Source organism: Ambystoma mexicanum, chromosome 2q (assembly GCF_040938575.1).
Source record: "Ambystoma mexicanum isolate Mex_15411 chromosome 2q, UKY_AmexF1_1, whole genome shotgun sequence".
Taxonomy (NCBI): domain Eukaryota; kingdom Metazoa; phylum Chordata; class Amphibia; order Caudata; family Ambystomatidae; genus Ambystoma; species Ambystoma mexicanum.
In genome coordinates, this window is record NC_090924.1 from 1,385,823,164 (window position 1) to 1,386,111,521 (window position 288,358).

Sequence of the window (288,358 nt, forward strand, 5' to 3'; positions counted from 1 at the left end):
TGGCTTGTCCTCTCTGCCTGGAAATGTTTTATGGCAATGCTCCGTAAACGTATTTTAATTTACGTGGGAAGGACGGGTGCTCTGACACAGTGTGCTGCTCCACGATGCTGCACCGGAGCCATGATAGGAAGTGGATGGAAAGCCGGTTCTCAGGTACTCGGAAGTAACTCTTTGCTAATGCCATGGGATGGATACACAGGTTCGTATTAAGAGTATTGGAAGTGGCTAGGTTAAATTTGGTGTCCTGATATGGATTCCTGATTTGTCTGAACAGGGCATGAATGCATAAGGTTTGTTGAAAAATGAATGCAGGAAGGTATAAAGAAAAAATACAAGGTATGGCATGAAATACTAGGAATAACATAACTATCTATTAATTTTGAAGGAATAAACATATGAATGAAACAATCATTGCCAATATGATATTTTGTACAGATCTAATACACAGCAACAGCATAGAAATGGTGCAATGATGTTGTGAATAAAAATAAAAGAGTTCAGTTTTTTATTAGATACAAAATGGGGGAGACAGATAAGTGACACATATAAAAAAAATTAAGTGGGTCACTTCCCTTTATATTTGTGTACAGAGAGGAGTAGGTTTTGACACACCAGATGGTTGGATAGAGGGTGAATGTACAGAGACTGTGACTTCTTTGTCCTCAGGAAGGCTGTGTGGAAGTTAAAGGGACTTAACTGCTGCATCGCACGTAAAGCCTGAAACACAGTGTGTCAACATTCTTTTGTTTATAATGTGTGTTGGATGTCTGATAGATGTCAAGAAGGGCTATACCCCCAGATTACAGACTTTGAGAGTCATTTTTAAGCATTGTGGGCTTAGAGACACAAGTCACACTGGTCACATTCCTATATAGCAGTGGTGGTATTTAGCAGAGCACGCTTTCATCCTGCGTACTATTTGTGCAGTTGTAAGCAACACTGTATGTTTGGTAATGTGTGTTTCACATTTATGTACACTGAACCCCTTGGTGTGCTGTAGATTTTTACATCAATACACCCTGGTGTGAAGAATACAAATATATATTTTTCTGATGAATTTTAGATGTTTGCATATAGAGGAAATAAAATATGATATATGTTTTTGTACAAAGCAGTGTAAAGTCTGTGTCACACACTTCTTTCCTCATGTACATTTATGTTCTTGCTGACCCCCCTTTTATAAAACGTCATGCTCAGTTATTTTACTCAATCAAGTATTGTCGTGTATCACACTGGAACAATGTACAGAAAGCTAAAGAAAACCGGCACCAGTTGCCAACCAGGAAAATATTAATGCTGAAGATAGCACTGCCTATTTATACATGTGCCATTTTATAAACTCAAATGTTGGTATGTGTTCAAAGTGTATATCATCACAGTATACCATCTTTCAATTGTATTTGTAGTGTTTAAATTGCAAAAAGATTCTTATTTGGAACATGTTGAACACAAAAGGATCACGTCATTAAAATGTTATTTAATAAGAATGGCTTATACGTTCTCATTATAATAGAAGTCAATACTCCCCTTCTGCGTACAAAACCATATGATATTTTGAGTTGGCTTAGGAAATGCTTGTTAGGTCGCTGGTGAAATCTCTGACAAACTCCTTAATTCACCTCTGTCCTGTACAGACGGTCAAATGTGGGGGATAGGGCTTACAGGAGAGTACTTGCTGGGCCACCTCGATAGGAAATATGTATTGTCTGTTACCTTGAACCACCATTAGGCCAACATAAGAACAAAATACCCTGTGTAACAGACCCTCTGAGTTTATGAGTACCCCCCCACCTTTGGGAAAAAATCTCAGTATAATATATTCTAATAAATGCAGCTTAAAATCCTGCAAGGCAAAATCTACAGAATGGTGGCTGATGCAAATCTGGCCTGTTCTTCAAAGGCTGGCCTTTGAAGAAATTTTACTGCATTTAAAGTGTCACCTTTGGACCTCATAAAACAAAAAACAGATGGTCAGCCTAGTGGAAACTGAAACAATGGAGGCCCGGGTCAGCAGGTTAATTATTTTCTGAACTGCCTGCTAGCATCATGGCTTCACAATCCCAAGAAATAAAACTCAAAGCTAAAATGTCAAGATGTCCACAAATATAATGGGCTAAGTGAATTAAAACTATTCATGCATTTAAAAATGAATATTGCTTATAACTACACAACCACATCTCTCAAAAACAAACAGAAACATCTGTTATGATCATGACACATTCATCTATCATACAAAACTGAATATGAATTGCCTATATGTTCTTATAGTTCTTAACATTATTAATGTTAATCATTTTATGAAACATTATGCCACGTATTCATGCCCCATATCCAGATGATGATCTTGGCTGGGACATCCCATAAATCTCAATGTAATCAAATCTGCATTGAAAAGTGTGAGAGCAAATAGCCCTCATATTATATTTATTTCACATGTTTAGCAGATTTGAGTAATTTATACGGACTGGAAGGGTGCATTAGGTGGGAGTGTCTGTCTATGAAGCAATCCAGTGGAAAGATTTCATCAATCGAAAAGTGTGACATAACAAGAGAATATGACCCATGATAAAAGCAAAAACTTACAGGGAATAGGGATCTGATCTAACTTTAGAAACAAAAGCTGAACAAAATGGATATCACCTGTTCCAAATGGATGAGTGCTGAGCCTGGGAGATGAGACTTTTTTTTCCAACATAGAAGAATGGCTGACAGGTAGTTCTTTGAAAGGTAATGAGGGCCCATTGTGACTCTGGGCTTTAAAGAGTATTTCAAAGTAAGTAGAACGATTACCCAATGCAATTAGAAAACTCCCTTAGAATCATTGCCCTGCTAAATCCCTGGAGTGTGAGGGATTGGGGAGAACATTTACGCCTGGGGGTGATAATTCCAAATCAAAGGTGTTGATATTTTTGTATTAAATGTACAATACCTTCTCGGTATAATTAAAGCCAAGTGAGATTTGAGTCCTTGTAGAAAACATAGCATTCTTCTGCGCACAAGAGTGAAGGGACTGATAAATTATTAAAAGTATAAGAATAGTGTATTGAAGTTTGTTAGTGTGAGTTACATTCTATTTTCATTGTATTACCGCTGAGGGCGATTATATTAAATAATCATAAAACCATTTTCCTATATTGAATGGGTGAACCAATATCGTGGGCAATCTAAATTGCTATCATTGCGTCTCCAACCCAAATCATCATAATTAGAAAACAACTCAGTATAATGTGCATTCAAATTCAAAGGTGGGCAGACTGATGTTAATATGTGTACCTAAATGTAAGTTTCCATGCAACATTTCTCTGGTACCAATACTTGTTTTTGAAACTGGGGAAAATAAAATAATGTAAACTTCCTGATAGATCAGGTGATATATAAGAATTTCAATGCACTGGTTAATAAGCAGAAATGTCTTAATAGAATTGAAAACACTGCTTAGAAGTGGCTTTATATTATTAGGATTATACATGATAGAAATATATATATTTGATATTTGGTGAATTGAGGTGTGTATTAAATTTAGTGAGGCTGTCACAGTCAGGTAAACCCTAATTGTGCATAAACGCATATAGTTAGCTCACCATCTTATTTTTCTATTTTTTCTTGTAACTACATTTGAGTTTGAATGATACTCACAGCTTCTCTTTTGTCCCAGGATTTTTAGGTGTGAATATACACGAGGGAATATCAGATTAGTAGTTGTCACTTAGTGAAAAGTGTGCCAAATCAACAAATATGTTATTTGAGCTGATGCTTCAATTATTTTAAGTGGGCTGTTTGGTTTAACATTAGGGCCAATCAGTTGCCGCTAGCCACTGTAACTAAACATGGAATATGCAACTGTAGACCTATAATGCCCTCAACTTATATATGTGAATGTATTTCTGCTATAACTTGACATTTATTTATTTTGTTACTCTTACTTACATTTCAAAGGAAAAGAAACTATAATTACGATTTTGAGGGGTGGTCAGTTTAGACAGCTTAATGATGCAAAACTATGTGCCTGATTTATGGAAGTGTTTTTATAATGGTGCAATCCCATAGGAAAACATTCCATGAATCAGGCCCTATGTTTATTATCATGTTGCTTCTGCATTGTATTCCTTAATTGAAAGAGCGTATTGCTTAGGGATCACTATATTGTTAAACACTCCTTTTCATGTTGGTTTTATCTATTTTAAATAGTTATGTTATGATGGTTTGTAACTATCAAAGTAAAGATTAATACAGACTGACACTGAAAACATTATTTTCCATGATATATTTTGAAACTATAACAGCCTGAGGGTTTTGATAAAAAGTATTTAGGAAATGTCAAGGAAGATGCAAACATGCATAGTTGGGTGACTTGTCCCTACTGGTGAAGCCAGATACATGACTCATACAAAGAAGGAGCTGACATATCAGAATTGATTGAGATAATGGGAAACACGTCCAGTATTTAGCAGACATGAATAATGATGTCTTGAGAAGATCAGCATGAAATAGCAATACTGAAATCATAGCAAAAAGGCAGTTTTGGCTAAAAAAAATGGAAGATGGAACCATCAAGGAAGGTGTGAAGACTAAAAGGCCCTTTTTTGTTTTGGGTTCCTTGGTTAGATAGATTTCTGTAGAAGTAGTTCACAGATTGGAAATACGCTATTTCCTCTTGATGGAGTGTAAAAACCCATCAAAACTATCCTCATGTAGTATTTCTGTCCCAGTCTCTAACTATGTACCTCCCTATTTCAAGTTAAAGGAATAGGCTTTCTGGCCATGGGCAAACCTGCAATCCAGAACTAATCAGCCCACCACCCCCTTAAAAATCATATCAAAGGGCAGAGCAGGACACAGCTGTGCTCGTTATGCATATCCACTTCACGTAGGAAAGGGGTGATATAGAACAAATATGCAGCACATCCTCTAAAGAGGCTATTAAATAGTGTTCTACAGAACATCTCCGGAAAATTCACAGATCATACTACAGCCTCACGGTCACTTACAAACCAACAATATCTTCTGGCAGGCACACAAAAATTACTTGCAAAAAATGTGATATGCACAGTCCTTCTGGAAGGCCTGGGCTAGTTCAGAACAGAACAACTCTCTCATACAACCAATTGTCTAACTTTGATAGATTTGGAAGACATGGAGCTGCATGTCGCACTTCCTCAGGAGTGAAGAACGGACCTCTCCTTTCAGGTTTTTTCAATACTTGCTTGTCTCCTTTGGCAGTCCAGTTAAAGGGAAGAAGCCACCTACAACTACTTTAAGGCATTGGTATGAATCCACTATGGTAGATTACTACACATGGGCATACAATATCCTGCATGGAATGGTCAAAGGAAGATCTATAAGGACACAGCCCAAGTTGGACATGGGTTATGCGCAACAACATATTTAATGCCTCAACATGGCCTACATCTACAGTACCAATTTCGAGACGCACTACAAACCAAGTGCTGGGCAGTTCCCTCCTAACTGCTTTTTGCATCACAAGTCCTGAACTCTTCATATTAAGCATGTTACGTTGTATCTAATCATGTGGATGACTCTCCTTGTGATAAGCCCTGAGTATTTACTCGGGTTTATCTTCTAGATGTAATTAATGATCATGGAGAGAAGGGAGGGAGTGAGGTCTTTTTGTATGTATAGTAACCTACATTTGTTCTTAATCCTCACAACTCACCAGGGTCTTTACACTTTATTTCTGGCAATGGAAGACTTGATGCAAGATGAAATATTACAGGAGAAGCCGGGGTGGCGATGGACCAGCTAGATAGGGCAATGCTAATGTTAAAAAAGATAAGGTTCTGCACCAAAAGGCCTGACAAGACGTTCTCCGAGAAGTGAGTGGTGTCGACACCATAGGTAACAAAACAAGAAAAGATGTGGGTGCCGTGTCTTTAAATAAAATCACAACAGGCAATACAGTAACAGAAATCCCAGCACCCACCCCTAGGGGGAATGGGGAGGAAGTGCAGAGTAATGCCCGGGGCTAGGGGTGGACTCAAGGCCATTAACTATTCTGTTTTCTGCTTTTTTGTAATGTCTTTGTCCCACTAGGCAGTTGTGCCCGACCCTATTCATGTCATCCATTACTTCCTGACCACCTACTCCTTGCAAGTGGTTAGCAGGGGTCCCAGAGAGACATAGTTGATCCTGGGAGAGAGTCATATCCGTGGAGAGACACCTGTCACTCACAGTGTTTCCAGCGTGCGACTCTGGCTCCCTCAGAGATCTGCAAGAGATCAGCGAAGCAGGAAGCCTATCACATGGAGGTCCAAGGCAGGCACACAAGTGGGCGCACCATGCGCACGTTTATTTATATATTTATTTATTGTGCATTTGTAAGGCACTAATACATCAAGAACATTGTGATAAGGAGTTAAGGGGCAGTATATAATATACTCAAACGTATGTATGATACAATGAAGCATTTATATGTACATCTTGTAGTAAATTGCAGATATCATAGGATGACATGTGTGCAACAAATGTGGAGACTATGGTGACACGATAGAGTTAAATCTCCTACACGTTGTGCAGTTCTAAGAAATATACTGGTGAGAACATGAGTTCATATTTGGAGATGTTTATGCTTATTTTTAAAAATAATATTGAAATACATATATGTACCTTTTCCAGATGCATATGTATAACAATAATACTTCTGTATTGATTACATTCTATATAGTATGGAATAGAATGGAAACATGCACATTCTGATTGCCGGAACCAAATACCAATTATTGACTGAACAGTATAGGATGAATTGCTGTTCAGTGAAAAATGTGTTTTGCTGCAGTGAGAGTAATCCTCCAAATAACCAGGTCCTCTTTGGGACTGGCACCTTCGCTCTGCTTCCTGCAGTTCACTTTGCAACTTGGGAGCCTGGGACTCGAGGGGTGGCCCCTTCAGAGTAGCAGAACTCAGTAGTATTTTACTCTGCCTGTCAAGCAGGCCACATTAATCACTGCCATGCTCATCAAAACTGAATGTGTTGGACTGGCTGAATGTGTTGGACTGGCTGGACTGGCCTGCACCAGTATCCTTTGTGGCGGAAATAGTGGGGGGGGGCTGTCCAGAAGTCCCATTCCTCCAATGCTCTCGGCTTGCCAGTGAAAGAGTTCTTCCTCATGCAGCACCCTCCACGTCTCGTGATCAGCGTGTGGCAAGACTGATTCTGCCGTGCAGTGATAACTTGCGCTCTCAGGAGTGACTCACATTGCCATGACATTTACCTTGTGAGCCATTAAGTCAGGTATTCTATGAAAATAAAGCTGAATAATCTGTCTGCTCGTGGATAACTATTATCCCACAACAGTGATTATAAATCTCAATATGGCCTCGCTATAAGTACATTTAAATCAGTGTGGGCGAGGGGGAGCGACTATCCTATGCACATTATGGGCCCGATTCATAGACGTCTTTGCACGGCCAACACAAAGCATGATACATGGAACTGTGCAAAGTATATATTTGCAGTGCAAAGTCAGTACAAAGTCATGTTTGCAATACAAACTGACCTTGCACTGACTTTTCACTGCAAAAATACACTTTGCAAAGTTCCATGAAAGAGCTTGTGTCGGCAGTGCAAAGCCACGTTCAGCAGTGCAAAGTCACTTTGAACCGTGCAACAAATTCCATGAATCGTGCCCTATGTTTGCAGCCCAAGAAACCATAACTTGGCTAGCACCATGCATTGATTGTGCCATCTCTCCGTACTATAATTCCTATAAGAAATTTGGTCTACTATTACAATTTTACAATTGTTAGATTGTTCATTTTTTGTGTTGCCACACACAGGAAATCTAAACAAGCCGCACAATATTTGTTTATCCTTTTTTTAATTGATATTTTTTGTTGCGGAAGTCCGGTTCAAAGTTGGGGTTACATATGTGTAATTTCTGTTGGCATATGTGGCATCACAAGAACTGGATCCCGTTGGGTGAGATATAGTTATTTTAACGTGGCCGTGGGACTGTTATGGTTGAAGGTAGAACACTGGCAGTTCTACAATGTGTTAACATACATTTCACCGTCGAAAAAAGGAGCTAACATTACACCATGACATCATCAGATTATCCACCAGAAATGACTGCCACAATTGTTCCAGAGGAAATGGGATCACACACAATGGGCCTCATCACGACCCTGGCGGTAAGTGAAAAACAATGGCGGTAAATGATTACCGCCATCGTTTTCCGTCAGGTCCGATCCTGACCCGTGACCGTTAACTACGATGCCATTAGCGGCATCGTAGTTAACGCTGCAGCTAACTGCTCCAAGGACGCGCGCACGCGACCTCCCACACCGTAATTACCGGCATGGCGGAAAGGCACGCGAATGCTGACCCAAGCGGACATGCACCTAACGCCATCACCCAGCCCGTTAAGTTCCTTACCGCCATGGCGCTAATTACGCCATCGTGAACCAACCGTAAATGGCCATGTAAAGTGAATCCAGCTGCCACAGGTGCACAGGAACAGCACAGGCGGAGGCAATACAGACTCAGGAAGTACAAAAAGAGTACACCCCACCCCTTCCCACACCCAGTCACACTCCACAATGATACCAATAGGACTAGCAATGTTGGGGCTGGAGGACCTGATAGCAATGCAAGTGCTACTACAACAACAACAACAACAACAACAACAACAGGCAGCAAAGAGGAGACGCAGGAGGAGAAGGAGGGCAAGGCAGGGCCAGCAAGCCCCACCAGCACAGCCAGTGCCACCACGCAAGCAGCCCCCAATCCCACGCATCAGAGCCAGTCCATTCAACCTCACTGCTGAGCAGATCCACACCCTGTACCGTTTGGACCGGGACACCATCACCACCATAGTAGACATGACACACAACGACATCGTCAGCATGATAGAAACACCAACCGCCATCCCACCCCTACTGAAGGTAGTGTCTGTACTCCACTTCCTGGCCACACACATCTACCAGCACACAGTGGGGCACTTGCATGGCATTTCACAACCATTATTCTCACGTACGCTTATCCAAGTGCTCGATGCCCTCCTCAAGCACACAGACGACCACATCTCAATACCACGGACTGCCCAGGAGATTGCAAACACCAAAGTGGGTTTCCATGCACTAGCCGGCATACCCGGTTGCATCGGTGCCATCGACTGCACCCATGTTGAATTGGTGGTTCCACGTGCCATGGAGGTACCGTACCGCAACCGGAAACAATTCCACTCAATCAACGTGCAAATGGTCTGTGACTCCAACAAGATCATCACACATTGTTGTGCCCGATTCCCCGGAGCAACCCATGATTCAATGGTCCTGAGGAACTCCACAATACCACGCTACATGGAGCAACATGCAGGCCCACGATCCTGGCTACTCAGTGAGTCTAATGTCATGACCAGGGGAATGTGAAGTGGGTAGGTGAATGATGCATACTCCACCTGGCTGAAAGGGGTGGGGGGGGGCGCATACTCCACCTGGCTGAAAGGGGGGGGAATGATGCATACTCCACCTGGCTGAAAAGGGAGGGGGGAATGATGCATACTCCACCTGGCTGAAAGGGGGGGGGGGTGACGCATACTCCACCTGGCTGAAAGGGGGGGGAATGATGCATACTCCACCTGGCTGAAAGGGGGGGGAATGATGCATACTCCACCTGGCTGAAAGGGGGGAGGGATGATGCATACTCCACCTGGCTGAAAGGGGGGGGGGAATGATGCATACTCCACCTGGCTGAAAGGGGGGGGAATGATGCATACTCCACCTGGCTGAAAGGGGGGGAATGATGCATACTCCGCCTGGCTGAAAGGGGGGGCATGATGCATACTCCACCTGGCTGAAAGGGGGGGGATGATGCATACTCCACCTGGCTGAAAGGGGGGAAATGACGCATACTCCACCTGGCTGAAAGGGGGGGGAATGATGCATACTCCACCTGGCTGAAAGGGGGGGTGATGCATACTCCACCTGGCTGAAAGGGGGGGGAATGATGCATACTCCACCTGGCTGAAAGGGGGGGGAATGATGCATACTCCACCTGGCTGAAAGGGGGGGGTATGATGCATACTCCACCTGCCTGTGAGTAGCAGAGACAACAGAGCCAGATCATACCCTAAAGCAACCCAAACTACACCCAACACCAGTAAACCCAATACCTGATGTATGCAGCCCTTCCATGTGAATGAGGTTGTGTCCCAACCATGACACAACCATCTGCAAGTGCATTGTACCAATTCAGACCACATTGACTTCTACGAAATGCACCTACGTGCACATCAACAAACACCATCAACCGAAAGGCCTGTCCCCCATAACTGCGCACGAAGGAGGCACATGACAGACAGAAACATCAACACACCATTACACAGACAGCAGGCCGCCCAAAATGTCCCTATCAACATCAGTATTGCTCACTGGGGTCATGATGAGGCTGACAGCAATGTTGCAATGATGTGAGCATTGACATCACAGGACACGTGCCAGGCCCCCAAAACAAACGGCATGAACGAGCACAGTGGATGGGCACTCACAAGGCACTCGAGCCCTCTGCATACATTGGTTGATGGCATGCAAAACAGGCCATGAGAGCCATGAGCATATATGGGTTGCATAGTGTGAATCAATTAGTGCATTTAGAAGTGGTTCAAAGTAACATTTGGATGCAAGCCATGGTGGCACATCATGTTCTGAATTAGACGTCATGACTGACACATGCATTCTCGCCCACATACAGGTGATGCAGGCTATTCCCTGAAGAGCTGGCTCCTTACACCAGTCCGGAACCCACAGAACCAGCACGAGGAGGACTTCAACCGTGCACATACACGTACCCGTGTGGTCATTGAGCAGGCATTCGGCCTATTGAAGGCACGGTTTCGCTGCCTCAGCAGGTCTGGTGGTGCACTCCTGTACCGCCATGAGAAGGTGGCAAAGATGGTCATGGCATGGGTCATGCTACACAATATGTGCGTCAGACGAAATGTGCCCCTGCCCCCTGACGCAGAAATGCAACCACCTGACGATGAGGATGAGGAGGGTGCAGATGGGGCCGCACCTCATGGAGGAGGCGATGCACAGGAGGGGTGTGAAATGCATCAAGACATCATCAACCAATGCTTCTAGCACACATGGCTGGTGTGTATCACATGGAGACGGCACTTGGGGTACTGTGTGTCTCTGAGACATGCACACTGTGGACTGTACACCAATAAAGCACACATATGCAATGAAAATGTCCACACATGTGATTTGGGCCAAAGGAAAATGTGTATTTCAATTGTAAATTGTCGTGCAACACCCCCTCCCCCCTGAACACCCCAACACACCCCCTCCCGCCTGAACACCCCAACACACCCCCTCCCCCCTCCCCCTTCCCCCCTGAACACCCCAACACACACCCTGTGAGTGGCTAAAGATGCCTGTGACAGTGGGCACACGCTATTACATGCCCCGTCTCCCGGCCCCCGGGGCACCCCTGCCTGTGGAGCGCACGTTCCGTCCTGATCGTTGGACAGGGCTGCTCTGGGCAGAAATTGCAGTGGAGGATGTCCCTGGCTGCTCACGGGCACACATGTCCTGAAGGGTGTGGGACAGCTCTGTGAGCACACGGCGCATGGCGGAAAGTTCCCCGCAAATGTCCCTTGAGGTGGACTGCAGCCCTCAGGGTCTCCGTACTGCGCTCTATTTCGGCCCTTAGGGTCTCCGTAGATTGTTCTATGGCTGCCCTAACCCCCCACATTCCGCAGCATGCTCATTGAGGAGCGTGGACAGTTGTTGCTGACGTAAAACAATCTCCTCAAGGGAAAGTTCACTCTGCTGGGACATGCCCATTCCAGATGGTGTGGCAAAGGGGCTGCTCACCTCCTGCAGACGTTCTGCACGGCATGGGGTGGGAGGCCAGTCCCCTTCTCCTGGATGCTCCTGTGTGGCCTCCTCCTGGGGGCTGCCCCGGTACAGACAGGGGGAATGAAGCTGCTCAGTGGGGCGTCCTACATCGGGCTCATCGGTGTCAGTGTCTGAGCATGCTGCTATGGCAGCAGTTTCCCCTATGCTGCTGCTCCCTGCAGAAACGGTGCCTTCAGTGTCCAAGATTGTGGGGACGTGTGGTGCTGCAGGTGCTGGCATGCTGCCTGCTGGGGTGCCTGTTGGGGGGCCGTCCTGTGTGCTGGCAGAAGATTCTGCCTGCTGCGATGTCTTCCTCACTGCAGCTGAGGTGGAGGGTCTATGCATGGTGGTCCTCGCCCTCTTGGCTGCTTTTGAGGCAGGGGTGTCCTCATCCTCGTGGTTGGATTCGGAGCCTGTGGTGTGGCAAAGGGGGGATTGCGTTATTGATGGGTCTGCAGACATTGGAATGGCAATGATTCACCAGATTTTGGTTACTAGATGAAGCACATTTGAGGCAGGGGCATGCAGGTTGTCTCCTTTCTGTGTGGATGATGGATGGAGGTATGTGGGTGTCTGCAGTTAGGGTGTGCATGCTACATGTGTACAGAGTGGAGGTCGCATGTGGCTGTGGGCAGTGTCCAGCTGATGTGTTGCATTTACACTCTAGGGCAACATTGTGCTACACATTAATGGACGTCAGTGACTATAGCATGTCTTGATTTGGGGCACCTACCTTCATCGCCTGATGTCGGCGCTCCTCTTTCCATTCCTCCTACACATTCGATGCTTTCCATGCCTATTGTGCTGGCAAATATTTCCTCCCACGGTTGGAGTTTTATTGGGGAGTCAGCTCCTCCCCCGGTAGCCTGGGCCAGGTTGCGATTGGCAGAGATGATGCTTCGGACGCGGAGCCTCAAGTCATCCCACCGCTTCCTGCACTGCTGTGGGTTGCGGGGTACGGTCCCCACTGCGCTGACGCGCTGTGCCACCATGGCCCATATGGCTTTTCTTTTTGCAATCGCCGCCCTGGTCATTTCGGTGGAGAACACCACCGCCGCATTGTCCTGGAGTGTCTCCGCCAGCAAGCTTAGTTCCTCACGGGAGAAGCGTTCCTGGCGCTGCCGATCGCATGCCTTCTTAACGACTTTGGGCATTTTTAGCTAGGTATTTGGGTGTGTGATGGGTTTGGATGGGTCTCAGGGTAAGATGTGGTATGGTTGGGGAGGATGGCAATGGATTGTGTTTTTAAAGATGGCCGCCATGCTCTTTCCCGTTCCGCCGCGATGACGCTACTTCCGCTTCCGCTTATTTCCGGTGACCACTAAGATGGGTGGCGGTAGTGCACCTTGCGCAGCGTACGATGCCGATAGGTGCCGTTTTGGGGTCTTTTACGCCATTGCGTTCTTGACATTACCGCCATGGCGTAATGCTCGTGCGCGATGGGTCGGAATGAGCCGCATTTTACGGCATCCGGCCATGGTGTAAACGTTAATTACGCCATGGCGGTAATGTTTGGTACTTACCGCCAGGGTCGTAATGAGGCCTAATGGCTACTATGCTGCCCAGGCACCAGAGCAAGATGGCGATTGCAGGGACACACCTAGCCTTAGTGGCCACACACCTGCACTCATGAAGACGACAGCGAGCGAGGAATCCAGTGGGACTGGTAGCACTGGATGGAGCAGGGCCTTTCAAAGCAAAACATAAATAGAGGACCCTTTAGTGCCAGATGTGTGCCGAATACGGCAGAGGACGATGGATGCAAAAAACCTATGCAAAAAAGGATTTCCAACTTGCTTTACATAGATACATTTACATAAACAGGTTAGTCCGACGGGGAAAAATGGCTAAAAGTTCACACATGAGTTAATAGTACTAATGCTAACAAAGCACTTTTGACCTATAAAAAGACTTTTTTGAGTCAAAACGGATTTTCCTCCATAAAGAAACTAGCACAGCAGTTAACCATGCAAGAGACATCTTGTTGATTATTTCTAAATGTAATCATTCCACTAGTAATATTTTGTCTATTATGTCTTCACTGGCACAGGCTAATGAATGTAACCAATTCTTAGTAGATAAAATTGCTACAATTACGAATAATAATGCAGCCACAAATCCAGCTCCCTTTACTGCTGAGCAATTAGATGCAGGTCCAGCTACTAGAGATCAGGATCAAGCTACACACCCCTTAAAAGAATTTGATTTTCACCATGTGTCGGTGGACACTATATGTACATTGATGAAGAACTTGAACCCCACCAATGGCTGTCTGTTTCCATTACCGTCAGTTGCAGCTAAGCGTATGGCAGAGGAAATTGATCCTTTTGTTACTGTCTTTGTCAATATATCGTTAGACCAAAGAGTAGTACCTCAGTTGCTTAAATATACTACACTTACCCCCTTGCTAAAGAAAACAAATCTGGACCCTTTAGTTCTCCAGAACTACCGTCCTATTGCGGGAATTCCATGGCCAGGGAAGATATAGGAAAAAGTGGTGACCCAACAACTACAGGCATTTGTTGAAGAAGAGTTACTTCTAGATCCCCTACAGTCTGGGTTTACTCCAAAGTTTGGTACGGAGACGGCTTTGTCGGCAGTCTACAATGAATTATTGCTGGTGGTGGATCAGGGCAAGTTTTCAATTTTTGTGTTGCTTGACCTATCAGCCGCCTTCGATACAGTCAATCATACCATTCTTCTGGACAGATTAAGGATAGTTGGGAAAGTTTCCAAGCACGCTATCCAGTGGTTTACATCTTTTCTGGAGAAACGTCAACAATGTGTCAGACTGGGAGCCTTCATATCCCTTCCTAATACGGTTGATTGTGGAGTGCCCCAGGGGTTGTCACTGTCTCCTCTTCGTTTCAATTTGTTACTCTGATTGTTTATGGAGATTCTGAGACGTCCCGGAATAAGCTTTCAATCGTATGCTGACGATACTCAGATTTGCATTACAATTGACAAAGTCAAAGATACCTTTGCAAAGATCAGTAAATGCCTTCACAAATTAGTGATTGGATGGCCTCTAATCAACTTCAACTGAATGTATCCAAGGCAGGGTTTCTTTTGTTTGGCCCAGAACATCCGACAGCCAACATAAAAAAGATGTCACTTCCAAAGCTATTGGGAGTGTACCTTAAGTTTTCTAGTCAAAATCCTTGGCTGCATCTGGCAGGACAACTTGGGAAGTGAAAGCCAGGTTGGGGCCAAGGTGAAGGGTATTTTCTACTCCTTAAGACTTCTCTGGCAAACTCTCCCCTATATTCCTGAAGAGGATAATGCCTTGGTAGTGGGAGCACTCACAAATGCCCACTTAGAAAATTGTAATAGTTAATTGATGGGCATTCCAAAAACACAACTCTGCAGACTACAAAGAGTGCAGAATGCAGCAGTTAGGCTGATCTATGGACTAAATAAAACTGCTCATGTGTCCCCCTCTCGTCGTTTACTTCACTGGTTATCGGTTGAGGATTGCATTAAATTCAAGGTAGCATGTCTGGTGTTTAAATGCTTGAATAATCTTGCCCCAGACTACTTGAAAGATATGCTTAAACATTATCAACCGTTCTGATATCTACGTTCAAGGGATCATGCCTTGCTAGCTATCCCCCCGTCTTCATTTGTATCGAGAGGGGATAGGGGATAGGGGATAGGTTTGCCGTAGATTGGTAGATTGGTCCCATACTCTGGAACAGTCTACCTAGGGAAATTAGGACCTTGGACAGAAAAGGATGCTTCCGGAAGGAATATACGTATTATTGTATTTCTGCGAAATCTTGCCGCATAAAGTCATCAGCGCCATTATACGGTTTGGTCCATTTCGAGCGTGGTATATATTTTTCAAATCAAATCAAATCATGAGTGGGGCCCGATGTGCCCATAGAGAAGACTAGGGGGACAGGAAAACAGGTATGTGCATGCAGTACAGCAGGTTAGCCACTACAAATCACACACATTTCACCCATTCCTGCACTGTGCTGCATAGCCAAGATGTGTGTACTCGGGTAACATCTGCCAATGGGCTGTTCAATAGGAGTACCAAAAGTACACACATGAGCACACATAACACTGGATGTTGACATGCATTGCCACCCACCTCACGTGATGAGCCAAAGAGAGGGGTGACAATCCCATGCCTATGGCATGTTCAGCTGAGCACACACAGCCCATCTACAGATTCAACAGAAGGACCCTAATGGACCTTTCAGATGCCATAGTCGCAAACCTAGAGCTGCAGATCGTCATAGTAACTACCATTCTACCAAAACTGAAGGTGATGGCCGTCTTGCATTTTTGTGGCAGTGGGTGTTTCCAGACCTATGTGGGGGTATTGTTGGCATCTCCCAACTTGCATTCAAAATTGCTCTCACCCAGGCGGTGGATCATCTCACCTGACGGCGAGCACATCAAATCCCCAACGCATGACACCACCATCAACAATATCACATCTGAGTTCCACAGTGTGGCCGGTCTCCCCAACGTTTAAGTAGTGATTAATGGGACACGTGACCTTTACACCCCTCAAAGCATGTTAACACATGTTTCAGAATAGACATGATTTTACAACATCAACTTGCAAGCCGTGTGTGATATAAACACGGTCTGCCCACATATATGTGCCAAGTTCAGAGTAATTACACATGACAACATGGCAGTGCAGAACAGCAGTGTGCCGCACTTGTGAATTATTAGCAACAGGAGAACAGGCTGATTATTAGCTGGCTGAATACGTGAAGCAAACCACGACTGTCTTGGCAATGAGCATGTGATCACTCAGTCATGACCAATCAAATCGGTGTCCATCAATTCCCTCAGGTGATGCTGTCTTTCAATGGCTTTTGACTGCTGTGCACACTCCTCAAACAGCAGCCGAGCTCCGCTGCAACCAAGCCTACATGAGGATATGGAATGTGATAGGTCAAACCTTTGGAATACTGAAGAACCAATGTCACGGTTTGCACTGTGCAGGAGGCACACTCTTGTATTGTACTAAAGTATACACTTGTCAAGGTGTACATCATCAGTTTGCTGGGCTGCCTCTTACACAACATTGCCATGCATAAGGGTATGCCATTTCCACAGGATGTAGACAGAGTCAGCAATAAAGTAGAACACAACAAAGAATGCACAGCAGAGGAGGAATTGGCCACACACTCAGGAAACTACACAGCCATGAGACATGCATAGATCCAGGACTACTTATATAGGCGAGTACAGTGGCACACAGTGGAGCTGGCTCCCAGTGATTTGACCATCAATCACTGGTTGACATTTCTTCATGTGCTTCAATGTGTACACAGTCATCATATGCAACCAGAATCACACATCTGCAATTGTGTGTTGATAGTCTCCACATAGAACAATTTCTTCAACGATCAATGGGCTTCATTAAGAGTTTGCTGGTAATTCTGCATTACCACCACTTGGTCATATGGCATTTCCACAGGATTACAAGTGGTTGTAATTCACCGTTTTAGAGTCCTAAGGACTCCATGGGGATTTCTGGTGGAATTACCATGCTGTAAATCCACCAATTTCTGGAGGTAAAGTGGAGGATTTTCCTCCAGCTTATCGTTATAGGTGAATCCACCACTTGTCCTTAAAACACTGGCAGATTTACCACATGGTAATTACCCTTGCTGTAAATCTACAAAAAAATATAATTTGGCGGTGTGGGAACAACAGTGGTAATTTTTTCATGCACCACCAAACTTGTATTGAGGCCCACTTAGCGTCTCCTGCCTGCTTCCCTGTCTACTATGTAGACAAGTGTGCAACACATCATATCATGTAATGTAATGTAATGTTAGTTGTCTTGGATCGCTCCCTTCTGACACTATTGGTGGTCTCACTGTGCTTGGCTCTGTAAGAAAAAGGAGAGTTCATTGGTGGGACATCGGGAGAGACAGATGCAAAACCTGTGTCATTGATGGGTCAAGGTCAGAAGTACCCGGTTCCTGTGTGCCAAATATTGTTTCAATGGCTTTGGTGGATAAACACACAAGATCTGATAGAATACAGCTTGTTGGGCCTGGTTACCTGGTGATGTGGGAGTTTGTGATAGAGGCAAAGTGGAAAGCTTAGTCATGGTTCAATTAGCGTTAATGTGCTAATGGCTAGAGCTGTGGCGTCCATCTGTGAGCGGGGGTATGTGTATCTAACATAAGTTGGTAGGAGATCTTAGATGGGAGTTGGTTAGCCAGGGGAATGGGATAGTAGGCCTTACAAGGCAAAACAACCTGCATCCATGCACTCCAAGCACTGGCCTCTTCCAGACAGATCCCATTTCACTAGCTCACATTGCCACTATCAATCCCTCTCTCTCTTCCTCGCACCCTCTCCGAAACATTGTATCCGCTGTAAAACAAACCAAACATCTGCGAGTTGGCAGATGAGGTGGATGGTGCATTTACCAGAAGATACAGGTAAGGGTTATGGGAGACAATAACATTTGGTTCAAAGAAAGGGCTAATTGAAATGCGGTGCCCCACTGACCCCTTTTGCCTTGCTTAGTATTCTAGTTGGTAGGTTGAGAAATGCCTCAAAGCTCAGTATAGAAATATCAGTTGATATGCTCAATGGCCTATTGGAAATTATGCTGCTCAATGGCAAAGCCTGTCCTGAAGGGGACAAAATGTGATTTGTCAATTGTTCATCAAGCGATTTGGCACACTTGATGCAACATGTATGATACCAGGTTTCTGAGCCCCTGCTGGGCACTGTGAAGGCAGCCAAGGATGCTCCACATGACACAACATGTATGCTACCAGGATTGTGAGGCCCTTTTGGGCAACTGTGAATCCAAACATGAATTTTGCAAGTAACGCAATCTGTATAAGGACTTGCTAACCTGACAATATGGAATGTGAACAGAGATCATCACTGGATGATCCCATGCCCTTTTAAAAAGTAATGCTTTCTTTCATTGGAAAAGTGTTCTCTATCTTATTGAAATCCACATATGACTACCAATGGGCACATTCTTTAGTCTAAATGGTTGCAATAACAGTTCTTTCCGCATTCATGGCATTATTCTTTAAATGAACCAAAGGTTCAAGATATGTATTTATACCATCATGATGTTCTTCAGTAATTCTGTTAAATCGAAATATCCATCTAGCTATATTATATAACACACTAACCATACATATTGTGGGGACAATAACAAGTAGTTCATGAATACACATCATAAAAGTGACATTAATACCTTCCATGTTAGTGGCATTTTTGCAACACGTCGCAATGCAATAATTATAAGGAAAAGAAAACAAATCATAATACCAGCTAATATTGTCATCAATATCACATGAAACCTGTTATGGTGTAGCTTTTATGAGACATACATATATATGTCAATTAAGATGTAGGATGAAGATATAGAAATATAAGCAAGTTAAATGTTGAGTTCAATAACAATGGAAAGCAAGTATTGCCATGGAAAGAATACAGCCCTGTCTATTCAATGCAGCCTGGAATGGAGGTATGTCATACTGTAAGAGAGCATTCCATTTTACTATGATGCTGCTGTTTACTTTTGTTGGCATTCCAAGTGAATCTGCTGCTGCTTTCTTATGTGCCTGGTTGTAGTGTTATGCAGCTGGAGGTCCTTTCATTATAAATATAACTTAAAATAAACCGTTCCTTTAACTTGCGGTTGTCCGGATGTTCATACTTAACATTGGCGACAAGGATTTTCAAGAACCTGATGCAGAAGCAGAGTAAAGCTGTGGTGGGGGAGCAGCAAAAGAAGAGAGACCACTGCCCCCAGCCAACCTAACGCAAGTCAGGACCTCCTCTGCACACTGGTGAGCAGCCGCTCTGTTCTTTGAACGTTTGTAGCGGCCTGGTAAGTGGTACCTTAGCACAATAAGCGAAGCAAAGGAAAGCAATAGACTGATTTGGAATGAGGAGTGTGGAGGGGTGAACATTGAGAACACATGTGATGACATGTAAGAAAAAGGGGGGAACCAGCCACAAGAGAAAGAGAAAGAGACATTAAATAGACATATGTTCCATGTGGAGCGTGAGACATTGAAGAGACATATATTTTGAGTTACAAATAGGAGCGGGAAGATATTTCTAAGCAATAAGGAAGTGCATAGAAAAGGTTTTGGAAGCAGGCACGGTGCAGACACAGCCAACGGTGTGCAAGCAAGTACAGTTAAGAAGATGTATTGTTACATAGAGAAATTTTGAGAAGCAGGCACATTGCTGACACAGGGGTTTGAGCTGGAGGCTGCATCTTCAGAAACTCATCAGAAGGCAGCACCCGCAATATTGCCTTCATTGTGCTCAATTGAAACCTGAATTGACCTTGGACCTAAGACCTGAAGCAGAACATTGCCCTATGTGTTTGCTCAGGGAGAGGTGTTCTCAGTGATCACAGGCATCAATCTATAGTGGAATAAATAGCTGTAACAAGAGAAACTTAAGTTGAGAAGTGGGCGAAGTTTTACCTGCACCATAACAAGTGTTAATTCACAAATAGCACCATGGCTATGTCAAATTTTAGTGGCCCACCCATGTTTATGGCCACTCCAGGACCAATAAAAATCAAATGGGCACAGTGGAAGAAGGGTTTCATCCACTATTTGAAAGCAGATGGCGGTAATTTGTTTTCCAATGACAGAAAACTTGCTCTTTTAATGCACCACTTAGGTTATGAAGGACAGAGAATTTTTGAGACTTTGCCACAGGTTGCAAAGTGATTGTGAGGGAGACAACATCTCTGATCTGGAAAGTGCATTCACGAAGTTGGATTTGCATTTTAACCCAAGGACAAGCACTGTACTGGAAAGGTATAACTTTCGCATGAGAGTACAGTGTTATGTCTTACCCATCCTGATTCATTAGCTGTTCATAAGTATGTGTGAGCTTGTGTATGGAATGCTTGTATTAAAGTGTTCTATCTAGAATGATTTGTTTTGAGTGCCAAGGTTCCCTCTGTGTCAGTTGGAAAATGAACTAGGCAGAGGGGGACCGGTGGATGCTTCTATCCTATGAACTTATCCTGTATTATACCTAATGTACTTACTTACTTGTGTTCCTATGAACTTACTAAATATACCTAAACCTAACAAGGCTCCTTAGTGGTAATTTATAACCCCAAACCCACAATCTAACACTGGCGACGAGGATGGGATCGAAACTGAAGGGAGCAGGAACAGAAAAGGAACAAGGAACCAAGCAGTACAGACAAGGACCGTTACCAGGACACAAAGGTGGCAAGCAGGTTGCCCACCAGTAAGAAGCAGGAACCACAGAGGCATCCACCGCCCCCCCCCGGCCCCTAAGGTAAGCGCGTCCAGTTGCCTGCTTTAATATAGGCAGGCCCATCCGTGCTGTCAGGGGCTGCCCTGCGCGGCTGTCAAAGGGTTGGTAAATACTGTGGGACTGTAACTGAATCACCATTAACAGCGCGCAAGGGGCTGGGCAAATAGAAGAGGAAAGTATATGCACCTCGTATTTGCAGCTTGTTTAGCACTCCGGAAGACGTTAAAGATATAACCTGTGTCCCAAAATGATTACCGTCTTGAAAGTTAGTCGAGGTGCAGCTGCGCTTGCATATTGCTGCAGTTATCTTTCAAGTGGGGCATCTGTGCTGTGTATGACGGTTGGCCTGGAGAGCTCTGTTCGTGGCCCTGCACATTCTTGTTGTGGTGACGTCACTGTGTGGCTGAAGGTATTGGTGACAATTGCGGGTGCAGAATGTTGATTTCAACGTTCCGAGTCTCTGCAAGTTAGAGCAGTTCATCATAAGAAACTGATGGCAGTTTCGAAAAGTGCACCTTCCAACGTGCCCACAACGTGCTGTACTTCCGGGTCTGCGGCATCTGTTCATCTGCCTAGCATGAAGGATCCATCAAGGAAATGGACTGCAACAAATGCAAAATGTTTTATGGCGTGTATCACATTTCTATGGAATGTAAATAACATTTGGATCAAAGTGCTCGTTTCGTGGCATCCGAAAAAACGTAAATTGTGCAAGTTTACAAGTGGATCAACTGTGTCAGCTGCCAAAAGGGACGAGTATGTTTTTAGCACTTATTACATATTAAGCCATCGGAGAGATGGGGTACTTTACTAACATTTCTTTTGCAGGATTGCAAGGCTATTTATACAGCAGGAAAGTTATAACATCATTTCAAATTATATGACCTAATGTGAGTTGTGTTTATGTTTTGCACTGTATTAACCAATTATTCTTCCACAGGAAAATAACCATGAAGGACTTTGTGAGCTTTATTATTGGACTCAAGTGTGGTGCTTAACCCTTGTTTATCATATTTAAATGCTCAATTTTCCTGACTGGTGTGTTTGGGGGAAATGTGTGTGGAGGTGCAAGTGAGTGGAGAGCATGTGGTTGCTCAGGTCAGGTACCAAAATGTGGAGCATATGGTTGCTTTTAGTAGCTCAGGCATGGTGCCTGGAGTGGTGGAGTGGAGGTTACTAGTGCGAGTTTTGATTGCTCTATGGTGAGCATGGAATGCTCAAATGGTGAGCATTTAGTAGCTCAGGCATGGTGCCTGGAGTGGTGGAGTGGACGTTATTAGATGCTCTATGGTCAGCATGGGATGCTCCATTGTGAGCATTTAGTAGCTCAGGCATGGTGCCTGGAGTGGTGGAGTGGAGGTTATTAGTTGCTCTATGGTGAGAATGGGGTGCTCAATGGTGAGTATTTATTAGCTCAGGCATGGTGCCTGGAGTGGTGGAGTAAGATGAGTTTTGGTTGCTCTATGGTGAGCATGGGATGCTCAATTGTGAGCATTTATTAGCTCAGGCATGGTGCCTGGAGTGGTGGAGTGGTGGAAATAGTAGTGTGTGTTTTGGTTGCTCTATGGTGAGCATGGATGCTTAATGGTGAGCATTCAGTAGCTCATGCATGGTGCCTGGAGTGGTGGAGTGGAGGAAATGGTATTGTGCTCAGTTGTGTGCATTTGGTTTCTTTAGAGGGTGTTTTGAGGACGCCCACAGTGGAGTGGAGATGAGTACGCTTTAGGCAGATAGTGGGGTTTAACCCTGTAGATTGTGTCAGCACAATTTGTTGTTGGTGAATGATGATGCAGGGTTATTGTTGTGATGTTAATGAAAATGGTTGTGCATGAGATTGTGGGGCTGGTTCCCTTGTAGCGAGTTCCATAAAAGGCCTGTTATGGTTCTGGTGATTGTTTTGGAACTGGGTTAGCTATTTTTAGCTACTCTAAAGACTTGGTAGGGGATAGTGTTATGCTAGGAGCAGTTTGCTGGATGGGTATCTAGAAGGAAAGTTTTATTTGATTTATATATGTTAGTAATGACTGTTCCTTCTGTTTTCTTCCTTTGACTACATGGTTATGTAAGGAGGATATGTGTTATGTCTTACCCATCCTGATTCATTAGCTGTTCATAAGTATGTGTGAGCTTGTGTATGGAATGCTTGTATTAAAGTGTTCTATCTAGAATGTTTTGGTGTGAGTGCCAAGGTTCCCTCTGTGTCAGTTGGAAAATGAACTAGGCACAGAAGGACCGGTGGATGCTTCTATCCTATGAACATATCCTATATTATACCTAATGTACTTACCTGTGTTCCTATGAATTTACTAAATATACCTAAACCTAACAAGGCTCCTTAGTGGTTATTTATAACCCCAAACCCACAATCTAACATACAGGAGTCTGGTGAATCAGTTGAAGAATACATAACTGCACTCCGACAGTTAGCATCCTCATGCAAGTTTCTTGGAGCATATGATGAGCATCTGCGTGACCAATTCATGACTCACTGCAACTCTGATTGCATACGTGAGGAGTTATGGCTCAATGATGAGCCCACGTTGGATGAAGTAATAACCATTGCTAAAAGAGTTGTACATTCTTTGGCATGCATTGCTAAGCTGGGAAAGAGAGATACAAAAGAGGTGAAGCAAGAGACATTGAATGTGAATGAACACAAGAATAAAAAGAAATTCAAAGATAAGGAAAAGCAGTCTTATCAAGGAGGAACAGAGTCGTAGAACTACAGTCATAAGGGAGAGAAAGGAGAAAAAGATGAACGCTTGTGTTATCGCTCTGCCAGTAGTTCACACTTCGCTGCCTCAGTAGTTTGTCCTGGTAGAAGAGCAACCTGTTCGAAATGCAAGAGGAAGGGACATTTTGCAAATTGTTGCAAAAACTATCAACACACTCAAATGAAAGCCCTATATGTTACTGAGGATGAGGGACAGAAGTCTTCTGATGATGAGAATGAAATGTCAGTGAATAATGTTATTGTTAATACCATCACTGATATCATTAATGCTGTTGATGATGTGGATAATGAAGATGATGAATGTGAGCGTTCTTATGCGAGTGTTAAAGTGGATGGTAAAGAAGTATGGATGATGGCAGATTCAGGATCAAAAATAACACTCATGTCCAAGGAAGTGTTTGAAAGAGTAGTGAAAGGGGACTTTTTAAACCTGATATTAGGCCTGGTGGCTACAATCAGGACCCAATTGATCTCTTAGGGTATAGTAAGAATCGCTTTCAATTTAAAGTCAGGGAATGTGAAGGGAAAATGTATATAACCAAAAGAGGTCTTACTCTACTGGGGTGGAGAGAACAAAAGAAATTGAAGATCAAGTTAGATCCCAATAGTCCTGAACAAGTGTTGCAAGTGAATGAAGCAATCATTAGTAAACACCCCAAAGTATTTAGAGAGGGCATTGGAAAGATTAGAGTTATACAGCATAAAATCTTGTTAAGAAAAGGGAGTATCCCTGTGGTTGCAAAATTGAGGCCAGTACCTTTGGCAATTAGAGAAGGAGTTAAAGAGGAGCTGGCAAATTGTTGAAACTCAGAATTTTTTTTCCTTTCTCTTTCTCTGTGCTTTTCACGGTCCTTGCTAAAGAAACAAAACTCGAATAAGCAGGAAATTAGTGGAGACAGTTGCTTACTGAAAAGTGAGCTATTGTTTGAAGAAGGAGGGTATGACATGATAGATTTTTATTGGATGCACGTCACATGAAGGGCTGTAACAGAGGTCTCTTGGTACATCTCGGGGAGGAAGAAAGGCAGAGGACATTTTGCACAGCTCCGGTGAAGACTTGGCTGGAGTTTCTATGGGGTTTCCTGATTGAGAGGTGTCGTCCCAGTCCATTGCTGACTTTCCCAGGCTGGAGATTCCAGTCAATAAGCACCGGCTTGAGAGACTGCAGATCAGAACTGCATGTCCTTGCTGGGGTGCTTTGAAGGAAAGCCTTGAGCCATTTGAAGAAAGCGACCAGTCCGGGGAGTTCGCGTGCTGAACAGCTACGATTTGCTGGTAATTATCTTCTATAAAAGTGAGGGTGCGGTATGTGCATGAGACCTATTTTAGACAGACAGCGTAGCAATAGCTTTTCACTGTGTTTAAATGACACATTTTAATGTTGCCAGCTGAAGGCAAAACAAACAATGTAATTTTTCTCTCTCTTGTGCGAATATGAAATGAAATTCGTAGTGTTCTTGCATTTTGTCTTTCTCACGTTTTTATTTCAGAGAGGATTGCTACAAAACCATTATATTAAAAAAAGACAGTCACAAGGGGGGACGGATGGTAATGTAACATTTTAAAATGAAATTGTGATAACACACAGTCTGCCTAAGTGTATTCTTGTTTCTGTTTCATTTGGTGTCTAAAAAAAAATATTATTGCCTTAGAGGGAATGATGCTTAAAGCGCCAAGTTTCTATGCAGATAAAGTAATGTTATGAGCAATTATAAATAGCTGTGTGCGTGGTTCCACTCAGTGTATATTTGTGTGTGTGATTTCTGAGTGGAATATAATGAAATAGTTTGCTGGACGTATATGAGTCAGCAGAAAGTGAGGCCTCTGGAAATACGTTCACTGATGTAAATAAATTAGTGATAATACCACAGGGGTTGTGAATACTGTATGTGAAAATTGTGGTATCCATAAGATGTAGGCCTGAGGTCTCTCTATTGATCACACAAACTGACTAAGTAAGGAGAAAGGGGGTTCTGGATATTGGGGCCACAAATAAAACAAAGGAATTATGCTCACCAAAAATACCACTAACAAAATGTATACCAACTTAATATGTCTGTGTACTGAAATAATGCATATCCACTATATTACCATAATACCAAACCCAACCTGAATGCAAGGAGTGATTATTGCTGAATTACTTTATTTTTGGCGGTAAGAAAATACCGCTATGCCCCAAATCTACACAAAATACCCTACATATAGCCTGCATTGCAGGCCTGGAAAGTGATCATAGAGCACCTACTTGGCGTGGCAAGTGTGTCTCACACCGCCATCTGTACATTAAAGGGAACCCATTTCATAATAGCAGTGTGTCACTAAAACGAATTTCAGAATGTCTGAAAGGGAAACCACATTCTCAGACCTAGTGCAATATTTAGAGGCAAAGTTATTCGCACATGGGACGTGGTCATCAAACAGTACCTCAGAATGGCATGACCGCATTCAGGGTGAGGTGCTGAAAGAAAAACTAGACAATATTTTTGCAGAAGGCAGCATAATTCAGGTCTGCCTTCTAAGGTTATTAAATGCAGCCGATAAAAATGCAGAGAAAGACTGTTTGATACGACTATGTGCCAAAATCTGGTTTATTTTGAATAGGTCCCTGCAAATGCAAAAAAATTACACCCAGCTAATTAACAGGTTAAAGACTGACTTAGATGGGGCAAGTAAAAATCAGGAAATGTTAAGAGCAGAATTGGATGTATGCCAAAAAGACATGCAGTTAAAATGCAGAGATTTTGATGTTCAATTGTCCAAAAGCAAGAAACAATTTGAGGACAGTGAACAAGAATTGGTACACTTAAAAACAAGATAAAGATGAGGTGCAGATTTTACAAAAAGAACATTATGAGAAAGAAAGTGACCTCCAAAATGCGGAACAAGAAATGGTTAAAATGCTCCAAGAAAGAGACAAGAGGAATAAAGAATTTAATGAGTGCCAAATGCAAATGTGCGACATGCAGGAGGTAATTAATAAAATGAGTGATGAAAACAACTATTTGCAAAACGAAGCAAACAGGCTCCTTAAAAAGTGTAAGGATTTAGAACAGCAAATGTGCATTCCCATGTCCCAGGAGAGGCGGCAGGGTACCACATTCAATGGAGTTGAGGTGAATTCTATTTCTACCCAAAGGGCTAGCGCCCCAGTGACTGGGCTGGTGACTGAACTTGGTTGCAGCACCCTTGGGGGATCTGATACTCCTATTGGGGGCCGCCACCAATCCCATACACCTGGAACCAGGGTTGAGTCACCAAGTAGTGCAATTCCAAGCATTGCAACAAGCAGCCCCATAAAGATAATGAAATCCATTAAAGCCCTGATCAAACCATTTGAAAAAAGGAGGGGAGTGCTGCATAGAGGACCACTTAGAAGCGGTTCATGACATTTTTAAACCACTCCAGATACCTAAGGAACAGTAAAGGCAATATTTTCATTTAACTTTAGATGCCCCAACGGCCAGTATTATAAGAGGATTGAATGAACAGCAGAATATGACATGGGCGGAGTTCGAAAAAGAGATTAGGTGTCACTTTTCTCCTTTCCAATGATTGCAGGAGGCAAATAAATTTGCTTGCACAATCACTGATGGGCCTAATACATCCCCTCCCCAGTTTTTACAAGATTTAAAAAGAGAATTTTCTCACTTTGATGTATCTTTTGACCCCAATTCCAATTAGTTTAAAACTGCCTACTTCTATGGGCTGCAGAAAGACATCATATCCCAATTGGTCCGTGAATTTGACCGTGACAAGTCCCTGGAATGGATTGTACACCAAAGCACAAAACTATATGAGGTACTCTATTGTCAGGGTAGAGAAAGTGATAAAATGAGAGATACTAGACCTAAATCTAAAGAACCCTCAGCAACAGTGATGGAAATCAGGTCAGCCAAAATGTCCCTTGAGTCTGCTCAAAGTCCAAGTAAAAATAATTTGGCACCTGAACAGAGGGGTAATCAACAAAGGTCATCACACACTGTACCAATGTTCCAATCACATGATCCTAGTAATAGGGAGAGTTACATCAGCCCCGGGTACTTAGGAGATAGGCCCGGGCAGGCTATCGACCTGATATGTCAGGTATGAACAATAACCAGAGACAAAATCAGGATCAAAGAAATGATGGTCCTTATGAGACATCGGGGACACAAAGCAGATTTGATCCCAATACCCTGATATATGGTAATCAGGATAGACCCCGATATGTGGATCGATTTGTTGATAATGGGAATCAACATAGGGGCCTGTACCCACAACCTGAGAGACAAGACATGAGACAGAACATGAACTACACTTCACGTCAGTACAATGATTCCCCACCAGGGGACTACAACCAAAGGAAGGGTGCACCCCGCTCCCCTCCGCAAATGAATCAAGAGTTCAGGAACCATCCCAATAGAAATCATTCTCCTGAGAGGTATCAGAATAGATCCAATCAGGGAGAAAACAACCAATATCGATCTAGGCCACAAAGAGAGGATTCTAGAGAGATGGAAAGATTCCAGTGCCTCGAGGGCCAAGTGAAAATGTTGGCTGAGCAAATAGGAAAGCTCTGCAAAACACAAAAACAGTCATCAAAGGAGGGGGCAGATGGCCATAGCAATGATCGGGGGGCTTCTGAAAAGTGACTAATTACTTATGATACCTGCAGCGCCGAAAAGACAGTTTGCTCTGATGTAATTTTGCATAATGACTCTGAGATGCCTAATGATTTAAAAGTGAAAATACCTGTACATGAGCATGTAACAGAAAATGCAAATACTTCTAAAAGAGAAGTACGGTTTAACCTAGAACTAAATCAAACATTGGCGATATGTACAAATGAAATAGGAAAACCTGAAAATCCAAAAGAACAAAGAGACAGGTTTAAGAAAAATGACTCATGCATGGGGAATACCAGTGAACCAGGAGTAAGTGGCGATGCTATAGCTCCTTCCCTGGGCAATCCAAACAATGACCAAACACAGGCAGGAAAAAGAAATGCTCAAAATGAGGGTACAGGTCAATCACCCGAAGAATTCTTTGAACCACATATTTTTGAAGAGATTAAAAGGGCTGGGATCATACTGAATAATCACAAATGCACAGAATTAGACAATGACAAATTGCCAAGTGATGTTGTTACACATGTTCAGTTGGAGGGTTGTAGTGTGACCTCTGATGATACCTGGATGGATGGGCGAACGGTGGCCACACTCCAAGAAACCTCTGAACATGGGGAAATGAATAAAGTCTCTCACACAGGAATGAGCAAAAAGGAGGGAAAAATGTCTTTCCATTTACCGATGTGCTTAGCCAAAAGTGAAAAAGGCCTGAGAAAGGTGAGCCCTGAAATCAGTAAGAATTTGCATTTCTTATGTGTGTTAGAGGAAGTTGAAGACAGGTATTATGCTCCCATCATTGTGGAAGAAAAATGCCATACATTTGCAATGATTGACACTGGTGCACAGGCCACAATTATGTGTAAAGAATTAGTAAAGAGTATCAATGAAGGGAGATCCCCGCAGAATCAGATCACAGTAAAGAAGAATCAAGGTCCAGTGCATAATTTTAACAGGGAGGAGGTGCCTATTATAGGCGCCATCGAGGTTGACATAAAGATAGGTAAACACAGAATGAAACAGGAGGTATTGGTCACATCCATTTGTGATATTCCATTTCTGATGGGAACAGATTGCTTGAAAAGGTTATCTCCGCTCATAGATGGGGTGAATGGAGTACTGTGGTCCTTAACCAAAAAACCATTGAGATCTAAGAAACTAAAATCACAAAACAGCAATATAAATGAATGTCACACCGTTGCAAAAACAAATGATGTAGTGGAGGTGTATCTCCAGAATAGTTGCATACCTAGCGTTGCTGTTATATTAATGTGTCAAGACAAGATGCAGAGTGAAAAAAAAAAAAAATTACCTGTACAAATATACTTAGACCCAAGGAAAGAATGGCAAACTGCCATAGATGAGCACACCTTACATTTTTATTTAAAAGAGAAGACATGCAAACAGAATACTGCTCCTAGAGCAGGTTCAGAAAAACACATTACCATTCTTGCTGAAATACACATGGAAGATGAACAACCATAGGTTCATGTTGGGATAAATGACTATTCTAAAACAATAAAAGCCACTTTAGCGCTTGAACAGGAAAGGAGCTTCATTAATGAGAAATTGTTGCAAAAAATAATGGAAAGGGAGGAGATCCCGAAATTTAGGATTAAAAACCAGTATGTCTTTGGTTTGAACGGTCCAGACTTTGAAAACCGAATTGCAGGTAGATGCATGCTGAAAATTAGCATTGGACAAAAAATAATTTACCATAATGTTTGGATAGTGTGTGGAACGCAAAATGACTTTTACATGGGCAATGACATCATGCACAGAATGTGTATGGTGCTAGATTTCCTTAATCAAAAGATATGGTCATGCATAGGTGGGCCGGCACCTGAATTTGAAGACAAAAGAAGGGCTTATCATTGTGCACAGCTGGTCCCTTATGCAATTGAATTACAAATGAGGAAATATACTGTTATCCCTGCATTCACAAAGCAGTTTGCAATAACACTGAAATGCAAAAATGGACAGCAGATGAAAGATTCTAATGCATTTGGTTGTCTGAATGAATCCATAAAACAACAAGGCCTGGATTATGAATACATTCCATTGGTAGATGTGGGTGAAGGGTCTGTAAAAATTATGGTGAATAATAAAGGTAATCAGAATATTAATTTAGAGGAAAACTCCCCAGTAGGAATGGCCATACAAAAATCACATTACACAGCTGATCTAAATAACATGGTGATTGGAAATATCCCTGAAAAGTATGTAGATGCTAAGGGTGAATTGCCAGAATACCTGGACTCTCAGCCCAAAGGGATATTTAGAATTAATTCTGTGTACCCTTATGATTCAAGCAAGACAGTGTGCTGTCATCAAGAGGATTGCATAACATTTAACTTAAATGAAAATGAAATAGAAAATCAGCCCATTGAAGTGGAAGCTGATATGCCAAAACAATTAAATGTGGCAGCTTTACAAAGAGACACAGCCACACAATTAGAGGAAAACGCCGAGATTCCCATGCCAGAACATTTTCCAGAATTTTCCAAAATGGTAGAGGAGCAGATTTTGTTAGCAGACACATGTGACAACGAGGAGGATAGAAATGAAATGAGGAAGATATTTATGGAGTTTAAAGATGTAGTTGCAAAAGATGCTTATGATTGCGGGCTGGGCTAACTAATTTACATGTGGCAACACTTCCGGAAGGGTGTAGCAGAAGCCCAGTATTTGTACGCCAGTGTAGACTACCGCTGGCATGTTTAGAATCATTGGCAGAGATTATTAAAAATGTGGAGTCGAGGGGAATCATGAGGCCCATTCATAGCACATCCAATACACCTATTTTAGGTGTGGTAAAACCAAACGGTCAATGGCGACTGTGTGCAGATTTGAGAGAGTTAAATAAAAGAGTGCCAGTATCCAGATGGCCACTGCCATTCATTGATCAGGGATTAGCTCAGGTACATGGTTCAAAAGTGTTCACCACATTAGATCTCACCTCTGGGTATTGGTGTGTGCCATTGGCAGAGGAGATACAGAATGTATTTTCCTTTTCATTTGATAAGACTCAATACGCATGGGTTAGAACTCCATTCGGGTACGTCAATAGTGGGAGTGAATTTGGCATATTTTTGAGGAAGGCTATGGCTGATGCAGCAGAAAGAGGAACCATAATTTATGTGGATGATGTTCTGATAAAAAATGAAAGTTTGAAAAGCCATTTTGATGAAATAAGACATGTTCTTGGCCAATTGCAGAAAGCAGGCGCCAAAGTATCTTTACCAAAAGCACAATGGTGCAAGAAAAAGGTGCATTTCCTAGGCCATGAAGTGACTGAACATGGACTAAATCCACAAAAGAAGAAAATAGAGGCCATACAGAAACGAAAAGATCCTAAAAATGTGAAAGGGGTAAAAAGTTATTTGGGAATGACAGGTTATAACAGAAAGTTCATTGAAAATTATGCTGAAATCACTCAACCATTGACTAAACTGCTTAAACTGAATACACCCTGGAAATGGGAAAAAGAGCAGTCTGAGGCAGTGGCTAAATTAAAGGAATGTCTTGTAAAGGCACCATGTTTAGCATATCCCATAAAGGACAGGGATTTCTTTATAGAAATAGGTTTCTCTGAACATTGTATGTCAGCAGTGATTTGAATCACAAAACCATTGCATATGCAAGTAAGGCATTTTCCCAAGTTGAAATTAAATTCAATTAATGTGAAAAGGCCCTATTAACCACTGTGTGGGCGCTACAACATTTCCGCCCCATTGTTCAGGAAGAAAAGGTGATTATTGAGACAAATCATCAACCTTTGCAGTTTTTAGAGAGTACAAGAATTAGGTCAGGTAATCTAGCGCAGTCCAGAATCACTTCATGGACGCTAGCATTACAGGGTTTTCCTGTAGAAGTGAGATATGGCCGAAATAAAAAAAGCCCAATTGCTCAAGGTTTAGCAGATTTACATGACTGTGCAGCTGAACCAGTATCAAATTAAATAGAAGTGGAACCTAATTGGCAGGAATTTGAACAATCACCACACAAAGCTTTTGATGAAAAAACATGCAAAGACTTGCCAACTGTATATGTTGATGGTTGTGCCTTTCACATTGAAAATGACAGTGATAAACAATTAGTGTCAGGAGTAGGAAATGTCTGGTTGAAGTGTGAAGGTATCCCGAGTATAGGGATGAGAATTGGACTAGGAGCAGTCAGGTAGCGGAATTGGCAGCCATTTATAAAGCAATTGCTACTGCAGTTGATAATAAATTCAGTGAAATTGTCCTGGTGACTGATTCTGATCACACACGGAATAGCTTTGTGGAATATTTACCTGGCTGGAAAGCGAGAGGCATGATTACATACAACAAAAAGCCACTTAAGCATGGAAAAATGATACAAGCCATAGACAAATTGGTGTCAGAAAATGATTTAACAGTATACTGGAGGAACATTTGTGGGCATTTAAAAACTCCAGGAGAGGATAAGGAGGGAAATGATAAGGCAGATCACTTTAAATTGGGTCAGTGATGGGAGAATTGCTACCTATTGAACATTTACTGGGTGAAATACAAATTGATGCAGTAACACGTTCTAAAGCACCAAAGGAGACAGATCAACCAGTGGTACAGTGGAGTTATGATACACCAGACCAAGATCTGACTGAGGCACAAAAGAATGATCACATTTTGGGAATCTATTGTAATCATTTGATAGATCCTAAACAAAACCCTTTAACAGAAAATGATTGTATGGGAAAAGAAGATTTGAGGATGCTATTAAATAATAAAAAACGAATTAGACTACAGGATGGACTCATGATTAGAGAGTCCATAACAGGACAGATACAATGGGTGGTACCCCTTTCATTCAGAGGGCTAATGCGACACCATGCACATTATGCAATAACTGCAGGCCACAGAGGTTCACAAAAAACATTGGAAATACTAAAAGATTATGCTTATTGGCCACATATGTCCCAAGATGTGGAATTATATACTAGAGGATGTCTAGTATGTGCCCAATTTAAACCTGCTTCACCAATGCATAGAGCTCCATTAATGAAAAGAGGCCTAACTCTTCCATGGTCAGATTTGCAAATAGACTATGTAAGGCCTGTAAGGAGATCGAGCAGGGGGAACCGGTATATTTTAAGTGTGGTATGATCGATGTCGAAGTGGATTGAGTGTATTCCTGCACCAGATTGTAGTGCGCAAACAGCAGCCACATTGCTGGTGAACCATGCGTTTTCAAGGTTTGGGTTGCTACAAAGAATAGAATCAGACAGAGGAAGTCATTTAACAAGTGCTCTAATGAGTAGGGTATGGCAAATACTGGGTGTGAAGAGAAAGCTACATATCGCATATCGGGCGGCGTCTTCAGGTGGGATTGAACGCAGCAATAGGTCTGTTGTGGACATTTTAAAGCAATTTGTGGCAGAAGCAGGTTCCAGCTTTGATTTACGCTTACCTTTGGTTCTGATAGCAATCAGATCAACTCCTGCCAAAGCAACAGGTATTAGCCCTCATGAAGTTTTAACAGGTAGGAAAATGGTGTTACCACAACACCTGCTATACAGGACACATGAGCAAACACTTGTGAGCGCATCCACAGTTCATGAATACATTGATGAACTGAGGAAGCGTTTACAACATGCATTTGCTTTTGTACAGAAAAATTTAGAAAGAGCTGCTGACAGTGCAAAGTCATATTATCATAAAAAGACGTCAGTAAAGGAATATTGTGTGGGCGATTAGGTGTATAAATTTCATTTTGGAAAAGGTAAACAGAAAAATTCCAAATTTCTAGCAGCCTGGAAGGGGCCATATCGAATTATAGATAAGGTCTCTCCTGTGGTCTATAAAATTTTGAAGACTGAAGGTGAAACAGCAACAGAACAGTTTGTTCACGTGAATCAAATTAAACAATGTCACCCCAAACATGCGATTAAATAACTTGAACGTGTAGAAACAGATAAACAGGGTAATTCATAGAATTTTGCACAAAAGTGGCGCACGCGGCTGGCGCACAGTGTGCGCGTGCGAATGTCTGCGCCAGCCGCGTGCGCTGAAATCGATATCCGCGCACAGTGTATTCATGGATTTTAGCCTCCAAAACCAGCCGTGGCGCAGAGTGGCGCAGCGACCCGGCAGCAGTGCCAATTACGCCCCCAAGAACGCCCTCGCGCAAGGAAAAGCCATCAAAATTCACAATTCAGCGCAAAGGGCTGCGCTAACCCTGGACCAGTATACAGGGCTGCCAAACAGCAAACGCAGAGCGGAGAACGTGTATTACTGGGGAGCGCGGGAAGTTCCACATGCGATTTCAGCAGGGTACGTGTATTTCTGGGGTGCGGGGAAGTTTAACACGCAATTTCAGCAGGGTACATGTATTAAAGGGGTGCGAGGGAAGTTCCACACGCGATTTCAGCAGGGTATGTGTATTTCTGGGGTGCAGGGAAGTTTAACACGCGATTTCAGCAGGGTACATGTATTACTGGGGTGCGCGGGAAGTTCCACACGCGATTTCAGCAGGGTACGTGTATTTCTGGGGTGCGGGGAAGTTTAACATGTGATTTCAGTAGGGTACGTGTATTACAGGGGTGCGCGGGAAGTTCCACACGCGATTTCAGCAGGGTACGTGTATTTCTGGGATGCGGGTAAGTTTAACACGCAATTTCAGCAGGGTACGTGTATTACTGGGGTGCGCGGGAAGTTCCACACGTGATTTCAGCAGGGTATGTGTATTTCTGGGGTGCGGGCAAGTTTAACACGCAATTTCAGCAGGGTACGTGTATTACTGGGGTGCGCGGGAAGTTCCACACGTGATTTCAGCAGGGTACATGTATTTCTGGGGTGCGGGCAAGTTTAACACGCAATTTCAGCAGGGTACGTGTATTACTGGGGTGCGCGGGAAGTTCCACATGCGATTTCAGCTGGAGGCGTGTATTTCTGGGGTGCGGGGAAGTTTAACACGCAATTTCAGCAGGGTACGTGTATTACCAGGGTGCGCGGGAAGTTCCACACGCGATTTCAGCAGGGTATGTGTATTTCTGGGGTGCGAGCAAGTTTAACACGCGATTTCAGCAGGGTACGTGTATTACTGAGGTGCGGGCAAGTTTAACACGCAATTTCAGCAGGGTACGTGTATTACAGGGGTGCGCGGGAAGGGAAGTTCCACACACAATTTCAGTAGGGTATGTGTATTTCTGGGTTGCGGGGAAGTTTAACATGCAATTTCAGCAGGGTATGTGTATAACTAGGGAGCGCGGGAAGTTCCACACGCGATTTCAGCAGGGTACGTGTATTTCTGGGATGCGGGGAAGTTTAACACGCAATTTCAGCAGGGTACGTGTATTTCTGGGGTGCGGGCAAGTTTAACACGCAATTTCAGCAGGGTACGTGTATTACAGGGGTGCGCGGGAAGTTCCACACACAATTTCAGTAGGGTATGTGTATTTCTGGGTTGCGGGGAAGTTTAACATGCAATTTCAGCAGGGTATGTGTATTACTAGGGAGCGCGGGAAGTTCCACACGCGATTTCAGCAGGGTACATGTATTTCTGGGATGCGGGGAAGTTTAACACGTGATTTCAGCAGGGTACGTGTATTACTGGGGTGCGCGGGAAGTTCCGCACGCAATTTCAGCAGGGTACGTGTATTTCTGGGGTGCAGGCAAGTTTAAAACGCAATTTCAGCAGGGTAGGTGTATTACTGGGGTGCGCGGGAAGTTCCACACGCGATTTCAGCAGGGTATGTGTATTTCTGGGGTGCGGGGAAGTTTAACACGCGATTTCAGCAGGGTACGTGTATTTCTGGGGTGTGGGCAAGTTTAACACGCGATTTCAGCAGGGTACGTGTATTACTGGGGTGCACGGGAAGTTCCACATGTGATTTCAGCAGGGTATGTGTATTTCTGGGGTGCGGGAAAGTTTAACACGCAATTTCAGCAGGATACGTGTATTACTGGGGTGCGCAGGAAGTTCCACACACGATTTCAGTAGGGTACGTGTATTTCTCGGGTGCGCGGGAAGTTCCACACGCGATTCCAGCAGGGTACGTGTATTTCTGGGGTGCGGGCAAGTTTAACACGCGATTTAAGCAGGGTACGTGTATTACTGGGGTGCGCGGGATGTTCCACATGCGATTTCAGCAGGGTACGTGTATTTCTGGTGTGCGGGGAAGTTTAACACGTGATTTCAGCAGGGTACGTGTATTACTGGGGTGCGGGCAAGTTTCACACGCGATAGGCCCTGTGCGAGTGGGGTACATGTATTTCGGGGGTGCAGGGAAGTCCTACACGTGAATTGGGAGTGTGGGTCCTCCCAGGTGTTCCCTCTACACCCTCGCCGGCCCCTGCAGGCAGACCACACCACAGGGGACAACCCTGCACCCCTGGTCATGTCCAGCAGGCAGCCCATCCACAATGGGCATGCCCCCCCAGCCAAGCCACATGTCACCTTGCACTAGTGATCACCAACACATTACCCCCTTGGACCCCCACCCCCCAGCAGTGCAGGGCACCTGCCAGCAGGCCCCCACTCATGTCCCCAGCACCACCACCCCCAAACAGTGCAGGGCACCTGCCAGCAGGCCCCCACTCATATCCCACTCATGTCCCCTTGCACACCCACCACTCAGCAGTGCGGGGCACCTGCCAGCAGGCCGCCACTCATGTCCCCCAGCACCCCCACCCCCCAGCAGTGCAGGGCACCTGCCAGCAGGCCGCCACTCATGTCCCACTCATGTCCCCTTGCACCCCCACCCCCCAGCATTGCAGGGCACCTGCCAGCAGGCCCCCATTCATGTCCCCTTACACATCCACCCCCCAAGTAGTGCAGGGCACCTGCCAGCAGGCCCCACTCATGTCCCCTTGCACCCCCATCCCCCAGCACTGAGGGGCATCTGCCAGCAGGCCCCCACTCATGTCCCCTTGCACCCCCACCCCCCAGCAGTCAGGGGCACCTGCCAGCAGTCCACCACTCATGTCCCACTCATGTCCCCTTGCACCCCCACACCCCAGCACTGAGGGGCACCTGCCAACAGGCCCCCACACATGTCCCCTGCACCCACACCCCCCACCAGTACGGGGCACCTGCCAGCAGGCCCCCGACACATGTCCCCCCAGCCAACACGTCTAGATCCCTGGCCCTTATGGCCAGCCTCCACATGCCAAAGACCCACCCAAGTATTGCATCCACCCACATAGAAATGCCAATTACATGATACAACCCCAATGGCAAGTATGTAAATGAACACATGTCCGTCACACACACACAATGGGTGCAAGTGAATGTCAAAACCCATATCATGACATGCATGAAACCAATGAGATGATACCACAAATGGAAGTATAAAAAAATATATATTAAAGATAACATGAACGTAAATCAAATTAAACACAACAATGGGAACAACAAACGTAATGGTCCATGTCCGATAAATTATGAAAATCAAGAAAACATAAGCAAAAGAAATCCAAAAAACCATTGCTCCATGGTGAGCACAAAAAAATATTAAAAAAGATGAATCCAATGTAAAACTATGTACAATTGAAGAATCCAGGGTCCATGAGCCCAATTTAAGAAATGAAACCTACCAAAAACTACTACCTAATAAAAAAACTATATACAAACATGTGGTCCATTGTCCAAGCGGTCCAAAATAAAGAAAAAAACCAAAGGAAACCTAATACTAACTAACTATTTACAAGGGCAGCGGGCAAGTCCAACAGCTCACATGTTGATGTCCCGGGCCAGGGCATCATCGAACTCCTGCTCGGTGTCCCGAGGCGGTCCTCTTCCATGACCCCGATGGTTCGCAGGGACGATGACATATGGAACTCCAGGTCCCTGCGAATGGCCTCGAGGCACTCGGCCCGCCTCAGGGCCCTACGCATGGAGTTCTCCGCCCTGACCATCGTGAGCCATGCCTCTTCCGCCCGCTGCTGTTCCGCATCTATCTCATGTCCCAACCGCTGCCACACGTAAGACACTTCCCATCCAGGGTCCTCGTGCCCTCCGGCCGATGCCTGCCCCTCCGATGTTGATGGCCCCGAGCCATCATTGCTCCCACCTACAGCCTGCTTCTGCTGCTGCTGCTACTGTCCATGTGCCATGTCCAATGGTGCCGGCACATCCTCCATCTGCTGGTCTACAGTTGTGGTGTCCACCCCTGCTGGACCGGCAACTCCCGACAGTGGCAGGGATGGGATCTCCACAAAGCTGGCTGTGTTGGTCAGGCCAGGTCCACAGGGGGCCCTGGTGGAATCTGGGCCGGAAGATGATGTGGAGAACGACTGGCGCATAGCCTCCACAGAGGAGGAGAGGTCCGCCAGAGTGAGCGTCACGTGTAGGAACCCACCGACCAGGGCCCCTCCCAGCAGTGCCACGTCACGACGCTGCTCTTCGTGATGGCATGCGTTCTCGGCCCAGGAAGAACGCACGTCATCACGAATGACACGCGTGCGCAATGCGACACCCACCAGGACGGATCCCATTCGGTCGCGGGACCCTACGCCCACAGGTAGTGGAGAGGCAGGTGATATGGCACTCTCCCCTACCTGCAGACGGACCTGGGATGGGGCCTCCCTGGTGGTGCATGATGGTGCAGTCACATGGTCAAGGACAGCGACATGCACAGGTCCCTCTGCGGTGACCTGTGCTGCCTCCTGACCCTGGCCCTGGACTGCACCACTTGCACCAGTGGTACTACCCCCACCAGGCCCCATGTGCGGCTCAGTAGTGGGCTCCTCCTCCTCTGTGGAGACCACCAACCTGGATGTCTCCACACCGTCTTCCGCCATTGGAAGCCCCTGTGGGGGCTCACCCGGCCCTTCCGCCACAGCCGTTGTGGCAGACGCAGCACCAGCCCCCTTGCTCCCGGATGATGGTAATTCCTGGGAGGGTGGCTGGGCCTTGTGTCGCCGCCCAGTGGAGGCATCCCCGCCGCTTGGCTCCACAGCGCCGTCTCCACCCTCTTCTTCACTTGATGCTGCGTAGAGGGAGACATAGAACACAAGCATCAGGGCACAGTACAAAATACCCTAGACAGGAAGCAATAACACATGAGTGGCACTGTCAAATGTCACTTCCATCCTGTCATTCCAAAACACATGGGTGAATGCACACAACACACATGCAGAAACAGTCCTGGCGCCTGCAATCAACATCAACATCCATGTAGAAGGGCCCCTGTAAACCAAGATGTTGCCTTCAAAGTCACATGCATCCATGGTGTTTCAAAGTCACACACACACTTCTCAGGCACACACACACACATGTGCACCATACATGTACATGACATCAGCACCCAATCCTCACCCCCCCCTCCATGTCCAGGAACAGAGACAGCCATGCTTTCATGTGTGCATTCCACATAGAGCTCTCCATGTTGCATTAAAACACATGCACCAACCATGTGGTTCACACATAACTGGTCTCAAATGCATGACCATGATGTCCCTGCACACACACATCCATACATGGCCGATGTCACACATACAGGCAAGCATCAGACTACCAGCACACTGCAACATGCCCTGTCTCACACAGCAATGCTTGGCCACTTACCGCTCAACTCCAGATGGGTCTGCCTATGAAGGATCTGGGCGTGGAGTGCTGGGCCTACGCATTCCAGGACCCTCATCTGGATGTTACTCATGCGTGCCCGACCCCCCTCCGCGAGGCGCCGGGCCTTGTGGAGGGTCCTGGACCTGTAGTCCTCCCAGCGCTTCTTGACGTGCTTGATGTCGCGGGTTGCCACCCCCTCCGCGTTGATGGCAACCACTATGTCGTCCCAGATCCTCTCCCGTCCTTCCTTGTTGGCGCGTGATGTTCCGAAGAGGGCATCATAATGCCCCAGGACATGCTCCACCAGGACACCAACTTCGGTGGCAGTGAAGCTGGTGGCCCTCTGCCTCTCTGGATGGGGGTTGCCAGTGGTGCCAGATGGAGATGTGCCCGACATGGCAACCCCAGAGGCAGGAGTGGGTGGGCAACTGGGTCCTGGGGCTGGGCTGTGGAGCGATGGAATCCCAGTCGGGAGTCTTCTGTTCCAGCAGGGGTGGACAAAGCAACTGGACCCCTGCAGATGGCTGACGTGCAAGCACCAAATAGCAGGGCACGTGGGCAGCAGGCAGACAGGCAGCAGCAGATGGCTGGTGGGAGCGTGCTCAGGGCTCTGGGGGGCAGGAAAATGGCCTTCTGGGCAGGAGCGTGGTCTTCCATTTGTGTACGCGTGGCCAGCTTGATACGGAATGATTTGGCACGTGAAAATCTTGCATGTCAGCGTGTAATTCGAGGAAAGGCCCTTAGCGTGTAAGCGCGTCAGCACACGTACGCAATATCATTGGACCAAAGGCCCTTAGCGCGTACGGGCGTCTGTGACGTATTGTGCACAGGCGTTGCCCTTTCGCGTGTAAAACTTGCCGCGCACCCCTGAAATTCACATACTCCCTCCACCAGGGCCTTTTCGCTTGTGAAACTTCACGCCAACCCCGTAATACACGTACCCTGCTGAAATCGCGGGTGAAACTTCATGTGAACCCCAGGAATACATGTACCCTGCTGAAATCGCGGGTGAAACTGCATGCGAACCCCAGGAATACACGTACCATGCTGAAATCGCGGGTGAAACTGCACGCGAACCCCAGGAATACACGTACCCTGCTGCAAATCACGAGTGAAACTGCACACGAACCCCAGGAATACACGTACTCCGCTCAACAGGGCCCTTTCGTGTGTAAAACTTCACACTGTCCCCCAGAACTACATGTACCCAGCTCGCTCGCACAGGGCCAATATTTCTGGGGTTCGCGTGAAGTTTCACACGCGATGGGCCATGTGCGAGTGGGGTACGTGTATTACTGGGGTTCGCAGGAAGTGTCACCCACGATAGGCCCTGTGCGAGTGGGGTACGTGTATTTCAGGGGTTCACGGGAAGTTCCACATGTGATTTAGCTGTCAGAGCGGGGTATGTGAATATCGGGGGTGCGCGGTGAGTCCTACACGTGAATTGGCAGTGTGGGTCCTCCCAGGTGTTCCCTCTACACCCTCCACGGCCCCTGCAGGCAGACCACACCACAGGGGACTACCCCGCACCCCTGGTCATGTCCCGCAGGCAGCCCATACACCATGGCCATGCACCCCAGCCAAGCCACCTCTCCTCTTGCACCACTGATCACCAACTCATGTCCCCCTCCACCCCCACCCACCAAGCAGTGCAGGGCACCTGCCAGCAGACCCCCACTCATGTCCCATTCATGTCCCCTTTCACCCCCACCCCCCAGCACTGCGGGGTACCTTCCAGCAGGCCCCCACACATGTCCCCTTGCACACCCACCCCCCAGCAGTGCAGGGCACCTGCCAGCAGGCCCCCACTCATGTCCCACTCATGTCCCCGTGCACCCCCAACCCCCAGCACTGAGGGGCACCTGCCAACAGGCCCCCACACATGTCCCACTCATGTCCCCTTGCACCCCCACCGTCCAGCAGTGCAGGGCACCTGCCAGCAGCCCCCCACTCATGTCCCCTTGCACCCCCACCCCCCAGCAGTCAGGGGCCCCTTCCAGCAGGCCCCCACTCATGTCCCCTTGCACCCCCACCCCCCAGCAGTGCAGGGCACCTGCCAGCAGGCCCCCACTCATGTCCCCCTGCACCCAGGTCATGACGATCCTCAATCATAGCCCTTATGGCCAGCCTCCCCAGCCCAAAGACCCAACCAAGTATTGCATCCACCCACATAGAAAAGGCAATTACATGATACAACCCCAATGGCAAGTATGTAAATGAACACATGTCCGTCAAACACACACAATGGTTGCAAGTGAATGTGAAAACCCATATCATGACATGCATGAAACCAATGAGATAATACCACACATCGAAGTATGAAGAAAAAAATGTATTAAAAGCAACATGAATAGAATTAAAATCAAACAAACAACAATGGGAATAAAAAAAGAAAAGCTGCATGTCCGTAAAATAATGAAAAACAAGAAATCATAATCCAAAGGAAAGGTGTCCAAAGTCACACTCCAACAAAGCAAATCCAAGGGAAAAACAAAAGTCAAAACCATTGCTCCATGGGGAAATCCAAAATAAAAAGATGAATCCAATAGTGAACTATATACAGATGAACAATCCAGGGTCCATGATCCCAACTGAAGAAATGAAACCTATCAAAAATACTACCTAATGAAAAACTATATACAGAAACGTGGTGCATTGTCCAAGCGCAACCAAAATAAAGAAAAAACCAAAGGAAACCTAACACTATCTAACTATTTACAAGGGCAGCGGGCAAGTCCAACGGCTCACATGTTGATGTCCCGGGCCAGGGCATCATCGAACTCCTGCTCGATGTCCTGGAGGCGGTCCTCTTCCATGGCCCCGAGGGTTCGCAGGGACGATGACATCTGGAACTCCAGGTCCCTGCGAATGGCCTCGAGGCACTCAGCCCGCCTCAGGGCCCTACGCATGGAGTGCGCCGCCCTGACCATCGTGAGCCGTGCCTCTTCTGCCCGCTGCCACTCCGCATCTATCGCATGGCCCAACCGCTGCCACACGGATGACACTTCCCGTCCAGGGTCCTCCTGTCCTCCGGCCGATGCCTGCCCCTCCGATGATGAAGGCCTCGAGCCATCATGGCTCCCCCTTGTTGCTGCTGCTGCTGCTGTGCCGCTGCCTGTGCCCTGGCTCCTGCTGCCTTCACATCCTCCTCCAGCTGGGGTGCAGTTGTTGAGGTGGCCACCCCTGCTGGACGTCCGACTCCCGACTGTGGCAGGGATGTGTCCTCCACCAGCCTGGCCGCATGGTCAGAGGCAGCTCCACAGGGCACCCAGGTGACACATGGGTGGGAAGATGGCACGGAGGACGACTGGCGCATAGGGGGTTCAGTTGAGGAGGGGTTTGGAACAAGGTCCAGAAAACGGAGGAATCCGGCCCTGGTGAGCTGTCCCAGTGGGTCAACGTTGTCAACGAGCCATGCGAGAAGACATGCAGTCTCCTCATGAAAACACTGCAGGTCAGCTCACATGGCACGTTGACGCAACGCCATCCCACCCAGGACAGGCTCAACCCGGTGCCGGATAGCCACATCCGCAGGGAGAGAAAGGCCAGTTGGTGTAAGCCAATCCCCTCCCTGAGAACGGGTCTGGACGTAGGTATCCCTGCTGGTGCAAGATGATGGAGTCACAGGATCGGGAACAGGATTACACACAGGCACCTCCGCGGCGGCCTCTGCTGCCTCCTGTCCCTGCCCCTGCACTGCACCACTAGCACCAGTGGAATCCCCACCTCCAGACCCCGTCTCTGTCCCTTGCACGGACTCCTCCTCCACCAAACCCCCCACCAACCTGGATGACTCCATGCCATCTTCCTCCATCGGGCCCTGTGGGGTCTCAGCTGCCCCTTCGGCTGCCGAGGAGTCCAACTCCAACCTCTGCCTCTTGGGCCTCCCCTCGGCAGCTGCAACCTGGGACGCGGCACCGGACTCCTCACTCCCCGACGAGATGACAACCTGGGAGGGGAGCCGGGCCTTGCGTCTCCGGCTGGCGGTGCGATCCCTGCCGCTGTGCTCCACAGCACCTTCTCCGCCCTCTTCATCTGTTGACGCTGCAGACAGGGAGAGATAGGAGACAGGCATCAGGGCACTGTGCAATGGACTCATACACACATGACAGTTGTACATGAGTGGCATTGTCAAACTTCAGACATGGCATCACAATCCCCAACACAAATGTCATTGCAACTCACACACATGAGCTATTCCACAGCCATATTGCAACAGCCAGCACCATCCATACACATACAACAGCATGAGCTGCCAAAGGTGAACCAGAAATCACATGAAACACAGGGAGTGCACTAGACATGCACACACGCCACCACAATTACATGCATGGGTACACCTCCGCCAACTGTCGCAGTGATGAGATTGGCATCCATGTCACATCTGGCAATCAGTCTTCTACATATCAGTCTCACATGCATCCATGTTGCATCGCTGTTGCACCCATGTCAAATACACACACATGCACATGTACACGGTGCAGATACATGCAGCTGGAACCAACATCCATGTGTGACACCACAACCATGCCAACTTACATACACAGTAATCCAAACATGTGTGCTCACACATCTGCATTTGGCCTGCATGCTTACCCACACATACACCATCCATGTGTCTCACACATGAAAGGACTTGCATGTGTCAGCCTCACAGCCCTGTACATACACATCCATACATGGCCCTACAAAACCACATGTACAACCTGCACAATACTGGCACACCAACACACGCACAGCTTCTAATCAGTATGCATGTACACTTACTGCTCGACTCCAGACGGGTCTGCCTCTCAAGGACCTGGACGTGGAGCGCTGGGCGTATGCGTTCCAGGACCCTCATCTGATGTACCGAAAGGTGGCCCCGGAGCCCCACAGCATCCGCAGCCTTCAAGTGTCGCCGGGCCTTGTTGAGGGTCCTGGACCTGAAGTCCTCCCAGCGCTTCTTGACATGTTGGAAGTCGCGGACTGCCACCCCCTCCGGGTTGATGTCAGTCGCGATGTCCGTCCAGATCCGAGTCCGTCCTTCCTTGTCGGCGGCCAAACTTCCGAAGAGGGCATCATACTGCCCCAGGACTTGCTCCACCAGGACACCAATTCGGTGGCAGTGAAGCTGGTGGCCCTCTGCCTCTCTGGCTGGGGGTTGCCAGTGGTGCCAGATGGTGTAGTGCCCGACATGGCAACCCCAGAGGCAGCTGTGGGTGGGCAACTGGGTCCTGGGGCTGGGCTGTGGAGCAATGGAATAGCAGTCGGGAGTCTTCGGTTCCAGCAGGGGTGGTCACAGCAACAGCACCCAGGCTGACGTGCAGGCAGCAAATGGCAGGGCACGTGGGCAGCAGGCAATCAGGCAACAGCAGATGGCAGGTGGGAGCATGCTCGGGGCTCTGGGGGGCAGTAATTCGGCCTTCTGGACAGGAGCGTGGTCTTCCGTGTGTGAACGCGTGGCCAGCTTGATACGGAATGATTTGGCACGTGAAAATCTTGCACATCAGCGTGTAATTTTAGGAAAGGCCCTTAGCGCGTAAGCGCGTCAGCGCACGTACGCGATTTCATTGGACAAAAGGCCCTTAGCGCGTAAGCGTGTCTGTGACGTGACACACGTGGGTGTTTCCCTCATAGCACGTGATGACAGAGCACACGTGGAAAAGCTGCACGTCCGAGTGTCAGCGTGTGTAATTGGAGGAAAGGACGCGTACACGCGTAAGTGACGTGTACGTATGGGCTGGTTTAAAAGGTACGTGTAGAGCGCCATTTTCTTGTACGTGCTTTTCATGGAGAGCGAGTAGATGAATTCTGTACTTCTTGTCGGTTCACACGCGATTACTTCAAAGCGTTTCAAGTTCGTGCTCCCTGTTACCTCTGACAGCTTTAATTTTTCTACTTTTTTTGGGCCTGTTTCCTCAAACAGTGTTCACTTCACCTTTTGTCCTGTCTCCTCAGACAGCGTACAATTCTTCTTTTGGCGGGGGTGCTGCCAGCGCGCACACGCGTGTATTTTTCACGTTCTTATTCCAGGCAGACGGTGAGTTCCGCACGTACTTAGCAACTGTGCTTGCCCCGTGTGTCACACTCCCCTTCAGAGGTCATTGTAGGCTGCGTGTATTACGCGTACGCCTATTTTTGTGTTTCTGGGTGCAACAGCGTAGTGCGGGTTCATTTTTCCATGCACGTGGTCTATGAGGGGTTGCGTGCACATTTATTTTTTGTTTTTGGGCTGCATGTGCGTTAGTGACCCGTCATCTTCCCCCAGGGGTCACACACAGCCTTGTTAGAGCTCTAGGGTACGAATTCCATCTAGTACCCTACCCCTTTGACCCCCAATTGCCCAGGACAATAGTTTACTGCTCCTCCCATATGCACAACAACATCAGTGCCATGGTTGGGAGGCGCCCAAGCAGTAAGGGAGGCAAAGGTGGCCGACCTTCAAAAGGTGGATGTGGTGGGCGCGGTAGGGGACGTGGCCAGGATTTGCAGGGTGGCCCTAGACCCCCATGTGTGGAGGACCGATCAGGGACACCCATGCTCCCCCCCCATGGTTGAGGGAAACGCAGCTGAGACCATCCCAGGTCAGCCCCTGTTGGACCAGCCCATTGTGGCACCTGACCTGGCACAGGATGACTCACTGGCTGACTTCCAGGTCAGCAAGTCTAGGCCACGTGTGGCGGTGCAAGTTGTCACCAAGGCATGTGGATCTGGGGCAGCTATGTCATCTGCTGCCCCAAGTATGCAGGGTGGTGAGGCTGCAGGGGCTCTGACCCTCCCAGCTCTGACTCTCCCAGCCAGGACAGTGTCGGTCCTGGTCCATCATACTGATGTTCCCCCTGCCAACATCACACTTCAGACAATGCCTGCACGAAGTCCTATGGTCAATGTGCATTCGCACACTCCAACAACCGAGTCCACCGGTGATTCTGCCCCTACTGACCGGAGCAGTGTTAGCCAGTCTCGCTCCGCTCCACCTTTTAAAAAGAGGAAGAAGGGTGCTCTGGCATGACAGGCTGAGACCCCAGGCACGGCTACACACTCTGGCACATCAAGGAAGCCTTGCTTTAATGATGCAGAGCTTAATGCACTTGTGAGCTATGTGTCGCAACAGTGCCACGAAATGGTGGTGACTGCAGGGTCCAAGACCACACCTGGTCAACGTAAGGCACACTGGCAGACCATCGCCAACCACAAAAGTGCCCTTGGATTTGTGAGGCGCTCAGCTGATGATTGCTACAAGCGGTGGAACGACCTGAAACGCAGAGCAAAGGACAAGCTGGCCTCAAATCATGCCGCTACTCTGGTGACTGGCGGTGGGTCTCCACAAGAGGACAACAAACTCACTGAACATGAATCTGTTGCTGGGACCTTCGTCACAGAGGAACAGATCCGAGGTGTGTGAGAACTCCCTGATTACGAAGCATTGTGCTGTGAGTGCCCATGCGTGTGTGTGTAGTGCATGTGTATGTATTTTGGGTCACGGGTTCTGATTGAGTGCCAGGTGAGGGTGTGTACTCCAGAGTGTTATGGGTCACCCATTTCCTCCCTCACATGGGATCACGTGCCTTGTATTTGGCTATGACTGCATCCCTTCTGCCCACAGTATCCTATTAGGTCCACAATTGTGCAGTTGACCTTGTACTGCCATCTTGCAACTACATTGGTCAGAATTTGTAAGTGTGCCTTCAGGATAATATTTTCCACTCTCCCCTTTTTTGCTAGACATTTATCAACCATATTGTGACATATGTGATATGCTTCAGTCATTGTTTACTGGCCACACTGGGGCAATGCTTTACCTGGTTATGTACACAATGAGACCATTCAGGCTGGTGGAGTATTGGCCAGCACAAATGTTTAGATGAGTGCCTGTTTGCATGTGGAAAATGACAGATGTTTCCTGCAATGTCAATGTGAGGAAAAATAGATCAGCCAACTGTTACTGTATTCTTGTACCTTGCATGTGTTGCAGTGAGTGGCACATGTGTACTTAGTCACCAGTATGCAGCATTTTTCATGTCATCATGTCCATCTCACATGGATGGGTGACAGTACTCAATCACTGACATATGGCTGTACTTGTAAAATGTACCATGGCTATGCTAAATGCCATCTGTGTGCTGCCATGTGTCATGTGTGTGTATTGGACATGCCTCTCAAAGGCCAATGTGTGATGGCAGTGCTACCCAGCATGCAGCAAATGTGTTGCTCTCCCATATTGGTGTCATCAGTGTCTGCTTTTTTGCCTCCCCTTACTACTCATTGACAGTTCAGGCATGGGAGGGTTATAGTCATGTGGGACATGTGTGAATCATGTACTGGTTCTGTAGCTTGACAGGCCTATTTGTGTGCTATGGTGCTAATGCCTGTTTCCATTTTTTCTCTTTCATGTTTTTGCAGGGGATGACGCACTTGATGCTGTTGAGGTTCAGGAGATGGTGCAGACCAAGGAGGAATCCCAGGCACGACCGGGCACCAGCGGGGGATGTGGTGTGGTGGTGGGTGAGAACCCAATCCTCCTGCAGGCCATACTTTCAAGGGGTGTCTCTGGGTGCACCTCCCCAGCCCTCTATTCAGGTGCTGATTCGGTTGATGAGACCTATGTGCTGTCACAGGTAAGTGTTTCTGGCAGGGATTCTGTTCTGGCCAACCAACCTGCACCAGTGGTAGATCCGTCTATGGGGATGTCAGTGTTGGTAGAGGCGCCTTTGGCGGTTACGGATGCAGGGTCACACTCCACAGCATCTGATCCTGTTCCTGGGCCAGCGGATCAGAGGGGGAATGCAGTCCTGCAGCCTCAGGCAGTGCCAGCACAGCAAGGTGCACATCAGCTTGCCCCAAACAGGTGTGGTGCCTGTCGATGCGGTGGCAGTATGCCACCAGGCAATAGCGTATGGGAGAACTCCATGTACGCTATGGTAACCCAACAGTCAGCATCAGTTGAAATGATGGCTCAGGCAATGGAGAGGGTAGCCACTTCCATTATCCCCCCTGAAAGGCAGATGGAGCAACTACAGCAGGCAACAGACTCCATTTGCCAATCACACAGGGAAGACATGTTGGCATCCAACAGGGACCGACGGGCGGCACTGGAGACTCTGCGCCAATCCATCTCAATAGAGTCCCAGGCCCACAGGGAAGCCCTGAGTGAAGAACTCCATAACCTCAGGCAGACTCTTCTTGAGCTTGAGACTTCCGCTAATTTTAGGGCAGAACAGCGGCTGGAGTACGTCACAAGTACGCTCTCAGCTGAGATGCGGGCAACTCGGGAGGAGATCCGGGCATCACGTCAGGTTTTTCATGGGGATCTCCGCACTATAATCCTCCAGAACGAGACCTTCCACACCCGCATGCTTGCTGCCATGGAGGACCATACCAGGGCTTTGCATGGGCTGCCTCCCATAGCACCACCACATCCTGATGCAGCAGCAGAGGGTCATGAGAGCGACGGCAGCAGTTCTCCCACATTGGCATAGCTGTGCAGGCCATGAGCCCATGGAGGTTTTATTTTTTCCCAACATTCACACAGGTGGCTGTTGGTGTGCACCCTGTCCTCGGACCTCCTGGATGGCCTCCTCCCTCCCATCCCCTGGCCCCCACATGGCCATTTTTGATTTTTGATTTTTGATTTTTGATTTTTGAATTTTGATTTTTGAATTTTGATTTTTTTTAAAAATAATTTGACAGTGTGTTGCCTTGTGTGGCTCCCGTGGGCATCCATTGTATTCCGGCTGGGCACATGCAGGCTTGTCCTGAGTTTGGGTTAGATGCTTGGTTTCATGAGACACACACCCCTCCTGCTTCCCGTTTCCATTGGCTTGCAAAGGGTGTGACCAAGTGACAGTGATGTACACAGTGACGTTGGGATCCCATGAGCTGTGTGGGCAGTGTGTAGTCAATACTGTGTAGACATTCCATGTGTATATTGTTGTTGTATTGTACACTGCATGGTGTATTAATGTATGATTTTGCTTCCATGTCTCCCTCTGAATTTGCAGGTTCATTCCTCATGTCTTCACAAGGCCATCTACTTTGGAGATGGAGTTCATGTTGTATGCAGTACACAGACCAGTTTTGAAGGCTGCAAGACTACAGTTTGAAGGGGGCGATGTGGTGGCATATTCAGGTTGTATGACTCCGACTACTTTAACTTAGTACTGTCATGTTTTAGAAATGTTTGAACTTGCCTAGATGCATTTTTTAGTTGCTAAGTATTTGGTCATGTGTGTTGTTAGTTCAACATTACTAGGAGCATATTGTGTGTGGCCAGTTTCCATTAGGGACACTGTACTTTGTGACACCGGTGATTCTGCCCCTACTGACCGGAGCAGTGTTAGCCAGTCTCGCTCCGCTCCACCTTTTAAAAAGAGGAAGAAGGGTGCTCTGGCATGACAGGCTGAGACCCCAGGCACGGCTACACACTCTGGCACATCAAGGAAGCCTTGCTTTAATGATGCAGAGCTTAATGCACTTGTGAGCTATGTGTCGCAACAGTGCCACGAAATGGTGGTGACTGCAGGGTCCAAGACCACACCTGGTCAACGTAAGGCACACTGGCAGACCATCGCCAACCACAAAAGTGCCCTTGGATTTGTGAGGCGCTCAGCTGATGATTGCTACAAGCGGTGGAACGACCTGAAACGCAGAGCAAAGGACAAGCTGGCCTCAAATCATGCCGCTACTCTGGTGACTGGCGGTGGGTCTCCACAAGAGGACAACAAACTCACTGAACATGAATCTGTTGCTGGGACCTTCGTCACAGAGGAACAGATCCGAGGTGTGTGAGAACTCCCTGATTACGAAGCATTGTGCTGTGAGTGCCCATGCGTGTGTGTGTAGTGCATGTGTATGTATTTTGGGTCACGGGTTCTGATTGAGTGCCAGGTGAGGGTGTGTACTCCAGAGTGTTATGGGTCACCCATTTCCTCCCTCACATGGGATCACGTGCCTTGTATTTGGCTATGACTGCATCCCTTCTGCCCACAGTATCCTATTAGGTCCACAATTGTGCAGTTGACCTTGTACTGCCATCTTGCAACTACATTGGTCAGAATTTGTAAGTGTGCCTTCAGGATAATATTTTCCACTCTCCCCTTTTTTGCTAGACATTTATCAACCATATTGTGACATATGTGATATGCTTCAGTCATTGTTTACTGGCCACACTGGGGCAATGCTTTACCTGGTTATGTACACAATGAGACCATTCAGGCTGGTGGAGTATTGGCCAGCACAAATGTTTAGATGAGTGCCTGTTTGCATGTGGAAAATGACAGATGTTTCCTGCAATGTCAATGTGAGGAAAAATAGATCAGCCAACTATTACTGTATTCTTGTACCTTGCATGTGTTGCAGTGAGTGGCACATGTGTACTTAGTCACCAGTATGCAGCATTTTTCATGTCATCATGTCCATCTCACATGGATGGGTGACAGTACTCAATCACTGACATATGGCTGTACTTGTAAAATGTACCATGGCTATGCTAAATGCCATCTGTGTGCTGCCATGTGTCATGTGTGTGTATTGGACATGCCTCTCAAAGGCCAATGTGTGATGGCAGTGCTACCCAGCATGCAGCAAATGTGTTGCTCTCCCATATTGGTGTCATCAGTGTCTGCTTTTTTGCCTCCCCTTACTACTCATTGACAGTTCAGGCATGGGAGGGTTATAGTCATGTGGGACATGTGTGAATCATGTACTGGTTCTGTAGCTTGACAGGCCTATTTGTGTGCTATGGTGCTAATGCCTGTTTCCATTTTTTCTCTTTCATGTTTTTGCAGGGGATGACGCACTTGATGCTGTTGAGGTTCAGGAGATGGTGCTGACCCAGGAGGAATCCCAGGCACGACCGGGCACCAGCGGGGGATGTGGTGTGGTGGTGGGTGAGAACCCAATCCTCCTGCAGGCCATACTTTCAAGGGGTGTCTCTGGGTGCACCTCCCCAGCCCTCTATTCAGGTGCTGATTCGGATGATGAGACCTATGTGCTGTCACAGGTAAGTGTTTCTGGCAGGGATTCTGTTCTGGCCAACCAACCTGCACCAGTGGTAGATCCGTCTATGGGGATGTCAGTGTTGGTAGAGGCGCCTTTGGCGGTTACGGATGCAGGGTCACACTCCACAGCATCTGATCCTGTTCCTGGGCCAGCGGATCAGAGGGGGAATGCAGTCCTGCAGCCTCAGGCAGTGCCAGCACAGCAAGGTGCACACCAGCTTGCCCCAAACAGGTGTGGTGCCTGTCGATGCGGTGGCAGTATGCCACCAGGCAATAGCGTATGGGAGAACTCCATGTGCGCTATGGTAACCCAACAGTCAGCATCAGTTGAAATGATGGCTCAGGCAATGGAGAGGGTGGCCACTTCCATTATCCCCCCTGAAAGGCAGATGGAGCAACTGCAGCAGGCAACAGACTCCATTTGCCAATCACACAGGGAAGACATGTTGGCGTCCAACAGGGACCGACGGGCGGCACTGGAGACTCTGCGCCAATCCATCTCAATAGAGTCCCAGGCCCACAGGGAAGCCCTGAGTGAAGAACTCCATAACCTCAGGCAGACTCTTCTTGAGCTTGAGACTTCCGCTAATTTTAGGGCAGAACAGCAGCTGGAGTACGTCACAAGTACGCTCTCAGCTGAGATGCGGGCAACTCGGGAGGAGATCCGGGCATCACGTCAGGTTTTTCATGGGGATCTCCGCACTATAATCCTCCAGAACGAGACCTTCCACACCCGCATGCTTGCTGCCATGGAGGACCATACCAGGGCTTTGCATGGGCTGCCGCCCATAGCACCACCACATCCTGATGCAGCAGCAGAGGGTCATGAGAGCGACGGCAGCAGTTCTCCCACATTGGCATAGCTGTGCAGGCCATGAGCCCATGGAGGTTTTATTTTTTCCCAACATTCACACAGGTGGCTGTTGGTGTGCACCCTGTCCTCGGACCTCCTGGATGGCCTCCTCCCTCCCATCCCCTGGCCCCCACATGGCCATTTTTGATTTTTGATTTTTGATTTTTGATTTTTGATTTTTGAATTTTGATTTTTGAATTTTGATTTTTTTTAAAAATAATTTGACAGTGTGTTGCCTTGTGTGGCTCCCGTGGGCATCCATTGTATTCCGGCTGGGCACATGCAGGCTTGTCCTGAGTTTGGGTTAGATGCTTGGTTTCATGAGACACACACCCCTCCTGCTTCCCGTTTCCATTGGCTTGCAAAGGGTGTGACCAAGTGACAGTGATGTACACAGTGACGTTGGGATCCCATGAGCTGTGTGGGCAGTGTGTAGTCAATACTTTGTAGACATTCCATGTGTATATTGTTGTTGTATTGTACACTGCATGGTGTATTAATGTATGATTTTGCTTCCATGTCTCCCTCTGAATTTGCAGGTTCATTCCTCATGTCTTCACAAGGCCATCTACTTTGGAGATGGAGTTCATGTTGTATGCAGTACACAGACCAGTTTTGAAGGCTGCAAGACTACAGTTTGAAGGGGGCGATGTGGTGGCATATTCAGGTTGTATGACTCCGACTACTTTAACTTAGTACTGTCATGTTTTAGAAATGTTTGAACTTGTCTAGATGCATTTTTTAGTTGCTAAGTATTTGGTCATGTGTGTTGTTAGTTCAACATTACTAGGAGCATATTGTGTGTGGCCAGTTTCCATTAGGGACACTGTACTTTGTGACACTTGTGTCAGGTTTTTGGGATTGCTTTGTTTGCTCTCACATGGCATGATATGCCATGGTGTGTTGGGTGGTGGTGCTGGGGAGGGGTTGGGTGATATGGCACTGTTCTCATGTTGTATTTTGCAAGGGGGTCATGCATTTAGCAGCATATGTGTCTTTTGATGACACAGCATTGGTGGTGTTTCTGTAGGTAGGGATGCACACATTGTGACACTTCCAGGTGACCAATCTCAGGATGGTATGGTTGTGACAGTTGACTGTCCCTCATGTCATCATCATTGATTGTCAGCTGGTATGTGGCTGGGCTGTGTGCACTCCACAGGGGTGTAATTCTAAGTGAAGTAATTAGCCACCAGCTGTGTTCGGGCTGTCTCACCCCGTGCCCTTTCCCCTCCCATGCGCAGTGGGCGTGCATGTGGTTGGGGATGTGGGGGCACCACCATGTCCACCGGCAGCTACCGGCGTGTTGCAACAGTGTACAGGAAACATGCTGCCACTATCATCCTGCAGACTACTGCGGGAGCGTATAACAGCTGCCCACCAGAACGGTCAAGGGAGCGAAAGCGTGACTTGAGCACTCCGAATGTGCGCTCCACTATGCCCCGGATTGCAATATGGGCTGTGTTGTATCTTACCTCGGGTGGCGTGGTGGGGTTCTGAATTGGCGTCATCATGTGGGTGCTCAGAGGGTAGGCACTGTCCCCTGGGGAGGTGGTGATGGGTATCATTAGTGGGGTTGTGACATTACTCAGTATCTGGCATGCATGCATGTGCTGTGGCATTTATACTCACCAAGCAGCCATGTATCGCCATGCCGCCCAGCTTCTAGGTCCCGGTTTAGGGTTGACATTCTGTAAATTAAACTGTCGTGGGTGGACCGTGGATAGTTGGCATATACTGAGGTGATGATTCCCTTGGCATCACATACTACCTGCACGTTGATGGAATGCCAGTGCTTGCGGTTTCTATAGATGTGCTCTGATGCCCTGGGGGGACGTAGGGCCACATGGGTGCAATCAATGGCACCTAGGACTTTGGGGAATTGTGCCACCCTGTAGAAATCCTGGATGACAGCCTGCCTTTCTGCAGGTGTTCTGGGCAGGTATATCTGCCTGCGCACTGATGGGCGTGCAGTCATGATGGCCAAGACCTGGTGTAGGCAGCGTGACTGTGTGGCCTGTGACACCCCCCCCACTATGGCACTTGTCCACTGAAATGATCCGGTGGCCAAAATGTGCAGTACATTGAGGACCTTCTCCAGGGAGCTGAGTGCTTGGGAGCAGAGGGTGGGTGATGTGAGGTCATCCTCCCACTCACTGACCAGGTCGAGTATTATGTGAGGTGGAAACCTGTACCTCCCATATACCTGGTCATCAGGCATGCCAAAAAGGCTGGTTCTGGGTGTGAAAATTCTGGGCCTGACTATCCTCCTCCTTCTCCTTCGGTATCCCACGACCACTGCTTCCAGCTGGCGTATGTGTTTCCGTATTAGCGCGTCTTTTTTGGCGCGTGCGTGTGGGCGTTCTGCACATTTGCCTCCTGTACTACACCGCCCACCCCAGATTTACACGGACCGCGCTCGCACAGGCCCAATCACGTGTAAAACTTCACGCGAGCCCAACTTCCCGCGAGCCCAACTTCCCACGAGCCCCCGAAGTACACATACCCCGCTTGCCCAGGCACAATCGCGTGTGAAGCTTCCTGCGCACCCACGAAATACACGCTATTGTTTACACAGCGGGTGTCCGTGTTTGTCGCGTACCCCTTTGCACATCATTTGTTCTGGAGGGTCACAGTATGGGATATTCATCAGAGCTGTATATACGTGCTTTTTGATAGCGCACATTTTTTGAATGCGCAGGGACGCTACCGCCTGCCTTCGTGTGGCGGACATGTGTTGATGTACATAGTTGACTTTTGGTTTGTGTCATGGAATCGCCATTTCACTGCTGGGGAGTGGGGGTGCTGGGGGACATGAGTGGGGGCCTGCTGGCAGGTGCCCCTAACTGCTGGGGGGTGGGGGTGCAAGGGGACATGAGTGGGGGCCTGCTGGCAGGTGCCCCTGACTGCTGGGGGGTGGGGGTGCAAGGGGACATGAGTGGGGGCCTGCTGGCAGGTGCCCCTGACTGCTGGGGGGTGGGGGTGATGGGGGGCATGAGTGGGGGCCTGCTGGCAGGTGCCCCCGACTGCTGGGGGGTGGGGGTGCAGGGGGACATGTGTGGGACATGAGTGGGGGCCTGCTGGCAGGGACCCTGCACTGCTGGGGGGTGGGGGTGCAGGGGGACATGAGTGGGACATGAGTGGGGGCCTACTGCCAGGGGCCCCTGACTGCTGGGGGTGGGAGTGCAAGGGGACATGAGTGGGGGCCTGCTGGCAGGTGCCCTGCACTGCTGGGGGGTGGGCGTGCAGGGGGACATGAGTGGGACATGAGTGGGGGCCTGCTGGCAGGTGCCCCTGACTGCTGGGGGGTGGGGGTGATGGGGGGCATGAGTGGGGGCCTGCTGGCAGGTGCCCCTGACTGCTGGGGGGTGGGGGTGCAGGGGGACATGTGTGGGACATGAGTGGGGGCCTGCTGGCAGGGACCCTTCACTGCTGGGGGGTGGGGGTGCAGGGGGACATGAGTGGGACATGAGTGGGGGCCTACTGCCAGGGGCCCCTGACTGCTGGGGGTGGGAGTGCAAGGGGACATGAGTGGGGGCCTGCTGGCAGGTGCCCTGCACTGCTGGGGGGTGGGGGTGCAGGGGGACATGAGTGGGACATGAGTGGGGGCCTGCTGGTAGGGGCCCTGCACTGCTGGGGGGTGGGGGTGCAAGGGGACATGAGTGGGGGCCTGCTGGCAGGTGCCACTGCACTGCTGGGGGGTGGGAGTGCACGGGGGACATGAGTGGGACATGAGTGGGGGCCTGCTGGCAGGTGCACCTGACTGCTGGGGGGTGGGGGTGCAAGGGGACATGAGTGGGGGCCTGCTGGCAGGTGCCCCTGCACTGCTGGAGGGTGGGAGTGCAGGGGGACATGAGTGGGACATGAGTGGGGACCTGCTTGCAGGTGCCCCTGACTGCTGGGGGATGGGGGTGCAGGGGGACATGAGTGGGGGCCTGCTGGCAGGTGCCCCTGACTGCTGGGGGGTGGGGGTGCAGGGGGACATGAGTGGGGGCCTGCTGGCAGGTGCCCCTGACTGCTGGGGGGTGGTGGTGCAGGGGGACATGAGTGGGACATGAGTGGGGGCCTGCTGGCAGGGGCCCTGCACTGCTGGGGGGTTGGGTGCAGGGGGACATGAGTGGGACATGAGTGTGGGCCTGCTGGCAGGTGCCCTGACTGCTGGGGGGTAGAGGTTTAGGGGGACATGAGTGGAGGCCTGCTGGCAGGTGCCCCTGCACTGCCGGGGGGTGGGGGTGCAGGGGGACATGAGTGGGACATGAGTGGGGGCGTGCTGGCAGGTGGCCCTGACTGCTGGGGGGTGGGGGTGCAGGGGGACATGAGTGGGTCATGAGTGGGGGCCTGCTGGCAGGGGCCCTGCACTGCCGGGGGGTGGGGGTGCAAGGGGACAGGAGTGGGGGCCTGCTGGCAGGTGCCCCTGCACTGCTGGGGGTGGGGGTGCAGGGGGACATGAGTGGGGGCCTGCTGGCAGGGGCCCTGCACTGCTGGGGGGTTGGGTGCAGGGGGACATGAGTGGGACATGAGTGGGGGCCTGCTGGCAGGTGTCTCTGCACTGCTGGGGGTGGGGGTGCAGGGGGACATGAGTGGGGCCTGCTGGCAGGGGCCCTGCACTGCTGGGGGGTGGAGGTGCAGGGGGACATGAGTGGGACATGAGTGGGGCATGCTGGCAGGTGCCCCTGACTGCTGGGGGGTGGCGGTGCAAGGGGACATGAGTGGGGTCCTGCTGGCAGGTGCCCCTGCACTGCTGGGGGGTGGGGGTGCAAGGGGACATGAGTGGGGGCCTGCTGGCAGATGCCCCTGCACTGCCCGGTGGTGGGGGTGCAGGGGGACATGAGTGGGACATGAGTGCGGGCCTGCTGGCAGGTGCCCCTGACTGCTGGGGGGTGGGGGTGCAGGGGGACATTAGTGGGGGCCTGCTGGCAGGGGCCCCTGACTGCTGGGGGGTGGGGGTGCAGGGGGACATGAGTTGTTGATCATATTGCAAGGTGACATGTGCCTTGGCTGGGGGGCATGCCCTTGGTGGATGGGCTGCCTGCGGGACATGACCAGGGGTGCAGGGTAGTCCCCTGTGGTGTGGGCTGCCTGCAGGGGTTGTGGAGATGGTAGAGGGGACACCTGGGGGGACCTACACTGCCAATTCACGTGTAGGACTCCCCGCGCACCCCGAAATACACGTTCCCAGCTCTGACAGCAAAATCGCATGTGAAACTTCCTGTGCACCCCTGAAATACACGTAACCAGGCCAATTGCGTGTGAAACTTCACGCAAACCCCTGAAATACACGTACCCCGCTCGCCCAAGTCATATCCCGTGTGAAACTTCACACGAACCCCTGAAATACACGTACCCTGCTCGCCCAAGGCCTATTGCTTGTGAAACTTCCCGCGCACCCCCGAAATACACGCACACGCTATTTTTCACACAGCGGGTGTCAGTGTTTGTCGCGTACCCCTTTGCACGTCATTTGTCCTAGAGGGCCACAGTATGGGACATTCCTCATGGCTGTATATTCGTCCTTTTTGTTTGCGCACATTTTGGCACACATTTCTTTCATGCGCAGGGACGCTACCGCCTGCCTTCATGTGGCGGACGTGTTTAGGCCTGTGCGCGTCTTTGCCCGTGCGCTGGTTTGCCCTATTCGATTCCATGAATATGTGTTGTAGGCGACCGTGCACTTGCCCCGTGACGCCCTCATTTTCACACGTTGTTCCCCATTCCGCATGTCTCGCCCCGTGTTACGCCTACTTTTGTTGTGTGCGCCGCGCTATGTGCGCTTTTGCTGTGCGCTTAGCGCACGCGGTTTGAAAACGTGTGCGCCAGCGTGCGCCACGCTGTATTTTGGCACACATCCAGGAATTTCCTCGCGCGCAGACTTCCATGAATCGCTGTGCGCGGGTTCGCTGCAATTTTTGCATTGGCACTGCGATTCGCACGCTTTCGCACGCTTGCGCCGAAAATTTCAGCGCACATTATTTCCATGAATCGAGCTGTCCCTTGAACATAAAAAGGTAAAGTAAATGGGCCTAGTCAATAGTAGAGGCAGAGAAGTTAAATAAAGATGGTTGTTTATAATAATGGCACATAAAACACTGTTACATATGTAAATATATACATTAAATAAAAAAAATAAAAAAAAATAAATGGAAGCTGCAATTTATGGAGTTGATGTGCAGAATGAAAATGTATTAAATATTGAATGCTGTTGTATGTATGTTTGTTCTCTTTTTAACCTGTGCTTAATTTCAGAAGGCAAGAGAAAAAGGGCGAAATATTTTACAAAGCATGTTTTATTTTTGGCAAAAGGGTGAAACTAGTATTGTGTTAGGTACTTAATTTGTTTCTTTTCTATTTGGTTTAGAATATTAACATATTTGTACCAGAGGTCACTGGAGACGATGGAGTCCTGGAGTCCCCTGGATGAAGATCGAATGATGCCTGCCTCCGGGTGGAGGTGAAGACAAAGTAAGCGGAATGCCAAAAAGGGATAACTCCTATGGGAAAAGGATCCAAGAGTGCCAAGATGGAAGAATACCCAAATGAACCAAATGATGTGACATCGCTGTTCGGGACATATCAGAGGCAGACAAGTGTCCTGGAGTATGGAGTTCCACGTATTTAGTATTTTAATTAATTTTTTTAATCTGTTATGTTAATTCTTTGTTTTAGTTATTTGTTTTATTTTATTATTTTGTGATTGAACTCAAGTACAAAAGTAAGACACTGGACTGTGGACACTTCCATTGGGAAGAAAAATGTAGAACATTTTATAAGAACTGATGGACTCAAAAATGAATTTTAATATTATGATGATTGAACAGTGATTTTTCAATTTTCATTTTTCACACATGAATATTAATTGTATTGGATTGTTACATTTTAAAAGATGAAAGGGAGCAAGTTGGATTTCTTTCAATTGTGGCTTGGATCATGGCCAAATTCTCAGAAAAAAGGAGGGGTACGTAGGATTATTTATCGTTTTTTTTAATGCAGCACCACTGCATGGGTTTAATATATTGCTATAATGCGGTACAGCAAGCTATGTGTTGCCAGTGAAACATGGACATGTCAATGAAGACAGGCTACTTTTTTTTTCTCACCTGAAATGCCTCTGTTGCAGGAGACACATTTGAGGATTAATGAACTAATATAATTAACAGTACTAACATGATCCTAACTTCTTAATAATATAATGTGTTCTCCAAGTGCAAAATGAGGCAGGCTGAAAGTCATTTTAAACGGACATTCAGAATTTTTTTTTCCTTTCTCTTTCTCCGTGCTTTTCACGGTCCTTGCTAAAGAAACAAAACTCGAATAAGCAGGAAATTAGTGGATACAGTTTCTTACTGAAAAGTGAGCTATTGTTTGAAGAAGGAGGGTATGACATGATAGATTTTTATTGGATGCACGTCACATGAAGGGCTGTAACAGAGGTCTCTTGGTGCATCTTGGGGAGGAAGAAAGGCAGAGGACATTTTGCACAGTGCCGGTGAAGACTTGGCTGGGGTTTCTATGGGGTTTCCTGATTGAGAGGTGTCGTCCCAGTCCATTGCTGACTTTCCCAGGCTGGAAATTCCAGTCAATAAGCTCCGGCTTGAGAGACTGCAGATCAGAACTGCATGTTCTCGCTGGGGTGCTTTGAAGGAAAGCCTTGAGCCATTTAAAGAAAGCGACCAGTCCGGGGAGTTCGCGTGCTGAACAGGTAAAATTTGCTGGTAATTATCTTGTATAAAAGTGAGGGTGCGGTATGTGCATGAGACCTATTTTAGACAGGCAGCGTAGCGATAGCTTTTCACTGTGTTTAAATTACACATTTTAATGTTGCCAGCTGAAGGCAAAACAAACGATGTCATTTTTCTCTCTCTTGTGCAAATATGAAATGAAATGTGTAGTGTTCTTGCATTTTGTCATACTCAGGTTTTTATTTCAGAGAGGATTGTCTCACGGATGGTAATGTATCATTTTAAAATGAAATTGTGATAACACACAGTCTGCCTAAGAGTATTCTTGTTTCTGTTTCATTTGGTGTCTAAAAAAAATATTATGCCATAGAGGGAATGATGCTTAAAGCGCCAAGTTTCTATGCAGATAAAGTAATGTTATGAGCAATTATAAATAGGTGTGTGCGTGGTTCCACTCAGTGTATATATGTGTGTGTGATTTCTGAGTGGAACATAATGAAATAGTTTGTTGGACGTATATGAGTCAGCAGAAAGAGAGGCCTCTGGAAATACTTTCACTGATGTAAATAAATTAATGATAATACCACAGGGGTTGTGAATACTGTATGTGAAAATTGTGGTATCCATAAAATGTAGGCCTGAGGTCTCTCTATTGATCACACAAACTGACCAAGTAAGGAGAAAGGGGGTACTGGATATTGGGGCCACAAATAAAACAAAGGAATTATGCTCACCAAAAATACCACCAACAAAATGTATACCAACTAAATATATCTGTGTACTGAAATAATGCATATCCACTATATTACCATAATACCAAACCCAACCTGAATGTAAGGAGTGATTATTGGTGAATTACTTTATTTTTGGTGGTAAGAAAATACCGCTAGGCCCCAAATCTACACAAAATACCCTACAGTGTCCAAGGAAGAATGGTTGGAGGAAATGGACAAGGACGAGTGTATAAAGTTGGGTATTACATATGTGGATTCAGGTGAGTGGCCAAGAAAACAGAATTGAAAGAAGATACGGTCCCATTTTGGGAGGTCAGGAATGAACTAAGTATGGTAGGTGGTATTTTATTCAGATGGGAGCGTGCTGTGGTTCCCAAAATGTTATGAAACAGAATTACTGATTTAGCTCATGTAGGACACATTGGCATTAGCAGAACAAAAACTGTTTTACGTAACGATTATCGGTGGCCTGGATTTGATAGGGACATAGAAAGAAGACTGGCTGAGTGTCCTATGTGTACTAAGATTGGAAAAGTAGTAAGGGAGACCATCGGAGAGGCCTTAGTAAAGGAGTTACAGCAGATATTTGCTAGGGAAGGTGTCGCTGAAAGCATTCTGACTGACAATGTTGGTGGATGTTTTGCAAAATATGTCAAAGAGGCTGGAATCAAACACAAGAGGACTGTGTTATATCACTCAGAGATGAATGGGTGTGTGGAAAGAATGAATATATGTATCATGGAAAGTATTAGGATGGCAACTGAAACAGGATGTGATAGAAAAGTTGCAATCCAGGACAGGATTTTTGGTCTGCGCATGTCACCTCATTCATTTACGAGAATAACCCCTTTCGAGTTAATGAGAGGAAGTAACCAAATACGGTGGTCAGTCCTCCATGGTTGGGAAGAAGCAGAGATAGTGATTATGTGGTAGATGGTGTGAGCAAAGATTTGAAAAAGAAAAAGAAGGAATGGGTAGCGCGTGAGAATGCAAGGAGAGGGAAGAAAACTTTGAGAATTGAATGTGGAGAAATGGTGAGGATAAAGAAAGGGGTGTTGAAGAAGAAAGGAGAAGTGTTAGATTGTTAACCAGCAGATACATGTCATTTATTAGGAAATGTTTTGTTAGAATGTTGCAAATTGACAAGGGGGGTCCCGGGAGTCCCTCTGCCAGACATTAGTCCTGGTTGCGAGAGACTTACCCAGAGTCTTTAGCTCACTTTCTTTCACAGAGAAGAAATATCCTAAACATATCAGTCTTTGTCCTGCCCTGGGGCAGTCCAGCACCGAAATGCTAGGCAATTCTCCTCTGAACAAGAGTACCAACAGCATCCCCAGACACGTGTTTCGGTCTGGTTGGACCTCATCAGTAGGGAGGAGCTGTGCCTCTCTAAGAATAGTGAGCAAGGGGTCCACGTCTGGATTCCCCTAGTAACTTAGGGTGAGACCCAAAGTTACTTGCATATGCTAATTAACAAAGGGGGTCCTGGGAGTCCCTCTGCCAGACATTAGTCCTGGTTGCGAGAGACTTACCCAGAGTCTTTAGCTCACTTTCTTTCACAGAGAAGAAATATCCTAAACATATCAGTCTTTGTCCTGCCCTGGGGCAGTCCAGCACCGAAATGCTAGGCAATTCTCCTCTGAACAAGAGTACCAACAGCATCCCCAGACACGTGTTTCGGTCTGGTTGGACCTCATCAGTAGGGAGGAGCTGTGCCTCTCTAAGAATAGTGAGCAAGGGGTCCACGCCTGGATTCCCCTAGTAACTTAGGGTGAGACCCAAAGTTACTTGCATATGCAAATTAACAAGGGGGGTCCTGGAAGTCCCTCTGCCAGACATTAGTCCTGGTTGCGAGAGACTTACCCAGAGTCTTTAGCTCACTTTCTTTCACAGAGAAGAAATATCCTAAACATATTAGTCTTTGTCCTGCCCTGGGGCAGTCCAGCACCGAAATGCTAGGCAATTCTCCTCTGAACAAGAGTACCAACAGCATCCCCAGACACGTGTTTCGGTCTGGTTGGACCTCATCAGTAGGGAGGAGCTGTGCCTCTCTAAGAATAGTGAGCAAGGGGTCCACGTCTGGATAGAATGTTGAACATGTTTTCTCTAACAGGGGACTGTGTGTGTATCTTATGTCATTATGACATCACTAGGTTCTTTCTTGGAGTGTTATTGTTTCATGTTGAGTTCTGCATCAGTTGGGGGTTTGCCTTGGAAGGCAGCGCCTGCTGTCATGTTTCCTGATACTAAATAAATGCTGAAAGCTGTCTTCGCTCCTGGGCCTTATTCTTAACATTGGCGATGATGATTCAAGAAGCCACAGATCCACGGCCTCTTGCTGCTGTTCACTGCCTGGCCCTGCGGTGCTCCCGGATCGCTTTGCCGTGTCCCTCCTCCCTATTGTGAATGTGACAGCAGGCGGAAGTATAGGAGGTGAGGGAGGCAGCGATTCAACCATTGATTGTTCCCGACACGTTCAGGCAAGTCAGGGAAGGATTTGGACTGGGGTGGCGGAGCGTGTGACAGTGCCAACTTTGTTTTCTTTTGACGGGAAGCAGGGCAAAGCGGGCAGTGTGCGAGCGAGGCCTCGTGGGGTCTTGTCTCAACCCCGCGCATGCGCACTACTTACTGTGACGCACACGACTTGGAGGTGTGTCTGCCTTCCGTGAGCCCTGGTCCTCCCCATTGTGACGTTGGTTGCTTGGCAACCAGTTCCTCACGCCGGAAGAGTACGGAAGGGGTATTTTACATACGGCTTAATTTCTTTGCTACGAACAAACAATGCTACACGGCACATCTTTATTTTGTTGCTCTCTCGGCACCATGTATATTTGAAAGACGTTTGTGACTCTTGCTTCACTCCTGTTTACAGGTTTTGAAAGGAATACACAGAGTGTGTGCACCGTGGATTATAAAAAAAATATATATTTTCTTTTCTTTTCTTGCATATGGGTGTGTGCACAATGGGCTATTGATTTCTTTTAGCCTTTGCTTTGGACAAACCTTCTTCAGTAAGCACCTCCCACTGAGGTGTCCTGTACATCACTCCTGCCATGGCTGCCTCTATTCCTCCACCTATTTCCTTTCTCAATGAACCAGGTCGCCTCACGATCAGGTGGGACAAGTGGAAGGATGTCTTTGAGAATTACCTGGTGGCCATGGGAGGTGATAGATTTAGTTCTGCACGCAAGAAATCTCTTTTACTTCACAATTTGAGTGTAGAAGGGCGCAGAATCTTTGTTGGCTTTGCTAGAAACCAAGTGCCGGAAGCTGGCGATGCTGATGAATATTCCTTAGCTCTCAAGCAATTACAAGATCATTTTGAGCCACGGAAAAATGTTAGTTTTGAAAGGCACACATTCTTTCAACGAGTCCAAAAACTGTCGTAATCAGTGGATTCCTATGTTGCCTGCTTGAGATCCTTGAGTTATTCCTGTGAATTTGAGCAATTGACTGACTCACTGATCAGAGATCAGTTGGTCAGATGCACTAACATTGTCAGAATTCAGGAGAAGCTTCTCACCAAGGAAATGATGTTGGATGAAGCTGTTGAGTTAGCCAGAAGCATTGAACGTACATCCCTGTACATCAAGGAACTCAGGATTGATAAACAAGCCTCCTCAGCCATGTCGGTGTGTGCCATTGACCAGAGAAAGAGAACAGGTGTTCCGACTGGTAGGAAAGGAAACTGGAATGCGAGGAATTCCTGTTCTCGGTGTGGGAATCTCAGACATGGCGCTAATTTTCCCTCTTGTCCTGCCAAGTTCGCAGAATGCTTCAAATGCAAAGGTAGAGGGCACTTTGCAAATGTTTACAGGGTTGCTTCCATTAATCTTGTGGAGCCTGGTATAGAGAGCAGATCCAGCAGTGAAGAGAGTGTTCGGAGGAATTACAATATACAGGAGGTTTCGAGCACACAAGAACCTGGTCCCAGACATATATTTGAAATTTTGGCCATATCTGGGGAGAAGAAAGGGCCGGCAGATATTTCCCACATTGATGGGTGCAAACTAGTAATGAAGGTGGGCACCTGCTCTCCCTGGACGATAATATCACAAGACACCTTGGTAAACACCTTGAGGAAGAGTGACTCTGTGATTCGCCCCACTGACATTAAAGCTTGTGGCTATGGTGAATCTGCCATAGAGATCCTGGGGGAGTTTCCTGCAAAGGTGCTTTATAAAGAAAGGGAGTGCTCAGCCAAAATTCTAGTAGCTAAAAGAGGGACTTTTTGGATGGGAAGAGCAGAGGAGCTTGGGTGTACGAGTTCAAGAAAGTGCACCAAACCCAGTGTCTATTGCAGAGGTTGAGTATGCCTGGACCAAAGAATTTCCTGAAGTGTTCTCTGAAAAGTTAGGAAGACTTAAAGATTTTGAGCATCACATAAGACTCAAGAATGGTGCACGACCTATAGTGCATAAGATGAGGCAGGTACCACTGAACATGAGGAGCCAGCTTCGGGATGAGCTGGACGATCTTATTGGCAAGGGAGTAATCGAGCCAGTGTCAGCCACTGAATGGCTATCGCCTATTGTATTGGTGGCTAAGGCCAATGGGAAATTGAGACTTTGGGTTGACTTGCGCAGTTTGAATCAGAACATAATTGTTGAGAGACATCCACTCCCGAATATTTCAGAGACCCTTTCCACGCTAGGCGAGCCTAAATTGTTTTATGTCATCAACTTATCAGCAGCCTATCATCAGGTTCCATTGTCCAGAGAGTCGCAACATCTCACTGCCTTCATCACCCCTGACTGCATCTTTTAGTACAGTCGCATGCCATTTGGTCTAGCTTCGGCCGCGTCTGTATTTCAGAGGGTGATGGAGGAGGTGCTTAAAGGTTTGGGAAAGGTCACGGTGGTCCAAGATGATATTTTGATGTTTGCTGATAATGAGACTGAGCATGATGAAATACTAAGGGCTGTTCTAATTAGACTTAAGAAAGCTGGATTAACTGTTCAGAGGAATAAGTGTAGAATTGATGTACAGGAAGTAGAGTACTTGGGCCACAAAACATCAGGTGACAGTATTTCTCCAAAAAGGTCTCTTGTTGAAAGCATTAGTAGTGCTCCCCAGCCACAGGACAAGGAACAATTACGTTCATTTATGGGGCTGGAGGAGTACTACCATAAGTTTGTCAGTGGTTTTGCCACTATTTCATCTCCTCTGAGAGACCTGCTAAAAAAGGGTGCAAGGTATGAATGGTCGAGTGGGTGCCAGGAGTCTTTTCAGAAAATTAAAGAGTGTATTATAAAAGCACCCTCTTTAGGGGGGTTTGTTGCAGGAAGGAAAACTGTATTGGCTGTGGATGCGAGTACCCTGGGTCTTGGTACTGCTCTGTCCCAGTATGATAATGGGAAAATTGAACATATCATTGCGTTTGCGTCCAGACCATTGAGGGGCGTGGAGGAAAATTACTCTGTTATGGAAAGAGAGGCGTTGGCAGTTTTGTGGGCGGTTGTACATTTCAAATTTTATCTCTGGGGTCAAACCTTTACAGCAAGGACAGATCAGAAACCTTTAGTCCAGTTATTGGGCAGTGTGGAATGGACCAAAGGGTCTCCCAGGATCTCAAGATGGATGGTTGAACTGCTGGCCTATGATTTTAAAATTGTGTATGTTCCGGGCAAAGACAATGTTGTAGCAGACTGTTTGTCTAGGCTACCTGTGGGTAGCAAAGATACCAAGGAGATTGTTGTGGAGCAAGGTCTGAGCATTTCAGAAATGTTATGAGGCTATAAGTAAAGATGAGTGGGAGGTTGCTTATGGTGAAGATGTTGAACTGACACAAGTCAAGATGTGGACTAGAACAGGGTGGCCTCATAAGAATCTTGTTGAGAAGAAATGTGACCGTTACTATGGGATTAAGGATGAATTAAATCTGTCAGAGGATGGTTCCAAACTTAGGAAAGGCAGTAGAATAGTTCCTCCCAGTAAAATTAGGTCCAAACTAGTGGGGATAGCACATCAAGGACACTTGGGCTTGGGAGGCACGAAGAGATATGTTAGACAATCCTTTTGGTGGCCGGGAGTTGACAGTGAAGTAGAGAAGTGTGTGAAGAACTGTAGGGAGTGTGAAAGAAGTGACAAGAGCAAGGTGGTTAGAGAAGCACCCATTAGACATGTAACTGTTCCTGATGAACCTTGGAAGAAGGTTGCTGTAGATCTAGTGGGCCCGCTACAGAATTTGGGTGATGACTTCAGATTTCTTGTTGTTCTAGTTGATTACCACTCAAAGTGGATTGAATGGAAGGCGATTCCTGAAGCTACCACCTCTCAAATGATTTTGTTTTTTGAGGAAGTATTTTACAGAGAGGGTTTCCCCTACAGAATTAATTTCGGATAATGGTGTCCAGTTCTGCTCTGATCGGATGTTGGCCTTCTTTAAGAAATTTGGTATAAAACATCTCAGGACGGCTCTCTATCAACCCAGGGCTAATGGGTTGGTGGAGAGGGCAGATAGGTTTATAAAGGGAGGTTTACAACTGGTGATGGAAGCGGGTTTGAACTGGCAGGAAGTATTGAGGGAGATGATTTGGAGTTACTGTACGACTCCACATTCAGTTACGAAGGTTTCTCCTTTTATGTCTCTCAAGGGCAGGCAGCCGGGTAGTAAGCTCTGCCCAGGTTGGCTAAATTTAGCTAAGAGTATGAATGTGGATAGAGACAAGATCATGACGCTAATTAAAGAAGCTCAAAATGAATATAAGGAGAGGTGTGATGTGAAAAGGAAATCCAAGGAGATAACCTGGAAACAGGGAGACTTGGTCTATGTCAAGAATCCCAGATTGTCTACCAAATGTGTTGGAAGTAGGTTCATAGGTCCCAAGAAGATTGCTGTGGTGAGAGGGAATGTAGCCATCATGTAGGGGGGAGAGTGCTTGTCCATGTCCAGATCGGTGAAGTGTAACAATGATGGTGAAGCAGTGGACTGTGACACAAGTGAGAATAGCTATGATAAAGAGTTATTGTGTGAATCTGGCGTCAGAAATGGTGTACCAAGGGGTAACCAAGACAACCACATGGATACAAATTCAGAGAGAGTAAGAAACAAGCCTCTTTGGTTGAAGGATTATTACACTGAGTAATGCTCTCAATATTATAAGGAAGGAGATGTGTTGGATTGTTAACCAGTAGATACATGTCATTTATTAGGAAATGTTTTGTTAGAATGTTGCACATGTTTTCTCTAACAGGGGACTGTGTGTGTATCTTATGTCATTATGACATCACTATGTTCTTTCTTGGAGTGTTATTGTTTCATGTTGAGTTCTGCATCAGTTGGGGGTTGCCTTGGAAGGCAACGCCTGCTGTCATGTTTCCTGATACTAAATAAATGCTGAAAGCTGTCTTCGCTCCTGAGCATTATTCTTAACAAGAAGCACTATATTCCGATCCTGTAAAGGTAATTTCTGTGCTGCGTGGAGCGATTCGGGTAGTGGGAGGACAAGTGTGGAACTTGAATCGTGTTGCTTTTGTGAAAAGGGGTGGATGATGTTTTTGGAATAAAATAAAGGAGGGAGATGTGTTATGGTGTAGCTTTAATGAGACATATATATATGTCAATTAAGATGTAGGTTCAAGATTTAGAAATATAAGCAAGCCAAATTTTGCGTTCAATAACAATGGAAAGCAAGAATTGCCATGGAAAGAATACAGCCCTGACTATTCAATGTAGCCTGGAATGGAGGTATGTCATACTGTAAGAGAACATTGCATTTTGCTATGATGCTGCTGTTTACTTTTGTTGGCATTCCAAGTGAATCTGTTGCTGCTTTCTTATGTGTCTGGTTGTAGTGTTTTGCAGCTGGATGTCCTTTCATTATAAATATAACTTAAAATAAACAGTTCTTTTAACTTGAGGTTGTCAGGGTGTTCATACTTAACAAAACCTTATTGATTTTTTAAATGGTAATGAATATCAAAAATGTTGAAGCCTCTCCATTGTATAAATATTGTCGGGGAGTTTCTCCCGGGGTCGGTTGGGCCTTCCGCGGATCTCCCGGCTGGGGAGGCCCCAACTCCTCCCGTGTTTCCCAAAAATTAGTATGAGACACACACAAGAAGCAAGGTGGTTCTGCTGTTTATTGAACAACGGCAGGGATGGGTCTAGGATCGTACGCGTCCGTCCAGACTCTCAACATTCGTGGGTCTCGCAGGCCCCTTTTTGCCTCAGTATGACGCGCTACTTGCGTCACTCTGGATTGGCTCCTCGAGTGGTATGGTTAGTATAGCATACATATAGAGAACATTGTTAGTGGTTGAGGGTCAGTCAGGTGGTATACTTGGGTTGTCCCTTCTAGTAGATACTTGAAAATTGTTACACGAAGACCCCTAATGATTGGCTAATGTTAGTGGCGTCAGTGATGAGTGCCCCCATGTTCTGATTGGTCCACTCGCGAGCCCCACAGCCTGGTACCATCGTTGTTCCCAGCTCGCGGTGTACCTGTCATTTGCAACAATATGTAACTATGTGTTCGTGCAGAAAATGCGTGGATTTGCTCATAGGCCTGAGAGCAGACCATTCCCATCGCTGTAGGTGTCCATTGGGTCATTTCATTGTTGCAGCCTGTGTCCCAGACGTGGGACCCAGGCGACTTCTCCCTCGTGGGTCTGGCACCTTGTCAGGTTTGGCTTGGTCACGTGAGGAGAGACGGTGGCTGAGGCAGAATTCTGCACATTTTAAGTTGTACTTGCCTCTGCATGCCTGGTTTTGCTTACAGGTGTGACCTTGGCGTCGGCTGGTAGCATACAAGTTGCAACATCGCTCCCTTGGCTGTCAGCTCTCGCTGGGCTCATTCTGCATGGTCAGCACTTGTACTCTTGCTCGTTTAGTGTCCATGGCGGCTCTTGCTTGCGGCCTACTTGGGCCTGGTTCATAGGTGGGGATGTGTAATGCACGGCACTTATGTTGCGGTGTCACATGGCTTCATAGGCAGTATCATGTCTTTGTTGTATTTTCATCACGATGCAAGGGTCGGGAGAAGCGTCAGCAAGCATGTAATCGAGTGCTTTGTGCGTCTTGCGTTTCTGCATTTCGGAAAACCTATGTGAAAAATAATAAAGATGCGCGTCAGTGGGTGTATCCGTCACCTACGTCATAGCACTGAGTATATTCTTCGTGTGGATTGGTGTGGGAGTGTCCAGTGTGCATGATTGCACTTGTGTTCTTAACAGTTGGCTAGGTCGTCATGGCATCTCTAACGATGTAGATGCTTGTTGTTGAGGGCCTAGTCGAGTTCATCCATGCCGCAGGTGTCGGCTTGAGTAGGGCAGGCTGGCGGGCAGGCTGGTGGGCACATCCGTATGTTCTTGAACCAGGGTATTTGGTCGTCTGGTAGATAGACAAATTCATCTCGTGGCGGGTGTCTGGGCCGCGATCCTCTGGGCCAGGGTCGCGAGGAGATTGGGGGGAGTCTTTTCTCCCATTCTCCCACTTCAGTCCACCCTCTGGTCGACTTGTCCACCACAAACATATCCTTTTCTTTATCTCCTCTTACTCTCCGTATTTTAGTCACTCCTCCCAGGTGTCCGTAGTGGTTGACATGGTGCTCAAATGACCAATACATATATACACAACTTCCTCCAGGTTTCAATATACCCATCTTCAGATATAGCTCCTCGGGTTTCTTGGGTTTTCGAGGTTTACGGATGGTGGGTCTAGGTGGTTGGCGATGATCTGTCTGCGCAGTTTTTTTCTTTCCTTTATTATGGTGTCTGTGTGCTACTCATCATCAGTTGGCATCAAGGGGTGCATACCAACCATTTCGATCATTTCGTCTGTAGTGCGTGCCTTCCTGGCCTTCCAAAACCTTATTATAATCAATGCGGCTCCAGCCAGTATTATGCATCCAACTATAATCTTCAGCCCGTCCGACAGCCATGATGGCATCCATGACCATAACAATGAAAACCAGCTATCATCCTTCTTCACTCCTTTACTTTCTTCCATCATCTTGGAGTGCATCTGGGCCAGTTGTGATACTGCTTCAGTAAGTGTACCATTATCGGCATCGTTAGCAGGAATAAATGTGCAGCATGATTGTCCTATCTTTGCGCAAACTCCTCCCTCCATCGCTGTGAGGAGATCCAATACATATCTGTTCTGTAGTGCTACCATTCTCACCGCTTGCAGGTCCTCTTTTATTGCATTGAATCCGTTTACTGTTGAATTAATGGTCATCATTAGTTCCCATCGGGTTATCTGGAGCCATTTAGCGTTTGCATAAGCTTGTAGTCCAGGGTGTATTATTGACGAGAAGAACATAGCAGCTCTGCTAAATAACCTGTGTTCTGGTGGGATAGAAGTGAGTGCTGTTTCCGACCTTCCCCACAGGTAGTTTCCTGTTAGGGGTTTTCCTTGTCTCTTTTTCCTGTTTAGGACATTATTGTTGTTGTTGTTGTTCTCTCTCTCCTGTGATTGTACAGATCTCTTCTTGCTCTTGTTCCCTTCATCCATCTTGGGGAAGTTGGCCATATTCACATGTTTTTGGGGCACCACTAGCGATGGTACATTGATGTGTACCATTGTGCATATACCATTCCACAACAGGGCAGGGTGTGATATGCCTTATTTCCGCAGGCCCAATAGTGATCCATTATCACTGTAGTTCCAGCACCCCCTCTGGTAATTCTAACACGCTTCCACAGTTTGTGTTGTATCCCACCTCCACATCTCCTCTGTGTTGGTAGCATAACTTGGGCGCGGTCAGCGGTAGTATGCTCAATGGGTCTTCATCCTTCTCCATCCATGTCAGCATGGGTACGTACTTGCCCCATGTCGTCCAACAATTGTCATTGTGTTCCTTTATGGTGGTAATATTTTCTCTTGTTACCATGTTGCTACCGACCACTCCTATGTCCCATTCATTGTTCATGTATACCTTCCCTGTTATTGTTACCAGTGGCCTTTCCCAACAGCCTTGTGTACCAGGTACTTCAGTGGCGTACCAATCACATGGTAGGTATTGTAGTGTTACTTTCTTCGTTTCTCCCTTTTCAGGGCCACTTGTCATGTATCTGTACGCTTCAGCATGCAAACTGTCTTGTGGTAACTCAAATATGACTTGAGGAAATTGTTTTCGTACGGGTATGTGTCTCGCATTTTCCACTCCATTCTCATCACCATTCCTTGAAATCGCCCTCTCGTTTGGAATAGTGCCAGATATACTATACATCGTGCCGTCTTTTCTTCTATTTCTGTGGCGAAGAATGTTCGAGAAGCGCTCATGGCGTATGGGATCAAAGAGCAAACATAACAGCTGTCTTCTGTTGTCTGCTTACCTATTTGGGTCATGTGCTGGTACAACATGTTGTTCGAGACGTGTGCTGAATCTGTTATGTAATTATCAATACCCTTATTATCTGAGTTTGTGCTGCTTTTAACTCTACTTCCCTTATGCAGAGGGTTGCTAGTACCACCTGACGTCACACCTGTTGCAGCTGTGGGAGGGGGTATGTTAGGTTTGGGTGCAGCCATAATATTGATAGCATAACTTTTCTGCCATACAGAGGCAGCCAATAGGCCAGTGATGACCAATACTCCTATCATTTTCATTACAAAAGCTAGTCTCACCGGCATTTGCTCTTACCTTGCTGCAGTCCGGCAGCTTATTCTTGCGCTAAAGTTGCCCGCCTGAAAATTCTCAATACGCTTGTTATTATTGTTAGTTGTTGTTATCAAGCTCTCCCTATCAAGTAGTCGTTCAGTGCCCAGGCGAAGAGCTGTTCCCACGCCAACCTTAGTGATCTATCTCTTAGAGCAGGTAAGTGCTGGTGAAGATGGGGAAGTGATTGTTCTATGGCCAAAACAAATGCGGTGTAATATACGCGTACCCTCCTTCTTTTTAGGTACTTTGGCCTTCTTATATGATATACAAATTGGTGTGATAGGGCTTCAGGGTTGTTATCATCTGTGGGTAGCATCTACTCCGGGGCAATGTACACTGTGAGTTACTTATTTTCTTGACAATACAATTACACACGGTACCTGCATGTGCGAAAGAAGAAAAAGAGAAAACATACAAGTGTTTACATCTGTGTGTGCACAAAACAATGTCCTTCAATTGGGGGTGACCTTAGTGTGCAGGGGGGTTTTGGGCTCAATTGGCGGAAGTCTGGTTACTTTTCGATCTCGTGACCATGGGATGGGCTGTGGGCAAGTGTCCAGTATCTATTTTAGTACTTGTCTCTGGGGACTCTGGGGGGTGATCGGGTGTAGTGACACTAATGTCGTCAGCTGTGGTCGACGTCTCCTTTTCTGTAGCCGATGCTGTCATTGTTCTTCCAATGGCCCTGTCGGTAACGCTAGGGTGGGTCTGGAGTTTGTAGATCTTCACGTCGTGTAGGTGATTCCAAGCACGCTTATCCTGCAACTTCACCGCTCTTGTAGCTACCTCTTCTACCAAATGAGGACCAGTAAAGCGTGGGCCGTTCCACTTTCTATTGAATTTGCGGAGTAGCACATGGTCACCTTTAGCAATTTTGCTTAGTCCTTCCTTTTCCAATTCTTTGTCGGTGTCTTCTTGTTGACAACTCTTAGACCCGCCCCGCGTGCGCTCGAGCTGTTGAGACACAAATGCTACACTAGTAATCAGGGAAGACACATATTGATACATTTCGTCACCAAGAACAGTTGCAGTGTTTTCATAGTCTGTGAATGCTCTTGATGTAGGCGTTAGAGAAAGGTGCATTTGACGTCCTGTCACCATCTCGTGAGGAGTGAGGTGGTGATTAGACCCTGGCCTATTCCTTAGCTCAAATAGAGCTAGCGGAAGACAATACAACCAGCTCTTCTTTGTTGTTTGCTGTATCTTTGCTATTTCTTCTTTCAATAGGCCATTCAGGCGTTCACATATACCGTTGGCCTGCGGGTGATATGCACACGCAAATTTATGCTTAATGCCCAGCAAAGACGTGATGTGCTGAAACATTTCATTAGCAAAGTGCGGGCTGTTATCTGACCGCAACACTTCACACACAACCCACCTGGGGAGAACCTCCCTCACTAGAAATTTAGCTGCTCTGAACGCATCTGCATGTGAGCAGGGTCCGGCCTCAATCCACCTGGAGAATGGGCATACCACTACAATCATATACCTATTTCCTTGACATGCATTGATCATATCAACGTAGTCAATATGAATGTGCAGGAAGGGTCCCTCTGGCCGGGGTATAGTACCTTTTATCACTTGCAGCGTGTGACCGGCCGTAAACTGTTGGCATGTAAGGCAATTGCTGATAAAATTTGTTACATGATAATTTAATTCAGGGCAGAACCAGTCTTCCCTAATTCGTGCTGCAATTACTTCTTTTCCTGTATGAGCTGGGTGATGGAGCTGAGCCAGGGCAGTGTTCAACAGTGCCAATGGCATGACCACCTTTCCAGTGTTACCTTGATGCCACAGTGCGTCAGTTGGGGACATCGTGCATCCTCTTTTTACCCATAGTTCCTTTTCTGCCATTGGTGCGGCCGCCTGTAATTCCATTATCTGTGTGGCTGGGAGATGGGTGTACCCTTCTTTCATCAACATCTGTTTAGCCATCCCCCTCCCTCTCCCTCTCTCTGACTCTGGGGGGTTCGATATTTCACCAAAATACGCTGCATGTTTGGCATGTGCGTCTGCTGTTTCATTCCCTTTTGAGATATGATCTTCTCCATTAGTGTGTGTGGGGCATTTGACCAAAGCTATTTCTTGGGGATCATTTATTACTTCAATTAATTCAGCTAACAAGAGACCATGTTGCACTGGGGTGCCATCAGCTCTCCTAAACCCCCTTCTCTGCCATTTTATCAACCCCGAGTGGACAGTTGACGTGACATATGCGCTATCAGAATATATAGTAACTCTTTTGTCAATGCTTTCCTTCAACGCCAAGATCAGTGCAACCAATACTGCTGCTTGAGCCGAATAATGCTGTGGTAACTGTACACATTTCACCGGGACACACATCAAATCTTCTGTCATCTTTACAACCTCTGCCCCAGTTCTCCTTATCCCATCACTTTGGTCTATTGTCGATGACCCATCAATGAACAAGATCTCACCACCATTGAGAGCATCCTCTTCAACTTTCCTAGTGCATGAATACATTTCGATAGTCTGCGTACAATCGTGAGCATAATCACCTTCCTCAATAACTTCCGCTATAAACCTTGCAGGGTTAACTGTACTACATCTTACAATTGACAGTTCAGGTCTAGACAAAATGATCTCATAACCTGACGCCCTCTGCGTGGTTAGTGTGGACTTAGGCTTATTCAATATTGCAAACAGTGCATGATCCACAAATAGTGTGGTTGGGCACCCCATTGTAATAGATGATGATTTCTCTACTGCAAATGCAGCTGCGGCGAGACTCTGCTCACAAGGGAAATGGCCTAACATAACAGGGTCCAAGTGACCGCTGTAGAACGCTATTGGCTTGTGTCCCATGCTTGTTTTCTGAGCCAATACTGCTTTCATTACTGCTGAGTCGCAATGTGAAAAGATGTTCATAATCTGGGGTGGCCAGTACCGGAGCAGTTGACATTGCGTTTTTCAACTCGTCAAATGCTTCCTTCATTTCCCTTGTCCACCCCAATGTTTTGTCCCTTTTGTGTGCTTCTCTCAATACTTCAAGTAGGGGTCCTATGTATGAGCTGTAATCAAAAACCCATGCTCTACAGTAGTTGCACAATCCCAGGAACTGCTGCAGCTCCCTCACTGTTTGTGGTAGCGGTGTGTTTGATATTGCTTGTGCTCTTTGGGGTGCAATCTTTCTTCCGTGTTGGGATATTAGTTGACCAATGTATAATACCTGTTCCTGACAGTATTGTAACTTTTCTTTGTCTACCTTGTAACCTTTTTCAGCCAATACTGTCAACATTTTCAATGAGTCCTCCGTGCACCCTTCCTCGCTTGTGCTGCAAATTATTATGTCATCAACATATTGCAGCACCGTACTTTCCAATTCGACGTTTCCCAAGTCCATCTGTATTACTCTGTTAAAAATTGAGGGTGACTCGCAATACCCTTGTGGTAATCTGGTGTGCTTCCATTTTGTGTTTCTGTACGTGAAGCTTGTCAAGTCTTGCGAATCTGGATGCAGGGGTATTGAGAAAAAGGCATTTTTGAGGTCAATCACTGTGAACCGTGAGGCCTCTGCTGGAATTCCACATAATATTGTGGCCGGGTTTGCTGCTATGGGGTATTCTACTTCCACAATGTTGTTCAAGGGTCTGAGGTTCTGGATAAAGCGCCAAGACCCTCCTTTAGCTTTGCGCACTGGGTACACGGCCGTGTTACATGGTGATTCTGATGGTACCAGTATACCATTATTTATTAGGGCCGTTATTGTTTCGTATATGCCCTCATCTGCCTCTTTTGATAGTGGGTATTGCTGCACCCTTTTTCAGCTTCATTCTTACTCCCCCGATACTCTTTATGCAGCCCACGTCATAGGGACTGGTGGTCCACAGAGATGTTGGAACTTTTGCCATATCTTCCTCGTAAAAGGGAACTGAGGTAGATGTGGGTGCTTCAAGTGCCATGGCAATTTTCTGTGCCACTTGCTTATATGTCACTCTTAGCCATATATCCACACTCATCATGAATACCATTTCACCCTCTTCCTTATCTTCTAAAAAGAGCTCCTCATCGGACACCTGGGTGAGCCTGCATCCCTCAGCCAGCGCTATCATTGCCCTCCATGCTCTCCCTTCCCGATCTTGGTCATGTACTGTGATATAATCAGCAGTCGCTATAATACTCTCGATGCTCACCGAAATCACCTTCCCTTCTGGTTCATTGGCTGGTGTCTCAGGCCTGAACAAATATGCTGCTGGCCTCCTCCAGATCGATCCTTATATTCCTGGCATCTAGGCGAATGCCATGTCTGTTCCGTACTGGAACAGTTCGCCGTCCACTGGCTCAGCCCTAGTTACTGTCTGTCCACAGTATGCTTGTAGTATTTGTCGTGCAGTGAGCATGTTTATTCCTGGAGTGGAACAAATTATGCCATCCTCCGTGAAGGAGATTGTCATATTTAGTCTGCTCATTATGTCCCTCCCGAGTATGTTCACTGGAGACTCCCTTGAGTACAGGAGCGGGACAGACATGTCATAATCTCCAATAGATAAGGAGATGTTATCAGTAAAGGGAACCAACCCCCTAGCCCCAGAGAATCCTTGGGTGTTCATGGCCTCACCTGACATCTTAAATTTACCTTCCCTTATGCAAGACCGGGTTGCCCCAGTATCATCAAGGAATGATAATTTTTGTCACCTATCGTTACCTCAATGCGTGGTTCCTCCACACTATTAGGTGTTACCGACAGGATGGGACACACCAAGGACGTCTGTGGGCTGCCTATTGTGGGTATAATGATTGACCACTTCCTGTGTAAGGGTTGTGTCCCAGGACAGCCACCCTTCCCAGTTGTGTTTGTTGTAGCTGTGTATCGGTGGAGGTTACCTTATGGTCCTGTATTTGAGTGGGCTGCTGCACTGGCTGCACTTGGTGTTGTTGTGTTATTGCTACCTGTTGTTGTGGTAGTGAATATGTCTGTGGCTGTTGTTGTGTTACTAACTGTTGCTGCGTGCAGCCCTGTGGCAGCCCCTGCAGTTGTTGGTAACCCTGCAGCTCTCTTGTAGGCCCTTGTTGTCCTTGTTCCCCCCATGCTGGCGTGGAGGGTCTCATTCAACATGTTCGTGACATGTGTCCTAACATTCCACAAATCCAACATACAGGTGGTTCCCTGGTCTGCCATGGGAAACTTCCTGAATTATCCTCGTATACTGTTTGCCCAGTGGGGTAGAAGCTTCTGAATCCTCCCCCTTGCTGTTGTGCAGGATAGCCATATCCCCTCCCCCTCATCATTCCTCCCCTTCCCCTGATGTTATTATAATATCTAGTTCCCAATGTCATGTATCCTCCTCCCATGTTAGCCGTGTATGGTGGGGGTGGTGGCAGCTGTTGTGTTATAATTTGTGGTGATTGTATTTGGGAGGGATCTTGCGCGGCCACTACTTGCGTGGGGTTTGGTGTCATTGTTGTAGGTGTAGTCATTAGTGCACCTTCCATCGTGTACTTAGTCAGTTTTTTCTGCACTAATTTAGCCTCTTCCGCTTTTCTATCTTCTTCCTTTTGTTTCATCTTTTCTTGCCACGTCCTACAATGGTGTACTATTGTCAGTTGTATTTCCGGTCAAGCCTTTGCTTCCATCCCTACTACTTTCTTCAATTGTTTATGCACTGCCTCCGGGATCCCTTGTATTAGTATGTGATAAAATATTGCCGGTGTCTTGTCCCATTGCTCTCTAGTTTCCATGCGCCACTTCTCCTGAATCTCCTGGATATAATCAACAGGATCTTCGTTCTCACACATGTTGCGTGACGTAATTGCTCCTATGTCTGAAGTGTCTGGGTATTGTACCCTCAGTGCTTGCGATAATGCATGTCTGCAATTCGCAAATAGCGCCCCGTCATGTGATGTGTTTGTTATTGTGACTCCGGGGAAGCCCGCTCTCTTCCAGATGTCATCTGCTGCATCCCCTAATATTGATATTAGTAGGCCCTTCACGTCTCCTACTGCTAGTTTCTGTCCTGCAGTGTGTTTTTCCATCTCATATATCCATTTCCCCGCTCCTCCACTTAGTGATGGAAGCCTACACTTTATATTTTCCTTATCTGCATGCTTCCAAGGGACATATTGTGGTCTAACCCCCCTCTCTCCAAGAGTGGCATTAGATTGTGTCCTATCTGCCCCCCCCCGGGTGTCACGGCGTTGAGTCCCTATACCGCTCCTCTTCTTCTGTGTCGTCTACGTCATCTGTTATGTCCATATTTCCCCCGCTCATAGCTGTTTCCCCTTCATCTCTTCCCCTTCTTTTATTATTTCCTTTATTTGATGTGGGCGTGTGTGTTTGTTCTTCCTGCCTGCGTCCGGGGAGATCTCTAAGCCGGCGTAGGGTGTGTGTTCAGGAGCGGGTGTGGGTGGATATGTTGGACGGGATGATGAGGGTGTAGCTGCACATGTTTGCCTTCCCGCCATTCCTTGTTCTCCTTCCTCACTTCCCCCTAGCTCTTCCTTCCTTCTGCAAGCCCATGGTGATTCCCTGTTGGTGCGGGTGATGTACAATTTGTCTAAGATTTCCCTTTCGCCGTTTCTTCCTTCTCCCCCCGTTCCTTCTTCTTCCTCGCTGCAAAAATCATCCAGGAGCGAATACCCCCAATCTGTCTTTTTCCCCCTAATTGTCACTGTTTTTAAATCTATTAGATCCGTTCCCCCCACTTCTTATTTACCAATTGCTCCCTTTTGTGCTGATGTTGTTGCTACTTCTGTGTCCCTGCGTACATATTTCCTTATTCCACTCTCCCCTCTCCTATCTCCTCTTTCCCCTTCTCTTTTCTCTCCTATTTCTCCGCCAATTTCCTCTCTTTTCTTTTTTAATTCCTCCATTACCTCACTACTCATCTTTTCTAGTATCCTTTCGTCCTCTCTCCTCCTTTCCCATCTCTCTCTTTCCCTTTCTAAGATGCTTTCTATTACCCTCCCTTCCTCGTATTTCTTTGTGGTTTCTGATAGTATTTTCCTCTTCCATATTTCCACTTCCTTTTCTTTCTCTTCTTCCTCCCTTTTCCTGTCATGCTGCGCTGCTCGAGATACCCTTTCTGCTAACGCCTTCATCCTTTCAGCTTCCCTCTTCCGTTCTTCAGTTCGTTCCCTCATTTTTTCTAACTCATTCTTACTTTCCTTCCTTTCCCTCCTTCTCTCTCTTTCCTCCCTCTCAAGCTGTTTTATCAGGGCGTTTTGCTCATTCCTTAACTCCGCCAATCGTTCATCCAAAATCTCCTCCTCCTCCCGTAACAGTTCCCCTTCCTTCCTTTTTCCTCCTTCCCCTTTTATCTCACTCTTATTCTCATCATCCTCGTTCATTTTCCTTACTACCTCCTTCTCTTCTCCCGTTAATGTCCCTCGCAATTTTAATAACACCTGCGCAGCTACCCACTCGTCGTCTCCTATGACTGGGATTTGTTCTTCACTAGTCTTCCCTTACCTTGCGGGCATCTTCGTATAAGTTGGCCCTACCGCACTCGTCACCTCCCCCCCGTGTAGCCACCTGTAGCTGTATATGGTGGTGGGCTGTATGCTGGGTTCGAATACCCCTCAGCCGCCGTCAGTTGTTGCCTTACCACTTCTCGTAGTTCCGTTACAGGATATAAGGCCCCTTCCTCCTTTTTCACTACTTTCGCTAAGGGCATGTCGTCGGTCCGTTCCTTTTTTATTTCTGCTTCATTGACATTACTAATCTTCCCCCCCCTCTTGTCCTCTTACCGCGCACTGTGTGCTTTCAATCTCCTTTTCCCTATTCTCTTCTTCCTCCTTAATCTTCTTCTCCTCCTTTATTTCCCCCACAGTGAACATTCCGGTCGTTCCTGGTCGGGACCCCTGGAACATCCTCCATAAGTTAAACACCTCCACATGGTGCGTCAACTTCTTCCCCTTGTATGTGTTATGTAGATGCGTCAGTAGCGAGTGTTGAACATATGGGTCGAAACTGCCGGTAGGCGGCCAGGGTGTTGTCATTTTGTTGTCCGTCCCTTGTGTCCATTCTATGCTGTATTTAATCAGTTTCTCCCTATGGGGTGACAGTGTTTTACATATATGCTGTAGCGGGGTAGTGAGGGTGTTCCCCCGCCCTCCCGATCCTATCCCGCATGACATGGTAGCACTGTGTTGTTAGCTCCCTTCAATATAGTAGTCGTTACCTTGCTAAAAATAAACTCAATCAAATATGACAATTGCAGATGTTTTACCCTGCCCCCTTAGTTTGGGGACTTACGACCGTCCGCTAAAAAGAAAAAGCAGTCAAATATAACTCTTGCAAGTATGTAGTCTTTTCTCTGTCTCTGTTTCTCTTCCTTAATACCGTTACGGCCCCCTTCGGCCAAGGCTTACGTAGCCCCCTGCGGCTGCGTGCCCTGTGTGACGTGCTTATACAGCCGTCCCACTTTTCTTCACCCCTCCTCCTCCTTCCTAACTCATTGTGGCCGGCGTTCTCCGTGCACGGTCACTTCCCCCTCTCCACCGGGCCCCGATTTAACGTTGCTGTTAACCTCTGTGCCCACCCCCTTACCACTATTCACTTCCCCACCACTCTTCAACAATGCTCTGTGGTCGAGGTATCCTATGAGAGCCCTATGGGTGACGTCACCGACCTCTTCTGAAACTATTGGTAAGATCTTTCACACTTCAAAAAGCTCGAAATAAGTTTTGCTATTTGTCCCCGTTGACCCCACAGCTGTCCTCTTGTCACGCCTGGAACAAGGTAACCAATAATATAATCAGACGGCGCACGCTGCGTCGCATCGCGTGTGATACGCCCCTCAACAGGAGGGCTTAACCAGCCAATTATCTTCTGTATTAGGCAACCAGTTAGCTACCGCCTACAGGAAAACGTCATCTATCTATCGAGTTTCGCTGCTCGATCAATAGGGATCCTCATCTACTCATTGATCAATAATCGCCAATTCGTAGGAAACCGCACACACACACACACACACCCTTACAGGTGGTCACGACCTAGGCCAATCAGTGTCTACGAGCGGCCGCACGTGATGTTTTCCTGCTCCGCCCACTCTTCTTCGTAGAGTAGCGGACTGCTCTCGCACTTGTCCAGCTGCCATTCACTTCACCGCCAACACTAATTTATCAAAATTTGCCGCACACCTTGATAACACATCCCACCTCCCTTATTCCATTCTTCCCCCCTCCCTCACAATTTCACATTGCCTGTTGGGTGTGGCATACTCACCAAGTTCTCTTGATGGGGGGCCGCTCGACTGCGTGCACCCCTCCAAGCGGCTTGCCACCTCCCCTCGTCTTGCCCACGTCTGGACACTCGCCAACCGCGGGCGGGATACTTATCAACCGGCTCCCGAGGGCCAATATCCGGATTGCGCTGCCCGGTCTTCTCGCATTTCCGCAATGGTCCTGTAGTCCTCAAAAATGGGGCAACGGCAGAGGGGGCCGCGCCGCCGGGCCTCCTCGCAACGAGAGTACTCGGGAAAGAATAAAAAGGTAGATCGTAACCAGATCTCAGCAGTGCCTCCAACTTGTCGGGGAGTTTCTCCCGGGGTCGGCTGGGCCTTCCGCGGACCTCTGGGCTGGGGAGACCCCAACTCCTCCCGTGTTTCCCAAAAATGAGTATGAGACACACACAAGAAGCAAGGTGGTTCTGCTGTTTATTGAACAACGGCAGGGATGGGTCTAGGATCGTACGCGTCCGTCCAGACTCTCAACATTCGTGGGGCTCGCAGCCCCTTTTTGCGTCAGTATGACGCGCTAATTGCGTCACCTGGGAAAGTTAGCAAAAAACCTTTCGCCACTCTGGATTGGTTCCTCGAGTGATAGGGTTAGTATAGCATACATATAGAGAACATTGTTAGTGGTTGAGGGTCAGTCAGGTGGTATACTTGGGTTGTCCCTTCTAGTAGATACTTGAAATTGTTACACGAAGACCCGTAATGATTGGCTAATGTTAGTGGCATCAGTGATGAGTGCCCCCATGTTCTGAATGGTCCACTCGCGAGCCCCCCAGCCTGGGACCATCGTTGTTCCCAGCTTGCGATGTACCTGTCATTTGCAACAATATGTAACTATCTGTTCATGCAGACAATGCGTGGATTTGCTCATAGGCCTGAGAGCAGACCATTCCCATCGCTGTAGGTGTCCATTGGGTCATTTCATTGTTGCAGCCTGTGTCCCAGACGTGGGACCCAGGCGACTTCTCCCTCGTGGGTCTGGCACCTTGTCAGGTTTGGCTTGGTCACGTGAGGAGAGACCGTGGCTGAGGCAGAATTCTGCACATTTAAAGTTGTATTTGCCTCTGCGTGCCTGGTTTTGCTTACAGGTGTGACCTTGGCGTCGGCTGGTAGCATACGAGTTGCAACATCGCTCCCTTGGCTGTCAGCTCTCACTGGACTCGTTCTGCATGGTCAGCACTTGTACTCTTGCTCGTTCAGTGTCCATGGCGGCTCTTGCTTCCGGCCTACTTGGGCCTGGTTCATAGGTCGGGATGTGTAATGCACGTCACTTATGTTGCGGTGTCACATGGCTTCATAGGCAGTATCATGTCTTCGTTGTATTTTCATCACGCTGCAAGGGTCGGGAGAAGCGTCAGCAAGCATGTAATCGAGTGCTTTGTGCGCATCAGTGGGTGTATCCGTCACCTACGTCATAGCACTGAGTATATTCTTCGTGTGGATTGGTGTGGGAGTGTCCAGTGTGCATGATTGCACGAGTGTTCTTGACAGTTGGCTAGGTCGTCATGGCATCTCTAATGATGTAGGTGCTTGTTGTTGAGGGCTTAGTCGAGTTCATCCATGCCACAGGTGTCGGCTTGAGTAGGGCAGGCTGGTGGGCACATCCGTATGTTCTTGAACCAGGGTATTTGGTCGTCTGGTAGATAGACGAATTCATCTCGTGGCAGGTGTCTGGGCCGCGATCCTCTGGGCCAGGGTCGCGAGGAGATTGGGGGGAGTCTTTTCTCCCATTCTCCCACTTCAATATACAAATGTATTACCTCCTTTTTTAATCAATTCTATATCAGAAATTGTAGTATTGTTTCAATGATCACACTCCAAACAATCCAACTGTTCCTTGGGTTCTCGAAGAATGCACCAATGTGCATTCTGTGCCCTTTGGGTGTATATTGAGGCATTCTTAGCACCATTCCTCATTACCCTCACCACCGTGCTACACGAGGAGCAGGCCAAAATGGCTGGCGTTAACTTTGTTTAATGGCAACCTCTCGTAACACGCCTCATCGCCTATTGGCTCAGCGCTGCTATTTCCCGGCGTGGGCCTTGCCAGAAGGCATTAGCCGGCCCTCTCCTCAAAGGCACTCCTCAAAAAGCACAAGCCTGTCTGTGCCCAGATTCACTAGAGAGGGATTGTTGGTTGGGCAGGAGCCCAGCCCGCTACATCGCTGTCTGGATCGCTTCAGGAGAAGCGCAACATCAATCTAGGCTGCGACTTAAGGGTAAGGCTGTGCCTGCACTTCCACTCTGCCCCTACCTTTGGGAAGGTACCCTGTGCTCTTTGGGTGTATATTGAGGCATTCTCACCACCATTCCTCATTACCAGCACCACCGTGCTATACGAAGAGCAGGCCAAAATGTCCACCGTTAACTTTGTTTAATGGTTGCCTAGCAGCCGTTCGTAATGTGCCTCGTCGCCTATTGGCGTAGAGCCGCTATTTCCCAGCACGGGCATTGCCAGAAGGCATTAGCCAGCCCTCCCCACAAAGGCACTCCTCAAAAGACACACGCCTGTCTGTGCCCAGCTTCACTACAGAGGGATCGTCAGGTGGGCAGGAGCCCAGCCCGCTACATTGCCATCCGGATCTCTTCAGGAGAAGCGCAACATCAATCCTTAAGGGTAAGACTGTGCCTGCACTTCCACTCTGCCCCTACCTTCTGGGAAGTTACCCTGTGCCCTTTGGGTGTATATTGAGGCATTCACAGCACCATTCCTTGTTACCTGCACCACCGTGCTACACGTGGAGCAGGCCAAAATGGTGCTGTTAACTTTGTTTAGTGGTTGCCTAGCAAAAGATCATAACGCGCCTCATCGCCTATTCGCCCAGCACCGCTATTTCCCGGCAGGGACAGTGCCGGAAGGCGTTAGCCAGCCCTCCCGTCAAAGGCACAAGTCTGTCTGTCCATGTCCGGGCCTAAGGGCTGTGGCCCTCCTACTCTGCCCTATTCCTCCGCTACCGTGATCCCAACCAGTTCCGGACACGTAAGCCAACTGCAACCCACAGGAACTTTGCACTACATTGCTTTAACATTCTTATCTACTCCTCCAAACTATATCGCGCAGACCTTCTGTACTGAATGCAGGTAATTGCCAGTACACATATAGTCAAACTGGTGCAGCATAATCTGCCGATACCATACGCACTGTTTAATTGCACAACCTAATGTAATGGATGTCCGTTGAGTTTCAAAATGTACACTTTAGTAATGGTAGCTTCATTTGCGCATTAGCACCGTTTATCTTATCCTTTATGTGCCCCTTCTAGGATAAATGTATCAAGCTGACTGAAATAATTTGCATCTAGCCATATCCTTTGCACAGGATAAGTGTATCAAGCTGACTATTATCATTTCCATCTAGCCATATCCTTAGTACAGGATAAGTGTATCAAGCTGACTGTAATAATTTACATCCCATTGCCTCAATATCTATATGCACCTATCTAATACTATCGTCTTAGTTGACTGCCTGGCAAACCTACGAAGTCAGAACTAGCAGAAATATGCAGCTACCTGTACTGTACCTGTAGATGCACACATTGTTATGGCCATAGATTCACATATTGACATGCTTGGAATACCAAGACAAACATTTGCCCTGCCTAGACACTCCATTGGTTGTGGAGGAGTGCACCCACTCCACAGAGTACAGAACTTGGACTTAACCTCACCTTATCTATTGCGTTAGTCACTGCCAGATCTCCAAATTAAAGCACAACCCTTGAATCTAGTATTAATGTTATGCTTCATTGCCATAATCACAAGTTTTCTCGCTGTAACAGGCCTCACAAGCCTCAATTTATTAATCATGTACATAACTCTACAACTGTTAGCCCTAACTAGCTTCAATCAGGAGAAACACCCCCATTCCTCTCCTCCCATGTATACCGTAACTAGAACAAATATGGTCTGCACAGCAAGAACCTTCATTCAGGTGGGAACTGGACTAGCCTGCCTACGGTGCGACCGTCACTACCCCATCCCTTGCCCTACCCCCTTCCTTAACACTGTAGCACCTTTCCCTGATGCCTGCACCTATCCTAATAATCCCTCACCCCCTAAAGACTTGACAAAGCCATACCACTACACTAATTACCACCTTTGTCCATCCACCAACTACTCTCCACCCAGACATATGAACAAGAACACCTATCTGCACGGACAGCTCAGAGATACTTCTGGACCGGCATAGCCTATCTACCTTTGGCCAGCCCTACACAAAGACATTGAGCCAACCAAACTTCAACTTAGCACCCCACCACCTGCCTCACGACCGGCTGTAGGACTCTTCAGAAAACTTAGACTATCCTCACGCTCCTTCCAACAACCCAATAAGTCACAAACAACAAGCATGCATGACCAAAAACAAAAAAAAGCTTACGGCTCATAACCTCCAAGTGCAGTGCCTACCCTGCACTCTAATACTAATCTGAACAGCATCAAAGAACCTCCCACCTGGATTTTGACAGACCCACTGGCACATACTGCCGAAGCTAATCACATATCAGAAGCTCACCCCCTATCTAAAAACCTAGCCACCTCGAATGACGCCCTACTAAAAGGAGCACTTCTCAACGCTAGGTCCATTACCGCCCATGCATTGGACATTGCTGACGTCATCAAAACTAATGACCTTGATCTTATAGCAGTCACTGAAACATGGCTCCATAATGGCTCAAGTCCCCACCTCTCACTGGACATCCCCGAGGGGTATTCCATATTCAGGAAGGACAGAGTAAAAGCAAAAGGAGGCGGGGTAGCCTTAATAGCAAAGAAAGCTTTCAATATAAGAGTAGCAACCAAATTCCCCTTCACTGCAGGCAAAATTATTACACTAAAAATCACCCTTATCCATACCTGTACACTGACTTTACACATCATCTAGAGGCCCCCAGGTGCCTTGACTACCTTTGAAGATGACATTACATCTCTACTGGCACATAATATGAAACCTCTGTCCAAAGTCATCATTATGGGAGATTTCAATCTAGAATTTAATGACCGCCTAGACACCCAGGCACATCTCCTGGCTAACTCCATGAAAGTCCAAGGCTTTTCTCAAAGAATCTATTCATCCACACATGAAAAAGGACTGACATTAGATTAGATAGCAGACACTAACTGCACCACTAGCATCCTCTCTAACACCCCACACCTTGGTCTGACCACAACACTATAATGTTCACCACTACCATCACCACCAGAATGGTCAAATACCCTACAACGGCGCCGGCGTTACCAACCAGAAGGATTAAAAACATTAACAAAGACAACATACTATTACTCCTAACACTCATACTGGACCTGCCGCACTCTGACCTCGACCCCTCGATATTGGTTAGTAGCTACATTAAAATGATTCATGCCGCTATCGAAAAAGTAGCCCCTCTGAAAATTAGGAAAGCCAAACCTACTGAATACATTAACTCCTGGTTCAATCCTGAACTCCACACCTTGCACTTAACCAAAAGACTCACAGAAAATACCTGGCACAAATCCCCAAAACCCACGAACAAAGCCCACTTCCAAACCTTAGCAATCAACTATAAAAAATAAATAATTAAAGCCAAAAGTGAAGTTTATAACCTAAGAATTTCGAATGCTCAATCCAATAACAGAGAATTATTTACAATACTCCATGAATTAGAATCATCAGCACCTAACCTACACCACACCATAAAATAATAAACAATGGTGTCCTAACATCCAAAACTCCCTAGCTGACAAAGTCTCCTTACTACAAAATAAAATAGCACAAAGAAATCTAAACTCAACCTAACCTGCTCACTATCACTTCCTGCAATGGAACTCCCCACGGTAAATACATTTGCCTTCACATCACTGCTCATTCCAGATACTATCAGTATTATCAAAGGCCTAAAACCCTCCAGCTTCAAGGGTGACACTTGCCCTGAAACCTTGTTAAAAGAATGGGCAACTGAACTTTCACTCTTCATTACCAGCATTATTAACAGCTCCTTTGCTACCAATTTTGTCCCAGAAGTCTTACAAACAGCCTGGGTTCTACCACTATCAAAAAAGCCTACACTAGACCCGAACATACCTGCAAATTTCCACCCTATCACCACTGTACCATTCCTTTCAAAAATCTTTGACCGTGCAGTTTATCTGCAGATAAAAACATTTTTTTAGAATGTAACAATCTTGTGGGCTTAAGATAATCAGGTCTACGACCAGACCACGGAACTTAAACAGCCTTATTAGATTTGAAAACACATTTGGACCAATACATAGACAAAGGCAATCTGTGTATCCTCCTCTCACTTGACTTCTTGGTCGCCTTTGACTTGGTTAACCATGATATCTTATGCCAACATCTTGATACTGCGGCCTACTTCTCTCCTAATGCTATCAAATCCTTTCTTTCCAACCAGACAATGAGAGTCTTCTCGGGTACATCAGCAGCCCCTCCTGTCTCTGTAACTTGTGCAGTTCCAAAATGATCATGTGTGTCGCTGACACTTTACAACGCATTTACTTAGTTACATATTCAATGGATGATACTCAAATACTCGTCCCAATTACCGGATGCTTCGACACAGACTCCAAAAACTCAAATAAAATGTATCTTGCAATCCAGGCTTGGGTGGCCGTTAACGAATTGTGTCGTAATGATGGCAAAGCCGAGCTGATTCTAATTGGCAACAAAACCCAACTAAATAAGCACCCTCAAGACTAAATATCTTTCAACACCGATGGCAGCACTATCATGGTTGCCAATAAAATAAAAACACTTGCGGTATACATTGACTCCTCCCTCAATCTAGATAGACAGGTCAACTCGATAGTCTCCTCTGCTGCCTACACAGCTAAACTGATTAGAGCCAGTAGATCTTTCCTCTCTCTGCATAATTCCAGCACTCCCGCCAGAGCCCTGATACTCTCCAGGATTGACTACTGCAACTCACTATGTGCAGGAACCAGTATGAGAAACATAAAAAAACTACAAATTATACAAAACAATGCTATCAGACCAGCATTGAATATCCCCTTCAAAGATCACATCTTGTCTACCAGTAGGAATATCCATTGGCTACCAGTTGCAGATAGAATTACATTTAAAATTCTCACACTTACACACAAATGTATTTACAACAATGCACCTTCTTACCTAAATAAATTGATCTGCAAAAATCAATCCAACAAACCCACCAATGCCTTCTATAATAACCTGCTGTCCATACGCAGTTATGAAAGGCAGAAAGCAGGAAGGCTAAGCTTTGCAGTGATTGCACCCAAATTGTGGAATGCACTCCCCACGCATCTTAGAAACGACACATCTTATTGGTCTTTCAGAAAAAACTTAAAAATGTCACTATTTAGGTCCAACCTCCTCGGGCAGTCACCATGCCAGATAGCTACCAGAGTCAAGACTTATGACTTCACTATTACTATGTCAAGGCAACTAAGGCAACTTTAGCTACCTAATGAATGTTCATATGTTACCAACCATATTACTACCATGTAATATATTATGTTACTGGTTACTGTGCAACCGATGATCTTTGGCCAATGTAAATGTAACTTCAAGCTTCTGTAAGCAACTTCTTAAGTGCCAGCGCCTAGCGGCCCTCGGGCTTTGTGCGATTTATAAATGTAAAAATATAAATAAATAATTACATGTTTATTCATCTTTGAATCAAAGCTGGCTATGTTTAAGAAATGTAGGAAAAAAGAATAACTAAGAATGTTTATACCAATATAATGACAGGTATCATGAACAAAGATCAGAACATTTTTTTTTCTTCTGTTTTTTAAAAGCTCAAGTTCTTCTCTCGTTGTTCCTAAAAGCTTGTCTGGGGAAAGTATTCCAAGCTCACTGTTAACCAGTTCATAAAGCAACCCTAATCTGAAAAAAAATGTTACTTCCTTTATCTGTGTTCTTGTTCATAGATCACATTGTCATTCATTGCTACTCTTCTCATGCTTCACTGGGGCACTTGCTTCACTGTGGATACTTGCTTCACTGGGGGTAGATGCAGGAGAGGTAAATGCTTCACCCTTATAGGGCTTGATATCATGTGGGTGGATCCACTCCTGAAGGTCTTTGAGCTTCACTGATGTTTTGCTTACTTCCTCCACTTCATAAGGTCCATTGAATTGAGGGGTATTCCATGTATGAAAACACGTTCTTGCTTATACCGGGTCCCCTGGTACAGTAGTGGAGGATTTAATGAGGCTTCTAAACTTTTAGTCAAATAGTCTGTTTAGTTCACTTTTGAAATCCTCGTGTTGATTTTTGATCTGCTGAGAAATGAAAGAAATAAATAATCATGCAGCTCATCTCCTAAAGCCTTTCCTACATGGTAGGCATCTGCATTTGCCCTTGTTGGGGGATGAGAGAAATTCTCATATGGATCCGGTCACCAGCTCATGGGGCATTAAATGGTGATCTGAACCAGGTTGATCACGTAATGCATATTATGTAAGGGTTGGCAATGTAGCCATCCCTTCTTTAATGTCATTTTAAGCTTTGCTATTCTCTCTTTCAAAAAGACAATTAATTTCTCACATACCTCATTGGCTTGCGGGTGATAGGCTGAAGAAAATGTATGCTTGATGCCTAAGAGTGAGACTACATTTTCAAAATGTTCATTCATTCAAATCTGATCGCACAACTTTGCAGACTTAAAACCTTGCAGCGCATGCAGGATCAGGATGCGTTCACAGGCCTGCTTCGATCCATATACAGAAGGGACATACTACAACTGACATATATCGATAACCATTACATGTTTGCAATATATCCACATAATCTATATACAGATGTTGGAAGTTGCCATTAGGTCTAGGGAATGCTCCTCTCATCATTTGCAGGGTGTTTCCTGCTGTAAATTATTGCCTCACAATACAGTTTACAATGAACTGTGCCACATGTTCACTGAAGTTCGGCGTGAACCTGTATTCTGCTATTGTAACAGCTCGATTCTCTTGTGTCACATGCACTGGGTAATAGAGCTGCTCCAATGTTACTCTCAACAATGATAGAGGCATCACTGGCTGTCCCGTACTATCGTGCCTCCAAATTGCCACAGTGAGTGCAAAAGAACAGCCCTGCTTTTTCCATAGAACCTTGTCTTCTTTCGATGCTCGTCCTTGTATCACAATTAACTGTACAATAGACTTCATATTAATCCCTTCATTAATCAACAATCATTGCTCTGCTGCTTTCTTTGTATTTTTTGTCTCATTTTCAAATATGGTTGAATAATATGTGGCATGTTTGCCTTTAAGTCTGTGACTTTGTTCCCGCAAGAGATTATGGGGCCGATTCATGGAACAAATGTGTGCTGAAAATCGTTACGCAAGCGTGAAAAAGCAAGCCCATGCACAAGCGTGCGTTTCATGGAAGGGCCTGCGAGTGTTTTCCCCGGGATGTGCGCCAAATCTGTGCGTGGCAAACATGGGCGCACTAATCATTACAACATCCAGAACGCCATACGCGACGTGCACAGCGAAAGTGCACAACGTTAGAGCACACACCAAAAAGGGGGCTGAACACGGGGCGGAACATGCGGAATGGGGAACAACGCATTAAAATAAGGGCGTAACTGGGGATGTACATGGAACACCCACACACACACGCGAAGTACATGTATTCATGGAATCGAATAGGGGAAACCCGCACATGGCCAAAGACACGCACAGGCCTAAAAGCATCCGCCACACGAAGGCAGGTGGTAGCGTCCCTGCGCATTACAAAACAACAAACACGTATATACAGCTATGATGAATGTCCAATTCTGTGGCCTCCTAGGAGAAATGACGTGTCACGCAACACTCAGGCATCCCAAAAAAGTAAGAAAAAGAGATAAGCGACCCCTGTAGCCCACGTGCGTGTAAACACAAGCAGTACACTGTGGCAGCCAGGAACACAAAAAATACGTACGTGATCAACACGCAGGCTAGTATGCCCGGAAAAAAAGGGTTACGCGACTAACAGGGACATCCGCATTATGAAAAATAGCATGTGTGACTCACCGTCTGCCTTGCATGTAGAAGAAGAACGCGTAGCCAACACCCATGCCAAAAGAAGAAGTACGCACTGTAGCCGCTGTGAAGTAATCGCGTGTGAACCCCAACACCTGGAAAACACACGTACCGCTTTCCATGAAAAGCACGTACAGGGCGATGGAAACCCATGTGGGACCTTCAACCTGTGCCAGGGAAACACCTGGGCGCACGTTACATCACCTACGCCCTTACGCGCCAAGGGTCTTTCATCGGAATTCATGCAAACGTGATGTTTTTCACGTGCCAAATCACTCAGTATCAAGCTGGCCACACGACAACACACGGAAGACCACGCTCCTGCTCAGAAAGACAAATTACTGCCCCACAGAGCCCTTAGCAGCCTCCCACGAGCCATCTATAGATGCCTGCCTGCTGCCACCATGCCCTGCATTTGGTGCCTAAACATCTGCCATCTGCAGGGGTCCAGTTGATCAGACCACCCCTGCTGGAACAGAAGACTCCCGACTGGTGTTCCATCACTCCACAGCCCAGCCCCAGGACCCAGTTGCCCACCCACACCTGCCTCAGGGGACACAACTCCTTCTGGCACCAGTGGCAACCTCCCAGCAGAGAGGCAGAGTGCTACGAACTTCAGTGAAAAGGAAGTTTGTATCCTGGTGGAGCAAGTTCTGGGGCATTATGATGCCCTCTTCACACCATCGCGCGCCGACACGGAAGGACGGAAGAGGATCTGGAAGGACATAGTGGGTAACAATAACGTGGGGGGAGTAGCACCCCTCAACATGAAACACGTCCAGAAGCGCTGGGAGGACTACAAATCCAGGTACCTCAAGAAGGCCTGGCGCCTGTTGGAGGCAGCGGATGCAGTGGGGTGCTGGGCCCGCTTACCACCCAGCAGATGAGGGTCCTGGAGTGCATTTGCCAAGTTCTTCACCACCAGATCCTCAGGATGCAGGCCAGTCTGGAGTCAGGCGGTAAGTGCCCATGCATTCACCTTTAAAACAGTGTACGTTGCAGTGTGCTGGTAGTTAGTACTTGGCTGCATGTGTGACATGGGTCATGTATGGATGTGTGTGTGCAAGGAATTGATGGTGCTGACCCACATGGATGGTGTATGTGTTACAATGCATCATGCGGAACAGCATGCGGAATGCACACATGTATGCATGCCTGTGTCTGTACTTTGACATGTTTGGGGTGTGAGAGATGTGTGCTGCTGTCATGGACATGCATGATGTACATGTCTGTGTGTCTGAGTAGTGTGTACGCCATGGATGCATCACACATGTCCATGACGATGTGTTGATTCACTGATACAGCCTACTCATCCTTGTATCCACTGTGTCTGTGGGCATACAGGGCCAGATGCATGACCCTGCGGTGATGCGTGTGCATGTGATCAGCATGTCCCATGATGCATGTAAGTTTCAGCCCACCATTGGATGTTTCTGCGGTGTGGTGGACATGGATGCAAATGTTTGTTGCATGTGCCATGCCAGTTCCTGCATGTGTGTTGCTTGCACTGACCCATGTGTTGTTGGGAGACATGATGGAAGTGACGTTTGACAGTGCCACTCATGCGGACGAGGGGCCCCATGACCGGATGGAGTCCGTCCTGATTGGTGTCATGTTGCGCACACGTGACATTCGTGATGGCGTGTGTGCTTCCTGGGGGGACCACACACATCAACATGAAGAGCTGTGTGCCAACGTGGCCCAGTTGGGAAGATCCATGGTCAGGGGTTTCCTCCATGTGTCGGCCAGCCTTGCGGCCCTCTCTTCTCTGTGCACACTATATGCCAGTCATTCTCCATGCCGTCTCCTGGCCCAAATGCCACTGGGGCCCCCTGTGGATCTTCCCCAACCAACGCAGCCAGCCAGGTGGAGATCCATTCACTGCCGCAGTCGGGAGTTGGGGGTCCAGCAGGGGTGGCCACCCCACCAACTAGACCTCAACAGATGCAGGATGTGCCGGCATCATTGGGCAGGGCACGTGCACGATGGCGCCGGGGGGTTCCATCAGCCCGGATGCCATTGTGGTGGCAGAGGCAGTTGCGTGGGAGGCAGCAGCAGGCTCAGTGTGGGAGGCATCATTGCTCGGGCCATCAACACCCCGGGGGCAGGCATCGGCCGAGGGGCAGGAGGACCCTGAACTGGGAGTGTCTTCCATGTGGCAGTGTTTGGGCCGGCAAATAGCAGCGGAGAGGCGGCGGGCGGAGAGGGCACGTCTCAGGATGGTCAGGGTGGAGAACTCCATGCACCAGGTTTTGAGGCGGGTGGAGGGCCTTGAGGAAACTCGCAGGGAGTTGAAGTATTCCATGGCTGCATCCCTGCGAGACCTCGAGTCCAGGGAACAGGCCCGCCTCCGGAACATCGACATGGAGTTCAATGATGCCCTGAGCCGGAGCATCAAACAATGAGCCGTGGGACTAGACCGCCGCCTTTGTAAATAGTTATGTAGTTGTAGGTTTCCTTTATTTATTTTTTTCCTTTGGGGCACATGTACTATTTTGAAAATAGTTAGTTATTAGGTAGGTTTTTTCTTAGGCTTCCTTTGGATTGTTGGGCACATGGACCCTTGATTTTTACATTGTATATAGTTATGGAATTGATTTTACATTTTTTTTTTTACCATGGAGGAATGGTTTTGCTTTTATTTTGACTTTGAATTTGGTGTTATGGATGGACACTTTGGAGGCATTTTTCTTTGCATTTTATTCATTTCACCATTAATAATTTTTCCTTCATTTCGGACATCCTTTTATTTATCATTTTATTCTTGTGTAATTTTGTTTCATTCATTATTTTTTGTATATAATACATTTTTATTTTTTACTCCATTTGTGTGGCCTTCTCTCATTGGTTTTGTGTATGTCACAATGTGGGCTTTCTCAGTCATGTGTCGCCATTGTGTGGGTCTGACGGACTTGTACTCATGCACATACTGGTTATTTGGGATCTATTATGACATGGGGATTTCAATTTGGAGTGGATGTAATGCTTGGTTGGGTATTTGGACTGGGGTGGTGTGGGGTGGGATTTGGGTGGCCATAAGGGCCATGGATGGATTGTGATGACGTGTTGGGTGGGGGACATATGTCGGGGCCTGCTGGCAGGTGCCCGTCACTGGGGGAGGGGTGGGGCCATAAGTCGGGCCTGCTGGCAGGTGCCTGTCACTGGGGGTGGGGTGGGGACATGATTCAAGGCTCCCAAGTGCATGGTGCCATTTGGCCTGCCTGCGGGTCATGTTCAGGGATGATGGGCTGCTGTGGGGCATGGGGAGGGTGGATGGGCTGCCTGCGGGGCATGGGGAGGGTGGATGGGCTGCCTGCGGGGCATGGGGAGGGGGGGAGCGGCACACCCGGGAGGGCCAACACTTTAGAATTGCGTGTAAAACTCCCTGCACACCCCTCGGAATGCACGTACCCCGCTCGTGCCCGGCCAATCGTGTGTATAACTCCCTGCGCACCCCTAGGATTACACGTACCCCGCTCGCGCCAGGCCTATCGCATGTAAAACTCCCCGTGCACCCCTAGGAATACATGTACCCCTCTCGCGCCAGGCCTATCGCGTGTCGAATTGCACGCGCACCCCCGGAATATGCGCAGGCAGCCCTTTCACCCTCCCCAAGCCTCGCTGGCAGCCCAGCCACCATGGCCATGCCCCACAGGCAGCCCAGCCACCCTGGCCATACCCCGCAGGCAGCCCAGCCACCATGACCATGCCTCGCAGGCAGCCAGCCATCATGACCCGCAGGTGTCCCAGCCACCATGACCATGCCCCGCAGGCAGCCCAGCCACCATGACCATGCCCCGCAGGCAGCCCAGGCACCATGACCATGACCCGCAGGCAGCCCACACCACAGGGGGGACTTTTTCCACACATTTTACCTGACGCGAGTGGGGTACGTGTATTCCGGGGTTGCACGTGGAATTTTACACGCAATTTCACTGGCACGAGCGGGGTACGTGTATTCCGAGGGGTGCGTGGGGAGTTTTACATGCGATTGGCCTGGCGTGAGGTGGCTACGTGTATTCCGGGGGTGCGCGTGGAGTTTACACGTGATTTCGCTGGTGCGAGTGGGGTACGTATATTCAGAGGGATGCGTGGGGAGTGTTACACACGATTGGCCTGGCACGAGCGGGATTTGTGTATTCCAGGGGTGCCCGTGGAGTTTTACACACGATTGGCCTGGCACGAGTGGGATATATGTATTCCGGGGGTGCGTGTGGAGTTTTACATGTGATTTTGCTGGCGCGAGTGTGGTACGTGTATTCCAAGGGATGCGCAGGGAGTTTTACACGCCATGGCGCAAGCGGGGTACGTGTATTATGGTGGTGCGCGTGGAGTTTTACATGCAAATTTGCTGGTGCGAGCGGGGTTCTGTATTCTGGGGTTTGAATGGAGTTTTACACGCGATTTCGCTGGTGCGAGAAGGGTACGTGTATTCCGGGGATGCGCAGGGAGTTTTACACGCGTTTTCATGGTTGGGGGCTGTATGCTGGTCCACTGGCCTTTGCGCCATGTACTGGATTTGTGCAATGTTTTTGGCGCACAGGGTGGGGTTGGGGGCGTAACTGGCGCTGCTGCAGGGTTGCTGCGCCACTCTGCGCCACGGCTGCCTATGGATGTATTAATCCATGAATACGCTGTGCGCCGAAATGGGTTTTGGTGCACGCGCACTCACCATTTGTGCACTGAATTCTATGAATTACCCCCTGTATGTGTTCTTTTAGAATGCACTACTCACTTCACAATGGCTATGGTTTCTGGACAGCTTAAGGCTTAAATTAGTTTGTCTAATAGCCCTGCATGTTGCACTGGAGTGCCGCTGGCAGAGGAAGACCCTAATTCCCGAACGCCACAGATCTGCATGCACGGTTGACGTCACATAGGCGGAGTCAGAGTACACCGTCACGTCCTCATCCTCAAAACTTCGTAGTGCATCAATAGGTGCAGCTAATTATACAGCCTCTGAATAGGTTGACAGGAATCTCATACTTATCAATTCTTCAAATGTAAACCCTCGGGCCAGCTTCACTACTGCTGATCCCAAATGTCTCACCCCTGTTTTTTGGTCAATTCTAGATGAACCATCAATGAAAACCACTTCCCCCCTTCCTAGAGCATTCTATATAGCTATGCAAATTGTCATCTTCTCACACTAGATCAGCTACAAACGTTGCAGGATTCACTGTGCTACACGTAACAATGTTGACCGCACTGTTAGAGATAATAACCTCATACACTTTGAGTAGTCAATGTCTGAAATTTAAAATAATGCATGATACAGAAAAAAACATAGTGATACTTGAAGCCTTGTCTATGGCAAATACTGCAACTGACAAAGATTGCTCACAGGAATAGTGTCCTTTCTTAACTGGATCTAAGATCACACTGTAATAAGCTAAGGCTTTATGACCATATCCTAATGTTATTTTCTATGTGTGTACTGCTGTCATTACTTCTCCATTTGAATGGGAAAATAAGTAAAATTCTTCACTAAAATTTGGCATTCCTAATACAGGAGCTGCACTAATCGCATTTTAATTAATCAAATCCTTCAATCATGTATTCTGTCCATATTAGTTCAGTTTTAGCAACATGTGCTTCGTTGAGCGCTTTTAAAAGTGGTTGAATATATGTACTGTAGTCAAAGACCCAGGCTCTGCAAATAATTGCATAGACTTAAAAATTGCTGTATTTGTCTCACTGTTTCGGCTGCACAGTTCTCATAATGGCTTCTGCTCTTTCAGGTGTCACTTTTTTTCCTTCATGCGAGATTAACTGTTCTATGTATAATACTTCCTCCTTAGAACATTGCAATTTTTCTTTGTCTACTTTATACCTTTTCTCTGCAAGTATTGTCATAAGTTTGACAGAGTCTTCTTTACATTTTTCTTCTGTCTCATTACACACTAAAATGTCATCCACATATTGAATTATGCTGTTGACAAGCTGGACATTTCCCAAGCACATCTGAAGGACTCCATTAAAAATTGAAAGGGACTCACAGTACACCTGGGGAAAACAAGTATGTTTCAAGCGGATCGTTCTATATGAAAAGTAAGTCAAATTCTGTGAGTCTTCATGTAGGGAAATTGAGAAAAACACATTTTTCAAATCAATAATTGTAAAATACCTGGCTGTTGATGGAATATTGCACAATATTGTTGCATGGTTTGGAACTAAAGGAAACTCTTCTTCAACTATATTGTTTAGGGGACAAAGATCATGTATGAATCTCCATGAACCCACCTGTGATTCTTTGAGAGGCTACACAGCCCTTTTGCATGGAGACTCTGATGGTACTAGAATACCTTTGTTCGTTAAGGCGGATATAGTTGCAAATATTGATTAATCCTCTTCTCTGGACATTGGATTCTGTTTTGCTCAAGCAAAATAGCTCCAGGTTTAATCTTTATTTTCACTACTCCCACACCTTTCAATAAGCCCATATCTTATAGACTTGTATACTTGGCGCTATTTCCAAGTCTTCCTGAAAAGATGTGGTTTCTTTTTTACCTACGACATTCTCTGTGGTGCTTCTATGTTCTCAACTTTAATCCAATAAGTAACACTTATAAAGAAAACAAACTCATCATCTGAACAGTCATACTTAAACAATTTTCATCTGACAAGTCTGTCAGTCAGTCATATCCTAAAAGAAGTGCTCTTTCCTCAGCATCTGTCCCATGAAGCATCGCCCTTTATTCTCTTACCACTGCTGCTTCCAATTCCAAAAGAATAACTTGCCCTTCCTCATCATCCATAGGAATGTCTGTCCTGAACAAAAATGTATCATGTATCCTCAATAATTAGCTGGAAATCTAGGTAAGTATGATAACAAAACAGTCACTCCATATAAAAATACATCCTCATCTAAAGAGAATTCGCGTAAGACTTTCTTTCCTGTAAAGGCTAATACAAATTCCCTCACATTCATATAATGTATCCCTGGAGTTGAACACACTATGCCTTCATCAGTAAAAGATATTCACATGTTTAGATTTGTCATTAGATCATGTCCTAGTATGTTCACCGCTGTCTGTTTAGAGTATAATAATGTCATAAACATGTTGTGTTCCCCTATATAAATGGGTAATTCATCTCTAAATGGAACTTAATTAATTGCCCCAGAAGATCCCTGAGCATTCATGGCAATGCACAACATTGGATATCTTCCCTCATGGACACAGGAAGAGTTGCTCGAGTCTCTAAAAGAAATGAGAATGTCTTGCCTCCTATCGTCACCTTGACCCTTGGTTCCTCTTGGGGGTCTGGTGTTACAGATAGTACTGAACACATCATGTCGTCCTGTGGGCTATCCTATTGTGGGTATACATGTATCCCCGTGTCTGTGAAAAGATTCCCTCCTACCACAGTCACACTCCCCGATTTGGAATTTGCTGCTTTTGTAGCTCCCATGCCCATTTGCCCTTGTGATGTGCCAGTCTGCTGTATTGGAATGTATTGTATTTGTTGAGTGGGTGCTTGTTGCATTTGCCTAGATGTTTTCTGTTGCTGGCCCTCTAATGACTATGTCTGCATTGGTGCTTTTTGAAATTGTTGGGGTTGTGACAATTTTGTCTCTACTGGCACTTGCTGAAACTGATGAGGTTGTGGTGCACATGCCTGATTCCAGATGTGATCTTGGCCATAATATCCCTGTGTATCTGTATTGTATTGTGGAGCATATCCATTCCCATCTTGGAGATTGCCCATTCTGTTATTGCATGCCTCCTGCTGTTTCTATATGCTCTAGCCTATTTTTCCACAATTCACACCTGTTAGTGGGTGTCTGCCATTACATCCTCTCCTTCCTTGAGGGTTTTGAAATCCTCCTTGCCCTCCTTCTCAACGCCCATTCCCACTGCATCTTGGTATATAATTATACCCATTCTTGCCTTCGGCATTGGCTATATTATGTCCCTTTGGTAACTGCACTACTTGTGCCGTGCTTCCTTCATTACTTGTCAACACTACACCCTCTATGGCTAACTTTGATCATTTCTTCTACTCAAACTTTGCTGTTTCTTGCTTTCTACCCTCAGCTTTCCTCTTGTCGTTTTCTTTAAGCATTCTGCAATAACGCACGATTGACAATTTTATTTCTGGACATGGTTTTGATTCCATGCCCACCAGTTTCTTTAACTGCCTTTGTACTGGCTCTGACAGTCCTTGGCATATTATGTGATAAAATAATGCTAAAGTTTTATTCCACGGTATGTGTGTCTCCTCACACCATCTGTCCTGAATATTCTGAATAAATGCAATGGGTCTTCATCCTCCCTCCTCTTCCGAGTCATTATCGTCCCAATGTTTGATGTCTCTGGATATTGTATTCTAAGCGCTCGCCATGTGTCTTCTCTACAATTATTAAATGTTTTTTTGTGCAGTTACTTTTGGATACAGTACTCTTTTCCAAATGTCATCAGCTCTCTCCCCAGGATAGCTGATAATAGACCTTTCATATTGGATATAGCTATCGTCACTTCTGACGTCTTTTTCTTGAATTCTTTGAGCCATTTTCCTGCACCGGAAGTTAAACTCACTAGTGTGCAATTTACATTTTCCTTGTCCTTCTGGGGCCATGGTATATATTGTGGTTGAACCCCTCCTTTCTCTAATAGTGGAAACTGTGAAATCCCTGGTCCTTGGTCATATCTAACCACACTCCTTGTTCTCCAGGCAGCATTATAATCGCCGGCTTGTTTTATTCCTGCAACGCCTTTACTGTGCGATCGTGTTAATGGTCGTTCAGTGTATGGTATTGATGCTGATTTCTTCCTATAGGGTCTTCTAAATCTGATCATTTTACCCCTTGGTCTACACTTCATTCTCTTGAAAATCCATATGCACCCTCTTTTCGCATTCTCTCATTTTCTTTCCTTTCTTTGTCTCACATTATTATGCCCCAACTTGTATGACTATTGTCTTCTTCCACATCATCTAGGTCTAACCTATTCAACGATAATGTTCTATGATCGTCTATTCCTCCTGTTTCTTTAAAGGAACCTCCTTGTTCACCCTCTGGAGTTCTATATTCTTCCTTATGCCCCATTTGTGTATATCATTTCCCCATTCTTGTCCCTATAGTCTCTGTGTCTTCTTCCTCCATGTTGGTATGTCCAATAATCCTCATAACCCTCCACAGGACTGTTGTGACCCTCTCTCTTCAGTTCACACTTGCTTTAATATGAGTATCATGCTTATACAGCAAAGATATTCAATCTCATCATCTTTAAATCCCCTACTTCTATTCCTTTCTTCCTCCCTTCTCTATATTTCCCTTAATTCCTCCTCTTCCTCTCGCCTTCTTTGCAACCTGCATTCTTTCAATCTCTTGGCTTCTACTTCTTCTCATTTGTCTTCTTCTAATCTCTCTTTTTCTCTTTTTGCCTCATGCTTTCTTCATTCTTCCTTTCGTTACATTTGTTGTCTCTTTCTTGTGTGTATAGTCTCTCTTCTTCCTTCTCTTTCTCTTTCTTCTTTTAGCAATATTTGTCCTCTCATCCATTTGTTCTGTACTATTGTCGTACTTTTGGCTGCATATTTTAAACTTGTTTGTTTCTCTGCCTCTTCCTCTATCTCAATTTGTTTATTCTGTCTATCCTTTTTCTCATCACGCTGTTTACTTCATTGTGTGTCTGTATATATTTGCATTCTCATCTTTTGCTTTCTTCCTCTGTCTCTGCACTTGTATAGGCAGGGGTTTCGTATTGTGGATTAACATACTCTGCTGCTGCTTTAAATTCCTTTAGAGGGTAAAATCCCTTCTCTTTATCCTCTACATCATGTTTCTCGGGAGGGAAAAGAGGAGCTAAAGGCATTACATCCTCCCCTTTATGCTGATTAAGCATTTACTCCCTATAGAATGGGTCTTCTTTCTCATTCTGCTACATTTTCCAAAGCTCTAATACTGCAAATCCTTTCGCTAGCTTCTTTACCTTATGTGTTTCATATGAATATGTCACCAGGTTACGTAATACTGTATTTGACAACAAACATCCTGTAGGCCATGGCATAAATGTCTTATTGGTCGTGTGCTTAATCCATTTGGAATGGTACTGCCCAATTTTGGCTGTATATCTTGGGAATGTTCTGCATAAATGAGTGACAGGTGTTTCTTCCATTGTGACAAGTCAATTCAGACTGTCAATACTTATGCAATTGTTTCCTCTTCCTTCCAAATGTATTAAATATATTTGAATAGGCACCCTGTCTCCACCTTTATTTTATATTTTTAAAATAAATCTATTGACACTCTTCTTCTCACTCCTTCGTTTACACTTTCAGTTAATTATTTGTCTATCGTTCTTTCTTTTTTAGTATCTTTAAACTGTCTTCTTTATTTTTATTTCGGTTTCGTCTAATTGTGGTTATTGGATTGATTTCAATCTTTTGTCCCAAAAATGTTAGGAACAAACATTTTTTATTGTTTCTTTTTTTTTGTCATTTGTGTTATCTTGTATTCAAATAATATACCTCTTACATATGTGCACTTTCAATATATGTATATTCCCCTTAGGTTCTGCTTCCTTGACTGTCTCAGTAAATGTAACTCCTCTCTTTTTGTTACTCCCTAGGGAAGTTTGAAACACGCTCTTCTAATTGTCTCTGCCTTTAGGAATTTTTAATGCTCCGATATGGAGCTATAGCGTGTGCAATTTCCGCCCGTCTCGAGCACGTGAATTTACTGTTTCTCATCTATCTTCCTTTCATAATCTCCAAAATCCAGTTACTCTTTATATCTCTTATATATAAATCATAACACAATCACAGTCCCTCCACCCTTTAGATTTAACCAGCTGCAAAGGTCTACTTACATCTGTCACTCAGCTCGAGTCTCTTGTCATCGACTCTCCCACAATCAACCAGTTTGCCTTTTGTCCACGGGGCACCTGCGGGGCCCGGACAGGAATTTCGTCAAAGGGGGACGTGCCAACCGCATGTTGATCACGGGATTCTTTGCACGCCGCTCTCTGCAGGAAACTCTGAGATCGTCTGGCTCATAGCAGGAGCCGTTGATCGTCTTGGAGCCTATGTCTGGGTTCTAGGTCGATAGACCTGAACCATCTGCACTGCTACCAAATGTGCTATGAAGCTTCTTAGTGCAAGATGGAATTACCAATACAATGTCTCAGACAAAATAACCAGACTGACTCAAAGAAGATGATAAAATACTGCTTTTATGTCAATGAAGGAAAGCTGGGTTAATCCTCATTCATCAAATTGATTCATGAAGGATCACAATGTCCTCTTGATTATACTTAGTTTATATCTATAATCTGTATAGTGTCTGTAGGACACACGCCCTGAGCTACTTCTAAATATGTATAATACTGATTACAGCAAAGAATATGGCAGCGCAATAATACTTGCAACATTGTATGTAAAAGTGCATGGCAGGCTTTTCTGACTGGTTGGCAACCCCAATCCAACCTTGGATATTCGACTTGAAGATACGTCAGCTCGTCCCTTGTTTTCCCAAATAGTCTAGCCTCTCTCATCGGTAGGGCTCATGCCAGTGTCCTCTGTTTGAAGTTTGACCTTGCCAGTCTGCACTGTCCTGGAGCATTGAAGGTATTGAAGGGAGTGTAGGCAGACCATTATATTAATTTCATGCCTAATGAATATCCCTTGTTTGGGAGCTCTTCGTCACGTGTTAAGAGCCCACAAATGTGTCCATTTCAAGAGGGTATTTAACACTAGTTGATTCAATTATATTGGGTGCAGTTGCTTCTCTTGGCCTTTAAAGACATTCTCACACTATCGCATACAAACTTTACACTCTTTCAATTGTCCAATATTTGGCATCTGTAAATGTCTTGTTCCTCCCAACTTGAGAAATATGTCCTTTGCACATGGTCTGCTCGTTAGACTCCCCTCATAGTTTGCCTCTATCTCTCAAAATAGCATCCTTGGTCTCAGGCCAATGTGCTCATTTATTTTTCAAGGGAAAAACAGCCTCTTCATTGTCTTTTCACTTCATGATCCTCGGCTTATATTTTGAGGTAGCTGGGTTCATTGACATAAGCTGCCGTCCATCTTCTAATGGTCATCCTAAACATTGAATATATACCTCTTATAAGCAAGCTTCTATGTATTCTTTCTACCTTGCGTTATGGCGTATTTATAGTTATTGATCAGTGAGTCACTTCATTCTTCGGTGTGTTCATGATTACTGTATCATTGAGTACAGGTTTCGCTTAGTGTTCTGGTTATATTATCATCGTTAAGTATTTTCATATTGTTTCAGCTTAGGTTCTTGTATTTTCTTTACAACATTATTTTGCTGTTGTCAGACTTTGTCTTAACGTACATCCATTTTGTTCATGGCTGCATTTTGACAGTTCGGCAAAGGACATCCTTCTTGGTAGTTTTTCTCCACTATGTCAGCTTGTGGGTACAATCTAAATGGTTGACTGAGTGCATACCGTCTCTCATATACTCGACGTGGTACATGAATATTGCAAGGATTCGTGCACGGATTCCCAATTGTGGCTCTTTGTCATTCCAATCGGATGGTCCGAAGAGGGCGTAGATCAAGGAGAAGGTGTCCAATTGCTCCTGTACAGAACCATGACCTTCTAAGATATGCTGAACTTCCACTGCTGCAGGTCAATGGCCATGACCCAGTGGTTCTCTGATGTATTTGGAAGGTAGGCAGTGGAAGCCATCATTGGCATAAGCATGCCAGTGCTAACATGACACTCTAAATGTGATTCAATATCTACAATACTGCCTGGGAACAGCCTGACCATGGCTGGTGAGCACTTTGACATGAGCATAGTCAAATGGCCATGCACCTGGTTCCACCAAGCCACCCAAAGTGACCACTGGAAATTGCATATGTCAGTGGCCACTTTACCTAGGGCATGTGAGAAGCCAACCAAAAGTGATCACACTGGGCCCGGTTTGAGGCCAGATCCAGTGCACTCTTTATGCCCATTTTTGGTTCATGAGCTACTAGTCATAGTCAAGCTGACTGGTGCATGGCCTTCGACCATGTCCCAACACTGAAAAGCTACCTGAGTTAGTCATTGGGCTTGCTGTATGGCCCACTGCTTACTTTAACCTTGGCCCAGTCTCCTAAGTTACTTCAAGTAGTCTTTTATCCTGTTTTGAGGCCTGTTCCAGTTGCCACTTTTGCCCCGCTATAGCTCTGTGCCCAACTGGCCACTTCGCCAAGGACATCGTCTTCAGCCAGAAGACCTACCAAGTCTACCACTACTGAAGACCATAGCATTGAAGAGCAGGTCTTGTCCCAGCTCAGATCAGCTGTGAAGCCCTGTCTCCTCAGATTCCTGGAAACTGCATAATGTGTCTTCTAGTGTTTAGATATTCTCTGCGCCTTGAGCAGATGTGGCTATTATCAACTCATTCTTTGACTCCTATCACAAAAGGGATTCGACAGTCAATTGGTTGGAAACCACTGCAAATGTCTCCCTTTGAAAAAATGGTGCACTGCTCACTGGACCCTGCATGTTTTCCACTGGCCCCTATAATGTTCTCAAGCCCTCAAGTTACCCAGCTACCCCTGGAGAAAGTCAGCATCTCCGGTGGACAGCGCACCACCAGAAGCCAGAACACGTGCAGACTTAAAATCTGCTGCTGCTAAAAGGAAATGACCAGAAAACAAACCTTCTCTGCCTATGCCCCACAACTATGGAATGCCATCCTCCCTCTCGTTGGCATCAGACTCGCCCCCATGCTCCTACAATTCAGAAAATAACTTGAGTCACCTCTTCAAGGAGTCACTCCTCCTAAACACATAGGCCATCATGTCACCCCTCGCGCTGCCTGACTCGCTAGATGCGGCCCGCCCCTTTCCTCCCCGCCACCCGGTACAGATTCAATGCCTGAAATAGGTTATTGTACTGACCTGTGGGTGATTAACGGGAAGAACCAAGTAGTAAAGTTAAAAAAGGAAGATGTATCTTTGAACAAGAACTGAAAGAATTCTGTTGATAACCTAACATCATCAGAGACGGAGAAGAGCGTGTGTTCAAACTAATTTCCTAGACTTTCTGTGAGAGCTGAACTCACCAGCCACCCTTTAGCCCTATTGAACAGAGAAGCCATACACACACATTTGACAAGGCACCCTGGCTCAAGAAAAGAGCCTTGAAGAAGGCGATTATGGGCTTAAAATATGTGGCTTTAACTAAGCAAGAACATCAACTCGAACTAAAGAGTCTAAGGAATAGTTTTAGAAACTGGTCTCGCTCCCAAAGGTATTTACACCACCACAAGGACAGTGAATTAATGCTGGGAGTTTTGGCTACTAATAACACACGTAATTTCAGGTCTTTCGGAAATCAATCTATGGACTCACAGAGCACTCTCCGAAGCAATGCCGTTGCAGAGAGTACTTGGTGTAAATACTTTGAAGACCTGAACAAGAGACCCTCTGCATCAGCATTTAGATTACGCTTATATATAGCTTGGAGTCTGCATTTGAGTGAGGATATTATATCTGAACTAATTGTAAGATCTTCTACCTCTAGGGCTACAGGTCTGAATGGTTTGACCAATTCCATTTTGAAGTCAAATGTAGATTTATGGTCTAAACCCATGACCATTCTTATTTGGGAGGTTTTGAGGAGTAGGAGTTTCCCAAAAACATGGAAGTCAGCTGTAGTAGTCCCCATCTACATAAAGGCCGATCGGGCAAATCCGGTCAGCTAACGCCTGATCGCTCTATTGGATGCGGACAGAAAAATATTTGCGTCAGTGGTGTTGAGGAATCTCGAACTAAGGGCAATAGAGAATAACATATTGTCAAAACATTAAGTAGGCTTTGGAAGGAGCCTGTCAACCTCACTCAATGGTTTAGTCATGAGTTTTGATTGCGAGAATTCCTGGAGAAGATGCAGTCCCATTTTGTATGGTGCATGGATAGATCTCTGCTGGGTGTTTGATTCAATAAACAGGGAATGGCTCTAGTGAAATCTAAAAGCTTGTGGCATGCCAGAATTGCTGTTGGCAATAATTGTGTATCTACACAAGGACTCTAATCTTTGAGTGAGACTAAATGCACAGGTAATTTGCCTGCTTTGGTTTAAACTAAGAAACGGGTGAGGGAGGGGTGTATTATGGCCCTCCGGCTATTTAACCTATATTTAGCATACTTAACAGAAACATTAGAACCGCATTCTCTTGGCAGTCCTAAGATTGGCTCCCAGTCAATAAACTGGATGTTCTATGCGGATGATTTAGTCCTTCGTGACTTGACTCCTATAGGCCTGCAGCGTCTCCTGTGTGCCCTGGATGACTACGCTACTAACAATGATCTACAAATAATTCCTCTCAAATCAAATATTGTAATGTTTAAGAGACCCATGAAGGTTTCACCTAATTTCAAATGGATATTGTTGGAGCAGGTAGTCCCTCGGACACAAGAGGTGACTTGCTTAGGTTTCAGATTGTCCTCCCATCCTACTCAAGGTCACCTTGAGTCAGATCTGGAGAGTAAATTGGTCCAGTTGGTGTGTCAAATGAAAAGGTTGCGCAATACATACTGTAAGTTCTCACTTCTCCCCTTGGTAAAATACTACAAAATAAAGATGGTTCCATCGCTGCTGTATGGAATGGATAGGATACCAGATGCTATTCCCAAACAGTAAACTGAACCAGAATAGAGGGGAACATTTGGAAGAAGGTTTTGAGTTTTCCCCCTAGTCTCGTAACGGCAGGTGTAACTTATGACCTGGGGATTCCTTCTGCAGATGTACATTGATTGGAAAATCATTTCACTGTACAGGCGCATAATGGTGCCCCAGAAGATCTCCTTGTACAAAGAAATTGGTTGAGAAATGAAAACGGATGTCTAGGTAAGTCTTTGTTTTCTTAGAGAATTATGTAATCAAATGGTTGACACAGTGTGATCAAGTGCCGATGCATCAAATTGTGATCCCCATGGGTGTTAAGGAGGCTTTGGCTCGAATGGATTGGATTGAAACGCTCAAAATGTCTTTCTGTATATGATAAGCCTGGAGGCTTTCTTCCAATGTATCTCAAGCGTTTCCCAAATTCAAGGAGGCCTACAGAATTCGCAAGATTCCGTTCAAATCTACTACCTAAGGGTGAAACCCGGTCAATTCGTAATAAGCTTTCCAAAGACGTGAATGTGTGTCCTCTATACAATTAAATGGCAAAGCATCCTGTAAAACATCTAATGATTGTTTGTAGGGGTACATTAGAGATAAGAACTAGGTGTTCTCATCGTAGAAGTGTTGAAAATATTGAATCGATTTTATGAAATGCATGAATGAATGTAATCGTCTCTTCTTGTTCTTTTAATTTTTCTTTTCTTTTTGTTTTCTTTTACTTTTAAATTGTGAATTATTAGACTGTACTGTGAAAAGTCGTATTGACGGCTACAACACAATAAAACTTTTTTTTTTTTTTTAAATGGAGTCCTGCACAGAAAAGGGCAGCCAGTGAAACAAATGCAGTGTAGTGCACTTTTCCAAACAGTAGTAGCGTTTACAAAAGATATAAAAATAATATGCACTTTTTTAAAGTGGGAAGGCACAATGGCAGTGATTTCTGTAGCCTGCTTGACGTGCAGAGCAAAATAACACTGATTTCTGATCCTCTGATGAAAACACTACTATACTAGAGTCATTCTGGTTCCAAAGATAAAATGAAGTGCAGGAAGCAGAGTGAAAGTAGCAGGGTCACAGAAGGGACATGAGCACGTGACTGATAACCAATCCCACTGCATGCAACTACATCTTCCAGTCACCAACAGATTCATTCAATGCTGTAATCCATTAATTCAGAAAAAACATGTCATTGCTAACAGTCAACAAAACGTGCATTTTTTTAATATAGGATTCAATCAATAAAACTGTTTTTATTTTAAATGTTCAAAAAGTGCTTTTCAGTACAGTATATAAGCAAATTTCACAATGTTGCATAAGGATTTTAGAATTTAGAAAGTTACGTTCACCATTTAGTGGTATATAATTTCAACATAAATCATACTGTTTTCAGTAGTGAGCACAAACATCTCAGAATATGAATCAATGGTCTGACTAGTATATTTATTTTAATTATATAACATATCACCATAGCGCCATGCAATATTGTTTTTTTAATATGATATGCACATTTCATCTTTTGATATGTGCAATGTACTATAAGACGTGTATGCTTCATTATACCATAGGTACTTTTTAATATATTATTTGTTTTATGTAACAGAAATGTATTGAAATTGGTGAATGATGGCCCTTGTGGCCCCTCATTGAGCAGGCACGGGGATGCTATGAATTATTAGTACCCGGCGAGAGTGAAGCAGAATGCAACACGCATTCTGATTGGCACTCGCTATGTCATTACCTGGCCGAGAATCCCTTGAGATTCTCCAAAATTCTCAGCCGGGATTCCAGCCACCCTGTCCACAGCGGGGGGCAGGGGAGGGGTTGGTGTCAGCCCCTCAGCCAATGAGGAGGCTCAAAGCGGCCATCCACGCTCCGAGCCGCCCCACAGCTGAGACGCTAGCTTCTCCCCCCACCGGGGAATTGGGTAAGGTTTTCTTTTCTTCCTTTTCCTTCCCCTTTCCTCCCACCTCCCTACCTTCCCCACCCCACTTACCTCTGACTCCTTTGTCCACGGCAAGCGGTGTGGCAGTCTCCAGCCGTGTGGAGGCACGAAGCAGGGCCATCCGCCTGGAGGCTACTATCTCCCATGCTAGAGTTTCTGGTGAGTCTTTTTTTTTTTCTCACCCACCCCACAACCCCACTTACCTTCTTCTCTGTCATCTTTCAGGAGCAGACGCGCTGGGAACACTTCTGTTCCCAGCGCGTCCGCTCCCGATGGCCGCCATGGAAAGGGAAAATGGGCATTTTCTTGGTCGTTCTTTTTTTTTATGTCCCTAAAACGCTGCAGTGTTTTGGGACCGAAAAACTGCTTTTAGTGCCCTGGTCACGCAGATCTTGCGTCCCGGGGTACTAATAGCAATATGCCCCTCACGGGGGGGGCATTACCGAGTCAGGTAATGCTCCCGCTGCTCGTGGCATATTGCTTAATTAGTACCTGGCAAGGGTCAACCAGTATTTAACAACCATTCTGATTGGTCCTTGCCGGGGCATTACCTGACCGGGAATCCCTCGGCTGGGATTCCTTGCCATTGTTCCCAGCTGGGGGCATGGCAGCCCCTCAGAGGCTCAAACAGGGCCATCCCTGCTCGAGCCTCCACACGGCTGGAGCCTGCCATCCACCCCCGCTGGGGATTCAGGTAAGTGTTTTTTTTCCTCCCCTCCCCTGCAAACAATACCCTTCCCGCCCCCCCAACCCCACTTACCTTCTTATTTCTCCTTTTACGGTAATGAACGGGATGGGAACACTTCTGTTCGCAGCGCATCCGCTCCCGATGACCTTCATGGAAAGGGAAAATGGACTCCGTTTTCCCTTCTCCGGTGGCTTTTTTATTTGCGCTTCGCTGGGGCCTATAACTATGGGCCCCAGGGCATTACCTGACTCGGTAATGCCCCCACGGCTCGGGGCTTATTGCTTAATTCTCACCCTGTAATAGCAATCTGACCAAACAATTTATGTGTTTGGTGGTATCTCAGTGGTAATACCACCAAGATATCACCAAATGGTATTACCATTTACCACCAGATTGCAAGTTGCGGCTTGGGAGTGTAAATCCCCATCGTATCTCCATTGGAGATTTTAGGCGATATTACCTCAGACGGAATAACACCTCCCAACCTCCACTTGTAATCGGTATTACTGTTGAGATACCACCAAACTCAAAAATTGTATGGTCAGATTGCTATTACCCAGTGAGAATAATTCATAGCATCCCTGTGCCTGCTCAATGAGAGCCCAATTTCACCAGAGGTAATACCCCAAACCTGTAGTTTGGCAGTGCTGGAAAAATGTAGGTAAATGTAACTCGCAATGAGGCCGAATGCTTGACAGTTCCGTGGAAAGGCGCTCTTTTTCCTGCACAAACATCTTATGTAATGTCACCCTACCACCCCTTCATGCACTCTTGTGCTGTTTTTGTATTTTGCAACACCACATTATGTCATTTCTTTCGTCAATATTTGTGCGTTGTTTTTGCGATTAACACTGTTCATCAAAAATGTACGATGACTCAGAAGAGTGTTCAAGTCACTTGGTCATGTCACCACCAGTACCAGTCCATATTAAGAAAATATCGAGTATAATACATTTTAAAGGTTACAAGGAATTAGACTATTTTAAATAAGGGTGCAAATTGTTCGAAATAGTTGGTGGAAAGCCTACTCAACCTGTCCTGCCGACCTCCTAGTTTGAAGATTACTGTGTCCATTGAGGTTTATTTTTCCAATTCAGCTAGCCACGCATGCATTTCTTTCATTTTATGCCTTATAAAGTACTTTTTCCCAGAACAGCATATTGGCACCAAATGCCACGTTTCTGTGACGTGTATAATTGTTTGGTGGTTTGTGAAACATTTGTATCCGTCACCATCAAGCTGCCGCCTAACAGCAGGCAATTACCTACAAATCACCTATGTAACATGGATGCATTTAATGAGCTCTGAGTCATGCATGATGGCAGGTGTGCTCAGCCATGCACTGCACTGCGATGCACATTAATCGCGCCTGTGACATACAATTGGAGAGTTGCTGTAATGTAAGAAAATGTTGATATTAATTAAACAGCTTAGGTCAAATCGTTTCCAGATGTTAAACCGCTGGAAGGAGAAGCCTGCCCACAGGACCTGGCCTTGATAGAGAGTTTTCTGGCACTGACAACATTCGCAATTCTACAAGTCCGTGTGATGGAGGAGCACGATTTTCTATTACATGACTTAAGCTAAACTTTGCTATTGACTTTAAGAAAATTGATACTCCCCATGCTGAGGGTGCCAATATCATGGCAGCAACTCCCATCGGAATACCACAGGCAGTAATTATGCAATAAACCCCGAGCTGTCAGGTAATGCCCCGGGGCCCATAGGTACAAGCCCAAGTGAAGCAAGGGCATTAACGAAGGCCGCGGGGCATTACCTGATGTGGTGATGACCCCCACCCGCTGTTAGGGGCTCCTTGCTATTAGCACCCCGGCCTGTTAGACCCGGGTACTAATAGTGACTTTGGTGTTGCGCAAACTGAAAAGAGAAGAAAAAAAATAGCTGCCACAGAACAGGGAGAAGGGACTACATATATAGTCCCTTCTCCCTTTCCATGGTGACCATTGAAAAAAGTGAACACAAATGATGGCTGCGATGGTATGTGGAGATCGGACTAAACATAGTCCCTTCTCCTTTCCATGGCTGCCAGGACATAGCTGCGAACGATGCCACGACAAAGGCTTTGTCGGGCTGGTAATGACCCGGCAAGGGGCAATGAGTTGGCTTGTTACAATCTCATTGCCAAATGCTAATTGGCTACAAGCATATAGTATTCTGTGGTGTCTGCCTGGAATCTAAATGTACAGATGCTAGGGCAGTAAAGTTATGCCAGACATGTGGTACTTCAGAAATACCACTGCAGTGTTTCTGAAGCACCACGTGTCATGTGCAATATTAAAGAGAGATCGAAATGCATTTGGGACAGTAGGTGTGCATACCTCTCTTGCCACATGAAGGTACAGGGTTCTGCAACCTAGGGCCCACAAAATGTTTTGGACTACTACTCCCATGATCCCTCATACGTGACGGTGCTGTCTAGTGCTGATGGGCGGCACAATCAAAAACCTCTGGAGAGCCAAAGGTTGCAGATCCCTATGCATTATGCATCTAAGAGGTGTGGGGATGTTTCCATGTCATTTGGATGTTGGATGCTGGATGTTTTTTCACAGGGTTTTTTACCGCATATTTTTTGGGGAAAAAACTCATCAAATTTTTTATTTTTTTATTTATGGAGGGGTTACCCCCACAAACCCTTCACCCCCTTTAATTTTTTTTTTTATATTCCCGTACACCCACAACCAATTTATATAATTTGTTTAACCCCCCCAAAAAAATTTGATGACTTTTTTAGAAACAAAATCTGCAGAAAAAAACCCTGCAAAAAAACATCCTGTGATGAAAGGACGTCATACCGTGGGGATGGGGGAGTTATCTGCATATTTCTGTCCTTAAAGCTGAAGGAATGTGCTAGTTCATCCCTTCATATCATATCGGAATAGCAGGAGAAGAGCCCTATGTTGAACCCTAGGTATTGTCCCAATACCACATCGAGTGTAGGAGAGACGATATGCACTCAGACAACTGTATCGAATGTGCCCCCACCCTGAAAGGGTGGAAAGATGTCAGCACACACCATTGGAGATCAAAGAGCTTTAACTGAAATCAGAAAAGGGCAGAGTGACGTTTTGAGGAAAAGACATGAATCCGCTCTGAAACCGATATGCAAATACTCAAAGAATAAAGACTTAACTGAAGTAATAAGTGAAACAAGTAATTGAATGCGAAGAAAGCATATGATCCAAAGAAATACGTTAGGAGAGATTAAGTAAATGTATTTATGCAGAAACGCAAGGTAGCTGAGACATATAGAAGCTTGCTGCAGAAGAAAACATAACTTGGCTAGAGCGGCCATGATGGAAAGATGGACGTCGGACTCATGTTTAAACCAATCAATCTACCTCAGAGACAGACCACGGCTGCAGATTCAGGGGACTCTGGAAAACCAGTTTTGTGTGAGGAATAAAGAGGAGTCTATTGGCCTGGGATCAAGGATGACACATCAAGAAATAATTGCATGGCAAAAAGGGAGTCAAGAGGATAAGCCATGGATTTAAGACATATTTCTCTTGGATTAAGCAAGGAAGAAAACAGCTGCAAGTTCCACATAGTGGACAAACAAGAATGCGAAAAGCAAATGCAAGGTGGAGTGATCAAATCTCCAGGGGCCAAAAGGAGAAATGACAACCAGCTTGTTTAAATAACAGGCTGAAATGGACAAAATTGTGGTCTCCTCACATGTGACTCAGAAGTCGAAAGCAATGGCTATTCATTAAGCTCTAGACGGAGCTAGAGGTGTACCTACACTCCCATGAAAGTCCCAGAAAAAAAACAGACTGCAAGGTCAACGATAAAGAAGAAGCCTTGGCTTGAGGCCTGACCGATGAGAGATGATGGACTGAGATTTGTTTTCCTTACATGCTGCTAGCGAGCTGAAACACTAAGACTGGGAGAGAATGCCAACCAATCAGAGTGTATGTGGAGCAACATGCTATACCATGTAGCGCAAGCCCACCTGCTGCTGTTATTCTGCTATAATCTGTATTATAAATATTTAGAGGTGTTTCAAAGCGTGCATAGTAGATAAGGGGCATCCAGTGATATTATTAATACCTATATATATATAGGCATGTATGTTCCATTAACAATTGCCTCCCTTTACGAGTTTTTTTCAGTTTACCATGTAGGATGACATCATAGCTGACGTAGAATGAGGTTTAAAAACTTTGTGCAATCAAAATTGAACTGTTAGTGCGTGGACAACAGTTTGTTGTTTTCCAGATTGCCCTACTTTATTTGACCTGACAATAAAGTAATACTTTGCCATATTCTTTGAGTCTGTCTGTTTTTTTGCGTCTGAGATCATTATTAGTAATTCTGTTTAGCACATGAGATGCTTCAAGGTGCTAGAGCACACCACCACCTTTTTGGTGGAAATAAAAAAATGCAGTTTTTATAGGAAGAATTAGGCTCAGGAATCATTTACTGCATGCAGTTTCCTTAGAATATCTCCTTTCTTTTTCAGTTGGTCAGCTGGTGTCAGTGGATCAAGGTCAAGTGACCTCTGTCACACCCACATGCTAATAACGGCTGATCTTTTCACTTTTAGTAGACATGCGATAGGCCTTTGACAGGCACTGTCATAATGGTACTACCTGTCCATAAATTGGCTACAGCTATAGAGTAGTGTGCTTACTTGGCCGTATAAAAAGCAGTGCCAGGAAAATGCCTATCTTATACCGGTATACAAGGCAAACCTTTGGCCTTGCCAAATGCTTGCTTTTAACAGAACATCAGTGCAAGGAACAGATATGATTGCAGAAATCCTGTTTATAAATCAAGTAGCTAACAGCAAACATAGTTAAGACATTTTTATCACACCTGGAGTGCACTTGCAACTACAATTAAGCCATGAGCTCTCAGAAGAGTGCTTCGAAATAACACCGGCATGTCCCACACAACACACAGTTTGATGTTTTTGGTTGTTAGAACTAGCTCAAAGAGAGCCTAGGACCATAACTTTGGTTGAAGAATGATGACTCTGTTGAACACTAACTGTGGTGTGGAGAGGAAAGGTGGAGGTGGAGGTGGCATGAGGCATTCCAAGGCATCAACGTTGTCATTCATTACAATGGTTCTGTTAATTCTGGGGCCACTAGGGCCAGGGACATTGCCATGCAGAGGCCTCAGAGTTGATGTGACCACTCAGACCCCCAAAAAACCTTGCTTCAGCAAAGTTATGACAGTCCTGGAAACAATTGGATTTGAATAAGCTGCTCATTGCCAGCGATTGGGTGGACTTCGGAGGTTGGAGATGAAAGATCTTTGAGTCTTTAGTGAGGTTAACACTGGCACCTTTTGTTCTGACTCTGAGGGTGATGCTTTTGTAGAGGAGAAGATGATGTCATATCTAGTGCCCGCTCCCTCAACTCTGTCATACTGCAAGGAAAGCAGGAAGAGTCTGTGCATTGCACCAGGTATCAACCCAATACTGCTCCGAAGATATGAGAGACATTATGCACTCAGACAACCGTATCAAATATACCCTCTCACTGATGAGGTGGGAGGATGTCGGCACACACCATAGGACTGTAAATGAAGTCAGACCAGATAAAAGTGACGTCATAAAGGGAATATACAATGACACACTGAAATAATATGTGAATATTTGAGGAATGATAATGTAACTGAAGTAACATGAGAAACATGTAGGCAGAGACGAAGAAAACATAAATACCAAGAAGATAAGTAACCACACAAGTAGAGCATGTATATACAGAGAAACGCAAGGTAGATGAGTTACATAGAAGCTCGCTGCACTGGAAACTATAACATGAGTAAAGTGGCCATGATGAGAAGATGGACGCCAAATCGTGTCAAAACTATCTCAGAGACGAACCAGGGACGTAGATCGGAAAAGCTGCAGAAAGCAGCTTCATGCATGAAACAAGGAATGTCTGTTTGCTGAGACTAAGGATGCCACAGCAAGACATAATTGGAAAGCACAGGGAGTTAACCAGGATAAGCTATGAATGAAGGGCGCATTTATCTTAGATTAAGAAGAAGCGAAAATATCTGTAAGTGCCAACTATTCGACAATCAAGGGTGAAGAAGAGCACATGTAAGATTGAGCATCCAAGTCTCCACAGGCTAAGAGGAGTAATAGAACCCAGCATAATTAAATCAAATAGCAGTAAATAACAGGTTGACATGGACACATTTTTGGTTTGCTAACACATGAAGCAAGACTCGAAAATAAGGTCTATTCATTAAGAATCACATGAAGATAATGATGTGCCCTGACTCCCGCAAAACTAGAACCTGAATTGGGAATTGGACCTCGAATCTTCCCTGTCGTCGTATCACACTCGAATTTGAGTCACATTTATTCTATTATTACTTCTCCTTTGAAAGTAATCCATGGTTATAAATTCCTGGGTTTTGCCTTCAGGGTTCCACACAATTTGGTTTGTTTTCTGTGTTGTTTTCCAAATACACATTCATTTTTTTATTTGTGTTTCTTGGATTTTGCAACTAGTTAAAATGTAAAGTGTCGGACCAAGACCGATGATAGTCGAAGATGACTAGTCGTCAAAGGTAACTCCTATTTTTTGGGGGGTCCGGAGGTCTGTTTTTTTGTATATGAACTCTGTTCTTCAGTAGGTTAAAAAATGACGATCCCTTCACGATACTGAGATCAGAATGCAATCTGATGTAGGGATCTTCCTGATCCGTGTTTATCTACTCAGGTCGCAAGAGAAGCCGACCGGTTTCAGTGGTATAGAGATGAATGTCACCACTTTCTTCAGGGCTGGAGACATGCATCAATTTTGTGTGCGGTCTGATTTCTTCTTGTTGAAGTAGCTGAATCTCTAGTAATCAGGAATAGTAGGTCGCCCTGTGAGGGGCATCGGGCGGGGAATCGGAGGAAGAGGGAAGCAGGGGAATATGCCATAAGGAACATGTCCCACAGTGTACTTCAAAAAGGTGGATGGTTATGAAGTCTACATCTTACCCAACAGAGCTGAAAAAACTCCCATCTAGCAGGGTCATGGATTCGAGCAGGTTTAATTCCTTGCTATGTCCCGAATCCAAAAGGTTTAGCAATTTCCTTGTCCACCTACAGAGAAAATATTCTGTAAGTTTTCACATGGAACACTAGAAGAACTGCCATATCACACTAGTCAAACATAATAGTATAATAGCAGAGTACATTTAAAGTACATTTAAAACTGGCTACATTATTATACAGGTCAGCTCAAAGAGAGCTTGACCTGGGCTACACTCAAGCCCAAGTATACATCCTCAATGTATTCCCCTATTTGGTCACTATTTACACAGCGAAAAATGAATAAATAAATAAATAAATAAAAAATGGGGGGTTTCTAACCCCGACATTTCCCGGGGTAATAGTAATTGACACATAGGAATCCATTATGTAACATTAATGTTCTTGAGAAAAGCGCTTATTAGTGGCCATGGGGGGGGGAGAGAAAGGTATCTACTAGTATAATTGGCTTAGTCAACCAAGTTATACAGACGTGCTTTGGGCAGCCCACATTTAAAGAATGGAACAATGCGGGCATGTTTACGGGGGGAAAAAGTCAGAATGGAGAAATGCTGTCTTTGCTAAATCAGCACGGTGACGTAGCATCGCTTACATCCCAAACGCTGAGAAAACCGCAGCAGTCGTTCCGCAGTCAGCATTCAAACAACAGAATGCCGTTCTGAGAACTGTGTTTATATCGCGATCACGTGATACGCGTGACGTGCCGGACACAATCGATAGACCTTGGAATTAGACACCAAAAGAGGACCAGCATATGGCGGCCGTCTTAGAATGGTGTGTAGTATACGGGGCTTATATAGGTAATGCTGTTAGCCAGAGAAACAATAAAGATTCAACAATGAGAATTAAAGAAATTGAGAGGTGATGAAATTAAATGAGCGCCCAAAACTTGATGTGTATGTGTGTATAAATACTTGAACTGCATTGTGTAAATCGGCACATTCGACCCCAACGGGCCGAAGTTCCTGAATTGACAGGGTGTGGGCAATTGTCCAGAGATGAATGAATACTGTGGGACGTTATAGATTCTAAAGACAGATAATGCAGTATGTGCACGTAGTGCAGGCATTATACAGGTCTGGCATAATGTAGATCTACTAACATGCTGTGTACAGGTAGGTGGTATATAAAGAGGCAAGGTGTACAAATGGATGAGCACACTTCAAAACATAGCATTGGTTATGGAAGAGTGAGATGTTGATTGTGTATGAACAGGATCCCATTCACTATTATACAGTTACTTAAAATCAATTAGACCTTAATACACCAGGGTCACTTATCAAGTATTCTCAGAGATACATCAGACAAATAAATCACAACACCAAAAAGCAAGGAGAAAAACGGGTGATTAGAGAGTTGCAAGAGTTTGCCAGCATATGGGTTCATTTAAGCCTTCCATGTCTGTTCTCATTCTGTATATCCACATCTGCTCACGTCTGAAAAGCAAATTGTGGATATTTCCTCCTCTTGTGGGTATCTTGACCTTTTCCAAAATTGTCCATTGAATGTCTGTGGGGCTGTGTTTCTTCTCTATGTAGTATTCTACCATAGGTGCCGTGATCTTCTTGGTTCGTATACACGAGCGATGTTCAGCCAGTCTTATTCTGATTGGACCGGTAGTCATTCCTACATATCTCAAGGCACACGGGCATGTGATCAGATAGATAACATTTTTAGTATTGCAGTTTGTTATTTCTTTTTGTGTCCATGGGTAGTGCCAGCCGATATCTATAGTTTTTGTTCTGGTGGTTCCAGGGCAAGCACTACATGAACCACATGGGGTATGTCCTGTTGGTTTTTCTTGATTACAGAAGGTCTCAACAGGCAAGCTTTTTTCTTTATAGGTTTTAACGAGGGAGTCTCTCAAATTCTTATTCCTTTTCATGGCAAACCGTGGAGTAGTCAGGTTTGATTCTCCTACATTTAGGATAGGCCACAGTCTCAGAACTTCTTGTTTTAGTTTGTTGGTGAGAGGTGAGAATGTGTCCTCAGAGCTTCTAGTTTTGGCATGTTGTTCTAGTTTGGTATTGCGTGGTATGTTATGTGCTCTCTTTTTCACCTGTTTTATGGTTCTTTTTGGGTATCCTCTTATCTTCAGTTTGTTTGCCAGCTGTTCTGATTGTCTCTCAAAATCTATAACGTTTGAGCAGTTTCTTCTATATCTTAGGAATTGGCCGAACAGCAAATTACTCTTCAGACTTGCTGGATGGAAACTTGAGAAAGTAAGCAGGGAATTCCTGTCAGTCGGTTTATTGAAAACCAGAGTAGCTATGGTATTATTGCGTACTTCAAGTTGTAAGTCTAAGAAGTGTATCTTAGATTCACTGTGAGTTTCCGTGAACTTCAGATATCTGTTCTGTTCATTGAGCCAAAGCATGAAATTCCCAAGTTCTAATTCGGTGCCTCTGAAGATCATAAGGACATTGTCAATATAGCATGACCACAGTTCTATATTGGCTTTCCAGGGATTTGCGTCGGGGTAGATCATATCCTCCTCAAATGCTGCTACATATAGATTAGCGAGACTGGCACGAAGGTCGCGACGATCGATGAACCCGGTGTTTGTTCAAAAAGAAAATAGTTCTTGGTGAGTGCTATTTACGCTAGTTGCATGATCAGGGTTACTGGGGTCTCCAAAGATGGATCCAAACTTCTAAGGATGTTGTCGACTACTTGTAAGGTGGCCATTTGGGGGATTCGTGTATATAATGATTCAATTCCAGAGTGACAAGGAAAAGAGTTCTGGGGTCAAAATGCCGATTCTTCAGGAGGAGTAATGCCGCTGTTGTATCTTTTAAGTATGAGCGCATTTTGTTCACTCTAGGTCTTAAGAAGAATTCCACAAATTCTGAAAGTGGCTCCAGAACTGATCCTATTCCCGATACTATAGGTCTTCCCGGGATAGGTGTTTTCTCTTTGTGAATTTTAGGTAAGGCGTAGAATGCTGTCTCCTTGGTGTTTTTGGGGATAAGAACTCATATTCTTTAAGGCTAATATGGCCTTCAGCGATGGCTTCCTCCAGGATGGGTTGCATCAAATTCTGGATATCCTCGGTGGGGTCTTTTCCCAGCTGTCTGTAACTAGTTTGGTCTTCCAATAGGGTACGGACCATCAAGTTATAGAGCCCTGACTCCCTTAAATGTCCAAGAGAAGGAAACAGTCAGCAAAGTGAACTAAAAAGGAGAAACCTTGGCTCATGGTCTAACTGATAAGAGATGGTAGGCTAATTGACCGATGTGGGGAGTGGCCTGACGTCGTTCTCTGTACCAGAGTTTAGATTTGCTTACGTGTTGCTAGCAACCCAAATCTCGAAAGTTGAGCAAGTATGCCAACCAGTCATGAGTGGTTATGTAGCGGCATGCCAAAAGATGTTGCACAGGCCAATCCACTGCAGTTACTCTGCTTTAATCTGGATTATATGTATTAAGAGGTGCTTCAAGGCGTACCTATTAGATAAGGGGTATCCAGTGATATTACTAATACTTACATGATATATAGGTGCATATGTTTCCTTAACCAATCCCTCCCTTCAATAGGTTTTATAGTTTTCCACATAGGATGACATTATAGATGATGCATGTTGATGTTTAAAGCCTTTGTATAATAGAAACTTAAGTGTGAGTGTGTTGGCTACATTTTGTTGTTTGCCAGTTTGCCCTACATTATTTGAGCTGATAAAAAGAGTAGTACTTTGCCATATTCTCTGAGTCTGTCCAGTTATTTGGGTCTGAGATATGATTTAGGATATGATATGACATGATTTGGTATGTATAACGCGCCTTTACACAAGTGTTTCTTAATACCCAGCATAATTTAATTAAATTGCAGTAAATAACAGGTAGAAATGGAGAAATGTGTGGTCTACTAACATGTGATGCAAGACTCGAAAACAAGGTCTATTCATTAAGCCTCAGTCAAAGATAATGTCATCATAAGCAATTCCATCGAGCTCCAAGGTGTTAGTGCACACTTGATGTGTTTATTAGAGGTTGCTTGCATTGAATGGTTTAGAGCTTAGGGCCATCCACACATTCAGCTGGGGGAGGGCTCAGGGAAGACAGCATTGATATGGGCTATGCTAGGGTTGTCTGGATTGACTCCCTATACTTTATGTTAGTAATGGCTTTTGGGGAGAATAGGGTAAATGTTTGGGGGGAATTGGACCTCAGATTGTTGTTAGAATCCTAGTTAGCTATTCTTTGTTCTGACCTTCTTGGATTGGACTTTAGTTAGTGGGATTCTTATTCATGCACCTTCTGGGGGTGACCTCTCTGCCTGCATTTTTGTTTGCTCTCCCTGAACCAATAGGCAATGGATCACATATGGTCACTTAATGTGAGTGGCTTGAATGCCTCACAAAAGAGATCTGGTCTTTCAGAGAGCTAGATCTTGAACCCCCGGGAATAGTCCTGATCATGAGGACATATCTGCTTTGGGAAAATGCATTTAGAAATAAGGAATAAGTCTTACAACAACAATTTGCATGCACCCATTTCACGAAGACAGGGATGGACATGTCATTGAGGAAAAACTTCCAGGAATCTGTTGACTCTAGAACAGAGCACAGACTATACGTATCATACTGACCTACACTTAAATCTGTCTCTAATGTCTTATCTGCCCTATGCGCTGTTCTTATGTGCAAACCTGTCTCATTTGCCGTAGACGCACATTCTCTTGTATGGTTAGTACATATATGATGTTGTTCCTTCATCGATCTATATTTGCCTCACCTATCATGCATTCTCGTTTTGCTTAGCATGCCGTGAGCACGGCCTGCAACATCACTATTGCTACCCCTACTATTAAGAAGGTTAGTTTTGCCCATTTCTCTTAATGCACTCTTCAGCTCGCGCATTTGACTACCACGTCTCACAATCTGTAAATAACCGGCACCAACCTCTTGTAGCTTCCTCTGCCCAGGCATGTCAATTCTCAGATTATCAGAGCGCATTTACGTCTAAACTAGCCCCTAGCATTGAATTATATGTACTGTGGTACACTGTGTGTTACCTTCATAGAATTACAGGTTTCTTCTATTCTGACATCACATGCCAATTGATTGATCGATTGTATTTTCTAAAATTGTACGAAGCATCTACTCTCTCACTACATGCCAAATGATTACTTGCACTGAGATACACCTAATTGTTTGATTGATTGATTGTACCTCCTTCTGCTTAGCCCCACACTTGCTTGACCACATTTACTTACGTACCCAGGTCAACAAGCGCCCTGCTGTAGAGCTCCCTTCGCTGACATCCCAGGCACATGTTTACAATACACCCCAGCCCACCCCACTCCTCTATGGCACTTCTACGCCTCTCTTTTCTTATCTTGGCCACGTGTCTCCACAATAGCCACAATCTCTCCTCCACAGCATCTCGAATGACAGATATGCATTCCCTTGCACACAAACCACTAAACCCAACCACACCTGATAACACTGCATCACCACTTCTTCACACCCCTAACCTTACCCCACTCAATCCATGCACCCTTACTCGTAGAAATTCCCTTCTAAGCTACCGTACCTCTCACCAAGTACCTAGCAATACCAGACACAATACCCAAACCACGTCACGCACATACCAGCATCTTAACTCAAGGAATACCAAAATCAGTCCCCTTCCACACAAGCCCAACCATCCTGAAGTGACCCCTATCACATTGTCTCCAAACTTAGTGAACTCATACATGCTGTATCCCTCATAGCTCACGCACTTGAAATAGCAGACCTCATACTAGCCAATAATCTCGACATCCTAGCAGTCTCAGAAACCTGCCTGCGCCGTGCAGCAGGTCCCTCACTCATGCTTGCAGTACCTGAAAATTACACCTTTACCAGAGCTGACCGAACAACAAGTAAAGGGGGCGTGGGGGTAGAGGGTTTGCCATCATCTCCAAAACCCATCACGTCATAAGAGAATTTACACACTTGCCTTTCACATCAGAACTCCTTTCCGTCAAACTTCCTCTATCCCCCCAAAGCACCCTGCTCATACATTTGATCTACAGACCTCCCAGTCCTGTGTCAACCTTTGAAGAAGATATCACCAATTTACTTTCACACCACACCAAACACACATCCAAAATCCTACTCCTAGGTGACTTAAACCTGGGTTGCAAAGACCCCTCAGACCCACACGCCTAAGCATTAGAACTATCCCTTCAAGAACTAGGCTTTAAACAACTCAATTCAGGATCCAACACAATAAAGGAAGAACCCTCGACTGGGTTGTTGATCTAAACTGCAACCCTAAAATACTTTCAAACCCACCTTGTGCTTGGTCAGACCATCACATCATTCACTTTGAACTAGAGACCTCCCTTCAACCTCTCCCCACCACCGCTCATGCACCACCCGCCTCCACCAGAAACAACAGGTTTTTCATCCTAGAGAACCTAATCCCCCCCCATCCAGCCCATCATAAACCTCCATTCCTCCCCCAAATCAGTCTCAGCTGCATTAGTTAACTTGTTCAACAAAACTCTACTCCTAGCACTAGATCAAATAACCTCCCTCAAAACCAGAAAAGCCAAACAACCCAGTCACCTCAAAAAAATGCTTCACCTCTGACTTAAAGGCTTTGCGAAAATCTAAAAGGCTAGCAGAATTCAATTGGAAAAAGAACCCCTCCCCTCAAAACAAGGTACTATTCAATGCTGCTGCTTCTATTTACAAAAAAAACATAATCAAAACCAAAAGGGATACCTTTATCAGCAGAATCCAAAATGCCAACTCCAATGTCAAAGAACACTTCACTACACTCAAAGAGTTGGAATCGGCCATACCTTCTCAATCTACCTGCGACAAAGTCTCTTCTTGGTGCGCCAACATCCAGAAAGCACTATTATATAAAATAGCTCTACTCCAGTCCAAAATAGAAACCAAACGAACCACCTTAGCTCCCAAAGGCATAACCGTCTCCAACCAAACCCAAACGCCTTCTCCAAAAAACATCAAATTATTCAAATTCTCCCCGGTCACCAACAAAGTGGTGGAAACAATAATAGCCAGACTCAAACCTTCCAAATGCCAAGGGGACATTTGTCCAGCTTCCATCATCAAAGAAGGAGCTAAAGAATGTGCCCCTTTCGTCACGAGCTCTTACTCACCGGCTCCAGACAATTCTTCAATAAACTCAACCCACAATACAAGTCCTTCAATATCGATGGTAACCTCATTAAGGTCTCCAAAGATGCCAAAACGTTGGGAGTTTACCTCGACTAAACCCTCTCACTATCCAGACAGGTTAATGCCACAGCATCCTCCTCGGCCTACACCGCAAAATTAATAACTGCCTGTAGACTTTTCTTATCCACCCAGAGTTGTATTATACTGGTCAAAATTAGATTATTGTAATTCCCTTTACCTGGGCTCAAGCAAGCAAAACCTCCACAAACTCCAAATCCTTCAAAACAATGCCCTCTGTGCAGCCCTTAACATTCCACTATCTGATCATGTCTCCCAAGCCGGACGGATTGGCAAATGGCTCCCCATAAAAGACAGAAATACCTTCAGAACGCTCATGATTACACACAGATGTCTCAACAATACTGCTCCCAAATACCTGGTCGATAAATTCTGCAAAAAGATTACCACTAGACCTACCAGAGCTTACTATTCTCACTGCCTCATCATACTCAAATACAGACTCCAAAACTCGAGTGGAGCCAACGTCCCAGTCCTGGACGCAAAAACATGAAATTCCATGCCCGCAGCGCTTAGAGACGAACCTTCCTTCCCAGCTTTCCGCTTCAAAGTCAAAACCTGGCTTTTCTCCATGATCCCAACTACTTAACACATCAGGCAACTAATACCGTGACCATGTGCATCCTGTATATTTTGTAAATTGTGTATGACAGTATCCCATTGCTGTTATCATTGTAAATTCTGTACTCCTGTAAATTGGTCCTTGCCCCACCAACAAACATTGTAATCCCATGCTATTATCATTGTAAACTCTCTGTATCTGTCTATTATCTCTAACATCACCTGTATATGTGTCTGTATACCATGTCTGTAACAAATGCATGTCGAGCGCCTAGTTACTCTTGATCTTTGACTCATTATGAGCTTCTTTCTGACATATGTCTTTCTGACATATGTGTTCATATGTGTTCAAGTTACAGTCAAAGATGAACAGGCCTCATTACGACCCTGCCGGTCCGGAAATAACGGTGGTGGTAAAACCCCTGCCACTGTTCTTTCCAGACCGGCTGATTAAGAGTCCTGCAGGCGGGAGGTGTCACTCCCACCAGGTCTGACCTGACGGGTTTAACACCGTCCGCCTGCAGGCGGACATGGAAACACCGGCTCTGCCAAAGACAGAGCCGGTGTTTCCATGGTCCCCCTCCCCATGGGTGAACTTAAAAACATAAGGGCGGTAAACGTGGGCACTGCGTTCCTGTAACATTATCACAGCATCTGCAATGCATCCATTCTCTTATTTATGCCAAATACAACCAAGATTCTTCACTTTGGTGAAGAATGTAAGTTCAACTCCCAATAACTTTGGGAGTGGATGATTTTTTATGGTGGCCTTTAAATGCTCCGGGCCACACAAAATGAACTCTGTTTTAGCGGAATTCAGTTGTAGTTCATTAGAAGCCATCCAATCACTAACTTCCTGAAGACACTTACCAATCTCGACAAAGGTTTCCCTGACCTTGTCTATTGTAATGAAAATCTGGGTATTGTTGTTATGGTTCCTGTGCATATAGGCAAGAGAAGGCATACTAGAATAGACATCACTCACATTGCAACCTCCCAATAGTATTCAAGAGGCACCAAACTTAAAAGAGACTTTACAGCTCAGCTTGAAATACTACGCAGTCAATGACAGTCTATTTCCTGGAATATGCATAATCCATAGCTCTGTTTCCAAATAACTACTGCCCTGCAGAATGGAAGCATTTCATTTCAAGAACATCAATGGAAATGTACCCTACCATAAGATAAATAAAGGAAGGGGTACAAAAAGAGTGGGATATTAGTGTGGGCATTCTAAAAAGATATCTAAACACAAATTAAGTGAAAGTAACTGGTGGCTTTAAGTTTAAGAAAAGAGTTTCACTTTGGAATTGTCCATTAGGGTTGGAAACAATGCTTGTGGTCTACACAAGCTTGTTTGCTGTGGTTACTGTTGGTTCTTGGTCTACCGGTTTCAGTGGTTTCCTAAACAAATGTACCCACTTTCTACAGGACTGTCTTCGATTCATTGTAGATACGTGAAAAAAAGGATGGCACGGGCAGATGTCAAGAAACTTCAATCCTCCATGCCATTCTTGCCTTCAAGCACGTGAACGTATAGGTGGCCCTGACTATGCAGGACTGCTGTCATATTCAAGGCTGACTGCAGTGCTAGTTTGTATCGGCTCAGCAGTCTGAGGAATGTGTTCTGCTTGTGTCCTATTCACGGCAGACTCGTGGGATGACCCTGTACGTGGCAATCCCTGTCACGTCCAAAACATGGAAAGCCAGTGAGCCGCGAACAACGCGGGATGGTCCGGGTATTCAGTTAGTCTACAGTCACTCATGAATTAGTTGAATATTTAGATAGCACAGTCAGTGTGACTCGGATCAGGTAACCCAGATTCACCATCCTTTTTTTGAGCCAAAGTACAAACATTTAGCCAATTAATTTCCTCAATGGGAAAATACATAATTATCAATGTCACAGAGGTACAGACATACAGCACGAAACAAATATCACATTATACGTATATACACCCTAAACATCTTTAGACAACGATCACCGAATGATACAATCGATATACAAGGACATTCATTCAAGGGAACCGCAAACAATTGTCTATAGGTGCAAAGTCTTTCAGTGATTTATTGCAGCAATAATTACTCGAGTTAACAGTTAGCATTGAGCCATGGGATCTGAACAGGCAGAAATAATACATTCTGATCACACACATGTTCACCCGAGCATTAAGCACTGCGTGAAAAGCTGAGGGGCTGAGGGTGGGTGGTAACCCACGGGTAAAAACCATGACACTTATGGATGAGACATGGTATTCCCCTCTTCCTTTTGAGAATGACCCTTCCAGTCCTCGTGCCTTGGTGGCATGCTGTTATAGTGCTGTTATAGTGCTCCTCACTTCCCCCTTCAACCTACTAAAGTAACAGTTAAGACATTCCCATTTAGCTAGAAGTGGTTCTCATATATGGTCTAGTGGCTTGCCATGTATTGCCATCATATCTGCAACCCAGGCCTACATTCACCAATTCGTAGAAGCATCTTCACCTGGACAGGTACTGCCTTCCAGTGCGCGATATCATGCAAGGTATTGGGATCGTGTGTAGGTGGATCTGGATTTATTTATTTATTTATTTATTGGACTTTTATATGATTCAAAAAATCGAGAAAGAGCATTCCCAAGATCAGAGTCCACACATCAGGATTAAGACTCTAATAGAAAACTTTTTTTTTTAGTTTGTTACGGAGGCAGAGATGGTTCTCATCTGATTGGAAGGCAGAAGAGAGGCTAATCCAGAGGGAGGATCCAACCGATTCCAGCATGTTACCCCCCACCCCCCAACTTCTTAGTGAAAGCCTGCTAGCAGGCAAGCTCAATCCAACTTGGCCTCCCTTCAGATTACACAAAATGGTGCGGTCAGGGCAGTTCTCGGTCTTCCAAGATGGCAGTCTATTACCGAAGGCAGACAAAAACTGCACTGGCTGCCCATCAAGCACCGGATCTCTTTCAAGATCCTTACACTTACCTTTAAGTGTTTGAATGATCAAACTCCCAGCTATCTTATTGAGTGCATTCACCGTTACGTGCCGGTACAACCTCTTAGGTCATCAGAACAGTCTGGGCTCAGTCAGCCTAGATTTTGGCTGGCCAAGTTTGGAAAAACCAAGTTTGATGTCATCGCCCCTGCCGTGTGAAACTTAATTTCCTTGCATCTCAATCTCTTTTCATCACTTCCTGACTTCATAAAGAAGCTCAAGACTGTTCTCTTTTTGGCTCCATAGAGTCGCCCTCCCTCTCTGGATTCCTGTGTTCTTCTTGACTGTCTGTCTTGTCTTTGGTTGGTGTGCGCCTTGAGGCCTGCTGGCGATGAGGTTTGTTAGAATAATTTAAATAAATAAATAAGATGAAGTCACTGTCATCATGGAGCTGGAAGACCTCAGGGGGCTGGGTGGCAGGGAACTCTTAACATGTATTTATGTATTCATTAATGTGATGATTAAATAACACTATTATCCAAAAGACAACTTGTGTCATTGTTCCAAAGGACCCTGTACAAGAGGCAACACACTTCAAAATTAAGTCATTAGGAGCCTGGAAGCCGGTTATGAGATGTTCTAAAGAGCAAACCCAGCTGCAAAGGAACTGGGAGCTGATCAAAAGGGGGGCAGGTTGCAGCGGATCATGGCCATGTGGAAGGAATTAGAAGGGGCTCGTTGTTAAATCTGATTAGTGATCATATGACGTATTTCTAATACAAAGGGTCAGATGCAGTAGTTATATGCCCAGGTATCACAATTATAAGTCTTCTACTTCTATAAATATTTTTTTCGGATTTCTCAATGAACAAAAATACAGCACCCATAAACACATTTAGATTTTTGCGATTTTAACCCACATACGAGAATGATCAAATATTATAAATATAATTCCTAAACTATTATAAATAAGATATTGCCATCATATGCCCCCTACTCTCATATTATGCAATGTATTGTAGTCATTGACTCAAATACTCTCAACATAGCCACACATCCACACCTACACACACTATATTATTATTATTATTATTATTATTATTATTATTATTATTATTATTATTATTATTATTGCCATTATTATTATTATTACTATTATTGTTATTATTATTATTATTATTATAATTATAATTATTATTATTATTACTATTATTGTTATTATTAGTATTATTATTATTATTATTATTATTATTATTATTATTATTATTATTATTATTACTACTATTATTGTTATTATTATTATGTGTATTTTATTTATTGAGCGTGGACCTAGCTTTGAGAAGCAGGCTAACGCTTTACAGAGGAATACAACAGAACAGATGCTTAAGCATCTTTTCAGAGGTAACAACTGAAAAGTTATACAGAGGGGGTGTGGGATACAGAGCGGTACAGAGGAGGGGTACAGCTGTACCGGGTGGCAGGGAGGAAAGGTAGGGGGTGGCGTCTAGCAAGTGAGGTGGCGCGAGTGGCAACGTAATGGCCTACGTTTTGAGGATGACCACCCACACACAACAGGAACCCAGTCATACCACATGCAACACACACGAGACACCCGTGCTCACTGGGCCGCAACACATTCAAGCATATACACAAGAACCAGCCGGGTATGTAAGGCCGGTGACCATGTGACCATGTGTTATGCTCCACACCGCCTTCTACTGGTAGGAATGCAGATGTGGATTACCTGCTACGAAGTGGAGAGAGCAAATTGTGGCAGCAAGGCGGCAATGGCACAGCATGGTTAATGCGTCTCCCTACATGGGTTAACAGATATTAGCATATGGATTACACTACAACCCCTCTCTCAGCCAGTCACTAGACTAGCATCTCTGGTATACAACTAATTTCAAACATGTTGCCTTTAGTAGCAGTATAAAATGAGCTCCTTGTATTTTACTTGCACAACACCATGTGCCAATAGCTAGCTTATAGACCTAGTGGGTTGTCATGGTTGCGGCAAAATAACCCTTCCTCAATAATCACTGTGTGCCGGTCATTGTACCACAATCATGACCTATCCTTTTTATATAAGAATTAGTTAAAGGCATGCACACTGAAAAATATCTCTCAGAGATGGTCAACACTCTCCGGCATATGCCACCACCTTTCCCTCAGACCATCAACTTGCATTCCTCATACTTAATCTCCATCCAAAACCCTGCATTGCACACTAGTTACAGCAAACCTACAAAGGCAGTACCAGGAAGGCAGCGCTGTGGGAGTGGACGGAACAAGCCGTTCCCAAGCATGGCTGCCAATTGCAGAGCTTTGAAGGCGGGTGGGAAGCCCACAACCATGTCACTGTGGCAGCAGAGGAGTGGGTGCTGGGAGATGAGAGGAAATATATTAGTTAACGTTGAACATGTATGAATATATAATTGTCTAAGGATGCCTCTGCATGTTTACAGTCCCGACACACACTCAAGAGGCTTCCCTCTCAGACCCTCCTCTTCTCAAATTGAGCGAGGCCGTAGTGCCAGGTGTTGCAACCATTTCATTCTCATATCCAAATCTTGGGGCTTCCTGAATTAGTGTGCATGGTTCATAGCTACAAACAGTTTAAAGTTAGAGTTGTGAACAATGGAATAATCACCCGTCCGTATGTGGATGTTGTACTTTATGAGTCAAGCATTCAATCCTTTTATCACAGACACAGATGTCATATATTTAGACCCGATGTCCTTTTTATGTCCCCAAAATTCTCTTTTGACTTTGACTTAATGCAAAGCATCCAAGAACCCCCATTGACACTATTTGCCACCTTCCATTTAAAAAAAAGACATTAGGAGTGTGCCAGACTGTTCATCTGGGATTCATTATCTGCAATCACAAAATAATGCATATGGTTATACTAGTTTTTGATAACGTACATTCTCACTATGACTATAACGTATGGAGTGGAAATGATCATTAGAAAATAAATTTGAGACATTTTAAAAACAGACATTTTAAAATAGTCATACACCGAATTTCCACTTTTATTAGCTTCATTTGCTGAGAATAAACAACAATGTTTCAATCAAAACGTGCTTGCTTCATAGAAAGGGCAGAATTTAGATTAAAACAAATTATCTATTTGTCTGTGAGCACCAAGGAAACATCTATATGTCATTTGTATAATGCCTTATGCCATTGGTGTGGCCTCAAAGAGATATGGGTGAACACCTTTGGAGGACCGAAACCGAGGTATGAGAACTGAAAGGAGGATTTTAGAATGCTTGTGTGCATTTTAGCCATCACAAAGGTAGTGTAAGGAAGGAAAGGTATTTTCAGAGCCCCCTGACTTTCCCACATGAAATGGATCTTGTCTTTACCCAAATGGCAGGAGACGTTCCCACATTTGTTTGCCTGTTCTTATAATTTGGCCTTAACATAATCACAAAAACGAAGGTAAACAAAGCCATTGGTGAGACGTAAACACTCAATTTTGTGCCACTCTAAAACACCATCTTTTTCTAGGCCCCGTCATGATTTCTCAAAAGCCATCTCTCCCTCTGTCCAAAGCCATGCAAAGAAAGCCTGCCCCTTCATCTCCTGGCAGCTCCACACAGACACATTTCTCCCAGAACTGCTTGGCCATGTATTGTTGCAAATATTCAGTATCCTTCTCTGTTCCTCTGAGCTCATTGCCCTGAGTGTGACCAGAGCAAACCCTTGCCTGCATGCTCATCCATCTCCACAAACCCGCCTGTGCCACCTCGACCCCCACCTTTAGAAGTTACAGCTTACAGACCCTTTGCCCGCATTCTCCACTCTCTTTAAACTTAACTGCTGGAAGAACTCTCCCCTGGGACCACCCTAAATTACCCATCATATACCTAATTCCGTGTGATCGTATATCTTACTCTAAACTAACATCCATCCATCCATTTCGTTTGAATCATGAGGCACCAAGGAGAATAAATCACAGATCAGACCGTGTAGATTAAACACCTGGGAGAAGGGTCGAAGATACCCTTGCCCCCATAAAGGCATGGCTTAGAATGTGCATATATTGGTTCACATTTTATAGCTACCTCCATCTAAGTAATGATTTCATGTCTAACATTATTCTTTTCATGTCAATGGCCATTGTGTAGTTTAGATTGGTTAGGATTGTAACACATTGTGAACTAAGCCTGACCTTCACCCTGTGAAGATAAGCCCAGCGGACCCACGTGCCAACTGACCGCCCCAGCCACAGCAACCAATTGGAGCCTGACATCGCCTACACTCCATACTGTACCATGTGGGCCAACCAACTGAAACTGTTATATTGTACTATATGTCGTTACATCATCCATGATTATTTTTTGGTTCATAATGTGCTGCCTGTGTATTGTTCAGCATAGCGCTCTGAGGGCAGCAGAGTTCTCTGAATGCCTATCTTTATTACATGGCCACATTAGTGGCCGTGTAGTTATGGTTAACTTGCTGTTTCCATAAGTAGAGCACTTTCTGGGCGGCTTATAACTTCGCTCCCCCTGGACAAATCCTCACCAAACCTTGCAGAAAAAGTATATGGGCCAGGATTTGTCTAGGGGACGGGGGAGGTTATAGGGGGATCCCAAAACGTCTTTTTTCCCATAGACTGAATGGGGGAAAAACTTTGCGCACGCCGACAGCCCAAACCACTGGATGGATTTTCACCAAATTTGCGGCAGGAGCAGGAGCTTGGTCCCGAAAGTGTGCTTTTGTAAATTTGGTGCCAATCCATGTAGTAGTTTTCTTTAAAACAACCAAAAAGTAGGTCTAAAAAAATGTGTGATATCTATGTCCGCTCCACGGTCACACTTCCCTGTTCGCTCCGCAGACAAGATACCGATTGGCTAAGGGGCTGGCATCATGACCACGGACACTCAACGTCTCTGCCGATTGGTGGCAAGGAGGCCTTGATGAGCGTCAGAATGTGTGGATGCGCCCGACATCTTGGATCCGAAGACAGCGCGGTCGCTACCACAGGCGAAATGTTGTTTCGGAAACTGTTTTGCTCTCCTACAGTGCGTTGGGAAGGTTCACAGAGTAAGAGATGGGTTAAATAATGTACTTGTTTGGGCGGCAGGTGTAAATGATGTAGTCTCCATGCAAAATGTCATTTAGGAAACTATTTTGATCTCCTACAGTAATGGGGGTTCAGAGAGTAAGAGATGGGTGAAATATTGCACTTGTTTGGGCGGCAGGTGTTAATGATGTATTCTCTATGCCCACCTTGTTCGGGATGTTTGTATGTGCAGAAAATGAGGGGTTTAATAAGGGTAGTATTTCAGTCCGTGCTCTGAACAGGCACCTTGAAACTGTTCTAAGGACACGCGACCATTAAAATTGAGTACATGTCGTTATTACATTATTTTTTCCGATGGGTGCACTATTGATTAGTACGCCGCCATGGGTGTGACATTCTGCGGTGGTTGTGGCCAGGGCCTACAGTCTTGGATGCATGGCCGTAGGCCGTAGGCCGAAGGCCATACTTCCAACACTGTAGGCCCTGGCCACAACCACCTCAGTATTTCATAGCAATGTATACACCTGTAGTATTGATTATCGATCAGATGGTTGTGGAGAATGTGTACAGTCTTGGGTGCATAGCCGAAGGACACGCACCCAAGAACAAAGTTAAAAGCACTGGAGATATAAGCCACTGCACACTCACACATTGTAATATCTATGGACATACAGTTAGGAGTATAGCCTCTGGCTAGAACAATAGATGCATACCACACCTATTGATACAACTGTACTTCCGCACATCACTCAGGTGGTTGTGGGCAGGATGTCGAGTTTTGGGTGCATGGCTGCAGGCCGTAGGCCGTACCCCACACTCCTAAAACTCTAGGCCCTGGCCACACCCATTGCAGCATATTAGAAAGGCACGTTACTGGCTGCGTTGTTATGGTGAGGTTGCTGTTTCGATAGGAAGAGCACTTTTTGGGTGCCTTATAACAGCGCTCCCCTTGGACGAATCCTCACCAAAGTTTGCAAAAAAATATATATCGGACACTCTGAATTTCTTTGGAAAGTTTGGTGATGTTTGGTGCAGGGGGGGAAATTATAAGGGAAGGGGTTCTCAAAACGTCTGTTTTCCCTTTAGACTGAATGGGGGAAAATGTTTGTGCCCGTGGACATGTGGCGCCTTCCGTGATTGATTGTGGAACAGCGTAAAGTACGTTAGCTTTCTTCGGTGCCCCCGCTATCTTTTATTCATGGTTTGGTGTGCGCGGATATCGCCAGAAACACATACAAAACAAGACAGCATTGCACATGTCACACTTCTGTAATACTATCCCAGAAGGTGACCTTTGAGGGGGGTGGGATGGGATGTGGGAGCACAAACTGAAAAAATGGAGTTTTCTTCTCACCAAAGTCATACGTTTAAATGGAAGTTAGTGCTCACTGTACCACTACCAATTAGTGCATGCGGGTTGAAATGTTTTTGGAATTATATTGCCGTCAGATTGGCGTCCTAAGTTTTGAAAACTAAGGCCACCATCTGCACTCTTTGCTGGAAACAGCGATTCTGGAGGTGTATGGGAGTAGCGGTTCTCATAATTGGATTTCAATATGTTGATGCCAAGTAAGAATGTATTTGGCTTCTGAGTGAAGGTCGCATGAGTTACAAATTTAAAAGGTACTATATTTGTAGATTTATCCTTCAAGTATGTTCTTACAGTAATTCCCTTAGGGTCCAGTCACATCATATTAAACATATACATAGGGTAAGACACAAGCTTGAAAGACAGCAATGGTTTCTGTGCATGAAGATAATCAGTAGGGTTATCAGCACTTTCTGATTGTTCTGTTGTTTTTTTATTACTGTACTTTACCTGTATATGCTCACATTTGTATACATTGTACTCACACTACTTTCCTTAGGGTCGTATCACATCATATAATACATATCATAGGGGAAGTAGCAGCTTTGAAACAGAGCAATCATTTCTCTGCATTAAGATAATCAGTTGGGTTATGAGCACTTTCTGCTACTAGAGCTGCTTTTTTGCTTACTTCCCCTGTATATACTCATATTTGTATGTGTTGTTGTCTCTTTGTGTTTTGTCTGTAATAATGCAATTATGTAGTAAGTGGGTTTCATTAGCTACTTTTTACATGTTTCACAGTACGCAAAACTCTAAGAAGAAAGCAATTATCATTTCACTGTTCAACATGGCAAGATTATGAATATTGCACCTCCATCATGTATGCTGCACACATTGCCTATGTTTCTACATGAGTAGCTTAGTATACTGGATAGAACTTCATAATAGTATGCTATTTATATCAACGCATTGCTTAATGCACTAAGTACCTCATGATATTATTCGAATGACCTTTGACACTTTTTTGTCAACATTATAATAACAATCCTTTGTACACACTTTTGATGAAAAGTAAATGCACATGTGATGTCATCAGTGATGTCATCAATGACATTTGTGACTCCATCTTTGATGTCCTGGGTGTTAGTCTTAGCAGTGCAAGGTGGTGGCACGAGTTATGGTTGCTTAGCTTACCATAACTGGCGAATGTGAAGGGTTTTTCGGTTTTACTTTCAACCATAATGTCCCTTTTACAAAGTTTGTTTACTGAAATATATATATATGGCAGTGAACAAAAACAAAGGGGCTACACATGTGATATCATCAGTGAAGTCATCAATGACGTTTGTGATGCCATATGTCAGGTCTTGGGTGTTAGTGTTAGCAGTGCACAGTGGTGAGGGCAGGTATATTCGCTTAGCCTACCATAACTGGCGAATTTCAGGGGTTTTTTGGTTTTACTTTGAACCATAGTGACACGTTTGTAAAGTGTTTTTAGTGAATTGCATATGTTTTTAGTAGTGCAACTTAACCATAACGTCCCCTTGACAAAGTTCTTTTTTGAGTGATCTATATAAAACTATGTTCAACTTGCAATCTATCTCCTGGTCTCATTCCCTAGCGGGGTGTGTCCTTTATTTACCATATTTGGTATTGTGTTGGGCCTAGGCGCCTTCAGTAGGTAAGGGTGGCTAAGACCATCCTAGCGACCCATGGAGATTTGGCTAGTGGACGTGTGCTGTGATAGGCTGTCAGGAGAGTAGGCGAGTCAAGAAGACTGATTATGTTCCCAGCTGGACCAAATTTTTGTCATGGGACTGAGCTCCATTCTAATGACAGAGATGATGTGCATAATGAAGTTGAGTAGTGAATTGTTGCAGATGTATGCGGGCGGGCGGCAGTGTCCCATGAGGGATGTGGCTATGTCCCATTGAGACGTAGCACTACATTTTCTAGAGAGTCAAGGCTGGTATCTAAATGTGTTGACGGGATGCAGATCACAGCATATGGATTGACTGAAATCCTTTCTGTGCGCTCTAGGTATTGTCCTGTTGTCTCCTCAAGAGACTCATCGGTGCCCCCACCTACCTGTCAGGGAGTGATAGTTCACCCCCAGGAGTTGGATTAGATTAGTCAAGATGCAGAAGGCAAGAGTCAGCTCTTGAGTGCCTTCTGGAAAGCTAGATTGTCCTCTCAGCGGTGGATGCAAAATGAAATTGAATTCCAGATGGGGGGAGCTTGTTAAACATATGCTGGTCATCTGTTGTGCAGGGCTTGGTGTGCAATGCATATCGCCTTGAAGGTGGATCAATGCCCAACCGATAGCCAGTGAAGGACACAGAGGGCAGGTGAGATGTGTTCTCTGCTGCCAGGGCAAGAAGGAGCCCTGCTGTAATGTTTTAAACCTGTTGGAGTTTTATGAGTTGTGATGCCGGTGCGCCGAGGAATAGGGTTTTAGAATAGTCTAGGCATGAGAGGACGATATCCGTGACTGCAGAGACTCTGTGTGGGAAGGTCTGGTAGGGGAAGTTATACGTCAGAGAATGCATAGGTGTAGATAGCAGGATTTCGACACTGAGCTGATGTGCTATGATAGTGTTAGAACTGAGCCCATAGTGCAGTCAACATTTTTTCCTGGCTTCCTGAGTCAGAGAAAGAAGGGAGTGCACCTAGAGAGAGCGGCGAAGGGGTGGGTTGGTGGAGGAGGGCAGTCTTCCCACAGATAATGATTTCGGATGTTCTTGGGTTGAGAAGGAGGTGGTTAGTAGTCATCCAGTGGTTGATTTCTGTGTGACATGACAGGGGTACGAGGGTGATTTGTGAATAGTTGTTGCAAGATATGCGATGTGAGTGGATGATAGGGGGAAGGGGCTCAGGTAGAGGTTAAAGAGCAAAGAGAGAGTTACAGGGCTAGGATTTGAGGAGAAGGGAGGCATGTGTATTATTTGGGATGTGTTGGAGAGGAAGGAGGTGCTCCACTTCAAGTCTGCATTCCTGATGCCGAGAGCATGAAGTCTGCCCATGAGGGTGAGGTGGTCAATAGTGTCGAATGCTGCTGTGAAGTCGAGAAGGATTCGAGCTGCACAATCATCCAAATCTGAGATTCCTTGAGATCATCCCAGATAGAGACTAGGCACGACTCAGTTCCTCGTAGGGCTCTGAAGCCGGATTATGTGGGATCGAGAAGTGGTTGGTTTCTGTGAAAAGCCATGGCTGGGTGTAGAATGTTCAGTCGGTCATTTTAGTGGTTGTTTGAGATAGGCCTGTAGTTGGCCAGTAAAAGGGGATCAATTCTGGGTTTTTGAGGAAGGGTTTGATGTACAGTGTTTTGTAAACTGCTGGGAAAGTGCCAGAAGTGAGAGATGAGTTCATAATTGATCTTGTGATCTTGCTGACACCACAGGTTGAGGATAGGATTTCTTTTCGTAGAGGAGGATGTCAGGGGTCTCCAGGGGATACTGGGGGATGGCTGTTAGCTAGTAGCTTTAGAAATTCTATGTGGTAGATAGGAGAGGAAGAGGAGAAGAGCAAGCATGTGGAGGGGGGGCTGAGAGCCCAGTCTCTATGTGAACTCTATTTTAGTGCCAATGGTGAGGTTTCTTACTAGGGTTATGTTGTGGAAGGGGTCAGAGAGAGTGTCATAGAGTGCTTTAGTATGGGAGCGCATGTAGGAGGTAGAAGAAGTGGCCTTTTGTTCAGAGATAATCTTGGGGAGTTCTCTACAGGGGATTGGGGGCAGTCATGACCCTATACCAGTTTGCTCTTGACTATTTCTGCCCTGTAGACTTTGATCTATTGGGTGTAAGCTGTTCCATTCTGCTGCAACGAGTCTGCCTGTCATCTGCGTTCAAGGATGTGGTTCTGGGTTTTGAGAGATTTGAGTGCTGAGGTGTACCATCTGGGGGAGAGGCCTTGTCTCTTGGAAAGGGGTTTGATAGGGGTGTGTGTGGTAAGAGCTTTTGAGAGCCATAGGTCAAAATGGCTGATAGAGAACTGACCTGACTGTAGTGGAAGGCAGAGAAGGAAAGCAAGCAGGGAATCTGCCAGGTCTGGGGTTACATTGACCATGTTCCATAGAAGGATGTGGGTGGGGGATCCTGAGAGTTTCGGAGATGAAGGGGGGGGTCTTTGGTTGAGAGAGTGAAGAATATGGCTGCATGGTCCATCCGGACCCGTGGCCGAGGGGGAAGTGTGGTGATAAAGGCAGGAGAGCTGAAGATTGTGTCTACGGTGTGACCAGCAGAGTGGGTGTGTCCTGATACTAGTTGTTTCAGATGAAGGTATTCCAGGTTGTCTAGAATGTGTCTTGTCATGGGGTTACGTGGGACGTCTTTTCAGAGATTGAAATCCCCTTGCATAGTGAGGAAGGGTTGGGAAACTAGAGAGTCACAGAGATGTTCTGTGAAATGTATTTTGTAGTCTGGGTACCTTTATATGGAAGGAAGCATTGAGTGTGTGTGGGGGTGAGGAGAATCTTTGCTAGGAGACATTTGCAATCTGCATTGCAGGCTTGTTCATTGGAGTGTGAGATGGAGAGGAGGGATTTGTATAAGATAGCAACGCCACCTGCCCTGCTGGTTCTGATATGCACAATAAGTCCATAGCCTGGAAAGAAGGCTGTGTGAGCAATGGGCCGGTATTCTGGGAGAAACATGTTTCTGTGATCAAGAAGAGTGTCTGGGCCTTCAGGGGCAATTATGTAATAATTGTTGTGATGGTTTTATGCAACTGATCTGGCATTGATTAGTCTGTTGCTAGGTTGAATGTTTGATGTGAGGGGAGGAGGATTCTTGGGGGGAGTAAGTGGTCAGGGTTTGCTGCTGCCAGGTAGGTCAAGACAGTGTGGACTGGATGCAAGGGTAGGGGGGCTGGAGCTGTGATAGTTGCTGTTGGGTTGGGGGGACCGCTGGTATGGGTTCCCCTGGGTGACAGGGTTATGCTGTGTGGTGGGGTCTGAAAGGGTGGGAAGGGGTCATGGCTGGGAATTGTTAGATTTGAGAGGTGTCTAGGGTGGGGGGCTATAGTGTCTATTCCGGGGAGTGGAGGTGGAGGCTGAATGTTTTGTTGGTGTTACTGGGAAGAGAGCTTGTGAGGTAAGAGTCCTCTGAGTATTGGCAGGTGTAGTGGTTAATGGTGGTGGGAGTGTGTGTGAAGGGCGTAAGAGCCTGTTCTGAGGTCTGAATGAGGTTGTGGCTACTAAGGTTGGAAGGGGTGTGGGGGGTGCAGGCTGTGATTAGGGACATTATACTGGTTTCCTTTCTCAAGGGAGAGGTCAGGTGACTGTCTACCAAGACAGGTGATGCACTCAATGGACTGACTTCGAGGGGAGCAAGGTGAGTGGTGTCTGATGTGAGAGCCAGGTGTGTTGGTTGGCAAGCTGGAGAAAGATTTCACTGAGTTGGACGGCATGTGAGAGGCCATGTGGGTGTATGTGAAGGGGGAGGTCCTGGGTCTGGAAGAGAGATAGGGTTAGTAGTGAAATATAGAATGTGCCCGGGTAGTGTGGTGTCTGTCTTTTACCCTGCCTGGCGTGTGTGTGTGAGGATTGGAGGGGTGGCTTAGCGAAGGGTTGTGGCTAGGACTGCCCAGACCAAGTTTAACATTGCAAAGAGTGGGCCATGGCACTGTGGATTAGAGGAGGGATTATGTGATGGGGTGGGGGTAGGGAGGTCCGGAAGTGGGGGGGTCTGGTTGAGGGCAGGGCAAAGTGCTGGTGACCTGGCAAATTCAAGTGGGAGGCTTGAGTGGATGAGGTGGAAGGGTGTGTTCTCTTGGGGGGGCAAGGTTGAGGGGTTGAGGTGGCATGTAGGGGTGGGGTCTGGACAGCGGTGTGGAGGAGATTCTGGTGCACCAGAGTGCACCCCTAACTTTGGAACTGCTAGTCATGAAGGAGGACCTGCAACCTCAGCTCTGAGGGAGTGAGGTGTTAGAGTGTGGGAACATAGAAGAGCAGCAACCACAATCAGGTTAGAGAGCGACACCAGCTGGTTGGGAGGGCAGACACATCTCTTATAGGAAGTACTGCTTAGGCAAGTGCAGTGAGGCAGAATAGGGCTTGAATGTGGGTTGAGAGACTAGGGCCTCGATCCCTGGAGAAACAAAATAAATGCAAGCCTACAACACTATCCCTGTGGAAAAAGATGCAGAGAAGTGGCCCAGAACAGCAGCGAGATTCAAAATGAGGGCCAACAATGCTATCCCTGTGGAAACAGATGCAGCGTAGTGGCTCTAAAGAGCATCGAGATTCAAATACAAGCCTACAACATTATCATGTGGAAGTAGATGTAGAGAAATGGGCCAAACAGCAGAAAGATTCATAATGCAGGTCTATGACACTATCACTGTGGTAAAAGATGCAGAGTAGTGGCAAACAACCATTGCACGACTCAAATGCAAGCCTAAAAACGTACTCAAATACAAAAAGACATTGGGCCTCATTACGAGTCCGGCGGTAGCCGTGCCGGTAAAACCAGTGGGCTGCCGCCGGACTCATGCATTTTTTGGGCGCCTGGCTTACCGGTAACCGTGGGGGATTCCAACCCCGCCAGATAGGACTCAATGGGAAAGGGGAAAACGGAGGCACCAGCATCGTAAATAACGGTGGAGGTGCCTTGGTGAAAGTCTGCGAGCAGCTGCCGTTCTGCCCGCCAGGTCAGACAAGGCAGGTTGGACGGCAGCCGCACGCAGACTCGGAGTATGCTAGTCCGGTAATGACGGTGCCGGCATGCTCAAGGCACACTTAAATTAAAACACCACAATGCCTAAAAGCGGGCTGGTACCTTGGAGGGCTGTGGTCCCTGTGAAGATTTCGAGGAGCTGTGCAGTGGGAAGTGAAAGACTTTCACCTTTGCCAAGCCTTATTGCTGTTCCTTGGTCTCATGACCAGAACACCAATCAGAGGAAGTGAGGGCAGGCAGTATGGGGGTGGGTGGATGGGTCACTGGCCCAGGGATGCAATGAAGAGCTCAAGGCACACTTAAATTAAAACACCAAAATAGCTAAAAGTGGGCAGAGACCTGTAAGGGCTGTGGGCCCTGAGAAGGTTTCTGGTAGCTGTGCAGTGGGAAGTAGGTGGTCATGTTCCTGTTCAGGAAAGTTGAATTGTGTCTGTCTGTTCCGTCGAGTCAAATAATGCCATGAGTCCAAATTATCCCAATACAAACTGTTGAACTGCCTAAACATATAATGGGCATGCAACCTCTTTGGGGGTTCCTTCGCCTGTTATGATTGCTGTTTGCCCATTTTCCTTTCCCTATTTAACTTTACGTTAACTAGTCACTTGCCCTGTTCCACATGCGTCCCGGCTCCATGCATTCTTTGGACTGCACTCCTATGCGATACTGAGTGGGAAAAAGGGTTCAGAACAGACACCACGGAGAGGCCCGGACAAGGATAAGGGCTCTCATCATGTACTGGTCCAAATATCTCTATTCACTTGCAGGCTTTAGCCTGTTCACCCAACCAGTTACTCTAACCCGTACCTGTGTGTTGTACTGGCCTCAGTCCCTAACTTAAACGAGAGACACGACTAAAAGAATCACAGTTATAACGCAGCCAAAGACTACTAACAACACTACATACCAGCCCAAAATCTTCATCCGATTCCAGCATATTCCCTAGACACATCCCATCCCATATGGTCTATTCCTTGGTCCCCAAACGGGACACTCGGTTCCCTGTGTGGCCTTTCATGCATTCTCACCAGCACAGATCTCCAGGCAACGTGTTTGTGATTCAACTCACGCTCTGAAACACCTGTGTATGAGCGCGATAGAAATAAAATATCATATCATAACTTGTTTATTGGAAATAAGTGAAATGTCAACTGATTAAGTTTGACTGAGCCCATGGATGGAGTTTAGGAGTATTATATATATTTTGAAGTTTTCATTAAGGCCACCTTCCTCAGTCCTTCCCTTTTCTCCACTGAAAAAGTCTGCCAAAGAGGCAGTTCTACCTGAACTGCTAGGTCACATCGCTTGTACACAAAACCACAAGCATCCCCAGACATTTTTCGGTTAGATTGGTCATAATCAGTGAGGAGTAGCTTGGCTCTCTAGGCCCAGCAGACATGGGACTCACATCTGGGCATAACCGTCCCATTAAGGGTGACAAAGCAAAAATGTAGAGAGGATGGCTGGAATGTTTGGAATGAGTCCTAACACTCTGGTAATTGCTCTGGGCAACCCTCCAGACCATTGTTCTTTGCCTGCCAAGCCATTGAAGAAAGGGGAAACACCATATGAAAATCAGGCTTGTTCCCTCCCCCTACCCAAAGGAGAGGCCCAGCCGAAACTGCTAGGTCATATCCCTTCTGCACGAGACCACAAGCATCTCCAGAAATGATTCAGCCTCATTGGTCGACACCAGTGAGGAGTAGCTTGGCTCTCTAGGCCAAGCAGGCACTGGACCCACGTCTGGGCACACCCGCCACACTCAGGTTAACACAGCAATAACAAAAAGGTGATGGCCGGAAGGTTTAGAATTACTCTTAACTTCTGGCATTGCTCTGGGCAACCTTCCAGACCATTGTTCTTCACCTGCCAAGCCAGTAGAAAAGGGGAAAGAACATATGGAAATCAGGTTTGGTCCCACCCTGCCCTGCCCAAACTACTTGTTCACATCTCTGCATGAGACCACAAGCATCTCCAAACATGTTTCGGCCTCATCAGTGAGAAGTAGCTTGGGTCTCTAGGACCAGCAGGCACTTAAAGCACCTCTGGCTATACCCGTTTTGCATAAATCATAGCGGGTGGGATGGGTATGCCCAGACGTGGTACTGCAGTAGCAAGCAATGGGATTACGGGGTTGGGGTGTTCAGAACCCTTGCTCGTCACCAAGTGTTAACTGAGGATAGTTGGTAATCAGGCAAAAACCAAGCATATACAAGTCAAAGGTGGCTATTTGTCTTCCTTAGGAAAGTTAGTGGAGTGGTAAGAAGGTGGAAAGCCTCAAACAACTAGAACATCCACCCTCCTACACTACATGATCTCAATATCACTTCGGGAAGCTTCCTGCACTTACCTACACACCATCACACACACATTCTACATTCTACTCTCATGCGATCTAGCATGATGTCAATACAAGTGGTTATTCCCAAGGGCACAACTGAGAATGGTGGGTGAATCAAGCAGGTGTGTGAAAGGGGAATAAGTACACATTGAGAAAGGTTTAACATAAGATGTACTCACAAACATTTAACAATAGCACAGTAACGTCCAGCAGCATACTGAAGTTACACTTCCCCATTCGAAGTGTAGATGTTGCATGAGCGGTGTAAAAATGAAATGGAATGTATGCAATCATGTGGGATGGGAGAAGTAAGAAGGGATATGTGGTGTAAATATATTTTGAAATGAGAGAAAGGACTGCTAATAGTTCATGTAAAATGATCATATTCTCCTGTCTGAAAGGAACCTCCATTTAATAGCATAAAGCCCAGAACAGCTGAAATCTCTTCTGTTGACTGCAGGGACCTGGGGCTGTTATTGAGAGCATGATAGTGCCATCTGCATAAAGCAGAGTAGGAATGCATCTCACCCTAGTGGCAAATGCCCCCTGCATAACAGCACCGACTACCCCATCAATGTATAGTTCAAACAGCTGTGGGGTGAGGACCCATCACTGATGGGCTCCTCTAGGGAACGGTGCAGTTGTCTCCCCTCTGCCTCTGCTGCCTTGGCTTTCTTGTGCTCCATTCCTATCCATTATGCGCTTTCCACAAGTGCTTGTCTTAAATTCCAAAAGGATAAATAGAGGTCCCCCTTTTGACCTTTACATACTTTCAAATGATCAACCAGAGCAGGAATCAAGTATCCACTCTGCCAAGTCCCTGTCGGAACCTTCCTGTGGTGCTCTATCGTCCACCCTTGTCCTCAGTTGTTGCAAAAGGACCTTTCCAAAGTTCTTGGAGAAGTAATCCAACAGGGAACTAGGCCTCAAGAGGCAGGACACCCTCTTGAAAATAGGGACCATCCCTGCCTCCATGAGGCAGCAATGCATCCAACGTTATACTGCGCATTAAGCACTCTATAATTGTAATTGATTATTTATAATACGCTTAATATGCAGAGGTTCCTAAGCGCAGACCTGGGGATCGAACCTCTGTTGCTCCGCATCGCCTTGCTTTCAAGACAAGCGCGTAGCCCCTGAGCTATCCTCCCGAGACACCAGCACATCATTATGACCTTTAAATAGATCATCTGGCAGCCTACCGGAACTTGGCCCCTTGCCCCCTATAGGGCTGTACTTGCTTACAGGAACTTCCTCATGGAAAAATGGGCTCGCCTTAAGGGTCTTATCTGATATAATCGGAAGATGCATGTTCCTTGATTGTTGCATCGTTGACTACCCCTTGGTGATACGCTAAAAAATCCCTCCCGCCTTGCTCATTGATAGAGATGGCTCAACAGTTCTTTATCAATTACCTTCTTTATTCACTACCAAGATGTTATTATCCCCTTTGCCTCCGCTGCAGTATCAATCACCCTAAAATTGCTTAGTCATTCTATGGCCTGCTCAGATGAGAGTAGCTTCACCATGAAGACCCTTCTTAAAGTTCCTGTGCACATTTTCCAGCTTCACTTTCTTGGGTATACCAAAGCTCCTTCATACCTCAGCTACATCTTCCCAGAATAATCTGCGCACAGTCATTAGGGCCCAATGGGGACCACTCAAAGGCGTGTCTGGAACCAGAAAATCCTCCTGACATCAACAGGTCCAAGAAAGATGTCTAGATGTAGATCCTACAAGATCTAGAAGATCTGGAGTCATAAATAAAGAAGTATGATTGAACCCTTCACCCCACTACTCAGCCATTCACTGATATCCAATAGCCCGCTTGGGGATAAGGCTATCGATAATGTTATTGGAACACCTAGCTATGGAAGTTGGATAGAGGTTAGTCCTGGGGAGTCCATTACTTTACCTCCCACCTTCCTGCTGCCTAGGCTGTACCTGATTGTTCAGCCTCACTGGCTCTGGTACTATGGTGCCTTCGCCTCCCTCCATGGGAGGGCGGAGGCCAGTCAATATGTGCCCTGACATCACCTCCGAACAGAACAAAAGGCTCCAACCAAAGCTCCTCTGGGCAATGTATTCTCAAGGGTTGCGGACTGTCCTTGTTGCTGCTCAGAAGATCATAAACATTAATTAGGAAGAGCTTCATATCATTTGGATGGCCGGCCCATTAGATTGCATCTGCTCATGTCAGCAACGCTTAGCACCTTCATACTTCCCTGGTTTTGTCAGTAGTTGAGCTACATAGGTGACTGCGAAGGAGTCATGCTCACCACTTGACCATTATCCAATCTCCCGGTCAGAATCCTTCTGCCGGCCATCGTGTTCAGGTCACCCGTTTCTGGCCATGTGACTGGCATTGGATTGGGGCACTAATTCTAACCCAGATGTGTGAAGGATGGTGGGGGATGAAATGGACTGACTAGCCTGGTGTCCGGTACATATGAGCCTCTTGGCCAGTTCAGATGACAGACGTATTCAACTGCTACAACTTAGTTAATGATTAGCAAAATACTATTACCTTTTTAGGACTTTGCTCATCCCTGACCCAGTCACACCTTAAAGCAGAAAGTATGCCATAACCAGTCTTGGTTGTGCCTGCACCACATCCTTCCATTGTTTTGAGCAACCCATGCTTTAAAGCACAGAAATTGATGAGGAACAATGTTTGGTAAAGGGCCCAGCTTACAAATACCTCCCTGGTTATGTTTTCAGCTGCATCATGGGGTTTGGTGATGCTTACAGTTTGCGCTATGTCACCCGTACCCCTGGTAATTGTGCAGCCCCAGAAGAGCCCCCTCCCACCCTCCTGGAAATGTCCCCCTCACCCTTAAGCACTGTTTCCTGCTTGGGGCTGCCTAGGTGATGATATTCAGGCCAAACACTAAGCCTAAGAATTTAGGTTTAGAAGGAGCTGATATATCATGACCAGGTCCCACCATATTGTATTGTATCCACTCCCCACCACATCTCGCATGTCAGAAACCCACACAGGTTTGCTCTTCATCTGAGGAAGAACTGAACAGAGACATTGGTTTGCTTGATGAGACTCGCCTAAAGCACTAGAGGGCCACCATTCAGTGAGGGGAGGCTGAGTTGACATGATAACTAATTCAAACTTAAATTGCCAATATTATCCAGGCAATGGAGGCACGTGTGTGTGTGGAGATGCATGCATTTCTGCTGTGGTCTGACGGGAGGCCCAAGCTCAGGGTGTTTTACACACCAGGTCATCACTGATCATACAAACTATTTCATGGACCTCCTCTGACAGAAATTGGCTGGCCGCCTGTACCCAGAAGGCAGAGCCACTCTCAGTTTACTAGGAATTGTTTTTCCCACCCTTTCATTGCCTTCCATTTCATGATGAAGAGGCAACAATGAAAATGGAGGTGGGGGTGGATTTAAACTGTGCCCCAAATATCTAGCTATGACTAAGAATCACAGTGGTTTTGGACCGAGGGAGGGGCCATTCTCAACTGAGAATGAAAAGCCCCAGGTTATGGGACGAGATGAAGCAGGGCGACATATATTAGCAATGGTCTCTGTCCAAAGCTACCATGAACACCCCAAGGTCTAAAGTACATCGGGGTCGCACCAATAAAGGTTTTTGAGGTGTGCTGTTGAAGAATAAAAACAATAATTTAATAGTGAGTAAAGTAAATTGACAAAACATTTTCGTAAATTAAGTGTGATTTTAAATTGTATTTAAAAGCAAGTTTATCTTTATAAGGCATTTATTTTCATTTGTCAGCTTTGTTGAATATGAAATGTGCTATCAAGAGCATGCACTTAGGGTAATATTAGATTTTTTTTCTCTATATGTAAGGGAGATCTTTTTTCCATGTCTTCGCTCTCACTTTGGTGTGGAAGGTGCAGTGAAAAGAGATATTGGCACTTGTAGTCTACTGCATTTTGGGCATTCTGATGGGCTCCGTAATGACTTCCATGTTCGAACAGAGCTTATCCCACAGTTATACGGGTCCCCGTCCCTCATTTCCCCAACAAACTGCTGGCTTAACCCCCCCCGCCTCCCCAAACCGCACATGCTCCTAATCATAGTGATGGAGTAGGTGCATGGCTGTTGGTATCACCGGCTTACTTCCTAAAATACACCACTGGTAGTGACCTAAAAGCTCGGCCTGCTCCCAGTGCAAGGTGCACATATTTCCATGAAATAACAGAAATAGAAAACAGATCTGCAGTGCCTCCGACTCTCCTTTCCGGAGGTCCTCAGCAGGGAACGCGGGACTAGGCCGGGCAATGTAGGCTTGCACTGCTTTGCTGTTGACTGCTGCAGACACCATCACCTACTCTCTCTCCCACTATGCCCTGCTTATCACTCTCTGCCTCTACTTACCCATGGACACCTCTGGGGCTTTTCCACCTCACTCCTATCCCCTTCAGCCCTCCACACCATCAGCCCTGGGAGCCCAACATGCCCATGGGAAGGTAACTGTGGGATATCATGAGGCACGTGGGGCAGGACACAGTAGAACTAACCAGTCAACAGGCTCGCAACAGTCAATGGATCCAGTGGCTTGGAGAACCAGGAGCCAAGCAAGTGCAGAGAGACAGCAAAACAGCAACAGCACCAGGGCTGAGGGCGGAGGCAAATGAGGAAAGGTGTGAGGGGTTTGTGAGAGGAGGTCAAGTAAAGACCCAACCCAACTCTGCGCTGTGTCGATGTCGCTTGGGAAACTGCAAGAAGATTCTTGATCAGACACTGAAGATAAATGAAGGCCAAGTTCACCAGATTAACAAAAGCCACTCCGAAGGATTGTTGTTCTACGGTCTTGCATGGCATAGCATAGTGTGATGCAAGTGTGGATGAAATTTGTGGAGTGCTATGCTCAGCCCTTTCTGTATTTCTCCTTCATCAACAGCATTTGTACTGAAGACGAAGGTCCAGGAATTGCCCTCATGACCCCCACATGACTCTCCGCCCGAGGACAGAGACACGACAGAAGCACCTCACTCTTGGGCCCTTCACTGCCATCATCGATGTATTGCAGATGTGAGAAACATTACTCTCTCAGGCACCCATTCAGGCCATACCCAATCGATAATCTGAAGGAGATGGAGATGCCATCAATCCAACAAGTCGACTGACTACAAATCAAGAATTCAAGGATGTCATCACTGACATCACGACATAGCCGGACTTATACTTGAAGTACATAGCCATCCATTCACAAAGTTATACGAACATGCATTTGTTTATTGCATATAGACATGAAACACATGCTTATGACTCACGCAGGTAGATGAAAGACACACATACATATCTATGTATATAGTCACACTCTTTGCCAAAGCTGACCACAAGATGCCAAAGTTTATGTATATGTAGCTTACACAAGCTTGACTGTCACTAACATTGAAAGCCACAAGGACAAATATGGAAGCAATAGGCCCACTGAAATGAGTGAGGAAGAGGACACTAGCTTCGAGTACATGGAAGGGCTGGCATGAATCTCTGCAGCTGGAGGCAAGCAGAAATGATGCACCGAGCTACGGACGAGTAGAGATGGGAAAGTTCCTGGTTAACAAAACAATAAACCACCTCCAAGAAATACAAGTTAAACTCCTCATAATTACAGGCATGAGAGCTCCTTTTCATCGTCTCAACACGTGACCCAGCAGAGGAAGACAATGCCCATTCAATCAAGTAGACGGTGAGAAGCTGTTCCCACCAAATCAGAGGTGGAAAGACACAAGTGTTGCTCACGAACTGACAACTGAATGATCTCTCCAAGGCTTAGGTGATCAGAGATGGCAACATTAGGGAACACACCGTCTGTCCATTTTCATTCTCATTGCCTCGAGAAGGAACACCCAGTCTGGTAACCACCCAGGGTCCCAGGGCTGAGAGGACCCATTTGGCCCAATACAGAGTCACCTTTCACGTGAAGATATAATATGTTGCAGGAGCCAATGGTTTTCTTGCTACCCTGCAGCATTGTAGATTGAAACATGCAGAGGTGGTCTCAGGAGTAGCCCAACATATACGGCTACCCAACAATCGAATGAACCCCCTATTGGAAACATACATAAATCACCTAAACTGACCAATGTGAATGCCCGCACGGTTAAGGGAACAACTTGGTTTTGTGATGTCACACTTGAATAAAACCGGTTGACACAAGCTCAGAAGACGAGAACCCTGGAGAATTCATGTTTTTTCTCGTGTGATAGCTGTCGATTTGCTAGAAAATAAAGACAGTAAACTTTTGGGGAGTTTTTGATGGACTCGAGTGTCTCTCTGCTGGTAATCAGGATGACTGCTATAGAGCCCTGAGCACCAAAAGTACAGAGTATGCACACTACAGCAATTGAAGGGGTTATGCTACGATTTCCCATTGCTTGCACCAAAAGAACTTATGACTCATGGCCACAATGTGCTGTTTAGTTTCATTTAGTAAACAGTGTATTCACATATACTCAAGGTTCTAACAGATACTCATTTATAAATGTGTTTTTATGATGAATCTGGCCCAGAATATGTTTCAGTTACAATTGGATCATCACCAAAATCTAAAAAGGTTGATTCCTAAAAATATATCATGCCAAAATGTCCCATAACATCATCACCACAGCACTCCCATTTTCAAGCAGCTGTACTCTCTATCCCTTCAACCATTCATCATGTTCAAGAAAGCCTGCATCACCTACAAAGCGGTCACAACCAAAAGCCCAACACACCCACAGATGCCATGACAATACAAGGCTGAAAACAAACAACTGCAAGTAAGACAAATATAGGAAACAGAACTTTTCATGCTAGACATCCTATCTCTGGAACAAGGTACCTACCGAGATAAGACTGTCCCCACCATCCTTCACTTTAGGAAGGATCCAGAGACCGTAATATTCAAAGAACGTCTCCCAATCACTGATCGCTCCACTGATCACTCCTTCTTCCCCTCTGGAGTACCCCTATGACCTCTACCAGCTCCTCTGATATCCCTGCATCCGACCTGCAACCCCCCTAGGTGTGTCATTTAAGTACATCACTCTGTTGTTTCCTGGCAGGATGTGTTCTTTATAGATCCCATATGTATGGACATGTATACATGTCATTCAGGAAAGGCACAGTCTTGAATTCTTTTTTACATTCTGAGACTTCTTGCCCGGGATCTATAATGGGAAAAGCAAAACTACAAACCCAAGATTACAAGGAAAAAATCATGGTTGGGTGTGCATCTCTTAAATTACATTGTGTTTCAAAGATATGAGTCACTTTATGCCAGTTGCAGCTTGTTCAATGGATTTTGTTAATATAGTATATCATAGCCTGTACTCTCTAAAACACTTAAATAGTTCATACAAAACCTGACATTAAATTAATTATTACATCAAGTATTCCATAATTACATTATAACATCAAATAGTCAATAAAATCATTATAAGTACCTGATTAGCTCTGTCATCAAACTGTGATGGTTCTGTTTACGATTAGATCGCATCCATAACATGTACAAATGCACAACAAAATGGAGTCCAGTGGTAAATCAAGTTGATGTCATTACCTTCAAGGAAGGTCTTCCATAATTCTTCAGGAGAGACAGCCGCCTCTCTAAGCCATTTACCATATCTGAGGATATGTTTTCTGCAGATATTGCTCAGGCTGTCACCTACCAATAGCAGATGTTTTACAACAGCAAGCATATGGAAGACGGTATCCATTACTAAAGCCGTATCGAATGTGCCCTTGAATTGATGACCGCCTACAGGAGGAGCTCCCTGAAGGAGTATGAGAAATAGCTAAGACAATGAACTGATGACATCATAAGACAGTGTGAATGAAGACAACATATGGATCCTAGAGGAGAAAAGATGAAGTAAATAATCAAGTAAACCTTAAGGTGTAAAAGTAGAAGATTACTGGGTAAAAAGTTCTGCCGAAATCAGCAGTATGAAGAATGTACAGACGCTGAAAGGCCAGATAGATCAAGTCATCATATAGGCTAGCTATTAGTAGTAAATAGAATGCAGGCAGAGCCACCATTGTTTAGACACTGGACATTGGTATCATGAAATAAGTAAGCTAAAGAACCATGGAGAGAACATGGAAGACTGTGTTGCAAAGCCTGACGTCAAGAACTGAGAAGTCGAGGTCAGCTATATACACTGAAGAGGAATGTGGGTGCCGAGGATGAATCCTCTCACGTTAAAGTTCAAGAAAGCACACAAAGGAGGCCAAGTCTTAATTCATTTAAACTATTTAAAAGCTTGCAGAATGAGCAGAATCGTGGTCTCTTGTCACGTGAGTCGAGGATGGAAATAGGGTTTGAACTTGGAGTTCCAGATATGATAGTGAATACCCTCACTCCTGTTGCATTCCCAGGACGAGAAGACTCTGCAAGACCAAGTTCAAAGACAATTTCATGGCAGAAGGCATAGTTGATGGGAGATATTGGGCTAATTGGGTGGTAGGGCAGACTCATGTCCTACCTACGTTTACCTGGGTCTTGGCTTATGTGCTGCTAATTGAACCAAATGTTCCAGACATGGCACAAGCATGCCAAACCAATTGTATTAGTCGGTATAACAAAGGACCTTATAGCTTAAGAAACCAATGAAACGCTGTGTAACTTATTTTTCTTAAATGACACGTATCAAGAGGTAGGCATAAGTTGTCCACCTGATATCGGACAGCCAATAACAAACCTAGCTCCAATATGATTGTCTATCTAGATGTGTCCCTTAACCAATTCCAATCCTTGATAGGTTTTTCACTATTGCCACATAGCATGACATCATTCTGATGCATAAAGGCGTATATAATTGTATTTTTTGTGGCAATTGCTGAGAGAATGAGCGTATGTCTGTTGATGTTCGTTGTAAACTCCCTATTTTAGATAATTGGTACTAAAACAGCAACTTGCCATCTTCTAGAGTTTGTCCGGTTATTTGGACTCAGAATTACTGTGGTGTAATCCCATACAGCCATAGATGCACATTTCAAGGGCCATGAGCTCAGAATCGATGGAATAGCCTCCATGCTTTCCTGCAAACTTTTAAATCACCCCTATTTTTTGATGGAACTTGGCCTACATGCATTTCCAATGAGGTAACCATGCTAATATGTGATCAAACGTGAGCCCCAAATATTCAAATTGCTGCACCGTGTCTATCAGCCTCTGGTCACTTTACCAGCTATAACAACTCACATTTTTAGTGTTACTGGGGATGAACATCATTATTTTGGTTTTACTGGAGTTGATCTTAAGTCCATTTTGTGCAGACCCATTCTAAGTTTATTTAATGGACATTGCAGGTTCCTCTAGGCGCTATACATAATGGCCAGATCTTCTGCGTACTCTAGCCACTGATCTTGTGGAAGCCACTGATTGGAGGAAGCTACGCTCATCTGGAGCACTACCTTCAAACTTGGAGGTGAAGCCGGGCCACAGCAAAGGCTGACAGCTAAGGCGATCAGATGGTGTCCCTGCTGGTCTCATGCACACATCCAGAGACTGGCACATGCCTGCAGGGAAGAACGGAACTTCATGTACCAGCTGTAACTTTATTCGAACCCCAGCAACTGGATAAGATGTACGCCGCTGTGATAGAAGCCTCATTGAGCTTCCAGGATGTTCCGCAGAACAAGGACCATGATTGGAGGAAGCTCTGCTAAATCTGGAGAAATACCTCAAAGTCATGAGGTAAAGTCAGGCCACAGAAAAGGCCAACTCCTAAGGCAATCAGATGGTGTCTCTGCCAGTCTCATGCAACATCCAGAGACTGGCACATGCCTTCAGGGAAGAACGGAACATCATGTACCAGCTGTAACTTTATTCGAACACCAGCAACTGGCTAAGATGGCCGCCACCATGCTCAAAGCCTCAGTGAGCTCCCAGGCTGCCCCACTGAACGAGGACCATGATTGGAGCAAGCTCTGCTCATCTGGAGCACTACCTCTAAACCGGGAGGCGGCGGGGGCCACAGCAATGGCTGACAGCAATGGCGATCAGATGGTGGCTTTTCCGGTCTCTGTTGGCGATGCGTCGATGCCTCAACCCCCTACAACATGTGGACTACACCCCTGTGACAGCCAACACACCCCACCAACTCATATAAGCCTACTGCACCTTGCGCTCAGGCTTGGGTATACTTGTCCATTATGCCACACGCCACCATGCTCCTAACCACCACCCCATGACCTACTGCATTCCTCCCGCACCTACACCCATGGCACAGCTACTCCCGATCTATCCACTGCCTGGCCACGTGTCCTTCCATACCTTTGTCGCCTCACCCTACGGCCACCACAGCATCCGGAGAACCATTCATAAGGAACACCTCTGCTCAAGAACCTATGGCCCCATGAAGCAGGAGCCCGCTAGCCACCTGCTTCCTAACCAATCTATCAGAGTGTCACCTCTCTGAAACCACGTCGACTCAGCCGACAGTCCTTTTGACACTAAATCCTAAACCCACACTCGCCGTTGCCTACCCCACCCTCCACTCTGCATCGTGCATCTATCAGCTCATTATCCAGGCAGACAACCAACCGCCTAACCCACTGCTGCAGCCAGAAAATCAGCTGCATCACCCGCCCACTCACACCTCATGCCGGTGAACCCCACAAAACCTCACCTAACAACCTAGGAACAAATTTGTCCCCACTATGCCTACCAATCATAGCCCATTTATCCCAGCAAGTCAGACCACTTTCCACACCCTACCACCCACAAAGCACTCTGGGAAACGTCAGCATCTGCCCCCAGAAGTCTACAAGATGCAATGCTGCCCCTCATCCAACACTCCACCCATGCTTCTCGCCCACCTACAACCAGTTTTCCCAATGCAAACCTACAATGTTGCACCCTCATTCTCTATTCCTTCCTCCCGACGACAGAGGATGCCCTCTCCTGCACTCTATGACAACAGGAATGCCACTGCACCCCTCACAGTGATGCCCTGCTACACAACTCATCCTAACGACCCTCCCACACCCACAAAGCCTGCTGCCCTGGCTCTCCAATGTGCCCTCCTCAATACCAGATCCCTCACAGCCCACCCGCAGGATATGTTCTACCTTAGACATTCTAGTCCTTACCGAAGCCTGGCTCACCCTTACGGCCGGCCCTGCCCTAAACATTGCCATCCACACAGGTTATGCCATGCTTAGAGGTGCGAGACCTGATCAGAAAAGTGGCAAAGTCGCCCTCATCTACAGAGACTCCCCCGCACTCTATACTACCAACCCCTAATCCACTACCCAACTGTGAAACACTTTCTGCACACTCTGAGGACTCCGGGCATGTGGTATGGTTTATACAAAATTAAAAAAACTTAAAAATAAATTCTCACCCAATGCCTCCCTTCCCACTATCCATCTCATTTACAGCCCTCTGGGCCCCATTGCCTCCTTCGAGGTGCAACTCATCTCCTCCTACCTAAAACCCTCCATGCAACTACTCGTATTGGGTGACCTCAACCTGGGATTCAACGACCCCTCTGACTTTAATGTCTCTGCCATAGAAACCTCCCTGGCTGCCCAAGGCTGCATCCATTTTATCACAGAGCCAACACACAGCCATGGCCGCACTCTTGATTGGATCATAGAGCACAAAAGTAACACATTCTTTCTCGACAACCGCCCTTGGTCAGACCACCATACCGTCACCTTAACCATACCCACCTATCGCAACCAGCAGAGACCAGAGCACACCCCTCAATATCATGGCTCATAGTTTACCCAACCTTACCAGTAACAATCTCATCCCTCACATCAACCTACCACCCCCCCCCCCCACTCAGGATCCCACAGCCTTGGTTGATCATTAAATGCCTTACTCCACAAGGCCATCAACCTCTTGGCACCCCGCAAAGAAATCCAAGAATCCCACACATCTCAATTCAAGGTTCACACCAGACCTGGGTGCCACACGAGTTGCATAAAGAGCAGCCAAAGCCACCTGGCTTCAAGTCCATACCCCTGGCAACAAAACCAACCTCTCAAAATTGTTGCTTCATTACAAAAAACTTAAATTAACAAAATAATACTGAGCTCCAAATCTGCCAGCTGGAATGACAGAATCTCCAATGCCTCCTCCAGGTCAAAGGAACTCTCCATTCTTAGAGAATTGGAAACTCCTATCTCCCCTCCATCCATAGTGCTCAAAGACAAAGTTCAGGAAACCTTCAAAGGCAAAATGACACAATTGCAAATTAACATAAAAGACACACATGCCTTGATCCCAGATGCTTGTCCATCACCACTGCCGGTACATAGGGAATGCCCTCCTTTCAAATTCCAGCCCATCAGCATCACCTCACTTGCACCCATCATTGCTGGCTTCCAACCCTCCCGCTGCAAGGGGGACGTATGCCTGCACGCCATGCTCAAAGAATGCACTGACTGTCTCTGCCCCCTTATTGCCACCATCAATAACTTCTCCTTCGCCACCTGCACCGTACCCCACACCCTGAACGAATCTCCCCATTATTGAAAAAACCCTCACTCGACCCAGCCATTATCACCAACTATCGCTCCATCACCATGGTTCCATTTCTCCTGAAAATCATGGACATAGTGGCCACCTACAGATCCAGTCCTTCCTAGAACACTATCATATCCTGGGAACCCAGCTATCCGGCTTTTGCACCAAGCACGGGACTGAAACAACCCTCCTTAACCCTCCTTGATCAGGCAAACGACCAGGGAACACTCTCCTTGCTCCTGATTCTTGACCTCTATGAGGCGTTCGACCTCGTCGACCACAAGATCCTTTGTCATGCCCTCACATCCTCAGATCACTTCTCCATAGAAACAACCAGCTAGATAGCCTCATTCCTAGCTGATTGATAGTCACGAGTGTTCGCTGGAGACACCCTCGGCCATACCAACACCCACAGCCTTTGGAGTACCCCAAGGCTCTTGTTTCTCACCCACCCTATACAACATTTACACAAAGCCCATGTTCGACCACCTCGATACCCTGGGTATCTCATATGTAAACTACGGGGATGACACCCAAATGCTCACCCCCCTCACTGGTGACTACCCCAAAGACACCCTCAAAATCAACTCCATCTACAAATCTATCCAATCCTGGATGGCCACACAGTCTTTGCCTGAACGATAACAAAATAGAACTTCTCCTCATAGGGCCCCCGGCCCGTCTTGCAAAACTACCTCTAGACTTTACATCTTTCACCATTGACAGCCACAACCTTGCTGTGCCTTCCTCGTTTAAAACTCTTGGTTTCTACCTGGACTCCTCCCTAACTATGTCCCGTCAGGTCACCCACATTGCATCAACATTTGCATATGCCTCCAAGCGCATCAATGCCAGCAAACCCTTTCTTAACACCTCTCACTGTCTCGAAATCGCGATGGCCCTTGTTGGGTCACAAATAGACTCTTGTAACTCCCTACTCTGTGGCACTTCTGAAAAGAACCTTAACAAACTCGAAATTATCCAGAACGATGCTGTCAGGTCCGCACTTGACTTCAGCAAAAGGGACCATATCACTGAGGCCAGGAAAAACACCCATTGTCGTAAATCTTCCCCCGTCTCACCTGGGATCGCTTCTTGCTCTGTTCCGCAGAAGGATTCCTCTTGTGGACGGACCAGGTCTTGTATAGGCTCGCTCGAGTCTCGTCCGGCTCCAGAGCGCGTTCAGAGTTCCAGGAAAGTCGCAGTTCCAGGATGTCAAGGAAGAAAGTAGCGGTCGCTAGGGTTGAGGATTCAGGGAGCAGATTTAGAGGGAAAAGGTGGAAGGAAGGAAGAAGGGACCAGGAAACTAGGAATAGTGGATTGGCCGAACAGCACACACACGTCTAGTCACTACCTAATGATAGCGTTGAGACGCTCGGGGCCGCGGGGGCGTGGCCAATTTATAGAACGTGCCATGTCCGACGTAAAGGCTGGTGCGAGGCAAGTCACTTGGCACGGCCATGTTGGGAGTAACAAGGAAAACAAGCCCTGTCGCGATAAGAACCAGGAAGTCCAGAAAGGGCAAGTTCTATGGGTCATCACAGCATGCCTCCTCCGAAGACCTGTTCCACTAGGTTTGCCCGGGTGTATGAGATGGAATCTTCTAAGCAATCGAGGGGTATTTAGGTTAGAAACTGGTTCCCAGGTTCTCTCGCTAGGAGGATATCCTTTCCATTCAACCAGGTATTGAAGTCGACCCCGTTTATACCTGGAATTGCATATTCTGGACACTTCATATTCCAGTTGATTGTCCACAATCACAGGACTGGGTCTGCAGGTTTTCCGGGTGGATCGGATGTAGGGTTTCAATAGAGAAGTGTGAAAGACTGGGTGTATTCTCTTCCAGGAGTCTGGTAGCTTGAGCCGGAATGAGACAGGATTGATGATTTCCTTTATGGAAAATGGTCCATAGTACCGGGGGGCTAATTTGTTTGGCCGTAGATGTCATGGTAATAGTTTTGAGGACAACCAGACTTGATCACCAACAGAATAAGAAGGTGCTGGTCTTCTTTTGGAGTCTGCATAACGCTTAGTGCGTGCCTGGGCCTCTTCCAATTGTTCCTTGGCTTCCTTGTGTATGTTGATGAGAGTCTCAATCCAGGAGTCGAGAGTAGGTACTGGTGTGGGATGTGGAAGAACAGAAGGTAAAACGGACGGGTGAAAACCTTGACTGCAATAGAAAGGGCTGACCTTGACTGCTGAGTGATCAGAATTGTTGTAGGCAAACTCGGCCAAGGGCATAAGGAGAGACCAGTCATCCTGAACCTTGGTGGCAAAACAACGAAGATATTGCTCTAGAGTCTGATTTACACATTCCGTGGCTCCGTTGGTTTGTGGGTGATAACCTGATGAGAGAGCGCGTTGGATCCCTAGAATACGACACAGATGTGTCCAGAATTGTGAGACGTAATGAGGTCCTCGGTCCGATATGATCTTGGAAGGAAGTCCATGAAGACGGAAAATGTGTTCCAGGAAGATTACAGCAAGTTCTGAGGAGGATGGTAGCTTATACAGAGGCGTAAAATGAGCCATATGAGTGAACAATTCTATGGTTACGATGATGGTCGTGTATCCTCGGGAAGGTGGTAACTCCACAATGAAGTCTGTAGCAATGAATTCCCATGGTCTTGTTGGCAGCGATGGTTGCAGTAGAAGACCCGCCGGTCTTTTGTTATCATGTTTGTTTTGACTGAAGACAGCACAAGCTTTGATGTACTGTTGTACGTCGGTCTTCATTCCAGGCCACCAAAACTGTCTTTGTATAAGACGGAGGGTGTTAGTTATACAACGATGTCCGGAGTGAAGGGTATCATGGCAGAGGTTTATCATTCTTTGTTGTAATTTCTTTGTGGGAATGACCAGTGCATTGTCCTTGAATAAATATCCTTCCTTAACTCTTAGGTTCCATGGATTCTTCCTTGAAACATCCTTCCAGAGGTCAGAGGACTGGGTTTGCACCCGGATTTCTTCCAGGAGGTTGACTGCTTAAGCTACAAAGATCGTGTGGGGAAACATCTTAGGATAGGCCTTGTCTTCAGTGGTTACATAGTCAGGACGTCGAGATAAGGCGTCAGCAATCATGTTTTGTGATCCGGGAACATGAGTGATTTGGAATTGGTACTGGGCAAAGAAGTAGGCCCAACGCGCCTGACAACTGTTCCTGCACTCCAACGACTGTAGAATTTGAAGATTCCAATGGTCCGTGCGGACTTGAACTGGATATCTAGCACCCAGAAATAGATGTTGCCATTCAGTGAAGGCTTGGCGGATGGCTAATAGTTCCTTTTCCAGGACGGAATAGTGTGTCTCACTGGGAGTCAGGGTTTGTGAGAAGTAAGCAATGAGGTGTTCCAGTTTATCCTCAAGTACCTGTTTCAAGACCGCTCCTATGGCGTAGTTAGAGGCATCTGTTTCCACTAGGAATGGGCGATTTATGTCGGGTTGGGCCAGGATGGGGGCTTGCGTGAACTTCAATCGTTGGAATGCTTTATCTTGCGGTGTAGACCAGATAAAGGGGGTGTCTTTCTTCAAGAGAGCAACGATCGGCTGAACAATCTCGGAAAAGGTAGAAATGAACTTCCGGTAGAAGTTGGCAAGTCCCAGGAAGGATTGAACTTGTTTCACAGATGTGGGAGCGGGCCAAGCCAGTATGGCGTTTACCTTTGAAGGGTCCATACCAATTCCTTATGGGATAAGGATGAAACCTAGGTAGTGAACAGAAGTAACGTGAAACAAGCATTTTTTGGGATTTGGTTAAAAGTTTGTGTTCACGGAGTCGTTGTAATACTGCCTTTACATGTTCTTCATGCTTTAGAGGATCCTTGGAAAAGATCAATATGTCATCCAGATAGACAATGACGAAGAGGAATAACATGTCAGAAAACACCCTATCCATAAAAAGTTGAAAGACTGCGGGAGCATTAGCTAGTCCAAAGGGCATGACTAGATATTCATAGTGACCAAAGGGTGTTCTAAAGGCTGTTTTCCATTTGTCTCCTTCCCGGACACGGATGAAATGGTAGGCACCCCGGAGATCCAACTTCGTGAATATTACGGTGCCTCTCACAGCTTCCAGGATATCCGAGATCAGGGGCAGTGGGTACCTATCTTTGAGGGTGCATTGATTTAAGACACGATAGTCGAGGCAAGGTCTGAGTTCCTTGGTGTCCTTCTTGGGAACGAAGAACAACGAAGCACGCGCTGGAGATTTTGAGGGTTTTATGGTGCCGTTTTCAAGATTGGTGTCCAGGTGTTCTCGGAGGGCCTTTTTCTCAGGTTCGGAAAGAATGAACATTCTGCCGAAGGGAATCACTGCTGAGGGATCTGTATCTATGGCACAGTCTTCAGGTCTGTGAGGGGGTAAGGCCTGGACTATGGCAGTTGAAAATACATCAGCATATCCCTGATAGGCCTCTGGGACTTGTATGATATTGGAAACCATGAGTGGTGTTGTTTGGTCTCTTAGTGGTTCTTTAGGAAGTGTCGAGGAGGGATCCAGGGATAGACAGTGGGACATACAAAACTCTGAGCCCAGGAATAGTGATCCTGCTGTCCAATTGATATACGGATTGTGCTTTTGTAACCAGGGCATACCCAATACCATGGGGTAATGGGCTGACTTAATGATGTCGAATGTAATCCGCTCTTGGTGATGGTTTATGGAAAGTTGGATCTCTTTTGTCTGCAGGCTTATGGGTCCTGAAGAGAGGGGTCTTTCGTCGATTGCTTCCACCGGCTGCAAGGTGCTTCGTGTCTCGTACGGAATATGATGACTAACAACCCAGTCTTGATCAATGAAAATTCCCATAGCTCCGCAGTCCACCAAGGCCAGAATGGGATAGGTCTTATTCTTGGAGGGCGACAGGAAGGCCTGTAGAGTCATCAAATTGTTTTGTCCAGGAGAGTTCAAGGATGGAATTGATGTGGAGCAAACATCTCTCTCCTGACACCTCGCTCCATCTAGGATCGGGAGCTGGCATTTCCCGAACGCTGTGGAGGGGCTAGAGGACATTCTCTAACAAGGTGTTTATCCGAGGCACAATACATGCACAGGCCTGTGTGGATCCTTCTCATCCTTTCTTGTGGGGAAATAGGTCCACGGAAGGCTCCTATTTGCATGGGTTCTAGATCTATGTCAGGGGTTGGGGCAGGATCAGTTTTTACAGAAGTCTCAAGAGAGTTCTTTTGAAAGGGTATCTTGGTCTTTCTTCTTTCAGCCTTTCTTTCCTGGATTCGGAAGTCTATTTGCATGGCTAGATCCATAAGAGCTTGGAATGAGCTAGGACGAGCCACTCTGGCTAATTCATCCTTTATATCCTCATTTAGACCCCTGCGAAATAGAGTGAAACTTGCTTCTGAGGACCAATCTGCTTCCTTGGCCAGTTGTTTGAATCTAGTAACATAAGTTAGCATATCCTGGGATCCCTGTCGGAAATCAAGTAACCGTTCCTGAGCACTATAAACTTGTTCTGGGCGGTCGAACATAGTTTTGAGTGCCAGAATAAATCCATCATAATCATCCAGAAGGGCATCTCCAGAGTTGACTAGGGGAGTGGCCCAGGTCAACGCGTTCCCTGTGAGGTGCGAGATTATGAAGCCCACCTTCGCCCTGGAAGTTGAAAAATAGTAGGGCTTAAAAGTAAAACGCACCAAGCAGGAATCCAGGAATCCACGTAAGGACTTTGCCGAGCCATCATATTTGTCTACCACTCCACCCAGTAACACACTCTCCTTGATAGTGGAGTCGCGAGACAAAACAAGTTGCTTTAACGCAACATTCTCCGCTTTTAAGTTCTGCACTTCAGTTGTTAGTTCTTGCATGCCAGGCATGACGTCCTGGACTGCTTTCTCCATAGCAGTATCAGTGTCGGTCGTTTGGCGTCTCAAACTGTTGTAAATCTCCCCCCGTCTCACCTGGGATCAATTCTTGCTCTGTTTCTCGGGAGGATTCCTCTTGTGGACGGTTCGGGTCTTGTATAGGCTCGCTCGAGTCTCGTCCGGCTCCAGAGTTTCAGGAAGGTCGCAGTTCCAGGATGTCCAGGAAGAAAGTAGCAGTCGCTAAAGTTGAGGATTCCGGGAGAAGATTTAGAGGAAAAAGGTGGAAGGAAGGAAGAAGGGACCAGGAAACTAGGAATAGTGGATTCGCCGAACAGCACACACACGTCTAGTCACTACCTAATGATAGCGTTGAGACGCGCGGGCCGCGAGGGTGTGGCCAATTTAGTGAACGTGCCGTGTCTGACGTAAAGGTTGGTGCGAGGCAAGTCACTTGGCACGGCCATGTTGGGAGTAACAAGGAATACAAGCCCCGTCGCGATTAGGACCAGGAAGTCCAGAAAGGGCAAGTTCTATGGGTCATGACACCCATTGGCTACCAGTCAAGGAAAGAATCAACTTCCTACTTCTTTCCCTCACTCATCACTGTCAATCAAATGATGCCCCTCACTACCTAGCGGAGAAAATAACCAAAAACATCTACCTTAAGACCTACCAGATTGCACACTATGCACCGCCTTACCACACCCAGGTACAAACGGTCCATAGCAGGTGGAGCCAGCTTCCCGGTCCGTGCTCCTACACTCTGGAACAAGCTATCCACCCATCTTCGAAAAGAACTGTCCTACAGCGCATTCAGAAAACAACTCAATACTCACTTTCCAACTGACACCCTCCTCCCCCTCCCTTCTACCGCTGGTTCTAGCACCTAGATGCCAGAGGGCTTTGTCCGCGGTTACAAATGTATAAATAAATAAACAAATAAGTATGTGCTGATCTTAAAGCCTTGTTGAGAGGCGTCGATGTTCTGAGTGAGTCAGGTATTTCTGACATAAATATGTTAAACAATATAAGGGCAAGAATGCACCGTTGCTTTAGCAACACTGTAGTGCTCTTAGAAGCATTACCTCTCCTGCGCTCTTTAATCTAACTCTCACTCTGTTTTCCAAATATAGTGCAATTATCATTCTCAACAAGCCCAGTGGTACGCCTCGATGATGTAACGTGTGCCAGAGCAGGCTCTTCTTGCTTGTGTCGAAAGCAGCACTATAGTCAATAAATAGCAAATTATTGGTCTGCTTACGAATTATCCATCCACTTCAATAGTGGATACGAAGGCTAAGATATTAGTCAAGGTTCCGCAGCCCTTTCTAAATCCTGTCTGGTGTAAGGGGATGATTTTGTTCTCCGGGGCCCATTGCTCCAATAATAGCAGTAGGACCCTTGCAAAATACTTGGCAGAGGCATCAAGCATGGACAGGATCCTACAACTAATAGTCATCCCTATGGCCCTTGGTGTGCACTGGAACAATTATGCTTTCACGCCAGCTTGTTAAATCAACAGAACTGTGAATCACCCATTGCACAGTCACCTAACGGAGCACAAATATTTTAGCAAGCAAACCAAACTGGCAATAATATGCCGATGTAAACAAGCACATTTTTGGTGTTTCTTTCCAAAAACTGTCTAGCTATGGCTAAACAAGCATGAATGATGTGATGGCTTGTCAGGTGAAGAACGATTGTCGGGAGGGTTGCTCAGAGCAATGCCAGAGGTTAAGATTAATTCTAAACCTTCCAGCCATCACCTCATTTGTTTTGCTATAGTCACCCCGAGTGGGACGGATATGTCCAGACATGGGTCCCATGCCTGCTTGGCCTGGAGATTCAAGCTACTCTTCACTGACGAGGTGCAACAAGGCCAAAACATGTCTGGGGAAGCTTGTGGTCTTGTGCACAAGTGACCAAACAGCTCGTGCTGGACGGCCCCTTTTGGGGTGGGACTAAGCCTGATTTGCATATGGTCTTTCCCCTTTTGTAATGGCTTGGCGGGCGAAAAACAATGGTCTGGAGTGTTGCCAAGAGCAACGCCAGAGGTTAAGATTATTTATAAACCTTGCAGCCAGCACCTCTTTTATTTTGTGATGTTAATTAAGGGTGTCTAATAAGAAGGGGGTTTGGGCAATGCCAGCTGCCCACCTGTTCAATTTTACTATCCATCCTTTTACAGGGGATTTGTTTCCTCAATAACCAAAAACAACAGTGCATTGTTTATCATTCAGGCTTTGAAAGTTACAAGGATCACTAAACTAGTCTATAGATCTGGCGCAGGGCCAGGGTTTATGGAATTATTTCTTCATGTAAAGCTTGCATTGTCAGAACTCTATGCTTTCTGGGTTTGAATGCCAATGACAAGGCTGACACATCAGCTGCAGAGAAACTGTGCGGGGGTGGGGATGAAAGCAAATTGCATAGAATAAGAAAGTCAATATATTTGTACTCAGAGAAAGAATGACCTCTCCGTACATAAGCTTGATTTCTCTGTGTGCCTGAGACTGCAATGGAAGCAGAGAAGAGTTGTCATGGGGGTGGGGAGATTTAACACCAATGGGAATGGCTTTGTGGTGCATTTGGGATAGCAGCCCGAACATGCAGGATGCTACGTTCTCACATGCTACCACCACATGCGACAGTAAGCATTTTAAATCACAAACACAGGACCACATTCCACCGATAGGCTTTTGAAATGCCAGCTGGGTGCTCGCCTTTACAATAGTTGGTCTAATGCTCCGAAAAATGCAGATTTGTATGGATCTTGTGAAATATTACCCCAGGGTGCATTTTCTGGAAGGTTTGGAAAGGACAGTTATTTATATTGCGATAGATAGCTAAAGGTGTACTGATAGAAATGCGGATCAAAAGGCCAGTCTACTCTTCCCATGTACTTGTCTGCTGCAACACCTCTGGCTGGCCTGCCTCACCAGATGTGTCTTCCCTCTTACACTGGAAAGGCTGGGTCAGCTTATATTATGTATCACCTAAAACTCATGCAAACTATTTCTGGTCTACTGACACTGAGACCCATTTAATTTGGTGATAGAGCGACAGGCGGTGAGGAATGACGCGGGGGCACTGATGGGAGAGCCTTCTCAGAAACGCAAATGGTCATTGGTTGAAGACCATAGCTTGCAAAACAGTAAAGTGGGGGGGGGATGTCACGGGGCCCTGTGGGGAAGGGTAGCCATCCACCCTACCCCTCAGGGCCTTCATTGGTGAACCTCAAGCTTTTCAAGAAGAAATGTTGGGCAAGTTCAAACTGGTTGAAGGCCCCGAATCCACCGAAACTGTAGGTGGTTCAACATATTTAGGGTGACTAAACGTCCCAGTTTTTCTGGGAGTGCCCTGGTATTTGGGCCCTGGCCCTTTTTTTGGGAAAGGAAGAGTGACATTGGGCCTCATTACGAGTCCGCCGGTAACCAGGCAGTTTTACCGCCTCGGTTACCGCCGGACTCGTATTACCATTCCGCCTCCGTGACTCCCGGATATACCAGGGCATTACGACCCTGGTGTCCCGGGAATTCCGGAGCCGGAATTAGGTAAATCCCCATTCCCATTGGGAATGGGGAAGTGGAAACACATGCACCATTTCGTGATGGTGCTGGTATTTTCACGTCCGCCTGCAGGTGGGCGGTGTTAAACCCGCCAGGTCAGACCTGGCGGGAACATCACCTCCCGCCTGCAGGACTCGGGATCGGGCGGTCCGGAATAAACAGTGGCGGCGGGTTTAGCGCCACTGGTATTTCTAGACCGCCCGACCTGTAATGAGGCCCATTGTTGGATTTGGATATAGGGACAATAATTATAAAGTAAACATGCATCATAACATTTGCTGGTAGGTTGGACTCGAACTCCTAACCTTTCAGGTACCACAATCATTAACTGGCTGTGCCACAAAGACATGTTGAGAGAAGAGCAAGCAGAAAGCTCTCTCATATCAGAGCCATAGCGCTTTTTGCGTCAGCATCAAGACATCCTGATTTAAAACTGCACATTTTATAAGCAGGAACAGGGCTGGAAATACTGTTGGGGGGAAGTTTGGGGGTGTGGAATGCGGGGGATGGGGGTCATTAAAGGGGATAGTCCTTCATTTATGTTGTTGGCCATCCCGTTTTTTCTTCTTGAACATCTGATCACCCTAAACATATTGCTGGTCCTGTTTCCCGAGCACTAACTATTACATTGGCTTCCACATTTCCACTGGGGAAAGTCTGTTACATCTCAAAGCCTAAGATGGATGTGGGGCTTGCCAAAGTGTTAGCAACTTCCTTCTTCACAATCATAGCTGGCTGCCTTCTAAGGGCCTCTGTTAAGGCCCATCTGAGCTGAATATGCTAATTGGAGGATCTGGCAGTCTACTCACATCCTCGTCTAGGCTCACACCCTACAGCCACTCTTCTGGCCTGCTCCATGCCAGTCATTTTTAACATGGATCCCTCCTTCATCCCACATTTGAATACCATGACTGGACCCACTCGTCATCACCACAGACTGTTGACAGGGATTATCCCTTTCTATTGGTTCCCTCGCCCCTAAAATATCCTTGTGCAGGCGGGAGCTATGTCCTGGCTTGAATACTTGGAATAAAGGCCTGGCTATTCAACAAAGCAACCCAAAAACATTGCAAAAGGTTCAATGTACGCCTCCTCTTTAGCTTGAAAACAGCTGACAATATCATTTGGTGCTTAAAGTCCATTCATCAGCTAGCAATGCTTGGCCAACAAAGTCATCACTAGACCGGCTCCACAATCACGCCATAAAGTGATAGCACTCACCCAGCCAACCAGATGCCCACGTCTTCCCGTAAACATCAGATTAGCACCTACTGACATTCCCACATCAAGCATCAAGGCTCTGTCATGTCGAACCGCCCACCGCGCACCCATGCATTGGAGATCCTGGCAGCATAGGGGTCCTAGTTTCTTTTTCACTGTTGCCCTTTTTTCTCGTCTTGATGTTTACCTTCCACTAAGAAGCTATCAAGATACTAAATAAATAGATAAATGATGTGTTATTATATAGCACTTTTGCTAATGCGAACTCAATTGAACTGCCGGCATAATCTGACCATGGAAGTTCTCCTGGTTCGATGCACTGTTTACCCTGTTATGACATACCACTAACTGGTGGTATACTGCCCGCCTGGCCCCACAGTCAACTTCCTTTTCCCATCTGATTGCCTTAGGTGACTTTAATATAAAATGCAATCAACCCAGGCCGCCCATATTAAACCTATTCTTTGATGGCTTACACGACCTCGACCTTCATCAGTTCGTCAATACTCCAAAACACAAATTAGGCAACATGATTGACCTGACTTTTGCTAATAAAACACTACTGACTATACAGGCCATTGGACCTGTTTTATGGTCTGACCACCTCCTGGTGCCGTGTTTACTTGAAGCACCGGGGTGGCAACCTAAGATCCCTATGGCTCAAATCTTGAGGCGCTCATGGCGGTCCATAGATATCCAGACAATGGCATCTTCAATTGAAGCCAAACGCAGGTCTGATCCTGCAGTCTCACTCTCTTCTCTTTTACAGGCCTTGGTAGAAGTTGCTAATATGGTGGCTACTCCGCGTTTGATCCAAACACGCAGTCTACCCTCCGAACCCTGGTGCTTGGACCATTGAAAACTCACACGACTCAAAGTAAGACAGGCCAAGAGACAATGGCGCAAAGCCTATGATCATACTCAAAAGAAGCTATATAAGGCATGTTCCATAGAAAATTCAGCTGCCATTAAAACAGCCAATGCGGCATATATTGCTGCAAAAATCAAGTCATCTCTCAGTCAACCTAGAGCACGTTTTTCTGCAGTGAACTCACTGGCCTCGACCGAAAAACTGACTCCTAAGTTCACTTCCACTCAGGAAATATGTGATGAACTATCTCAGTATTTTATCACAAAAATCAACACTATTCGTCAGAATATCTCTGTATCACTCGCTACCTCCACTTCTATGGAAAAACATTCTCCTCCCATTGCGGGGTCTGTTAACCTGTCAGGCAGGTCTGTTTTCCCTAGGTTTTCGGAAAAATCAGTCATGACTGTTATCTCTAAAATGAAATCATGCTCTACTTAGGATGCTATCTCTTTAATGGTGATGAAACAGATCGCCCGGCACTTCGTACGAAAATTACGACAGCCATTAATAACTCTTGGAATCTGGATTGGTGCCCCGAGAATTGAAGGCGGCTAGACTGATAACTCTCCTTAAGAAACCTTCCCTTAACCCGGATATCCTATCTAATTTCTGCCCTATTTCTCTTCTTCCCTTTCTTTCTAAACTACTAGAATCACTGGTGTCACCCCTACTTTCCACCTTTCTTGAATCTTCATGCTTCCTCGATTCTGCTCAATCTGGGTTCCGTACAGGTAGGGGTACAGAGAGTGTTCTGGTCGCCGTCCAGGATGACATGGCCAGGCACACAGACGCAGGTGGAGTGGATGCGCTGATTTTGTTAGATCTTTCAGCTGCCTTCAACACAGTTGACTACCCCATCCTGCTGTACCGCCTTGCCCACCTAGGAATATCTGGACAGGTACTAGCCTGGTTCACCTCCTTCCTGGCGGACTGTACCCAGACTCCCACCATGCCCCCTTTCTCTTTTGCTCCCTGCCATCTCAACTGTGTAGTGCCGCTCCCCGATTCTGTTCAACATTCAAATTTGGGGCCTTGTGTGTCTCATTCGCTTCTATAGCGTCAGGTGCTACTCGTAGGCAGATGACACTTAGATCCTGATCCATTTAGATTTTGATCAGGCTAAGGTGTCGTTGTGCCTGCGGCGGTGACTGGCGGCCGTGGGTGAGTCGATGGACCATAATTGGCTCAAATTGAACAGCGACAAGACGGAGGTGATGGTGGTAGGCTGTCCTCTTGACCCCTCACTCTGGACTTCCTCGTTGGGTCCCTTCCCCACTCTGTTGGACAAGGTAAAAAAACTGGCGATAGTACTATCAGACTCCTTGTGAATGGACAAGCAAGTAACAGCTGTATGCTAAGCCGGTCATTTCCAATTGAAAACCTTAAAGAAGGTGCTCCCGATGATCCCGCTCCCCTACACCCCCTAGTGGTGGCAGCTATGGTGATCTTGCGGATGGACTATTGTAATTCTCCTTATCTGGCACAGCCTAAGGGAGTGATCTATCGGCTGCAACGTCTTCAAAATCTGGCCGCCTGTGTGACCACAGGCTCCCCTTAAAGAGCCCATATGTCCCCTGTTCTCTGATCCCTGCACTGGCTTCAACGAGTAAACTTCAAGCCACTATGCATTTTCCATCGTGCTTTACATGGCCAAGGGGGCGGAATATCTCCAGGTGAAATCTACGCCCTATGTCCCCCGACTGCCACTGCGCTTCGCCTCTGCTGATATGCTAACAGTTCCCATGTATGAACGCACTCGGATTGGAGGGCGAGCCTTTTCGGTGGCAGCTGCAGAGCTGTGGAACAAACTCCCAATGACCATCAAGAACATTTGGAATCATCTAGCTTTTAGAAAAGGCTGTCAAAACATTCCTTTTCTAGGCTTGCTGGCCTCTGACCAGGATCTCCTCCTTCTAGCAACATGAAGCCCTCGGTTGACCGTGCGCTTTATAAGTTTAAAAAAGAAAAAAAGAAAGCACTTTACATACAACATCCCCCAACCTAAGTTGGTACTCATTTATCAACCTAAGGATGAAAGGCTGAGTGGGCCATGCTGGAATTTGAACCCGTGACCTGAAGATCCCTCACAGATGTGAGCAGTAATCGCTCAAACCACTTAGCTATCTTACCAGCTAAATATATCAATACATAGGATTACTTTATTATTCGGTTCACTAAAAATGAAGTAATGCATTTGTAATTAAAATGAAACTGTTCACTAACAAAAGTCAATAGTAAGATAAATACGTCTTTATAATGTGTAACATACACATCACAACCTGCAGTGGGGTCATTCTATATGGAAGGAGTGATTCATCAGCATCAAAGTGTTGGTCCCACTTAGTTGAGTCTACTGCAAACTGTTGAGACACCCCCAATGATACCTGTCAGTGTCTCTGATAAGTCTTGTATTTTTTCTGATTGTGAAATGCACGCGGAACACCACTTGCATGCTTTTCAGAGCTTTACAATATACAAATTGAAAGAGTAGCATTTGAGGTCCCAGCAGTTTAGCATCAACGCAAAACCTGCAGCATTCCCTTCTTAACACATGTGAACTCTCATTCTCTATGGATTCCCTTCTTCACACAGGTGATTCTATCATTCTCTATAGATTCCCTTCTTAACACAAGTGAGTCTATCATTCTATATAGATTCCCTTCTTCACACAGGTGATTCTATCATTCTCTATAGATTCCCTTCTTCACACAGGTGATTCTATCATTCTCTATGGATTCCCTTCTTAACACAGGAGATTCTATCATTCTCTATAGATTTCTTTCTTAACACAGGTGATGCTATCATTCTCTATAGATTCCCTTCTTAACACAGGTGATTCTATCATTCTCTATAGATTCCTTTCTTAACAGGTGATTCTATCATTCTCTATAGATTCCCTTCTTAACACAGGTGATTCTATCGTTCTCTATAGATTTCCTTCGTAACACAGGTGATTCTGTAACTCTCTACAGAATGTTCCCAGAGGCATCACACGATCATTGGGAAGGAGTTAAACATTACTATCATGTCCTACACCATTGTTTAATGAGTTACTCATTAGTAAATTAGGTTGATAAACGGTGCATGCATGCTAGTTATGCATTCTTAAATGTTTTGCTGGTGCACCTCATTAAAGAGCAATACCAAATACATGAATAAATACAAATTAATTGGGATAAAAGAACTAAGAAAGTTTTGTCTAAAATATTTATATGAATTGAATGTTTACATTTTGTGGGGAAGGGAATGTCTTGAGAAATAGGTTCTCGTGTTTTGAAGGATCAACACAAATGCAGCCTTTTTGCAACCAATGGTGAGCTCGTAATGGCAGCTTTGAATATGTGGTTGAAGTTTCGTTGTGTGTATTGTTCGGGCTGCATATATGGGGTGCTCTTACATTGAGGCTGCCAATGTGCTGTCAAAATTAGAAGGATTTAATGATCCACCTCGATTTGTGCCTCAGACCCGTTTATTCTGCTTCCTAATTTCAATGATGACCACTTAGGAAGTATTGGTGAAATTCTCGTTTTAATAATACTTTTCAATAATTCTCTTCAATCATTGCAATCTGATGTTACATCACATCAAAAACTGTTGGATTCCCCTTCTCAATTATTGCTTATCACTCAAATCTGATGTTACATCACACCAATAGGTGTTGGGATCCCCTTCTTAATTTTTAACAATTCCCTCGACATGTGTTTCGCCAAAAAACGATCAATTTGGTTCTTCAGGAGGGTTGTTCTAACATGCATATAGTTTGCAAATATTCAAATGTCTCATGTTTATCCTGTGTTTTGCTTATGTTTGCATTTCCTTAGGTTTAAGATTATCAGAATTCTCAATGACAGATTGCCAGAGAGAAGGTGGTTCCCATCAATGGCTGAATCTCTCGTGATAAAGGAGTATCTTGTTTCTCCTGGCTCTGAATGACTTTTGCTGAACACTATTTTGGCATGTTAACCGCCACTTTGAAGGCAGCGGGGCAATAGAATGGACCTTTTCATATCCAGTTATTAGAATGAGGTTGAAATGTCCCGTATGGTGGCATCAGGTGTACTTAATACACATGCGTTATCGAAGCCGCCAGTTTAGGGTTTTGAGTAGGCTTTTTCTAGCATATCATTGCAGTGCCTGGCAAAGGCCTATCACCCATATACGAGCCCAAACTGCTGGCTTGGTAATCTTGCTTAATTCAGTGCAAGGAACAGATATAAATCAAGAGGCAGAAGGCACACTTGCTTCAAACGTTCTCGTTACATCAGTAGCGCACTAACAGCTGCAATTTAGCTATTAACTCTCAGCAGACAAGTAAAAAATAACACTGTCAGTCCAAAGTCAGATGTTACAGCTTGATAGAGCTAGCTGAAAGAGATTCCAGAAGGATGTGTTTAGAGCAGGGAAGGGCATGCCATAGGGTTTAGCATGTCAATGGACAGTCAATGGGTGGGAAAAGAGTCAAACTATAGCCACAAGCTTTGTGTTCATCCTCAAACGTCATACCCGTCTTAGCTGTACTCCAATGCAATAGTTTCTGCTTATAGGTGGAGCCCTACCTAATAGCCACAACTAAATAGGTAGATTCTCACATAATGCAAGAGATGCTTAGACTTGGGAGGTGGCAGCACTGGGGACAGAGAGTTCATAGAGAAAAACGAGAGGCAACATTTGACAAGTCCATTTGGGAGCAATACACCCTAGGTATTGGGGAACATGTCTGCCTTTGGTGCTGGGCCAGACGTCGTAGATGGGTGAGTGTGCCTTATCATGTGGGCATTCCTTTTTAGTAAGGCTTTTTGGCTGGAATCTCCCCATTACATCGCCTTGTCTCACATATGAACTCGATATGCTTTCGATAAATGCAAGAATTCAATGGAATACCTTGACCTTATATCGGAAGATCATGGGAGCTGATAACTTACTGCAGTTCCGAATACTAGAATCCGGAAGTCATCAAGGAAAAAAATACATTTATGAACAATGGAAAGAGTCCTGTGAAAAAACACTACATTTCCTGGCATCCGATACAGATATGTTAATTCAGAATCCGGATAAATTTAAATGGAAACTATGGGATCAGGATTGGTTTGAAACAGCTGAACAAAGAGGATTCCATAGATGTATGAAACATGCTCCCCCAGAAGCCCGAGAATGTCATAAGTTACCAAATTACCTAATGCGATTTCCCTCTAAGAGCAAGAGAAGAACCCTTATGATGTTTCCATTAAATCTTTACTGTACCAAAGAGAACATGAACATTTGGCGGAAAACTCCAATCGATGATGATCAATGTCGATTTTGTGAAACCTCCAATGAATCATTAAAACACTTGTTCTTACATTGCACAAAATCTAAGGAACTGAGGTTAAGAATTTTCGGGAAAGTAATCGGATTAAAGTCCTGCCAAAATAGGGAAGACGGCTGGAGCCTACTGAATGAAGGAGGAAACAAACAAGTGATGTTTGCATTAACATTCCTCTTAGAAGAAATTGAAAGAAACTTGAGTAGCTCCGAAGAACGACATCTAAAATAAGAAAGATTCAAAGATTCAGATGCCTTTTTCCTTCTTTCTTTTTCCTACTCTGTCCCTGTTCTGTTTTTTTTTTTTTTTTGCGGATTAATTTTTAAACTTTGTAGTGAACTAAAGGGAAAAAAAAAAGAATTACATCACCTAGCAAATGCCTTCTACACTTACTGAGTCTACCTTTGCCAGACATATACTTTGTCATACATGTACCGCTTCATGCCTTTACTTTGCCTGCATCGTCACATTGTGAAGGTGGCAATGCATGTGGTTAAGGTTATCCAAAGGTCAGGGCAGGGGTCAAGTGATGGCAGGGTAGAATATTTGGTGAAAAAGAAGGGGATGCAGGGGTTATCCTCCTGTATTGATGAAGTAAACACAAGGGAAAGTGGAAGGCAGGAGAAGTAAAGACATGCATCCATCCTAGCTGCTTCCGGGTTGTGTTCAAGGTGTTCAAGGTTGCCGGCCTCGCAGCCTCCAGGTAGCGAGCAAGATGCAGGCGTGCTTGATTCATGTCCCAGGCCCGGGCCCCGCTGAGGGTTTACGAGGCCGTGCATCGCTCGCCTCAGCAGTTTTATGTAATGTAAGTGACGGGGCAAGGGCTGAGAAATAGGGGTCAACTCCTCTCAAACATAAACTCTCAACTGCTGAAAGGCAGCTCAGCGGAACAGGTGTCCGAAAACTCTATGATGAGATGCAGCAAAATAGGACAGCGGCTCTGCACAGGCAGCGGGAACTCTGCCTCTTTAGTGGTCCACAACCACAGATGCTTGTTCTTAAAATCTTTTCTCTGGCAGCCTTTTCTCGATCATGTACAGTATCTTGATAAGCGTTAACACATAGCAGTAGCGAATGCACCAGTTGGCTAATGTTTGCAAGCAACTCCTCCAACATTCCGACTGGATACCATATAGTTTTTTCATTTACTGATTTAGACCCCCCCCCCCTACAATAAGGTAGCACCTTTCCCAAGGTCAATCAATACCCATTGCCACCGATTACAGCTGGACTTGTCTTGAAATCACTTTGTGTTACTCACAAGTGTCTCGCAAAGAAAGCACTGATGTACATTAGCAACGTTGTCACCCTAAACAAGACCAACAGAGCACTCAGATGGAATAAAACGTCACTCCTGTTTGTCCCACGCTACAAATGTCCCAGAGCAGGGGTAAGCAGCTTTCCCAGTAATGGCACCAAAACTCTGGAAGACACTCTCATTACACATCATTGAAGCCTCTTTCCAGTGTTTCAAAAAGGTACTAAAAACCTGGCCATTTGACCAATACTAGTCCCTTACCTCCTCCCATTCACTTGCCATTGAAATCATGAAATGTACTTCAAATATGTAACTTGCACAATGTAATGTCAACCAATGCCTTGGACAAATGTAAAATGTATGTGCTCGTAAGGCGAATGAGAATGCAATGTTAATCTGACCCAAACATAATCAAGATGTCTGTAACTACGCCGTGATAACCCAGGGTTTGGGCATATAACAAATGTAATAAATAAATAAATAAATAAAATACCTCATTCTATACATTCCATCCATTTTCAAAAAGTGTGAAAAATAAGTTAATTGTGGCTTACTACAGAAATAGGGGTTGCAATAGTCCTGATGAAGATGGTTAAAGCTGACGACCCGATGAATTAAGTCTGTGGGTCAAGTGGAAATCACAAATGGATCCACTGGCTCATGTTGATTCTGGAATATTGTAGAATGCATGGATTCATAAAACGTGAATGTATGCATTTGACGCCACGCCACATTTTCCTTGATAAGTGCGAAGGAGAGGGGATACGGAACAGAAGTGCAGTTTCCGCCACCATTATCCTTTTCTTCTAGGCTTAAATGGAGTGGATTTCTAGCAGCAACCCACCTGCTTTTTACACCAGCAAAAACCAGGAGGATTCTATAGGATCCATTATAAACGCTCCCTGCCATGCATACATGGCAGGTGGTATTTACTCAATTTCCACTGCAAAGTGCGATCAAGGGTCGTGCACCTCACAGCGCAAATGACGAACATTTCATTAAGGGATATGTTTAAACAGAAGTGTAAATTTTGTGGTCTCTCCCATGCAATGTTTCTGGAACTGTCACTGTTTTCGGTCATGAGCGCCACTGTCTGGACCTGGCGGGTGTTATCGACCAACAACTATAGGTAAAGCTGTGTTACCAGTTTGGGAGAAGAAATTATGCAATTCGAGTCCAATTAGTCCTTTGAGAACCACAAACAAACGCCTTCTTAAAAGCTGGAGGAAAATAGCCCCATACTCATTGGCAGAGGGACCTGTGGATTTTCACCCAGCTTTCGACCAGTGGCTTCCCAATGTAAAGCCACAACAGTGCAAACTGAAAATCGAGCGTGATAAACACTTGCTTGTAGTAAATTATTCAGACCTGAATCAGGTTCACAATATGATCTTGCATTTCCCTCCCAAGACGCTCAAAATGCTTCCTTTAAATGCAAAATTAAATAATGCAAGCATTAACAACACAAAGGCTGTATACTCACACAAGGGACCTGTCCTTAAATTGTAATAATATACGTTTTCAAACACTCACGAAAATACTAATAACGTTTTTGATGGTCATCAACGGGCACGACTCATTAACTATTTTGTTTGGGTAAAACAGATGTAAAATAGCCTATGTTAACCCCATGATCACATGGTCTTTGGCCACACAAGGCTATTGTTTTCAGAAAATGGAGAAATAGATGTAAAGCATTTATGAACATCCTGATTCTATTTTCTGCCCCTCCCCACTTTTTGTTGCAACTTTTTGCCGAATAAATGATAGACCGACCAACCCTGAAGACGGGGCCTCATTACAAGGACGGCGGTGGACCAAGGAGCTATTAGCACCTTGTTCCATGCCTGTAAAATACCGGCACCGCCTTGGTGAAAAGGGGAATTACCGCCCTATTCCAAGGTTGGGAAGGCGGTAATTCCTCCTTCCCCCATTGCCCTTCCCCATTCCCATTTTTGCCCCATAGGGCATAATGGGAATGGGGAAGGTGCTAATTACGGCACCGAAAATTGCGGTGCCGTAATTAGCTCCCCGGTCCCTTTGCGGGTTGATTTTTAATGCCTGCAAAAAGCAGGCGTTAAATTCTCCAACCCGCAAAGGGACCTCGTAGTAAGGCGGTAAGGGTTTACCGGTACTGGTAAAATACCAGTACCGGTAAACCCTTACCGCCGTCCGTGTAATGAGGCCCACTGTGTTAAGCGGTGAAACATGTATTGGCATGCGTGTTTTGGCACAGCGCTGAAAAATTACTTTTAATGGAGGAACAGAAAATATAAAGAAAGGGACCTAAACATTTTAGGAAACGTGTCATCTGTGTATTAAGAGACTGCCTTGAGTCAAAGCAAGTAATAAGCGGTGCCTTTTCTCCGAGCAAACCCACATGGTTGTGTTGTCGCATAGGTACTCTATGTTATGTCAAGTAGCAAGATATTACAGCACTTGCTGACTTACACACAATAGCATTGGCATAATAAACACAAACGCGCACATGTATCTTGTAGCTGCTGCACCACTGACCTGCATGCATTCCCTTGACACAAGCAGCTCATTTATTCTTCTGCAAATCTTCCATACAAAGTGATTTATTTGTATACCCTATTTATCTATCTTGGAGTCTCATCGCAGGTGGATTAGGCACTACTTGTTCTTCGCTGCACACTACTGCAATTACATATACAAGTGAAATACAGCAGGATCCTCAGGCACTTCAGGCAGGGTGCCAGTAAGTTGCTTTATTCAGTTACTATAAGTTCCATTAAGACTACTCTGGAAAACCACTGGTTCCCATCACGCTGGCAAGCTCCTTCTACCTCCTGAGTGTGGAACCTTTACACAGAACATTCTGTCACTCACACCATAACAGTCTCTCCTACATCACCAGACTCATGCATCCATCCCAAGCACTACACAACACAACACATATCCCTTCCTCACAACAGAGGTCTTCACCACACATCTCCTTTCCTCACATAATGCAAGCATCCACCACACACGCTTATCCACACAAAGCACCCATACATCACCAACATACACACGGAAATGACTCACACAGTGCACCTTTTAATTGAGAGGCGCAACTCAGGCACAGAAACATTACGGTAGGCTTCCCGCCCTTTCTACTCAGGCTGCACTCCAGACGTCAACCCCTCTCACATGACGGAAGGCGAGACCTCTTTCTACTCATGCTTAATATCCACAGATCAAACACTCTCACATGGTGAAAGGTGTACTCCCATTTCTACTCGGGCTGAATCACCACAGATCAACCACTCTCACAAGACGGAAGGTGCACCCCCCTTTCTATTTGGGCTGAATCTCCACAGATCAACCACTCTCACACGACGGAAGGTGCACCCCCCTTTCTACTCCTCTTCCAATTAACACCCCACACAGCAGAAGCGTAGTACCGTACTCTAACCAAACACACATGGTGTTTAACGAGCGTGGTGTCTCTCTGTGCCAATATCCACACACAGAGATCTGGTGCAGTCTCATACATCACTTGACATTTCCCCAATAATCTCCAATATTATCAACACTCACTATTCATAATATTCTATATTATCCTATGATACACACACTATGACATTATAACATCTTGACAAAGTCCTACAAGTCCATAGCTATCAAAGCAGCTCTGCACCTGCAAATACTCAAAATAGTTACCTCTTCAATACATTGCACAACTATTTCACAAGTCCATGCTGCATGAGTTGCAGCCTAAACCTGAGAATTCCTCAATTGCAATACCATACTGCAGGTTATTAACACTACAGCATTTACGTACAGTCTTGCACACACCCCTCCACTCCTAAGAATGCAACTTTTCACATTGCAAAGCGATGAAATCCTAAAGTCCTTGTTGCTCCCATGCAACATAAGGCTAAAATATCCCAACTAGGTTATGATTACTTGGATCAGTCATTGGCTGTAAGCATGTTCTCACTGTAATCCTCCCTCAATAGGCTGTCCACACTCACACTCCATCCATTATCACAAAAAACACCTGGGGCAGCATTTTGCAAACGTTTTGCGCATTAAGCACACGAATTCGCAAACTACACCATACATGTCTACATTTCCAGTGATGTCGCAACAAATGCTCCAACCCCTATATGTTGCACACAAGGTATTGTGCTAAAGTCCAATGCACACAGCTTGACTGCAGTAGTAGTAAATGGACTACTCCTCCATTTAACTTCAGAACAAACAACATTGTGACTAAACCCAGTGTCTTAGTGCATAAGCTCCAGTTTGTCATCTGTAACTCTGCAAAAGCTACTCCTGAGTGTGGAACCTTTACACAGAACATTCTCTCCCTCATACCATAAAAAATATCTCTTATATCACCAGTCTCGTGCATCCATCCCAACCACAATACAACACATCTCTCTTCCTTCCAGATCTCTCCATAACACAACAAAACGCTCCACACCAAAATGTATCAGGCAGGATCGCATGAAAACTGCTGGAAATTGGTGTCCTGAGCTGGTGTTGAGCTCACTCACCTTTCACATACAACAATCGCACGTCACCGAGAGGGTCACCATGCAGGTGGCGGATGGCTTTCTTCCAGCGACTGAGGAGGGTGGTGCCTGTTGGCTCGTGGTACTTGATCTCTCAGAGGCCTCTGACAGAACCTGTGGCACTTTCCTCCATGTTGGAGGTGCCATTGAGCAGTTTAACCTCTTCACTGTGACAGGAAACCCTCCAGCATTGCTCGATGCATTCATTCATGAATCCGGCAAGGATGTGAAGGTCAACGATTTAGCAGAAAAGCCATTAAACCATGCGTTATTAATACTTCTCAGTCCACTCAAATGGGGTCCTCTAGGTGTGCTCCTTTGCTAGTGTCGTGTACACCTAGGGACAATTTTAGCATCAATGGTATTTAATCTTTACTATATATCCAACCACCGTGAGAACTTGAAGGCACCTCCTTTCATCAATACGTTGGTGATGGTCACCTGTCTCTTTGAGTCATGAGAGAGTGATATCAGCATTCTTCATGTTTATTGAGCAGTGGATGCCTGCATAAAATTCAAAATGGAACCCCCAAAAGGACTGCTCTTCCATTGCGTCAGGTTCTACTGACATCCAAGTGGCTCCATACCCTCACAAAGGATGGTAGTTCTATTGTGCTTCCACCAAACGCGCTTTCTCTGGTGTTTCTTTTGGACACAGGGCTTGTCTATGAAAGATCATTTGGGGAAATAGAATCAGATAACACAGGGATCTCCGGCCTGTGGCTCATATGTCTAGACTCTGGCTCCAAAGACCCCTCCCATTGATTATGCTGGCTAGGGCTGATGAGAGTTTCTTCTTTTTTTCCCTTTTTTTCTTTTCTTTTCTATTGTGTTTGGGAGTTTTAGTACAAAATATCAAGCAAGATGCAAGCCCCTGAGCTAAGCCAATACTTTGCCCGCTGACTGTACGAGGCTGCTCAGCCACTGCTGCAACGTCCCTGTGATGGGGGAGATGGCATGCTGGCAGGAGTGGAGCCATATTCTTTGAGACGTCTTAAATGTGTGTTTCACTAAGTGGCCAAGCAGGTTGCCTCCTGTATTGGGCAGTCTTGCCTGATTGACATTTTTGCGGCCAGGATGAAGTTTAAACTTGCATATCTTAGTAATATTGTTTTACAAAGGCCCCTTTAGCTCAGCAGAGCTTCATGCTGTGGGAGTCATCATGAACTGCGCTCAGATCTCCCGTGACGTAAGTAGGCTTGTATCAACTACCAGTGTTGGAATACACTGCCCATATCATTCCATCATGCCCCTACCATGTAAAACATGTATTACTGGGCTCCAGACCTTTTTTTTTTAATCTTTAAAGGGAACATTACCCTTTTTTATCTTGTGCTATAATGTAGCTCAAGTTCGGTTAGCTTGTTTACAATTTCATATGTAACGTTCTCTATGGATGTCTGTGAACTGGGCGTGTGCACCACTGGGCAATGGACATGTGCACAGACATCCTTAGACTAAGAACCTGCACCTTCTCTTGGAAAATTCTGGAGAGAAAGTAAAAAATAAAAAAAAAGGGAATGATCCCACACTCATATTGAGTGACAGTTGGTGTGCCACATTCAAACACTTTAGCTGTTGTACGAGGTATATATCGTTTGTGGTAACAAACCCTTTAATTTTAGGGTGAGTGCTGAACAAAATAAATGACCAATACATGAGCAGCAAGCTCAGTGCACATCATCTTCTCAATGTGTTAAGTATAAAGCCTTGATATCCAGATATAGTTGTGCAATATAAAGATCAGCTGACATGTTTATGTTCCCAAAATGCTCTTTGATTTTATGCAGAGCAGCCATGACTCCAATCCATTTCCCTTTGGTATATTTAGAAAGAGTATGATAGGATTTGAAATGATATGATATGATATGGCATATCTAATGCCCCTATACACAAGTGTTTCAAGGCGCGACGAGGCCTGGGAGAGGAAACAGAGGCAAAACAGAGACAACGATCCTACTAGGCCGTGACATTGAGAATGTGCAAATGCAGGGGAGGGGGGAAGGGGAAAAGTGCAGCGGAAAATGGGAGGGGACAGTGCAGTACATAGGATAACAGTAAGATAAATAAAGACAATAAATAAAAGTGCAGCCAGCTGGTGGCAAGTGCAAGGCTAAGTGCAGCCATCAGGTTTCAAGTGCTAGTCGGGGCTGACGGGATACAGAACAGTCCTCAAGTGCAAGGGTTGCCAGGGGGGCAGTGCAGGTGTGCAACTGGCGGGGTGGGGCCCTGGGCTCGAGATCAGAGGGTGGCCAGTTAACCAGTGCAGTTTCAGATTCAGCCTGGAGATCAGGAGAGAAAGCAGAAGCAAAGAGGAAGGTCTTGAGGTGAGTACAATAGGAGAGTGCCAGGCTGTCTAAATCTTGGAATGCAAACTTTCTATCAGAATATAATTTCCATATCATTTCCATGGTTATTCCAGATTTTGACTATGTACTTTGCACTAAGACCAGTGTAATGTTTCTATTATCACTACAATATATGCTGGATGTCATGATTCGAATGGAAAATGTACAATTTTAAAAAGAGCCTGTGTACAAAGTACGTACAATGAAATAATCGTATTTTTTCAATCGTTTTTACGCGTTTCAGCTTTACCATCTTGTGTCTAATAATTTCACGCCTTCTTGTTTCTGTTGTGAGCACCAAGGCAATGCTTAATTGTGTGCACTGTACGCTGATTGGTTGGCAGTTCGACACATATGTTGCAGTATGTACAAATAGCATTAATTAAGAATAGAACATAAATGCAATTGTAAACCCTGACCCTGGTCCTTTGATCCAATTCAAGGCCTGTCAGAACACCAGCTCCCCCTTCAGACCTTATCTGCATCTCTCTTTCACTCTGACTGTACTGCTGATGTGTGATCAGTGTGATGGTGGCATTCCTGCAGGGTGCGCACCATGACAGTGCACGTCTCCAAATAACTGGGCAGTCCCCACCTCTGGGGATGCCTCGGTTTCAGCTGCTCTCATTCTAGTTTGAACTGTAGAAAATACTGCTCGCCCCCGCGGGGGGGGGGGGGGGAGAGAGAGAGAGAGAGAGAGAGAGCGATCAGTGCTCTATATTGCGACATACCAAGATTGCACTTTAATAAATACATTTAATAAAATTAAAATAATAAATTATACATCTGCCATGAAGCAAGTGAACGACAGTATTATCTCACCTCTAAGCAAACACGTAGCTGCACATTTTCGAATGCCTGGAAGGCTTCCCCACCAGATAAATGTGTCAGTTACTGCAAATGTCGTTTATACATTTCCCTTCTTGTTTTAGGGCTTACAATACAATGATAGAAATGCTCATGCTTTTCAGGACTATGGGCCTCATCATGACTTTACAAGTAACTGAAAAAAACTATTCTTTAGGTTCTCCTTTAATGGATTGCAGTTCCCTACAGGCATAATAGCGCCTGCATATTCCGGAGGTATTATGTCCAGACAAAATGGTGGAATTAACTCCGGTTGGGATTCCGCCATTTCCCAACAAACTCCTATATGTCTTCGGAATGGGGACAGACCACAACTGCTAATCTTCATAATCAGGGAGAGGTTTACCAAGTGCCATCAGCAGTGATAGAAATGTACCAAAAAAGTAGTGGAACTGTGACTCCAACGGGGGGCAGAGTAGGAAGGAAAGGAGCAACGTGCAACACATTTTTCACAGGTTGCAGTCATGCTGGCTGGCAGCCAATTGAGTTGAAACAGATTTCAGTTTTGCTGTAACTGATATCCGGTGGTAAAGTGGAGTAGAGTGCTTTAACTTCACAAAGAACAGTTCTGGAATTGTGAAAATGGTTGAAAAAAGTAGTAGAGTTGTTAACAGTAAAAAATAAAAGTATTGGAACACCGCTCCCGACCGTTCCCGCTCACTTCGACCACTGGTCATCAGCGGTAACTGTAATTATGTTGGGAGTAATATGTACTGTTAGTACCTTCAAACTCTTCAAACTTATACATTTTGCAACTGAACTTTCTCCTGAGCAAGTCTGGTGACACTGGACTGGGGGGACAATGCAGACAGGAAGCAGCCTCAGTAACTGTTGCATCCCTGAGCGCATCCCCAGAGGGAGCAGGAAGGTGAAGGGACATTCACAAATGTATTTTGCACAGTTTTATTCACTTTTGTGGGATAAGCTGCCCAGAGAAAGCAGTATTTCTTGTTACTTGGATCCTCAAGTGACTTATGTGCATATTACTAGACTTTTCCAAATAGAAATGATGCAGAAGCTGTTTTCCTAAAGGTATAGACTGAGAAGAACTTCATTTATTTATGTATTTATTTGTATTTATAAAGTGCACTTACAGCCCAGAGACATCGAGGCTCTTTACATGAAATTTTGTAGGCAATTTTGATTAAGTGGTTAACAGGCGACCAGGGGGTCTCTTGGTTACAAGTACATTTAGAAAAAGATAACTACATACAGAGCAAGTGAGTTATGAAAAACATACAGAAGTGCAGTTATTATTACACAGTGACATTGGCAGTATTCAGACGAAAAGCTTGGTTTTCATTGCTTTGCAGAATGCTTGGTGGGACTCAATCGATCTTAGGTGAGTGGGAAGGGCATTCCAGTGGGAGGCGGCCATTGTGGGAAAGCTAGAGCCTCCAGTGCGGACTCTTCTTGTCTTCGGAGTGAGAATCATGTTGGAGTACCCCTTCCTAAGAGGTCTCGCGGCGGTGTGTTTAACTATTCTTTGAACAAGGTATGGGGGTGCAAGATCATGGAAGCATTTATGTGTGAGGGAGAAAGAGGGTTTTAAAGACAATTCTCTCTTTAACAGAGTGCCAGTGAGCCTGCCTTCTAACTTCAGAGATGTGATCTTTCCTAGAAGTTCCAGTGGCCGCCCTAAGGGCGTTGTTTTGAACCAATTGGAGTTTAGCCAGGTTTTTGCAGGACGTCCCAACAAGGAGACCATTGCAGTAATGAAGCCTTGATCCAATTATTGCCCTAGCAATAGTGAGGCAATTCTGGTGTGATAGGAATGGTCTGGCTGCGTTAAGAACTTTTCAATAGTAGGCCAACGAGGAAGCAATGGCATTCACTTGTCAATCCTTGGCAAGATCAGAGTCTATATACACTCCAAGGGGCCGATTCATGGAACCAACGTGCGCCGAAAATCTAGGCGCAAGCATGCGCAAGCATGCGCAAGCGGAAAAAAACAGGCGCACGCGCACGCGTGCGATTCATGGAAGTCCCTGCGCGTGTTCACCGCGGGATGTGCGCCAAACCCGTGCATGGCGCACAAGTCACTGCAACATCGCGAAAGGCGTGCGCGACGGTGCGCGACGCGCACAGTGAAAGCGCACAACCTCAGCGCACACAGCAGAAAGTGGGCGGGACATGGGGCGTAACGCGCGGAATGGGGAACAACACGCGAAAATAAGGGCGTAACTGGGGATGCACTGCACGGAAGCAGAGGTAACGCCCACACGCACACGAACCACACGTATTCATGGAATGGAATAGGGCAAACCCACGCACAGCCAAAGACGCGCACAAGCTGAAACACGTCCGCCACACGAAGGCAGGCGGTAGAGTCCCAGCGCATCAAAAAAGTGGCGCCGCGGGAAGTAAAATACGCGATTGAGCGGGGTACGTGTATTCCGGGTGTGTGCGGGAAGTGACACACGCGATTGAGCGGGGTACGTGTATTCCGGGGGTGCGCGGGAAGTTACACACGCAAATGAGCGGGGTACGTGTATTACGGGGGTGCGCGGGAAGTTCCACACGCGATTTGGCCGGGTACGTGGATTCCAGGGGTGCGCGGGAAGTTCCACACGCGATTTGGGCGGGTACGTGTATTTCGGGGGTGCGCGGGAAGTTCCACATGCGATTTGGCCGGGTACGTGGATTCCAGGGGTGCGCGGGAAGTTCCACACGCGATTTGGCCGGGTACGTGGATTCCAGGGGTGCGCGGGAAGTTCCACACGCGATTTGGCCGGGTACGTGGATTTCGGGGGTGCGTGGGAAGTTCCACACGCGATTTGGCCGGGTACGTGGATTCCAGGGGTGCGCGGGAAGTTCCACACGCGATTTGGCCGGGTACGTGGATTTCAGGGGTGCGCGGGAAGTTCCACACGCGAGTTGGCCGGGTACGTGGATTTCAGGGGTGCGCGGGAAGTTCCACACGCGATTGAGCGGGGTACGTGTATTTCGGGGGTGCGCGGGAAGTTCCACACGCGATTGAGAGGGGTACGTGTATTTCGGGGGTGCGTGGGAAGTGACACACGCGATTTGGCCGGGTACGTGGATTCCAGGGGTGCGCGGGAAGTTCCACACGCGATTTGGCCGGGTACGTGTATTTCGGGGGTGCGCGGGAAGTTCCACACGCGATTTGGCCGGGTACGTGGATTTCAGGGGTGCGCGGGAAGTTCCACACGCGAGTTGGCCGGGTACGTGGATTTCAGGGGTGCGCGGGAAGTTCCACACGCGATTGAGCGGGGTACGTGTATTTCGGGGGTGCGCGGGAAGTTCCACACGCGATTGAGCGGGGTACGTGTATTTCGGGGGTGCGCGGGAAGTGACACACGCGATTTGGCCGGGTACGTGGATTCCAGGGGTGCGCGGGAAGTTCCACACGCGAGTTGGCCGGGTACGTGGATTTCAGGGGTGCGCGGGAAGTTCCACACGCGATTGAGCGGGGTACGTGTATTTCGGGGGTGCGCGGGAAGTTCCACACGCGATTGAGCGGGGTACGTGTATTTCGGGGGTGCGCGGGAAGTGACACACGCGATTTGGCCGGGTACGTGGATTCCAGGGGTGCGCGGGAAGTTCCACACGCGATTTGGCCGGGTACGTGTATTTCGGGGGTGCGCGGGAAGTTCCACACGCGATTTGGCCGGGTACGTGGATTCCAGGGGTGCGCGGGAAGTTCCACACGCGATTTGGCCGGGTACGTGGATTCCAGGGGTGCGCAGGAAGTTCCACACGCGATTTGGCCGGGTACGTGTATTTCGGGGGTGCGCGGGAAGTTCCACACGCGATTTGGCCGGGTACGTGGATTCCAGGGGTGCGCGGGAAGTTCCACACGCGAATTGGCCGGGTACGTGGATTTCAGGGGTGCGCGGGAAGTTCCACACGCGAGTTGGCCGGGTACGTGGATTTCAGGGGTGCGCCGGAAGTTCCACACGCGATTGAGCGGGGTACGTGTATTTCGGGGGTGCGCGGGAAGTGACACACGCGATTTGGCCGGGTACGTGGATTCCAGGGGTGCGCGGGAAGTTCCACACGCGATTTGGCCGGGTACGTGGATTTCAGGAGTGCGCGGGAAGTTCCACACGCGATTTGGCCGGGTACGTGGATTCCAGGGGTGCGCGGGAAGTTCCACACGCGATTTGGCCGGGTACGTGGATTTCAGGAGTGCGCGGGAAGTTCCACACGCGATTTGGCCGGGTACGTGGATTCCAGGGGTGCGCGGGAAGTTCCACACGCGATTTGGCCGGGTACGTGGATTTCAGGGGTGCGCGGGAAGTTCCACACGCGAGTTGGCCGGGTACGTGGATTTCAGGGGTGCGCGGGAAGTTCCACACGCGATTGAGCGGGGTACGTGTATTCCGGGGGTGCGCGGGGAGCAGCACACGTGAATTGCACGTGTGGGTCCTCCCAGGTGTACCCTCTACACCCTCCACGGCCCCTGCAGGTGGCTCACACCACAGGGGCCTACCCAGCACATGTCCTGCAGGCACCCCATCCACCATGGCCATGCCCACCAGCCAACCCACATATCAACTAGCACTACTGCCCACCAACGCATGTCCCCCTGCACCCCCAGCCACCAGGGGCAGCCTCCAGCAGGCCCCCACCCATGTCTCCCCCCACCCCCACCCCCCACCAGTGCAGGGGCAGCCTCAAACAGGCCCCCACTCATGTCCCCCTGCACCCCCACCCCCTAGCATCCAGGGGCACCCTCCACCAGGCCCCCACTCATGTCTCCCACCACCCCCACCCCCCCAGCATCCAGGGGCACCCTCCACCAGGCCCCCACTCATGTCCCCCTGCACCCCCACCCCCTAGCATCCAGGGGCACCCTCCACCTGGCCCCCACTCATGTCTCCCACCACCCCCACCCCCCAGCATCCAGGGGCACCCTCCACCAGGCCCCCACTCATGTCCCCCTGCACCCCCACCCCCTAGCATCCAGGGGCACCCTCCACCTGGCACCCACACATGTCTCCCACCACCCCCACCCCCCAGCAGTGCAGGGGCACCCTCCACCAGGCCCCCACACATGTCCCCCTGCACCCTCACCCCCCAGCATCCAGGGGCACCCTCCACCAGACCCCCACTCATGTCACCCATCACCCCCACCCACCAGCAGTGCAGGGCACCCTCCACCAGGCCCCCACACATGTCTCCCACCACCCCCACCCCCCAGCAGTGCAGGGGCACCCTCCACCTGGCACCCACACATGTCTCCCACCACCCCCACCCCCCAGCAGTGCAGGGGCACCCTCCACCAGGCCCCCACACATGTCCCCCTGCACCCTCACCCCCCAGCATCCAGGGGCACCCTCCACCAGACCCCCACTCATGTCACCCATCACCCCCACCCACCAGCAGTGCAGGGCACCCTCCACCAGGCCCCCACACATGTCTCCCACCACCCCCACCCCCCAGCAGTGCAGGGGCACCCTCCACCTGGCACCCACACATGTCTCCCACCACCCCCACCCCCCAGCAGTGCAGGGGCACCCTCCACCAGGCCCCCTCACATGTCCCCCTGCACCCTCACCCCCCAGCATCCAGGGGCACCCTCCACCAGACCCCCACTCATGTCACCCATCACCCCCACCCACCAGCAGTGCAGGGCACCCTCCACCAGGCCCCCACACATGTCTCCCACCACCCCCACCCCCCAGCAGTGCAGGGGCACCCTCCACCAGGCCCCCACACATGTCCCCCTGCACCCCCACCCCCCAGCATCCAGGGGAACCCTCCACCAGGCCCCCACCCATGTCTCCCACCACCCCCAACCCCCAGCCACCAGGGGCAGCCTCCAGCAGGCCCCCACCCATGTCCAACTCATGTTCCCCACCCAACATGTCATCACAGTCCAGATCCCTGGTCTCTATGGTCAGCCCCCAAATGCAAAACACCCACCCGAGTATTGCATCCACCCACTCATATTCTGCAATTACATCACAGAACACCAATTGCAAGTTCCAAAACAAACACATGTCCCTCACATACACCCAATGGGTGTCAGTGATTCTCTAAACACATAACATGAAATGCATGAAAACAATGAGACACCACATATTGAAGTGCAACAAATAAATAATGTATTAAAGGAAAGATGAATAGAAACAAAAATGAAGAAACAGAAATCTGAATGGAAAAAAATGAAAAGAAGCATGTCCGTTCAAAATAAAAAAAAATTAAAGAATATAGAAATCCAAAGTAATGTAGTACAAAGTCAATGTCCACCAAACAAAATCCAATGTGAAAAAAAAATTATAAGCCATTGATCCATGGATAATGTCAAAAAAGAAAGTATGTACAAGTCCACAACTATGTACAATGCAAGAAGCCAGGGTCCATCATCCCAACAAAATAAAGGAAACCTAACTAACTACACTAACTAATAAAAAAAACTATATACAAAAATGTGGCCAATGTCCAAAAGGTCCAAATGAAATAAAAACAAAAATGAAACTTAACACTACCTACATAACTATGTACAAGGGCAGCGGGCTAGTTCCACGGCTCACTTCTGGATGTGCCGGGCCAGGGCATCATCGAACTCCTCCTCAATGTCCCGGAGGCGGTCCTCCTCCATGGCCCCGAGGGTCCGCAGGGCCGTCGACGTGTCCACCTCCAAAGCCCTGCGGATTGCCTCGAGGCACTCGACCCGCCTCAGGGCCCTCTGCATGGAGTTCTCCGCCCTGACCATTGAGAGCCGTGCCTCTTCCGCCCGCTGCCGCTCCGCATCTATGGCGTGGCCCAACCGCTGCCACACGGAAGACACTTTTTGTCCTGGGTCCTCCTGCCCTCCGGCCGATGCCTGCCCCTCCGATGTCGAAGGCCCCGAGCCTTCATGGCTCCCACCATGGTGCTGCTGCTGCTGTGCCTCTGCCCCTGCACTGCCTCCTGCTGCCTGCACATCCTCCGCCGGCTAGGGTGCAGTCGTTGACGTGGCCACCCCTGCTGGACGTCCGACTCCCGACTGCGGCAGGGATGCCTCCTCCACCAGCCTGGCCGCACCGTCAGAGGCAGCTCCACAGGGCACCCAGGTGACTGATGGGTGGGAAGATGGCACAGAGGACGACTGGCGCGTAGGGGGTCCAGCTGAGGAGGGGGTCGTGGCAAGCCCCATCAGACGGAGGAATCCGGCCTGGGTGACCTGTCCCAGCAGGCTGACGTGGTCAACGAGCCATTCGAGATGATGTGCAGTCTCTTCATGAAAAGACTGCAGGTCACCTCGCATGGCCCGTTGACGCAACGCCACTCCAGCCAGGACAGGCTCAACCCGGGCCTGGATAGCCACGTCCGCAGGCAGAGGAAGGCCAGTTGACGTCAGCTCATCCCCTGCCTGAAAACTGGTCTGGACATGGGCATCCCTGCTGGTGCAAGATGATGCAGGGACAGGATCAGGGACAGGATTGCACACAGGCACCTCCGCGGCGGCCTGTGCTGCCTCCTGTCCCTGGTCCTGCACTGCACCACTAGCACCAGTGGGATCCCCACCCCCAGACCCCGTCTCCGGTGCTTGCACGGCCTCCTCCTCCACCAAACCCCCCACCAACCTGGATGACTCTGTGCCATCTTCCCCCGTTGGGCCCTGTGGGGTCCCAGCTGCCCCTTCTGCTGCCGAGGAGTCCAACTGCAACCTCCGCCTCTTGGACCTCCCCCCGGCAGCTGCGGCCTGGGACGCGGCACCGGACTCCTCACTCCCCGACGAGATGACAACCTGGGAGGGGAGCCGGGCCTTGCGTCTCCGGCTGGCGGTGGGATCCCCGCCGCTGTGCTCCACAGCACCTTCTCCGCCCTCTTCATCAGTTGACGCTGCAGACAGGGAGAAAAAAAACACAGGCATCAGGGCACTGTACAATGGACACATACACACATGACAGTTGTACATGAGTGGCATTGGCAAACCTCAGACATGTCATCACAATCCCCAACACACATGTCATTACAACTTGCACACACGAGCCATACCACAGCCATGTTGCAACTGCCAACACCATCCATACACATACAACAGCATCAGCAGCCAAAGGTGAGCCAGACATCACATGCAACACAGGAAGTGCACCACACATGTACACACCAACCACCACACTTGCATGCATGTGTACACCTCTGCTAAGTGTCGCAGTGATCAGACGGGCATCCATGTCACATCTGCCAATCAGGCTTCCACATACCGCTGTCACATGCATCCATGTTGCATCACTGTTGCACCCTTGTCAAATACACACACATGCACATGTACACAGCGCTGATACAATCAGCTGAAAACAACATACATGCGTGACATCACGGACATGTCTACTCACATACACATTCATACAAACTTGTGTGCCCACACAACTGCATTTGGCATGCAAGCCCACACACACAGGCACCATCCATGTCTCACACATTACAGCCCTCGCATGTGTCAGCCCCACGGCCCTGTACACCCGCACCCATACTCGACCCCATACAAACAGATGTGCAACCTGCACACTACTGAACAATCACCACACGCACTGCTCACAATCAGGATGCATGTACACTCACCGCTCGACTCCAGACGGGTCTGCCTCTCAAGGACCTGGACGTGGAGCGCTGGGGATATGTGTTCCAGGACCCTCATCTGTTCTTCCGACAAGTGGCCCCGGCGCCCCTTGGCATCCGCTGCCTTCAAGAGGCGCCGGGCCTTGGTCAGGGTCCTGGACCTGAAGTCCTCCCAGCGCTTCTTGACATGTTGGAAGTCGCGGACTGCCACCCCCTCCGCGTTGATGGCAGTCACGATGTCAGTCCAGATCCGAGTCCGTCCTTCCTTGTCGGCGCGGCAACTTCCGAAGAGGGCATCATACTGCCCCAGGACTTGCTCCACCAGGACACCAACTTCGGTGGCACTGAAGCTGGTGCCCCTCTGCCTCTCTGGCCGGGGGTTGTCAGTGGTCACAGATGGAGTTTGCCCCGACATGACAACCCCAGAGGCAGGAGTGGGTGGGCAACTGGGTCCTGGGGCTGGGCTGTGGAGCGATGGAATCCCAGTCGGGAGTCTTTGGTTCCAGCAGGGGTGGTCACACCAACAGCACCCCTGGCTGATGTGCAGGCAGCAAATGGCAGGGCACGTGGGCAGCAGGCAGTCAGGCAGCAGCAGATGGCAGGTGGGAGCGTGCTCGGGGCTCTGGGGGGCAGTAGTTCGGCCTTCTGGGCAGGAGCGTGGTCTTCCGTGTGCTTACGCGTGGCCAGCTTGATACGGAGTGATTTGGCACGTGAAAATTCTGCACGTCAGCGTGTAATTCGAGGAAAGGCCCTTAGCGCGTAAGCGCGTCTGCACGCATACGCATTTTCATTGGACCAAAGGCCCTCAGCGCGTGAGCGCGTCTGTGACGTGACGTGCGAGGGAGTATCCCTCATTGCACGTGATGACAGTACACACGTGGATCCCAACCAATCGCGTGTGAAAGTTCACGGGACCCCGGAACACACATACCCCGGCCAATCGCGTGTGGAACTACCCGCGCACCCCGAAACACACGTACCCAGGCCAATCACGTGTGGAACTACCCGCGCACCCCGAAACACACGTACCCAGGCCAATCGCGTGTACGCTCGCTCCCCTCCGATCACACGCGATGACACCCGAATACGGGAAACCAACAAGTCCGCCCACATGGAGGCGTCCCGCGCCCGCGCACAGCATAAAAGTGCGCGCAAACAACAAACGCGTATATACAGCGACGATGAATGCCCCATTTGTTGCTGCAGTGATTGTGGGACACCGCAGGAGGAGGAGAATAGCCAGGGCACGCATTTTTGCACCACGGACAGGCCTTTTTGGGATGCCTGACGACCAGGTCTACGGCAGGTATAGGTTTCCACCCCATATCATCCTAGACCTGGTCAGGGAGTGGGAAGATGACCTCACATCCCCCACCCTTTGCTCCCAAGCATTGAGCCCCTTGGAGAAGCTGCTCAATGTCTTGCATTTCTTGGCCACTGGGTCGTTTCAGCGGACCACTGCCATAGTGGGGGGGGTCTCACAGGCCACGCAGTCACGCTGCCTACACCAGGTACTGGCAATCATGACAGCGCGCCCCTCAGTCCGCAGGCACATATACATGCCCAGAACACCCGCAGAAAGGCAGGCCGTTGTCCTGGATTTTTTCAGGGTGGCACACTTCCCCAAAGTGCTCGGTGCCATAGATTGCACCCATGTGGCCCTACGTCCACCTAGGGCCACTGAGCACATCTACCGAAACCGCAAGCACTGGCATTCCATCAATGTACAGGTGGTATGCGATGCAAAGGGAATCATCACCTCTGTGTATGCAAACTACCCTGGCTCCACCCATGACAGTTTCATATACAGAATGTCCGCCCTGAGCCGGGCCCTGGAAGCTGGGCAGCATGGCGACACATGGCTCCTAGGTGAGTACAAATGCCCTTGCACATGCATGCAAGTCACACACAGACAAATATACCAACCCTAATAATCTGAACAATTATCACCTCCCCAGGGGACAGTGCCTACCCTCTGAGCAACCACATGATGACGCCAATCCGGAACCCCACCACACCACCCCAGGTAAGATACAACGCTGCCCATATTGCAACCAGGGGCATAGTGGAGCGCACATTCGGAGTGCTCAAGTCACGTTTCCGCTCCCTTGACCGCTCTGGTGGGCAACTACTCTATGCACCAGCAGTTGTGTGCAGGATCATTGTGGCATCATGTGTCCTGCACAATGTTGCAACACGGCAGGGCGTCCCGGTGGACATGGTGGTGCCCCCACATCCCCAACCACAGGCACAGGCGCTGCCCATGGGAGGGGACAGTGCACGTGGCGAGGTAGCCCGGACCCAGCTTGTGGCCACATTTTTCACCTAAACTCCAACCCCTGCGGAGTGCACACAGGCCTGGCACATACCAGGTGACAATCGATGATGACAAAGTGACAGTCAACTGTCACAACCCTACCACCCTGAGATAGTTGCCATGGAAGTGCCACATCGTCTGCATCCCTAGCTACTTAAACACAAGCTATCCTGTGCAACCAAAATGCACACATGACATGTGACATGACATGAGCCATACACAAGTATTACAAGGCACAATGAGGCAGGGGGGGGGGGAAACAAGGGAACACAGAGAATGGTACTACTAGGCCAGGTGTCATTGTGATTGTGCAAGTGCAGGGGTAGGGGGAAGGGAAAAGTGCAAGGGTGGGGGGGAGTCCAGTACAGGGGAAGTAGGCCAAAAAATTATACATAGGTCGCCTGGTGGCAACTGCTAAGGTAAGTGCAGACGAGTGCTGGGAAGGGAGGGCTGTAGGGATAGAGAGACAGTACTGCAGTGCAGGGGTTGCCAGGGTGGCAGTGCAAGTGGACAGTGGCTGGGCCAGGGACCGAGGTTGGTGAGAGTGGCCCAGTTGCAGCTCCTGTGCAGTTCCAGTGAACAATTCTGCAAGGGAGAGGCAGAGAGTAAGCAGAAGCAAAGAGGAAGGTCTTGAGGTGCTTCCAGAACTGGAGATGGTTACCCTCAAGTTCAAGTCAGGAAGTCTGTTCGAGGGGGAGGGCCCTGCTGCGGAGAGAAACCTACCCCCAGCTAGTTGCTCTGAGAAGCGGATGACCTGGACATGCAAGGTGTGCATCACACACACCTGCAAAACAGGCCATGGCCATCACTGTCATGTCAGTCAAACCCTCCCAAACATCAACATGACATGGCAAGCAATACCCATACACCGACCCAGTAACGATAAGGTACACATTTCCATGTCCTAAATGTACAGTGGCATCGGACAATGATGCCTGACCCGGAATCCGATGAAATGACAGACCAACAAAATGTCCCACCAAAAATAAGTCGATTCCTAATGCATTACAACAGTCGTAGACGTAACATCACAATGAATGCCTGGCTATATGCACATGATGCATTGCAAAATGAACACTGCAGCTCATGTGTGCAATGTCCTACTCCTGCATCACACTGCTCAGCGCACAGCACAGTGAACAGCCATTGCGTGTGATGCACACCCTGAGCATCACATCTAAGTGACAGACTACATCAAAAATCAAATTAGGCATGTACTCGAACCATAATCGGTCACAGAACATGTGCTGGCGGGACACAGTGGGCACCAGAAGGCAAACAGTGTACACGTGGATATGCAAGGGTGGGAGGACATGGAGTGCATCCGAGTGCAAGTGTGTGGTTCTGCAAGGACATGCACTCCACATATGCATGTGCACTCAAGTGACCATCAGTGTTCCCTACACATCACATGTGAACATCCACCATGTGTACACCCCAGCATGTCAAACCACTACTATCCCCTCGCACCTGAAAGGAAAACACAACACATGAACAGGCATTGATCAGCAGAACACAACATGTACATAGGACAACAACATTACAATGTCAGAGTTCCCATCACACTGCAGGGCAACGCAACTATCAACAACAACCCCCCCCCTCGCAAATGACCATGACCCACTGAACAACTGCACCTGGGTCATGGAGCCTCCAACCCTCATTCCCACCTGGCCACAGGATCACCTTTACCCTTCGTGTCCATCTCCCACCTTGTGTGTAAAGAGATGCCTGAACCCTCAGAATCCACACTCATTTCCAAAATCACATAATCCAAGGCATGAAAAGGAACCCAAACACCCTCCAGTAGATGACTTGACATAGCAGTACGTCTCAAAGGCCAAGTACCACCACAATGATGCAACAACCAAGGTAGCACAGCAAAACAATGTCACGACAGGATGTGAGACATGTGTGGTACATGACATAGGATGATGCACCATGAATGGATGTGTACTGTCACAGATCCCCTGTACAGGCGCTGGAGTCTCATGAAACAACCACCCACACCATGTCCCGGGTGCCTGCAAGGTCAAACTCACACAGGCCCCTGAGATCCTGGTGGGGAAAGAGGTTCAGGGATATGCAGTCGGGACAGGTGTAGACACACTGGATGACTGGAATGCGTGGCAGGTGAGGGGAGTAGGAATGACACATGAAACCAGGGAATGCACGAAAATGTACAACCTGCATGAACACATGCACAATCCAAACAAACTTGGACATCATTGTCATGGCCTTCTGTAGTCCAGGCTCAGGAGTGGTACGAACCAACCACCCCTTCTAGGGTTTTGGCGCCTGCAAGTTCGGGGCTTACACAGGCATCCGCAACCCCAGTGGGGAAAGAGGGTCAGGGAACATTGCTTGGATAGGCATGGGAAGCAGGAACACCGGGTAGAGGGTACAGGTTTCGAAATTGCATAGGATCACGGGTGATTAGGGTAAAAAACATACCAAATAGGACCACACATACATCCATGCATCAGTACACTCCCCAGCAAGCCTATGCAGGGCAGTTTGTAAGAAAATACAACAAGACACTTAGCTCTGGTTTTGAGTGCTGGCCTCCTGCCTGCGCACTCTCAGGTCCGGTTACAGGAGCACTGCAATGCTGCAAAGAGAGACACAGTCAGCAACCTGTACGTGCCAATTACACAAAAACACAACACAAAACATGCCCCATAACAACATACAACTCTACAAACAGACAATCTGTGCTCCATGCTTCGTACCCATATATAACATCACCCCTGTGACGGGTCATTCACAGTTAATGCAGTAAGTCAGCCGCTTGTGGGTGCGTGGCAAATGGAACACCAATGTGTCACAATTCACACAACATGCAATGTTCCCTGGGTAAGCAGACAGACCCATATGGCAAGCCATGACTACAGAGCAAGTTGCGTACCACCATGACCAAAACAAAGTTGCCAGTGCATTTATCATGAAGTACGTGGAATAGACATGCACTGCACCCGAGTATGTCCCTTGCTGTATGTCCCTGTGAGCTGCCCCTTTCCATGTCTTGGAAGGCTACATGGTTGATACAAGTGCCTCAATGAACCTTGGTGTACCACAGGGTATGTGCCACTGCCCCCGCATGTGTCCCAGACAACCCTACTATCAACAGCCATCAGTCCACAAACACATCTGAACTGCATTGTGTGCTTCAACACCAATATTTGTCTAAGCTCACCCTCAGTGCTGTGACTAAGCCTGCACGTGCAACTCGCCTGGTGCAAGCTTTGCTGTCTAGTGGCCCCCCTGTGATGCTCACCTTGCCTGGAGTTCCTTGGAACATGTCAGCAGTTCTAGGATGTGGGTCTGCAATCACTGTGGCTCTGCATGTGCACACATGTGCATGTGGGCACCAACAAACGGGTCAGGAATTACGTTGTCCAATGGGCCATGTCTGCTGGCAAAGGTGCTCTGGTGCCTCATCCCCCTGCAGAAAGTGCATGAAACACATGATTAATGCATCAAAGTGATCTGTGTGTGTCTCATCATGCATCTCATTACTTGACCATGTCAGAGAGTCACATCACAAATCACACCATCAGTCCGTCTTTCACCTCCAAAATGTGGAACACTATCTACAGCATGATTTGCAACAAGCACGTGTACAGGAAAGATATGAAACATAATACACAATGCATAGCAATCAATGTCCACATTAATCATGACACGCCCCATCTAGCAAAAGCTGAACAGTGGACAATTACACCTAAATCATCCCCACTAGGGGTGTCAACACAAGTCAAAAAGCACCAGACATGCCACAGATATGACAGTCCAAAGCCCTTGTGTAAAATTCTGTTACACCGAACCATCCTTGCGAGCCCATGGATAAGGGAGGCAGGAGTGGCATATGTGAGTCAAGGAACCCAAGCAGCAAACACATACACAAGACAACCATGAAGGGCCCAGCTGGAACAGACAGTGGATGCCTTCAAAAACCACAAGGCACCGCACTGTCACATGTAAGCACAATAGACTACAAATTTTAAACTAACTCAACTATTAACTAATTACACTAACTATGGAAAACCTACATTACCTATTTAAACTAACTATCAAACAGAAACTTAACTAACTAAACTAAAAGAAAAATCAAAAATGGCCACATACGACCCGGGGGGGAGGGGAGGCACCCAGGAGGGGGGAGGTACAGGGTGCTGCTCAACATCCACATGCGATGATGCTGAGCCAAAAAAAAATACCTCCATGGGCTCAACGCCTGCACAGCACGACCTATGTGGGAGATAGATGGTCGTCCGAGTCTGGCTCATCCTGATAAGGAGGACGTGGCACAGTAGCCTGGCCACGCCTAGCCGCAGCTTGCCCCTCGTCGGCAGCAAGTCTGCCGGACAGGTGAGCCTGGTTCTGTGTGGCGATGTTACATAGGTCTGCATGCAGGACCTCACGTGATACACGTGCTTCCTCTTGCAAGGTAGCACGTGTAACACTGAGTTCCTCCTGCAAGGCCTGGCTGGACAACCGCTGCACCTCCCGGCAAGCCTGTAGCTCAGCCGAGATGGTGCGCTCAAGCTGTGCAAACCTCTCCTCTGCCTGCTGCCTCTGGGACATCATAAGGACACCCAGAGTGGATCTGAGGGAGGCATACTCCTCCCTCAGGGCATCCATGTGCGCCTCTGCGTGAGCAGCAATTGCTTGACGCAGAGACGACATTTCAGCCTGGCGTGCCCTGTCTGAGGCCGCCATGCCCAGCCTGAGTGAGCGGGCCGTGGACCGTGCCGCCTGCTGCTGGAGAAGCACCTGCCTAGCAGGGGGGAGCACAGATCGGGCCACACGCTCCATGCTGTCAGCGATGTTCTCCATTGCTGCCCCCTGCCGTTCTGAATTGGCAGTCATGTCTTGCTCCCACTCAGTATACAGCGGTTGCGCGCGGCGACCGCGTTGCCGGGCTTGACCCCTGCGGGACCCAAGGACCGGGGGTCCTCGCTGTGTTGGCACCGCCTGCGGCTGCACGACTACATGCCCCCGTCTACGTGATGTCCCAGGCACATCAGTGACTGGTGTGGAGGGTGACCCTGCGTCCCGATCCACCACGGGCGGAGGAACCAAGACTGTCTGATCCCTCAGTGCAGGGGTCGCAGACAGAGGAGTGTCCACATCAGAATCACTCACCCCTGACACATGGACTTGATGGTCATCCAACTCAACATGGACGTCAGAGTCGTCATCAAGGCTGGACTCATAGGCAGCCAGAGACAGGATGGACTGCAGCACTTGGGGGTTTTCGTGGCCTACCACCCCACGACCCCCACTAGTGCCGGGTTGATGTGGTCTTACCAACCCTGTGTCTGGCATGACAACACCATCCTCTGCATCCATTGCGTCATCACCTGAAAAATAGAGAGGAAAAGGTCAGTACACATGTCAGAAGCACACAACACACACACACACACCGACAGCAAAGGCATCTGGCAGACATGTGACACACAACATATGACCTTGCATGCATGCTGGGTCTACTTAGAATAGCTTCTGTGATCAGACCTGTTGAAAGGTGGCAGTTTGCATGGAAGTGGGTCTAAGCAGTGCAGAAAATGTGTACGCCACTCACTACCTACATGTACAAGCACTCCATGGTGTGTGCCAGGAAATGTGAAGGCAGTGCAATGTCAAAATCAGACATCACGTGCATTGTGTATTCAATGTGTACCATGTCTAGAAGGCAAGCACCCCTCCACCCCAGTACCAAAGCAGGGATGCCTAGCATGGTATCAAAAGGCTGACCATACACCTGTGTATTGACAAGCAGTGTTGACTGGCATCAACAGCTTAATGTGATTTCAATTACAACACTGCAAATGATGCTGGGACAGTGGGCAGGACACATGATGGAAGATCCGGAGGCCGGCCACGTGTGAAGAAGACACGACAAGAGTTGGACAGAGTCATTGGCCATTGAACAGGCTGAGGCCTGTGAGCCACACAGATTGTCAGAGCCTAAACATGTGTGCAACGCAGGACTGAGCCACAGTTGACATGGGGAGGCCGATGATATGGCAGGCAATGTATGTAACCAAGGACTCATATTACAGTGATCATCCAGTCAAGGACACATAGGGGCATGTGTGCAATGCACATGGAGCATGAAGGGGCACTCATGTCCCTGCGGGACATCTGACCCATGCACAGTACAAGTGGGATGCCCTGCATCGAGTACTAAGGCTGTACCACACGGCATATGTCTGGCAGTTTCTAAGCTGGATGTTAGCATCTACACAGGACACATGAACATGAAACTACACATTGGCAAGAATGTAGCAGACCAGTGCAAAGGTGGAACTGGGGTGCAGAGTGGCGGAGGAGGGGCAAGGGAGCATGGCCACATGGAGTCCCGCATGCAGGCAGAGGAGACACGCATGACGGTGGCATTGCATTACTTACACATCAGAACCATGTACAGGTCACATGTAGCAGCAATCATGCACAACACATCCCACAAGTGAAACACACACGTCCTCAACAACTACGCATCAACTCTCACTGGACTGGGCATCAAAGTCCAGCATCTCTCTCACACCTTCGACCAATTCTGGTGGTATGAACTCCGCAACGAGAGCCTCATGCGGAGTGAGTTCTTCCTCCTCTGGTGCAGGCCCACCGCCAGTCACCAGAGTCAAGTTGTAATTTGAGGCACGCTTGGCCTTAGTGCTGCGCTTGATGTCATTCCAGCGCTTTTTGCACTCCTGCGCCGTGCGCACCTCATGGCCGAATGAACTGACATGTTCCGCCACATGCTTCCAGTGGGTGTCACGTTGGGCAGCCGTAGTCTGACTATTGGCACCCACTAGCATGTCACGGCTGTGTCCCCGCACGTAGTCCACGAGGAAGTCCAGTTCCTGCTTACAGAAAGGCTTCTTCCTCGACGTGCAGGAGGTCGTGGCTGTGTGTGGGGTCCCAGCCTGTGCTGCAGATGCAACCTTCCTCCTCTTGGACTGTGGCGCAGACCCTGGCTGGCTAATGCCGCCCTGACCAGTATGGCCAGTGGGTTGGGTGGATTGAGCCGAGGGAGTGGCAGGTGGAGGGATGACCAAAGGCCTGACTTGTGTCAGTGGCAGCTGGGTGCCCACTAATGGACCCTGCGCAGCAACATCAGCTGTGGCAGGGTCATTGACCGCAACGGTCCTGGTTGGCAGACTCACAACCGGGGTGCTGTTGGGTGCATCTGCCCCTGCACTTGCCAACACCCGGCTGTTCGGGGCAGCAGATGACATGACTGCCCCAGGGACACGTGTCTTGGTCTGAGCAGCCCGGCCTGCCCCAATGGTTTCCCCCCTGGCCTGTTGGAGATCTACCAAGGGCTCTTCAAGTGCCAACGCAGCCTGCGCTGGCAGACCCTGAGCCTGGGTGGCGGTGTCCACAACTGCACCTGCAGCTACCGCTACCCTTGGGCCCGTGGCAGTCGATGAAACGGACTGCCGGGTCATACGGGTGCCAGTGCCAGATGCAGGAGCTGCATCCCCCTGAACCACAGGGGGTGGTGGCATGGCTGCACCAACACATGGCACAACATTGTGCTCAAGTGGCGCACCCCTGCCTCTTCCCCCTCTGTGGCTGCCCTGGACACCCTGGAGTCCCCCTACTCCCTGGTCACCACGGCCACGTCCCCGACCACGCCCACCACGAGGAGGACGCCCAGCTGAGGCGCCCCTCACCTTTGGTAGCCTCCCTACCATGGCACAGATGTAATAGTGCTGGCACAGATGGAGTGGTGCCAATGGGAGGTGTACAGCACAATTGACCTGGGCAATTGGGGTGAAGGGGGTGGGAAGCAAGATGTTAACAGCCCCTCTGCACCTGCAAGGCTGTATGTGACCCCGATGATGTGTTGACGGGTCACGCAACGCTCAGGCACCCCAAAACTGCAGTAAAACCGTGCACGCAACCCTGCAGCCTACGTGCGTGGATTAAACCTCCCGCAGTACGTGGTGGCACCCAGTAAAACGTATAACGCGTACGCGTGGGACACGCAGGCTACGATGACATCGAAAATGGGTGCGATACACAGGGGCACCCGCAGTGGGAAAAGGAGCGTTTGCGACTCACCGTCTGACTAGCGCGATGCAGAAAAACACGCGTAGCCAATACCCCCGCCAAAAGAAGAGATACGTCCTTGAGAGCTGTGAAGTAGATGGCGCGCGAAACGACTGGAAGCAGCAACACATGTCGGTCTCCATGAAAGGCACGTACAGCGAACAGCTGGGCCCGCTCACCTTTAACCCGTGCTGAGGGAAACGCACGCGCGCGTCACGTCACATGCGGACGTGCACTTTTTCACGTTTGATTACGCGCATTACACGCGGACGTGCAGTTTTTCACGCGCGCACGCTTATGCATGGACCCTTTCCTCCTATTACACGCGGACGTGCAGTTTTTCACGCGCGCTTACGCGCATTACACGCAGCGTGCAGATTTTTCACGTGCCTATTCACTCCGTATGAAGCTGGCCACGCGAAAACACACGGAAGACCACGCTCCTGCCCAGAAGGCCAATTCACTGGCCCCCAGTGCCCCAAGCAGCCTCCCACATGCCATCTGCTGCTGCCTGCCTGCCTGCCTGCTGCCACCGTGCCCTGCCATTTGGTGCCTGCACATCAGCCATCTGCAGGGCTCCAGTTGCTGTGTCCACCCCTGCTGGTACAGAAGAGTCCCGACTCAAATGACATCGCTCCACAGCCCAGCCCCAGGACCCAGTTGGTCACCCACTCCTGCCCCTGGGGTTGCCATGTCGAGCACATCCACATCTGACACCAGTGGCAAGCCCCGGCCAGAGGGGCAAAGGGGCACCAGCTTCACTGCCACCGAAGTTGGTGTCCTGGTGGAGCATGTCCTGGGGCAGTATGATGCCCTCTTCGGATCGTCCCGCGCCAACAGGGAAGGACGGGAGAGGACGCGGAGGGGGTGGCAACCCGCACCATCCAGAAGGTCAAGAAGCGCTGGGAGGACTTGAGGTCCAGGACCCTCATGAAGGCCCGGCGCCTTGTGGAGGGGGGCCGGGGCCGCATGAGTTCCATCCAGTTGAGGGTCCTGGAACGCGCACACCCAGCGCTCCACAGCCAGGTCCTTGAGAGGGAGACCCGTCTGGAGTTGAGCGGTAAGTGGCCAAGCATTGCTGTGTGAGACAGGGCATGTTGCAGTGTGCTGGTTGTCTGATACTTGCCTGCATGTGTGACATAGGCCATGTACGCATGTATGTGTGCAGGGACATCATGGTAATGCATGTGCGACCTGTAATGTGTGAACCGCATGGTTGTTGCATGTGTTTGAATGTGACATGGGGAGCCCTGTGCAGATTGCACACATGACAGCATGGAAGTCTCTGTTCCTGGACATGGGTGGGGGCCTGGTGGAGGGTGCCCCTGGTGGCTGGGGGGGTGGGGGTGCTGGGAGACATGAGTCGGACATGGGTGGGGGCCTGGTGGAGGCTGCCCCTGGTGGCTGGGGGGTGGGGGTGCTGGGAGACATGGGTGGGGGCCTGGTGGAGGCTGCCCCTGGTGGCTGGGGGGTGGGGGTGCTGGGAGACATGGGTGGGGGCCTGGTGGAGGGTGCCCCTGGTGGCTGGGGGGGTGGGGGTGCTGGGAGACATGAGTCGGACATGGGTGGGGGCCTGGTGGAGGCTGCCCCTGGTGGCTGGGGGGTGGGGGTGCTGGGAGACATGGGTGGGGGCCTGGTGGAGGCTGCCCCTGGTGGCTGGGGGGGTGGGGGTGCTGGGAGACATGAGTCGGACATGGGTGGGGGCCTGGTGGAGGCTGCCCCTGGTGGCTGGGGGGTGGGGGTGCTGGGAGACATGGGTAGGGGCCTGGTGGAGGGTGCCCCTGGTGGCTGGGGGGATGGGGGTGCTGGGAGACATGAGTCGGACATGGGTGGGGGCCTGGTGGAGGCTGCCCCTGGTGGCTGGGGGGTGGGGGTGCTGGGAGACATGGGTGGGGGCCTGGTGGAGGCTGCCCCTGGTGGCTGGTGGGTGGGGGTGGTGGGAGACATGGGTGGGGGCCTGGTGGAGGCTGCCCCTGGTGGCTGGGGGGTGGGGGTGCTGGGAGACATGGGTGGGGGCCTGGTGGAGGCTGCCCCTGCACTGCTGGGGGGTGGGGGTGCTGGGAGACATGGGTGGGGGCCTGGTGGAGGCTGCCCCTGGTGGCTGGTGGGTGGGGGTGCTGGGAGACATGGGTGGGGGCCTGGTGGAGGGTGCCCCTGGTGGCTGGGGGGTGGGGGTGCTGGGAGACATGGGTGGGGGCCTGGTGGAGGGTGCCCCTGGTGGCTGGGGGGTGGGGGTGCTGGGAGACATGGGTGGGGGCCTGGTGGAGGCTGCCCCTGGTGGCTGGTGGGTGGGGGTGCTGGGAGACATGGGTGGGGGCCTGGTGGAGGGTGCCCCTGGTGGCTGGGGGGTGGGGGTGCTGGGAGACATGGGTGGGGGCCTGGTGGAGGGTGCCCCTGGTGGCTGGGGGGTGGGGGTGCTGGGAGACATGGGTGGGGGCCTGGTGGAGGCTGCCCCTGGTGGCTGGGGGGGTGGGGGTGCTGGGAGACATGAGTCGGACATGGGTGGGGGCCTGGTGCAGGCTGCCCCTGGTGGCTGGGGGGTGGGGGTGCTGGGAGACATGGGTGGGGGCCTGGTGGAGGCTGCCCCTGGTGGCTGGGGGTGGGGGTGCTGGGAGACATGAGTCGGACATGGGTGGGGGCCTGGTGGAGGCTGCCCCTGGTGGCTGGGGGGTGGGGGTGCTGGGAGACATGGGTGGGGGCCTGGTGGAGGCTGCCCCTGGTGGCTGGTGGGTGGGGGTGCTGGGAGACATGGGTGGGGGCCTGGTGGAGGGTGCCCCTGGTGGCTGGGGGGTGGGGGTGCTGGGAGACATGGGTGGGGGCCTGTTGGCAGGTGCCCCACAGTGCTGGGGGGTGGGGGTGCAAGGGGACATGTGGCTTGGCTGGGGGGCATGGCCATGGTGGATGGGCTGCCTGTGGGACATGACATGGGGTGCAGGGTAGTCCCCTGTGGTGTGGGATGCCTGCAGAGGTCGTGGAGGGGGTAGAGGGGAGACCTGGGAGGACCCACACTGCCAATTCACGTCTTGAACTTCCCGCACACCCACCACCCGCGCACCCCTGAAATCCACGTACCCAGGCCAATCGCGTGTAGACTTTATCGCGCACCCCTGAAATCCACGTACCCAGGCCAATCGCGTGTAGTCTTTCTCGCGCACCCCTGAAATCCACGTACCCAGGCCAATCGTGTGTAGACTTTCTCGCGCACCCCTGAATTCCACGTACCCAGGCCAATCGCGTATAGTTTTTCTCGCGCACCCCTGAAATCCACGTACCCAGGCCTATCGCGTGTAGACTTTCTCGCGCACCCCTGAAATCCACGTACCCAGGCCAATCGCGTGTAGACTTTCTCGCGCACCCCTGAAATCCACGTACCCAGGCCAATCGCGTGTAGTCTTTCTCGCGCACCCCTGAAATCCACGTACCCAGCCCAATCGTGTGTAGACTTTCTCGCGCACCCCTGAAATCCACGTACCCAGGCCAATCGCGTGTAGTCTTTCTCGCGCACCCCTGAAATCCACGTACCCAGGCCAATCGCGTGTAGACTTTCTCGCGCACCCCTGAAATCCACGTACCCAGGCCAATCGCGTGTAGACTTTCTCGCGCACCCCTGAAATCCACGTACCCAGGCCAATCGCGTGTAGACTTTCTCGCGCACCCCTGAAATCCACGTACCCAGGCCAATCGCGTGTAGACTTTCTCGCGCACCCCTGAAATCCACGTACCCAGGCCAATCGCGTGTAGACTTTCTCGCGCACCCCTGAAATCCACGTACCCAGGCCAATCGCGTGTAGACTTTCTTGCGCACCCCTGAAATCCACGTACCCAGGCCAATCGCGTGTAGTCTTTCTCGCGCACCCCTGAAATCCACGTACCCAGGCCAATCGTGTGTAGACTTTCTCGCGCACCCCTGAAATCCACGTACCCAGGCCAATCGCGTGTAGTTTTTCTCGCGCACCCCTGAAATCCACGTACCCAGGCCTATCGCGTGTAGACTTTCTCGCGCACACCTGAAATCCACGTACCCAGGCCAATCGCGTGTAGACTTTCTCGCGCACCCCTGAAATCCACGTACCCAGGCCAATCGCGTGTAGTCTTTCTCGCGCACCCCTGAAATCCACGTACCCAGGCCAATCGTGTGTAGACTTTCTCGCGCACCCCTGAAATCCACGTACCCAGGCCAATCGCGTGTAGTCTTTCTCGCGCACCCCTGAAATCCACGTACCCAGGCCAATCGCGTGTAGACTTTCTCGCGCACCCCTGAAATCCACGTACCCAGGCCAATCGCGTGTAGACTTTCTCGCGCACCCCTGAAATACACGTACCCAGCCCAGCCGCGTATGGAAACACCCGCACACCCCTGGAATACACGCTCCCAGCTCTGCGTTTGCTGCTGCCCTTTGGGCTGGGTTGGGGATTTTGATGGCTTTTCCCTGCGCGAGAGGCGTTCTTGGAGGCGTAACTGGCGCTGCTGCAGGGTCGCTGCGCAACTGTGCGCCACGGCTGGTTTTGGTGGCTGGAATCCATGAATACGCTGTGCGCGGAAATGGATTTTAGCGCACGCGGCTGGCGCAGGGATTCGCACGCGCACACTGTGCGCCAGCCGCGTGCGCCACTTGTGCGCTGAATTCTATGAATCGGCCCCCAAGTGTCTTGATGTTATTGGATACCTTGATGGGAATATTATCAATAGTGGAAGACCTGTATGGCTGATCAAGGTTGCCCAAGGTGGTGGGCGAACCGATAAGCAGAAGTTCCGTTTTCTCACTATTGAAGCAAAGCCAGCTCTCCGCCATCCAGGATTGGATAGTAGAGTAGATGGAGGTGAGAGTGTTCATATCTGCCTCATAGTCACCAGTGAGTGGGATTAGCACCTGTGTGTCATCCGCATAATCAGTATATGAGATGCACAAGGAGTCAAGGATGCTTTAGATGACCAGGTACAAAAAGAATCACCTACTATCAATACAAGGGCAATATAGGTCTGAGACAGTATACAGTGTTAATAAGGAAAAATAAATAATGCCAAACATTTTCAGTGACATTTGAATAACAAAAACACATTTTACATTTTTAATGAAAGTATATGTGGGGTAAGAGATTTTTATATTTTATTTCATTGTTTTATAAAGCAGATTTGACAAAACGGTTTAACTGGGCTTACCAATAATGGCAAAAAGTGGCCAATTTACAAAGAAATGTCCAAGAGTAACTCGCATTCACTCCTGTAGAAAGCGACCTTTTGATTCACAAGGAAGTACTGGTAGTAACAGTAACTTACTCCTAGTTTACTCTTCTTTTTCGAGGAGTAAGTCAGAGTTACTCCTTGTAAATTCTGTGTAAACTGAATAGTCTCACTCCCGGGGTAATTGAGGAGTAAGTAATAGTTTCTCCTTGTAAGTGATTTATGTAACAAACAGTGTCTTTCTAGTCATTGTTACTACTAGTGAAATCTTTGTGGATCAACCGCATCCCCTATGACATAAAAAATAAGACCCTCCCACCCCACACTGTCTCATAATTTCCAGATGATAAGCATATAGCAGCAAGCAGAGTAAAAAAGCAATAACCCCTGAGGTATGCAGCATTATCATTTGGTAACAGGCTTTGGCCCAAGTTACAGGCCAGAGCAAAGAGAGGACTTTAATGTGGGCACCAGTGCCATTAACAGGCAGTAATAGCACCTACAGAGCGGGTTATAGCTATTAGCCCCATGGGATTTTGTTCAGGTTTACCAACAGCTGTACAATAAGGTGTGGTACCCCTTTCACAAATTTAAACAAACTACCAAAGAAAATGGGTTCACTCTGATATTATTGCGGAAACAACAGTAACATAGTTACAAAGTTTAATAAATATTGCAAGAAAAAATATTGAAATGCCTGTTACAGTGCACATTGTAAAAATATCTGTTTTTGGGGTGGGGCCTTTCCTCTCCTACTCCTAAACTCTCGTTGTCTCCCTCTCCTTTATGCCAATTTTAGCCTAAATCTGTTTTTGTTACACTTAAAACCCACCCCTATCATTGCATTTTCTTTATTTTGATATTTTTTCTGCTTTGAGGTATTTTTTACCCACTCTGTTATTTCTTGCAATATTATTTCAACTTCTTCATTATTTCCTGCAATATTATCACTGGATACCAAGAAAATGCTCCCAAATGGGATAAAGGGGCAGTGCGAAGCCCATTAAGTGGGGTGGGGGAGGGGTGGTGATATAGTTTGAGAGGTAGGTGGAGGTTTGAGTAGAAGCAGTGAAAAAAACATGATTGTTGGAGTGGGTAATAATACATGGTTTGAAAAATGGTGGCATCTGTGGTGACGAGCACGTGCCAGAGCTGGAGGTTTGAGGAGAAGCAGTGAAAAAAACATGATTGCTGGAGTGGGTAATAATACATGGTTTGAAAAATGGTGGCATCTGTGGTGAGCATTCACGTGCTAGAGCTGGAAATTGGAGGCAATGCACAAAGATAAGGGTTGCGCTTCAAGTCCCCGGTTTGGCTGGGACACTTTGTGACATCAGATGTGGGGGTGCTAATAAAATATAAACCCATGCAAGTTAATGTGCTGAAAAGGACATGTAATATTTTTAAACAATACATTCCGATCGTGGAATTCCTCCCTTAAAGACCTTCTACCAGACAAATAATGTTCAAGCGCTACACATTAGCAGTCTGTTAGACAATGATATGTTTCTTCACAAAAAATTATGTTTCCACAAGAACACAGAGTCCCCTTTCTATGTTGTTCATTGGTGATTGGCTTCAACATGCACGGGAATGTAGAGTCTATTTACAAAGTCCAACAAAGAGTACAATTGCTGAGCTGTCAAATGACCCGCGACTGTTGCAGTTTTGTCTCTCAAAAAAACACAAACCCTTCAAGGTCGAAAATGTATCATTTTTACATGCAAAGCGATTCTTTCATCTCGATTTAATGGCTTTACTGGGTTCTGCTTTTGGCAGTGACAGAGTTTTGACCTTCTGTGACTTTCTAAAGCTAGCAGATTTTGCTGGTCACTAGTGTATAATGTGAGGTAAAAAGACCGCCCCAGAGTGACAGAGATGGAGAGGCCATGCTAGGCCCCTATTGTGAGAGTGAAGCTGGCTAATGTGGAGTTCCATTGAAATATAAAAGCCAGTACAAAACAGTGATTTCCGACATAAGCCCTGGTGAAATGGAAAGAAATTATGTAAAACCTCAGTAGTGCCCGTGGAAAGAAAAGACACCTTTGAAACACTTTGCATTTGGAAGATAAAAAGGAGGAATGATGCCTGACATTTAAGATTTAAAGACAAGTGATAGATTGTGTTTATCAGGAATAAAGAGACTTAATTTCCATAATATAAAATGACAGCCTGTAAAGAGAAAGGCCTATTTTGTTTTTGTAAAAGTGAATAATGGTTTCCTATGTTAACTGTGGCCTATCTGTGTTTATATGCTTATTAACGTATATACCTTTGTTCTAATATAGTAGAAAAGAAAGATTGTATTTATGAACAGCAGGCCTAGATATAATGCTAAAATATTACATGTGAGCACATCGTGTCGATTTAAAGCTGTATTTTCGGAAGTATTGTGAATCTGAGGGACTTGTAGTATATTGCCATTGACTAACATTGAATACATTATCTTGAATAAAAAGTGCATCATACATCACAGTGAGCTCATCCTAGGTTCATATTAACGGGGATCAGAAGCCCGGAAGGACCATGTGAAAATTATTGTTCCAGCCCTCTCATAATTCTGAAGGTTTAGAAGGTTGTTTTGATGATACATTATGGAACTAAGTTTTGAATCAGGAAGGGGTAGATTTGTGACTATTTCGGGTCAGCAGCAAATCGCGAAAAAAACACTAGCTCTGTGCAGGAAGCGTGTGCTGAAATAAAAATAGTATCTTCGGACTCGCCATAAAATATAGAACTCAAAAATATATATGTGCAGGCAATTATCTGAAATATTTGGGTAGCTGTCATGTTGTTAGATTTTAGGACACTGAAGAAGTTAAACCCACTTGTCTTTTTGTGATGATGAATCCCTCTCCTCCCTCAGCCTACATCATTCACACCCCCTTACTCCTTGTCCTATTAGCAGGCAGTGGGGGTATTGGGGGAGGGACAGGGAGAGAGCTGGACAATCCATGGTGTGGGAAATATGATAATAATGGAGTGTGAAAGTATCTTGACTTTCCCACTCTATTGCTAGGCCTTAAACATTGCTTCGGAGACAGAGACTGGGAAATCTAGAAGCTATCCGGGCCTGCATTTGAGGAGCCAGAGGAAGTCTGGGTGCTGGGAACTACACTTGACCAAAGCCTTTGACCAGATCTGTGCTGTCCTTAGAGGAGCACTGCTGTTTCCCTGGATGACCCATAATCAAGGTCTCCCTTGTAATTAGATATATCCCAAAGCTATGATAAGTGCGGGGGGGTATTCCAGAGTTAATCTACATCCGGCATAGTGGATATGGGGGTGCCACTGGGGAGACTCTTGGCAAATTTTTATTAAATCCAATTCAAATTAATTTCACTATAGAAAATCAACCTATACATTTAAATTGAAATGTGTTGGGAACTTCTGGCCTAAATCCTTTCCATTAAATTGTGGGGAGGTGGGAAGCAGTGTAGATCCTTAGCGCATTGAATTGAAGTTAAATCAGTTATGTCCCATGTAGAAAATCACAGGATGAGTGTTGTTAGAGTAAGGTGCGTGGGTGACTCTACTTTTCTGAAACCCCTTTCATGTGTACCGAAGGTGGGTGTCCATAATCCCAAAATACAAGCCCTAAAACACTGCTATTCAAGTGAATGCAGAGGGTGCAAAATTAAATTTGCCATTTATTTGCTTGCATCGCAAAACGATTTCCCCAAAGCCCTACATTTCATGGAAACAAAGAGCCCAAATAGATTTTTCTATTGAGTTCCTTTCCTGACTTTGCCTTTCAAATAAAAAAAACCCACAACGGTTTTGCTACTGTATTCCCACTCCCTGTTCCTTGCCTTCAGATCAGTGGAGTCATACATAATTGATGCCTGAAGGGTGGGAGTTGCTGGGAGAAAGAAGTACTGTGCCAAACTAATAAATCACTGTGTGTTTTGCATGTATCCTATTGGTTAATTTGCGAGAAATCTGATGTAAAGTGATGATTGTCCGTCTCTAAATTGTATCTGTGTGTTGTAGTATCTGTACGTTCATTAGAAATATAAGTTAGTCAATTAGTGCCCGAAATTCAAAATTTGTGGTATTGTGTAGTGTCACAGCATTAGTGGTTGATGTTTTGGTTGCTAGTCTTCTTTGTCAAACCTTAAATAAATAAATATTCTTACTATACAACGGCCTGGTTCTTAGCTCATTGGTGGTACAGAGGGTATGTGTCGCGGTGCAGCAAAACGGGTTGGAGGCCTCACTAAAGTTGAATTTTGGGTGCACGCCACCTTGCTAGGTGGGGAAAGGAACTCCATGTCTTAAGAGTGACCACCTGATATATTGTCACAATAACATTGCTGAAATATCTGCACACATTAAAATGGTTTAAGTGCTTTGGAGTCAGGTAGACAAGGTATTGTTGAAGGTGGCTTGCAAACATGCTGATTCTTGAAAATAAATCATGCACTGATATACAAGCACTTACAACTGGCTTAATTGTAACTCCAGATTATTGTGTTTGCCCCATCAATATATATAATTATTAATGGTTGGTTGATTTTCTTTCTTGGACTTCTGGGTCACAAACTTTGAAGTAGCTGCTTTGCAATATAACTTCCATGATCCTTTGCCATTGACTGACAGGGCCAGACTTTAGCCCCCAGTCGGCATAAACATCCCTGTTCTAGGTGCTACGTGTGGCCTATGGTGTACATTTCGTATTATTTCAGATCTATACTAAGTGTGGGGCACTATTAGGACTATTCATGTGTGGCATTTTGGGTCCTGAGCATGATTATTGTATTTTCTTCTATTGTCTAGAGTTTCCCACATTCTCCCCAGCCCTTACTCTTACTTGTGATGTGACTACTACCTGGTAGTGGGAATACATTTAAGTTAGGAGTGAATAGGTTCTGTTTAGGGCCCTTTACTCCTTTTTGTACATACTCTGTGTTACTACATGTTAGGTTTAACCAAAAATACTTCTTTATTTAACCTGATATTTAATGTAGGATTTTGTAATGTTCATTTGTCACTATACAAGTCTATGGGCCTCATTACGATTAAAGTAGGGACGCGCAAAGGGACCTTGATGCTAATTATGGTGCCACAATTTGCGGCACCATACTTAGCGCCTTTTCCATTCCCATTGAGCCTATGGGGCAAAAATGGGAATGAGGAAGGGCCATGGAGGAAGGGGGAATTACCGCCCCACCAACCTTGTAATGGGGTAGTAATTCCCCCTTTCTCCATGGTGGAGTCGGTAACTTACCGGCATGGACCATGGTGCTAATAGAACCATGGTCTTCCGCCAGGGTCGTAATGAGGCCCTATACCTTTTGGGAATTACTGCACTTCACTACCAGCTTACCTCCTCCCTGGGGTTTCACTACCAGTTCAAAGTTCTTTCTTTTGGGATATTGAAAGCACCACGAGCTGTCACAAATTTAATTCAGTAGTTGAAAAGTACTGGTTCTGGCAGAGTGGTTCAACTACCTAGACAAGTGTTTTATAATGGTGAACAAATAAAAATAACGCTAATAAAAATAAGGGTGATGCTGCAGTGGTCTGGCATAGTGAAAATTGATGCTGTCAACAGCCCTTGCCAAGTAGCGGTGTGAGGGAGATAATGTGAAGGGTGTGGTAGGGCGCCAGAGGAGATGCAGAGGGATTTCAGAAGAGTGGCCAAGGTATCCAGGGAGGGGAGATCGGGGGGGGAGGGGACATGCAGGCATGCCAAAGGCACTTGCCAGGCACATCTTTAGTGGTATTAACTGGCCATTGATGGATGCAGGTGCAAAATTGAGCGAGTACCAGGGCATCTCATAGCAGTTCCTTGCAAAGCCTGCCGCATTGCCATGCTATGTGAAGATGTGCACTCATGCCAAACTAGCTATATGTAATGTGCAATGTCACGAGATGCATCACACTATGTAACCCTATGTAACCATATCGCTATCCATGTAACACATTATGTACCAAAGTAAACCAACTGTATGCATGTAAACCCACCTGTAACTAAGCTGATTCCATGTAACAGCGCCAACGAATTATAAATGAAAATACATAAAAATAAATGAAATACTTGTGCATGTGAAAAATTGTTGGTTTTGTCAAAGATTGTTTTTAACAGGACTTCATTGAAGGGCACACACCGTGCTTATAAACTGAGTGGCTGAATGGAGACCTGGTTAAGACATTTTTATTACACCACCAGTGAGTTTACAACTCCAATTAAGTCATTCACTCTCACAAAACTGCTTTGAAATAAATCTGGCATGCCCTTTGAGTACAACATTTGATGCTAAGGCTTGATTAAAGCAAGCTGAAAGAGTTCCAATGAGGAGGTGTTTTGGGCGGGGAGGTGCAGGAACTGGGTGGGAATGGCCCTAGGGATTTGTAGGTCAATGGGTAGTCAAATGGGGGGGCACATTACCAAACAACACCTGCAAGCTGTGTGCACCTCATATGCCATTTCTCCCTATCTGTACTCTATTACAATATTTTCGGCATATAGGTGTTGCAAGTGCCATCTAATAGCTCAAACTAAAAAGTTGGAGCAGACAAAGCCGCACAGGGACTGGGAATTGGAGTCCCCTCGAAATGTTTAAAAAAAAGAATCAATGAAAAAAATGCATTTATTCAGGGAAATGTATTACTAATTCATTAGGAAGTATAGCAAGGAAATATTATTCAGAAAGGTTAATAGTCAGCTGAAACTTCATTAAAGCAAAGTAAAATAACACACTGAATCATTAAAGAATTATGTGCCAACGTATGTGCATAATTAAGCTACCTGTGAAAACACTGTGTTAGTCAGTGTGAAGACAACTCTTGAGTAAAAGATATACAGGACGATTCATGGAATTAATGTGCGCTGAAATTTTCGGCGCAAGCGTGCGAATGCGTGCGAATCGCAGTGCCAGTGCGAAAATCGCAGCGAAACCCGCGCACTGCGATTCATGGAAGTCCGTGCGCGTAGAAATCCCAGGATGTGCGCCAAAATTCTTCGTGGCGCACGCTGGCGCACACGTCTCCAAACAGCGTGCGCTACGCACACAGCGAAATCACACATAGCGCGGCACACACAACAAAAGTAGGAGGAACAGGGGGCGTGACACGCGGAATGGGGAACAACTCATGAAAATGTGGGCATCACAGGGGAAGTACAGGAGGCAAATGCGCGGAACGCCAACACGCACGTTCAAAACACGTATTCATGGAATCGAACGGGGCTAACACGTGCTCCAAAAAAGACGCGTTAATCCGGAAACACTTACGCCAGCAGAAAGCAGGCATACGTGGACCCGCGCAGCATAAAAGTGCGTGCAAACAACAAAAAAGCTCAGACGCCAGGATGAATATACCGTTCCTAGCAGCAGTGGTCGTGGGATACCGGAGGAGGAGGATAGTCAGGCCCAGAATTTTTACACCCAGAACCAGCCTTTTTGGGATGCCTGATGACCAGGTTTATGGGAGGTACAGGTTTCCACCTCACATAATACTCGACCTGGTCAGTGAGTGGGAGGATGACCTCACATCACGCACCCTGTGCTCCCAGGCACTCAGCCCCCTGCATAAGGTCCTCAATGTACTGCACTTCTTGGCCACTGGATCATTTCATCGGACAACTGCTATAGTGGGGGGGGGTGTCACAGGCCACGCAGTCACGCTGCCTACACCAGGTCTTGGCCATCATGACTGCACGCCCATCAGTCCGCAGGCACATATACCTGCCCAGAACACCTGCAGAAAGGCAGGCTGCCGTCCAGGATTTTTACGGGCTGGCACAATTTCCCAAAGTGGTAGGTGCCATTGATTGCACCCATGTGGCTCTACGTCCCCCCCGGGCATCTGAGCACATCTACAAAAACCGCAAGCACTGGCATTCCATCAACGTGCAGGTAGTATGTGATGCCAAGGGAATCATCACCTCAGTATATTCCAACTATCCAGGGTCCACCCACGACAGTTTCATTTACAGAATGTCAACCCTAAACCGGGACCTAGAAGCTGGTCGGCATGGCGCTACATGGCTGCTCGTGAGTATCAATGCCACAGCACATGCATGCATGTCAGATACAGAGCAATGTCACAACCCCACTAATGATACCCATCACCACCTCCCCAGGGGACAGTGCCTAACTTCTGAGCACCCACATGATTACGCCAATTCAGAACCCCACCACGCCACCCGAGGTAAGATACAACACAGCCAACATTGCAACCCGGGGCATAGTGGAGTGCACATTCGGAGTGCTAAAATCACGCTTTCGCTCCCTTGACCGTTCTGGCGGGCAGCTGTTATACGCTACCCCAGTAGTGTGCAGGATCATAGTGGCAGCATGTGTCCTGCACAACGTTGCAACACGCCGGGGCCTGCCCGTGGACATGGTGGTGTCCCACATCCCCAACGACACGCACGCCTGCTGCGCATGGAAGGGAAATGGGCACGGGGTGAGGCAGCCCGTATGCAGGTGGTGGCTAATTACGTCACCTAAAATCACACCCCTGTGGAGTGCACACAGCCCTGGCACATACCATCTGACAATCAATGATGATGACATAAGGGACAGTCAACTGTCACAACCATACCAGCCTGAGATTGGTCACCTGGAAGTGTTACATTGTGTGCATCCCTACCTACACAAACACCACCAATGCTGGTGTCATCAAAGGACACACTTCTATGCTGCTAAATTAATTACCCCCTTGCAAAATACAACATGACAACAGTGCCATGTCACCCAATCCCTCCCAAGCACCGCCTCCCAACACACCATGGCATGTCATGCTATGTGAGAGCAAACAAAGCAATCCCCAAAACATGACACAGGTGTCAAAGTACAGTGTCCCTAATGGAAACTGCCCACACACAAAATGCTCCCAGTAATGTAGAACTAACAACACACATGACCAAATACTTACCAACAATACAATCAGCTACACAACCTCAAACATAGCATAAACATGACAGTACTAAGTTAAAGTAGTGGTAGTCTTACAACTTGATTATGCCAGCACATCGACCACTTCCAACAGTACAGTGCTGCTGCCACGCAAATGTGTAAGTGCACTGCTTACAACATGAACTCCATCTCCAAAGTAGACGGCCTTTTGAAGACATGAGGAATGAACCTGCAAATTAGGAGGAAGACATGGATGCACAAGCACATATCAATACACCATGCAGTGTACAATACAACAGCAATATCCACTAGGAATGTATACACAGTATTGACTACAGACTGCCCACACAGCTCATGGGAGTCCAACGTCACTGTGTAAGTCACTGTCACTTGGGCACACCATTTGCAAGCCCATGGAAACGGGAAGCAGGAGGGGTGTGTGTCTCACGAACCCAAGCATCTAACCCAAACTCAGGACAAGCCTATATGTGCCCAGCTGGAATACAGTGGATGCCCACGGGAGCCACACAAGGCAACACACTGTAAAAGAAAATCAAAAATCAAAAATGGCCATGTGCGGGCTGGAAGGGAGGAGCCCACCCAGGAGGTCCAAGGACAGGGTGCGCACCAACAGCCACCTGTGTGGATGTTGGGAAAAAAAAAACACCTCCATGGGCTCATGGCCTGGACAGCTATGCCATTGTGGGAGAACTGCTGCTGTCGCTCTCATCACCCTCAGCTGCTGCCAAAAGAGGTGGTGGTGCTATGGGAGGCAGCCCACTCAAAGCCCTGGTATGGTCCTCCATGGCAGCAAGCATGCGGGTGTGGAAGGTCTCGTTCTGGAGGATTATAGTGTGGAGATCCCCATGCAGCACCTGACGTGATGCCCGGATCTCCTCCCGAGATGCCTGCATCTCAGCTGAGAGCGAACGTGAGAGCCGCTGCAGCTTCTGTTCTGTCCTCAAGTTAGTGGAAGCCTCAAGGGCAACAAGAGTCTCCCTGAGGTGATGGAGTTCTACCCTCAGGGCTTCCCTGTGGCCCTGGGACTCTATTGATATTGATTGGCGTACAGTCTCCAGTGCCGCCCATCTGTCCCTGTTGGACGCCAACATGTCCTCCCTGTGTGATTGGCAAATGGAGTCTGTTGCCTGCTGTAGTTGCTCCATCTGCCTTTCAGGGGGGACAATGGAAGTGGCCACCCTCTCCATTGCTTGAGCCATCATCTCAGCTGATGCTGCCTGTTGGGTTGCCATACCGTACATGGATTGTTCCCATGTGGTATTGCCTGGTGGCGTATGGCCACCGCATCGGGGGGCACCACACCTGTTTGGGGCAAGGCGATCTGCGCCTTGCTGTGCCGGCACTGCCTGAGGCTGCAGGACTGCATTCCCCCTCTGATCTGCTGGCCCAGGAACAGGATCAGATATTGTGGAGTGTGACCCTGCATCCATAACAGCCAAAGGCGGACTTACCAACACTGACATCCCCATAGAGGGTTCTACCCCTGATGCAGGTGGGTTGGACAGAACAGAATCCCTGCCAGAAACACTTACCTGCGACGGCACAAAGGTCTCATCATCCGAATCAGCACCTAAATAGAGGTCTGGGGAGGTGCACCCAGAGGCACCCCTCGACAGAATGGTCTGCAGCAAGATTGGGTTCTCACCACCACCACACCACGTCCCCCACTGGTGCCTGGTCGTGCCTGAGATTCCTCCTGAGTCTGCACCATCTCCTCAACCTCAACAGCATCAAGTGCGTCATCCCCTGCAAAAACATGAAAGACAAAAAATGAAAACAGGCATTAGCACCATAGCACACAAATAGGCCTGACAAGCTACAGAACCAGTACATGATTTACACATGTCCCACATGACTATAACCTTCCCGTGCATGCACTGTCACTGAGTTGGAAGGGGAAGCAAAAGGCAGACACTGATGACACCAAGATGGAAGATCAACACATTTGCTGCATGCTGGGTAGCACTGCCATCACACATTGGCCAGTGAGTGGCATGTCCAATACACATACATGACACAAGCCATAACACAGATGGCATGTACCATGGCCATGGTACATTCCAAAGTACATCCATATGTCAGTGAATGAATACTGTCAGCCATCCATGTGAGATGGACATGATGAGATGAAAAATGCTGCATAGTGTGACAAAATAGGCATGTGCCACACACTGCAACACATCCTGTGTACACAAATACAGTGATTGCAGGCCGATGTACACATCAATGGTTGTGCACTTCAACATGACATGAAATAACTATCATGTTCCACATTCAAACAGGCCCCAAACATTTCTCTGATCAGGCCAATACTCAATCAGCCTGAATGGTCAAATCATTCACCTAACAAGGTAACACATGTGGGCCAATGTGGGGTTCATCAATGACAGAAGCATGTCACACATGTGACAATAGGGCTGAGGAATGCGTAGCAAAAGTGGGAGAATTGAAACAATCAGCCTGAACGAACACTGAAAAATACAAACAATGTTGTTGCAAGATGCCACTTCAAGGGCAACTGCCGTAATGTTGTGCAACATTACTACTGTGGGCAGAAGGGATACTGTCACACCCAAATCCAAGGCCGCTAAATGCTTTGGATGAAGCACATGGGTGACCCATACCACTCAGGCACACACACCCTCACCTGGCACTCAATCAGAACCCGTCACCCAAACAACATACACATGCATTACACACACATGCATGGGCACTCACCGGACAATGCATCATAATCAGGTAGTCCTCCCACACCTTGGATCTGTTCCTCTGTGACGAAGGCCCCAGCAACAGACTCATGTTCAGTGAGTTTGTTGTCCTCTTGTGGAGACCCACCACCAGTCACCAGAGTAGTGGCATGATTTGAGGCCAGCTTGTTCTTTGCTCTGCGTTTCAGGTCATTCCATCGCTTGTAGCAATCATCAGCTGTGCGCCTCACAAATCCAAGGGCACTTATGTGGTCGGCGATGGTCTGCCAGTGTGCCTTACGTTGACCAGGTGTGGTCTTGCACCCTGCAGTCACCACCATTTCATGGCTATGTGCCGACACATAGGCCACAAGTGCATCAACTTCCGGTTCATTAAAGCAAGGCTTCCTTGAGGTACCGGAGTGTGTAGCCGTGTCTGGGGTCTCAGCCTGTCGTGCCAGAGCACCCTTATTCCTCTTCTTTAAAGGTGGAGCAGAGCCAGAGTGGTTAGTAGGGGCAGAATCACTGGTAGACTGGGTAGTAGGAGTGTGGGAATGCACAATGACCATAGGTCTTGATGCAGGCATTGGTTGTAGGGTCATGTTGGCAGGGGGAACGTCAGTTTGATGGACCGGGACTGACACTGTCCTGGCTGTGAGAGTCAGAGCTGGGGTGGATGGAGCTGCAGCTGCCCCTGCAGCCTCCCCACCCTGCATACTTGGGGCAGCAGATGATATAGCTGCCCCAGATCCACGTGGCTTGGTGACAACAACTTGCACCGCCACACGTGGCCTAGACTTGCTGACCTGGAAGTCAGCCAAGGAGTCATCCTGTGCCAGGTCAGGTGCCACAATGGGCTGGTCCAACAGGGGCTGAGCTGTGATGGTGTCAGCCACGTTTCCCTCAACCATGGAGGGAGGGCATGGGTGTCCCTGATTGTTCCTCCACACATGGTGGTATAGGGGCACCCTTCAAATCCCGGCCACGTCCCCTACCACGCCCACCACGCCCACCTTTTGAAGGTCGGCCACCTTAGCCTCCCTTACCGCTTTGTCGCATCCCAACCATGGCACTGATGTTGTTGTGCGTATGGGAGTTGCAGTAAACTATTGTCCTGGGCAATTGGGGTTCAAAGGGGTAGGATACCAGATGGAATTCGTACCCTAGTGCTCTAACAAGGCTGTCTGTGACCCCTGGGGGAAGATGACGGGTCACGCAATGCACAGGCAGCCCAAAATCAAAAATTAACATGCACGCAACCCCTCGTAGACCACGTGCGTGAAAAAATGAACCTGCACTACACTGTGGCACGCAGAAACACAAAACTAAGCGTACGCGTAATACATGAAGCCTACAATGACCTCTGAAGGGGAACGCGACACACGGGGCAAGCACAGTTGCTAAATACGTGCGGAACTCATCGTCTGCCTGGAAAAAGAACGTGAAAAATAAGCGTGTGTGCGCGTTGGCAACACCCTGGTCAAAAGAAGAATTGTACGCTTTCTGAGGAGACAGAACAAAAGAAGAAGTGAACTCTATTTGAGGAAACAGGCCCAACAAAAATTCAGAAAAGAGCTGTCAGATGTAACAGGGAGTACGAACTAGAAACGCTGTGAAGTAATCGCGTTTGAACCGACAAAAAGTACAGATTTCACCCACTCGCTCTCCACGAAAAGCACATACAAGGAAATGGCGTCCTACACGTAGCTTTTAAACCAGCCCACACGTACACGTCAGATACGCGTGTACGCGGGCGCTTTCCTCCAATTACACGCAATGACACTCGGACGTGCAGTTTTCCCACGTGTGCTCTGTCATCACGTGCTATGAGGGAAACGCCCACGCACGTAATGTAACTTACGCGCTTACGTGCTAAGGGCCTTTGGTCCATTGGAATCGCGTGAGTGTGATGACGCACTTACGCGCTAAGGCCACTTCCTCGAATTACACGGTGACGTGCAGTTTTTTCACGGGCCAAATCACTCCATATCAAGTTGGCCACGCGAAAACACACAGAAGACCACGCTCCTGCCCAGAAGACTGAATTACTGCCCCCCAGAGCCCTGAGCACGCTCCCACCTGCCATCTGCAGCTGCCTGACTGCCTGCTGCCCATGTGCCCTGCCTTTTGCTGCCTGCACGTCAGCCAGGGGTGTAGTTGCTGTGACCACCCCTACTGGAACCGAAGACTCCCGACTGGGATTCCATTGCTCCACAGCCCAGCCCCAGGACCCAGTTGCGCACCCACTCTTGCCTCTGGGGTTGCCGTGTTCGGCACAACCCCATCTGGCAGCACTGGCAACCCCCAGCCAGAGAGGCAGAGCGCCACCAGCTTCACTGCCACCAAAGTTGGTGTCCTGGTGGAGCAAGTCCTGGGGCATTATGATGCCCTCTTTGGAAGTTTGCACGCCAACAATGAAGGACGGACCAGGATCTGGATGGACATCGTGACTGCCATCTACGCCGAGGGGGTGGCAGTCCTCAAGTCCAGGACCCTCAACAAGTCCCGGCGCCTCGCTAAGGCAGCGGATGCCAAGGAGGGGCGCCGGGGCCAGCTGTCGAACCATCAAATGAGGGTCCTGGAACACAAATGCCCAGTGCTCTACGTCCAGATCCTTGAGAGGCAGACCCGTCTGGAGTTGAGCGGTAAGTGTACATGCATGTTGATAGTACGCTGTGCGTGTCGTGGTGTGCCAGTAGTGTGCAGGTTGCACATGTGTTTATGTAGGGCCATGTCGGGATGTGTGTGAACATGGGCGTGAGGCTGCCACATGTGAGTCCTCTCAGTTGTGAGACACATTGATGGTGTATGTGTTGGTAAGCATGCTGGGCAAATGCAGGTGTGGGAGCACACATGTTTGAATTTCTGTGTATGTACATTGGCATGGTTGTGGCATGGATGCTGGTTCATAATGCATGTATCTGCACTGTGTACATGTGCATGTATGTGTATCTGACAAGTGTGCAACTGTGATGCAACATGGATGCACGTGACACTGATATGTAGAACCTCCCAGGTTGTCATCTTGTCGGGGAGTGAGGAGTCCGGTTCCGCGTCCCAGGCCGCAGCTCCAGAGGAAAAGTCCAAGAGGCGGTGGTCAGCGTTGGACTCCTTGGCAGCAGAAGGGGCAGCTGAGACCCCACAGGGTCTGACGGAGGAAGATGGCACGGAGTCATCCAGGTTGGTGGGGGGTTTGGTGGAGGAGGAGGACATGCAAGGGACAGACACGGGGTCTGGAGGTGGGGATTCCACTGGTGCTAGTGGTGCAGTGCAGGGGCAGGGACAGAAGGCAGCACAGGCCACCGCCGAGGTGCCTGTGTGTAATCCTGTCCCCGATCCTGTGACTGCATCATCCCGCACCAGCAGGGATGCCTACGTCCAGATCCGTTTTCAGGGAGGGGATCCGCTTACAACAACTGGCCTTCCTCTCCCTGCGAACGTGGCTATCCGGGACCGGGTTGATCCTGTCCTGGGTGGGGTGGCGTTGCGTCAACGGGCCATGCGAGCTCACCTGCAGTCTTTTCATGAGGAGACTGCACGTCTTCTCGAATGGCTCATTGACCGCGTTGACCTACTGGGACAGCTCACCAGGGCCGGATTCCTCCGTTTTATGGACCTTGTTCCGACCCCCTCCTCAACTGAACCCCCTATGCCCCAGGCATCCTCCATGCCATCTTCCCACCCATGTATCACCTGGGTACCCTGTGGAGCTGCCTCTGACCCTGCGGCCAGGCTGGTGGAGGACACATCCCTGCCACAGTCGGGAGTCAGACGTCCAGCAGGGGTGGCCACCTCAACAACTGCACCCCAGCCGGAGGAGGATGCGCAGGTAGAAAGAGCCAGGGCACAGGCAGAGGCACAGCAGCAGCAGCAACAAGGTGGGAGCCATCATGGCTCGGGGCCTTCGACATCGGAGGGGCAGGCATCGGCCAGAGGGCAGGAGGACCCAGGACTGGAAGTGTCTTCCGTGTGGCAGCGGTTAGGCCATGCTATAGATGCGGAGCAGCAGCGGGCAGAAGAGGCATGGCTCACAATGGTCAGGGCGGAGAACTTCATGTGGAGGGCCCTGAGGCGGGCCGAGTGCCTCGAGGCAATTCGCAGGGAGTTGGAGGAGAACATGTCGTTGTCCCTGTGAACCATCAGGGCCATGGAAGAGGACCGCCTCCAGGACATTGAGCAGGAGTTCGATGATGTTCGATGATGCCCGGTGAGCCGTTGGACTAGCCCGCTGCCCTTGTAAATAGTTTTTAGAGTTAGGTTTCCTTTTCGTTTTCCTTTTATTTGTGGTCAAAGGACAATGCCACCCAAATTTGTATATAGTTATATTTTTAGGTAGTTAGTTAGGTAGGTTTAATTTGTTTGGTTGGGATCATGGACCCTTTACATCCTTGGACAATGGATTGTATATAGTTTTATCATGTATTCATTTTTGGGGTTTTTTTGCATTATGGACATAGAGCAATGGACTTATTTTTTCCGGACAAAGGATTGTAAATAGTTGGACTATGGATTGATTTCTCTTTTTTTTATTATGAACATGAAGCCATGGATATTTTTTTTTTACATTTCCTTTGGATTTGCGTTGTTGGATTGTGACTTTGGACTGTTTTTCTTTCAAATTTATTTCGGATTGGTTATCATTTTCGTTCAATCATCTTTTTCACATGCTTTTCATTTCATGTTTCATATTTTGGTATGCTTTCATTTCATTTTTGATTTCATGTACATAATACATTTTCATTTTTTAGTTCCATGTGTGGGATTCACTCATTGGGTTGATTCATGTGAAAATGTGGGTTTACACAAGCAATGCCAACCAATATATGTGTGTGACGGACATGTGTTGATGTACATAGTTGACTTATGGTTTGTGTCATGAGATCAGCATTTCACTGCTGGGGGGTGGGGGTGCAGGGGGACATGAGTGGGGGCCTGCTGGCAGGTGCCCTGCACTGCTGGGGGGTGGGGGTGCAGGGGGACATGAGAGGGGGCCTGCTGGCAGGTGCCCTGAACTGCTTGGAGGTGGGGGTGCAGGGGGACATAAGTGGGGGCCTGCTGGCAGGTACCCCACACTGCTGGGTGGTGGGGGTGCATGGGGATATGAGTGGGGGCCTGCTGGCAGGTGCCCTGCACTGCTGGGAGGTGGGGTGCAGGGGGTCATGCGTTGGTGATCAATAGTGCAAGGTGACATGTGGCTTGGCTGGGGGGCATGCCCATGGTGGATGGGCTGCCTGCGGGACATGACCAGGGGTGCAGGGTAGTCCCCTGTGGTGTGGGATGCCTGCAGAGGGGCCGTGGAGGGTGTAGAGGGAACACCTGGGAGGACCCACACTGCCAATTCACGTGTAGGACTCCCCTGCACCCCCGAAATTCATGTACATGTACCCTGCTGAAATCGCATGTGAGACTTTCCGTGAACCCCAGGAATACACGTACCCCATTCGCACAGGCCCTTTCGCGTGTGAATCTTCCTTTGCACCCGCGAAATACAGGTACCCTGCTGAAATCGCGTGTGAGACTTCCCACAAACCCCAGTAATACACGTACCCCGCTCGCACAGGGCCCTTTCGCGTGTGAAACTTCACGCGAACCCCAGGAATATTTACCCTGTGCGAGTGGGGTACGTGTATAACTGGGGTTCGCGTGAAGTTTTACACGCGAAAGGGCCCTGTACGAGCGGATTACGTGTATAACTGGGGTTCAAGTGAAGTTTTACACGTGAAAGGGCCCTGTGCGAGCGGGGTACGTGTATAACTGGGGTTCGCGGGAAGTTTCACATGCAAAAGGGCCCTGTGCGAGCGGGGTACGTGTATAACTGGGGTTCGCGGGAAGTCTCACATGCGATTTCAGCCGGGTACGTGTATTACGGGGTTCACGGGAAGTTTCAGACGTGAAAGGGCCCTGTGCGAGCGGGGTACGTGTATAACTGGGGTTCGCGGGAAGTCTCACACGCGATTTCAGCAGGTTACATGTATTTCGGGGGTGCCGGGGTGTCCTACACGTGAACTGGCAGTGTAGGTCCTCCCAGGTGTTCCCTCTACACCCTCCATGGCCCCTGCAGGCATCCCACACCACAGGGGACTACCCTACACCCCTGGTCATGTCCCGCAGGCAGCCCATCCACCATGGGCGTGCCCCCCAGCCAAGCCATATGTCACCTTGCACTACTGATAACCAACTCATGTCCCCTTGCACCCCCAGCCCCCAGCAGTGCAGAGCACCTGCCAGCAGGCCCCCACTCATGTCCCCTTGGACCCCCACCCGCCAGCAGTGCAGGGCACCTGCTAGCAGACCCCACTCATGTCCCTCTGCACCCCCACCCCCCAGCAGTGCGGGGCACCTGCCAGCAGGCCATCAATCATGTCCCCTTGCACCCTCACCCCCCAGCAGTGCAGGGCACCTGCCAGCAGGCCCCCACTCATGTCCCCCTGCACCCCCACCCCCAGTAGTGCAGGGCACCTGCCAGCAGGCCCCCACTCATGTCCCCGTGCATCCCCACCCCCCAGCAGTGCGGGGCACCTGCCAGCAGGCCCCCACTCATGTCCTCTTGCACCCCCACCCCCCAGCAGTGCGGGGCACCTGCCAGCAGGCCCCCACTCATGTCCCCCTGCACCCCCACCCCCCAGCAGTGTAGGGCACCTGCCAGCAGGCCCCCACTCATGTGCCCCTGCAGCCCCACCCCCCAGCAGTGCGGGGCACCTGCCAGCAGGCCCCCACTCATGTCCCCTTGCACCACCACCCCCCAGCAGTGTGGGGCACCTGCCAGCAGGCCTCCACTCATGTCCCCCTGCACCCCCACCCCCCAGCAGTGCAGGGCACCTGCCAACAGGCCCCCACTCATGTCCCCTTGCACCTGCACCCCCAGCAGTGCAGGGCACCTGCCAGCAGGCCCCCACTCATGTCCCCCTGCAGCCCCACCCCCCAGCAGTGCAGGGCACCTGCCAGCAGGCCCACACTCATGTCCCCTTGCACCTCCACTCCCAGTAGTGCGGGGCACCTGCCAGCATGCCCCCACTCATGTCCCCTTGCACCCCCACCTCCCAGCAGTGCGGGGCACCTGCCAGCAGGCCATCAATCATGTCCCCTTGCACCCTCACCCCCCAGCAGTGCGGGGCACCTGCCATCAGGCCCCCACTCATTTCCACCTGCACCCCCACCTCCCAGTAGTGCAGGGCACCTGCCAGCAGGCCCCCACTCATGTCCCCCTGCATCCCCACCCCCCAGCAGTGCGGGGCACCTGCCAGCAGGCCCCCACTCATGTCCTCTTGCACCCCCACCCCCCAGGAGTGCGGGGCACCTGCCAGCAGGCCCCCACTCATGTCCCCCTGTACCCCCACCCCCAAGCAGTGCAGGGCACCTGCCAGCAGGCCCCCACTCATGTCCCCTTGCACCCCCACCCCCCAGCAGTACGGGGCACCTGCCAGCAGGCCCCCACTCATGTGCCCCTGCAGCCCCACCCCCCAGCAGTGCGGGGCACCTCCCAGCAGGCCCCCACTCATGTCCCCTTGCACTCCCACCCCCCAGCAGTGTGGGGCACCTGCCAGCAGGCCCCACTCATGTCCCCCTGCACCCCCACCCCCCAGCAGTGCAGGGCACCTGCCAACAGGCCCCCACTCATGTCCCCTTGCACCCGCACCCCCAGCAGTGCAGGGCACTGCCAGAAGGCCCCCACTCATGTCCCACTCATGTCCCCCTGCACCCCCACCCCCCAGCAGTGCAGGGCACCTGCCAGCAGGCCCACACTCATGTCCCCTTGCACCTCCACTCCCAGCAGTGCGGGGCACCTGCCAGCAGGCCCCCACTCATGTCTCCTTGCACCCCCACCCCCAGCAGTGCGGACACCTGCCAGCAGGCCCCCACTCATGTCCCCTTGCACCCCCACCCCCCAGCAGTATGGGGCACCTGCCAGCAGCCCCCCACTCATGTCCCCCTGCACCCCCACCACCCAGCAGTGCAGGGCACCTGCCAGCAGGCCCCCACTCATGTCCCCTTGCACCCCCACCCCCCAGCAGTGCAGGGCATCTGCCAGCAGGCCCCCACTCATGTCCCCTTGCACCCCCACCCCCAGCAGTGCAGGGCACCTGCCAGCAGGCCCCCACTCATGTCCCACTCATGTCCCCCTGTACCCCACCCCCCAGCAGTGCAGGGCACCTGCCAGCAGGCCCCCACTAATGTCCCCTTGCACCCCCAGCAGTGCAGGGCACCTGCCAGCAGGCCCCACTCATGTCCCACTCATGTCCCCCTGCACCCCCACCCCCATGCAGTGCAGAGCACCTGCCAGCAGGCCCCCACCCATATCCCACTCATGTCCCACTGCACCCCCACCCCCCAGCAGTGCAGGGTACCTTCCAGCAGGCCCCCACTCGTGTCCCCTTGCACCCCCACCCCCCCAGCAGTGCAGGGCTCCTGCCAGCAGGCCCCCACTCATGTCCCCTTGCACCCCCACCCCCCAGCAGTGCAGGGTACCTGCCAGCAGACCCCCACTCATGTCCCACTCATGTCCCCCTGCACCCTCACCCCCCAGCAGTGAAATGCTGATCTCATGACACAAACCATAAGTCAACTATGTACATCAACACATGTCCGTCACACACATGTACTGGTTGGCATTGCTTGTGGAAACCCACATTTTCACATGCAAATCCAAAGGATATGTAAAAAGAAATCTCCATTGCTTCATGTTCATAATAAAATAAATAAGATAAATCAATCCATAGTCCAACTATTTACAATCCATTGTCCGGAAAAAATAAGTCCAGTGCTCCATTTCCATAATGCGAAAAATAACAAAAATGAATACATGATGAAACTATATACAATCCATCGTCCAAGGATGTAAAGGGTCCATGATCCCAACCAAACAAATGAAACCCACCTAACTAACTACCTAAAAATATAACTATATACAAATTTGGGTGGCATTCTCCATTCACCACAAATAAAAGGAAAACGAAAAGGAAACCTAACTCTAAAAACTGTTTACAAGGGCAGAGGGCTAGTCCGAAAGCTCACTTTTGGATGTCCCAGGCCAGGGCATCATCAAACTCCTGTTCAATGTCCTGGAGGCGGTCCTCTTCCATGGCCCCGAGGGGTCACAGGGACGACGACATGTTCTCCTCCAACTCCCTGCGAATTGCCTCGAGGCACTCGGCCCGCCTCAGGGCCTTCCGCATGGAGTTCTCCGCCCTGATCATCTTGAGCCGTGCCTCTTCTGCCCGCTGCCGCTCAGCATCTATAGCATGGCCTAGCCGCTGCCACACGGAAGACACTTCCAGTCCTGGGTCCTCCTGCCCTCTGCCCTCTGCCTGCCCCTCCGATGTTTATGGCCCCGAGCCATCATTGCTCCCACCTTGAGCCTGCTCCTGCAGCTGGTGTCCATGTGCCATGTCTGATGGTGCCTGCACATCCTCCATCAGCTGGTCTCCAGTTGTGGTGTCCACCCCTGCTGGGCCGCCGACTCCTGACTGTGGCAGGGATGTGAGCTTCACCTTGCTGGCTGTGTTGGTCGGGCCAGGTCCACAGGGGGCCCTGGTGGAATCTGGGCCGGAAGATGGTGTGGAGAACGACCGGCGCATAGCCTCCAAAGAGTAGGAGAGGTCCGCCAGAGTGCGCGAGACATGTAGGAACCCACCAACTAGAACGGAGCCCATACATTTGTGGGACCCCTCGTCTGCAGGTAGTGGAGAGGCAGATAACATGGCACTCTCCTCTACCTGCTGATGGGCCTGGGACGGGGCCTCCCTGCTGGTGCATGGTGGTGCAGTCACAGGGTCAGGGACAGCGACATTCACAGGCCCCTCCGCGGTGACCTGTGCTGCCTCCTGACCCTGGCCCTGGACTGCACCACTTGCACCAGTGGTACTACCCCCACCAGGCCCCATGTGCGGCTCAGTAGTGGGCTCCTCCCCCTCTGTGGAGACCACCAACCTGGATGTCTCCACACCATATTCCGCCATTGGAAGCCCCTGTGGGGGCTCACCCGGCCCTTCCGCCACAGCCGTTGTGGCAGACGCAGCACCAGCCCCCTCGGTCCCGGATGATGGTAATTCCTGGGAGATTGGCTGGGCCTTGAGTCGCCGTCCAGTGGAGGCATCCCCACCGCTTGGCTCCACAGTGCCGTCTCCGCCCTCTTCTTCACTTGTCGCTGCGTAGAGGGAGACATAGAACACAAGAATCAGGGTACAGTACGAAATACCCTAGACAGGAAGCAATAACACATGAGTGGCACTGTCAAATGTCACTTCCATCCTGTCATTCCACAACACATGGGTGAATGCACACAACACACATGCAGAAACAGTCCCGGCGCCTGCAATCAACATCAACATCCATGTTGAAGGGCCCCTGTAAACCAAGATGTTGCCTTCAAAGTCACATGCATCCATGGCGTTTCAAAGTCACACACACACTTCTAAAGCACACACACACACATGTGCACCGTACATGTACATGACATCAGCACCCATTCCTCACCCCCCCCTTCGTGTCCAGGAACAGAGAAAGCCATGCTTTCATGTGTGCATTCCGCATAGAGCTCCCAATGTTGCATTACAACACATGCACCAAACATGTGGTTCACACATAACTGGTCTCACATGCATGACCATGATGTCCCTGCAAACACACATCCATACATGGCCTATGTCACACATACAGGCAAGCATCAGACTAGCAACACACTGCAACATGCCCTATCTCACACAGCAATGCTTGGCCACTTACCGCTCAACTCCAGACAGTCTGCCTCCGAAGGATCTGGGCATGGAGCGCTGGGCCTACGTGTTCCAGGACCCTCATCTGGATGTCACTCGTGCGTGCCCGGCCCCCCTCCGCGAGGCACCAGCCTTGTGGAGGGTCCTGGACCTGAAGTCCTCCCAGTGCTTCTTGACGTGCTTGATGTCGCGGGTTGCCACCCCCTCCAGGTTGATGGCAACCACTATGTCATCCCAGATCCTCTCCCGTCCTTCCTTGTTGGCGCGTGATGTTCCGAAGAGGGCATCATAATGCCCCAGGACATGCTCCACCAGGACACCAACTTCAGTGGCAGTGAAGCTTGTGGCCCTCTGCCTGTCTGGCTGGGGGTTGCAGTGGTGCCAGATGGAGATGTGTCCGACATGGCAACCCCAGAGGCAGGAGTGGGTGGGCAACTGGGTCCTGGGGCTGGGCTGTGAAGCGATGGTATCCCAGTCGGGAGTCTTCTGTTCCAGCAGGGATGGACACAGCAACTGGACCCCTGCAGATGACTGATGTGCAGGCACCAAATAGCAGGGCACTTGGGCAGCAGACAGTCAGGCAGCAGCAGATGGCAGGTGGGAGCGTGTTCGGGACTCTGGGGGGCAGGAAAATGGCCTTCAGGGCTGGAGCGTGGTCTTCCGTGTGTGTATGCGTGGCCAGCTTGATACGGAGTGATTTGGCACGTGAAAAATGTGCACGTCAGCGTGTAATTCTAGGAAATGCCCTTAGCGCGTAAGCGGGTCAGCATACGTACACGATTTCATTGGACCAAAGGCCCTTAGCGCGTAAGCACGTCTGTGATGGATAGCACACGGGCGTTGCCCTTTCGCGTATAAAACTTCACGCAAACCCCAGGAATACACGTACCTCACTCGCACAGGGCTCTTTCGCGTGTGAAACTTCACGCGAACCCCAGGAATACACGTACCCCACTCGCACAGGCCGTTTCGCGTGTGAAACTTCCTGCGCACCCCCGAAATACACGTACCCAGATCCAATCACGTGTGATACTTCCCGCGAATCCCCGTAATACACGTATACTGCTGAAATCGCATGTGAAACATCCGGCGAACCCCAGTTATACACGTACCCCACTCGCACAGGCCCTTTTGCGTGTGAAACTTCCTGCGAACCCCATAATACACGTACCCTGCTCCAATCGCGTGTGAAACTTCACGCAATCCCCAATTATACACGTACCCCACTCGCACAGGCCCTTTCGCATGTGAAACTTCACGCGAACCCCAGTTATACACGTTCCCCGCTTGGCGTTTGCTGTTTGGCAGCCCTGTAAACTGGTCCAGGGTTAGCGAAGCCCTTTGCGCTGGATTTGGGATTTTGATGGCTTTTCCTTGCGCTAGGGGCATTTTTGGGGGCGTAACTGGCGCTGCTGCAGGGTCGCTGCGCCACGTTTCGCCACGGCTGGTTTTGGAGGCTAAAATCCATGAATACGCTGTGCGCGGAAATCGATTTTAGCGCACGCGGCTGGTGCAGACATTAACACGCGCACACTGTGCACCAGCCGCATGCGCCACTTTTGTGCAAAATTCTATGAATTACTCTGATAATTTAATCCCATAATATAATGATGCATCTTTTAAAATTTTAGGAAGCAACGTTAAACAAACATTGATGAAGAAAATCGAGTTGGCTATCATGTGTGAAGTGCAGTCTTCCTTCCTTCCTTATTTATTTATTTGTTTAGGATTTGTAAAGCACAAACTATGGACCTTGGGCATCAAGGCGCTAAGGAGAAGCAGTTTTACATAACGAGAAAGAACAACCTAAAACTTAAAAAAATAGAGAACCAAAAAGATGAATCTTTAGTAAAGACCTTCCTAAAGGGAAGGTACATGGTCTGACCTCTCAAATGGAATGGCAAAACTTTCCATAAAGACGGGGCCAGTACTGAAAAGAACGGCCACCCAAATGCTTGCAGCAAAATTTTGGAAATTCTAGCAGGGTAATACCTTACCAATTTCTTCCTCAAATAATGAGGCCCAACATTGTGGAGAGCTCGATGCACTATGCACAGAATCTTGAACTGAATCCTCGCTCCCACGGGCAACCAGTGGAGCTGGAGAAGCAGAGCAGTGGAAGAAGTAAGCCACAGAGCTTGAAGAGCAAGTCAAGCCGCCTCATTCTGGAGAACTTGAAGTATCTGAATCTGATGTTTTGGTTGTCCTAAGTAGATACCATTGCAGTAATCTACAGACCCCATTATTGATGTGGTTACTAATGTGGTACGATTTTTCTAGAGGGAGCAAAGGAAGACATTTTCATAGGTCCTTCCTTCCACAGACCCCATTATTGATGTGGTTACTAATGTGGTACGATTTTTCTAGAGGGAGCAAAGGAAGACATTTTCATAGGTCCTTCCTTCCTTCCTTCCTTCCTTCCTTCCTTCCTTCCTTCCTTCCTTCCTTCCTTCCTTCCTTCCTTCCTTCCTTCCTTCCTTCCTTCCTTCCTTCCTTCCTTCCTTCCTTCCTTCCTTCCTTCCTTCCTTCCTTCCTTCCTTCCTTCCTTCCTTCCTTCCTTCCTTCCTTCCTTCCTTCCTTCCTTCCTTCCTTCCTTCCTTCCTTCCTTCCTTCCTTCCTTCCTTCCTTCCTTCCTTCCTTCCTTCCTTCCTTCCTTCCTTCCTTCCCAGAATATTACTATTCCCACAGAAAGTATTCAGGATAATGTTATCAAATCCAATTGCAATGGACTATGTATCTTGCTTCTCGATTTGCAAGCCTTTTTTGATGTATTTTTAGTTTGTGCTATTAGATGGTGTTAGGCCACCTATAACCCAAAACAATCCCATTAGAGTACAGACAAGGAGAAATAACATATGCGGACGGACACCCTGCTTGTAAGTCTTTGTGTCCCGCCGTTGGCTGCCCATGCCCATGATAATCCCTCTGGCCATTCCCGCCCTATCCCTGTCCGCACAGAATACCTCCTCATGCGAACTATTTGGAATCGTTTTAATCAAGCTCTATCATCAAACATTGCACTCAAAATGCCTGCCAGTGGTTTTCTTTTAGTTTTTTTTTTTAAAACAGTCTTCTGAGAGTTAATGACTTAAATTGAGCTTTAAACAAGCTACTGGTGTAATGAACATTTCTTAACCAGGTCTGCCTTCAGCCACCCCATTTAGAAGCATTCTGCGTGTCCTTCACTGAAATCCCGTTAAAAACAAGCATTGCAAAGCCAATGGTTTTGTCTTGACTATAAGTATTAGGCATTGCGAATAGATGCCCATGTACCGGCAACATTTTGCACCTGCTACCATCAATGGACAGTAAATTCCACTAAGGCAGTGCCTGGTAAGTGCCTTTCCCCTGCCTAAACAATAGCCCAAGCTGTTGGCATTGACAATGCTTGTTGGTTATGACACTGATGATTATTGTTTTGTTAAGGTAAGAAATTCCCCCTTACAGTCTTCTTTTCACAAGTAAATGCAGTACAGGCTATTTATAGCTGAGATCTAAGTACAGTTTCACAAGTAGCAGAATATGACTTACTGCCCAGCTTGCCAAAGGAGGAAGCCTAATTACAGGGAACCAGATCATAAATCGCACACACCAAAGCCTTCCCTCCGTCCCTCCTTCCTCCCTCGATATAAACTAATAACGCGTGCGCTCTTTCCAAAAAGACTAGCACCATTGCCAGTCAATATGATAGCCAGAAACCATGCCAGCACGTGGCGTGCAAGGTCGTCTAACAAATGCTCTCCCTTGGAATGCGGGGCAAAGCACTCTATGTATCCACGAGCACAGGGTGCTTCTCTCCACACTAGAACGTTGGGCTCTGCCAAGCGAATCTTTATCACCACTTAGCAGCCAAAACCTAAATTGGGTATAATGATGATTCCTCCAATAGTCAGTAAATAACCTAAACATACATGATGTATGTTGCGCCTAATAAGAATGCATGAAATGTAGCTGTACATGGCATAGGTCTGTAAACTGTACAACGGCAGGAAGTGTGGAGATGGGATAACGATGGGCGTGTTCAGCCATAAGTTAACAATTAGCAAAGGTTGTAATCGTGAAGGCATTCATTCCATAATAATTGCCTGAAAGCTTCACACGTCTTCTTCTGGAACTCAGGCTCTAACTTGCATGGGCTATTAGCCATTGTTTGAGCAGGAAGGAGTAGGGAGCCACAGGCTTCGTTCTCTACATATGGTGGCCAAGGGGTGAAATGGCTGTTGCCCGGACTGGGCCTGCAAATAAGGACGCAACACCGGAGCTAAGGAAAACAGCGTGCAACTTTATTCAATACAAACTCGGAACTGAACTCGTTCCTTAACTCTTCCCCCTCCTCCTTTAACGTCATCAGCTCCAACCTCCAGACTCAGAGGCCGCTCTCTTTAAAGCGGCAGGGCTGGTAACACCACCCCCGGACGAATGTCCACACCTCCAGGTCAACACTCTTCAACCCAGTGGGTTGGTTTACGAATCAGGTGTTGGAGCCGGACACTTCTGTCACCTGGATCTTCCGGAGTGGGAGACTCAGCTGCTGGTACCCTTGGGTGGCTCACCCACGTGGGGGAACCCATGGGTTGTCTCATGGCTCCTTGGGATCTGGGTCCGGTTCTGGTGGAAATGGCTCGCAATCATCTCTCTTGACGAGGTGCTTGAACAAAGAACTATTTCTCGTAACTTCCCTATCTTCATTTTGGGCCGTCACAATTGTCACCTTGATGGCCACAATGTTCATCAGCTTCGGGGCATATCGCAAGTCCATCTTCTTGATCATCTGCTGTTGGACCAGGACCTTGTCCCCAAACTGGAATTCCTTGGGTGTTGCTTTTTGCCTAATGTCCGACTCTTGCTTGGTCTTCTCCTTCACTTCTGTGTCTCTGCGGATTACTTCCCCATCATCTTCATCGAGAGCGCTGGTATCCCTCACGATTCGAGTATGCATGTCGTAATGTACCATCAGCTCAGCCGGGGTTTTGTTGGTGGCCTCGTGAGGTGTACTGTGATAGTCACGTAGCAGCCTGCACAGCGCCTGGTGGGGGCTGGTACCCTCAATGCCGGCCCTTTGCATTGTCTTCTTGATTGAGGCCATGAAGCGCTCTGCCTTTCCGTTGGCCTCTGGCCAACTTGGGGTTATCGTCAGATGTTTGAAACCCAGATGTTTGGCAAAGGCTGCAAACTCTCGGCTATTGAAAGGTGGTCCATTGTTTGACTTGATGACACTTGGAATGCCCCACTTCCTAAAGACCTTATCGAATGTGGCTGCTAGCTGAGTGTACGCTGTGATGCCTACCTCCTTCACAATGGGGAATTGCAAGTGTTCATCTATCAGTAGTAGGAGGTACCCCCCTGACTGCATCGGTCCGTAAAAGTCAACGGCTACTCTTTCCCAGGGCCGATCTGGGATGTGTGTCGGTTGCAGTGGTATCAGGGCATCAGCTCTTGTACATTTGCAGGCCAGGCAGTTTTTAACCAACCTGTCGACCTTTGAGTCTAGAAATGGGAACCACACATGGCAATGCAGTTGTCTCTTTGTGTTTTCAGCCCCTCTGTGTCCTTTGTGGGCTGTCTTGACGACTTCCGCTCTGTGCGTAGCGGGGATGATGAGACAGCATCCTCTTAACAGGATGGCATGGTCTTTGACAGCTTGCTTGGTGTGGATCCTTGCCAATCTTTCAAGCTCCTCTCTGCCCACCCCCATGTGGCTAAGCATTGCACGACGGTTGTCCTTCACTTGCCATTGATGGTCAGGCTGATGGCCAGTACCATTGTTGGGTCGGCAGCAGAGGCTGCTGCGACTGCCTCAAGAGACAGTGCAGGCAGCAATGAGTTGTGCATGACGTAGAAAATGTATTCGACGTCACCCATGCAGGTGCTTGGGGAGCCTGCAGGGTGGCGGGACAGGTAGTCTGCTGGATTGAGGTCACCAACGGGTCGGTGGATGATTGTTACGCTCATCTGGTATCCACAGGGACCCCACCCAGCCCTGGTTGGATGATTTGCACTCTCAAACCCTCTCCCGGTCCCTTGGTTAGGCCTCTGGTTAAAGATGGGTCTTAATATTGTAAAAGGTGGATTCTCCGTCCTGCTCCTCGTGGCAGGGGCGTGTAGATGTGGGGGGTGAGCAGTGACCAAGTTACTTCACTGGTGCAAGCCCCCCCCTGTGGGAATCCAGGCCTGCTGCGACTCCGTAGGTTTGCTGCTTTACAGTCTTTATATGCAGTTCTTATGTTCCTCTTAGTTTGAATAATAATGTCTTGTTTTTTTCCTTTTAGGTATGGAAAGGTATTTTGGTGTTGTCATGCAGTTTGAAGATGAGCATGGGCCGGTAGGCGAAAGCATGGTTTGTGTGATGCTGTCCGGTGAGTAATGCGCAATGCGCAGTGCTGTTTTGCCTTTTATATTGCTAACCTGTGTCTTTTCTCTCCTTGCAGGTTGCGATGTTTCTCGTTGAGCGCTGTAATATTCCAGCAATGATACTGACCAGGAGATGACTACCCAGGTAAGAATTGTGTGGCTTTCTTCATTCGGGATGAAATGTGAGTAAACGCTTACTAATGCTGTCTTTCTTTCTCCTCTTTCCAGGTTATGGCATTCCAGGATGCATGCAGTGCTGGATGATGGAGTTCGTACTTTTAGGTGAGTGGAACTGAAGTCGGCGATGGATTGAAGACAGGATACTGTTCCAGGTAAGTTTCATAGTGTTCTTTCTCTCTCTGCAGGTCCCTGGTTTCAGGTAAACTGGCATCAAAGAACTGGACACGGTGAGCGTTACGCTGCCCACAGAAGAATAACGCAAAGCATGTTCTGCTGTTTGGGTGCGGTTTAAATAGTCTCAGGTAAAGTAGTCCAGGTAAAATAGTCCCAGGCCTGCCACACCCAAAGTAGTCCAGGTAAAGAAGTCCCAGGTCTGCCACACCTAATAGACTAGACCGCATAGCTCAGTTCCTTGTAACTGAGCTATGTGTGTGCCTCTATGTTGGCTGAACCCACCCCAAGTTAAATAATCCCAAGTAAATAGTCCCATTCTAATGTTGGTCTTCATGATGGTTATGAGCCTGGAGCCAAAGGCGCCAGGACTGACTCCAAGAGAGTCTTCGATGAGGTTTTAAGGCCTTTGACCTGGCCCTAACTGGAAGGCTGACTTGCCAGTGAGGGCCAGATGCAAGGGTCATGACAGCACCCCCCCCAAGGCCCCTCTCAGGGTGACACTTCTGCCTGGTCCTGGTTTGGCTGGGTAATTCTGATGGAACTTTTTAATTAAGCGAGGTGCATGGATGTATTCACTAGGTTCCCATGATCTGTCTTAAGGGCCCTATCCCTTCCAATCAACTAAGTAGTATAGTTTGGATCTGGTGTATTTTGAGTCTAGGATATCCTTTACTTCAAACTCTGGTTCTCCATCAACTAATACTGGTTTTGGTGGTGTTGTAATCCGAGTACCGGGTTGTACCGGTTTCAGGAGTGATACATGAAACACAGAATGAATCTGCATAGTGGGTGGTAGGGCTAATTTAACTGCCACTGGATTTATTATGGATTCAATAGAATAAGATCCCAGATATCGGGGATGAAAGGTCCGAGTCCCTTTTATGGGCACATATTTTGATGCTAACCAGACCTTGTCTCCAATTTGATAGTCGTGGGCTTTACTACAAAAATGGTCAGCAAATTTCTTTTGTCTGTTCTTGTGTGGGATGTCTTAACCCACTGGTCCAAGCCCTGCAACATTACTGTGCATTGCTGGCAGCAGAAACCTCAGAAATGGCCACTGGAAAGCATGCTGCTTGCTAGAAATCACCAGAAAGTGTACAGTGAAAATCTGAAAAATAGGCTGCCATCCACTTTTGCCTATTTCAGTGGTAACACAGGAGACCACTGCCAAAACCCATCATTTGGCTGCCCACAGAGCAAAATCATTGCAAAAGAAACAGAGCTGTTTTAAAACTCTGTTTTTATTTGTTGTCAAATTTGCACAAATCATAGCTCACAAACCATCCAACCTCCTTATTGGGTGGTCAACATCATTCTCCTTCAAGAATCTACATTAATATGAGGTCCACAGAAGTACATGTTATTTGAACAAAGTCCACTTTTGAGGATTGCTTGCTGGAAGAAATCTGTCAAAAATGGGTGTAATACCGTTACTCACCTCTATCAGAAGCCGGCTATTTAAAACCATCTTGTGTAAAGTTGTACATTGAGCTCAAACTATGCCAAAGAATGACTTGCTATCAGAAGCTAAGAGGTGGATACAATTCAAAACTATATTCTGAAAAGGCTTGAAGTAAAAAAATGTTGGGTGTATTTGTGAAAAATGTGAGTTATATTTTAAGGCAAGACAATTTTTAGACATTGGGTTAAGAGTTAGTGTTTCCCACACTGTGCTTCAAACAAATTCCACACCTCCTCCCTGAACAAAGGACACTTCCCCCTGCCCTTGTCTAAGAAATTGACAGGCGGTTGTGAAAATGAACTAGGAGGGGCACCCTGGCCTGTTGCTCTGAGTGCAGACAAATGAGTCTTTGGGCTGAATAGGAATGCTAATTCGGGTGTGGCTGACAACAAACTGCTGGCAGGAAGAAGTACATGTGACCCTCTGAGTCAGCCCAGCTCTGTAGGCGGAACAGACTGAAAATGTGGATTTGACATTGAAGTAAATGTATGTTTTAGAAAAATGCTTATAACAAATTGCACTGAACTGACAAAAATGTCTAACTTTTAGATTGTTAAAATGAAAAATTTGCTCACAGTTGAAGACTAAGCTGGAATCTGTGTGATGTTCTGAGACTGTCCCGGAATTTATTTATATTGTAGCTACTGTGTTTATGCTAGGAACATGAACAATTACAGAAATGTGCTCAGATGGGATATGTATGCATGTATAAAAATTGGTGCAGAACTAATATTGAGAAACCCACCAAAAGCGCGAAAAAGTTGTCATTTCTGAACCAAAGCTCTTAGGAAGATGAGAGTTGAACAGAAATGTACCTTAGGCAATCTGTCAAGTAATTTATGTAGTATTATCAAGTTGTGCATATTGTAAATATGTTTTTTTAATAAAAAACAAGATATACTGTACAAAGACAAAGGGGAGGGTTTTCCCCTAAGCCATAAACATGACACATGATGACACAGGATGACACGCTGCTCCTTTCTCCAGTCAGGGGACAGGGAATCCTCTGTCCTTTCAGATCCTTAGAGGGTTGGACATAGAGAATCAGCCTCCCCACCCACTTTGGAAATACATAAATAGAGACTGCTGAGGACAGGCAGGACACACACTTCCACTCCTCAATTGATTTCTTGGCGAAGCACCCTGCAGGAATATCCAGGCTCCAGGAATATCCAGACATAGATCCAGAACCAGACTCCAGAACCAAGCTCTAGAACCAAACTCTAGAACCTTGAAGCAGAGAGGCCTAACCCAAAAGCTGAACCCTTCTCAGCAGGCCTTCAGAATTTTTTGCAACCTGATTCTAACCCCTAAACTTCCACGGCATCTAACCAAACCATTCAGCTGCCTGGCTGAGCTGTTTTGCTATTCTAGCTAAGAACCCTGTGCTAGAACCAAGATCCAGACCCGCAGAGCAGAGCTGTATCCAGGATCCGTCAGATCCAGTCCAAGAGGCCGCACAGACCAGAGTGCCGTGCTGAGTGCAGAACCCACTGCCTGAGACCTGTCTGGTGGCAAGCGAATCCCAGCCATACCCTTGACCAGATCTTTGACGGGCCCATTCCATTCCAAAGCCTAGGAGTGAGTATTTATTCTAGAACTGTCCATATTCATCTCTTAGTATTAAGTAACCCAATCCAACCATTTCAACCTATTCAGAACTGCATTATAGAATCTTGTGTCCATCCGGAATCCTTTTCCTTATATAGTCTATGATAATTATAGCAATAATCATCTATGCACTGATATTTTTTTCAAGTGTCTTGACGCACACAATCAGAGCGGAGGGCACCCTGTTTCTGGTCATTGTCCCGTTGGGTATCTTGTAGTTTCATAGCCTTTAGTATAAGTCCATATTGATTCCTAATCTTTAAAGTGCAATCTTTCATTTTGAAATCTTGACTTTATTTCTGAGAAATCTACTTTCACAAAAACCTCTGTAACTTTTGAACCTCGTCCTAGAACTGAAATTTAATTGTCATTTTGAAGTTAAGATCCTAAGCTTTCCAACAAACCTAAAATGTAATTCCAATTCCTTTTAGTTTTTCTGTAATCGCGTTTCACGCATGCAGAAAAGTTGCCGCAAATTACATTTTGGTTAAATTTCACCACATGTCAGAATAGCTGTTTCTTGTTTGCAACTGCTGCATTTCGTTTTCAATCTGATAATCATTCATAATCATTGCTAGTATTGACCTGAACCAATTCAAAGTAACTCTCACTAGTGCTGAATCCATTTAGTGACTTAAAATCATTTTCGCATATTTTCTCATTCATTGCAATCACATTCAAAAGCATTTTGGCCTGTTTTAAAATCATACCTGTTCTCTCTAAGCTTGCTTGGGGGACTGGGATTGAACTGCATTGTTGATTAATATTCCTGAAACCTGTGTGCCCTCATTTCCATCTCATCATATTGCATAGTGGGGGGAGTGAGTAGTAACAGGGGGAAAAAGTGATTATATTGTCTTTTGATTAAAATCATATCAAGTATTATTTCTGTGTTGCATTCTTTGCTATCATTGCATTTCCTGAACCATACAAAGTATTCTCTGTCACATTATTCTTCCTATTCCTACTCCTAATTGATTAAAGAGATTGTTGATATTGTAATATTGCCCATTGCTGATCATTGTTCATATTGATAAGTGTGCTAATCCAATATTATTCATATTCATAAAAGTGTACTCTATATATTGTTCAATTCTTCAAATAAATCTTTTAATTTGCAAAACAAACCTATTTCTTGGTTCAGTGAGCACGAGGGAATTCAAAGAGAGGGGCATTATATAAGGGTACATCATCCAGAATTAATCGAACTTTGACATCAAAATATATAAATAAGAGTTTCTATTGGGCATCCCATACTAGGCGTTGACTTAGTTGGAGTGCTGGATTGCAATCACTTACACTTGGCTTGGAGTAAATGTTCTGCTGCTTCTTTGAAGGCCTGGGAAATAGTCATATGTAGGGTTTTAACCGCTGGCATTTCCAAAGGGGTTGGGAGATCCAATTCTGAAGTACATGGATGTCTACCATATATAGTGTAGAAAGGAGTTTGTCCAGTGCTGATGTGTAATGAATTATTGTAGGCATATTCAGCTATCCATAACAAGTCCTTCCAATTTCTGTCCACTTGATTTAACATGCAACGTAAGTATTGCTCGAGGGTTTGGTTTGTTCTTTCTGTTTGGTCATCTGTTTGAGGATGGTGACTTGTGTATAGTCGAATGTAAATTTGGGCCATTTAACAGCATTTCCTCAAAAAGTTGGATACAAACTGACTTCCTCAATCTGAGATCAAGACCAATGGAAAGCCATGTAGCCGTACAATTTCCTCCAGGAATACTTTTGCTAAATTGGATGCATTTGGAAGACCCTTAAAAGGAATAAAGTGTGCCATTTTAGAGAACAAGTCTACAACTACTAAGAAGGTGTTGAATCCTTGACTGGGAGGTAGATCTGTAATGAAATCAAGGGGCAGTGTGTGCCATGGTGCAGGAGGAATTTCCAATGGTTGGAGAAGACCAGCTGGTTTCTTCTTTTGGGACTTGTTTTGTGCACACACACCGCACGATTGGATAAATTGTATGATGTCTTTATGCCATGTGGGCCACCAATAGTTTTGTTTTACTTTAGCTAGAGTTTTGTTAATTCCAGGATGACCTTCAATCAGGGAGTCTTGATAACCCGAAATTGTAACGCTCACCTGATTCCCGCAGAGGCGCCGGTCTTGACTGGGTGAATGCCGTGTCTTCAAAGGTGATGTGTAACACACGGTTGGTTCCTCGGGCTGGACCTCTGTGCACTGTGTGTCTGACTCGGAGAATAAGATGTCTGCAGATAGAAAATATGGGATTAATGAACTGGGGTTATTGGGTGCCTCTCTCCTCTTCCCTTTCTCTTCTCCTGTTGGACCCCAAAGGTTAACGATCTGACCTTTGGTAGGTGAACGCCGAGCTCTCCATCTGCCTCGGGGGCAGGGTGCCGTAACCAGTTTCTTCACTGGATAAGGGTGCAGGCCTCTTGACCTCAGAGGACTGCTGTCCGTCGTTTACTGCACGAGCAGTCTTGCGGGGGATTCACTACTTGGGCTAACACATCTTTGAGCTCTCCACGTAGACCTATATAAAACAGCGTAATCCTTTTGTCCACAGGCCATTGGGTTTCCACTATCAGTCTGTTGAAAGACGCAATATAAGCCAAAAGGTCTTGATTACCCTGTCGTAATGAAAGGAGCTCATTGTCCAAGGCCTGCCCCAGTGAATGTCTTGCGAACAGTTTTTCCATGCTGAGCTGAAAAGCTTGAAAATCATGGAGAACCGGATCATCCTGATTAACTAGAGGGATCGACCAATCTGCCGCACTGCCACTGAGGTACGAAAGCACGAAAGCTACCTTAGCTTGATCTGTTGGGAAGGCTGCTGGCCGGCATAAGAAGTGCAAGCGGCACTGATTAATGAATACTGCAAACCTCTTTGGGTCACCAGAAAATCGTTCGGGCGGAGCCAGAGGCACATTCCCGGGTAGGTTGATCTGCACTGGGTTCGTAGAGGATGTTGAAGGATGATTTGCCCCTGATGCGGGCAACTGAGTTTGTCCGGCTTGTGACTGTAGCAATTGTCTAGCGAGATCATCTGTTCGCTCCTTGGAAATAATCAGTTCCCTTCTTAGAGCATTTGTTTCCTGACGGGCTGCATGCACTTCTGCTCTTAGTTCCCCAAGTAACTGGGCTAGCTGGTCGGTATCCGAGGTTTCCATAGCGCCTGGGTGGGAGTTTTGCAGTGGGCTTTGCGTTCTGTAACGCTCACCTGATTCCCGCAGAGGCGCCGGTCTTGACTGGGTGAATGCCGTGTCTTCAAAGGTGATGTGTAACACACGGTTGGTTCCTCGGGCTGGACCTCTGTGCACTGTGTGTCTGACTCGGAGAGTAAGATGTCTGCAGATAGAAAATATGGGATTAATGAACTGGGGTTATTGGGTGCCTCTCTCCTCTTCCCTTTCTCTTCTCCTGTAGGACCCCAAAGGTTAACGATCTCACCTTAGGTAGGTGAACGCCGAGCTCTCCATCTGCCTCGGGGGCAGGGTGCCGTAACCAGTTTCTTCACTGGATAAGGGTGCAGGCCTCTTGACCTCAGAGGACTGCTGTCCGTCGTTTACTGCACGAACGGTAAGTTCTGGGCACTTCAAATGTCTTAATAGTCTTTAAGTGCGTAAGGCGTAGCTGATGTGGAGCGGTGCCGAGGAGCACGTGAGTATGGCTTTTGACTTATGTAAAGTTCTTTTGTAATGATACCTCTTGTTTTTGCAGGGTTCCGGCGATGGCGGATGGCGGGCTGAAGAGAGTTGAGGATCGAACCCGCGTGAGGAATAGAATCGCTTGGAAGCACGTAAGTGAGCGCTTGTTGCCTGCTTCACGATGCGCACTAACTGTCTCTTTTACCTTGCAGGTACAAGTTCGGAGCTTTAGAGAAGCTGAAGGGTGCTGGGATACCCGCCGATTTCGGCGTGAGTAGTAAAGTTGCCCAATATCTCTAAACGCACCTTCTTTTGCCTTTCAGATGCGGGATGCAGCATTGAAGGCCTCCGGAGCGTGCGAAGAGCCGGTAAGCTTTTGTCTTTCAGATGCCGGAATGCAGCGCGAAGACCTCCGGAGCGTGCGAAGAGTCAGTAAGCCTTTGTCTTTCAGATGCAGGTATGCAGCGCGAGGCGTTGGTGACAGCCGCTGGACCAGGTAAGAGATGCGCTGCCACTGAAGACCGTAGTGCTAACCTGTTCTTTCTTTGTCTTTATAGGTGCTGCTGAAGACTGGATTCCAGGATGGTAAGCCTTTGTTCCCTTAGGCACAGGATCCGAAGACACGTGAGCGTTCTGCTGCAGAGAATGCAGAATAACGCAAAGCAAGATTCATCCATCGGGTGTGGTTTAAATAGCCTCCCGTAGTGCTTAGGTGTCTCCTTCCACGGCCTCGCCTAGGTAAGAAAAGAGTTCCTGCTTTCCAGAAGAGTTCCAGTGTTCTGAACCTAGGGAGTGGCTCCTGCCCCACCCAACAGGAAAAGTAGTCCCAAACAGAAGAGGATCAGGGGCTCAACTGGCAGGTAAGTAAGCAGCATGGTCTGCTGCAGGTAAGTCCACCCAAGCATTATGAGCCCGGCGCTTCCAGCGCTGGGACTGGGCATATTTATGAGCCTGGTGCCACTGGCGCCAGGACAGGGTCCAAAAGGTCCCAATTGGGACTGGCCGGCACCCGGAACCGGGGTTATGGGTCTGCTTCCAAGGGAGTTGGGTAAGTCCTGACCCTTTGGAAGCAGAGATCATGACAGAAATAACCTGCTCTTGTAAATCTTTACTTGGCAAGTATAGACGGTTCCTAAAATATGGTAACTGGTCTTTAATGGTGTAATGTTCTCCTTTAGTACACCACTCTTGTGAGAAAGTGGGATCCATTAAGAGTTGATTCTTGTTTTGGAGTTCACCCTCTGCCAATGTTGTCGTAAGACCCAGGAGTTTGTCTTCTGGAATGATGACTACTGGATCTGGAGTTATGTATACCTTTTCATCAACACCCATGTAGGACAAGGCGTCAGCCTTTCCGTTTCGGACTCCTGGCCGGTAGGTGATCACATAGTCATATTCAGTGAAGAAAAGAGCCCACCGGAGTTGATGGGATGATTGAGCTTTTGCTGTTTTTAGGTATTGCAGGTTTCGATGATCAGTTATGACTGTGACAGTATGTCTAACACCAAGGAGATAGTGTTGCCATGCCTTGAAAGCTGATTTTATAGCCAAGAGTTCTTTGTCTGTGATAGCATAGTTGAGTTCGGAAGGTGAGAATTTTCGTGACCAGATGGCCACAAGGTGTAACTGGCCAGTTCCTCTGACCCTTTGTGACGAACAGCTCCCATAGCCATGCTAGAAGCATCTGTTTCAACTATATAATGGGGGTCTGGGTGAGGATGCCGTTGAACTGGAGCAGAAGTGAATATTTTCTTAAGTTCTTGAAAGGCCTTCTCTGCTTCTTCGGTCCAATGGAACTTTTTATTGTTTTTTCTCAATAGTGATGTAATTAGATGAACTATTTGGGAAAAATCTGGGATGAATCGGCGGTAAAAGTTTCCAAAGCCCAACGTACTCTGGGTTCCTTTTAATGAAGTTGGTCACAGCCAGTTAAGAATGGCATCTACCTTGTGCCTATGTGATACCTTTTGATGTGAGGATAAAACCAAGGAACTCCACTTTGGTGACATGAAAAGAGCATTTTTCAAGTTTAGCACACAGTTTATGTTGGCGGAGTTTAGTAAGTAGGGACCGGACATGCTTGACATGGTCTTCTTTTGTAGCAGAATACACTAAGATGTCATCAACGTAAACCAGTGCGCAAACATCGATTAACTCCCGCAAAACATCATTCATAAAGTACTGGAATGCAGCAGGAGCGTTGCAAAGTCCAAAAGGCATTACCTGGTATTCATACAAGCTGTATTTGGTACAAAAGGCGGTTTTCCATTCGTCTCCTTTCTTCACTCTAATAAAATGGTATGCCCCCCTAAGGTCCAGTTTGGTATAGATTTGGGCGTCTTTGACTTGATCCAATAATTTGGGAATAAGAGGCAGTGGATAACGTTTTTTACTGTGATCTGGTTTAATGAACATTAGACGATGAAAGTCCTCAAATCTCCTTCCTTCTTTGGTACGAAGAATAAGGGACTGGCTGCCGGTGATTTAGATGGGCGGATAAATCCATTTGCCAGGTACTGATCAAGATAAGATTTCAAATGGAGGTTTTCTGGTTCAGTAAGTACATAGATTCGACGACAAGGAATTTGCGCACCAGGTATGAGGTCGATCTGACAATCGTAGGGCCGGTGCGGTGGTAGTGTATTGACTTGTTCTTTCTGGAACACGTCTTGAAAATCTTGGTATTCATTTGGTAGAGTACTAGTCACACCTAGTACAATCGCCGTCGTACTGGGAGTAGCAGATGTACATAAGTCTGTTTCCCCTTTTCTTGGTAATAACAGGTGCAAGCACAATCATCGGAAAAGGCCAACTTCTTGGCACACCAATCTATTAGAGGGTTGTGAGCTACCAACCATGGCATCCCTAAGATTAGTCGAAACTGAGGAGCTTTGATGAGATCGAATGCAATAGATTCTCGGTGTCCATCCTGGCACAGTAGGGTTAGTGCTGCTTTGCATTGGGTTACTGATCCGGAAGCTATTTCTGTCCCATCAACAGTAGTAGCTTTTTCAGTAGTCGACTTAGTAGAAGCCCCATCTCTGCTGTCAGATCTTGGTCTATATAATTCCCAAATGCTCCGCTGTCTATGTATGCTTCGACAGTATGCATCCGAGACGGTTGTTGGTGATTGATCAAAATTACTGTTAATGCAAAGTGTGAGGTCTGTGACTCATCCTTCTTGCTCAACAAGCGGACCTCTACGCTTGCCGGGCTTGGTAGATTTCTGACTCCTTGTTATTCTCTTCCTTCTCTGTGGCTCCAACAGTTCTCCTTGGTGGTTTCACTGGACATTCTTTGAGGAAGTGGCCTGATTTTCCGCAATACAAGTATAATTGCTGTTGCCTTCTCTTGTCTCTTTCAGTTTTAGTTAAATGGGGCGTACACCTCGGATTTGCATGGGTTCTAACGTGTTTTCCAATGTACGTGGAACATTATCCTTTGACTGGACATACACAGCTTGAGTGTCTAACCTTATCTGGTCCGCTTTTCGGTCTAGTAATCTGTGATCTAATTGCACCACAAGGTTGATGAATTCTCCAAAGTCTTTAGGTGGGTTAACCACTTGAGTAAGGACATCCTTTAGTTCCCCTCGTAGACCCCGATGAAATAGTGTGCTCCTTTTTTCCTCAGGCCACCCAGCTTCAACGACTAGTCTGTTAAATGTTGCTATATATGTAAGCAAGTCTTGACTTCCTTGACGGAGTGACAAAAGTTTGTTGTCTAATGCTTGGCCTTGGGTATGACGAGCAAAGAGTTTTTCCATTTCCATTTGGAAACACCCAAAGTCATGTAACAACGAGTTATCCTGACCAATCCGCAGCACTGCCACTAAGATATGACAAGACAAAAGCAACCCACGCTTGGTTGTTAGGAAAATCCCAAGGTCTGCAAAGGAAATGAAGACGAAACTTGTTCATGAACGTTGCGTATTTCTTGGGGTCCCCTGTAAATCGTTCAGGTGGAGCTAAAGGAACTGCCCCAGGAAGGGTTATTTGTACTTGATTGGTGGAAGAAGTTGGAACAGGTGCTGGCAGAATGTTACCAGCAATGGGGTATGTCCTGCCTGTGATTGGAGAAATTGTCTACTTATTTCATCGGTACGATCCTTGGTAACAATCAAATCCCTCCTAAGAGCGTTGGTTTCTTGCCTGGCTGAATGTACTTCAGCGCGTAATTGTCCCAACAACTGAACTAACTGGTCCGTCTCTGAAGTCTCCATTACACCCAGGTGGGTAATATTATTGAGTCTTTGCGTTCTGTTGCGCTCACCTGGTATCCACGGGGACGCCACCCAGCCCTGATTGGATGATTTGCACTCTCAAACCCTCTCCCGGGCCCTTGGTAAGGCCTCTGGTTAAAGATGGGTCTTAATATTGTAAAATGTGGATTCTCCATCCTGCTCCTCGTGGCAGGGGCGCGTAGATGTGGGGGGGCGAGCAGTGACCAAGTTACTTCACTGGTGCAAGCCCCCCTGTGGGAATCCAGGCCTGCTGCGACTCCGTAGGTTTGCTGCTTTACAGTCTTTATTTGCAGTTCTTATGTTCCTCTTAGATCGAATAATAATGTCTTGCTTCTTTCCTTTTAGGTATGGAAAGGTATTTTGGTGTTGTCATGCAGTTTGAAGATGAGGATGGGCCGGTAGGCGAAAGCGCGGTGTGCGCGATGCTGTCCGGTGAGTAATGTGCGATGCGCAGTGCTGTTTCGCCTTTTATATTGCTAACCTGTGTCTTTTTTCTCCTTGCAGGTTGCGATGTTCCTCGCCGAGCGCCGTAATGTTCCAGCAATGATACTGACCAGGAGATGACAACCCAGGTAAGAATTGTGTGGCTTTCTTCATTCGGGAGGAAACATGTGTAAACACATACTAATGCTGTCTTTCTTTCTCCTTTTTCGAGGTTATGGTATTCCAGGATGCATGCAGTGCCAGATGATGGAGTTCGTACCTTCAGGTGAGTCGAACTGAAGTTGGCGATGTATTGAAGACAGGATACTGTTCCAGGTAAGTTTCGTAATGTTCTTTCTCTCTCTGCAGGTCCGGGTTTCAGGTAAGCTGGCATCAAAGAACTGGACACGGTGAGCGTTACGCTGCCCACAGCAGAATAACGCAAAGCATGTTCTGCTGTTTGGGTGCGGTTTAAATAGTCTCAGGTAAAGTAGTCCAGGTAAAATAGTCCCAGGCCTGACACACCCAAAAGACTAGACTGCATAGCTCAGTTCCTTGTAACTGAGCTATGTGTGTGCCTCCATGTTGGCTGAACCCCCCCAAGTTAAATAGTCCCAAGTAAATAGTCCCATTCTAAGGTTGGTCTCCACGATGGTTATGAGCTTGGCGCCAAAGGCGCCAGGACTGACTCCAAGTGAGTCTTGGATGAGGTTTTAAGGCCTTTGACCTGGCCCTAACTGGAAGGCTAACTTGACAGTGAGGGCCAGGGGCAAGGGTCATGACAAAGATGTCAAAGTGATATTCCTGCAGTCGAATGCCCCGTCTTTCGATCCTGGGGGGCATTTTCATTCACGGGTTGCTCAACAATGATAGTAGCATTTGGTGTTCCGTAATGAGTGTACATTTCTTCCCAATGATGACATTGTGGAAGTGCTCACAGGCCAAGACCGCCGCCAGACTCTCTTTCTTGGCCTGCGAATATGCACATTCAGGGCCAGAGAGGGCTCGGCTCGCGTAGGCAACAATGTGCCTGGGGTGAATGTCTGTGCCGCTCGTCTGCACCAGGATGGCCCCTAGGCCCACTGGGCTGCTGTCCACCATGATTTCAGTGTGTCAGCTGGGGTAAAAGTATGCCAGGTGGTGGGCTTCTGAGAGGGCCCACTTGATGGAATCAAAGGCTCTTTGACAGGCAGGGGACCAAATGAATGGTGTCTCTTTTTGAAGGAGTTTCTGGATTGGCTCTGTGATAGATGCATAGTGTGGAATGTATCTCGTGCAGTAGCTGGCCATGCCCAGGACGGAGCGAACGTCCGCCGCTTGTATTGCTTCCTTTAAGGTGGTAATAGTGCTCACTTTGTCCGGGTTTGGAGTCATGCCGTCGGCTGAGAAAATGTGGCCGAAGAACTTTAGCTTGGACTTGCTGAAACAGCACTTCTCAAGGTTGAGCATCAAACCAGCGTCTTGTATCGTATTGCACGTGGCGAGGAGTGCTGCCTTGTGCGCCTCATGTGACATGCCGAACTCAATAAAGTCATCACTACAATTTCACGCTCCCTTGATGGGTCTGATGATCTGGCTGATTGCCTCCTGGAAGATTTCGGTGGCTGACGAGATGCCAAAGTTCAGGCGCTGATATCAAAACAGACCCTCATGGGTGCCGAACGTTGTGATGCCCCTTGACTCAGGGTGGAGTTCTAGTTTGTGGTAGCCCTGGATCAAATCAAGCTTAGAGAACATCACTGATGTGTTGATTTGGACAATCAAGTCCTCCATGCACGGTCCTGGATGTTGTTCCCTTCGAATTGCAATGTTTTCCGCTCTCATGTCCACGCATAGGCACAACCACCCCCCTTCCTTTGGTACAATGACCAGAGGGGACACCCATGGAGTCGGGCTGTGGATGGTTCGATAATCCCGTCGGTGAGTAGTTGGTCAAGTTCTCTGGAAACCGCTTCTTGAAGATGGAAACCGACCCTTTTGAGGTGTTGGGGGGTTACCAGACATTCGGTCGAAAAAAAATGGTTGACAGGACAATTGGTCGAAACCATTTGGTCGAAAACCAAATGGTCGAATTTTTTTTTTTTTACTTTTTTTTTTCTTTTGGGGGGTCCCCACCCACCCCCTTTTTTTTCTAAAAAACCCTTTTTCCCTAAATGAAAACCTAAAAAATATATATATAAATAAAAAAAAGATTCGACCATTTGGTTTTCGACCAAATTACGTCGACCATTTGTCTTTCGACCAAATGTCTTTCGACCAAATGTCCGGACACCGTGTTGGGGGACTGGTCTCACCGACGGGTCAATGTGGAGCTTGATGGGGGGATCTTTCAGCTTTTCAGGGCCTGTGCAGATTTAAGGAAATGCCGCTAGAACATCATGCTTGGCGGTGAGGACGTGGAGGTTGGACAGGTTGACTGCGCACACTGTGTCTTCACATCTGACAAAATCGGCTTACAAGTGTATTATATTGCCTTCGCAGAAGTGGATGTAAATGAGTCCAAAGCAGGAGGCTGTGTGATAGCTGAGGAGACACCTGCCTTTTGTTGGGCTCCTGATGACATGGATGATAGAGTCCACCTTCAGCCCTTTGTGGAAAAGCTGATACTTGAAATGTCCGATTGGGTGAAGGGATGATGCTGTACCCAATTGGAAGATTCTAGAGTAAGTTTTCTCAAGCGTGGGCCGATTCGGGACTTACAGATACTCCTGCTCCACCATGATGTTAACAGTTGCACCCGAGTCCACTAGGAAGTAGAATAGGCTGTTCCCCATTTTGACTGGGATCCTCAGGGCTTCTCTTGCCTCTCTATTGTCCTGGATGAGGTTAACATATTCATCGTGGGGCATTTGGTCGTAGAAGGCAGAGCTCTGGTGCGGCATGGCTTGGATCGAGTCCTCATACTCTTGGCAATAACGAGGGGGCTCATTGTACTCGTAAACCATGCAGAATTGCTGGTCGTAATGGCTGTAATCGTGCGGGTAATCATATGCATGGTAGTCCTCTACAGCTCTGACATAACGTCGTTGATTAGGTCGGTTGAACCTGCCCTGGTAGTATTGTGGTTGTGGTGGTCGGTTGAATGACCTGTTGAGCCACTGGGGCCCCAGGGTAGGGAAAGGCCTCCCCTCCCTGCAGACGGATTGGAAGTGCCCTTCTCTTTTGCAGTTGGCACACCTCTGCGACAGGGCAGGGCAGGACCCTGAGTGAGGGAATGTCATGCCACATCTGTAGCACTGCCTCTGTTGACTGAGCCCCCGATTGGCCAGGTGATTTGTAGTTTGGAGCCCCTCTTACACACGGTCGCTGGGTTGACTGCTGTATGGCGGCATATGAGGTCGGCACTTTAGTGTTTAGACACAGGGGTTCCAGTAATGGAGGCAGCCTGGACATCAACCTTCTCGAATATCCTCGCAAGTTTGCTGACTTTGTCAATCGAGAGGGGCCTTTTCAGCAGCTGCTTCTTAAGGGTAGGAGACAGGCCACCTTCGATGATCCTCAAGCGGGTGGCCTCATCGAGGGACAAAGCACAGAACTGGCAGTGTGCACCTTTCACTCTCAGGCGTGTAATGAACTCGTCGACCGTCTCTTCAGCCCTCTGCGTGCATTGATTGAACATATATCTCTCATAATCCCTGTTCGGCTCGATAACGAGTTACCTGTTCAAGGCACAGATGAGTGCAGTAAAATCGGGTTGATCTGCAGAAGTAATTGTCTTTTCAAGAGTTTTGACCTCAACGCCAACCAGGTTGATGTATACGTCACATAGGTGGGGTGAGTCCCCTTCCCCAGATGCTCTCACAAAGTGATGGAAGTCCTCCATCCATTCAGTCCATCATGGCCCCTTGTCCACCAGCGGCATCGTTGAGAACGGGAGTGGCATACGTAACATCACTGATTTTGCCCTGTGGACAGGGGGTGGCGAGACAGGGTCGCCCATGGTGAGCAGTGTGCTTTACGGTGACTGGCCCACCGTTCAGAGGGTTTGCGGGTCAGTGGTAGTGGTGCAGTTCATGGGAACGCAGGAATGTCTAGGTCCTGTGGGTCATAATGCTGTCTTTCCCATGAGGAAACAACCAGGTATCACCAGTGGAGCATGAGGTAAACAGGGCTGCCGCGCTGCGTAGAGTTCTGAAGTACAGTAGAGAGGTGCAGGCTTGTGCCCCTTCGAATCAGCAGTCGAGCATGTGGTGGGTGGGGACGCCGTGTTGCTTGTGGTCCTTCTGCGAGGTGGTGCAGGATGGTAGAGACGTGCAAGCATCGTGGGTGGTGGCCCGTAGTTGAGATGAGGGAGCGTAGAGGCAGACAACACCCACCCTCATGCGCGTGCTGCTCAATAAGCACAATGACATGCTGGCCAGGAAGCGAGAAGGAACCGCTGGCGGATTGCCATGCGGCCTACACGTGGGGTGGCTCCAACCGCTCCCTACGTGGGATTGCCTGTCGGAAGCAGCAGGATTACTTCTGTATGCTGAAAGCAGCAGGATTACTTCTGCACACGCTCAGGATCAAGCATTCTGAGCGCAGCAGGATCGCAGGCTCTCTGGGTCGGAATACGCGTAATGTGTATCTTGTCGTATATAATGGAATGGGGCGTGGTGGGAGTCACCAGCTGCTAGTGCTGAAAAGCGCAGTGGAATCACCCGCTCGTGGATAATGCTCCGGGCGTACTGGAAACACCTCGTTGCCAGTTGTCGCCCGGACTGGGCCTGCAAATAAGGACGCAAGACCGGAGTTTAGGAAAACAGTGTGCAACTTTATTCAATACTGAGCTCGTTCAGTTAACTCTTCCACCTCCTCCTTCAACGTCATCAGCTCCTCCCTCCTGACTCAGAGGCCGCTCTCCTTAAAGCTGTAGGGCTGGTGACAAAGGCAGACATGGATCCTGCCTTTACACCCATCAGAACCCAGACGAAGAAATGGGGAGTAACAGTGTCTTGCTGCAGTTTTCAAGCACAGAACCCATTATTTTACTGCAGTGTAGTAAAGGGATCGCATACAGTGTGTTTTGATGGAACCACATTGTCACCTCACATGCAGTCCCCCCACCTCCCCAAATCACACATTTCTCCGTGGTGGCACCCCTCCCTCCCCAAAGTATGCTTTACCCTGTCACACAAGCACAGGCAATACCGGCGCAGGCCAGTGCAGACGCAACCTTTTGCCGCAGTAGCATCCCATTCTCCTCAAGAAAATCACACATATCCCTGCAATGATGCCCATTCTGCCCACAATATAAATTTAGACGCGCCACCTCTCCCCCAGATTCAACCACAAACCATGGAGAGGGCTCTCCCATCCATGGTGTGAAGCCCTCTCCCGCACATAATCAACTACTCTTGTATCAGGCCAGTCATTGAAGAGCAAACCTAACCCCGTGGTGGTGGCGCCCCTTGCCACCCACATGCACAGTGTACATAGTTCCTTCTGTGGTACAGTCCCCAGAACGGCATGTTCTGGATTTATCCACCAGTACTTCTGAGAATCCCAGCCAAGCGCAAGTTTTTTGCAAAATGGTGCCTCCAATGGCCATCAAGCGATGCCAAAAGATGTTTATTTATGAGTTAAATATGTTTATATTTATATTAGAGCACTGAGCCCGGGGGCATTTAGGCGCTAGTTGCGAGCCTCAATTAACTGTTAGAGGACAGAGAACTCATTGGAAGGAAGGCAAATACATAGTCAGATCAGTACAAAGGCTACTTGAACAGGTAAGGCTTATGTTTTTGCCTGAACAGTACATTGGATGATTCAGTAAATATGTTCCTGGCATTCTTGAGATACGGGTTACTAACCCCCTACTTTTTTTTTCCATTACTATATTGTTGGTCTCGGTCCAGCATCCTCCAGAACTGTCTCTTTGTTTGCCCAGATGTTGTAGAATCTCTTGCCCGTAGAGGTCTCTTGTCTCTATTTGTATTGTGTTGGGTGAGATAAAGATCTGGGATGAAAGCCCCACTCTACCCATGGCTCTTTATCTCACTGATTCTTCTCTGTTCTCAATCTCACATTTTCCACCAGCCTTACCCATCCGACCGGACGCATTTTAGAGGTGTTTTTCCTGCCTCTCTATCCCCTTGTTTGAGGTGACCATGCCAGCAATCCATTCACCATTTCTTCCCAACAAGCTTGTTCTTCAATGTCCTGTTTGTTTATTGTTCCTTCTATTCAGCCATGGGAAAAGCAGATTGCTCATGAAGGAAAATAACATTTTAATGTACAAAGCTAAGAATCTTCTTTGAATTTAATAAGGTAACAAAGGATTATAAAAAACAATGCTAGAAAACTCTGTGACGATAAATAAAGTATTTAATCTTTCTTATATATTACATTAAGGCCCAGTATAGAAATAGATTATCATATAGAATATTTTGAAGTTAGTGCTTCAATCTTCAAAGCGCATCATCGAGCGATGTTAATATGTAAACTTAGATGAGACTATGGTTTAAAGTGGAAGCTCTATAAACCATCAATACGTATCCTTGATGATTTATCTTTAACCCACCCTTCTTTACTGATTGTATGTTCTAGTTCTACTATGATGAGTGATATTTAGGATTTTGGACTCTGGTAGTCCATTAAATAATGGATATTCATGTAATGCATGTATACGATAAAATTACCAACTAATCATTCCTAAAAGTGTGTTCGACTCTTCAGTGGATTATAATTTAATGTGGAAGATGCAAACAATGACGCATAAATAATGCTCAACTAGTCAAAATCCAGGCCCTGCAGAAGGCTGGGTTTATGAAAAATAAGCAAACCATTGCAGGCGAAACTTGGTTGGCAACTAGCAAGAGTCCATCATCAGTAGGCTCCACACTAATTACTATGTGATGATTTTGATAAAGTTGATTTTTTGTATATAAAAGCATTGTTATATGTGTGTGTGGGAAGGATTGATTAATATTAAATACCGTTTTGATACTATTAGATGGGGATTTTTATGATTCATAAGTAATTATTGAATTCTGCACTAATTTAGGAATTATGATATATCTAAATTGTATGTCAACGAATTCATAGAATTGGGGTGAAACTTTGTTTGAATGATTGCTTGCACTATCATACATGCACATGTTCTTCAAAATAAAGCTGTTTAAGTATTTCACTCTATTGTACCAGAGCTGGTAAGGCACGTTTAGAGGGAGCCAACCATAGCCGTTTCCTTGTTTATAGTTAGTGATGTTAATGATGATATGAAAATCTATGCACAACTCCATCAACACTGAGGTGTTCCCCTGTGTCAGTCAAGCCGATCTCGGGGGCCTCAGTTTTGATCTTCATCGTTTGGAGCCACAGTGAGGAATCTTGGCTGTAAATTTCATGATCATCTCTCACGTAACCACCCTCAACCACAGCCCCACCCGGGTCATTCAGGTTTGTTTTTCTCTTGCTACATCGTACTTCCCCTACGGCATATGCTTCTCTTTGTCAAACTTTCAGTCCATATTGTTCTTGTATCCCGCCACATACCTCTCAAATTTTATTATGGAATCTCTACTCTGGCTTCATACCTTTAATGTCAATCAATCAATCAATCCAAACTTGATTTCCAAATTTTCATTTCACAACAGTACACAATAAACACACACATTACACATACCTAAAACATCTAACAAAGTACAACAAATATTTACACATTTGATTTTCTCAAATATGAAGCATTTTCAATAAAACCATGAGTAGCGTCATTGTCGTCTAAAATGAACATTCTGCAGATCTGCCAATAAGTAGCTGTCCTCAACGTGTTTGGCCTCAGTCGACTGTGCGCATTGCCTTCTTATTGGACACATTTCACTAGCTCCTCTTAAAGGCGAGAGTCCAGTGGAAGGTATTTTTTGTCGCTGCAGTCAGTTGAACCTGTAGTATGGTCAGATCATTTTCTGATAACATGCAGGCTCAACATAACGACACCATGTTCCAAGATCCTGGCACCCAAAATCTGGCTAAGCTCATGGTGCTCTGATGATACCCAAGGTCTGGTCTCTCTAGTTGTAGCCAAATGTAAAATGTCTCCATCTATTTATCTTTCTTCGCTGTCTCAATCAATTCATCAGGCTGCGGATAAGGTAGCCCCACTCAGACTTGAACAACCATGCAGGGTACCATCCGAGCCTTGGTACTCCGACTTAAAAGCAGAGAGGCTGAAACCTAGACAGGCTGAGCGCATATGGCGTAAAACCTTTGATCCTCATCTCAAAACTCTATTTAGGCAGCATTTAGCAGCCTATTTTGCAGCTGTGAAGATAGCAAAAATACGATATATTTCTGAGAAAATTGAAACAGCCCTTTGCCAACCCAAAGCTCTGTTCACTGCTGTTAAGTCTCTTTCCTCTTCTGATAAACTGACTTCAAGTGTCAGACCTACACAAAAATTATGTGGACTTATCTCTTTTTTTATCACTAAAATCAGTAATATTCGCCAAAACATCTTGAAGGCTGTTTCCATCTCTGCTAACAATGATGACTGTTCCAACCAGATGGTAGATTCCATTGGAACTCCGAAGTGGTCAGTGTTCTCAATGTTCACGGAAGAAGCAGTCTTGGCTGCTATTCATAAGATAAAATCATGTTCTCCATCTGATGCCATCCCTGTAGCAATTATGAAAAAGATCACCCCTGATCTCTTATGGGAAATTATGGCTGCTATTAACAACTCCTGCCAGTCCGGGGTAATCCTGTCTGAGCTGAAAGCTGTGAGAGTGATCCCTCTTTTAAAGAAGCCATCTCTTGACCCTACTGTACTTGCTAATTTGCATCCAATCTCTCTTCTTCCCTTTCCTGCTAAACTGTTGGAGTCTTTGGTGTCCTCTCTACTCTCTTCATTCTTGGAATCATCCTCTCTCCTCGACTCTGTGCAGTCCATCTTTAGACCTGGCAGGGGCACAGAGAGTGTTCTAGTTTCCGTCCAGGACGATATGGCCAGGCAGGTGTACTCAGGGGGGAGGAGGGAGGGATTTGGGCACTTGTATGTCTCATTGGCTCCTTCGGCGTCCCGTGTGATTCGTTTGCAGACGACACTCCGATCCTGATACGTTTAGATCTAGATCAGACTAAGTTGGCGCCTTCCTTGCTTGCGACGATCCCTGACGGCTGTTGGTAAGTGGTTGAACCACAATTGGCTCAAATTAAATGGGGACAAGAGGGAGGTCTTGGTGGTGGGGTGTCCCCCTGATCCCTCACTGTGGGTTTCCTCTTTCTGGCCAGTCTCTTTTGGTGCCCTACCCATCCTTACGGGGAAGGTGAAAAATCTGGGTGTAACTCTATCGGCTTCTCTCTCTATGGATAGCCAGGTTGCAGCTGTTTGTCAAACCGGAAAAAGTGCTCTCTCTGATTGCTGAGCCACTTCATCCTCTGGTGATAGCAGCTCTTATACTATCCTGTTTGGACTATTGCAACTCTCTATATCTGGCTCAAACAAAGGGGCTTATTCAGATACTACAGCACCTGCAAAACTTGGCAGCGAGAGTGGCAACTGGCTCCCCCTAGTGAGTCCATATCTGTCCTGTTTTACGATCTCTCCATTGGTTACCTGAGAGTCTATATATCAGGTTCAAGGCTTTATGTATTGTTCACCGGGCTGTACATAATCCAGGAACAGAGTTTCTCCAAACTAAGTTTGTGCGGTATAATCCTAGCTGCTGGTTGTGTTCTGCAACTGCTGATCTGCTTATCGTGCCTCCCTATCGACGAGCACGGATAGGGAGTCAGGCTTTTTCCGTAGCAGCTGCTATTTTATGGAATGAGATGCCACCACCTATAAAGAAACTATCTAATCATTTAGCTTTTAGGAAAGCCATCAAGAAATTTCTCTTTTAGAATGGCTTGCTCTGTTTGTCTTTCCTGCTATGGATGTTGCTCTCTCTATAGTTCCAAGATACCCTTGGGTGGCCGCTGCACTTAAGAAATGCCTATATAGTTGGCCTTAACGAAGGCCCTGGGGCATTATCATTAAGTGCAAATGCCCCCCTGCGAGGGGTCTATTGCTATTAGTACCCCAGCCCGTGAGATTGGTTAGTAATAGCATTTTTTTTCTGTTCTGAAATGCCCTTTCCATGTTGGCCATTGAAAATGAATGACAAAAAGTAAACAAGATAAAAAGTAAACAAACAAAATGGCCGTCATGGAAAAGGAGAAGTGACTACGCATTGTCCCTTCTCCCTTTCCATGGCAGACATTAAAAAAATTGGCAAAAATGTAAACAAAAAACATGGCCGCAATGGAAAGGGGAAAAGGGACAATGCGCCTGATTCATTGAATCTGGTGTAGGAATGGTGCAAGTCCTGCGCACTGAGAAGGACCCTGCGGAAGCCGTGGCACAGATTAAAAAATGTGCGGCACGCGTATTCATGGATTTCAACAGGCATCACTAGCGGTGGCGCAAGTAATAGGAAGCTGCGCGAGTAATACCCCCAACATGCCTCCACGCACAACAAAAATCATGCCTAACAGGGCGCAGGCCTCAGCGCAATCGTGACCCAGCATCCAGCGGTCACACCCCAGTGAAATTGCACGTCAATACCACACAAACCCGGCTGCACCCCAGCAAAATTGTACATCAATCCCTCACAATGCCCGGCCACACCCCATAGAAAACACGCGTCATCACTTTGCAATCCCTGGCCGCACCACAGAGAAATTGTGTGCGCTCCCACGCAAGGCCAGGCCACACCCTAGAGAAATTGCACGCCAACACCTCGCAATCCCCGGCTGCACCCTTGCGATAATGCACGTCAACACCTCGCAATCCCCGGCTGCACCCAGGTGAGAAGACATGCCACCTTGTACGTGTAGGCTACAACCGTTTCAAAAACATGATTGCCCCCACACCCTCAGAACTCAACCTGCCCACATAACTGCCCACTGCACATTAACCACTGTAGTCCACACCCCACCCCAGGCCCCCTCACTTGTGACACCCCCTGCAGGCAGCCCTCTCCAGAAAGGACACACCCTGCAGGCAGCCCCCTCCAGAAGGGGCAAGACCCCACAGCCCCCATCACCTATGACACCCGTGGCTGTCAGCTCCCTCCAGAATGGACACCCCCTCCCAACCCCCAACACCTGTGACATCCCCTGTAGGCAGCCCCCTCCATAAGGGACACTCCATGCAGGCAACCCCTCCAGAAGGCACTTCACCCCCCAGCCCCCATCACCTGTGACACCCCCTGCAGGCTGCCCCCTCCAGAAGACGCACCACCACACAGCCCCCATCACCTAGTATACCCCCTTCAGGCAGCCCCCTCCAGTATGGACACCCACCCAGTCCCAACACCTGTCACACCCCCAGCAGGCAGCCCTCTCCAGAAGGGACCCCCCTGCAGGCAGCCCGCTCCAGAAGTGACATCCTCTGCAGGCAGCCCCCTCCAGAATGGACCCCCCCTGCAGGCAGCCTCCTCCAGAAGGGACATCCCCTGCAGGCAGTCCCCTCCATAATAGACACCACCCCCCATCATCAACACCTGGGACACCCCCTGTGGCAGTCCCCTCCAGTTTGGACACCCCCTGCAGGCATCCCCCTCCAGAAGGGACACCATCCCCAGCCCCCATCACCTGTGACACCCCCTGCAGGCAGCACCCTCCAGAAGGGACACACCTTCAGAAGGGACACCACACCACATCCCCCATTACCTGTGACACCCCCTGCAGGGAGTCCCCTTCAAAAGGGTCAAGCCCTTCAGGCAGCCCCCTCCAGAAGGGACACCACACCCAGCCCCCACACCTGTCACACCCCCAGCAGGCAGCCCTCTCCAGAAGGGACCCCCCCTGCAGGCAGCCCCCCGCCAGAAGTGACATCCCCTGCAGGCAGCCCCCTCCAGAATGGACCCTCCCTGCAGGCAGCCCCCTCCAGAAGGGACATCCCCTGCAGGCAGTCCCCTCCATAATAGACACCACCCCCCACCATCAACACCTGGGACACCCCCTGCAGGCAGTCCCCTCCAGTTTGGACCCCCCTGCAGGCATCCCCCTCCAGAAGGGACACCATCCCCAGCCCCCATCACCTGTGACACCCCCTGCAGGGAGTCCCATCCAAAAGGGTCAAGCCCTTCAGGCAGCCCCCTCCAGAAGGGACACCACCCCCACCACCCATCACCTGTGACAGCCCCTGCAGGTAGCCCCCTCCAGAAGGGACGCCACCCCCCAGCCCCCATCAACTATGATACCCCCTGCAGGCAGTCCCCTCCAGAGGGGACACCACCCCCCAGACACCATCACCTGTGACCCCCCCTGCACGCAGCCCCCTCCAGAAGGATCCTCCAGAAGGATCCAGAAGGCAGCCCCCTCCAGAAGGTGCTTCTTGCAATCTGCAAGAAGCACCCTGAAAGTGTCACACATCACCACTGCAGAAATGGTATGTTGGTCACCTGCACCTCCGTGGTGTGACTGCAGCCTGATTATCATCTGGGACATGTTTCCTTAAAATCAAAATCAATATATTCACTTGAGCTGCATCCATGAGTGGAGCATCTGCACACACGCACACACTTCATGTCCTTAATTATCTGAATGTGAAAAGTCAGTACTGTGGCCCATGCAACAATGGCATGTCATCAAAGCACAGTGAACGAATGTGTGTCAATACTGTATACCAGTGGTAGAGGTAGAAAAAGACCTGAGATATGGAAATCTGTGATACCATATGCTGCTGAAGGCATATGCACGGCATGTGTGTCACACATCATTAACAAAGTCATGTGCCTTGATGTTGCCCATGGCACACTCCCACATTCAGCCCTCCGCCCTCCTCCCTCCACCCTGACAACAGTGAAGCCAAGCACAGAGTTATGCAACACAGGTGAAAGCAAATACAATCTGACAGAACACACTTATCCGTCTAGTTGACACAACACCATCTGTCAGCCGCCTTTGGATCCTTCCCTCTCCAAACATTCCAGCCACATCAATACACAAGCATGTACGCAACCAGACACATGACTACCAATTGAGAGAATCACGGTCTCAAAATAGAACTAGCAAACTGGATAACACCCAAATTAACAGCAAGAAGCGAGGAATTTCGAAAATAAATATATATTAGCATAAAGTATTAACATCATACTTATAAAAACTAAAAGAATTTATTAAGTTGACCAAGCAAATAGAAAACAAAACAAAAACATTCTCATGTCTAACAACTAAATTCAATTTAAATAGTTTCATGTCCGAAAACTCTGGTATGAAAAAAAGGAAACCTACACTTAAAGAACTATATGCATGAAAAAAGGGGAGAATTATCCAAATAGTCTGCTCCAAAAAAAATAAAAATAAAAGGAAACCTACACCTAAACAACTATAAACATGAACAAATATGATAGTTTTTTTATAATGCGCTTAATACCCAGAGGTTTCTAAGTGCGGACCCAGGGATTGCACCTGTGTTGCTCCGTGTCATCTTGCTTTCAAGGCGAGCACGTTGCCTATGAGCTATCCTCCCGAGACAAAGGGGAGATTTGTCCAAATAGTCTGCTCCAAAAAATAATAACAAAGGAAACCTATGACTAATTAACTATATACATAGGCAGCGGGCTAATCCATCTCATCCCCAATGTCACTCAAACTCTGGACCAGGGCATCATCAAGCACTGCATTCACATCCCCCAGGAGGGCCTCTGTTGATTCCTTGAGGGCTTGCAGGGCCTTTAGCAAGCGATGGACCTACCCCTCAGCCTCTCTGCAAGTTGCCTCTAGGATGTCAGCCCGCCTCCTTGCCCGACGCAGCGCAACTTCTGTCCTGGCCATCATTACTCTCGCCTCCCAAGCCTGCTGCCTCTCTGCTCCCATGCGCTGCCAGTATTGCATGAACATGGAGGACATTCTGCTTCGCAGTGCCACATTAGCATCCTGCTTGATGCTGTGTACCTGCCTCTTTGTGATGTTGTGTCCTGAGAATGAAAGCCTCCTCCTTAGAGCCTGCTGCTGCCATAGTGCCCTGTGCCTGCTTCATGTGTACACCCTCCAGGCTGATGACATAACCCGGGGTCATACTGCCCATGCCTTGCACGTGGTTGGCTGCTCTCCCTCCATTGCCAATGCTCCTATCAGTGCCTGGATCAGCACAGTGACCACCTCAGCCGATTGACCGTTGACTCTAAACTCAGGCTGGGATGTTGACTTGCCCAGACAGGCCAATATGGGTGGGACTGGTGCACAGGGAGCCTCTGCTGGTATCTGGGAAGGAAGGCGCCCGGAGGATGACTGGCACAGAGAGGAGGCAGATAAGGAGGGGGTTGCATTATTGAACAGCCCATACAGCACAAACTGGACCAGGACCGTTGTGAGCGATGTGAGGAGATTCCATACGTCTCGGTGCTGATGTGCAAGCAGTGCACAGCAAGCCTGCACATCATCAAGCTGCAGGAGTACCACAATGGCCTTATTTGCAACAGCCACTGGCATTGATGTATCGGTCTGGGTGCATACGGCTGCAGCCACTGGCCCAGGGACAGGAATTTGCACAGGCACCACACGCATGGCATGTACAGCCTCATGCCCCAGGGGCAGGACTGCAGTAGTCACACCCACTTCACCACCACACCATTACCCCATGGGCTGTGTTTCTACGGCCGCCTCCTAACCCTCCACCCCCGCCAACCTGGATGACTCGCAAGCATCTTTCGCAATGGATGGCCCCTGTGTTGCATTGCCTGTCCCCCAACCCCCTGCTGCTGACAAGCCCACTACCACCTTCGCCCTCTTGGATTTACTCCCAGCAGCATTGGCTGATGGTCTTGACTCAGCAACAGCCACCTCGCTACGCAACCGTGTGCTGTCCTGGGGGCGTGGCTGTGCCTTGTGCCATTGCCTGGTCAAGGCATCCCTGACTTGCTCCACAGCACTATCTCCGCCCTCTTCTTCCGACACAACTGTGGATAAGAAGACATAGAACACAAACATCAGTGTACTGCACCACTGTGTGCGTGGCAAAACAAATAACCTGACGTTCACTAGTCACTAGTAAAGGGAACAACAATCATCCTCCACTACAACCCACATGTACATGTAATACACATACATGCACGTACATGCCTGTCCATCCCAACAGACATTCACATGAGGGGACATGGCACTGTCACAACCTATTATTGTGTATGCTACACAAATGGATCATATGCTCATACACATGCCATGCACACACATCAACTGATACTCCTCAAGCAGCGCGATGAGCAATCACATCAGATTACCGTCACCTGCAATCCCACCACATGACTACGTCACGCATTGAAATGCACTTGTTTCAACCAGCCATAAGTTATGGCCAGCCACACATTCCCATATTTGACACATACACATGAACACCATACATGCACATGACATGGCCCACACTACCTTAACTGTCACACTTGTCACACTGGCATGTCTCATACACAAGTAACAAAACACGTGCACGTTCAGAACGTCAGCAATACAGCACACAATGCAAATGACATCCCATCGAAATCACATATGGTGCACTGCACACATGGAGAGCACTGTCAGGGTCATGCACGTAGACATCCATATCATAACCATACTTGCTGTAGGCCTAAGGTGCTCACTCCCAACATACAGGAACATTCATATGCACTGTGGAGCCTAGCAACACTTGGCTACTGACCTGGCGACTCCAGACGTTGTCTCAACTCGCTGACCTGGGTGTGCAGCTCCGGGTAAAACTTCTCCAGGACCCGCATGTTGGTGACAGAGAGATGGCACCTTTGCCCCTCTATGGTGGTACCGGCCCTGAGGAACTGCAAGGCCTTGCTGTGAGTCCTGGATTTAAGGTCCTCCCAGTGCTTGTGCACATGCATGAAGAACTGCAGTGCCACGCCCTCTGTGTTGATGGAATCCACGATCCCATTCCAGATCAGCTGACGTCATTCCTTGCTGATTTGTGTCGATCCTTGGTAGAGGGCTTTATAATTCCCCAGGACAAGCTCTTCCCTGGCCGTGAAGTTGACAGCCCTCTGCCTCGCTGTCATCGGGTTTCCACTCTGGTCAGATGATGGTGTTGCTGACATGGCAAACTCTGAGGCAGGTGTGGGTGGGGAAGGTGGTCCTGGGGATGGGCTGTGGAGCAGTGGTGATGGTATGGCATGTTGGGAGCCTGGTGAATCAGCTAATGTGGTCACAGGGCCAAGGAACGGAGCACTGACAATGGCTGGACAGCAGGCACTCACAATTCAGGGCAGGTGTGCAACAGGCACACACAGAAGGCAGGCAGCACCAGATGGCTCGGTAGGAGGCAGCTCAGGGCAGTAGGAGGCAGGTAAAATGGCTCGTAGGCAGGAGTGTGGGTCTTCTGTGTCTAACGTGTGGGCAGTCGGAAATAGATTGATGGTTACTTTTTGCTTGTTCTAAATTAGCATGGACACGTTAAATTAGAGCAAAGGCCCTCAGCACATAACTTACATGAAACACGCTGATCGCTGGCATTCAGAATGCCACAATCAGGATAAAGAAGTGTGAAGAAGCAAATTAGACAATTTTGTGAGATTGGGATTGGATGGACGAGTGGATTACTGGGTATATCGGGGTGCCCCGTAATTCGTTCACTACTGGGACAGTACAAACTTGTTATTTTGGTGGGGCATTTTCCTCCGCGCATACGCTCCTCCACTTTTCTTTTTTCAGAGGCTAACAGTGAGACTTGTGTGCATTATTCATACTCTGGGTGCCCATGTGTTCGCGTACCTCCATTATTATCATTTCACTAGCTTTCCGGGCTTCGGGTATGCATTTGTTATGTTGCTGGGTGCCACAGCGTAATGCTTTTTCTTTTTACCGGAGGTACTGAGGTGTTGCGTACAATTTTTTAATTTTTTTTGGGTGCTTGTGCATTACGCGTCCTGTATTTTTTACACCAGGGATAATATTGAGCCTTGCTGGACCACAGAACTACGTTTTCCATCACATGCACTGCCCCCTGACTCAGGACAATTGCTTGTTGTGCCTTCCATTGTATAAGTCCATCTGTACCATGAGTGGAAAGGCCCCAAGAGGGAAAAGTGTCAGAGGTGGCGGGTTTGGGGATGTGCAGCAGAAGCTGCTGCGGATCGGACATGGAGAGAGAGCTGTGGTCGCCCCCAACAGGGTCAGGGAGCTGCAGTGGTAGCTGCTGCCCCCCCAGGTACACTGACATGCAAGGGCAGCTGCTGTCCATTTCTTGAAGGGTAAGGCACGTACAGGGAAAGCTCCTGTGCCCACTCCCCACCCCCAGAGTCAGGGACCAGCAGGGGCAGCTACAGTCCCTGCTCCACAGGAAGCAGCAGGGGAAAGTACTGGCCCCACCCTCCCAGGGTCAGGGCCCTGCAGCGGTAGCTGCTGTTGTCCCCCCACCAGGTACAAGCATGTGCACCCTGAGTATGTGTATGTAGATAAAGCAAACAAGTATGATTGTGATGCACTTGTTCCTGCATTTGAATGACTGCCCTGGGTGAACCATGTCATGGTGTACTGACTCATGCACAGTGTACTCTAGAGTGGATACAACACATGTGTCATTCATCTGTTGCACATGGCATTGTGACAGTAGTCATCACCCACCAGCATACACAAACATTTTCTACATGATACCACAACGAGGCATCTGGTTAGTAGCGTCAATCAGTGATGTCAGTGACTTATTCTGCTAGACAAGTGCTTCTGTCTGAGGCACATGTTAAACATCATGCACTGGCTGCTGTAGATAGTCCACCCACACATGTATGTAGTTGGTTCCGTACTACAGATAACTTCCATGAAGACTACCAGCTGTCCTCACAGTGTGCCATGAGTGGCATTGCATTTCTCAATACTGTGCACATCCCCGATGCAGCTATGGCACTGTTGTCAAATATTTGTCAGGATTCATCCCTGTTAACCTCCCACACTAAGCACACACTACATGGGTCCATGACCCAGTCCCTCTTTTGTGTCACTGTCCCTTCTTCCTATTTCCCTGTGCATGTAATTACCCTCTCCAAATCACACACGTGGGACTCCACACTCATACCATGTCCACATTGTGTGCACTCCCTGTGCCAATGCTACACAGCTGTGGCATTTAATTGATGTGCCCTTGGCTGTGAATATGTGATACATCATCACGTGGCTATGTAACATGCTATGTTACAAATCCACGTGATGATGCCCATTTAGTATTTATTTGTCAATAGTTTGCTGTGACATGGGCCAGAATGTGCTCTCAGAGAACCTTGTCTGATGTCAATGTTTCCACTGGCTACATGGTCAGGAACATGGTATGTTGTTGCAATTCTGCATATCCCATGATCAGATGGCTTCTTGTACATAGTGTTGTATGCAATTTCTGGCATGGTAACATGCACAGTAATGTGTTGCAGGCCAACATTGTGATACCGATGTATATTGCCAATGCAATTAACATCCATTTTCATGTCTTTATATCTCCTTATGCAGGTGATGAGGCACTAGATGCAGGGGAGGAGGTGGAGTAGGAACGGGAGTCTGAGCTGGAACAGACCACCAGTGGGGGATGTGGTGTGGTAGCCCATGAGAATCCACACGTGCTACAGTCCATCCGGGGAATGTCTCGGTTCGACACTGACTCTGATGAATCCAGTAGCTCTGGTCCTGAACCCAGATGTCCAATCCTCAATGCTGTTAGAGGTGAGTGTACCAAGTGTTAGAGCTGCTGTTGCCTATGAGTCTTCAGGGGGTCAGGTGCCCTCACATGACCAGTCATTGTTGCCACGTCCATCTGTGGTGGTTACGGCTGCAAGGCAGGCTCCATAGTATTGTTTTCTGGTCCTGGGTCAGATGTCCAAGGGAGGGATGCAGTCCTGTAGCCACTGACAGTGGCATCACAGCAAGGGTCATGCTCCCTTGGGTCAGGCAGCTGTGAGCCCTGCACACGTGGTGGACATGTGCAGGCTGGGGAGACAATGTGGGAGCAGTTGATGTTGCATGTTGTGCAAAAACAGGGTGCTTGCTGCCTATGAGATGTTGCCTGAGGGCATGGATAGTGTGGCCAGTTTCATGATCCCACCAGAAACACAGGTAGAGCACAAGCAGCAGGCATTGCAGGCCACATGCTGCTCACACAGGCTGCACGTGGAGGCCAACAGCAGGATCCGACGGGCCGATATGAGGTCCCTGCAGGCATCCCTGCTTGCAGAGGGCCGGGCCCACAGGGAAGCCCTAAGGCAAGAGTTGTTGGCCCACAGAGCTTCAGTTGAAGTGGAAAAGGCAGCCTGCTGGACACAGTACCAACATGAGATGCAACTATTGAGGCAGACCATCTTGTAGGAAATCCATGCATCCCGTGAGGAGATGCATGATGACCTCTGAAGCTTCATTTTTGCAGATGCATTCATCAGTGTCCAGCCTGGCCTCTGCCACTGAAGACCATGCCAGGGCACTACATGGCCAACCTCCCTTACCACTACCACCTTCTGATTCTACCCAGGGAGGTGGTCACAGCAGAGAGATGCCTCCCAGTTCAAGATAGACATCTGGTCCATGAGTCCACGGTGGGAATTGTTTTTTTCAACATCCACCCACGTGGGAGTTGACGTGCACCCTGCACCTCCCCCCTCCCGGGTGCCCCCCCAGTCCATGATGGACATTTTTATTCTTTTTTTTAAAAAAAATGTACATCCCACAGAACACGTGTTCTGTGGTGTACATGAAGGTTTCCTAGTGAAGTCGACTAGCATGTTTGTATGGTGGTGCACAGGATGGTATGTGCGGGTAATTATAGGTTTGGTGTTCTATTGCACGAGTGGGCTGTGTCGATGGTACTTCACGATGGCTGTTTTAATGTGTTCTCCAATGTTGTTTCAGTAATCCGTGATGTGCCAGTGACTGCTGTCCCGGTGGAGACACCCTGCACCATTTCAAGTCCATGCTCCCCATGCCCTCCACCAGGCACTGTCCTTCCTTTGCCAGATTAGGAAACACAGATCCTGGTGAAAGTGATATGGGATTGACACCATGGCGGTACAGTCAGTGGGTAAGCTTTTGCACTGTCTTGCATGCTGAGCATGCATTATTGGTGTGCATGTTTGCTTCATGTCTTGGTTGTCTTATATGTCCTTTGCATGCTGACATGCTGGTATGGTAATTTAAGTGGTGTTCATGTCTCTGTGTTACCTACCTATGTGTATATTTCTATGGGCCCACCTACTGTGCTGTACAGCATGTCATTGTATATTTGAAGACCAGGCCATGACTTGATCTGTCATTTCCTTGGGATTACCTCTCTGTGCCACTTTCTATCCCTCTCTCTGTTGTGTAACACTGTACTCCTGGACTAATCACTATCAAGTTCCATTCACCATGAGGCACCCTGTGTTGCTCCTGCACTGTGTGTTGTATGCATATGTTGTTTCAGTGGTCATGTGAGGTCATGTATGTGCATGTTGTTTGTGCTGTTGCTCTGCATAGTATTCATTTTAGGGCAAGAGTCTCTGATGGTGTGCATCGTATGCAAGGTAGGTGATTTCCCTGGACAGGTAAGTGCATGGCATTTGCTGACACTTCTGTGGTGTTTGCATGGGAGTGTGGCACTGTGTATGCTTATTTTGGATTGAATTATCTTGTCTTCAAACACTATTCCTTAAGGGGGGGCATTTTTCACATGGGGGTGATTGTAATGATGGTTATGGTCGTGTTCTTCAGATGGATTACTGGGGCCGCTGTTCACTGATTATGATAACTGTGCTTTTTAACTGTGTGGGGCTTTCATGGATGTTTTGTTTGTTTGTTTGTTTGTGTATTTATTTATTTTATTGAAAAAAACTACAGTTTGAATTCGTAATACAAACTTTTGTTTCAAACGAAAAAAAGAAACAAGGCAATTCACAATACAAGAGAGCAGCCAAACAAAAGAAAGAATGGAACAATTGCAGATTGACAAACAAAAACAGACTCCACCAATCTTCTAAGGCAACCTCCCACTGATGTCTCTATTTTTGAATGTCCACTTTCAGGATCGAGTCAAAATAATTCACGGTTGCACATACAAGTCTTATGTTGTATCCTGAGATAATCTGACCCCACCACCTCTCCATATCCTCATCAAGAGGTGCAAATTTTCCAAGATGTAATGAGCGTTGAGTAACAGTTTGAGTCCATTCAATTAGCAGGTGTTTGGCTGTTTCAATCGACTGTCTACAAAAGCGGCAAAGATTGTCATCAATGGATTTGTCCTTTCTTTGCCAAAGAAGTTCTTTGGTTTTTAAAGCGTTAGCTCTAAACCTTAGAAATTGGTCTTGGTGGTGACGAGATGGGCAGTGCAATAAATATCACGCTGGTTCATTTAGTGTCCTGTGAACACCTCCCATTTCTTTGGTCAACTTTAATTTTAACCTTGCTTCATTATTAACAATCCATGCCCAGTTGTCGAATTTCTTTTTAGCAAGCTGTGGGCGATTTAGCAGTTCTTGATTGCTTATTTTTGCTGCCGTAAGGAATGGTGACAATTTGCCAAACCATAGGCTAACAATTTGTTTGGAGTATAATTTTTGGCAAAGATTTTGTATGCCGGAGCCGGTGATGCTATGGCCATTTTTCGCATTGTTGCGATAGAGTTCCAACCATTCTCATATGCAGAGAGTTAATCGCTAGTTCCTGTCGCAAGATTGTAATCGGCGTTCCCTGTGGCAGCCGCAGAACTTTCCGCCAAAAGCGGCTTTCCAAGGTATGCCAAGTTTGCTCGGTTATGTTCCAACCCGCCTCGGCCCCAAAGATTATTATTGGGATCACTTTTTGTAAATAGAATTTTAATACGGGTTCCAACGAAAATTTTCCATAGTTTTTGTTAATTTTTCCAGCTTGCAGTGCTAGCTTCATCATTTTGGATGTTAATTCTGCTACCCATTGTTGTTCACAAATGGAGTTGTTGAATTGTATGCCGAGGTATTTTATCGAGTCAACAGAAGTTAAGGTGATTTCAGCAATTTTCCACCTGAAACCTTTGTCTTTGTTTTTTCTGATATTCCCAATTGACATAATCTTTGTTTTTTGGGTGTGTTTATTTGGTAATGTTCACCAAACCCTTAGGTAGCTGGGCACAACAGGACAAGTAAACTTAAAGCTTAGTTACAACAAATACAATGGGTACAAACATACAGAGATATAATTTGCTATCACTTGCGGGTTACAGTGAGGGAGTTTAGCTGTAGGTCACATATTACTGTTTAGGAGTGTGTAGCATGGTCAACTGTTTGTGTCCTGTGGCAGGTGCTTATTTTTGGGCTGATGTGTGTCTCATGGTATTCTTATCATGTATAATGAGTGACACTCAACTCCCTAGCAGGGTTTGTGGGATTCTGGCTGTATGCCACATGTGGCCTGTCTAGATAAACAATCAACTATTACGGTGTACACCAGCATTGCAAGCCACAAAAATGTTGCTATGTATGATATTTTGTGGGACATGTTGTGTACCAACACATTTGGATTAGTGGTGTTTGTGCTTTTGCATGATTTTCACAGGCATACTGCACCATGCTGTTTGCAGCTTCTAGTGCAACACAGCTGGGTGCATGGTAATGCTGCATTCAAATAAATGCTGTATTTGACCCTTGCCATGCTGTGACAATGAAGTCTGCATTGATCATGTTCTGGTGGCTACGAGTGTACTTTTAGCATTATTTCATCGTAGATGGATGTATAACATTGCTTTGTGTTGTGTGTTCATGTCTTCCATTGCAGCTCCCTTGGTGGGCAGCTGTACATTATGACATGAAGCAGGGATCTGGTGGGGGTGCAAGAAGTGAGTATTTCAGTAATTGCCAACACATCAACAGTATGTTTGTATGCTTACTTCCCATATGTTTTGCAAATACACATGCATGACTGAACATACTTGTTACAGGCTCTTCACACACAACCCTCCCAAACTCTGCCCCACTACCACTCACCCTCATCATTCCTCATTCTCCTCTTTCACTCATGTCTCTCCTGAAGTCATTCTCTTCATTCACTCATGTCTCTCCTGAAGTAGTCACCAGAGTTTACTACTCCATGAAGGTGTCTTCACAACTAGTGTGACGCCACACCTACAGAACCATCAATGGCAACATCTCCTCTCAGGTAACTGATCTTTGCATCTACTCCTTTCCTGCTATTTAGTTTCCATCCTCCATCAGGAACCCCCTTGTTTGCACCATGATTACTATGCCATATGACAAGTGTTCCTGACCAGCAAACTACTGGCAAATTTATTTCTACGCCTTCCTGGGGAAACTGCTTGACAAGTTTGCACTGCCACAAATCTATTCCCATTAGGTTATTGTTGTGGATGTCCATGGACACCAGTGTGCATTGAAATCGTCCAGAGCCACAGACACTGCTCGAGACAACACACATGGATAAATGGTAGCAGCCCACATTTCATAATCCCCTGCTGTCTTCATCCTCCTTGATATCTCTTCTGCTTTTCACACATTGAGGCATGCTGTCATACTGTCATGCTGTTGAGCCATGCTGGGCCTACCCCCGGAGCACCAGGCCAGGCCCAGCACCCCCGGGAGCAGGTATCACACCCCCGGGAAAAAGCCCAGCGTCCCTTTATAGGAGCTCTTTGGACTCTGGCGCCAGGCTCATGTTGGACATCAGTCCTGGCGCCATAGGCGCCAGGCTCATAAGGGGAAGTGTTTGGTGCACTTACCTTAAGCAGACCATGCTGCACACTCACCTGATGCTGACCATGCTGCATTAAGAACCAAGCCAAATGAGGCTTGGGAGGGACTATTTTTCTGAAGGAACTATTTTGTTACTTGGGTGGGGCTGTGGAAGAATACTCACCTGGAACTTCTTCCAAAGCTATTTAAGCCACGCCCGGACAGCCACACGTGCTTCACGTTGTTCTGCATCCCAGCAGCTGAACGCTCACCGTGTCTGCTCCTGCACCTGGACTCCAGCCACGCCCGCCTCGAACCTGGAACACCTGTAAGGGAATAAGAGAAGAGAAAGGTGAAAACCAAGAACTTATTCAACCTTCTTACCTGCATCCGGAATCTTCACGCCAGCATTCCTGAAGGAAGACTTCCATTTAAAAGCACTGCGTTGCTCGCTGCATCGCCGCACCTCACTCACCTGTTCCCGAGACGCCGCCCGGCTCCATCGCGGCTCTCAGCACCGGTCGCCACATCTCTGCACCTAGGGGAGAGAAGAAGAGACAAAAGGTGAGCAAGGGAACACAAGAGGAAAGCCGAATTTTCAGCCATATTCGGCTTTTCTTGGTGAACCATTCCACATCTCAGGTCGGCGCCGCATCTTTGGCAGGTACCCCACCCCGGCCCCTATGGGGAAAGGACAAAAGACATTACTGGGGAATTATAAAGACATTTAGAGGGGTCACCCTCATCACTAACTCACCTGATTTTACCACCGGCAATTTAACCCCTCAATGCATCGCCTTTGTTCTGCACCCGAAATAAAGGACAAAAAAAAACAACATAAAAGGAGGCTCACACTTGAACTTTGCATCTTCATACTTACGGCGTATCGCTCAGAAAAGTCAAGTGGATGTGCCAGCGCCATTCTGAAAACCAGTGAAGTAACTGGACGAACGCGCGCCCCTGCACCAGAAGCAGGATGGAGAGTTCATCCTTCCAAACCATAAAGTGAGCTTAAACCGGGGGTTTTGGAGGAAGTCAGAGAAGAACGAAGGGGGAAAGGGGGGAGCAAGCACACTATTCAGCAGTTAATCCCCTTTGTCATCTGCAGAAGGATATTCCTACGGGCCAGACAAGCAAGATTTGGGGGTCCTGTTCAATCGGTGGTCCGAATTCTGCGCATCACGCTTGAAGATGCCACAGCAACCCAGACCAGCGCCTCTGTGGGAGCCAGGTGAGCGTTACACATTCCATCCTCATTGAAAGGCTACATGAACAGCAAGTGGACTTGCTTAGCTAATTACTAAACAACCATTCCTACTAGATCACTCTGTGGTCTTTCTTCTACCGAACTTCATCCTCCAGCTGTGGCATTCAGCAGGTGTCCATTCTTTTGACATGCATCTTTGAACTACATATTTGCCTGCTGTTTCAATTCTTCGCCTCATTGTACAAGTTCATGTGCTATGCTGACGTCACACTATTCCACCAATATTCCAAATAACATACTGCAAATGGCCTCACCTTGAATGCCATACTAAAATTAGAGTTTCCCTATTGGATCCCCTGCAGCCTAATTCTGTCATTCACTGTGTCCTTTCTCCATGTGCTCACTCCCTGCCACCTGATCCCATGGCAGGAAGCTTGCATTAATCATTGACTACCCCCTTTCCTTCATGCTGAATATACGTGATTTTCTGAAGAGGTCCGAGTTTCTGCTCTCGATGGTCCAAGTAACTGTACCCTTTCAAACCCTCACACAGAGGTGCATAGTTCTATGTGGGAGGTCCTCTCCTGCATACACTACTGCTACAGCCTACTCCTAAGTGTTCCTTGCTCCATCCTGCGGCCCCTACAGCTTACCCAAATTCTGTATGGCAGACTCTTCATTTGCCTCAGGTCCAGGGACCACATCTCTCCTGCAATATGAAGCCTTCAGCGTCTCAATGACTCTGCACAGATTACATGGTAACACCAGTTTATCATCCACAGGGCCATCTGGGTCAGTGTACTGTCTTCAACGCTTATTTATCAAATACTCCACTTATGCACTCCTGTGTAACTCTGGCAATGACTCTCTGTGTGTGACACAGTTTGTTATTGAAAGGGCTGTTGGTGGGTCACTTTCCTATGTGTGCTGCCTTCTGTGTAATGGACTCACTCTACCTCTGCATATTCAGCACAACCTCCCTCAGTTCACAATAAGCCTCAAGTCCTTTATCTTATCCACCCTCTTCTCACACTCTGTTCCATTCTATTGCTACGGTAGCGTGCACCATGTACATGTCCCTTATGTGTCCTTAGTGCCCTGACACCCACATGTATCATCTATTGTACAGTGTATATACAAAACTTGCTCACAGTCAGCGTCATCATGTCAGATGGCACGTACATGTATATATCATTCAACTCACATGTTCAACACGAGATGTACTACATTAACTAATCCAATCCTTTTCCCTTACTACCCACACCTGTACACTTGCACGTTGTGAACACTCACGAGGCATTGTGGGTTGGTCTCTGCCTCACAGTAATTCTTTTGGTTTCTTTGTTGTACAGATTGTATTTTTGATCTCTCTCAGTACATCAGTGTCTACATTTGCCTGTCCCCACCCTGTTGACTCGGGTGCAGTTTAGCACATTTCTGTGTATTGGATGAGTGCCTAAGCAATGACCAACACATGTGTCAATTGATGATGTGCTTACATGACCGTGTGCAATGCACTCTTCAAATACTATACAGGTTATGTACAGCCTTATCATGGCCTTGGTAGCCTTCCAGGGGTGGGCAATGTTCTGTTGGTGATCAATTATTTGCATATGTGCTCTCTGCAAATTTTCATGCAGCATGGTGAGTGAGGGTCGCATTGTGTATGTGACATTGTGTAATGAATGGGGGTATGTTGCATGCATATTTGCTGCATGCCATTGAGGGGGACTGACAGTGTGGGTGATGTTTTCGGGTGTCAGAGTGTGTGTATTGTGTGTTTGTATTGCATGCAGTGTGCAGGTGTTTGTGCATGTGGGCAGGGACACATGTTGATGGCACTATTGGGACTTGTGGGGTGCATGTGGCTCTTCTATTGATTCTTTTCATGCATGTCGTACATGAACAATGTTTCATGTGTTTCTTTGTCTGCAGATCCTTCCATCAGGGAATGTTGTCTGTTTAACCGGAATTTTACTGCGAACAGGATGCCAGGGGGACAGGTAAAATGTTGATTTATATTGATCGTTATGTGAGGTTGAACAAATTGTGAGTCAATACTGCACTTATTTTGTACACCCCACAATAGGGACATGTTTGTGCACATCATGCACGATATGGGGCATGAGTGCATGTATTGACAATTGTGTTTGTTGCACTTTGGGTACATGGGAATGGCTGAGGCCATGTATGTCTTGCAGCTCAGACATGCTTCAGAATTTATCAATGCTTACACATTTGACAGGTATGTTACTTACTCAGACCCACCAGAGCAAACAGAGGTGAATTAATGGAATGGTTGGCACAGTGATAGTGGGGTAATCCCTCTTCAATGTGTTTCTTTTTGAAACACTATATGAAATGTGTTTTAGTTCTAAAGGATGCACACAATGTAGCACTTCCAAGGACACACCCTCAGAGTGGTTTGGTGGCACAGTTGATTGGCCCTTTGCCCAGCCATATGCAAGCAGTGGGCCTGTGGGTGTGGATGTGGTGACACCACCATGTCCACTGGAACGCCACGCCGTGTTGCAACATTGTGCAGGACACATGCTGCCACAATAATCCTGCAGACTAGTGGTGGAGCATATAGCAACACACCACCATAGTGGTCAAGGGAGCGGAAACGTGACTTGAGCACTGCGATTGTGTGTTCCACTATGGCCCAAGTTGCAATATGGACAGTGTTGTATCTTACCTGGGCAAGTGTGGTGGGGTTTCGTATTGGCGTCATCATGTAGGTGCTCAGATGGTAGGCACTGTCCCCTGGAGAGGTGAGATTTTTGGTAATTTAGTTGCAAGTGTCAATTTGTATGTGTTTGACATGCATGCATGTTCAGGACCATTTATACTCACCAATGAGCCATGTGTTACCATGCTTCCCAGCGTCCAGGACCTGGTGCAGGGATGACATTCTCAATATATAACTATCATGGGTGCAGCCAGGATTGTTTGCATAGACGGAAGTAATGATGCCCTTGCCATCACATACAACCTGAACATTGATGGAGTGCCATTGTTTCCAATTGTGATATATATGCTCTGTTGCCTGAGGTGGATGTAGAGCAACATGTGTGCAATCAATGGCACCAAGCACTTTAGGGAAGTGTGCCACCCCATAAAACTCCTGGACCACGGCCTGCCTTTCTGCAGGTTTTCTGGGCATATAGATGTTCCGGCAGACTGAGGGGTGTGCAGTCATTATTGCCAACACCTGGTGTAGGCAGTGTGACTGCGTGGCCTGTGAAATGCCCCCAAATATGGCAGTGGTCTGCTGGAATGACAGTACAGTGAACACCTTTTGCAAGGGGCCCAGTGCTTGGGAGCAAGGGTGGGTGATGTAAGGTAATCTTCCCACTCTGTGACCAGGTCTAAGATGATACGAGGGGGAAACCTATACCTGGCATAGACTTGCTCATCAGGCATCCCAAATAGGCTGGTACTTGGATGGAAAATTCTGGCCCTGGCCATCCTCCACCTCCTGCGGTGTCCCACGATCACTGCTGCAACAAATCAAATGGTACATTCATCGTAGCTTTATACGTGTGTTTGTTGATCGCGCTGGCTTTTTATGCATTGTTTGTTTGCACGTTGACGTTTACGCCTGCTATCAGATGGCGTAGGTGTTTCGGGATTTGCGTGTTTTCTTTCCCGCGCTGTCGCTCCCTTTGAATTCCATGAATATGGTTGTTTGTCGCGCGTATGGGTGGTTTGATTGTGTGACTGTGGAATGTCCCTTGTAAAAAAACACATTTTCAGTTGTTATTCCCATTCCACATGTTTGCCCCCTTTTTCAGTGCCTGGGAGTCTCGCGCAAGGCCTTCGTGGTATCGCAATGACGTGTTGGACTGGCAAAGATACCGCACAAGTCCCAGGTAAGTCTCACGCATTGTGTTCCATGAATCGACGAACAGGGACTTTCGTGCATTTTCACGCGCAAGTGCCCAATTTTCAGTGCAATTTATTCAATGAATCGGGCCCTTAGTGTAATCCCTTCTTCCTTTGCATGACGGAGAACAAAAGTGTTTCCAGCGCGTCCGCTCCCAAAATAGACAGAAAAGAAGGTAAGTGGGGTTGGGAGGGTGGGGAGGAGAGGGAAGTCTTTGAATTGGGGGGCAGTTGGGAGGGAGGACAACACTCACCTCGATCCCTGGTGGGTATGATGGCAGCCTCCAGCCGTGTGGTGGCTCAGAGCGGGTATTACCCCGTTCCGAGCTTCCTCATTGGCTGAGTAGCTGCCACACCCCACCGCCGGGGAAGGAACGTTGTGGGGAGAGGGATTCCCGGTCAGGTAACACCCGGGCGAGGGCCAATGAGATTGCATATTACAATCTCATTGTCCTTCGCCGGGTACTAATTTTAAATAGCCCTAAAAATGTGCCCTCTAGGTGGCCATTAGGCACTGCTTGCAGGGTGTATTGGCACCTGTCAGAAAGTATCAATAATAGATCCAACTGATTACTGGAGGGCATTTTCTTCAACAATGAAAGCCAGTGGCTACTGTTATACTGCAAGGATAGCGGACTTCAGTGATAACATTTTGTAATGGACTATTTCACAAGTATTTATAGTGCAATGTTGCAATGATATCTTGACACTCTTTTCTTCGTTCCTTCCATTTTCTTTGATATATCTTTTTTTTCCATGCCTTTTTTTCTTTTCATTTCTTTTCTCGTTTTCTTCTTTTCTGTCCTCCCTTTCATCTTTCCCATAGATGCTTCGAATTCCATCTTTCCTTTTCCCTTTTTTGTTAATGTCTCTATTTTCCTGTTTTCCATCTCTCCATCTTGCCTTCATTTTTCCTTCTGTTCATCTCTCCTTTATTCTTCCTTTCTTTCCTTCAGTCATCATTCTTTCGTCCGTTCTTTCTTCTACCAATTATTGTTCTTTATTGCTCACCTGCCTTTGATTTATCCATGCCTGTTTTCTTTTTTCCTCTCACTTTCATGATTTAATTCTACCAATACAGATCCTTCTCTTATTCTTTCATGTTAGTTTCTTCTCACTTTTTTCTTTCATTTCATTTTCTCTGTTTCCTTCTTTCTTTCAATGTATGTTTCCTGCTACCTTTTCCTCGTTGCAATGATAAATAACACCAGCTCTTCCAAAGTCACATTTCTTCCAGCTGTTGCCATGACTTGTTAGCTCCTAGTACTGACCTGGCCTTTGGAAACCATGGAGAAAGTACACCAAGGCAAAGAGAGGAAGGAGGTCCTGGCCTGAAAGGTATGCCAGAACCACTTCCCTTCCCTGCCAGGATGCGACAGAAGCCTGGAGTACAGAGAGCGAGAGGGCCTTCGTGCGGGCGGGTCCTCCGTCAGAAGAGCTGCAGTGACGTGAAGAAAAAGATAGAACACGTGAGGGTATGTAGCTATAACAGTCCCCCCGACTACGCCCCCCGTCTGAAAATCCTTTTGAATGTGGTAGTTACCTGAAATGGGGAGTCAACCCGTTTGAACATGGGAATCTGCTCAGCAATGCATCAGCAATACCGTGCCAAGGCAATCACACAGGATGGTTTGGGGAGAAGGGTAGGAGGGACTCTACCGCGACATCTGCCATTGATGAAATGCCCACTAAGCAATGTTTAAACACGTGGGAATAGTATTGTTATTATTTATTATTATTGGAAGGTTAATGTCATCAGAAATAGAACAAATGCAGACGAAACTTGAGTTGGTTGAGTACGTTTGTAGAAAAAGGAAAAATAAATGCTAAATTCCTAGAATAAGGATGGGTTCAGCAAAACGGTCTTTGTGGTCCATAGAAATCCTTTCCGGGTGATAACTCCCGAGTGTTCATGGAGCCGGAGGACTCGCCTGCCGATAACCGACGTTCGCATGGTCACACACGCAGGTATTGCTATGGGAATCCGAAGTTCAGACTCCTGTCGGGGAATAGAATCGGGCCGGGGGAGAGGGCACCAGAGCTTAGCAAGGTACTGTAAAAGCAAGGAGCCTCATTCCAAGTTGGCCGGTAAGGGTTAACGGTCACCGGTAAGGAGACCCGTGCCGTTAAACCCTTACTGCCCAATTCTGACGTCCCTTAGCGGGACCCGCAAAAGACGTGTGGTCTGACCACGGGTCCCGCTAAGGACCAGATAGCTAATAACGGGCCAGCTATTTGTGGGCCCGTAATTAGCACCTTCCCCATTCCCATGGAGCCCTATGGGGGTTCAAGTGGGAATGGGAAATGGTTGGTTGAATGGGGACGTTCCGGGTCCGCACAGGTCGGAATGTCCCGGTAAGTCCCCATTCAACCAGACCAGACCCAGACCCAGGTTTGGAGGCAGCCATGGCCTAATAGCGCCATGGCTGCCTCCAAACTCAGAATGAGGTCCAAGGTTCTTTGGTTTGCAAAGCTTCCCATAGCAACTTGTGATCCGTATCCTCAATGAAAGGGATTGAAAGACGTGAGGGTGATGACGCTCACGTACTATACAGGAAATCCCAAAGTGCTTCCCGAATCAAATTCAGTGAACAAAAGGGTTGATTGAACAGCCATTTATAAGTGCTTTGGAGGTTAGCGTGAACCATGTCTTCTAGTCCAGGAAGGTTGCCAAAGCCTACATGGCAACGACCGAGATCGGAAGGTATCCTTGCCTAGTGCCAAGTGTGCACACATCACAAAGGAACGTTTGGACAGTAGCTTTTACAGTCAGTCAGAACTTACAATCCAGTCTTGCTGATTGTCTAGAGAGGGAAACAGTAAGAAAGAAAGAAAGAAAGATAAAGGAAGTAAGAATAAAGTTTACGAAATGCAGATAGAAAAGAAATATGTCCAAGCTGGCTCAGCCAATATATGCTAATATTCCCTATATGGTCATACTCCTGTTGGTATTGTCATTAAAAATGCCATGTCACGTTAAGAAAACATGTCTAAGCTGTCTGCACAAAATGTAGGCCAGACTATATACGTTTTGAGGCAATATGCACCGAGGTGGCTTCCCATACTGTGGGTTAAGGCCCGACGCCCAAATTAAGGGCCAGGGCGAAGCGCGGCACGACACAATGTAGGGCAGCATAGGAAAAGGTATGTTTTTCTTTCATTATTTCAAAAGAAAAGAAAACCATTAGCACCCGTGAAGTGATCACCCCATCATGGCTTCTCTGTTTCTCCAGACGTCATCACATTGCAGGAAGAGGGCAGGGGTCAGGAGACACCCTTCACTTGTACCACTGCCTATTCCTGGATGAGGCGAGTTTATGGTCATCATTCTGACCCTGTTCCCAGCCTGAGACAGACAGGCAGAGGGAGAGGTAAAGAGGCCTTCATTATGCTTCATGAGCCAGATTTTCCAAGGCACTGGAAATATTCAGAAGGCTGTGATAGAACTGATGGTCTCCATAATGCCTTTCACAGACCTCTCCATGAGGGAAGGGATGGGCATTTTATTCGCTGGCCTTCACCCATGTAAACTCCTATGCAGGGCATAAGGGTCACCACCAGTCTTTACAAACAGTTTTAATGTTTTTAGATTCTTTGAAAATGCAGATAATACATTTGCATTACCATGGAGCGAGTTAGAATGAATCACTGGAGCGAGTTAGTATCAATCACTGGAGCGAGTTAGAATGAATCACTGGAGCGAGTTAGAATGAATCACTGGAGCGAGTTAGAATGAATCACTGGAGCGAGTTAGTATCAATCACTGGAGCGAGTTAGTATCAATCAATGGAGCGAGTTAGAATGAATCACTGGAGCGAGTTAGAATGAATCACTGGAGCGAGTTAGAATGAATCACTGGAGCGAGTTAGTATCAATCACTGGAGCGAGTTAGTATCAATCAATGGAGCGAGTTAGAATGAATCACTGGAGCAAGTTAGAATGAATCACTGGAGCGAGTTAGTATCCATCACTGGAGCGAGTTAGAATGAATCACTGGAGCGAGTTAGAATGAATCACTGGAGCGAGTTAGTATCAATCACTGGAGCGAGTTAGTATCAATCACTGGAGCGAGTTAGAATGAATCACTCCATAATGCAAATGCACTTTTTTATGGGGGTTGGGTAGACACAGGAATTAAGGTGGGTGACACACCCTATCACATCCAGTGGACGAGCCACCACTCATAACACTTTCGTAACAGGACCTATATGTGAGTCTGGCTGCAAAAGATGGCAGTGTCCAATACCCAGAAGGAGGGCTCATTTTTGGGGATAATTAATATGTCCTTTACAATTCTGCCATTATTCTCCAAAGTGTCACTGGTAATATCTTCAATGTTTTAACATGTTTAAAAAATGACAGTTCTGCTTTAAGTAGTTCTCTGCTTTCTTAGAAATAGAAAAGATACTATCTTCCTGGTTCAGCACTAAAGCGGGCAGTTTTTTTTTTTTAAATTGGGCCCTGCACGGGTCCCACACAAGTCCAATTTAACTGCTGGAATAAATGTTGCAAAAACATGTGTTCACTTTTCTAAGGGCCCGACTTTAAATCCAATCCCTTTGTTTACAGATCTGAAAATATTGGTTATTGAAAAATTATGCATTCATTTCTACTACAAAGGTATGGACAGTTAGATCCCCTTAGTTAAAGACAATGGGCCTCATTATGAGTCTCGTGGTTTCCCCTCGGGAAACCTGGCGTGATACCACGAGACGGATAAACCGTTCCCGCCACTTGGTCTGATGGAATTACCGGCAGATTACAAGTAGCAGGAAGGGTGGGAATTCCGCATTCCATGGCGTTACTTAGGACCATTACTGGTTTTATGTGATAAGCAACATTAGCCTATAAGACATTTAGAAACTCCCTATTTTCCCCTAAAAAACGAGCACCTGGATCATATTTAATCACATTTCCTCCACCTGCCTATAGAAATGCATGTATCCGGTTTCGATTTAACTTATGGCAAACTGAAGAGATTCTGGTTAACCGAAGACTTATGTCTAAATGTGATAACATGTGAAGACTCGGCTGCAGCCCCAGTCAATGTGAGACTTTGAAGCACTTAATTACGTAATGTCCCATGCTAACGCACAAACGAGTTCAGTATTTTAAACCATATTTCAAAGATTTTCAAATGATGTCAAGTGATATTTTATGGGATCAAGTATTTCAGGCCAAATGTACAGCTATCAGAATAGCAATAGTTACATTTCCCATGATATGATATGATGTTTTATTTGTGTTGCTCTCGTGCACAGGTGTTTCATGTCACTGGATTTAGGATGAATAGATGTTACCTAATCTAGTTAACTGACTGTAGATCATAATAACTATAAGAGTCAATTTCAATCAACTTCCTCTTAATTTATTATATAAGTTGATTTTTGATTGCCTGTGAAATGTAGATAATTAATTTTGTTTATCTTTATGTATATTTATATTGAATTATTTTAAATTGAAAGGTTGATAATGAAAAGTATTTCATACATATCAATTAAAAGTTTTTTAAAAAAAAGTATATTCTTATATGGGGCTACTGGAATATATTGCTGCAGCCTGTATCCTTCCTTTCTGACACTACCACTGCCAAGTAATGTAATTTTGTACATTTAATTAGTACTCCTTTTAAGTTTCAATTAGTTTAATTTTACCTTTGCAAGTCACCTGTGTTCTTGCATACATTTTGTTCCTGTCTGTTTTGGTTTGTCCCTGGTATATGCCATATTTATTTATACCCTCATAAACTGGTTCAATATTAGTTCTCACCGTAGTGTTATTGTTCAGGCACCCTTCATTGGAATGTTTCCACTGTCTGTAAATGTGTGACTGTAAGTCATTTCTGATCGAAATTGACAACCCTGTTCTTCAAATAAACACAAACACAAATTGAAATGTATGGGCACAGCCAGCATGAAAACGTTTTTTGTACTAGCATATGGTGTGGAGAAAAGCATCACGAAAATGTGTTGGGAAATGCTCCTGTGAGCTGTCACTGACCTGCATCAATTTTATTTTCCATGAGTTACCACGCATAAAGAGAGCCACAGCGGGAGGTCTAGGCTTCTCCTATATTGCACCAAAACTCTGGAACTCACTCCCTGCCACCCTTAGAGCTGAAACTTCCATCTCTGTCTTCCGCAACAACCTCAAGGCCACGCTCCTCAACTAGCAAGTGGAGGACTGCCTCCTCCACTTCTGTCATGTATATTGTAATATAACACAAATGTAACATAACTATATTGTAATCTGTATATATGCTGCTAATGACTATGTAACTACATTGCACCCTGTATATATATTGCTAATGACCATGTAACTAAGTAACTAAGCTTTGTACTGTAACAAGTGCCACAATGGCCTTGGGCTGTTGTGCACTATATAATTACGAATAAAACAAACCCTTGAGAACTGATTGCAAACTGGCTTTTTACCCAATTTTATGCCTAGGACTCCATGAGGGGAATTCTGGTATTACGGGAACCGGTAATACCTGTGCCAGTAATGCTGGCTATGTTTTGCTGCTAAGGCAGCTGACATACCTCCAGCTCTTTGCTGGAAGTAAATCAGGCACGCCACGTGCAAACTTGGAGTTAGAGTTTTCGTGTGTTTGTATAAAACTCTAAAAAAACAAAACCTACCAGAGCAAAATGTCCCCCAAAGCCAGAGCTTCAGTCGAAGATCATTTCAGATTGATTCAAACTGGTAAAAATGAAGTGCATTAACTAGCTAAGAAATATTCTTGGAATGCGAGCTGCATCAAGACTGTGGGTCCCTTCAGAAATGCTGGCAACACAGAGAAACGGGCTGTGCTATATTATGCTGTGGTCCCCATTCTAGGGTAACAACCCAAACAGGAAATGAGAACATAGTTAGGAGTACTCAAGTATAAATGGTCAAGGATGTTATCGTGCGAGCACCACTAATATTTCCATGCTGTCATGCTCCTCTCCGCTTTGTGGTTAAATATCATGCCTGACCCTTGCGATACAGGGTGTGGTGGCCACGGGGGTCTGGTGCCATGTCCCGCTACACATCTTGGGGCTGTGCAGGGAGGATCACCCGGCCTATCCCTCCATTCCTCTATCCGTTCACAAGGGCTTGTCACCTTGAGCAAAATGTGTCCCTGACCCTTTTATATGAGCTCCAAGTGCAGGTAGACCAATGCAACCCAATGCAAGCTTATGCAGCAAACATTCTCAAAGGGCTACTGGGGATGACTCATTCAAATCTCTTTGCAGATCCAGGCTCACCTGAACAAGTGTAAAGAATCAGAAATTCAAGTATCGCTGTGGTGCAGGGTTCATTAAAGCAAGTTTGCAGACTTTAGCACTTAGGCACTCTCTCTGTACAACTTAGTTCAATCCATAATCAGCAGTTCTCCAAGTCATCTGATGTCCCTGCGGTGTTAGGCCAGCTCTATACTACCAGCAGCTGTGGCAATGGAAGTGCTGAGGGGAGAAGATCGAAGCAGCCTCTGCGCGACTGGTCTGTTCCCTGGCATGCAAGCAGGAAACCAAGAATCCAAGATGGCAGCCAGGCATTCCTGGGGTGGAGGAATAGATCAGAGGACCTGTATCTACAGACCGACACCCAAATCCCCAGAGATTATAAGTGATTTAGAAGGGAGAATATACCCCAGGAGGTGTTCCCCAAGAAGGAGGAGTACAAACCCCAGATACCTTTGTTGAATCTTTAAGGCAACAATATCCTGGGTGGGGTGAGGGTAACATTTTATATTGATCAATAACTGAAGACCCCTTCCAGTAAGGGATCCCTGGCTTGGGGGTTACAAAACTTAGAGACTGCTTAATTTAAGAAGAAGTCACCCTAATGCTTAGTTAAATAATGGATGCCAATGGGAGGCCATTCCCAGGATCTGAGGATTCACTGCTGAAGAAATCTGCTACAGAGTTTGGGGAGAGAGGAATGGTGATGGATTTTCTTTGGCCACCCATTGTAAATCCCCTTGACAAACATTCACCAAACCCCTCTTTTGGTCCTCCAGGTGTGGATCACACTCGGCTTTGTGGCATCTTCATGATACCACATTGTGCTTGCTCTTGATAACAGACATTGTTCATCATAGCCCATTTCCAAGTCTCCTTCTCATTGTTTCCACAGAAATTACACACATTCTGCAGTTAGTTTCTCCCGGGAACTGCAGTTTATATGTCGCCCTTTATTAATTGCCTGCTTTTGGAATCTCTGTTGTTAGAAGTGAAGTCTTAACTGAAGGAACACACTGCCCTGCAGCTGCCATGGCTGTTGCCAGCCAGAATCAAGAATGTTTGTCCAGACACGCAATTCTGGAGAATGCTAAAAGTAGGCCCATTTCCTGTTCTTTGTGTACCCTACTTATCATCACAATTTGACATATCAGACAACCCACGATGCACTGTTTATCCTCATGGCGTATTACTTCTGGGCTGTCAGGGCATTAACAGTCTATTTGTAGGTGATTGCAGCAGGGTGTAGGTGTAAAGAAGTATTTCTTGTCAAAGGAATGACTACAATTGAATTATTGGGGTAGGCGTCTTGCTTACATGGCACCTCTCTTCGAATTGAGATTGCTTACTTGATTAGGTCAGGGAAGCAGCCACCACTGACTTTTCTTAAAATGACCACATACAGAGATAACAAGAACGAAGGTACTAGAACATTATTCACATAAGAATACAAGCACCGCTTTTTTGAAACCACACTCCCATTCAATAAACGTTTGTTAAATTGGAAAGATTATGGGGGTAATTCAGGGAATAAATGTGCGGTGAAATTTCTGGCATAAGGTGGCGCACGCGTGAAAAAGCTGGTACACAAGTGCGAATCGCACACGTGCGATTCATGGATGGCCCTGCGCATGTTTTTTTTCCGGGATGTGCGCCAAATTCGCGCTTACCTTACATGTCACTGCCACTTTCCAAATGCGAGCGCGACAGGAACGGGAAAGCGCACAACTTCTCGTGCTCACACCTAAAAAGGGGGCGGAACACAGGGAATGGGAAACAACGTGTGAGAAGGTAGGCGTAACGTGTGAAGTACAGCCTGACTTTTTGGTCCAGAGACTCCAGCTTCTTCAATACTAAGCAGCTTGCCTGGCTGTAGATGCCCCAAGGCGCTCTCATGCTGCCACATTACTGGCCGAGCTTCATTGGCTTCTGGTCAGAAGCCGGATCAAATTCAAGTATCTTGTGTATTGAACACCATTATGTTCACTATTGGGACTAGCATGAAAACTTTGGTGATCTAGGTAGATTGAAAAGATATAAATTTGGCTTGAATGTATTATACACGTTTAAGAGAAGGCAGTATTAGGAGATTTTTATTGTTACTAAGAATCGATCATCTGCCAGTTCTGTCTGTTGTTGGTGTTGAGCACCACGTCCCTAAAGAGGAACGCTTCAGCCGCATATGTTTGAACAAAGTGGCTAGCGAGTCTGCCAAACATGTATTAACAGAATGTCCCAATATGGGAAAGGCGTATATGAATCATTATGGCAGATGTGTGCATCAATTGGAGTCGATCGGAGAATCCTCCGCTTGGCATCAATGCATTAATACGAGAAATGCTTATGTCCCTATTTAGAGTATCATCTGTTGCTGAAAAGCATTGGAGCACAGATATTTAACTGTTTTGGGGACTCAATTATGAGTGAAAAGATATTACCCTACTTAAAGCGAGTATATGATTTAGTGGCAGTGCTTCAACTTAAGCCCGTAGGTGAAACTAGTAAAATAATTAATTAACTAATCCATTAGCTGAATATAATGAACTCTACAGAAGGTGGATTGTTTGATTGTTTGACTGTTTGATTGTTTGTTTGTTTGATTGTGTGATTGTCTGAGTGTCGTATTGTTTGATTATTTGATTATTTGAATGCATTACTGTAGATTTTATCTTATTTTATTTGACAGATTGTAGGTGCAATTTTGATTATACATATGGACATTTATTTTATGATTTTTTAATGATTTAGTATTTGTAAAGTTTTCTTTGTAAAACTATATCACATTAAAAAAAAAATTATGTCCACTCCTTTGGCCCAGTTATATTTCTGTCAGAGCTCACTGGCTATGACGCAGGCTCGGATCCACTTGTCAAAACATGTTAGTTGGTCTGCGCGTCCTCAGGTCACGGTCTGGAGAATACTCTTTCTCCGTTCTCGCCCCAACGTTATGGAACTCTCTTCCGCAGGGCTTGCGAGATATCCCTGAGCATTTGCGCTTTCGAAAAACTTTTAAAACGTTTCTATTTTAAGGCTACTGATTCTCTTTCCTCCTGGTCCACTGCTAGCGCCTAGATGCCTATGGGCCTTGTTTTATTGTGCTCTACAAATATAAATACACACATAAATACATACCTGTTTTAATCTGTGGTCTGACTCGAGCCATACACAGTCAGATAAGTGATGCCTTTAGTCTCTCTGGTGCTGCTCACAAAATATTATGGCTTGCCTTTCCCCTCACTACCCAGGAGATTTCATTGGGAGGGCTTTTGGGAGTTGTAGTTCAAAATATCTTGCACTTGGATGTACCACTTTTTTGCATGTGTTTATTTATGAAACCCTAGTGCCCTCAGGTGCGGGTGAGGAATCCTAGGCATTAGGTTCCCAAAAGGCCAACTTAACATCCCAAGTGAAGCCAAGGCATTTTGGGTGGCTTTGGGTACCTAATGCTCAACAATTAGACCTCCCGAGGGGCTTGATAAAGTGGCTATGGGTGCAACACCGTGTTCGGCCAGCTCTTGTAGAAAACGGACTGACCCAGTAGGAGCAGCTCACCCATGTCGGCCTCGGAAGAAAGCAGTGGGCAGCAGAGAAGAGTGGGCGAGTGGTGACATGGAGCAGAGAAGGCAAGAGGGGGGCAGGCACTATGGATCCCCTGATTAGCCCAGATGGTCAGAAAAGCGGAATTTCAAGCAAATATGGGCTAACAGTGCCAGGATCGCTTGGGAATCCTCCATTCTAATTGGCAGAGCCAATCGGAACATTCTATTAAGGGCGCTACTTGAACGTGAATGAGATACTCGCAATGGGAAGAGATGTAACAGAAAAAGCACATCAGGCAGTACTGTACCCCCGTTGTGCATCAAACTCGTCCATTGTCAACAGAGAATGAATAACAGACGTCATGGAAAGAGCTGAAATGGGATCTAATTGAAAGAACACAACAGACAGTGGGTTGCCCTCATACAGTTTCAAACCCTTGCATTAGCAACCAAAATGGAAACATGTAAAGGTTTACCAATAGAGAAGAATGTGAAAAGCACCGTAACTTTCCAGGGTTGTTCCTCCCTGAAGGGGATCATATTTGATTGGCCGAGGGGGGACAGTCTCCTTCTCCTTATGAGGTCTTTTCCTTTTCTTGGCTAGCCCAAAATTGGTTTATAGATGAGGCAAGCTTTTTGCTTTTCAAGACCAACTGCTTGTCGAGAAACTTGCCGGTCATTCTTTTAAAATCGGTGATGCTAAAGGACCTTGGGTCTTGCCAGTTGCTCTGTTCAGAACTGAACCAGTGGTAAAGGTGCGCTTGACACTCTCTCCCTTGATTTTGAGCACTGCATTGGCCATGATCATGTCCACAGGCATTCTATCATGCAAATGACTTTATTTTTTCTCTTTGAAGTGCTGCAGGCTGTGGCAGGGGTTCACCGAGAGGGCATTGATTCACAATCCTGAATGAAGATACCAGGTCTGCTAGATGGCTCCTGATCACCCAAAAACCTCTTAGCTTCTATCCGGTGCTATTACCAAATGACCTGGGGCTATAGCTCCCCCCCGTCCCCAAGACCCCTCTGGCGATGCCTCTGCCTGCAATAACGTCTATGTAGAGCTCACACATTCCGAAACAAATTACTCAAAGTGACAGCAAAACTTTGTGCTTGACAGCTTTTCAAATCACAGTAAAGACATTGAGGGCACGATTCTCCAGTTGGGGCAGCGAGCGTGCCAAAGAGCACGAATCACTGCACCAAATCAGAACGCCCAGGCTCCACCACTATCCTGAAGTGGGCCTGGCTCTCCTCGTAGTGCAAAACAGTGCACTGTGGTGATTGCGCTTGTTTTGAATCACTGCGCCAAATCAGAACGCCCAGGCTCCACCACTATCCTGAAGTGGGCCTGGCTCTCCTTGTAGTGCAAAACAGTGCACTGTGGTGATTGCGCCTGTTTTGAATCACTGCGCCAAATCAGAACGCCCAGGCTCCACCACTATCCTGAAGTGGGCCTGGCTCTCCTCGTAGTGCAAAACAGTGCACTGTGGTGTTTGCGCCTGTTTTGAATCACTGCGCCAAATCAGAACGCCCAGGCTCCACCACTATCCTGAAGTGGGCCTGGCTCTCCTCGTAGTGAAAAACAGTGCACTGTGGTGATTGCACCTGTTTTGAATCACTGCACCAAATCAGAACGCCCAGGCTCCACCACTATCCTAAAGTGGGCCTGGCTCTCCTCGTAGTGCAAAACAGTGCACTGTGGTGAGTGGTGATTGCGCCTGTTTTGGGGCAAAATGGGCGCAATGCAGAAATCTCGGCAGCATTTTTGTAAAATAACAACATATTCGTTATTTAACAAAAGTGCTGCAGAGAACATACATGCATATGTACGTATTGTGATGTTGCAAGAAAATGCGTTTCATATTTCATGGTGCTTATGATATATGCTGTCCCCAGCCCGACAAGTACACTAAACCAGGCTACTGGAATAATGAATGCTCACCCTAACAGCAGCTTCAACGTTGTATCCTGTCCTGTCACAGGATAGAACATTGAAGCTGCTTACTTCGCTGATTGGCCCACCCACCTGCACTGCGACCGGCTTCTTTTGGCACTCCTGCACAATTCCGGCACCAAAGTGGTACTGTATATGTGCGCCACCTTAGCGCACATTTAAAAGTGGTGGAGTGCCACAAGAATACCTGTCTTAAGTGGCAGGTAACGAATGTGGCGGTTGCTAGGTTGGTTTCCCACCCATCCTAGCAACCACCACATATAGTCCAAAAGTGGCACATTCATTCCGACTTCGGAAGAATGCGCCACCCATGTTGTGAGTCAGTAAATTGGTGTGGCTCCTTTAAGAGAGAAGTATGCACCATGGCGGGAAGGGGAACGGAAGGGGAGGGACCAAGGGGGAGGAAAGAGGCAGTTATGTTGAGGACTCGAATAAAGAAGGTTGTCCGAGACCCCGCTCTCTGTCTCAGTCATTGAGAGAATGTGCGATGGTGTGTGAGCTACCCGTCAACAACTGGCGACGAAGCGCAGAAGATGAACCCATGCGCCACATCTGACGACTAGTGCTCAAATAAGGAGGTGGGCCGTGTGCCCGGCAGTTGTGGAGGGGCCCTGTGCCCTGCAGCGGGCTAGTGTGCCCAGCGCCCCGGAGGGCCTGTGTGCCCAGCAGTTCGCACAACGCCTCGGAGGGCCCGTGTGCCCAGCAGATGTGAAGGGGGCCCGAGTGCCCCGCGACGGACCAGTAAGTCCGGCATTCTGGAGGGCCCGTGTGCCCAGCAATTGTGAAAGGGGCCCGTGTGCCCTACCGCGGACTAGTGAGCAGGGCTCGTGTGCCTAGCAGCTGCAGAAGGCCAGGACGCCCTGCAGTGGATGAAGAGCGGCGCGCACGCCCAGC